This window comes from Marmota flaviventris, chromosome 17 (genome assembly GCF_047511675.1).
Source record: "Marmota flaviventris isolate mMarFla1 chromosome 17, mMarFla1.hap1, whole genome shotgun sequence".
Classification (NCBI taxonomy): domain Eukaryota; kingdom Metazoa; phylum Chordata; class Mammalia; order Rodentia; family Sciuridae; genus Marmota; species Marmota flaviventris.
Genome location: NC_092514.1, coordinates 32,201,840 through 32,455,147, shown reverse-complemented (window position 1 = coordinate 32,455,147; position 253,308 = coordinate 32,201,840). Strand labels below are relative to the sequence as shown.

General features: G+C 46.7%; 3 protein-coding genes across 4 annotated transcripts; 2 read left to right on the top strand and 1 right to left on the bottom strand.

Annotated features, from left to right (window-relative positions):
• The first annotated feature begins 11,429 nt into the window (after positions 1-11,429).
• Positions 11,430-129,412, top strand: Rph3al (rabphilin 3A like (without C2 domains)). The gene is given in 10 exon segments (XM_027924456.3): positions 11,430-11,501; positions 41,937-42,049; positions 44,191-44,334; positions 47,086-47,215; positions 75,706-75,792; positions 104,860-105,034; positions 124,898-125,011; positions 126,701-126,810; positions 126,812-126,847; positions 128,377-129,412. Coding segments are annotated over 9 exon segments (1,047 nt in total). The 5' UTR covers positions 11,430-11,501; positions 41,937-41,972; the 3' UTR covers positions 128,551-129,412.
• A 31,700-nt stretch (positions 129,413-161,112) lies between these two features.
• Doc2b (double C2 domain beta) lies at positions 161,113-187,035 on the top strand. 2 transcript variants are annotated; one of them, XM_027924455.2, is made up of 9 exons: positions 161,113-161,608; positions 171,102-171,181; positions 176,003-176,077; positions 177,714-177,823; positions 177,981-178,107; positions 180,440-180,597; positions 184,089-184,170; positions 185,028-185,124; positions 185,583-187,035. In XM_027924455.2, the coding sequence occupies exons 1-9, from the start codon at positions 161,236-161,238 to the stop codon at positions 185,717-185,719; spliced, it is 1,239 nt and encodes a 412-aa protein (XP_027780256.2). In that variant the 5' UTR covers positions 161,113-161,235; the 3' UTR covers positions 185,720-187,035. The 2 variants fall into 2 exon arrangements, with proteins under 2 accessions (XP_027780256.2, XP_071459301.1); XM_071603200.1 differs by lacking the exon at positions 185,028-185,124 and having other exon boundaries at positions 185,583-185,689.
• Positions 187,036-210,667: 23,632 nt separating this feature from the next.
• Ywhae (tyrosine 3-monooxygenase/tryptophan 5-monooxygenase activation protein epsilon) lies at positions 210,668-248,011 on the bottom strand. The gene is made up of 6 exons (XM_027924561.2): positions 247,829-248,011; positions 225,279-225,478; positions 222,116-222,222; positions 221,106-221,312; positions 216,798-216,934; positions 210,668-211,679 (listed from the first exon to the last, which is right to left on the bottom strand). Exons 1-6 carry the CDS (start codon positions 247,890-247,892, stop codon positions 211,627-211,629), a joined length of 768 nt encoding a protein of 255 aa, XP_027780362.1. The 5' UTR covers positions 247,893-248,011; the 3' UTR covers positions 210,668-211,626.
• Positions 248,012-253,308: the final 5,297 nt, after the last annotated feature.

Genomic DNA, 253,308 nt, shown 5'->3' with positions numbered 1-253,308 from the left:
TTGTAATGATCAGAAGAGAAAATCTATCAAGATAGCATAACCATTATAAACATACGCACCTAATAACAGGTTCTCAAAATACATTAAGCAAAACTAATACATGAAGGGAAAAATAGTTCAACAATAAAAGCCAGAGACTTCAAGGTCTCACTTTGAATAATAAATAGAACAAGGAGGAAGAGGATGAACAAGGAAATAAAAGATTTGAATAACACTATAAAGCAATCGGGCTTAACATCTGTAGACCACTCACTCTGCAATGCATTTAAAGCATCCTCCAGGAGAGACTGAAGTCCTCCAAAGTATGTTCTCTGATAAAGGGGAATGAAAATTAGAAATCAGAAACGAAAAGAAATTTGAGGAATTCACAAATGTGAATTTGCACTCCTAAATAATCAAGGAGTCAAAGAAGAAATTTCAAAAGAAATTAGAAAGTACTTTGAGATGAGTCAGGTATGATGGTGCACACCTATCATCCCAGCTACCAGGGAATTGCAGCAGGAAGATCAAAAGTTCGAGGCCAGCCTCTGCCACTTAGCGAGACCCTGTCTCAACATAAAAACTAAAAATGGGATGTAACTCAGTGGTAGAGCACCCCAGGTTCAATCCCCAGTACCATAAGAAAATTAAAAAATAAAATAAAAACCTTAAGATGAATGAAAATGAAAACATACCAAAACTTGCAAAATATATAACCATATACAGGCCTATATTAAGAAAGAAGAAAGACTCCACTTTAAGAAAATGAAAAAAGAACAGTAAGTTTAACCCAAAGCCAAGAGAAGGGATAAAAACAACAAAGATTAAAACAAGAAAAAAATGAAGTCGTGAATAAAAAAGGTCACATATCTTGTGATTCCATTTATAGTCAATGCCCAGAATATGCAAATCCATAAGACAGAAAGTAGATCGGTGGTTTCCAGGGGCCGTGCAGAAGGGAGGCATTGGAATGACTGCTAATGGTTTCTTTCTGGAGTGAGGAAAATGTTCTGGAATTTGATAGTGGTGGGATTGCACAACTCTGAATCGACTGAAACCCACCCAACTGCAAAATTCAAAAGTGCCAGTTTTATGGTTTGTGAATTATATCTCAATGATGGGACTAATAAAAAAAAAAAACTTTTTTTTTTTTTTTTTTTTAAAGATGGAGTTCATTAGGCAAAAGAGATTGTGGAGAGAGGGTTGGGGAAACACTTCCATGTAGCAGTATTGTAGTGCTTGCAGAAAGGAGCCTGGTGGTAAGGGGAATACAGAGGCCCCAGGTGGGTAAAGATTTTGGTTTTATTCTCAGCGGACTGGGGAGATTTTAAGTAGGGTAGTTCCATGACAGGGCTGGCATTTTGAAGAGCTCACTGTGACAACAGTGAGGGCAGATTGGAGAGGGCCAGGAGAGGATCTGGGATGTAGCTGCAGAGGCCAAGGTACAAGGAACTTGCATTTCAGGGAGGCTTGTTATTCCAGGTCGCCCTGCTAGAAGGAGATACATCCTGGAGCCTTTACCACTGAAATCTCTCTCTCCCTAGCCACTGATTTGAATTCCCCCAGGTTGGTTGGTTTTTGTGGTACTGTTGATAGAACTCATGGGTGTTCTAGCACTGAGCTACATCCCCAGTTCTTTTTATTTCCTCTGTAAACTGGCCAGTCTGGCCTCCAGCCTATGATCCTCCGGCCTTAGCCTCCTGAGTTAACTGGCATTACAGGCATGTGCCACCAGAACAAGATGAAAATGTTCTGGAATTTGACAGTGGCCTAGCTGCCCACAGGTATTTTCTCCCTTTCTCTCTCTCTCTCTCTCTCTCTCTCTCTCTCTCTCTTTAAATTTTATTGTGTTTTCAATGGAGAAATACATCATCTGTTTGCAAAATAGCTCTTGAAAAACACAAGGAGTGCAGATATTGTAAAACAAAGCAAACTCCAGTCACGAGTCACTACATACACCATGCAAAAGCAACAGTCTGATCTCCAGGTTGTGAAAACTAAAATGAAAAATCACTATACAGAGAAGGTCCAAGTTTCCAGGCTGGCAAAGTTTGGACGCAGTGACATGAAATGTTTAATAAACTGAATTTTTCCCCCCGACGTGTAAACACAATGACAAGACTAAATCTGTGCCTGTCGATATCAATCTAACTCCGAAGCTACACAAAAACACACAGACCCCTTGTGCACTTCACCTGTTAGTTGACTCTTTTTTTTCCTGAGGTGGTGGCAGGAAGGGCAAGGTGACTGGGCAGAGCAAAGATGTGGGCGGTGGAACTATTGTAAACCAGAAGTTATAAAGTCATGAAAATAAAGCCTCCATGGATGCATAGTGTAAGGGGCAAAGACCACACTCTAACTTTGGAAAATTAATTAGAAGGACGGGAAAAGCTTAAGTAATCGTGGTTTAGGCCCAGCGCAGTGGCCCACGCCCGTAATCCCACCAGGCTGAGGCAGGAGGATCTCGAGTTCAAAGCCAGCCTCAGCAAAAGTGAGGCACTAAGCAACTCCGTGAGACCCTGTCTCTACATAAAATATAAAAAAAAGGGGGGGGGGGGGATGTGGCTCAGTGGTTAAGGCCCTTGGATTCGAGCCCCACTACCACACACCCCCCAAAATAGTTTAACATGAAAAATGTACTTGTGATAGAATGGAGTAGGATGGAGGGTTCAGGAGACAGGCTCACCAGAAAAATCGAGGAAGACTGCTCCCACAGGTATTCCCAATCAGCTCAGAGAACGGCCGGAGAGGTAAGCAAGTAGGTGTCTGTCCTGTTGGTCAGACTATGAGAACAACGTGCTGACTAAGGCTGGTTTCAAACAGTAGAGATGGAGGAGAAAGGGAGTTCATTGCCAAGGACCAGAGTGCATCATAGAAGCAGAAGGGGAGCTGCACACCCAGAGCTCAGGAGGCTGGGTCAGTGCATGCACTGGGGGAAGTCCGGAGCCCCTTCTGCCTGTGTCTGCCCCAGTCTTTGTATTGGCCCCCCTTCTTTCTTGCACTGCAGTTAGCCTTTCTGTGTCTCTTTGTTGGTCATTTCATATGGGGAAAATGGCGCCTTCCGCAGTTAATAAGTTTGCATCCTGCTGTCTTAGAGAGCAGTGAGCTCAGTCCGGCAGCTCCTCCCACCCTGTAGCTCCTCCCACCCCGTAGCTCCTCCCACCCCGTAGCTCCTCCCACCCCCGTTTTCTTTCTTCTTCTTTTTGGTGGTGCTGGGGATGGAACCCAGGGCCTCACCTGCAGTCGGCAGGTGCTCTACTACTGAGTTACGGTACCAGCCTCCTTTCATTAAAAATAATAATAATAATAATAATAATAATAATAATAATAATAAATAAACAAATAAATTAAAAATATTTTTGAGACAGTGTCTCCCTAAGTTGTTAAGGCTGCCTCAAACTTCTAATTCTCCTGCCTGAGTCTCCCAAGTCATTTCCTAGATGTTTTTTCCTGGTACTGAGGACTGAACCCAGTGCCTTGTACAAGGGCTCTACCAGTGAGCTACACCCCCAAGTCATTTCCCAGATTCTTTTTTTTTTTTTTTTTTTGCCGGGGGTAGGGTATACCAAGGATTGAACTCAGGGGCACTCAACCACTGACCACATCCCCAGCCCTATTTTGTATTTTATTTAGAGACAGGGTCTCCCTGAGTTGCTTAGTGCTTCACTAAATTGCTGAGGCTGGCCTTGAACTCGAGATCCTCCTGCCTCAGCCTCCACAGCCGGTTGGGATTACAGGCGTGGCCCACCTTTCCTGGCTCATTTCCCAGATCCTTAAGGGATCGACTTCAACCAGCAGACTTGATCCAGGTGCACCCCTGGGACAGTCACTGGGCCAAAGGGGGATTTGTCAGTGTAAGCCTAGGGTTTCTGGAGCCACACTAGGTGGTGGCTGGGCAGCTACAGCAAGTCTGGGGAGCAGAATGCCTGGCTACCTTATTTCAAAAGTTGTCCCCATCCTCACTTTGGATAGCTTAGAACCCCATCAGTCGGCCCCTGGGGATGAACTACACAAGACTTTGTCACTTGAATTAGTTTGCATACAGCTGTCTGTCACCCCTCCCTTTTTGCCCTTCACTCAGCCTTTCCCTGGGCAGGGCACATTCCAAAGTTCAGAAACAGTCTAACTCTCTGTGTGAATTCCGTCAGTTCCCCCAGAAAAGAAATGCCTGACTGTTGCCCTCCTGAAAAACTTGTTGAAAAGGACCCCAGTTACTGTCATTGTCTCATTTTCACCTGCTGTTTGGCGCGCAGTGGTGCTGATTCAGGCGGCTGGAGCCCTGGTGACTGTGGAATAAATGGGCCTGTGATTGGGGACAGGAGGGGACGTGATGTGTCTGTGAAGTCCGGCGGGAGGCGAGTGCGAGGGTTCACCGCCCACACGACCCACCGTTGGCAGCTCGCCCTCTCATCCCTTTTCAACTGGCGCAGGTGACGTGCGTGGTGCCACCCTTTCTACGGGGACTCTGTGGTCAGGAGACTGAGGGGCCATGGGGACCAGGCTCCTGGCACTGGGGCAGCCGCCTCCAGTCTCGAGAAGCACGATTGATCTTGGCTGGGGCTTTCTCTCTTGCTGGGAGAAGCAAGGAGTCGAAGTCCTTCAGTCAGCCACTGCCCTCAGACATCAGAGGAGGGGACAAGGACACTCTGAATGCTGATGCAGCTTCTAACGGCTCCTTTCTCTTTGAATTCCTACCGCATTTGTAAGGAGGGCTTGCAGTTGGGTGCCTTATTATTTATGGCTGAATGCTGTTGCCTCAAATGTTGCTCCTAATACTAATTGCTGTGGTATGCATAGACCTGGCTGCATAGAGCAGCGCCAACCTCTGCAGTTCATTTGCTACCACCGGGTGAAGGAAGTAGGGCAGGTTGTGGGGTGGGCATTTAGTAGTTGATAAAAATCTTGGGTTGGAGGGTGGGGTGTGTGTGTGTGTGTGAGAGAGAGAGTTTGTGTATGAGTGTGCAGTTCTTTCCCTTCACAGTCACATAGATGATCAGAGCTGAAACTAAAAGCCTGGCTTCTGAAGTCTAATTCCCGTCTCTGACCATCACAGAGGGCAAGTGAATTCAGATTTTTTCAGGCAAAGACTCTGCCTTATTCTTTCATGTTTTCCCAATCTGTTATCTTTCCATCCATCCATTCCTTCCTCCATCATGTTCCATAAAGAAATTGAGGGTGGCGGTGGCACACGCCTATAATCCCAGCCGCTTGGGAGGCTGAGGCAGGAAGGTCACGAGTTCAAGGTCAGCCTCAGCATCTTAGTGAGGCCCTGAGCAACTGAGCAAGACCCTATCTCTAAATAAAACATAAAAGGCCCCAGAGATGTGGCTTAGTGGTTAAGCACCCCTGAGTTCAATACCCCGTGCCAAAAAAAAAAAAAAAAGAAAGAAAGAAAGAAAAGAAATTGAGGACGTACCAGGCACCTGTAATCCCAGCTACTCAGGAGGCTGAGGCAGGAGGATTGAAAGTTCAACACCAACCTCAGCAATGTACTGAGACCCTGTTTCAAAATTAAAAAGGGCTGGGGGTGTAACTCAGTGTTAGAGTGTCCTTGCGTTAAACCCCCAATACCAAAAAAAAAGAAAGAAAGAAAGAAATTGCCTACACAAGGATGCCTATGAGAATACATATTTGTCTGTTATGTATAAAGAAGATAGGGCTGAGAGGGTGCCTGGGTGGTAGAGGGCCTGCTTAGTGTGTGTGAGGCCAGAGATGTGATCCCCAGCACTAAAAACGGCAAGAAATATAAAAACATGTACTTATAACAAAAAGGTAAAAAAAAAAAAAGTAGGTGCTATATACCAGACCTTTGTGTAGATTGATACATGTATGTGTTTATATATATATATACTTTTTTTAATAGGCATATTTATACTGTATGCATGTATATAAGTATATGTAATTAAATAGAAACCCATAAAAATAAGATCAGGAAAAAATAAAGGTCATCTAGAAGGTCAAAACCAGGGGGAGAATTAGAATACATCTCAGGCCCCCGATGTATACACAGTGTACTATATTTGAACTAGACTTCTGAGCGGTGAGCAGTCAAGGCAGGAAAAAAATATGAGTGGTGTGGTTCCTGTCGTCCAAAGTGGGTACCAGAGGCCGAATGCTCTTCCAGGCCATTAGAGCTGAAGGAAATTTCTTGCCTGGATAGTCCTCTATGAGACCCCATGTGGCAAGGAAAATGTGTGGCCTGTGTGCCGTTGCTATTCCTGCTTCGTGGTAGACGTCACTAATCAATCATGGCACCTTCCCACTGGGACCAGGGATAGCCTTTCTGCCCTTTTAAGTGTTATGTTCCAGGCTGCCATGCTCAGTGCTTTGGAATCTGCACACAAGATGAAACCCATTTGTTCTTCTAGCACAAGGGGTGGTGGCACCATCCGTAGTGATGGGGGGATTCTGAGTGGAGACCTTAATATTGTGGCAAGTGCCTTTCAGAGTGATGTCTGCTGAAATGTGTTGGCTGTAAAACTCCCCTAGGTTTAGCGGGAGTGTGGCAAGACAGTAAGAGGTGGGGGAGGTGTCTGGAGCAACCCAGTACACACTCAGGATTTCTGCCGGGTTATTGCACAAGTCTTTAGCAAGCACCTATTATGTGCCTAGAAAGTGTACCCGACTCCCTCTGCTCACCTCTCTGGCCTCAGTTTAATGTCACTTCCTCTGTGGCACCTTTCTGACTCTTCCATCTGCATGGGCATTCATATTCATAGCCCCTGGCACCTTTGCGTCATAGCTGTGATCATGGCTTGTCCTGAAAGATTTATGTTTATCTGTTTAGTGATTTTTTGTTGTTGTTTTCCTCCTCTTCTAAGATGTGAGTCCCAGCCATGCTGAATACCCTCCTGCTGCCCTCACCCAGCCCTCCAGAGGGGCTTCTTGCAGCCTCTGTCTTGCTCATCATGTCTCCCCAGTCCTAGTACAAGATCTGGCATGTAGAAGGTGCTCAATTAATATATGTGGAATGAAAGAATAAAGGAGGTGCAAAGATGGTGCAGATACACACTTTGTCCAGGAGAAGCAGACATGAGTGCAGTAAGGTGGCATTTGTCCCGCGCTGGAGGAGAGGGACAGGTGAGCCGTTGAGGGAGCTTCAGGGAAGGGAGAGGCACTTTACAGAAGGAAGGGGCAGTCAAAGAAGGTTTCAAGGTGTGGTGCCAATGGCTGGCTCTTGAAGGATGAAGTTGAGGGGAGGGACATTTGGGGTCCTGGGGCAGCAAGAGCAAAGGCAGAGAGGTAGGACTGGAGGAGAGGTAGAACTGGTGGTCATAGGGAGTGGCCACTCTAGGAAGGGTGGATGTGAGCGAGATGGTGGAGACTTGCCACCAGACTTGACTGGGCAGGAGAGATTGAGCCCTGATGGGGTGGGAAGGCAGGGCCAGCGTGGCCAAGGCTGGGGAAAGCAAGTAGGACTGAGCTTGGCCTGGGCAGGTGGAGGCCATACCTGGGGAAATGCACAGCCTCCGTTCCTGGACTCCGTTTACATCCTGTCTCGCCCATGCCTGGGGGACCACCCTTCATCAGGCTCTGTCCCCAGGACCCGAGGCCAGTCCCAGCCATGCTGGCTGTCCTCCTGCTGGCCTGGTGCCGCTCTCCAGGGGACTCCATGCAGCTAGTTCACTGAATAACATCCTTGCCCACATGTTTCTAAAGTTTAAAATCTGTGTTTCCCATACCTACTGCATTTTATCTTGAGCAGGGTTTCCATTCATGCTTGTATTTTGCAGTGATAGCATTATTCTCATTTCCCTCCTCTTGAGTTTTGTGGAGTTTTGTTTGTTTGTTTATGGTACCAGGGATTGAACCTAAGGGTGCTCAACCACTGAGCCACATTCCCAGCCCCTTTATTTATTTATTTTGAGGCAGGGTCTTGCTGAGTTGCTTAGGGCCTCACTGAGTTGCTGAGGCTGACTTTGAATTCGAGATCCTCCTGCCTCAGCCTCCCAAACTGCTGGGATTATAGACACATGCCACTGTGTCTAACTCCTCTTGAGCTTTTTAAAGTGTCTCCGTCATTGAGCTAGGGACTTTTTATTTCCTACTTACATATATATATATATATTTTTTTTTAATTTAATTTTTTTTAGATGTAGTTGGTCAAAACCCCTTTATTTTTATGTGGTGCTGAGGATCGAACCCCACTCCTCACATGTGCAAGGCAAGCGCTCTACCAGTTAGCTACAGCTCCAGACCTCCTATTTATATTACTTTTCAATATACTAACTTACTGTATAATCAATTTCTGAGTCATTCAGTTTATCTGCTTCTGCCTCCTTCTTGCAAATCATACATGCGGGATTTATGAATCAATTTGGCATCTGCTGCCCTGTCCAGACCCACCCATTTCACCAGGGAGGAGAATTGCTTGCGCTTCCCGCATCACCATGCGATGCTGATTGACAGATGCTAACCGCTGTGGGCTTCCCACATGTGAGCGCGGAGAGTTCTCATGTCGGCATTCAAGGCTTCCTTTCGTCGTGAGTCTGGTTGCACTAGCCTGGAAGACCAGAGACGGCCAGAAGTGGATGACAGCGCCTCATCCTGGATCCTGGGAGACGGGCTAAGGTCTGGGATGACTAGGGACAGCTTCAGTCATCCTGGGGGCATGGACGAGTGGGTAAATGCTGGGTGAGCAGATCGAATGTGGTCACGGAAGAGACTGCTATATCAGCAGGTGGAAGTAGCTCAGAGGGAAGGGGCTCCCTTTGGACCATGAGCCTGCTGCAGAGGAGCCAAATTCTAGGAATGGACATTGGTGTTTAGGGGAAAGCAGCCTCTGCTCTGGCATCTCAGTTGCTGGCCTAGGCCTCCAAAGCACAGTTGGGAACAGGAACAGAAAGCTCACTTCCAGAGCTCATGTCGTATCCATAAGATATCTGGGTAACTTCCTCAGGGCTCTTGATTATAAATGACAAGAACTCAGCTCATAATAGCTTAAGCAAAAAGAGAAATCTGTGGCCCTGGCCACTTGGAAACCCAAACAGTGGTTCAGGCATGGCTGGATCCAGCCATGGATAATGCCATTGGGACTATTTACTTCTGTCTTACAGCCCCCCTGAGCTTCATTTGTGGACAGGCTGTATCTTGGCCATCCCAAGTCAATACTGTGTTCACAGTTGTCACAGACAAAGGGAAGACTTTGTATGTCTGGGTCTGGGTCACATCCCCAGCCCTGAGCCAATCACTGCCTGGGGAGTGGGGCTTTGCTCATGGGTCAGCTCCAGTCATATTCACCCCTGAGGAATTGGCAGAAGGACCAGGCATGATCACTCTGGCCTGGAGAAGGAATCTCCTCAAAGAAAAGAATGCTGGGCAGGCAAAATGTATGGGCATCGCACAGGCCGGCAGAGGCCCCTGGACTTTTCTCTGCTAAAGACAGAACTGACTCCCCAGCCCACTAGAGCACATCCACCTGGGGCCTAGAGGCACAGTGTCCAGCTGCCCCTGATGCTGCAGTTCTCAGGTGTGCAGAGTACAACAGCTCAGGTCCCTTCCCACGTTCCTGTCTGGTGGGTCCTGACCACGTGGAGCTGGCCTTTCCACGCGCAGGCACTCTGTGAGCAGGTCGTCCAAGACTGCCTCTGGTCACTGGCACCACTTGGCCTCTGGTCACTGGATCCAGGGACTTGGTTCTGATGTCTGCATCAGGCTTTCCTCCCTGCTGGGGTTTGAGTCACTTCCTAATGCTTGACTTGGCTCAAGGCTTGACTTGATTTTACTGTCACCTGCAGTTTCTGAACTGGTCCATCCAGCCTAGGGTCCTGCCAGGGGAAGGACAAAGTGGACAAGCTGGACCCTGACAAAAGAGGCCCCTCTCTTGCATTGCTTCTGAACTCAGAGCACCTGCAGCTCAAAAGTGGTTCCGAGCGCACCTGGTGGCTGCCTTTTGCAAACTCAGTGACAAGGTCATCACCTTCTCCCTTCCCTAGGATTGGCAGCGACTTTTTCTTTTCTTTTCTTTTTCCCCCAATGTGGTGTCGCAGATGGATCCTGGGCCTCCTATACAGTAGGCAGGCGACCTCCCATGGAGCCCCCTCCTCAACATTTGAAACTATATGCTGGGAGCCATTAGCCAAGTAGGTATGACAATTTCCTTGCCAGCGTACCCCATGTTGCTGACATGTTGCAGCGACATTGAATGTAGGTGACCTTGCTCAAGGACCAAGGCAGATTAGGGTGTTCCCGGTTTTAAGATAATCGTGTTTAGGGCGTTCCCAGTTTAGGTTCCAGGTTTAAGGTTTAAGATTATTCCACCTGGGAATAGGGCGTATCCTGCTGCCTGAGTTCCCCTTGCGTTCTCACGGGATTCAGACAGTATATTTTGGAGATAGAAGCCCAGTGGTGGTGGATTTGGGCAGAGAACGTGGATTTGGGCAGAGAACGTGGATTTCCCCAGAACGTGATTGTAGATGGCTGGTGTGAGTTCGGGAATAAAGAGTTGCTGTTTGAATCTACAAGCTGTGTGGTGGCTCCTGATTGTGTGCCCAGCCAGACTGCGGCATTTGTGCCCAGCCAGACTGCGGCAACTATAGAATCTTCAAATGAAGTCCTACTGGAAGCCTGATATATAAAGCAGACAGAAGCCACGTTGCCTGGGTTGGGTTGGAATCCCGCCCCTCCTTCTTCCCACCTCTGCCCCCATGAGGGACCTGACACTCCTGGGGCTCCTGGAAACCCAGTTTGAGAACCCCTGGGTGACTGCATCCATCAGTCTCTCTCAGGAACACCTGTTTTTATCCCCCTTAGGGACAAGGTTGCCAATGTTGTGTTTTTCTTATCACCAAAACATTTGCTTCCTTCGCTGGCTTGTTCCTACTATGAAAAGGTCAGTAGGGAGGTCCTTGTCACCTTCCTTCTCCCTGCAGGCAGATGTCAGGGGGTAGGCGCTCCTTCGCCATGCGAGCCCTCCTAGTTTCATTACCTCGGCGAGGTGTTCTGGGGAGGCTGTTCCATTCACAGTATGGGTCAAGTTATCTGTGCCTCAGTTTACCCTCTTCCTGAGGAGCCATACCAGACAGGTCCCTACCCCTGTCAATGGCGGCTTTAGGGAGTTTTGAAATGCTGACTTGCTGGGCAGAGCTACTGCCTATGATGAGTGTTTTAGAGAACTTCCTAGAAAATGTGCCCTTCCAAACCACCGCCCCCCCAAAAAAATCTTGAATTTCATAAAATCTTATTAGAGTGATAAAAGAAACGACCCCACACACCAAAAAGGATGTAAAGATTCCCCAAGAAGACCTTGGACATGTCCTGCATCTTTTGTTTTACAGACTGTGTGGTGGCAGGGAACGGCTCTGGGGTAACCTTGGCCAGGCTACCATCCACCAAGGAGAATCCAGGCCTTGGTTTGGCTCCAGCTGGGCCTTCCTGGTGGCCGCCACTTATTGACTTAAGTGTGAGTGATTCAGATCTGCATCTGGAGCACCTGGGTCACCCCTGACAACCGTGTGGGAGGGAGTGCGCCCTTGTCCTGTCTGGGGCTCAGCAGGGCCTTGCCCAGCGGCTGTGGCTTCCTGGTAGGTGTTTTTCTGGATCTCATGGCTCTGAGGACCCGGCAAGATGGCTTTGTGTTTTCCGGAGCCTGGGGCCTAGTTCCTGCAGAGGTTCTTCCAATACTTTCCTCCTCCCAAAGGGAGAGGGTGTGGGTTTGTGCTGAGGAGTGTCTGGTTAATTATTGACTAGAAACTTGCTTTTCTGGGTGCCCCAGGCCTTGCTGCACAGGAAGTAATCTCTACACTCTGCCCCATCCTTCAAATTACCCCAGGGGACGGGTAGATTTGGATTTGGGGTGCAGGTGAAGGGCTCCCATGTTTTGGTCAAAGGTTAGTAGCAGGTGGGTCTGGGCTCAGGCTGGAAATGGGAGCCTACAACTGAGCAAACGGAAATGTTCTATCTGACGATTACCTTGTTGCATGCCATGCCGGTTGTAGGGCTGTAATAGGGGCAGCAGGATGTGTGTGTCCCAGTACTTGAGATTGTGACAAATCCCCACGTAGCCATGAGACAAAGCCAAGCCCAAGGACCACAGAGGAGGCAAAAATAAACAGGCAAAAATAGCATTTCTTAGAATGTGTGAGGAATTGAAATGATACAGACAAGCGTTTAAAATATTTTTTTAAAATATATTTTTAGTTGTAGATGGACACAATACCTTTATTTTTTATTTGTTTATATTTATGTGGTGCTGGGGATTGAACCCAGGGCCTCACACCTGCTAGGCAAGCGCTCTGCCACTGAGCCACAACCCTAACCCCCAAGTTTAAAATATTTTAATGATTATTTTCATATGTATTAGAACATAACTTGTTTTTTAAATTTGCTTCTTATGGCAAATGACAGTTTTATGTTTATCATGCAGCTATAAGATTTCCTTTGAAAAGAACTTTAAGGAAAAGCTGAGTTGATGTAAAGGAAAATATTGAGTGAAGAATAGTACAGGAGCCATGTGATGGTGGCAGGTAGCATATAAATGCCTGAGATTTGGGAACGATATACTAGAAGATTCAGAGATGAGTAAAGCAAAGATCTCTTAGAAGGTCCACTGAGGTGGGGAGGAATAGGACCCACGAGGCTGAGAGAGGAGGGGAGTCCGAATGTCCAGGTCCGGAAATATGGGTGTGAGTTTTGGCGTGATCCACTATGGTTGTGACAGATAGTTCTATCAGGACAGCAGGGAGGGTTTGGACTAGAGTGTTGAGGACCATCCATCTCAGGATTGGGCTCTGAATTTATTCAGGAGGCAGCGAGAGCCAGGGCAGGTGTTTGAGGAGGCGAGTGTGTCTTGAGTGTCCCCAGGGAGGCTTGTTTATCTGCGATGGGTACCAATGTTACCAGCTCGGTGGATTCTTGTGCTCTCCATCAGGAGAATCAGATAAAGGCACAACTGTGACAGGAACAAAACCTTTTATTGGGACCTCTTGCTTGAGCAGAAGGGAGACACAGCATTGACTGAAAAGGTGTCAAACAGAGTGTCTGGACAAGGGACAGAGCTGGTTTTATTTATGCAAAAGGGCCACTTGCAGAGAGTTTGAGTATTTGAACTGGCTTTGGGGGCATTTTCTAAGGGTTTTCATTGTGAGTCCCGTGCAGGCGCCTCAGCTTTGAAAGAAGGGTGGTCAGTCCCAGATGTCACATCTGTCCCTGTGTGATCATCTTTGCCTTGGGATAGGGATGAATTGATGCAGCTTTAAGAGAACACACAGGTGGGGAGTGGAAGAAAACACAAATTGTGAGAGTAACAGGTTAAGGGTGCAGGGAATTTGCTGATTGTGTGCCTCCTGAATGGTTTTATCTTTTCTGTTGTTTATTCTTGGAGCATCATGACGGGGGCATCCTGGCTTTAGTGATGCTCCTGGTATTTGAGGCCACTAAAGCTGTTAGAGCATGCGTGAGCAAGAGGGTAGGAAAAGGCACATACCCTGCTCTTCATAGCTAACAAGCTGTGAGTGAAGGCCCCCCCGGGGGGGGGGGCACTTCCCCTTTTCAGAGGTGGCCTGACTGTCTCATTAGGACTGGAGGCCGGATGACCCATTGGGGACCCAAGTAAAAAAGGGTATTAAGAGGTCAGTCTAGGACCATGCCCACCTGGCCTGTCTCCTTCCTGCTGGCTCTGGCCTGCAGCCCAGACACATTGCAGAGAGACAGGTCTGAGGTAGATGAGCCAAGTCTTGGTCTGTCTGGGAGACAGTGGAAGCTGGGCAGGGCTGCAAGTCAGGGGTTGTGGATAGAGGCCTGGGACAGGGGGTTGGAAGGAGGCGGGAGGAGTGGCCCAGTGACCTGTTCCTGGTGCCTCCTGGCCTAGCACAGAATGTTCTGGAATGTTCTGGGGGAAGCGGGTGGAGTCAGCTAGAGGAAACTCCTCTCTGGGTCAGAATTCTTGTAGGATCAGGAAGTGTGCAGTTTCCTGCCTTGGCCTACAGCCCTGGGCCAGGTTTCATTCATCAGCAGGGCCTGGAGTCATCTGGGTCACTTTTTTTTTTTTTTTTTTACTCTCCCATTTCTCATAGAGCAGAGAATCCATCAGTCATTCAGACACAACTTGGCTTAAAATATAGGGGTTATTCATTTTTTCCCCTTTGAGAGCCTACTATGTGCTGGATATTGTGTTTGGAGCTTTCTTTCTTCTCCCCTTTCATCCTGGACAAACCTAGACAGGGTGGGGGACATTTCACTAGTCCTGGATGATACCGGTGAGTCGCAGCCTCTGACTCCAGACTCATCCCCGCCTGTTGTCTGTGGTAGCCAGACTGTGGACAGGATGTCTCCCTTGCACAAAATACATTACTGTTCATGCTTCCTCTGTGTGGGTAGGGGGCTGCCCTCCAAAACGGGGTGCTGGCAGCGCCCTTCAGCATTCTGGTGGGATGACCTGAGTCATGCTGTAAGTAAGGTTTAACTGCTGCTCCCAGAGTTACATAAGACCAGAGGCTTATATAAATCCGTTTTACCTGAAGACGCTTCTGGGAACATGTCGCTTAGGGCAGGAGAGAAGCATTCTTTGAATTTTAAAATAATAACTCTCATTGGGGTAGAATGTGAAAACTTGACCTTGGAGGCATTTCCTTTTTGGATTGGCTGTTTCTGGCCACACCCCTGGGCCTGGCTGTTGGGGGAGGTTGTGTGTAGTGGGCGAGGGGTGTTCCTGCTCACTTTCTCTCTCGTTGGTCTTACTTGGGGAAGATTTGAAAATCGGGGTGCAGAGTTCCCTGAGCATCTCAGCTCTGTCCAAAGTTGGTGCCAGGAGCTGTGACCTCCCTGCAGTGATTAACCTGCCCCAGGGCTTTCCCTTCCTGATTAGCTGAGTTCCTGGATCAGTTTTCCGTTCTAAAATTTGGAGAAGAGAAGGGGTCTGGTGGGGGGGGGGCCCTTCCTTTTGCACTTCCTTCTGGCATTCCTGTCCCTGGGACGCCTGACCTTTGCCTGCCAGGATCCTACCTCTCCTCTGAAGCCCCGGACACCAGACTCCTCCTCCTTGAAGCCCCTGTCCTTTGGCAGCTCCGGCTTTTATTAGCACGATTATCAGGTTCATTCGGGATTCATCCCCCCTGAAGCATGTACTGGGTGTTCAGAGCAAGCAAAATAGAGGTGACCCCTCTCCCCGGGAGTCTCAGGGATGAACAGATAAACAAAGAAATAAATGCACAGATTCAGATTATGATCTATGTCATGTAGAAGAAGAATTGGGAGTTTATGCTGGTGACCTTTCTATCTTCTGCATTAGGCTGTTTCTCCAGTGAGGGCCACATACTGGGATCAAGTGGATGTTAGAGAAATAAAGGCGCAAACAGCATGCACATGCTGCGGCTAGCCCCATGCGGTTGTGAATGGACACAGAGCCTTCTGGAAGAGTGACCCACTGCTCAGACGCTCAGGCGCGACGCTAGCCGCGAGGCGAGGACCTTTCCCACCCATGAAGGCTGTAGTGGGGTTTTTATTTTTCCGTGGAGAAGAACATTTAAAAATTAGGAACAAATTTCCACTGGGCCTGGTGGCGCACACCTGCAGCCCCAGTTACCTGGGAGACTGAGGCAGGAGGATCCCAAGTACAAGGCCAGCCGGGGCAAGTTAGCAAGACCCCGTCTCAAAATAAAATAAAATAAAGGGCTGGTTGGTGGCACAGGGGTGGAGCACCTGCCTGGCATGTACAGGGCCCTGGGGTTAATCCCCAGTACCACACACAAAAGTTCCATTGATGTACATTGGAGTACAGAGTTCCTCCTAAATACAGGCTAGTTCCCCCAATTACCCATTGTTAACATTTTACCTGGGTATGATACTTTTATTACAATTGATGGGTCAATATTGATACATTATTATTATTATTCAAATCCATAGTTTACCTTGGTTTTGCTCTTAGTGTTGTACATTCTGTGGGTTTCAGCAGGTGTGCAAGGATAGGTATCCACCATTGTGGTGTTACAGAGAGACATGGTTTCCCAGCCCTGAAGCCCTGGGATGGGAACCATGATTCCTTCCCTCTGTCTCCAGATCTCTGAATTTCTTAGTCTCCATAGTTTTGCCTTTTTCAGAATGCCACACAGTTGGGATCACATAGTATGAAGTTCTTTCAGATGCTTCTTTCACTTAACAGTATGTTTAAGAGGGTTTTTTTTGTTGTTGTTGTTGGGGGGGCGGGTGGCTTTGTTCCATTTAATTTTTACCTGGGTATGATACTTTTATTACAATTGATGAGTGAATATTGATACATTATTTTTGTTTCTTGACTTGTAACTTATATATCTATTATTTCACCAAAATTTCACAGGCAGGTATTACATATTGGTTCTGAGCTCCTAATTGCTGAAATTGTGAATTAAGGTTTAAGCATAATTGGGTCATTACTGTGGCACTGCCAAAACAGGTATATCCAGTGGAATTGCTAGGCTTGCTAGGCATGGTGCCACATGCCTGCAATCCCAACGACTTGGGAGGCTGAGACAGGAGGATTATAAGTTTGAGGCCAGTCGGGGCAACTTAGTGAGACCTGGTCTCAAAAAGAAAATAAAAGGAGTTGTACTGAAGATATAACTCAGTGTAGAGGTACCTGGGTTTAATCTGGGGTGGGGTATGGGAAACTGTGGAACCTGCTTTCATAATGTCACCTGTGGGATGAACTTCCTAGAAACGCTTTACTAAAGGAAGACTTAAACATACAATCTGATCCAATGACAAAGCCTTAGTCCTCACAGAGAAAATGAGTCCTCATATAAATTGGTACCTATGACTCGGAAATATTCCTAGTCTATCTCCATGAATAAAAGAGCCAATCCTGGAGAAAGGACCATAAATGAAATGAGGACAAGCCATTTCATTACTGCTCTCTAAGATGCTGGTAGGATGAAGGCTTATTTTGGTATTTCTCCAGCTAACGAATAAAAGTCTAAAAAAAAAAAAAGTCAGGAAAAAATATATTCCCTTTGGGCTTTAAAATTCTATTCATGAAACCAGGCGCAGTGGCACATACCTGTAATTTCAGCTACTCGGGAGGCTGAGGCAGGAGGATCACAAGTTCAAGGGCAGCCTTAGCAGTTCAATCTCAAAATAAAACAAAAGGGGGGCTGGAGGTCGTGGCTCAGTGGTAGAGATTGCTTAGCATGCACAAGACCCTGGGTTCAGTCCCCAGTACTGAAAAAAGAAAAGATTCTAGTTCCCTGCAGGTGGTATTCAGAATGATGAAGAGAATCAATGATTTAGCATGTGTAAGAGTTAAATACCAGGGAAGACAGGGACAGAGTGACGGTGGCAACAGGAGACTGGATCAGGTAGCTGGTGATCAGTGTTTGGGGGCTTATATGAAGCATACCCTGGGGATATCTGAAAATATTTGGAAGGGGATTTGAAATGACAAGAAGCCCATGTATCAAATGACTTCTGCTCTTAATAGATTGTGTTCCTTCAAGATGAGGGAAATAAAAACTGGCGCTACACACAGATGGAGAAACATAGGGTGATTGTATTTTGGGTTTTAAAAAATTGTTGTTGGTTGCTTTGTTCATTTATCTATTTGTTTTTATTGTTGATTTAAATTTTTGCAATGCTAAGGACCCAACCCAGGGCTTCACACATGTTATTTAAGTGTTTTGCCACTGAGCTACATTCCCAGCCCAGGAAGATTGTATTTTAAACAACAAAAAAAATTTTTTTGAAAACATCTTGTTCCTTATAATATAGCTGATCATATAGGCTTTTACATAAAAGAGCTAATTTGTTATTAAACATCTGCCTTGGTTTTTACCACTATGATTTCTCAAATGAGAGAAGGAAGCAGAGTTCTGTAATTCTCAAAAGACAACCGCACACCCGTAATCCCAGCAACTCCAGAGGCTGAGGCAGGAGGATCACACATTAGAGGTCAGCCTCCACAGCTTCGACCCTGTCCCTGTTTCAAAATGAAAAATAAAAAGGGCTGGAGTGTCGCATGGTGGTAGAACACCCCTAGGTTCAATCTTCCATGTGGAAAAAAAAAAAAAGCAAAAAACGCGGGGCACTGTCTGCTTCCACAGTAGGGTTTATTTGTTTTGCTATTCCTTTCATGCACAGTGTGTTAAACGTCAGTGACTTTGTTGTCAGTTCAATGAAATAAAGATGCAATCAGCAGCAGAGTCTAATGTTCTGAGTTGTCCCATGGCGCCTTCGCTTCAAAGTGGACTAATGGGATAAAATAGATTCCACTTTCTCTTTCTTGTTTAGCAAAGACGAATCACTTCCCAGCCGGAGCAGGGGAGATGAAACCAGTAACATGACCTCAGCCCGAACAACAGTGTCGCTAGCTCATTTTTATTGCTGATTATATTTCAGTGTAGAGGTACATTTTGTTTATTCACCGGTTGAAGGAGATCTCGGTAGCTTCCAAGTTTTCACAATTACAAATAAAGCCGCTACAGGCATCAGTGTGCTAGTTTTCCTATGGACATAACTTTCATTTCCATACCAAGAGGTACATTTATTGTGGATCATATTATAAGAATTCCTTCTTTATCCATGATTTTTCTTTTATATTTTCAGTTACTCGTGGTCAACCAAAAAGGTTACTGTAGTGCAATGAAGAATTAAGATATTTGGGCACGCCCAAATATGATATTGGTAGAGCACGCCTGTAATCCCAGCGATTTGGGAGGCTGAGGCAGGAGAATCATAAGTTCAAGGCCAGCCTCAGCAACTTAGACCTTAGAACCTGTCTCAAAATAAAAAATAAAAAGAGCCTGGAATGTAGCTCAGTGGTAGAGCACCCCTGAGTTTAAGCCCCTGTGCCAAAAGAAAAAAAAAAGATAGAAAGAAAAAAAGATATTTGAAAAGAGATACACCACACTCATAGTTTTTTTGCAGTATATTGTTAAAATTTGTTCTATTTTATTTAGTAATTATTGTCATTTATATCTTACTGTGTCTAATTTATAAATTAAACTTTATTAAAGGTTTATATATTTATAGAAAACATCATAGTATATGTAGGGTTTGATAGTAAATGTGGAGTTTCCAGGAATCCAAAGCAGGTTTTAGACTATATCTCCCACAGATAAGGGGGCCACTCTTATGTTTAATTTTGTAGGAAACTGTTTCCAAAGTGGCTGCAGCATTTTGCAGTGAACAAAGATTCCTATTGTTCCTCATCCTCACCGGCATTTGATGTCTTGTTTTAGATTTTGGTAATACTAATAGGTGGGTGGTACTATCTCATTTTTTGTTTCAATCAGTAATTCTCTAATAACTCATGATGTTGAGTTCTATGCTTGTTTGCCATTTATATGCCATCTTTGATGAGCTAGCTGTCTTTGGTGTTGGGAATTGAACTCAGAGCTATGTGCATGCTGAGCCAGAACTCTGCCACTGAGCTGCACCCCCAGCCCCTTTTCAAATCTTTTTTCCACTTTTAGCTAAGTGGTTTGTTTTCTTACTTTTGAAAAAATACGACTTCGCCATTTAGAATCCAATTTATTGTAATTGACTCATTTGACAGGACAGGGGGAAAAAAAAAAGATTGTCACATGTATGTGGGATAACTTTGATGGGAAAAAGTCTCCAAGTACACATATGGTTCTGTTTAGAAGAGAAGCGAAATGTTGAGAAGGTCAGGTGCCCCATGGTTAAGACCTTGAACTTGAAGTTCATATCCTGAGGCTTTGCCACTTACCCACTTAGCTATTCACCTCTCAGAGTCTCAGTCTGATGTCAAATAGAATTGTTAAAAAATATATCTCAAGCTGGGAGTGATGGCACACTCCTGTAATCCCAGCAGCTCGGGAGGCTGAGGCAGGAGGATCATGAGTTCAAAGCCAGCCTTCAAAATCAAGGCGCTAAGCAACTCCGTGAGACCCTGTCTCTAAATAAAATACAAAATAGGGCTGGGGATGCAGCTCAGTGGTTGAGTGCCTCCGAGTTAAAGCCCCAGTTACCCTTGCCCCCAAAATGTATCTCAGCCTGGCACAGTGGCACACCCCTTTAAGTCAAGCTCCTCCAGAGACTGAGGTAGGAGAATCACAAGTTCAAGACCAGACTGGGCAACTTAATGAGGCCCTTTCTCAAAAACTAGAAAGAGCTGGGAATATAGCTGAGTGGTAGGGTGCCTCTGGGTTCTATCCCTAGTACTGCTAAATAAATATATAAATAAATAAAATATATTTTAAAACAAAGCAAAAGGGATGAGGGGCGGTGGCGGGGGGGGGGGAACCCTCTCACGGGGTTGCTTTGGAAGATAAAAGGAGATGATTCTGTAAAGCATTTGGCACCAAGCTTTGTAGACGGTAAGTGCTCCTAAGTGATAGTGCTTCTAATTGATAATTAACAGGCACAACTTTCACTTCCCCCGGGATATTTTGTTTCTCCCTCATGGCCTACTCTTTGAGAGCCAGAGCCTACTGGAATCCCATCTATCCTTACCAGGCGGAGTTGGTGTGTGTGTTGGGGGGCAGGGTGTATCATGCTCCAAGAGGTGCCCCTTCTCAGTCTCGGGGACCCTGCTGCTGGCTGCCTGTCATTTCATAAGTGTTCATGTCGTCTCAAGCCCTGGACCCCTCCATTCATATCTCCTTGATCACTTCTCCCACCCACCATGTCTCCTGGGCTGCTGCTTCTGTCCCTCTCAGCCTGGCTACAAGTATGGATACCCCCATGGCAGCTTCTCTGAGGGTGAGCTCCAGGGAGGTTCGCTCTCCTGGTCAGAAGTCAGAGAGGCCAGAGAGTGATCAGGTGGACCGAGCTCTTCATGGTGGCTCTAGACACCTTGGGCTCCTGGCATCTTTGGAGATGTTTTTGGGGGTTGGACTTTGGTGTGACCCTGCCAGCAGACCTCCTGTCCCTCTCAGGAAGGCCACGGGGTCTTTCTCTAAACTGACTTCTCTTTCAGTGGATGCACTTTCTGTTCACCGACCCTTGGTACTGCCCAGAAAGGAGCCCCTCTGGTGGGCATTTCCCCAGTACAGTGGGGAAAATCAGGAAAAGTGCCCACATTAGAGGTTGGACACAGAATTGTGCGCCCCCACCCCCACCATTTTTTTTTTTTTTTTTGGTACTATGAATTGAACCCAGGGGCACTTAACCATTGAGTCACATCCCCAGCATTTTTTGTGGGAGTACCAGGGATTGAACTCAGGGACACTCAACCACTGAGCCACATCCCCAGCCCTATTTCATATTTTATTTAGAGACAGGGTCTCACTGAGTTGCTTAGTGCCTTGCTTTTGCTGAGGCTGGCTTTGGACTTGAGATCCTCCTGCCTCAGCCTCCTGAGTTGCCAGGATTATAGGCGTGTACCACCACAACCACTCCTCAGCCCTTTTTAAAAATTCTGTTTAGAGACAGAGTCTCGCTGAGTTGCTTAGGGCCTCCTTAAGTTGCTGAGGCTGGTTTTGGACTCACAATTCTCCATGTCAGCTGTCTAAGCCACTCAGATTACAGATGTGCACCACCACACCCAGCCAGAACTGTGCCTTCTTGTACAGTGGTCAGATCAGTGCCAGGGCTGGCCAGAAGCCAGGGGTAAATTCTGTGGAGCCACTGCTCCCTCCTGCCAGGGAAGCAGAAGTTCAGTGGTTAAGATCTTGGCAGGGAAGGGAGATACATTATTCTCTTTGAACTGACCTGCGAGGTTGTTGAGAGATTCAGATGAATTCATTCATGAGAAGCTCATAACTCAGACACTCAGCATTGAGGGAGGTTGCTGGCTGGTATCAGCATCATTGTCTTAGACCCTTCTCACAGGGTCCCAGGGTACTCCACTCCCTCCCCCACCTGCCTCCCACCTCCCACTGCTTTGGCTCCCTCAGAGGAGGTGAGGGGTTTAAATGTACATTTTGGAAGAGAGCAGGGTTTGGTTTTTCTTTGTTTGTTTTCTGTGGTGCTGGGGATTGAACCCAGGGCCTTGTGGATGCCAGGCAAGCACTCTACCAACTGAGCTATATCCCCAGCCTGAGAACAGTTAAAGAAATGACCTGATGATTCAGTCAGTGCAGCCACGTTAGTTTATACCTCCTACCTGTGCTTTCCTGAGTATCAGGAATTCCAAGGCCACCAGTGGTACTGACAGATGCTACTTACGATGATGGTGGTAATGGTGATAGTGATGACAACGACCATGACACCGATGGCCATCTGCCCTGAGAGTGCACACTAATACTGGTCCTGTATGGCTTGTGTCACCTGTACCACCTAGAGTTTCTCAACCTTAGTGCATTCACCTTTAGGTTGGGTGATTCTCTCTTACGGGACTGTTCTGTGCATTGTATGAGGAGTAGCCTCCCTGGCCCCTCCCCACTGGGTAGCAATCTGTGGCACCTCTCCCAATGTCTGTGGTCATTGCCAGATGTCTCTTTGGGGACAAAATCCCCCCCGATTCTGAACCCCTGATCTAATCCTTTCTTCCCAACCGTCCCAGCAGGCAGTTACCCATTGTACAGATGAGTCCAGATAAGGCTCAGAGACATGAAAGAAGCTGCCTAGGGTCACTCAGCAAATAATTCACAGAGTCAGAAGGTAAAACTCAGACTTGTAACCAGGACCCTGTATTTCCAGGGAATAGAAGACAATTCATCAGCCTCTTGGCAGAGCCACCTGGAGAATGTGCCCAGGCTGGAACCTGCTTGGTCAACCCAGGTATCCACTGTCAGAGTCCTTGGGAGCTCAGAAATACAGTGGCTGGTGCCTGTTTGCTGATTTGATTTGAACCTAAAGAGCTGAATATATTTCTGTGGAGACTCCACAGGCCCCAGATCTGGGCTGTGACAGAAGGTCCTCCACTTCTTCCTTTAGACATCCTGACATCTGTAGACACCTGGGGGGAGGAGGATCAAGCAGGGTATGTTTTTCTGAAAATGAGGCCTCTTCAGCTCACCGTCTGTTTTCTCCCACCAAAGTTGTATCTGAGATTATGGGTTGAATGTTCCAAATGCCCACCTATAATTTTACTTTTAAAATAATTTATTATGAAAAATCAAAAGCAGACACCAACGTTGAAAGCATTTTACTGCGAATACCTGCCTGCCCACTTAGATTCCGTCATGAATATTCTACTCGAGTTCCTTCGACACTCACAGTGTGTCCCTCTCCTGAATCCAGGTCAGCCTCTGCTCTGCCTTGTGGGTAGATGAGCACACCATAAATTCTCTAGGAGGAGAAATTGGTAATACAGAGTACAGCGTTACTCTGTATTGAGACAAAGATGATCCTCATTAACTGGGTTGATGGAAGAGATAAAAAAAAATCACGACTAGTTTAAAAGAGTTACTTTTAAAAGAGTAGAAACAGACTACTGAGTAGATTGAAAATAGTTTAAAATGTCACGCAGGACTGGGGGTGTAGCTCAGTGGTAGAACAGGTGCTTAGCATGTATGAGGGCCTGGGTTCAACCCACCACCCCCAACAAATGTCATCTAGGATTTAATTGATGCCATCTCGAAATACAGAAATAATATAAATGTATACTTTCAAACACTAAAAATACAAATTGCTTGACAAAATGAAGGCTGCATTTTGGCTATGAAATTCTAGATTACTGTCCTTGGTTTCCTGTTAGTGGAACCCCAACAGAAATAAGAAAAGACCTTGATAGGCCATTCCCACTCTTACCCCTTCCTCAGAGATTCCAGTTCCCTCCAGCCCAGATTCCATGGGTTAGGTAGGGGAGACCCACAGTCACATCTTGGCTTGCCCCCACCCCACTTTGCCCACCCTCCTTCTCAGGAGCTTCATGCAGGGAAGGGGGTTTCCCCTGCAGGTATCTTCCTAGGGGACAGATGACTTGGGCCTCTTGATATAGGCAATTCTGAACAACAGACACCTTTAATATAAAATTTTTTTTTAATCATGAGAATTTTTTAGGATTTTTAAAGCTTCTCATTTTGAAATAATTTCAGACTTGCAGAAAAATTTCAAAAACGCTACAGAGAATTCCTGTACACCCTCTACTCCGCTTCTCCTGTTATATTTAGTATCTTAACTCCTCATTTCTTTTCATGACCTTCACGGTTTTTTTTTTGCCAGGTGGGGGCATGTACTGGGGATTGAATCCAGAAGCATTTAACCACTGAGCCACCTCCCTGGCCCTATTTTGTACTTTATTTAGAGACAGGGTCTCACTGAGTTGCTTAGCACCTCGCTGTTGCTGAAGCTGGCTTTGAACTCGACATCCTCCTGCCTCAGCCTCCCGAGCTGCTGGGATTACAGGTGTGCAATACCATGCCCAGTTGACCTTCATATTTTTTAAGAGAACTGGTCAGTTATTTTGTAGAATGTCCCTTGATTTGAGTTTGTCTGATATTTTCTCACGACTCAGTTGAGGTTTGCATTTTGGAAGACTCCCTCAGAAGCGGTGCTGTGTCCTCAGCGGGTCAGATCAGAAGCCACGTGACATCCATGTGTTTTATCCCTGGGGGTCTCGGTCTCCATCACTTGGGTAAGGTGGTGACTGCCAGGTTCCTTCACTGGAAAGTTACTAGTCTTTTTCTTTGCAATTAATATATATCCTGGAGGAGATACCTTGAGACTCTGTGAATATCCTCCTTCTCCAACTTTGCCTATTAATTTCCACCTCCATCATTGAATAGAACCAGGGATTAAACCCAGGGGCGCTCAACCACGGAGCCACATCCCAGCTCTTCTTAGTTGTTATTTTTCGATAGGGTCTCTCTAAGTTGCTTAGCGCCTCTCTAAATTGCTGAGGCTGGCTTTGAACTCGCGATCCTCCAGCCTCAGCTTCCTGAGCCGCTGGGATTACAGGCCCTTCTACATTTACTAATTACAACTTTTCTCTAGGAGAGGACTGTCTCCTCGCCTCTATTTATTTATGTATCATAAAGACAAGATATTCGATCTTAGGGGTTATAATTCAATAGTATTATTATTTATTTTGTTCAGATTATTCAAGCCTTAGCCATGGCAGCTCATTATGCAATTTTTTTTTTTTTTTTTAATAAAAGCTTTCCACCATTATGGTACAAAGAACCCCTCGCCCTTCTCCTGGATTCTAGTGGTTCCTTGCACTTGACTGCAGTTGCTCTCTCTGCTCCTCCCTCCTCCCATCCCCTCCCCCTCCCTCCTCGGTCTCACGCAGTGTTTTCACAAATGCACCATCTGTTTGGTTTTTTGTTTGTTTGTTTTTTTATTTTTAAACAGGGTTAATTTGCAGTTAATCTGTGCCCAGACTATTGGGAGTCGACAGTAAAATGTCAGTGGCTAGCTCCTCCTGTCTCTGTTTAGGTCCCAGGTTTCTTCTTCATCTTGCCACAATTTTTTTTTTTTTTTTTTTAACAGCTTTAAGACACAGTTCACATGCTCTACACTTTACTCTTATTTAAAGTGGTCAATTTATTGTTTGTTTTTATTTTTGTTTTGGGGAGGTGGGTTCTTGCTGGGTTGCCCAGGCTGGCCTTGAACTCCCTCAGCCTCCCAAATAGCTGGGATTATAGGTGAGTACCACTAGGCCCAGCTCTCATTGTTTTGTGTGGTTTTTTTTTTTTTTTTGTTGTTGTTGTTGTTTTGTTTTGGGTACTGGGGATGGAACCCTAGGAGCACTGGAGCACTTAACCACAGAACCCCATCCCCAGCATTTTACATGTTATTTAGAGACAGGGTCTCGCCAAATTGCTTAGGGCCTCACTAAATTGCTGAGGCTGGCTTTGAACTCATGATCCCCCTGTCTCAGCCTCTGGAGCCGCTGGGATTACAGGTGTGTGCCACTGTGCCCGGATCTCATGGGTTTTTTATATATGTTCATAGATAGGTATCAGCATCACCAGTTTTAGAACATTTTCATTCCCACAAAAAGAACCCTATATTTTCAGCTGTCATTCTTCATTCACCCCAATAAACCTTGGGCAACCATTAGTCTACTTTCTGTCTATAAATTTGTCTATTCTGGTCATTTCATGTAAGTGGAATCATATAATATGGTCTTTCGTGACTGGTTTCTTTTATCATGCTCTTGAGGTGCATTGTGTTGTAGCATGAATGAATATTTCCTTTCATAGCCAAATAATATTCCTTGTGTGGTGACCCCACATTTTGTTAATCCCTTCACCTGTTGATGGATATTTGGATTATTTCCACCTTTTGGCTGAACGTTACGCTGCTGTAAACATTTGCACAGAAGTTTTTGTTCAAATACCTGTTTCCAAGAATTGTTTTTTGTTTTTTCCAGTTCTGGGGATTGAACCCAGGGGTGCTCTACCACGGAGCTACATCCCCAGTCTATTATTATTATTATTATTATTTTGAGACAAGGTCTCAGTGAGTTGCTGAGGCTGGCCTCAAACTTGCAATACTCCTGCCTCAGCCTCCCACGTTGCTGGGATTACAGGCGTGTACCACTGTGTTCGGTTCTGTTTTCAGTTCTTTGGGGTATATACCTAGGAGTAGAATTGTTGTGTCATAATTCTAAGTTTCACTTTTCGAGAAACTTCCAAGTCATTTCCCACAGTGGCGTCACCATTTTACATTCCCATCAACAATGCACAAAGGGTCCATTCCCTCCACCTCCTGGCTAACACGTTACCCTTCATTTCTTTGATTAAAGCCATCCTTGCAGATGTGAAATAGTGTCTCATTGTGGCTCTGATTCTATTTCCCTGACAGCTAACAATGTTGATTTGGGGTTTCTTATATCTATCTTCTGTTGAAATCCCTTGTCCAGTTTTTAATTGTCATGTTGTTGTGACATAGGAGTTATTTATATATTGCCAATTTGGCAAGGAAGGTGGAGCCTGGTGATGGTCAATAACTTCCAGGTGAGGACCATGGGCTTCATTTAAAATCTAAGCAGATTGGAGCCTTTGGAGGCGGAGTAGGCAGGATCTGAGCAGGGGAGGCTGAGGCAGAGGAACCCTTAGGATCACAGGGTGACTCAGCTCTGGTGAGTACCTGGCTCAGATGGTGGGAAGGGTGGGGAGCAGGGGCTGCCTTTTAAAAAGACCCCAGGCCTTCTCAGAGACCACTCCCTTTGTGCCACTCTGCATTGTGGGCCTGGGGTGGGGAGGGACACAGGGTCAGCAGCACTGGCTGCAGGCCTCCAATCCCAGCTGTGGCCTGCCCTGGGCAGCCACGTCAGCCCACCTTCTCTGTAACACCTTCCAGGTTTCTCTGAACCAGGTAACCCGGAGACTTCTCAGAACTCCTGCTTGGCCAGCTCCTGCCCATCTCAGTTTCTGGGAACTCCTGGCACCCTCCCTAGGGCTGGCTGCGTGGTAAATGCTGGAGAAGATCCCCTGGTTCATTACTTTTCTTAGGCAGTACTTGCTGCAGAAAGACTGGGGGCAGAAGAAGGTGAGAGAAAGCACCTCGTCTCAGACCAGCAAAGTGAAGTCAAAGGAGGCCCCAGGTGCCAGCCCTGTGGGTATTGAGCAAGTGCTTGTGCCTCTCAAGGATTGCTTTCTTCAATGACCATCATGTCACCCCCTTGGGCTTGTGATGGTTTGGCAGGAGGCCGCACCTGGTGCCTCCGGCTGCTTTCTTCCTAATTGGTTTGTCCAGGGCTGGCTGACTGTGTGCACATGTGCAGGGTGGTTTTAATGTGTCGGCTCCTCTTAAGCCTTGAAAGCTCCTGGCAAGTTGCCATGGGTTCTGTTTGGCCCTTCCCCTGCTCACCTGCTCTGTACCAAGCCCTGGTCTGGGGTGATCCCCTCTGACTCTCTGCTGGCCCCCACCATCACCTCGGCAGCGGTTGTTGGTGATGGCATCCCCACTTATTTGGGGTCTGAACCTCTGCCAGGGGCTCAGGGAGTGTGTAGCTAATAGACAGCTGGTTCCCAGGCAGTGCGGTGCTTGACCTTGGAGTTGGAACAGAGAACCGTCTGTTTGTGTTTCCATGAATGAGAGGGGACAGCTGGCCCGCAGACAGCAGGCTCAGTCAGTTGGGGGTTGCGTTGGCTGCTGACTTTAAGCAAACAGTGAGGGCCAGGGGCTTAGGCGGAAGGAGGATGGAAAAGAAGAAGCTGGCAGGGCCCCAGGAGAGCCACCTGAGAGCTGGTGCCTGGGCTGGGCTGGGCTGTGCAGAGGCCACTGGGGGAGGTGGCAGTGAGGAAAGCTGCTCCCCAGATCTAGAGTCTGCACTGTCAGCAAACCTGAGGATTGGGTCTACCTGGCAGGTAAGGAAGTGTGGGTCTGTTTTTTTTTTTTTTTTTCTAGAAGTCTCTGCTTCTTGGAGAGGTTTCTCTTGGGCTCCTTCAATAAGCAATACCCAGGTGTTAGCTAAAATCAGATTTCCTTTACAAAAATTTGGTTTGCCTGGGACTTTCCAGACCCACATAGAGCACACAAATGAAAGCAGGTTGTATTTTTTTGCATTAAGAGACAAACACAATTATCATGGCCCTCGCTGCCTGTCCCAAGCCAGGTGCTTACCAGCCCCTGGAAGGATTTGGGTATTTTCTGAGTGAAGACTTGCTTACCCAGATGACTTGATATTATTCCCATAACTGTATAGCTTAAGTTCTAATTCCATTTCCTGTTCTTTCTTTCTTTTTTTTTTCTTCTTTTGGTGCTATGGATCCTTCTTTAACATTCTGGTGAAATAGTGGCTTAAAATGCAAAATAAGATTCAGAGGAAACCAATTATATTGACTTTATTAGAATAGTTAAGAAAGCATGTGATATTATAATCCATGTGCTTCTTTGTTGATGTGTTAAACAAACAGCCTTGCAGTGGGTCTAACTCTTTTAATTTTTAATTCAGTGGTAAGTATAAATATTTTAAGGTATCTGCTACTCTTTAGTGTGATAGGAAAAAATCTGTGATGTTATTGATGACCAGGACACAGGGACTGACAATATTACTGCGATGTTTCCTACACTCGTAACTAAAGGAAATAGAAATTTTCAGTTGCAGGTTAATAAAAATCAAGATATATTTTTTCCCATCTAAGTTCATGGATCCCCTGTTAAAAACCCCCAAGACAAGCAATAACCAGAGGAGGTTGTTTTCCTGAATTTTCTCTTTGTATAAACCATGATATCTCTCTGTCCCAGAATTTAGACACCTCTCTGGATTTTCAGGGGGTGCATATTAGACTAATTTAATCATCTGTCTGTGGCACTTGGTATCCACCCACCCTCTAGATGGAGTTCTGGGTCCTGTTATCCCATGTTATGGGTTTAAATGTGTCCCCCAAGCTGGACATGATGGCTCATGCCTGTACCAGCTACTCTGGAGGCTGAGGTAAGAGGATCACAAGTTCAAGGCCAGCCTGGGTAACTTTGTGAGACTCTGTCTCAAAATAAAAAGGGCTGGGAATGTAGCTCAGGGGTTTAATCCCCAGTACCACCACCAAAAAAGAAAAGAAAAGAAAAGAAAAAAGTGTCTCTCCTGAAGAATATGTTGAAGTTCCAACTCCTAGTACCTTCAAAGAATATGTCCTTTGGAAATAGAATCACTGCAGGTGTAATCAGGTAAGACGAGATCATTCTGGAGTAGGATGGGCCCTTAATCCAATATGACAAATGTCCTTTAAAGAGGAGAGACAAAGGTGAGGCCACCTGAAGACAGACACAGGGACGCGAAGACCTTGGGAAGATGAAGACAGGCTTGTGGGGTGGGGGGACTCCAGCCACAGGCCACGCACAAAGTGCCAAGGTTTTGCCTTCAAACAACCGGCGCTGACAGACAGGCTCGGCACACATCCTTCCCCGATTCTTCAGACAGAGCTTGGCCCTGCGGATACCTTGATGAAGACTTCTAGGTTCCAAATCAGGCGCGGTGGCACACGCCTGTAATCCCAGCGACTCGGAAGCCTGAGGCAGGAGTCAGTCTCAGTGATTTAGTGAGACCCTGTCTCAAAATTAAATACATAAATAAATAAACGAAGGGGTAGGGATGTAGCTTATTGGTAATGTGCCCTTGGATTCAATCCCCAGTATTTATAATAATAATAATAATAATAATAATAATAATAATAATAAAAAGGCTTCTAGGTTCTAGAACTGCGTAAGCCACAAAGCACAGAGTACTGTAAGAGACAGCCCTAGGGGGGACACACCATGGGGAAGGGAGTGCCACTTTGGGGAGGAGCTGGGGCTTCCCTCCTCCCTGGGCCTGTGCAGGGTGATCGGCCACCAGAGTCTGGTTACTCTGGAGTCCCTGCCTTGACTGGGGAGTTGTACCTGCCCTGTGTCAGACCTTTCAGAAATGACAAATGCTAGCTGCGCCTCTGGGAGCGCGTGGGCAGAGCCTGCAGCTCGAGGGAGTGGGGAAGGAGGAGGATATTTTGCATCTCATTTCAGGTGGAGGTTTTGCATAGCATCAGCTTGGGAAGGAGAAAATGGTTTCTAGATAAAGAGACAGGAAGGAATTTGGGGCCTATTGGAATAGGCACCTTAGGCTATTAAAGGGTCCCAAAGATTTACTTTCCTGGTTAAAAACAAACAAACAAACAAAAAACTGCCCCACAGCGTTAAGTGAGATCTCCTGTGTGTGGACCATGGGAGTCTTGAGGGGGTACAAAGAAAAACAGTGTGTACTCTGCTCCCCAAGCGGTGAGACTGAGTGGCTGGGGCCAGGGGCCTGGTCTCAGCAGTGCCCAGTGAGTGATTGAATGTTGCAGTGAACCCAAAATTTGCTCTTTTTTTGCCCTGCTGAGGACAATAGGAGACTCTTAGATCTGTGACCGAGTCAGGATGAACCAGTGGCGTGGGTCATGGGGTGTCCAGGATGGACCATGGCCAAGAGGGGCAGCAGCAGTCTGAACTGTGGCTTGGGGGCTTCAAGGGCCCACCTAAGCGGAGGAATCTGAGCAGGAGCTATGAAGATAGGTAGGGCACCCTTGTTTGTTTAACTATTACTGAATCATCCTTTGAAGATGATTCAAGAAATAAATCCTTTCATAATCCCAACTCCTACTCTGCCCCGTGGACGCCGCCTTTTCTGTGGTTGGAATGTGGCCGTGATCTTGAGCCATCCCTGTGTCGACTGATTCCACTTCTTGCACCTGATCTTGCTGTGCACCCTCTCCCAGGTCATTTGTTGGTTTTGACATTGCCCGTGACATTGTGTCTGGATATACGCCATTGTTGGCCATTTCTCAAGACCTGGAGTCCCTTCTGGAGATCCCATGGTCTTAGTGGGTATAAACTGCCTTGCAGGGTGGGCCAGAGGCAGGGAGGCAGGACCCATTCAGAGGACGGGTCTGTGTGTGGCCGGGAGGAAGATGGAGATGGAGGTTGGACTTGAGATTCCAGGTGGAGGAGACTGGGCTTATTCCATGGGCCACAGTGGACTCTCGAGTGTTTATATCAGTTCCATGAAGATGTCCCAGATACTTGTCATGTTCTGGGCACCGTGCTAGCCTAGGGACATCTAGACACCTCCCCAGAACCATGGTCTTTATAGGGTTAGCAGAGGCAAAGACCCATAAAGATACAGGCAGAATGAGATGCTGAGGAGTCGGGAGTGGAGTCAATTCAAATGGGGCTCAAGTAAGGAGGAGCTAGAGAGTATTCAGAGCAGGTGGTGCTGGGCATCTGCCCAGAGACAGTAGGAAGAAAAGGAGTTCTACACAAGAGGACACAGGGACAGGGCTGAGCACCTGGGACATGTCCAGGTCGCAGTGGCTGGAGCCTGAGTTTTGTGCTGGGATGTGGTGGCAGGTGAGATTGGAAGGCTATTTGGGCCAAGTCATAGACAGACTCAAGTACAGCTTGGGTTTCTTCCCTAAGGTAGTGGGGAGCCATTGAAGGTTTTTGAGCAAAGGAATCACGCAGTCTAACCCAGGTAGTAAGGAGAATTTCTCTGGCTGCACAGGAAGTGGGAATAAGGGTAAGCCCTAAAGATCAATTAGGAAACTTTTCCCACATCTGGGGCAAGAGAAGAGCAGAACTGGAGAGGAGAGGAGGAGGAGGGGAGAGCCACCCCGAGGAGGCAGATCTGGCAGGATGTATAATGACAAGGCAGAGTTTTGGGACATTTGTCAGGCACTGGCTTCCCCGGGGCTCCTGTCTCATCTTCTGGATTTACTCGGGCCCTGCCTTATGCATAATGAGCCCAAGATGCTTCCAAGTGAGTGGTCCCTTCAGGTTTCAGGCAGGCCTCGGAGGCTTCCTATCTGAATCTTTCATCCTCCCAGCAGGGCTGACAGATGGGGGAAATGTGGACGTCTGGGCTCACCTTATCTCGCTGCTATCATCCTGTTTCCCCGTATCATAGTAACAGAGCAGATGTCAGGGCCTGTTGCTAAGGGTTCCCTGGAATATTAATACCTGGGTGTAGAACAGAGGGCTTTCACACGGGGCCTTTGAGGGCTTTGGAAGCACCAGCTTGGTGGCAAGTATTGGCTTTTCTTTCTTTCCTTCCTTCTTTCCCACCCTCCTCTTCTCCCCTGTCACCAGGGTCTGTGCACAGCGAGCTGTCTTGGGATGGCAGACTTGGCAGTAGCAAATATGCAGCCGCTCTCCCTCCCACACCAGGGCAGACGTGACTAATGGATCACAGCATCCTCTCCCGGGGAGGCTGAGATGCCTGTGCCATGCAGCTGTGTGTGTGTGGTGGGGGGGCGGGGGTTGCAGGGCAGATGAAGCCAGAGGCTACCTGCTCATGCCCCAGCCCCTTCCCTGTGCCCTCTTCTCCTCCCCTGGCACGTGGTGGGGTTGGAGTGGGTTTTGCGGTCCTCTCCTCTTTGCCCCGTAGCCAGGCTTCTGGTCTTTTCACTGCCAAGTAGAAAATTAACTCGGAATAGTTCCGGAAGGGCTTTTAGCTGGATATTGAAGCCAGAGTGGGGGTTTTATTTGCCAGATGTCATTTGTTGTATATTGCCATGATAATGCTGTGGTGGCCCTAAGTGCTTGCTCTCTCCCCGTGGCTGTTAGAAACCAGGGTTTCTGCACTTGCTGGTGGCCTGTGTTTGCCCTTACATGTCAGTGTCCCCTCATAGGCACACGGTTTCCTTCCAGCCGTCCCCTGCCTGCTTCTTTCTTGCTTTTCTCCCTGGGTCGTTTCTTACACAGAGATGGTCTGTCCTGGGAACCCACACCCTCTCACGCCTGGGCTCAGGGATGTGTTTCTCTGGGGGTCTTTCATGGAGTCACACATGTGACTTCATCAAGGCAGACTTTTGGCTAAGCAAATGCTCTGGTTCCAAGTGGTTGGGTCCACTGACCGCTGTCACTGCTGCTGGCACCCTACAGCTCCATGCAAGCTGGCTCATTTGGGCCACAACCTGGGGAGTCCCTGGGCTCAGTCATATCCACCAAAGCGCCCCTGAAATGAAATCAAGGAGGTGAGAACAGCAGGGTCAAAGGAGGGGAGATGGGAGTGGTAGGAGCTACCTTGTCCCTGGCCCATCCCCAGATGCAGGCAGAGGCTCCCCCAGCGTGCATCCTGCTTCTCTCGGGGCAGGTTGTTTTGCCCTCTGAGCGTCTGCTTCAAAGTCTGGTGTGTGCCAGAGGCAGCTGCAGATGGGTCATATTTTCATATTCTGTAATAGCTATTTCAAGTTGGGAAGGTTGGGGGCTGAACAGCAGTTTTCCCGGGGTAATGACTATTTGTGCTGCTCTGAGCGTCACAGAAATGTGCTCTCACAGTGTCCTCACCAGGACCCCATGGGGAGGTCTTCACCCCATTTTTTTTTCTTTTGGTGTTGGGGATTGAACTCAGGGACGCTCTACCACTGAACGACATCCCCAGCCCTTTTACTTTTTTACTTGGAGACGGGTTCTTGCCAAGTTGGCCAGGCTGGCCTTGAACTTGTGATCCTCCTGCCTCAGCCAGCCCCTGCTCCTGTGTAGTGGAGAATATTCTGCTGGCCAGCAGTTACCTGACCTGCCTAGACCACTTGGTCAGCACTCAGAGTGCTAAATCCAGTGCTGGCTTTCTCGACTGTGAGCCTGTGAACTCTGTTAGGGAGGTAGAGACCTTCTTTTAAGTGGATACGAATGTTTGCAAAGAAGAGGCTTTTTTTATTTTTATTTTTTTATTTTTTTGAGTAAGCGATTAGCGGACGGTACATGTTATTAAAACCAGCTAATAGGAGATCCACAGATAGCTTCTTCTATCTCTGAGTTCTGAGTTCAGAAATACAAAATCCACATTAGGCCAACAGGGCACAGCTGCCTCCAGCCGATTTTTCATGATGGCCAATTCTAGATGCACTTTGGAGAGAGCAGGCAGGAGGCCTGCCTGCAGCTGACAGCTTGGAGTGGCTCTGAACATTACTGTAGAAAAGCTGACTCAAAAGTACGTTTCCAAAAAATGCACATTTCCTTTCCCTTTTGGGAATGTATCCTAAGGAAGTCATCAGAGCTGGGCACTAGGATTTATCTCCCAGGATATCCATTTTAGTGTTGAATATATTGAGCAAAATTGGAAATCATTTCTGTGTCCCCAAACTGGCCTCTGTTTCCCTCTAAGCCAATTCCCTGTCCCCCTCCCTCCCTCTCTTTCTGCCCCCCTCCCCACTCTCCGCAATTGGGGGGTTCACTTTCCTGCTTTTCTAGCCACCTTCTGTAAGTCCCTGTTTTGTGGCCTCAGAAATTAATTTTTGTCCAGTTAATTATTGCCACGAATACAGTGCAGGTTTAATACATATAATATTGTTCTTTGGAAATTTGGAGGAAAATGGTAAAATATATCCAGAATACTAAAGTATAATTGCAAATCGTATTTTTGAAGAATTTTCATAATGTGGGAGAGTACCATGTAGTACAAAATAGTAAATAATGTAAGTGGTAAGGACCTGATTTTATTTAAAATCTGCACTTGGGGCTGGGGTTGTGGCTCAGTGGTAGGGCGCTCGCCTTGCACGTGCGAGACCCTGGGTTCGATCCTCAGCACCACATAAAAAAATAAATAAGTGAAATAAAGGTGTTGTGTCCAACTACAACTAAAAAATAAATATTTAAAAAATAAATCTGCACTTACATACCTAGGAAAAATTGGAAGGTGTACCCTTAAGATGTTAAAAGTCATCCTGGGGGGTAGTGATGAGTGAAGTTGGGGAGTTTTTCTTTATAATATCCTACAGTGCCCAGGCGACAGCCGAGTGAGGTTGCATAATGACAGCTGCTGAGTCGGGGTCAGTCCCTCTGATTGCAGCATCTGCCTATGGTGAACTAATACCCAGGGCCACAAGCTTTTGACTTGAGGGGCAGAAGTGAATCTCCCTTTAAGAATGTGTTCAGTTTTTACAAACCTGATTCCAAAAGTTGCCCCAAAACTTATGAACTTGTATCCCCTAAAAATTTTCTCAGGGAGTTGTCACAGACCACTCCTGTTCCCTATCCCCCATCCTGCAGCCCCCTCAGCCTCTGCATGGCAGACTGTCTGAGCATCTGTCTGTCTGGCAGCCTGGGCAGCTGGGTGCAGCTCTGCTCAGCTCGTCTCCCCCTCCCCCGCAGAGGTCAAGATGGCACCAGGACGCTGCAGCTTCCTGGTACAGGAAGGGTTGGTGGGCACAGCAGCCCCTGGCGGATAATCAGCTCAGCTGTCAGACAGACCGCCACCGCCCTGCGGCTGACTACCCCATAGGGAATCCCCAGGAACAAACTGCCTGAGTCAACAAGTCACAGAGCGTGCCAGAGTCCCTTCTGTTCTTTGCTTTGTCTCCTCTGTTTCCTGAATTCCTCCTTGTCTGGTAAGGGCCTGTGCCTGTGCTGGGCCCCGGGGATGCTGAGAGGGGGAGGATGCAGGGCTTCCAGGGAGTCCACAGCCTCATGGGGAGAGGAGATGGGGTCAGAAGCAGGACCTGGGGCTGGTTGTGACAGGAGTGCCCTGCCCAGAAACAGCCTTAACTCACGTTCCTCATCCAACACGTGCACACACCCCAGTCCTCTGGCCTCTTCCTGTTGCAGCTGGGAGAACCTCAGAGATCCTCGGTGCCATCTCTCTCTGGTTTACAGAGGAAGTGACCAGAGCTCCACTTGGCCAGTGTTGGTCCACCAGCCCTACCTCTCTTCCCCTCCAAGCCCGTTCCTTCCCTCTCTCTCCCTAATTGGTGGGTTCACCTTCTGGCTTTTTTTTTTTCTTTTCAGTTATACATGACATAGAATGTACTTTGACATACTCTGCATCCATGAAGTATAACTTCCCATTCTTGTGGTTGTACATGATATGGAGTTACAGTGGTCATATATGAACACAGGAAAGTTATGTCCGATTCATCCTACTGTCTTTTCCATTCCCCCATCCCTTCCCCCCTTCTTTCCTGTCCAATCTGGTGAACCACCCCCTATCTCCCCACCTATTGTGAATCAATATCTGCATATCAGAACATTCTGCCTTTGGTGTTTTGGGATTAGCTTATTTCACTTAGCATATTACCCTCCAGTTCCATCCATTTACTGGCAGATGCCCTAACTGCATTCTTCTTCGCGGCCGAAGAAGAATGGTATATATACACATTGGTATATATACCACATTTCTTTATCCATACTATCTGTTGAAGGCACCTAGGTTGGTTCCATAGCTTGGCTATTGTGAATTGCACCTCCCTGCTTTTTCAAAAATTTATATATGACAGTGGAATGTATTACAATTCTTATTACACATGTATAGCACAATTTTTCATATCTCTGGCTATATACATGGTATATTCACACCAATTTGTGTCTTCATACATGTACTTTGGATAGTAATGATCATCATATTCCACCATCATTAATAACCCCATGCCCCCTCCCTTCCCCTCCAACCCCTCTGCCCTGCCTATTCCTCTCATGCTCCCACTCCCTATCCCACTATGTATCAGCCTCCTTATATCAAAGAAAACATTCAGCATTTGGTTTTTTGGGATTGGCTAACTTCACTTAGCATTATCTTCTCTAACTCCATCCATTTACCTGCAAATGCCATGATTTTATTCTCTTTTATTGCTGAGTAATATTCCATTGTGTATATATGCCACATTTTTTTATTCATTCATCTATTGAAGGGCATCCAGGCTGGTTCCACAATTTAGCTATTGTGAATTGTGCTGCTATAAACATTGATGTGGCTGTGTCCCTATGGTATGATGTTCTTAAGTCCTTTGGGTTTAGACCAAGGAGTGGGATAGCTGGGTCAAATGGTGGTTCCATTCCCAGTTTTCCAAGGAATCTCCATACTGCTTTTCATATTGGCTGCACCAATTTGCAGTCCCACCAGCACCTCCCTGCTTTTTAAACCACCTTCTATAAGCCCCAGTTTGGTTCCCTCGTAAGTTAATGTTTGTCTAGTTAACTGCCATTATCACAAGGGTATGGTGCCTATTTATCGCATATAATATGGTTCTGTGGAACTCTGGAGGACCCAACTCTTAGGGTGTGGGTTGCCCCTCTTGTTCGAGACCACCCTTGAGGAGGCACAGAGCTCAGGAATGTGTGTGTGTGTGGCGGGGAGAAGGTGAGCACATCATTTGGCAGAGAAGCCCCTGGTGAAGAAGTCTGGGAGCCAGGGACAAGGGTCCATATGTGAGGTCCTCATCTGCTGCCAAGTCAGGGACCTGGCAACTCAGGCTGAAGAGGTTTGGAGAACCTACGCTGGTTGTTGGCAGATTCCAAAAATGTTCCTCTTGGAATTCTTCGTCCTCTCCCCGATCTGTCCTGAGGTTACTCTGTGCGGGTAAAGGACACTTGTGTCTTCCCAGATGCCAGCCAGTCTGGGGTGGACACTGTGGTCCCAGAGCTGGGACTTGAATGCTCCTATGTTCTCTTTTCTGACCTTTGCTCAGAGCCAACCCTGGGGACATGCTCAGCCACAGACTTGCATCTGAGATGAACCTTCCCAGCCAGCACCATGGAACTTAGCCCCAAAGGCGACATATTTCCACTTCCCTTGAATTCTCCATGGCATGTCACTCTGGACTTGTCTCTCCTGAAGCTCCACCAGTGACAGGTGTGGTGGGTGGGAGGAGCTTGTTGTTGTGTGGACCCTCCTGTCCCTGCCTCCTTGTGCAGCTCAGCAGGGTGGGGACCGGGTGCCGTGCCTTTTCAGCCTGTCCCCTCAGCTCCCTCGAGTACCACGGGGGAAACAGAGGCCCCAGGAAGGTAACTGACTTGTCCCTGGGCTTCTAGCAAGTTTGCACAAAAGCCAGACATGCACAGGTCTCTTTCCTGCCACCTCTCGCCCTGCCATGAAGCCCTCCCCACCCCTGGGTTTGCTGCAGAAGGTGACAACATGATGCAGAGAAAGTGGCTCTAGTCTGAGGGCCGTGGACCAGCATAGCTAGCTGCGCCTTTCCTCAGCCTCTCTACCTCTCTCTCTCTCTCTTCTCATCCGTCAAAGAATAATGATTAGATTTCGGAAGAACAGAGCAGAATGGCCTGTGACTGGCTGAAGATGGATGGATTGTTTTGGCTAAAGTTAATTTTTTTAAAGGGATACACCCCCAGTGGATCAAAGCACAGCTAAATGGCACCTTGAGGTGTCCCTTACCAGTGATCCCCAAACTCTGGCCCCAAAGTGACCCAAAGGGGACAAGAAGTTCATCCCCTAGAGATCTATGTAGGGGTGATTTTGGGGGGGCCGTGAAGAGCATCTACCACCCATATTGGGGGCCTCCATCTTCTGGGTGCTTTCATTCTTCATCAAGGTGATGAAGGTTTCGGCATCAGGACTTGGGGTTCTTTTGTCATCCCCCCTCCCTGCACTTCATGGTCTTTTAGTTCAGAAGGTTCTGCAAGATGGGATCTTCCTGTAGGGGAACCCTGAGGTTCCCTGGACTGTCACTGCCCTGTTACTCCCCAGTTTCTACAGGGTAGAGCAGAGAGTGGTCACCCCCACCCTTACTGTGCCCAACCCCAGGGGGAATGAGCTGGAAGGCTCAGGATTTGCTGTCCTGAGCGCAGTGGCCCGGGAGGTAGCGCCCCCTGCAGGTTGGACAGGAGCTGTACTGCTCCTTCCATTTCTTGAAACTCCCAGAATATTAAAAAAAGAAAAGAAAAGAAACAGGGGTATGGAGCTGTAGTACGTTTTAAATGTTTGCTTTGATTAGAGTAATGCATTTCACACCCACACAGCAGTGTGACTCTGCTATTCACGAGATAACAAATTAAAAACAAAAACAAAACCCCTTCTGAAATCCACAGTGCTTCAAAGGCTGAGGCTGGGGCACAGGTTGAAAGCTATTGGAGGAATGTTGTTTTTTGAGCCTGTGGTTTCCTGACTTGTATGTTACCATCTTTTGAGAGAAGGGCCGGGGTGATATCTGGGGAGGCTCTTGGTGTCTGGCCAGCCCCTGGGTCTGCCCCTGGAGACCTGCCTGTAGGGTCTCCACACGTGGCTCACAGTGTAATGTCAGGTCCAACCTGCAAAAGCAGGTGCCCAAATGTGCCTGTGGGACTGAGACCAGATTGGTAAGGTCCTGGGCTTGGCTCCTGCAGGGGCCAGTCAGCTGTGTTCCGCACACTGCCCCCTGCTGGTCGTCACAGAAATGGGGTGACATTGGTCTGGAAGCAGTTCTCTAAGCACAGTCCAGCAAGGGGTCCATGAAGTCAAAACTACTTTCCTTATCATCATAAGACTCTTGGTCATTTTCTTAAAAATGTACAGAAAATGAAAAGTTCGTACATGTGGTTTTAGATGCCACACTGGAGCTAATCTTTAAGAAAATTGATGTCTGTGGAGTGTTGGTGGCGTATCAGAGAAAAATATCCACAATTATCTGGAAAAGCTATTAAAATCCTCCTCCTTCTTCCACCTGTCTTGCACACCTGTGACACTCTGAATAGACTTTAACAAAACAGCATATCACCAAAGGTTGAATGAAAAAGCAGATAAGAACATCCACTTGTCCTTTGTTAAACTACAAATTATATAGATTTGTAAAAATACAAAACAATGCCATTCATCTCAATAATTGTTTGTTTTGAAAACAGTTATTTTTATAAACCATATAATAACCTAGTGGGTTTATTATTTTTAATGAATTAACAATAATTTTTAAATTTCTGTTTTAATTTTTATATTTCATACCAATAAATATAACCCTGATAGTTTGGAGTCCTCAAAAAATCTTGTAACATTTATCCGGGCATGGTGGCACACATCTGTAATCCCAGCTACTTGGGAGGGAAGGTTGCAAGGTCAAGGTCAGCCTGGGCGGCTTAGCAAGACCCTGTCTCAAAATAAAAAAAATTTTAAAAACAGGGTTGACAATATAGCTCAGTGGTAGAGTAAGGTCCTGAATTCAGTCACCATTGCCACAAACAACAACAAAAAAAAACATCAAATGGGTGGTGATTCATATCCCACAAAGTTCATGCTTTTTTTGGGGGGGAGGATGGGAACTACTCCTTCAGCTTGTGTCAGCCACTAATCTACTTTCAGTCTCCATAGATCAGCTTAATCTGGATATTTCCTATAAATGGGATCATATGATATGTGGTATTTTTACCCTTAGCATCATGTTTCCAAGGTTCAGGCATATAATAGCAGGTATCAGAACATCGTTCCTTTTTTATGGCCAAAGAATCTTTATCATATGCCTATAGCACATCTTATTTCTCCAACAATTGATGAGCATTTTAATTGTTTCTACTTTGGGGCTATTATGAATAATGTAGCTATGAACAGTCCTGTGCTGGTTTTTGTGTGAAAATAGGCTTTCGTGCTCTTGGGTATATACCTAGGAGTGGAGTTTCTTGATTATAAGTCTGTGTTTAACATTTTGAGGAAATAACAAACAAAGGTCCAATCTCAGTGGGTTTTTAAAAAAATATTTATTTAGGGCTGGGGATGTGGCTCAAGTGGTAACGCGCTCGCCTGGCATGTGCAGGGCGCTGGGTTCGATCCTCAGCACCACATAAAAAACAATAAAAATAAAGATGTTGTGTCCACTGAAAACTGAAAAATAAATATTAAAAATTCTCTCTCTCTCTTCTCTCTATCTTTAAAAAATTTTATTTATTTTTTAGTTATATTTGGACACAATATCTTTATTTTTACGTGGTGCTGAGGATCAAACTCAGGCCCCTTGCACATGCTAGGTGAGTGCTCTACCGCTGAGCCACAACTCCAGCCCCAACCTCAGTGTTTTTTGGGGACTGAGGATTGAATCGAGGGGCACTCTACCACTGAGCTACATTTCTGCATTTGTAGCCTTTCTTCTTTCTTTTTTTTTTATTTTGCTAAGTTGCTGGGGCCTTGCTGAGTTGCCCAGGCTAGCCTAGAACTTGCAGTCTTCCTGTCTCAGCCTCCCAAGTTGCTGGGATCATAGGTGTGCGCCACCACACCTGGCCCACCTCAGTATTTCTAAAAAGCTGAGTTTTGGAACCACTCACTGGCCTAGATTAAATCAGAACAGGGCGGTGAGGGTGACTCTCCTTGCTCGCTCTAGCCCAAGCTCATCTCTTTCTCTCTCCACACATACACACCTTTCCTTCAATATGCGCGAGCAGCATTCTCATAATAGATCCTTAAAGAGGTGGCCCCATCCTTGGTGGCCGAGCTAGACTGTGTTAAACCACCAGGTTTTGCCGGAGCAGGATTCTGGGCCAGTCCTGGTGGACAGTGCCTGGTGGAGGTCCTTGCTGCTGCTGTCCCCTCCCTGCCCTCTCCCCTGCTCTGGAGAATGCTGTGGTCTTCCGTGTGATCCCCTGGGGAACATGAGTCATGGATGCCCGGGGCTGCCATTCTGGATCCCCCAGGTTTGGGAACAGGGGAGAGTTTTCCCCAGCTATCTGGCCTCCTGGTTGGACCCTCTTGGAGGGGATGTACTCGGGCGGGGGGGGGGGGTGCTGGAAGGTCAAGGTTGGATTGCCCTCTGGATCTTGCCAACTGAGTTGAAAATTACCAAGGCTGCACCTCTTCTTTTTCTGAACTTCCCCTCTGATGTCCTGCGAGTCTTGTCTGCTCTGGTCACTTAGCCACATGATCCACCCAGTCACCCACCCAGGATTCTGGAGCTCTGAGGGAGCTGTGTTTTGCTGGAGGAATAAGAAGCCATCAGTGGGAACGGTATATGGGGACAGGCTGGAAGTGCCAAGTGTCCCGTGCTTGAGTGCAGAGGGGTTCTGTTGGCCATCCACATCCCAGCCACATCTCTTGTCTTCTCCTTTTTCTCATCTAGATGTGACTCCCCGTGCCTGTCCGGGTGCCCTGAGCCATGGCTGACACCATCTTCGGCAGTGGGAATGATCAGTGGGTTTGCCCTAACGATCGGCAGCTTGCCCTGCGAGCCAAGTGAGTACTTCCAAGGCCACACCAGGTTGTCCCTTCCCTCTCCCTCCCTGCTGCCTTCCTTCCTTTGGGAAGATTCCTTCCCAGGGAGTTGAAGCAAAGCCTGGAGGGAAGTGCCCGTCAAATGCACGCTGTCTGGCCCCTGGGCTGGGCGCTTCACTCATTTAGTCATTTACCCACCAGGTGGAATGTGTTCCCATTTCTCAGATGAGGAAAGTGATGCCCATGTGATTTAACATTAAGTTAACATTTAAGTTAATGAACATCAAGTTAATGAAGTTAACATTTAATGTTATCATTTAAGTTAATGAACATTTAGTTAATGAAGTTAACATTTAATGTTATCATTTAAGTTAACATTGGGTTAAATGCCCATGTCATTTAACATGTGCTTGGGCGGACTGGGACCCACATCTGGTCCAGCTGACTCTCATGCCTGTGTGTGATCACAACAGGCCACAGAGGACCCAACCACCTCATTTTTTTCCCTTTCTCCTGTCACTGAGGCTTGAGTCTGAAAGTCCCTTGAGGCAGAGCCTTGGTCTCTGGATGCCCACTTCAGAGTCCAGTGCCTGGCATGGTCACACCGTACAGGTCAAGGCCCTCTCCAGGAATGAAGAGCTGTCTCTCAGGCTGAGACCCAGTCGGGCTCTTTCTCAGGTCTCTCCCATGCTCTTAGCAGGGTTCTCTACCTCCTGGCTTTGGTCTGAGCCCTGGGGAATCGTGACTTTCCCTTTAACCCAGGTGTCCCCCCAGCTCTGGCTGGCCCCAGCTACTTCCATCCAATGTCCCTCTGGACTAGGGGGTGTGGCTCTCGGATGCATCTCCAGTCTTCCCATCCCTCTTTGCCCCTCTGAGGGGTGGGGGGTCCCTGGCGTCTGGTAAAGTTCTAGAGTGTCCTTGACTCCGTCAAACTCTGCCAATTATGGGAGCCAGTATTTCCCAAAAGGGACCAAGTTTGAGAAATTTGCAATTAGATGTTATGAGCCTTCGGGGGGGACAGAGCTGAAACTTCAAAGGGAAATAGGAAAATTAATCTGAAACGCCCAGGAAGAGTGGTGTCATGCATGATTTGCGGGAATTTTTGCCCCACAGTTAATTTGTCCGGTTCACTGGGATGGCTTGGCTCCCCTTAGCTGCCTCCGCCTCTCCCCTGCAGGGAGAATGACCAGGGACGCAGGGTGGACCCCTGTCCTTCAATGCCAGGCAGACGACAGGCCCTTCCTGGGAGGGCAAGGAGTCTGGAGAGAGCTCTGACAGAGCCAGATGTGCCCTGCTCACCCCTCCAGGGTCCCTGTCCTTCTCTCTGACTGCAGCTCTTGCTCAGTGGCAGAGAATCTTCCAGAAAAGCAAATGCTGTGTCTCTTCCCCAGGGTGTGCTTCCAGTAGGGCCTGGCAGTGTCCAGGAGAGTAGTGCAAATCAGGGATTTGCAGAGTGGGGAGCTGTGCCCCATGGGACCCTCCAAGCAAGCCCAAGGCCTCTGCAGTGCAGGCCTTCCTGCCGGTCCTCTGGCACTATCCACCACTGGTTGTATAGCAGTGAACAAGACCAACATGGTCCTTTGTCTTAAAGCAAAGACAGGGAGGTGAGCTTTGTGCAAACACTTACCCATGTGCTACAGCTGTTTTCACAGTGATCATTGGCAGTGGGGGCATGTGATAGGGATGCTAACATAGTCTGGGGGTCAGGAGAGACTTCCTTTGAGTGTGGTGCTTTTGTTGAGACTCAGAGGAGGAGTAAATGTTAGATGGAGATATAAGGGAAGCTTTAGGCAGAAGGAACAACATATGTAAAGGCCCTGAGGTGGAAAGAACATGGCATGTAAGTGTGCTGACAGGAGGCTGGTGTGGTTTGAATGTAGAGAGTAAAAAGGAGGATGGATGGGTGAGCCAGGACCAGATGGGGGCAGGGTCTGGCTTTCTACAAACTCCCATTCTGGAGGGGGAGACAGCAGGTGCCACGTTGCCTCATAATAGTACTGCAGCGATAGGCACATACCCATGCCTTATAGGAGCTCTCATGTGGCACCTCTAAACACGTGGCCCCTGGACTGTCCCCAGGTCATTCTGCAGCTCTGTGGATGTGGTAAGGGTGCTGGAGTTTGCACCAGGCCTCACGGTCGGTGCCCTTGTTCTCTCCCAAGGCTGCAGACGGGCTGGTCTGTGCACACCTACCAGACCGAGAAACAGAGGAGGAGCCAGAGCCTCAGCCCGGCAGAGGTGGAGGCCATCCTGCAGGTCATCCAGAGGGCCGAGCGGCTGGACGTCATGGAGCAGCAGAGAATCGGGTAAGGACTGGCGAGCCAGGCAGCAGTGAGCCTGGTGGGAGAAAGACAAGGCTGTTGGTGTGAGCCATGGGTGGGGAGGCTGGAAAGCTTGGTCCTGGTGTTCTGTGGCCCGACTGGGCATGGTCAGGAGGCCCCCCGCTCCTCTGCCAGACACCCCTGGAGTATAGGCAAGAACCTAGCTCCTCAAAGCCCCAGGATGCCTCTCTGTAAGCTGGGATGGCAACTGACATACAGGCCCAGGTCACAGCGCATGAATGAGCCTGGTGAGCCCTGTCAGGGGCTGGTGGGCTCCACACACCTTGCCCGTCAGCCACAGCTCAGCCGCGGGACAGATTCAAGCCCTGGCTGAACCTGAACAACTCCACCCAAGGCCTCCAGCTCGTTCTCAGCTGCTTTAATATCCAGAGCAGACCACAGTTCAGTTGTCCAATGTTTTTTGTGGTGTCTTTTTTATTTAATTATAAAAGCATTTTCTAAAAAATCTAAAAAAATACAGAAAAGTCTAAGCAGAAAACAAATGACACTGCATTGCATGAGGCAGGAATCCATTTCATTCTGGTCTCTTTTTTTCCCTGTGGTCATTCTTGGTTTTTTTGAAAAGGAGGATGGATGGGTGGATGGGTGAGCCAGGACCATGGCGGGGGGTGGTTACCAGGAATGGAACTCAGGGGCACTCAACCACTGAGCCACATCCCCAGCCCTTTTTTGTATTTTATTTAGAGACAGGGTCTCGCTGAGTTGCTTAGTGCCTTGCTAAGTTGCTGAGGCTGGCTTTGAACTCGCGATCCTCCTGCTCTTGAGCTGCTGGGATTACAGGTGTGACCTACTGAGGCCTGGAAAAATCAGACATTATAGAAATGTAGTTTGGGAGATAGAGGTACTATTGTAAAGATGACTGCTGTATGCAGTTTCTTGGATGTGCCTTAGAAAAAGGAACATACCCTTTTAATACAGAAAGAGCTTATATAAGACTGGTTGGATTTTGCTTTTTTTTTTTTTTTTTTCTTTTTTCATCTAACCTGGTAGGAACCCCAACCTCAAATGCTGGTGATTGATCTCCTGGGCTTCTGATTCCCCCCAGAAGCCTTCATGGTGGAAAAGAGCATTCATGGGGTCCCCTCAGCCATCGGGGTGCTTCTTTGCCTCTCTGAGCAGTTTTACGGAGTCCTTCCTGTTGTCTGGCTCCACGAGCGCTGGGTCGGCAGGGACATGGAATGACCCAGAAGGTCACAACACAGGTTCATGGTTCAGATAGAAGAGGTGCATCCTATGTGTTTAGGTGACAGAAACATGGGATGGAGTGACAGAGGGTCCCCAGGAACAAGTGGGTCATGCCAGGGCTGGAGCTCGGTTTGGCCCAGGCCCTGCGGGTCCCGGCATTAGGGACATGACCCCCGTGGAAGCCATCAGTGCTGGCTGGAGGGCAGGTGCAGAGGTGGCCTTGTGACCCAGCCTGCTATCTCTCGGCCCCAGTGGCAGCCGCTCACCATCTCAGGGGAAGGCGTGGGGCTCCGCCTCTTGGGAGCTTTGTGATTCTAGCCAGTAGCCTCCTATTTTGGAACCTTAGTCTTCTCATCTCTGAAATGGGAAATGCAACGTGCCTTTCACTGGGGCTGTAATGCCTGCGTATTGTCCTTTCCTTCGTTCAAGAATTTTTCCTGAGTGGCCCCTGGCTCCTGGCAGTACAGTGGCTGACAAGCCCAGTCAATTCCATGGGGCCTGTAGGTTTCACACAGGTTGTGGAGCAGCAGAGGCTGTGGTGTGACCAGGGGCCGCAGGAGAGGCACCTGCCCAGGCTTGGCAGGGTTCAGAGAAGTGCCCTGGACGCTCACCCTCTCAGCATTTCCAAGAAGAGCCCTTTTTTCTTTCCTGTGACAACCTCTCCTCTGCCCTGCTGCTCAGACCCAGAGCCACCCCGTCATCCTGGGTCTTTCTCCCCTCCCCCCACCAAGCCATGCAGGATGCTTCAGAAATACCCACCCAGTCTCTGTCCTCTCTCCTGGGGCCCCAGGCCCAGTTCCTCTTAGCATCCTCCCTTCGGCTCTCCCTGTTATCCCAGCTTTCCACAGAAGCCAGGGTGAGCTTTTTAAAATGTCACTTTAGATCCAATCACTCCTCTCTTTAAAACTCTTCAGTGGCTTTGGATTGAGCTTAGGAAAAAAAAAAAAAAAAAAAAACGGGCTCCAATTTGTGGCCTGAACCCCCGTGATCTGGCCCCTGCTCGCCCCTCCAGCCGCACTGGGTCACTGTCTGCTCACGAGGCAGTGGCCCTGATGACCTTCTTACCGGTGGCCATTTCTCTGCCTGAGCCTTAGCTCTGCTGTTCCCTCTGCCTTTCCTGCTGGGTCCTGGCCATCCTCCATCTCAGGTCCCATGTTTTCACAGCCTTTGCTGGCCACCAGCGCCTCTGGCCCCCTCGGTCGTCCTCCCCACACCCCCATTCTTTGCATTCCACAGTGCGTCTCTGTTTCCCGACCCAGTTTGCTTGTTTATGGATTTTTCTTATTGAGTGGAAGTTCCATGGAAGCTGGGGCCGGCCGTGTCTTTCTCTGGCTAGTTTGCTCCAATATCCCCAGTGCTTGGGGCATTGGAAGTGCTCAGTTGATAGTTGGTGAATAAAATGAATGATCCGTGAGAGAACAGTACCTGTGGCATGGTCCAGTGTTGGGGCCCTGTGGCAGCCATGCTCAGGCAGTGGTTGTGTCGGGGACAGGAAGCACATTCCTTCTGATTCCGTGTCCTGTGCTGCAGGCGCCTGGTGGAACGGCTGGAGACCATGAGGCGGAATGTGATGGGGAACGGCCTCTCCCAGTGTCTGCTCTGTGGGGAGGTGCTGGGCTTCCTGGGCAGCTCATCAGTATTCTGCAAAGACTGCAGGAAGGTAAGGCCCTGCTCTGACCCTTCTATTCTGACTCTCCCGCCTTGACCAGCTCTGCTGCTCTGTGGCTTTGCATCTTGGCTCCCAGGAGTGAGAGAGGGAGTGTGCATGTGTTCATGCCTGCGTTTATGCATGCATGTGGTGTTCTCTGCCTCTTGGCAAACAGGACCAGGGCCTGAAGATGAGAGGAGAGGACCTGGCTTCTAGGGATCGCTCCAAGAAGTGGACTTTGGGTCAGAGCTGGGGTGTGCATCTGGCTCTTACACTAGCCATATGACCTCAGAAAACTTGGCTACTATTTCATGCCTCAGTTTCCTCATCTGTAAAGTAGGGGTAATGATAACATATACCTCGGAGCTGTGAAGATCAAATATATTAAATTCGAGGCTCTTAAAATCTTGCCTGGCACAGAGACACACAATAAGTAAATACTGTTTTCCTCAGGGCCAAGTCATGTGCTAGGAGTGTACTTCCTATTCTATTGGTCTGCTTTCTTGGTCTCTGGTCACTCAATGAAAAATGATCTTTGCAGCAAGAGCAAATAGATTTTCTCCTTATTGTAAATTGTGTCACATGTTAAATTGTTTCATATTGAGTCCAGGACTATATATATACATAATGTGTGTGTGTGTGTGTGTAGAGAGAGAGTGTGTGTTTTTAGTTTTCCCTGGTGTTTCTAATTGCATTTCTTATTGCCCAAAGAAATATGTCCTTCTGATCTTCAAGATTATTCAGTATCTCGATTTTGCTCTCTGTCACACCGAACCTATTTCCTATTTTCTCCTAAAAGAACCCTTTCTAGATTTTTATGCCTGCTCTAGACTAGAATAGTTGTGACACAGCAATCATGGGACTGTCCTTTGCTGTCCTCCCAGGTGAGAGATAGTATTCCCAAGATACCATGTCTTCCTCTTTTTTTTTTTTTTAATCCTCATTTTGCTGGAACACATCCTCAAGTAACTTCCATGTGTCAGTCACTGTTTTAAAGCTGGAGTTGTTATAATGAACAAGACAGAAAAAAAGAACCCTATCTCTCGAGATGACATTGGGCCAGGAAACAAAAAACAAGTAACGATCAAATAAATCAGATGATTTTGGAAAGTAATAAATCTGGGAAGGAATAACAGGAAATATAAAACTGGGGTGGAGAGGGGTCAGGGGTGACAAGGGTTGAGAGAACTAAAACAGATGGAATAGTCGAGTAAATATGAACTTGGAACACTGAGGCCATTGGCCACCTTGACAAGGGCATTTTCAGTGTCATTGAAGCTGGATGAGAAAGAGGTTAATGTAACCAGTTACTAAACGGGAAGGTGAGAATTTGGGGGTATGGTCATTTTTTCCCCCTGACTTTGTCATATGTGGTGAATTGGACTGAGGAACGTGGATTTGTTGGCCCAAGTGTGGTGGAGGTGTGACAGGGCCCTAGTGTCATGGTGTCCCAGCTTCTCTCCAGCCCCTAGACTGGAGACCAATGGGGACTCGGGTTGCCTCACGCTCAGGGCTTGAGCAGGTGAAGTTGTTTGTGCTTCCTACCTGGGACAATAGGCCCCAGCAGCCTGTTTCCTCCTCCTGCCTCTCAACCCACAAGGCTCCAATTCCAGGTTTATGGCACCATGAACAAGGGCAGAACCCTCTCTCCTTCCCCTGAGAGACAGGCTACAGCCCCTGGCTGTGAAAAGTGAATGCCAGCTGCTCCTGGGAGAGCCATTTCCTAGGCAACGTGGGGTCCCAGGGGAGGACCTCAGCTGGATGTGGGCCTGAAGGGAAATTGTTCCTCCAATCTCTCTCCCCGCCCCCACTGCCTGGTACCCTGGAGCTCTGGGCTCCTCAGGAGGACTTTTCTATTTGAAGTGGTATTCTCTCTCTCTCTCTCTCTCTCTCTCTCTCTCTCTCTCCCCCTCTCTCTCTCTCTCCCTCTCCCCCTCTCTCCCCCTCTCTCCCCCTCTCTCCCTCTCTCCCTCTCTCCCTCCCTCTCCCCCTCTCTCTCCTTCTCCCACCACCACACCCACCTCTCTTCCTTTTCAGTACAGGAGTTGGAATCCAAGACCTTGCATGTGCTAGCTAGGTAAGCACTCTACCCTGAGCTACACCCTGCCCTGTTAATTTTATTGAGACAGGGTCTCTCTAAGTTGCCGAGGCTGGCCTGGAACTTCTGATCTCCTTCCTCAGCCTCCTGAAGAGCTGGGATGATGGGGACGTGCCACAGCACCCAGCCAAAGGGGTTCTTACTCTGCAGCAGGCTGAGGACTAGGTCCTGGCCTGGGCGGGAGGCAGAGGAGCCCTTTGAGCTTCAGAGGGGACTTGCACCCAAGCAAAGGTAGGAAGAGGGGCTACTGGATGAGCCCCTGCTGATGAGGGGCATTTGGCAGTTTTCTTCATCTGTCTTTAAGAAGATGGCATTGTCATTCATTCATAGGCACCCATTCTTTAAGTAGTAGAAGGCCCATTGTGTGCAGTACCCATTCTAGGTGCTGGCCGTACCTGGAATGAGTTAGACAAATCTTTGCTCTCCTGGAGTTTATTTTTCAGGGGTGGGAGAAGAGAAATAGATGAATATGGATAAACCTAAAACAATGTCAAGTTGACTGAAGGCTCCACATTGAATTCAAACAAAATGATGTAATAACCTACACCTGGGTGCTCTGGGAGGCTTCTCTGAGCTCAGACTCAAAGCAAGAGTCGGGCCTGGGAAGATCTGGGTGGGAACTATCCCAGGCAGAGGAAAGGGAAGCACAAAGGCCCTGAGGCAGAACTAGCTGGGTTTGTTCAAGGAACTAATGAAGGTATCTGGGACAGTAGGAACAAGGGGTTAGCATGGCCGATCCCAAACAGCTTTGTAATTTTAAGGTCAGGAGCTGGAATGTTATTGCAAGTTGGATGGGATATCAGTGGAGTGTTTGAGCAGGGCTGTGATGTGACCTGATTTGTCTCTGAAGGGTGGATCCTAGCTGCTGTGTGCTGAGTAGACTGCAGGGGACACAGGAAAAGCAGGAGACAGGTTTGGTGGTGATGGCTCTCATTAAGAGATGATGGGCTTGGGGACAAGGCATCATAGCGACAGAGGCCCTTTGCTAAGACAGAGTCAGTTTCTTTAGCATATTCAAAGCAGATGGGGAAGAATGGCCTTAGGCTGGAAAGAGAGTTGTAGGCTCCCCTGGACAGGACAAGGGGCCATTGGTCCACCCTGTGTCTCAGGATGCTGCAGGTCTCCCGAGACTTGCCAGTAACTGTTCCCACACAGGCTCTGCAGTGTGTGGGTCTCCCGGCTGTGTCCAAGGGGCTCATCCATATTTCTGGAGTGGCTTCATGTTCCTGCAAGGACCAGGGAGGGCCAACTTCCCTCTTCCGCAACAGCAGGATCATGAGGTGCTTGTGCCCAGAGCTATAGGTTCAGACAGACTTGGGCTGAGGTCCCAAGTCACTGATCCACTCTGGACCTCCACATCTGCATCAGTAAAATAGGGTCACACAGCTCCCACCAGCACCCGGTGGAGATGAAGAGTGGACGAGGTAGAACGTGGCTGCCCCTAGCCACACATGGTCCACTGCAAGCCTTGGTGAAGGGCCCTGGCTATTGTCATTCCTAGGCCACCCCAGGGTCCCACCTGCTCAGGCTAAGTGATCTCCTGTGGACCTCATGAGAGATTGAGTAACATTCCATGGACTGTTTGGCTCTTCCTGGCGTGACAAAACACCACAGACTGGGCGCCTTAAACAACAGACATTTACTTCCTCGTGGCTGGAGGCTGGGAGGTCTGGGCCAGTTCAGTGCCTGCTGAGGCCTCTCTTCCTGGCCTACAAATGCTCAGAGATCGGAGCCCTGGTCTCTCTTCCTCTTCATGTAAAGACACCAATCCTGTTGGATTAGGGTCCCACCCTTGGACTTCATGTAACATTAATGACTACCTAAGGATGCTCTCTTCAGATACGTCACCTTTGGGGGTGGTGACTTCAACATGTGAATTTTGAGGGGACATAATTCAGTCCATCGCAGCCCATGTGCTCTTTAATAGAATTTATGTTTTCTCGAACTTAAAATGGAAGCTTCCACAGTGAGTTCCCTATTTTCCAAAATTTACGGGGAAGCCTCTGGACACCGTTGTTGCTCTCCAGCATGGGATATCCCAAGCTGGCAGATATACCCCTCCGTTTCCTGCTGGTGGCTCATACACCCCTAGCACTCAATCACTCATTCAGCCTGAGACAGGACACACAGCTGAGGCGGGAGGGTTGAAATGAAAGGGACAACTGGATGACAGCAAGGACATGGATGTGGCAGGAGTGTTTGCCTTAGGAACGGGGTGGGGGGTGGGGCTTGGAGGAGGGATGGAGCATGCTCTCGTGACCTCCAGGGGTGAGATCCTGGGATCCTGGAGATGTGGGCAGAGCTGAGACCTTTGAGAAGCTAAGGCATTAGGGCATGGGGGGTGGGGGGACAAGCAGCATTTGAGCAGAGACAGGTCTGTGGGGCCCTGCAGTTTCCAGAAGATGGTCACAGAAGCACCGATACCCAGGCAGTGATCGTGTAGGATCTGAGCCCCCCGATAATTAGAGGAGCCAAGGCATAGCCCCTGCAAACTTTAGCCCACAGGGTCTCTGAAGGCTGGGAGGTCAGGGATGACGTAATCCACTCCCTCATCCAAAAGGTGCTTCTCATACGCCCACTGAGGATGTGGAGACCCGGATCCAGGGAAGAGAAGTTAATTGATTATGCATAATTAGTTACAGTTAGGGTTGGGGTGAAGGCGGCAGCCCTGGAGGAGCCGGCAGAGCTCTAACAGGGTGCTGGGCCTCATGGGGCCTCAGAAGCGACCTCTACTCTGGACTGGCTCCTGTCGGGGGAGACTCTCTGTTTATTTCCATCTCTGCTTCCTGGCTTCTCACCCTTGGGGTAGGCCACAGTCCTGGGACCTAAGTTATGGCCTTGGGCGGGCTGTAGAGAGGGACAGCTGGGGAGGTCCCTGACTTAGGGGTTGTCCAGAGCGAGGCCTGGTGGAGAAGGGTAGGCCCCCAGGTGCTGAGCAGGAGCCCTGGCAGCATCCAGCAGCCACAAGCTAATGAGCACGAATGGAGGCGATGCCGGTCCTCGGAGCTACGTCCCCCCCTGGTCTGCGCGGCCAGGCTGCCCGCCCTCATTATCTGAGGGCGTATTGGGAAGGGAGAGGGGCTGGCTGGTTAATTAGAGAGGCCTGGCGCTCTTAATTGCTTAGGATCTGAGTCACGCAGCCTTGGGTCTAATTGAGAGTCCAGCTCCGCCAGCCACGGGGAGGCCATGCAGAGCTGTGGAAGGACCCGCCTGAGCCCACGATGGCATTGTCACCATTCCAGGGAAACAGTTGCCTTTTTTTTTTTTTTTGGTCTCAATATAAGGGATCCCACTGTGTGAACCACAGGGGAGCCTGCCTGGGAAGTGATCTGTGGCCACGTGCACTTAGTCCTGGTGAAAGAGGCTCTGAGGTCAGTCTGTATTTTGCTTAGAGGCCTTAAGGGAAGTCCAGCTGCATGGGAGGGAATGTGGGCCCAGCCCCGGGAAGCACTGCAGGGAAGGGGCTGGGCTCGGCCCCTTTGCTCTGAGGAGGAGCTGTGTGCTGCTGAGGGTAAGCTGGCAGTAACCGGAGGCTGTGCTGATTTCCCCTGAAGTCTCCCTCTCTGTTCAGTGTTGGGGACAGTGGTTGCTGAGCCCAGGGAAGAACAAATGGAATTTCTTTGTCACCCTGCTGCCTGCTTACTGGACTGCAATCAAAGGAGGCCGAGCCCTCCCTCTCCATCACTTTTATTTCCAGGCACTCAGCCTTCCACTCAGAGATGGCAGTTTCTAAAGAGCCTGCTGACCCCTGAGAAGGATATTGCTTCTGGGCTGTGAAGCTTTGGGAGTCTCAGCCCCACCCGGTTTCCAGAGACCTCCTCCTGAAGGTGGAGGCCTTGGGGACAGTTGTAGAGAATCCAGGTGCTGATAGGGTCTTCACTGCTCAAAGTGTGGGCCGAGGGCCAGCAGTATGGACATCCCTTGTTGCTCATTGAAGATGCAGATTCTCAGGCCCCCTCAGCCCTTGTGAACTAAAATCTGCTTTTTAACTAGATCCCCTTAGCCTAATGTCCTCAATGTAGTATGTGTCTGAATTTCCTTCTTTTTAAAGGGTAAATAATATTCCATTGCGCATATATATATATATTATATATAACACAGCAGTGGAATTACTGGATCTTATGGTAATTCTGTGTAGTTTTGAGGAGTTACCGTACTAGTTCCCATACTGGCTGCACCATTTTACATCCCAACCAGCAGTGTATGAGGGTTAGGAGGTCAGTTTTATGCAGGGCCTCCCTCTCAACTAATTCCTTCCCCTCAACTGATCTTCAGCACCTGGGTCCCTCAGGTGGAGCCGCGGAAGCAGCAGCTTCCTTGAGCAATAGCCATTTCATCTGAGTTGCCTTCAAATTGGCCTCGCCATGTCCTTTCTCCTCCTCGACCTAATTCAATGCAGAAGACGTGTTGGTGCCTCCTAACAAAGATGGATTTTTTCATTCAGCTCCTGCTATTTCCTAAATTCCCGGAAAAAGTCACTTAATTCATCTGCCCTGAGGGGCCAATCTGGTGCTTGCACGTTTATTCGCCAAGGCTGTTTGGCAGGAATTGACTTGGCTCCTGTTCTCAGGGTCAGAGGACCAGATACCGCACAGCATCTTGGGACATCTGCCTTGCTAGGGGCCTGAGAGCAGAACGTCTCTGTTAGGTGTGCTTTTTTCTTGCTGTTTTGGTATCTACAGGTACCAAGAAGATGACTCTTCTTCCCCCAAAGAAAGAAAGAAAGAAAGAATGATTACTTGGTGCAGTTCAGAGTCTATTCTGTTCCCCCAGCATGTCACCAGCAGGCCATGGGCCTTCAGCTCGGGACAAAGGTGGGCTCAGGGGACACATCCCCCACCCCCACTGTTCTAGACTGAGACCTTCCTTCCTGCCCTGTGGGTTCGTTTTGCAACTCTCAGAAGACTGTGCCCACTTAGCCACGCACGTGAAGCATCTTGCCAGGCCCCCGGGGGAGGAGATGGAGATGCCAGCTCCTGCCCTTCGAGGATGGTGACAGATCTTGCAGCACAGTGTGAGAAGTGCTGTAGAATTTGAAGGCAGGGAGCAATTGGGAGCAGACCCTGGCGGGGCCCCATTGCAGAGTGGAGCTAGCCCCTGAGCTGGCCTGGGAGGGCAGGAGGAGGCCTAGCTCTGTGGAGGAGATGCAGAGGTCGGGGGCACATGGCTTAGCTGCTGCTTGGGGTATACCGGAGAGTGAGATGGGAGGGAAGAAGAGAAAGGCAGGCTGAGGAAGAGGAGGGAGGAAGGGAATTTGGGTTTTCTCCTATTGGCAGCAAAGCCCTCCAGGAGTGCTGAGCAGGGAGATGAGTTCCAGGGCTCTTTGGGGGAGGTTGAGTTCACACACAGATTTGAAAGGACAGTGTCATAGGTGCGAGTGAGCATGCTGACACTGAATTATCCAGTTCGAAGTGGCCAGGGATGTCCCGAGATGCTGTGCAGTATCTGGTCCTCTGACCCCGGCAACAGGAGCCAAGTCAATTCCTTCCAATTCCACCCAAACAACTGGGGTGGAGACCCAAAGATGGGTAAGAGTTAGAAATAGCAAGAGCTGCAATGATTGACAGCTCTCTCTAAGCCAGGGCCCTGCCCACTTCATCATCCAAGCCACTCTGGGAGGTCACCATCTGCTATCGGCTCTTTGCAGGTGAAGAAAGGCATGCTGAGTGGAAGTGACATCCCTTGCCAGGTCACCCGATGGGGTAGGTCTCATGACCTCACCCACCAGGTTGCTCACGTGCACAGGGTCTGCCATGGGGTGTGGGGAAGGGGCTCATGGCCTGTCTGGAGCTACTTCTGTGATCTCATATCCTGAGGTGTCTTGCTGTTGAAGTATCAGAGCCCCTCTGTATAATAAGTGAGCCAGGACCAGTCAGGGGACACCTGCTGTGTGGGGACCAGGTGTGTGGGGAGTCAAAATAGAGAAGGACCAACCTTGTAGCCCCATGAAGCCACCCAGAGGGGTCTAGAGGCAGATGAGGTGGGTGTGAGCTGGGCCACCAGGAAGGGGTTATTCTTCCCTCTGAGCCCCTCACCTGGGAGGCCACTCCAGTGAGGCCATCTGCAGCACAGCAGGGCACAGGCTGCCCCGAGTTCAGCCACGCAGAGACTAGAGCTTTCATGCTCTGTCTTGACCTTGCCCGACTCTGCCAGTGCTAGGAGGCTCTGATTCTGTGTTTCTAGAATGGACAGCTCTTGCCACCGCCCAGGCCATAGATCTGATAATATCTTGGAGCCCATTGCAGGCAGCCTACCATACCTTAGGGACTGAGAGCCGATGACAATAGATCAGGGATCTATTTTGTTTGTATGACCTATGGGATAGAATGATTTCTACATTTGAGGTTGAAAAAAGTTGAACTTGGTGGTGCACACCTGTCACCCCAGCTACCCAGGAGGCTGAGGCCGGAGGATTAGGAGTTTAAAGCCAGGTTCAGCCACTTAGCAAGATCCTCTCTCAAAATATGAAAAAGGGCTGGGGATGCAGCTCAGTGGTGGGTAGAGCCCTTGTCTAGCATGTGCAAGGCCCTGGCTTCAATTCCCAGCTTCTCAAAAAAATAAAAATAAAAATAAAAGTAAATGAAAAAGAAAATGATTGAAAACAAATGAAATGAGAATCATTTAATGTGTGAAATGATACTGAATTTCAAGTTCGGGGACCATAAAGATTTATTGGAACACAGTCATACACAGTTTGCTCATTGCCTTTAGCTGCTTTGGTACTACAGTAGCGGAATAGTTGTGACAGAGTTCCAAATGTTTGTTTGCCGCCCTTTGCCAAAAAGTGTACCTACCCCTGCCCTAGCCCATGGGCCCCACCCAGGGCACCGGGGCTGCTCAGAGGTGAGAAGGGGTTAGGGGATGTAGCTCAGTGATAGAGAGTTTGGCATGCCTTGGGTTCCATCCCCAGCCCTGGGGACAACCAAAACAAAGAAACCTTCTGTAAGGAGGGGTGTGACTTCCTTCCCCTCTGCATTATGTCACTGGAGACCAGGTGAGTGGTGTGAATGACAATAGGTTGTTTGGGCTCCACTGACTTAGTCTAATGAGTTGGCATCCCTCTGTCTTCCTGTAGAGCTTCTTTTCCTGATTTTTCTCCCCCTGTTGCTGGGGATTGAACCAGGGCTTCACACGTGCTAAGCACCCTGTCCACCAGGGAACCTCATCCCCAGCTCTTCTTTTCCTGGAACTTAAAAAAGTAATTGACACTATTAGCTAGAGGTTTAGAGCACTGGGTTTTCCTGGTGTGGGCTAGTTCCCTTCCTTCTCTCTGCCTGGGTTTCCTCACGTGGAAACTGGGGATAATCAAAGTACCTACCAGAGCTGGGCACGGTGGCACACACCTGTAATCCCAGTGGCTCAGGAGGCTGAGGCAGGAGGATCGTGAGTTCAAAGGCAGCCTCAGCAAAAACGAGGTGCTAAGCAACTCAGTGAGACCCTGATTCTAACTAAAATTCAAAATAGGGCTGGGAATGTTGCTCAGTGGTCGAGTGTCCCTGAGTTCAAGCCCTAGTACCAAAAAAAAAAAAAAAAAAGTACCGAGTGGTTGTGAGGACTGAGGAGTGAAGTGTATGTGAGCTCTTGGAGACAGTGTCTGGCATATAGTGACTATCAAAAGTCAAGTGACACAGATGTGTGTAGAATACTGACCCCCCCCCACCCTTGACCTTAGCAGTCTTTTCATACCTTTCTCTCTCTACACTCTTACAAATGTGTGCAGGTGTATATACTATGTGTTGTTTTTGCACTCTTGGCATTGAACTTGGGTGCTCTACCACTGAGCTATGTCCCCATCCCTTTTAATATTTTTTTTTAGTTGCAGATGGACACAATACCTTTATTTTATTTGTTTATTTTTTTATGTGGTGTCGGGGATCGAACCCAGTGCCTCACGGATGCTAGGCAAGCACTCTACCCCTGAGCCTCAACCCCGGCCCTCCCCAACCCTTTTTATATTTTTATTTTTATTTATTTTTACTGTTGGTTGTTCAAAACATTACATAGTTATTGGCATATCATATTTCACACATTTGATTCAAGTGGGTTATGAACTCCCATTTTTACCCCGTATACAGATTGCAGAATCACATCAGTTACACATCCATTGATTTACATATTGCCAAACTAGTGTCTGTTGTATTCTGCTGCCTTTCCTATCCTCTACTATCCCCCCTCCCCTCCCCTCCCCTCCCATCTTCTCCAACCCTTTTTTTAAATTTTATTTTGAGACAGGGTTTTGCTCATTTGCTGAAGCTGGCCTCCAACTTGCCATCCTCCTGGCTTTGCCTCCCAAGTGGCCAGGATTTTAGATATGCACCAGTGCACCTGGATATGCCATATTTTTAAACGCAATCATAATACTCCTTACTCCATAATTTCCTGTTTTCTTTTTTCTTCCCACTTGATAACACATCAAAGCCGACGTCCCTCACCCCCGGGGTCTATACATCTAAATCGAATTCCATTTTTAGGAACTAAGTAACAGAAGGGAGCGCTTCACACTTCCTGGTCACCACTTCTTCCCGAGGCTGCTCACACAGTCTGCTGGGGGCCAGACTAAGGTGGTGCAAGTAAAAACAGGGGGGTTGCCTGCACCCACCCTCAGATCGCTGAGTCTGAACCTCTGCCAGGGTGCACAGCCCTCTGCAGCTTGGTTTCTGCTGCCCTCCTCTGCTTACCGCTCCCAACACCACCCACAGGCAACCCACCCATCTGAAATCCAGCTCTCTCAAAAGCCTCTTGCAAATCAGAAGGCAGACAGCGGGTAGGGTGGGGTGGGACCAGGTGGCCTAAATTCACAGGTAACAATACAGCTGAGCGCCTGCCCTGCTACCCCCACGAAGGTAGGAGTCCAAACAGGCCTGGTTATGGCTCTGCTCTGACCTTTTCATGTGACCTTGGATAAAAATCACTTCCCCTCTCTGGACCTTCCTGTAAAAGGAAAGGGTTGGCCCAGAGTCTCTTGGGCCCTGAGCTCAGTCCAGCCCTTGCAATGTTACCATCTGCAGATCCGGGAGCCACAGCTGGGGACTGGAGTTCATTTCCCTCCCCTCTGCAGTTCCGCTTGCTTCCCAGCTCACTTGGGCTCAGCCTGGGATTGAGCCCATATCCTCTGAGCAAGAGGAAGCAGGGGGTGGGGTGTTGGCCTGTGCCTCTGATGCTGCTATGAAGTCCTGTGTCCTTCCTGCCCCCAGCCCCGTTCCTGAGGATACACAGGTGAAAGGCAGAGTTTGTACCCATTCTCCAGATGGAAAAACAGATTCAGGAAGAAGCCTGGGGAAGAAATGGTGACCAGGAAGTGTGAATCGCTCCCTTCTGTTACATAGTTCCTAAAACTGGAATTCGATTTAGATGTATAGACCCCAGGGGCGACGGCTTTGATGTGTTATCAAGTGGGAAGAAAAAAGAAAACAGGAAATTATGGAGTAAGGAGTATTATGATTGCGTTTAAAAATATGGCATATCCAGGTGCACTGGTGCATATCTAAAATCCTGGCCACTTTGGAGGCAAAGCCAGGAGGATGGCAAGTTGGAGGCCAGCCTCAGCAACTGAGCAAAACCCTGTCTCTTGGGGGTACAGCCAAGACCTCTAGTTCCTCCTACAGCTCAGTTCAGAACATTGCCTACATATTTTTTAGGATTCAAAAGAGCTGAAAATGTGCAGGAGATCCCCAAAGGAGGATCTGGTGCATTTTGTCAATGGGATGCTAAGGGTGATGTTTGTGTGCCCTGAATGCTGGGGAGGGACAGAGCCACTCAGACAGACTATATAGTAGGAAGTGGTGCCAGACTGGGCTCCCCAGGGCCTGAGACCTTGCCTGGGATACACATGGAGGTTTGCAGGGGGTTTTGGTTATCGCCTCGTGGACATGAGGTGGTCCCCTCATTGAATGGTAAAAACTGCTCTAACCTTCAGCTGGGGTGTCCGTGACACCGGCCAGGCTCTGAGGGCTCATGCAGTCTGTCCCACCATGACTTCTCCCTGGGGACACTTGCCTGGCCCCCCTGAGGCCCCTTGCCACGGCACTCAGTGGCAATTTTCCCCGGGTCTGGTCAGCGTAGCTGTGAGAGACCCTGGCAGCAGGAAGCGCTGTTGGCAAATCTGTTTGGCAGCTGATACCGGGGACGGTGATTTTGTGCAGCCTCTTGTCCTCTGTTGTGGTAAATAGCAGATAATGACATTTCCAGGCCGTGGCGTGGCTCGGCGCCACACACCTCACTGCTGCCTGCCAGCTGCCAGACTTCTGAGGCCTGGGATTCTTCACGGCTTTCAAATCGCCCCCTTTGTTTCCGGCTGCGATGTCTCCTTATAGCTGCTGGACGATCACCGGCTGCAGCTCGGGCTCCATTTAGCCTGTCCTTCTGTGCCCCACAGGAGGGCACCAGGGGCAGCATACCTGCTGACCAGGAGGCCAAAGGGAGAATGGGGAGTTGGTTCCTCTCCCCAAGGCTCCTGTTAGCTTCAAAACCAAGACTCAGGGCTGGGGATGTGGCTCAGTGGTACAGCACTCCCCTAGTTCGCATGAGGCTTGGGGATGCTTTAGCCTCTTTCCTCACCCTTATCATCCCACTTTCTGTGGGAGAGAGAATTCCTCCAGGGTTACTGATGTGGGAACTGAGATGGAGGGGGAGGATGATCTGCCAGCCCTTCTGGGGACCCTCATGCACAGAAACCACACCCGAGCGCAGACAGGACTGTACTTGAACCCTCCAGGGAGAGAGACCTGAGCGCCTGGGTTCCTAGCTCAGGGGAGGGGCTGCCGTGCCATCGCCATGTAGGGCCCCTTACCAGGCCTCTGACTGCCTCCCACTTTCCAGCTCATTCTCCGGTCCTCTGCTTATTCATCTTGCTCAAGTGCAGCTCTGATTATGTCACTCTGCTGCTCTCCCTGAAGTGTTCGGTGGCTCCCCAGAATGCCTGCAAAATAAAGTCTAAATGCTGCCACATGGTGCCCACGGCCCTCAGTCCTTTCCCCGCTGTGATCTGCTGACTTTAGTAGCATAAATGAAACTCGGGGCTGTAAGGGCTGGCCCTGCCAGGGCCTGGCCTGTCGGGCTTTCCTTGGAGCTCTGTCCTGCCCATGCCAGGGTCTCTAATTGATCATTAGAGCCGTTGCTCTTAGAATATAAAGAAGCACCAGGGTATTTATCTAGTCTGCTGTGTTTTTCAAATTAAAAACAAAGCAGATCCGTTCTAACAGGCTTTTGCTGGCTAGGAAGATATTTCCTGTGTCCCTAGTGCTGGAAAGAGACAGAGAAGAGAGTATTTTCCCATAGACCAGCCTTTTGAGGATTACAGGAATCCCAGAAAGGCAGACGGGCCAGTGCTCTATCCCTGGACAGGGGGAGCTTCTGAGGGGCACAAACGTCTCACACTGAGTTGGCAGGGGCAGAGGTCTCCTGACTGTGGCCAGGGACTCTGGGCCAACTTGGTTTCTGGACTGGCCATGTTTATCTGCCTTCAGTGCAGGCCTCCCAACTCTCTGTGGTCCAGCAATTCAAGTTAACCATGTGGCTGCCTGGTGGCCAGCTTCAAGTCGCAAGGCTGTGCTCTGGGTCCCTTCTGCCCCTCTTTCCTAGGACCTGGCCCCACTTGGCCCTACCTTTTCTTACATTTTCCATCCCGCCCAGCGCCAGCCTCAGATCCGTCCCTCCAGCCCGAGCTCTCTGCTTGCTCCCCCATGGGCCTTCAGGAGAGCAGGGCTGGGCTGTGTGGCCTCTGCCTCTCACCTCAACCCCATTTGTGCCTGGCTCCTTGCCCCCAATGGCTTTCCTACCACTCTGCCTATCCCCCAGCAAGGGTGCTGCTTCTCCAGGGTCTGCCTCTAGCCACTTCTTACTGCTTTCTTCCCCTCACTTAAATGTTTATGGAGCATCTAGAGTGTGCTGGGGAACAGTCCAGGCTCTGAAGCTACGTTGGAGACCCAGGCAGGCGAAACCTGGGCCTCTGGAAACCCCTGTTCAGAGGTGGTAAGATTGACAGCAGGGAGCACACACCAGTGTGAAATGGGAAATCCCCAAGGCCTCTCTGCTCCCCAAGTTCCAGAGCTTCAGCAACACTGTGTGCTGCTCCTGCCTCTCCTGTATCTGCCACTCTTACCTTTCTCCCAGCCCTGGTTCTGTGTGTCACCCGCTGCTCTACGGCTCTTCCAATGGAGTCCAGGGAAAAACGCCACAAACATCAGTGCCCCACCTTGTCTCCTTGCTTACACCACCCCCGCCCATCCTGATGGCCAGCCGGGTGGTCTCAGGACAACCCTGCAGTCCTTCCTTCCTTTCCCTCCCCTCCCATAGGGCTCTAGGAATTCCATTGGTATCTGGGAATGTTCCAGAAAAAGTGCCTCTGCAAATAATGTGGAGGACAGATCCACTGGGAGGAGGACTGGGCCCATATTCTTAGCAAATGCCCTCTCCCTGAAACTCAGGTCTGATCATGGCCCTCCACTACTTAAATGCCACCAGCGGTCCCATGTATCTAGGGAATCCCAACCCCTGCAGTGACTTGTTCGCATCCCTCAGCCCTGTCCTTCCTTCCCAACTGACAGCATCAGGTGTCTGCTGAACCCTGGGGATTAAATATGGACGCTGTTGAGGGCTGGGAATGTGGCTTAGTGGAAGAGCATTTCCCCAGAGCGTACAAAGGCCTGGGATCAGTCCCCAGCACTGGGTGGTGGGGGAGTCCTCTCTCTCTAAGGACTCACAGCCTTAGAGGGGCCCCATCACGGGGGAGAGAAGTCCTGTGTGATGCACTCAGTGGTGCTCTAGGAAAGGCAGCCCACTGTGGGGACACAGTGGGAAGAAACTAGTAGCAGGAACTTAAGAAGTGTTTGCTGATGCCCTTGACATCTCTGGCCCTGATCTCAGCTAACATTGCTGTCCAAATTCTAGGGATAGGGCCGTGGAGGGTTAACTCGAGGCTCCAGCCTCCCTGCCTTCCATCATGGAGATTTTAAATCTTCCAAAAGCAGGGCTGTGACTTCACATCTTTGGGGTCAGGCCCTAAATATATGGGGAAATGCCAATCCAAGGGCTTTTTTTTGTTTGTTTGTTTGTTTTTACACCATCACCCAATACAGCATACTTCTGTGACCCCTGGTCACCCGAAAGTGTGGGAATCTCTTCCTGCTGGCTACCAATCCATTAAGCTCTAGATTTTCCAGCTGAGTTCTCCAGTTCAACCCTGACACTTGCTACCTGGAGCGAGGGTCAGCCCACAGGTAAGACTGTACCCGACTTTAGATGCCAGTTGCAAGAATGCGGAGGACCAGCTGGCCATAAATGAGGGTTCCCAGAACCCATTCTTCGATTCAGTTAGTTTACAGCTCACAGACTCAGGGGAACACATTCCCTGGTTTATTGTAAAGGATATTATTATAAAGCGTACAGAGAGAGATGTGTGGGGCCAGGTGTGGGAGAGGGTGCAGAGCTTCCATGCCCTCTGCCCCATGCACCGCCCTCCAGCAACCTCCATGTGTTCTGCTGCCAGAAGCCCCCAGAGCCCCGACCTCTTGAGATTTTTACGGAGGTTTCGTTACACAGGCATGACTGATGACGTCCTGGGCCATTAGTGATCAGTTTCATCCTTTGTCCCCTTCCCTGAGGTTGGGGGTGGGGATGAAAGTCCCAAGCCTCTAATCATGCCTTGAAATTTCTGGTGTGCAACCCCTATCCTGAAGCTCTCTGGGGGGTCACCCGCCACTTCATTAGCATAAAAGTCACTGTTACCACTCTGGAGAGTCCCAGAGTTTTTTGAGCTATAGGTCAAGAAATAGGAATGAAGACCAAATACATATGTATACGTTGGGGGTTGCTTCTTTTGTTTGTTTATTTAGTGTGGCACTGGGGATTGAACCCCGGGGTGCTCTGCCACTGAGCTACGTCCCCAGCCCTTTTAAATTTTTATTTTGATTTAGGCTGGCCTCAAACTTGCCATCCTCCTGCCTCAGATCCCCAAGTCACTGGGTTTCCAGGCACATATCACCATGCCCAACTATACATATATTTCCCAGTATCACAGGCCCGCGGACTGCTCAGATGTTCTGGAACTATAGAACTTTGGAGCGAGGACTTTCTCTGCCTGCCCCCGCTCCTTGCATGGTCAAGACTGACCACGGGGAGTCCCCCATCCTAGGCGAGGCTTCACGGCAGCCCTCAGGAATATCAGGCTCACTTGAAGCCCTGGGCTCAGGCAGCCGAAGAGACGGGACATTTTCAGAATACAGAATGGAAAACAAAAGACCTGGCCTTGCTATCTGAGAACCAGACTCCCTTCACAGAGCCTGGGCTGATCCAGGGCGCAGGTGCTTCTGGTGAGACAGCGTGTGTGGGAGGCCCAGCCCAGGGCTGCTAGAAAGCAGAGGTTTGTTATGCAACCAGGGCTGGGCTGGGGGAGGCAGGGCCTGCTCTGGGGTTTTGTGCTGCTGGCATGGCCGGTGTCTGTCTGGAAAGCTTTCACCATTTGTCTCCAGGGGATAGCTCTCTCCACCTACTTTCTCCCTGGCTCCCTCAGAACCCATGAGGCCTATTAGCATCTCCTCAACAAGTGTGCAGGTCTGCAGCATAGGTGAGAGGCGAAATTGGGGGTGAATTCCAGCATAACCTGTGCAGCCCCTGACAGATGCCCTAAGCTGTCTCTGCTTCGTGTCCATTCTCGTCAAAAGCATGATCCCTGGAAAATGCTCACACTGAGTCTAACACAAAGCATCCCTTATATAAGCTCTTGCCTGTTTTATTTTTAACTTTTTTTTTTTTTTTTGCGGTGCTAGGGATTGAACCCAGGGCCTTGCACATGCCAAGCAGGCACTCTAGCACTGAGCTACCCACCCAGCCCGAACTCTTGCTTTTATTATTATGTTCCTGGACCTCCATCCTGGCTCTGCCACCTCCTCCTCACATGAACTTGGCTGAGCACCCCAGTCTCTCTGGGTCTTTGATTCCTCATCCGTGACATTCCGATCATCAAGCCTCCCCCCACCAGGGCCGTTGTGAAAGTCAACAAGATTAAATGTGGTAATGATAATGTGTGTTGAGCGCCAGGCATGGAATAAGTGCTTAATGAATGGTGGCTATTATCGTTCTTAGGAGTTATGAGTCTAAGTTACGTGGCAGGGAGCAAGACTGATGTGAAGCCAGTTTCCCCCGCCACCTGGGCCTTCCCCTGCCCTAACTGCTTCCCAGCCTTGAAGCAATTTGACTTGGAAAGGCGAAGGGAGACTTTGGTGGGAGAGCTGCCAACCACTGTGGGATGGTGGTGGTCCTGGGAGATGATGGACAGAGTTCAGTGTGAGTCCCCCAGTGGTCTGGGTGGAGACACACGGGCCCGCAGCCTGGAGGGCATGCTAGACCCAGCTCTGGCTTGGGCGTCATTTCCAGGAGGCCAGGCTCAGTGAAGAGGGTGCAGAAGCAAGGGACAACTTCTTTTAGGGCTAAAAGTAGCAAGGAGGGCCCCAGGACTGTAGCCCCCCCGAAGGATTTGTTGTAGGTTGCCTTAGTGACGGGGCAGGAGGGTTATGTTTGAGAACGCAGATGGAACTGACCTCAGCAGAGTGCTTAGTGTTTATGCACATTGATTTCCAGTCCTCTGTCACCCCTGGGGAGAATCAGTGTCATCACTTGTCCCCACACAGAGTCCCATAAGATCCTTTGATAGAGTTCTGGAGTCCACCCTGTGGTATCCTGACCAAGAATTGTTGGGGGTCTTTTAGTTCTTCTGCTGAGGGGACTTTACAGTTGCATTTACCTCTAAATTTTGAAAACCCAAGCAGGCACCCTTAGAGAGATACAAAGACTTTCCACCTTCTTTTTTAATGCAAACTGAAATTTCAAAATAATATTGTGTTTGAAAAAAGTGAACGTGATATTGACTCCGCTTTTCCAGCTGCCTGTGTCCCGTCCTCTGAACTCAGAGGATCTGGCAGCCCTGAGAGGAGAAGGAACCTGGTTGGAGTCACAGACTGGTGGCCACAGTGGGACCTCAGTGGAAATGAGCCTGTGACAGACTCATCAGCCTCTGGGGCCAACATCGGGCCCTTACCAGAGATGGCCAGCACAAGGAAGCTGTTGTGGGCTGTCTCCTCTGGCCCTCTAGGGACATCTCCCTTGTCCCTTCCATGTGCATGATTCTTTCTGTGCAAGTGTTGCTGTAATTGCCCCCTCCAGCCTTGGTCAGCCCCTCTGCTCTGTCCATTCAGACCAGCGTTTGTATGTCTTTCCTTCAGTGCTCAGTACTCCCATGGGTACTTCTTAACACCTCATGCTGGACACACATCTGGCATCCACTGTGTCCCCCACAAATGCCTGTTGAATGGATGAATTCCTTGGGACCATGTACCACATTTTGTGTGTCCCCCTTCAACTGTATGTTATTAGATTCACTATCGTCTTAAAACTCTCCTCTCAGCTTCTGATGGGACAGCCCCCTCCCCTTTGCCCAGGCTCTTGTTGAAACCATCGCTGCATCCGCTGTGGTTCACATTATCCATCCTGCACACCCCGTCAGCTGGATCCAGATGGCCCACCGGAAACAAAGCAGAAATCCCAAACATAGTCTCCCTGTCTGCCAGGGGATGTGGAGACGAGCCAGGATCAGGAAGGGTTAACAGAGGCAGCGTACTGGGCCACTGTCCTCCCTGCCCACCCTGCACCCCCCCCCCCCGCCCCGCCAGCCCTGTGGTTCATCTTGTCTCAGTCCCCTGATTTCCCTCTCAGACCCGCACACCATGAGACACAGTCACAGAAATGATCCAGAGACACATGGAGTCATGATATCTTATTATGTGCTCTGTGAATGTTAATCATCAAGAGCAGAGGCCGCTGACTTCTTTAACCCTCCCCCTCTACTCAGAGGTGGCGGTGACTGAGTGGCAGGGGAGGGAGGCATGTCTTGAAATCTGCAGAAAATGAAGGTGCTTTCGTTCAACTAGGGAGAGGTGGCCTGGGGCTGGCAGGCGGTGCCCGCATGTCAGCAGCTACTCTGACTGAGGGTGGTCAGTGGTAATGGCACAGCCCTCAGGAAGCCTGGCTGCGGAGGCCTGACCCTCCCTGGCTAATTTACCTGGCCACTAGCAGCAGGGGTGGAAAGGGCTGGAGGGTCCCTGGCAGGACACCCAGGTGAGAAGTATGGAGAGAGAATAACCTTCCTTCCAAAATCTCTCTCCAGTCACTTTCTGTTTCTATCTCAGACCAGACAGCAGGTGGCTGACATTCTTAAGGATGTGTCTCTCTGGGCCCTGTCTGTGACAGTATTTCTGGGTGGTCAGTTTCTGGGTGGACTCTGCATGCATTCAGCCCTGCTGGCTGCCTGGACGGTGTCCTAATGAATGGGAAGAGGGGCCAGGGCCAGGCTGTGCCTGCTCCCACCTGAGGTTCAATGTCACTTGTACTTCTGGAGGGAGGTGTGGTGACCAGGAGCCAGCCCTCAGCATGAGGAGGGTGAAATTGGGGCCAGGCTGCAGGGTGAGGGCTTGGAAAAGCATCCTGCCCAGGCAGCCAGACCTGGTTGGGGCAGTTGAAACCTACATCTGAGGCACAGAGGGAACAGCGTTCACATCCCAGCTCCCCACGGTCAAGTTATTTAACTTCAAGTCTCAGATCCCTTGTTTATAAAACAGACACTGTAATACCCACTTTATAAGGTTGTTGTGAAAATTAAATGAGATTCTATATAAAACAGCCAGCTTGGTGCCTGGCATAGCATAAGCACCTACTAAAGGGTATAAATGTTTATAAATTGTACATCAGTATCTGAACTGTATGTACTTAAAGTTGTTTGGCAGCGGGACCCAGGCCCCCCATACTGAGTCTATGGCAAAAAGGCTATTTCTAATCTGTCCACCAAGCAGGGCCAGCGTGTATCTGCAAGCCTGGCTGATCATGTTTCATGGCTTGAGCATAGCTGAACTTATGGGGGGATAAGTGACCCAGTGACACTGACTGGTAGGGTGGGTTGTGCATGAGGCTAACTGTCTTCCTTTGAGTCACAGTCAACAGCTGAGTCCTGTCTCCTACATATGCTGCATATGCTGCCAGCTTAAGTCTGTCCTGGCCTGCGAAAGTCCAGATCTGATCAATAAATGAAGTTGGGGGTGGGGAGTATGAGAACACCTGCCTAAGGTTTTTGAAGCTCTGGATTCAATCCCCAGCACTAGGGGGGAGGAAAAAGAAGGGAGGAGTAAGGAAGGATTGGGGCAAGTGATTTCTTTAAATAGGAATGCAGTATGTCTATTTAAAATAGATTCTGAGCTGGCCAGCATGCCTATAATCCCAGCCACTGGGGAGGCTGAGGCAGGAGGATCAAGAGTTCAAAGCCAGCCTCAGCAACTCAGTGAGACCCTGTCTCTAAATAAAATACAAAAAAAAGGGCTGGGGATGTGGCTCAGTGGTTAAGGACCCTGGGTTCAATCCCCAGTACAAAAAAAAAAAAAAAATGGAAAAAAATGGATTTTGACTTTGCACAATCTGATTCACATTTTGGCCAGTATCCTTCCAGGTAGTCGTCTGTGTACAGATAGACTTTTCAGTGACCAGGTATGTGCGTGTATTTCTACAGTGGAGCATCATACTATGCAGACTGTTTATAACAAGCTTTTTTTTTTTTAACTTGATTGCGCATATCACTCCATTTCATTATATACACAGCTTTGTCATTATTTTTGTCACTTTTCTGTTTACATCATCATCATTTTTATTGCTGGCATAGCTTTCCACAAAACACAAGAAGATTTTTCATTTTGCCGATTTGATTCTAGCATCAGGAACACAGCATGTGGTGCGGAACACAAACTGGAGCCTTGTTCCTCACGCTGCCTTCCTTGTGCGTGTGTAGAAGGCATTGGGTTGTACCCACTTTCTTCCGCTTTATTGGCGTGTGTGGACAGGTCCTCTGCCGTCATCATTTACAGCATAGTTCCTGATGAGAAACTCTCTAATCTACCAACTTCAATTCATTGTAACCCTTGGGAAAGTCTTTTATTTTATTATTATTATTATTTTTTAATTTGGTACCAGGGTTTGAGCCCAGGAGCATTTTACCATTGAACTACATCCCCAGCCCTTTGTTTTATTTTTATTTTGAGACAGGGTCTCACCAAGTAGCTCAGGCTGGCCTCAAACTTATGATCTTCCTGCCTCAGCCTCCCAAGTCACTGGGATTACAGGTGTGTGCCATCACAACCAGCCAGGAAAGTTATTTTCCAAATTTATGAACCCCTCTTTCTAATATGACACTCATTAAGGACAAAGGGTTGTACCTTGTTCATCCTCAACATTCCTAGAACAGTGCATTACATGCAGAATTGAATAAATGTTGAATTGAAGCACCCAATATTTTTTAATTAACCATCTTAGGCGGTGGCACTGCCTGTAGTCCCAGCTACTGGGGAGCCTGAGGCAAGACAATCACTTGAGACTAGGAGTTTGAGGCCATTCTGAGCAACCATAGCAAGACCCCGTAAAAATTAACTATCTATCTTCGATATTCATTTGTGCAGGGCAGTGTACATTTTCTAGGCCTCTTTGTATAGAATGTTTGAAGGCAGTTTCATCCTTTTTGATTGACAGCCTCATGAACGTCATTTTCTGTGTGGTAAGTGATAATATTGCGAAGCCCTCAGGGCCCATGAAGGTGTATATGGCCACTTGCCCAATTAATAAATGACCCCACATGGCTGTTCCACGAGATGGGGATGCCTGCTCTCAGGACAGTTTCCTTCCCTCCCCTCCATCGGTGCTAAGACCCTCTGTGTCCTTGGTGATGGCCACAATTTGGAAAGCTGTCCATGGAGCTTGGTGGGACCTGTGTGGAGTGGCCAGGGTGCCTGGGGAGGCCTTGCAAGCTGACCTTGATACAGAGTGTCTGGTGCTTTCTGACTGACTCTCAGCTATGGTCTGGGATGGGGACAGCATGTGATGGGGGTTCCAGGAGGACATTGAGGAGGGCACCAATCAGGTCTTGGAACAGGCCTGCACACATAGGCGGCCTATAGGATGCACCCCTGGAGTGATGGGGTAAACATCCCTGCTCCCCACCTTTAGCCAATGACCCTTAGTCATTTCCTCTGTGCTTGACCAGCTGGACTCACACTCTTGTCTCCTGAGAATGGGGCCCGTGAGGCCAGCAGGCCCACCTCCTCCAGACCACCATTGCTGGTCAGCCCCACTTGGTGTGGATATGAGTCACCCTGCCAGGGGATGCTGAAGGAGCATTTTGTGTTTCCAGGTGTCTTGTCTCCCCAGCAGATTGGCCTATTCCAGGAGGGACCACATCTCACCTTCTCAGTTGTAATCCTATAAGTAGTTCCGGCCTCTCTCTGCCTTTGTTCTGCAAATAGCCATGGTGCTAGGCATTAGGAACAGGACAGTGAAGAGAAATAGACACAGCCTGTGCTCCCGGGAAGCAGACAGGTGTAGAAGCCAGGTGTATGGTGGCACAGATCTATAATCCCAGCCGCTTGGGAAACTGAGGCAGAAGGACTGCAAGTTCTAAGTCAACCTCAGCAACTCAGTGAGATCCTGTCTCAAAATAAAAATACGTAAATAAAAAAGACTGGGGAGGTAGCTTAGGGGTAAAGTACCTGTATTAAAAAAAAAAAAAAATTGCTGGTGTTTCTGCTAAGTCTGAAGGATGCATAGGCTACTGAGGAGACAGTGTGGTCAGATGCATTCCAGACAGAGGTTGTGGCACATGTGAAGGTCCTGTGGCAGAGGTAGAGCAAGGACCAGGGACTAAAGGAAGGCCAACCTGTCAGGAGCACAGAGGCTAGAGAGTAGGGGTGGAGGAGGAGACAGGTATGAGTGGAGACTGGCAAGGTACAAGGGTCCAGCCAAACTGGCATCCGCACCGCGCAGAGGGGGGCGGTCTTCAACAGACACATCAGGAAGCCTCTGAAGGCTGCGGAGCTGGCAGGGATGGGAGAAATGACATGATTTGATTTGCATCTTGAAAAGATCAGTCAGGCTGTGTGTCAAGAGCCAGTTGGAAGCAGGCCAAGGTGAGGGTGGGGACGCCTGCCAAGGGGTTTGTGGCACAGGCCAGGCACAGGTGGTGGCAGTGTGGATTGGGGAGGGGTGCCGGTGGTTGGAGAGACACCTGGAGTTCTTGGAGATGGGCCCTTTGGTGGGGTGAAGGAGAGTGAGCACCGGGGACGGTGGCTGGGTTTGGGGCTATATTTATGTCCAATGGCTGCTGCGTCTGACACTGGAAGGGATGCCCTGGCAGAGCTCTGTGGGCCTTGCCTCCTCTGCATGACGCAGTGAGCTAAGCACATTCACCAACTGTCTCCCTGGCCCTCCTAGCTGGGGGCCTGCCTGTCACCACTGATTTACAGATGAGGAAATGAGGCCGAGGTAAGCGCCCAGGTCAGGATTGCCTCCAAAGTGCACCCCTGCTCTGTCCTGTTTCCCATGGGCTGAACCCCAAGGCACCCCCTTCCCCGTGTCCTCGGGGCTGGGACATACACAGGCAGAGGGGTGAATGGAAGGCTCGAGACAGGGTGACCAGAGAGGACGCACCGTCTGCAGGCCTTGGTTTTTGTCCTTCCTGGTTGGAGTCAGGCCCAGCAGCACAGTGTGGTTGTTCAATGCCCAGACGCAGGTCCAGGCTGCAGGATGCAGGAGGTGGCTGAGCCCCAGAAGCCAGTGCTTACGTGCCCAGGGGCAATGCCACTCCAGGGAAACGCATCCCAGGCAGGAGGCAGGTGGCTTTCCCTGGGACCTGAGGCTGTCCTTCACAGGGAGAGGCTGGCCTGCCCTCTCGTGCATACACTTTTTAAAATACCAGCTGCTTCTTTTTTGGTATTGGAACCTGGAAACAGAGCCCATTAGGGCGAAAGGCTCATTATCCTCTTATTGATCTGAGATTTAATAAAGCAGCAATTATGAGTGATTTGAACAGGAGCCTGTTATCTCTCTGTGGTCCAAGCCTCTCAGGAGCATCTTGTTCCTGTACCTGCCACAGACACTATAGGTGCTTGAAGATGACCAAGAGATGGCAGGAACTGGCTGTGGGGTCCCCCAGGGACGTCTGGTAGTTGGAACACAGGGCTGTGCACACACGGGGGTGGGTGTGCCTTGTCATGCCGCCTTACTCACCCCCCATGGGGCTCCCAAAAGCAAGGGATGGAAGGAACATTCTAGAAACCCTTCCCACCACCTTGCCTGCCAAAGGTGGAATTGGAGGGGCTTTCTTCCCACCTGAAAACCACAGTCCTTATTGGAACCTGGGGAGCAAGCAGCACTGCACCCATCCTCTGTTGGGAAAGTAGGGGTTCCCCCAACCAGCAGGGACAAGCCACTGTCCCCCTTCCCCATTTCCTACCCCAGACTGGAGCTGACTGACAGCCTTTGAGCCCTTCTCCTCTGGAGGGTGACTGGTGCATGCTGTCCCTGTCCCCAGGCTGGGTGTCTGTGTTCCTGGGTCTAGGGGGGAGGACAGGACAGTTTTCAGTCCCTCTTTCCTCGTCCTTCCCTGCCCCCAACAGCATAGCTATGTGATCAATCAGAGAGTATTTACCAAGATCATGTGCACCCTGATCCTTCAGAATCCTGCTTGCTCATCACACCCGTGATGCAGCCAAGCACCCTGTCAGCCTGGGCAGGGTGAATTCCAAGCCATTGTGCATAACTAGGGCCACAGTGAGGCCTGGCCCCGCCCTGTTCCTCAGTGTCCCTAACACAAGGCTGTGCTCCTCAGGGTGACCCACAGGTGATAGTCACATGGACTAAGGAATCGGCTTTCAGGGAAGAGGCAGATGGGTGGAATGGAACTGCTGCTTTGTGGAGTCCTGCATGCTAAGGCCGAGGGTCCTGCAGCCCTGCACCACCCAGCAGAACTTCCAGCCAGATATAAGTGTCCTATTTCTGTGCGGTCCTATATGTGGCCACCAGCTAGGTGTGGCAGTTGAGTACCTGAAAAGATCGTAGTGCCACTGAGGATCGTAGTGCCATTTTGTTTCGTTGAAGTGTATTTTTTTTTTTTTAATTCCAGAGTTCAATCCCAATGTCTCCCACAGGGTAGGCAAGTGTTCTACCACTCAGCTACACCCTCAGCCCCTAATTACACTTTAAACATCCACCTGTGGCTGGTGGCTACTGCAATAGATAGCAGAAGGCTAGAGGAGAATCATGCAAGGTTATAGAACAGGGTGTGATGGGGGGTGTCACTAATCACAACAGGGACTGATGTTTATTGCTGGTTGCTTTTCATGCGTGTCTAAGTGAATTCTCAAAGCAATCCTAGAGGATAAACATTATCCCACTTTACAGATCAGAACAACTGAGGCTTAGAGAGGTTTTCTTGAGTAGTTTACCCAGGCCTGCCCCTCCTAAAGCCTGTGTTACAGGCACCATGCTACACTGCCTCAGCTTGAGCTAACATGACATTGTTGACAGAGTTCACGGTATGGGGGTTAGAGCACCAAGGAGGACTGGGGACTCTTAATAACTCCAGGATTGAGAGATAATGCACCCAATTCTAGAGCTTCCAACATGCAAAAGCAGAAAGAAGGGCCCAGTGATGATGGGGGTGGGGGGCTGCTAGGGACTGCATGTTTGTGTCCCCTCAAACCCCTGTGTTGATGCCCTCTCCTCCTAGGGGATGATATTTGGAGGTGAGACCTTTGGGAGGTAATTAGGGTTAGATGAGGTCACAAGGATTCTACCTGAGCAGAGCCAACTCCCTGATTGCCCTGGTGCCTTTGTAAGAAGAGACCAGAGTCTCCTCTCCTCTCCTTCCACCACGTGAGGACACAGTAAAAAGACCACTGTCTATAAACCAAGAGGGGGGCCCTCTCCAGCACCCATCATGTGGACAGCCTGATCTGGGTGAGGAAGAAGTTTCTGTTGTCCCAGTCATCCCATCTAGGGCAGTTTTGTCAGAGCAGACTGCACTTAAGACAGGGCCAGGACTGCACGGTGCCCTCCCCTTGGCTGTATGGCTGGGGGAAGGAGGTGACCACGCTGTGAAGAAGCCCGAGGGATGTTGGTGGAGGAGCTTCTGGGCCTGGACTTCCTGTCTCCTAGAAACCTCTCTCTTCCTCCTGAGCGATAGTTAGCTCAGGAGAGAGCCAGCTCTTTGGCCTAGAACCAGCACTGGGGAGTGTATGAGCTTCTGCTGGCTGCGCCTACATGCCCAGTGAAGTCTTTGTCCCAGGGTCATTCTGTGTCCCTTCTCTGCCCGGTCATTTGAGAGCCATCAGCCACATCCTTAGGTACAAGCCTGAGCAGAACCCTGATTGCCGTGGGCACTGACTTCTGGGAGGGGAGAGCATGATGGTTCCCCTGAGCGCTGAGAAAATATCCTGCTTTGCCATTAACTAGCTGGGAACTGAAGCAGTTGGTGACATTGCTGGCCTCCATTTCTCCATCTGTACAATGGGAACTGTAACTCTCCCTTCATACGTCATGTCCAGGGTCCCCGCGCCTTTCACACACACATATTTGGCAGCCATCGGTGTCTTATTCTCACCTGATTCTCAAGGTCTCATTCGGCAGCCTTGGGAGGAGCCTCACAGAGTTTAGGGTGAGCCGTCAGCAAAACCCCTAAGAATGCAGCAGGAAAGTCTGGCCTCTCTGAGGGCCATTTTGCACACATGCCCTCTGTATAGGGGATCGTGGAAATTAGCAAGGAAAACAAAGCCACTAGGTTTCAGCCCCTGCGTCCCCTCTCCTAAGAGAGGTCCAGGTTGCAGCCTGAGGCCCACCTTGACTGATGGGGGACCCTGCCCTAGAGGCATCAGGATTGAGGATGAGAGGAGGAGGGGTAAAGAGAGGCAGCCCTCAAGGGAAGGTCGGGGATGGCAGCTGGGGGTCCAGGGAGACAGGCTGCTGGTCTGTGGAGAGACTCACCTCCAGCCTGGCAAAGATCCGACACTCAGGGCTGACAGAGGTGGCCATCCCCACCCCTTTCAAGAATCCTGATGGCTCAGAGGGCAAGAAAATAGCAGCAGACAGTGCCCAGGAGACCCTCCCAGATGTGCCGGACCACCACAGACCCTCAGCCTGGGACCTTCCTGAGAGCTGGGGAGGGGCCCTGTGATGACTGGGACCTGAGAAGGGCTTCTCTGCCTCTTCCCATCCCTTCTCTGAGAGGGATGGGCGCTTGGAGCCAATTCTGTTTTATTTGGAAAAAGAAAAGAAAAGAGAAGTGACGTATCTCACACCTGAGCTTGGGATGGTAGCCAGTCCATGCCCCCACCAGTGTGTCACAGCCTGTCTTCCGAGTGCAGACTCTCTCCTCTCCTCTCCTGCAGCGCCCAGGCTCAGCCACCCAATCAGGCTGGTGACACACGCTTTGGGAAGCCAAGTTGGTGACATTTCCCTCTCCGCGGAGAGGTGCACTCCTTGCTCAGTTGGCAGCCTGCAGCAAAGGCCAAGTAACAGATCCAGCCTTCCCTCGCCTGGTGCGGGGGGGGGGGGTGGGGGGGTGGGAGGGACTGGGGAAAGCCCCCTCCTCTGCAGGCACCGGAGGCCCCGAGTCCCCTGAGAAGGAGCCACCGTCACCATCACCATCGCTGAATCATGCCCGGGGTGGGCTGGGAACCAGTCTCAGCCCCAACAAATCCACCTCTGCCTCCCTGTGTGTTTATTCTGGCCTTCTCAGTATTGCTGGTTGCCGTGCCTCTAGGGGAAGCAAAATATGTATTTAGACGTTACGTGCTTAAACAACTCTGGAGAAGGAAAAAACACTGGGATCGGAGTTCTGGCTATTTCTGCATCCTGAGGAAATGATATCATGGCTCCAGAGTCAGTCCCCAACCCAGTCCCAATTCGCCGCAGGATGTTGGGCAAATTCTCAGATTCCTCCATAGCCCGGATGCCTCACCTGTAAAGTGGGCCTTGTGTGCTTGCACAGGGGGGTCTTGGGATCGTTTTGGGGAGAGGGCTTGGCATTAAGTACACGCTCAAGCTTCATTGGGGTCCTCTAACCTGACAGGCAGGTGTGTGAGCTTTTTGCATGGTTATGTACAAACAGGTATCTTCTGTGCTGGATGACATTCTTCCCGCCCACCTGTCCAGGTAGCCAGCAGCACATGCTGTGTGAAGGCCGCACCACATTCTGTTGTGTTTGCCTGGTTCTTCCCCTGGTACTGGGCGTTTGGGTTATTTCCAGTTCTTTGCCGCTGAAAATGATGTAGCTGTGAATATCAGCAGATTTATTTTTTTTAATGAGGTCCTAATAGAATATAATTATGGGGGTAGAATCAAGGCACGGACGGCATACCTCCACTGAGCCTCAGAGCCAAGCGAGGGTGTCCGTGCCTCTTGGATGATCTGTCCTTGTATCCCGAAGCAAAATCCATCATCCCTGGGAAGATGCCGAGGTGACTCTTGTTTCTGGTTGTCCCAGCCCCTCCTCACCCGAGGGGGAACACGCTGAAGTATTAACACCCCTGTGTCCTCTCTCTTGTAGAAAGTCTGCACCAAATGTGGGATCGAGACCTCCCCTGGCCAGAAGCGGCCCCTGTGGCTGTGTAAGATCTGCAGTGAGCAAAGAGAGGTAGGGCCCTTGGGGCAGCAGGGTCTGGGCACACTCACATGTTAGGCTACATGGTGGGTCGCCGGCAGGAGCCTCTCTGGAGGTCAAGGAGGGACCATCCAGGGGTGTCCAGAGGAGAAGGATGCAGAGGGACAACAAGCTTGGCCTACCACCTCCATACAGAGATGGCAGCGGGCCCCGGTTCTGCTCTTGTGGAGTCTACAGTTTCAGTGGCATGTGGCATTTGTGCGGGGGGCGGGGGGGGGGGGGGGGCTGTAATTGTAGTTATCCATGTTGCACATTTACTCAGTTCTTGGCCCTGTGCTAATAAGTTCCTTAGGTTTATTCATTCATTTCCTCCTTGTTCAACCCCATCAGTGGCCACTGTTCTTATCCTTTTTTCCTGGTGGAGAAATAGAGACACAAGTGGCTAAGTGACTTGTGGACACTGAATTGGGGGAGGAGCATGGAGTTGGGAACCAAGCGTAGCCAGGGCCTGCTGCAGTGTGCCACCCCTCCCCCCAAGTCCTTTCTGGGGCTAGGGTTGTGTCATTTCAGTTCTGACCCCATTTCAGGGGAGGAAATTGAGGATGCTGAGGCAGTATCTGGCAGGGAGGTAATGGGGGGGCCCTAGAACTGCATCTCCCAGCCCCAAGCCCAGGGGCTTTCCTCACTGCACCAAGATCAGGATGGAGTAGCAACAGCAGGACTACACAGGTGGCTTCTGGGGAAGGCCATGGGGAGGCAGAACGGGGATGGAAGGAGCCTGGCCAAGGGAGCATGTCCCTGGCTTTCCAGATATGGGTTTGTCTTCTTATTGATCTGACTTGGCACTTGGTATGTGCTTATCATCTGAGGATCCATAAAATATTCTCAGTTCTGGAAAATTCTCGTTCATAGCTTCTTTGACTATTGCTGCTCTGCCATTTCGTCTCTCTCCTGACGATCATATCTTTGGCAGCTTCTCATCATGGCCAGATCCCTCTGTTCTGCTGCCCACTGTGTATCTCCCTGACCCTCAGCCTCCTCTCCCAGGTGCAGAGCCTCCTCACCAGCCCCATTTTTAGTGACTTGGCCCTGGTCCCCCACCTCTCCTGGGACACGTTAGTCCCCATATCTTAGAAGAACCATCTCCCAGCGGCCTCCACCCGCTTCTGGGTCTGGCACTCTGCCAACTGAGCCTTGGCTTCACAAGGTGCATTGAGAGAGAGATCTTGGTGTTGAATGCATGTAATTTTCCTTTTTGTTGTTTTTAAAATATTTCCATCTGTCGTTGCTGCATGTTGGGAAGAGAGAAGGCGATGGGCAGAGCCTTGGGGAGTGAACTAGTACTTGGCCTTGCCTGGTGGTCCCTGTGCCTCATCCCCAGATGGTGATGATAATGCCCAGTTCACGGAGATGCTGCAAGAATTCAGCAAGATCTTTAAAGGGTGCAAAATGTCTGGCACTCCTTAAATATTAGAAACTTCTCTTCTGCCCCAGCCAGAAAGTCCCTGGGTCTCTGGGTCTCCAGTGGGCCCCTTTCAACTTTCTGATAGTCAGTATCCTCCAGGGAAGAAATTCCTTCACACAGGACCTTGAGGGGAGACACTTTTACAGGATGCAATGATGGTCTCAAATGAGCCATGGGAGGTCAGAGGTCAAGGAGTTGTCAAGGAAAAGAAAGTGGAGAAGGAAAGATGAATTTTGCAAACTTAATCAGCTAGCGGAGGCTGCTGCCCTGTCCGGCCACATCACGAGTTACCTCCATACTCCTTAATAGTCCTGACCTACCACATGCAGGGAGGGCCCAGCCCATCCTAATCTCCAGAGCGCTCCAGGGCCCAGAAAAGTCCAAAATAGCTTAGGATGAATTTTCTTATCTTTCCTAAGGCAAAGAATATGAGGTTATGCATTAGGCTATCAGTTTGTCCTTGAATTTTTAGAAGCCAAGAAAACTTCGCAAGATCAAGAATGTTCGCTGTCCTCAGCGTCACCCATTCTGTGGACACACAGTAGGTAGGAATGGGGCGGCGGACGTGCTGATGGTCTGTGTCCCATGGGGACCACATCCCGGTGCTGAGTTTCCTGTGTGCTTTTGGGGTGGGAAGAGGGGCAGGGTGAAAGGTTTCCTAATGCCTTTTCTTTTCCTTAGAAAAATATCTAATCATAACAAAGAGATAGCATCCTAGGGCATTTGAAAATGTCTGATCTGAAGCACCACATAGAGCTGGTTCTGAGACTCTGATAAGAATGTGGTATTCTGTCTCCTGGCGAAAGCCAAATCCTAATGGAAGAACTTGGGTTTTCTGATGGAAACTCTTGTTCCACTCTGCCCAGCACTCTAATCTGCCTTTCCTTTTGGTGCTTCACTTCCATCATCTCTTGCTATAATTGGAAGTAGTTTTTTTCTGGAGTGAGTCAAATGCAGGTCAAATGTTCCTGGGACTGTCGGGCTGGCGTTGCTGCCTGTTTTATGCACCCGAATGATGCAGCAATGTGAGCCTCAGTCCCTCTGCTCTTGAGGAGTTTATAATCCAATGTGTTTATTCGTTCAGGCAGTCAATATATATTTATTGAGCATCTTCTATGTGCCAGGCAAAGTAGCTCTTCTAATGGGAGAGGGAGAAAACATGCAGAGTCAAGTAAATGCTGTAACCTCACGGGGGACAATAAAGTGCTCAGGGGAAAGGGGGTGTTGAGAGCAGTAGTATGAGTGCTGTTTTACATGGGGGTCACAGAGGAGCTCACCGATAAAAGGACATTTGAGCAGAGATCTGAAACACATTCTGTGGATATGGGGAGAGGGAACATTGCAAGTAGAGGGTACAGCAAATGCAAAGGTTTGTGCTTAGTGGCTTTGAGCAGCAACAAGGAGTCCAGCATAACTGGAGTGACATCAAGGTTGGGAGAGGTTGGTCAGAGATGTGGGAGGAGATCAGATCAGAGTGGTCCTTGCAGACCATTGTAAGCACTTTGGCTTTTGTAGTCCGTGAGATGAGGAGCATTTGGAGAGTCTCAGGTAGAGGAGGGATGTGATCTCTCTCTCCACACTCTCTAAGAACACTCTTTCTGCTGTGTTGAGAATAAACTATAGGTTGTCATGTCAGAGCATAGCATCCTATTTTATTTTTCATATTAAATGTTGCTCGGGTATCTAAGATTTTTATCAGTTGCTACTCTTGTTGGAAGCTTTCATTTTACTAAAAGTATACATTTTAGTCTTTTCTGAAATTAATATGGATCACCAAGGAACATTTATAATGTATAGAAAAGCAAAATACACACTAAAAATATCTATCATCTTACTATCCAAAGAAACTGCTGTCAATGTTTTGGCATGTTTACCTTTTTTTCTGTGCTTTTCTTGTTTATATTGTTGAACCTGTGTTTTATTTTTTATTTTTTTTAATTATTATTATTATTTTTTAATATTTACTTTTTTTAGTTTTCAGCGGACACAACATCTTTGTTTGTATGTGGTGCTGAGAATCGAACCCGGGCCGCATGCATGCCAGGCAAGCGTGCTACCGCTTGAGCCACATCCCCAGCCCCTGAACCTGTGTTTTAAAATCCACATTGGATCTTAAGTATTTCCCAGTGTGATCAATAACTCCTGGTAAACATTCTCAATGACAGTCTGTCATATGACTCTTCTAATTTAGGGCATTTGTTTCCATTTCTTTCTCTTATTAGTATCTGTATGTATAACTTTTTGCATGCATTTTATTTAATTGAATTCCTTAATGTATTTATTGTGCAGTCTGGGGATGGCACCCAGGGCCTGGTGCATCTTAGGCAAGTATTCTACACTGAGCGACACCCCCAGCCCTTTGCCTACATTTTAGATTATAGCCTCTGGATGAATTCCTAGGGTTCACTTGCCCCCTTTTCTTATAGACCCTGGAGCTTTGTTATGGTTTTTATTGAACTCATAGGTAGCTGATGTGTAATTTGATGCAATTTTTAAAAATAAGGGCACATAGATGGTGTGTTTCCTGGGTCCTTTGCCGCCATGTGATCATTGTTGCCTTTCTACATAAAGGACAAGTTGATAGTACAATTGTTCAGAATCTTTCCCACTCAATCTCTGTACTTGGCCTACCAACCACGTGAAGAACCATCATCAGGAAGAGGTGGCAACTAGGGGAAGTGGTCTCCAGGGAAGGGGAGCAGGGAAACCTGTGAAGAGACTAGAGAGAAGGGTTTTTTAAATTAGTTAATTAACTAAAAAATATAAAAGAAGGAATAGAAACCTCACTGAACAAACAGAACCTTTGCAAAAAGTACAGGCAAATTTGAAAAAGAGCCAAAAGAGTCATTTTTCTTTTTAAAAATAAAAAATATTATTGGGCTGGGGTTGTAGCTCAGTGGTAGAGCACTTGCCTAGCATGTGCAGGGCACTGGGTTCGATTCTTAGCACCATATATAAATAAGTAAAGTAAAGGTCCATTGGCAATTAAAAAATATCTTTAAAATATTATTAATGAATTATGAAACTCACTTGAACTACATACTTCAATCATTTCTTAGATCATCAAACCTTGTCATTCTCATTACTGGCTACAGGCATTGCCTTATTATTTGCTGCTTCTTTTTTTTTAAAGATGGACACAATATCTTTATTTATTTTATTTATTTTTATGTGATGCTGAGGATCAAACCCAGTGCCTCACATGTGTAAGGCAAACTCTCTACCGCTGAGCTATAACCCCTGTACTCATTTGCTTCTCACCAATTTTTTTTTTTTTTTTTTTAATTCCTGTGTGGTGCTCCCAACTATCTTGCCCGTGATTTCCTTGATCCCAGCTGTCAAGAATACTACCCAGGGCTGGGGCTGGGGCTCAGTGGTGGAGCACTTGCCTAGCATGCACAAGGCCCTGGGTTCCATCCCCAGGTCTGCAAAACAAAAATCAAACAAAAGAGAACACAATGCATTTGTGACCCCACCAAACTCCATTTGCCTAATTAGCTGCTTGGCTTTTAAAAACTATCCATCTACACCCGCGTTCCGTTTCCCAGCTCTAGACATGTCCCTCTGTGCATATTCTCATTCTGGGAACTCTGTGGACTGGCACTCTCTTCAGTCACTTGCCCGATTTTCTTGCTGGCCAGTTCATAAACTCTGTCATGTGTTTAAGATCGAATGAAACAAGAAAGGGAACAAAGTGGCCCTCCAGTGGGCTAGTTAAATAGCACATCAGCCTCACCCGGGAAGGGCCCCGAAACCAGAAGGCAGTTCAAGGATGCAGCATAGAAGGACAAGGAGGGTACCAGGGGTTGAACCCAGGGCACTTAACCACTGAGCCACATCCCCAGTCCTTTATTTTTTATTTAGAAACAGAGTCTCACTGAGTTGCTTAGGGTCTCACTAAGTTGCTGAGGCTGGCTTTGAACTGGCGATTCTCCTGCCTGAACCCCCAGGCTGCTGGGATTCCAGGTACACGCCACCACACCCAACTGCAAAGTGGTTCTAAAGGTGACAATGGAGACAGGCACAGATTGAAGCCACACTTGTGTTTTCATTCCCCTTTAACAACCTGTTGTGTTTTTAAAATTTAATAATTAGAAGTTAAAAGTTTTGGTCTGATATGCCTAGGCCATTTTCATTGATTTTTTTTTTCTGAAACAAATAGACAATATTTGGATATCTGACCCAGGAAAGCTTTTTAATTACATTTTTGCTTATTTGTACTAACTATTCTGACTTCGAGAGCCCTTACTCATTTGAAGTTTGGGTTTCCATTTTCTGTCTTGCATAGTAGTCATTTTCTTAAAGTGGTTTTCTATTTTTTTCATTTTTCCCTCCATTCTGGAAAAATCTTAAAGCTTTTCTCCCATGTCACTTGGAGCATGTTTGTGTGTGTCAATAGCCTAAATGGGATTCTTCAAAACCATCTGTGTACGGTTTAAAGAATCATCATAAAACAGTTGTTCACTAACTACTGCCCCAACCAAGAAATTGATCTTTGCCATGCCTGTGTTTGACATAAATAAGATGGAACCATGTGCCTTGCTTTTCCTTTATCCAACATTATGATTTTTTTTTCTTATTTTACAGTACTGGGGGTTGAACCCAGGAGCACTCTACTACTGAGCCATATCCCCAGCCATATATATATATATATATATATTTTTTTTTTTTTTTTTTTTTTTTGGAGACAAGTTCTCACTAAGTTGCTTAGGGCCTGGCTAAGTGGCCCAGCCTGGCCTCCAACTTGCGATCCTTCCTTAGCTTCCCGAGCTGCTGGGATTACAGGTGCATGCCACCAGGCCTGGCCTCAGTATTGTGAATTTGAAGTGGATGTATTCCTTCCTCTTGTTGCTGTCTCTCTTCCCTGGGAATAAATACAGCCCCCGATGCTTTAGTCCTTCTGTTGATCTTGTCAGTGGCTCTCTATTCCTTTGCTGTTGGGGATAATTCTCCTGTCACCATCCACGTCTCCCAGAACACATGTGTGAGTGTTTCTCCAGCATTTACACCTGAGAGGGCTGCCCTTGGGCTGGGACATGTGCTCACATTCAACTTCATTAGCTAATTCCCAATCGCATTCCAAAGTAGCTGGACCGCTGGGTGCTCCCGCAAGCAGGTGACCAGAGTTCCCTCTCCAGCCACTTCCCTGTTCTCCCTGGTCATTTCTGCACTCTCCTGCCTCTGGCGTGGGTTTGGCTTCTGCTCTTACAGTCCTCCATCATTCCCCTCCTGTGGCCTGTTTTCCTCTCTTGGTGACTTCATAGCCAGTCTTCATCTTTTCAAGGCGCCAATCATCCACTTTTCTCTGAAACCTGGCGTGCACATTCACACGTACTCAATATTCTCAAGGTTTTTCTCTTTTTCTGAGTCTTCTGGTTGGCACCTGCCCTCCAGTTCTCCCTGGCCCCGATTTTCTCTCTGTTCACCCATCTTCAGGTGTGGTGAGCTTAGCCAACCAGGGTCGACCCAGAGGCCATGGGCAGATCTCTCCCAGCACTTCCCCTTTGTTTGGGAAATGATGCTCTGCTTTGTGGAGGATACACCTTTGACTCTCCTGTGGCTGGGCCCTCGAGGGCCTTTGGAACCAGGGAGGATGTAGGACTGTAGCCCCTGGTTTGCGTCTCCTCAGCTCTCCCTCTCTCTGCTCTCCCACACCGAGTCTGAAAAAATCCACCTTCCCAGATGCAGTGCACTGGCTGTGTCTGGGAGTCAAATCTCCTGGGGACAATGGCAGGAGGACAGCCCCTGTGTGGTTCCAGAAACCTGCAGCCCTGCTGGGTCAGGAAGGCTGCCCAGGCAGCTTCTGAGCCCTTCCCTGCCCGCTGGCAGGCAGGCAAGGCCTTGCTGTGCCTCTGCACACTTTTGCCATCCATCACCTGTGGTTGAGGGGCACCCTCTGTGACCTACTGTCACATCCCTCCTGCTCTGACAATTGTGATTTCTTTTTTTAATTTTTGAATTTGTTTTCATTAGTTATAACAGTAGAATGAATGCATTTATGCACTTTGACATAGCATACATAAAGGGGGTATAATTTCTCATTTGTGATTTCTTTTTTCACCTGTTTTCAGGGGTCTGTTAGTTGGGTTGGAAGGGACAGCAGAGGGGGACTTCTAAACACACAGTGTTGCAGACTGGAAATTCATTTAATTTATTGTCTAGCCTTTTGTCTCTATCCATTTTTGAAAAACCAGAGTGACTCAGTGAACATCGTAATGTAATCAGGGGAAAAACTAATTGGAATCTAGATTACCCCGGATTCTAGAAACCATTCCGTCAGCCTCTAACAGATACCTGTGGCGTAAGAAGGCTTCTGAAAACTCAGGTGTTGTCTGAGGTGGGGGATGAGCTAGGAAGGGGTAAAGACCAATTTGTAAGTAATTGAAAGCTGATTAATACAATTAGCGCGTTCTCCTGTGTTCGTCATCTGCTTTGTGTTCAGATTTCAAACACACCCTGATTATAACTCGGCAGAGGCCAGGCTGCAGCCAACACTTACTCGGCCTCCCACAGTGTTTTGCATATAAAGGTGCTCGGGAAATGTTTGTTGGTTGAAAGAGAAATTTGCAAAGAAATGTCCTTGCTCTGATCACTTTAGAACCTCTTCCCAGCGGGTTCTTTTGATTTCCCTGGAGTCTTATAGCAGGAAACCCTGGCTGGGGCCAAAGTGCCCATCAGACAGCGGCTGTGTGTTCCCTCTGCCTGCCCCTCCCTCCTGCTTGTTGATTGACAGGCAGAGGGGATTTATGAAAAAGGAAAGTGACTCCCCGGATAATATTGAAACCATCTCCAACTCACAGAGGGTCAGGAGAACCAGGGACTCTCCCCTCCCCAGCCAGTCCCTGATGGTAACTAGCTGTGCCAGCCGAGCCCAGCATCCTTGGCACCTGCCTGCCGGGAGGGTGGCCTGTGCTTGCTGAAAGCTGCCATCTGCTTCTCCACGCTGGTTCTCTCCTGGTCCCGCTGTTACTTGCAGTTTGGATTTTTGCTGCAAACAGCTTTGCCAGAGGGCCCCCTCCGCAGGCCCGTGAGTGCGCTTGGGAGTGGGTGGCTGGCGCTGGGGTGGGTGGCTGCCTGAGCACCCTGCCATCTGTGCCTGGCTCACTCTGGGCTGCTGTCGCGGCGTCCCCGGGGGACCCGGATGGTCACACTTCCTTAGTGTGTTGGTTGCCTCCCACGCCACTGTGGCTCTGCCAAGGAGACCCACTATCAGTGCTGCCTCCCAGCCTCCCACACAGGTACAGGTGACAGAAGGAGGAGGCTCCTGGCCCCCAGCACCCCCCAGAGCACTCTGCCTAGGGTGGACCCTCTGGCACACCCTCCCCACCCCCGAATACTGAACCACTTCCACCCCACTCCCCAACTTTGTTTGGGGTGCCTACTCAAGTGTCTGCACTGGAGAAACCTGACTCCATCAGCACGCTGCTCTAGCCTTCCGAGTTAATCGTCCATACCCAGGCATGCCAATGCAGCCCTATTATTGATAGCAGACATTAGCTGAGCACCAACTAGAACCCAGCAGCAAACACCTCTTATCCTCACAGGAGCCAGTGACAAGCATAAAAGGAGCTGTTGTTCCCTGTGACAGATGGAGAAACTGAGGCTTCGAGAAGGGAGGCTACTTGCCCAATGACATCAGAGAGTAATTGACGAAGCCACAAGTACCTTCATGCAAATGCTGGGCAATGACTTACTTTCTGTTCTTTCCTCATTCACCCAATATTTGTTGAGTATTTGCAACAGGCCAGGCCCTGTTTTAAGCCCTTGGAAAACAGCAATAAGCAAAACACCCCAATATTCTTGCCTAGAGCTTGTGTCCTGATCAGAGGCCAGAGATGGGGAGTTAAGAACCAGATGATTAAAGTAGGAGCAAACTCATAAGCTCATGGTACAGCCTGTTGGATACTGAATGGAAACAAGGAAAAGGAGCACAGGGGTCAGGGGTTTTGGGCACGGGAGGGAGATGGCCATGCTAAAGTCTACCGGCCACCTTGTCACACCCATCAGGATAGCTATTATAGAAAAGCAGAACATATCAAGTGTCAGGCTATGGGGAGATCAGAACCTGCACACTGCAGGTGAGGATGTGCTCACTCCATGTGAGCATGGAGGTGGTTCCTCAAAAAATTAGATAGAATTACCGTGTCTCCAGGATTTCTACCTCTGGGCATCTAGGCAAAGGAATTGAAAGCAGGGACTCCAACAGATATTGGTACACGCGTGTTCGTAGCAGCGTTATCCACAATAGCCCAAATGTGGAAGCAACCCAAGCGTCTATCATCAGATGAATGGATAAACAAAATGTGCTACACACATAATATTATTGATATTATTTGGCCTCAAAAAGAAATGATATTCGGACATATGCTGCCACCTGGATGAACCTCAAGGACATTGTGCTGGGATTGTGGCTCAGCAGTAGAGCACCCGCCTAGCATGGGTGAGGCCCTGGGTTCAATCCTCAGCAACACATAAAAATAAATAAATAAAATAAAGGCATTATGTCCAACTACAACTAAAAATAATAATAAATAATAAGCCAATCATAAAAGTACCAATTACCATAGGATGCCACTTAGGTGAGATACCTGGAGTAGTCATATTCATAGGGACAGAAAGTGGGACAGCAGGTTCCAGGGGGCTGGGGAGGTAGTATTTAGTGGCGCAGAGTCTCAGTCTGGGAAGATGAAGTTCAGGAGGTGGGTGGTGGTGATGTGCACAGGGTCACTCACTTAGGACTCCTGAAAAAATGGTTAGAATGGCAAATTCTATGTGCTATATATATTTTTTGTAGGGGAGCACAGGGGATTGAACTTGGGGCACTCATCCACTGAGTCACATCCCAGACTTATTTTGTATTTTATTTAGAGACAGAGTGCCACTGAGTTGCTTAGCTCCTCACTTTTGCTGAGGCTGGCTTTGAACTCTCGATCCTCCTGCCTCAGCCTCCTGAGCCGCTGGGATTCCAGGCATGCACCACCATGCCTGGCCTGTGCTGTACATTTCAACCATAGTTGAGAGAAAACAAATAGATTAGCCAGGATGGGCCTTTTTGAGAAGGTTCAGCAAAGACCTGAGGCAGGCTGGCCCAGGGGGACAGTTGGCACAGCGTATTCTAATTGCTCAGGGCTCCCCACCTTCTAGGTGCCAGGCCCTGGACTCCCCAGAGGTGAGTGCTGGGAGTGGTAGCAGAAGGCTCTTTGGGGTTGACATGGTCCTCCATGAAGTCCCTGGGCCCACAGGTCCTAGCGTTTGGCTGTGTCACTCGACTGGAATTACTCCGCCACAGTAGATTCGCTCAGAGGTTGGTGGTGTTGGGAACACTGTAGTCTGTGGGACCAATCTTGACCACAGCAAGCTGAAAGGTGCCTCTCTGTTTCCATGGAGCAGCTGATGTGATACTGACCTGCTGCAGCCACCCACCCGCCCCTCTGTGCCTGTGTGTCAGGCCTGATGTGTCTTGCTATGCTACCCTCCCATGCACGCCCCTGGGGAAGGGGTATAAAGCAAGGGGGAAAGCATCTGAATTTAGGCTTTTTCTTGCACTAATTTGAATAAAAATTTGATCCAACTTTCCTGCCCATTTTTTAGATGCCAAGTGACATTGGCTGGCACAGTTGTGCCCCTCCCCCTAGTCAGCTGTCTCACAGATGGAGACTGGGGAATTGAGGGTGGCTCCATCCTTCAGGAAGTATTTATTAAGCTCCTGGGTGGTGCCGGGCCCTGGAACCGCACACCCATCCCCTCTCCTATGCACATCCTATGAGCTGCCAGAAATTTCATCAGATGAGGAAGATAAACAGGAAGAACTGGCCTCTGCCGAGGTCCTTCTGCAGGGGTGGATGCGAGGCGCGGTGAGATGGGCATTGATGTCCTGTTTTTTTTGAGGCCAAATAATATTATGTGTGTAGCACATTTTGTTTATCCATTCATCTGATGATAGACGCTTGGGCAATGAAAGAATATGCTGTATATTCTCTGGAAGCTCTGGGACCTTCAATGACAAGTCTATGGTGGCACTGCCAGGACATGCAGAGCTGGTTCGTGAACCTGGGCTGTCTGACAGACTCTTTCCTCTAGATCCGCTTCCTCTTCCCTTCCACCAGGCCAGTGACCCCCGCCTTCAGCAATAAGCCCACAGACCTCCTGCTCCAGGGCCGGCCTGCAGGTTGAAGGAAGGACAGAGGAATAAGGTGGCCCTTCAGCTTCTTCTTTCCCCAATGGTTCCCATCTCTGGGGAATTCCAGGTCCCTGCCTCTTCTTGTCCTGACTTTACAAGTTGTGACTTTACAATACTTACTTAATTTCGAAATGCAAGTCACAACTAACACCCAGCCTGGCCCTGACCCTTATCTACTTAAATGCATCTCTGACTCTTGCTTTGGGTCTCAGGACCTGGTTATCCCTCTGACCCTTGAACTTTTGCCCGCACTCCTAACACTGCATCAACTTGAGGTCAGTTGTCATGGTCATGGGCTAGCTCCCAGTACTCCCTGTTTGCCAAAGAAAGCACAAAGCCTCTTCTGTAGGAATCTCGGCTGGTACCTCTTCATGTTGCAACTGGCACCTCATGAGATCCCTCTTAGCTTCATCTCCTGTGCATGAACCTTCAACCCAGCCAGTGGGGCACACTCCCTCTCCAGGAAACATGCCAAGAATACATATTGCAGCATTTCTTGGAATAGCAAAAAAAAATCTGGAAACAACTCGAATGTCCTTTTAAAGTAGAATGGATAGATCAGTTTGGGCAATGAAAGAATATGCTGTATATTCTGCAGAGAAGTCAGTTAAGCTTACCAAAGTTTGAATCAAAAAGATAATAAGCAAAAAATAGCAAGTTAACAAAGAAAGCACAATGACTCAAAAACATGACGTTCAAAAACAGGTAATGAAGAATACTTACTTAATTTAGAAATGCATTCCCTGGAGTGAGTTTGTTTTGCTTTGGTTTGGTTCGGTACTGGAGAGTGACCCCCAGGGGCACATTACCACGGAGCCACATCCCCAGTCCTTTTTATGTTTTTATTTTGAGACAGGGTTTCACTAAGTTGATTAGGGCCTTGCTAAGTTGCTGAAGCTGGCCTCAAACTTGCAATCCTCCTGCCTCAGCCTCCCAAGTGGCTAAGATTACAGGTCTGCACCACTGAGCCTGTCTGAAGTTTTTTGTTTTGTTTTGTTTAATAGGAAAAAAAAAAACAACAAGAGATTGCTTAACACAAAATTTCAGATCCTGCTTACCTTTGGAAGGGAGAGTGGGCTTGTGGGGTCTTCTCCGTCTTCTAATGTTTGGTTTCTTGATGAGTTTACAGGTGTAAACTTGAATATGATTCTTTGAAATGTGCTATGTATGAAACACACTTTCATATGTATGCTAGATTTCACAGGCATGCACCCCCAAAATACAGGAGATCCCTAAAATCAGACAGTAATAAGGTCGAATCAGTGATACGGAGGAAATCCCGTAAGGTCTTCCAGATTGTGGGGGGCTGGGTGGAGTCAAAGATCTGAACTAGATTCGGGAAGGCTGAACATGCAGAGCAGAGAAGGCCTCATGCAACCTCAGAATTAGAGGTTTTCCTGAAGAGGGAACAGGACTTGATTGAAAATGAAGCAATAATCAAATACATGAGTGAGGAAAGTGTCCTTGAGTGGAAGCCCCCCACGCACCCCTGCCCAGGAGGGGTCAGCTCAGAAATGGTTTCACTTTAGCTTTGGAACATATTTCTGAGACTGTGTTTAAACATAGACATATTTGTTGTTCTGGGAATTGAATCAAAATCATGAAGCTCCTCTGAAAAGACCTGGCTGGGTGTAATTGGCCGGTCCAATTTTCTGCTGCCAGCCTCTATTCATTTCCTGTGTGCAGCCCACTCCATCTGGGGACAGAACTTGGCTTCCCCGCCAAACGTCACCAACACAGCTTCTCTCAGACCTGCGTGGGAACAGGGAATCGAGTTAAATATTGGGATTTGAAAAAATTTCCTACTGCTTGAGAATTAAGAGTTAGGGGAAGCTTTTGCAAAACGGTGACGGTGCAAATAATTAAGAAGGACACCTCAGCCGGGCAAGGTGGCGCAGGCCTGGAATCCCAGCGGCTCCAGAGGCTGAGGCAGGAGGATCTCGAGTTCAAAGCCAGCCTCAGCAACAGTGAGGCTCTAAGCAACTCAGTGAGACCCTGTCTCTGAATAATATATAAAATAGGGCTCGGGATGCGGCTCAGTGGTTAAGTGCCCCCGAGTTCAAACCCCAGTACCTGCCCCTCACCACCCTCTGCAAAGAAAGGAACACCTTCTTGGATTTGCCAAACTTGCAAGACCATCAGGACAAAGGGAGGAGATGTCATTGGGGGCCAGAGGGAGAAGATAAGGGTCCCCATTTTTAGTGATTTATGGGAAACTTTCCACACCCCAGAGAACATGGGAGTTGCAAGGGCTGAGGGTTTACCCAACAGGACACAGCTCCTGAGGTTAAGCTACAAGGAGCGGGTGAGGCCAGGGTCAGAGTTTAGCAAGACTGCCCCAGGACCTCTCCCTAATGCAGGGGTGCCCAGGCATGTGGCTGTCTATGGGGAGCCAGCATCGGAGGCTCCCCCCACCCCCGTGATGCTTGCAAACACTCCTCACCAGTAATTGTGGTGATTGTGCAGAAACCTCACCCGAGCAGCCCCTCACCAGGGGTTAATGGAAGCCAAAGCATTTCCTCTGGTTCTGAAATGATCCAGCCAAGGTGTTTAAATTATCTGTCAAGAAAACAGATAGCACCCTCATAATATTTTCTCTCACTGCATTTTTTTTTTCCTTTCCGCTCCTTTCCACTGTGCTGGCGATTGCCTGGCTCCCAGACTGACCTGGTTGCTCAAAAACCTCACTTGAAGTGAAGAGGAAACTCACTGGGGCCTTGGGAAAACCTGCGCTCCACGGGGCTGAGCAGGGAGCTCTCCTGACCCACAAGGGCAGGAAGAAAGGGCAGTGGTGTGTGCGCTTTGCCTTTGTTGGGGCTGGATCTCCAGCCTGCCTTCTGTTCTGGGAGGTCTGGGGACTTGCACAATGTGTTTCAGAGCTCAGAGGGGAGCTAGCCAGTCACCAGCGAGACCCCAGAGCCAGGAGACTTTCCAGGCAAAATAAATTGTTCACTGCTGCAGATGGATGGGGTGGTGGTGGTGGTCCTAGCTCACCAACACACACATACATACATACCTGTGAGTTTGTTTTTATTTGGATATGGGGCATTAAACTCAGGGGTATTCTACCACTGAGCTACATCCCCATCCCTTTTTAGTTTTTATTTTGAGACAGGATCTCACTAAGTTGCTAAGACTGGCCTTGAACTTGCCATCCTCCTGCCTCAGCCTCCCCAGTTGCTAGGATTACAGGCCCAGCTATCCATGTAATTTTAAAGTGTTATCCTGGGACTTGGAGTATAGCTCAGTGGTATAACATGTTTGATTCCCAGTACTGTAATTTTTAAAAGAAGTGTTACTCTTTAAAATGCAGATATTGGGCTGGAGATGTGGCTTAAGCGGTAGCGCGCTCGCCTGGCATGCGTGCGGCCCAGGTTCGATCCTCAGCACCACATACAAACAAAGATGTTGTGTCTGCCGAGAACTAAAAAATAAATATTAAAAAAAAAAATTCTCTCTCTCTCTCTCTCTCTCTCTCTCTCTCTCTCTCTAAAAAAAATAAATAAATAAAATAAAATGCAGATATGCTAATGCTTATAGGAGGAGTCTCAGCCTCAGTTAGGAGTTAGCACTTTAAGCAAGATTAGAACAAGATTGTTGTCCGGGCCAGAAGAAACTAGGAGCAGATCCAGGTCTTGGACAGCTTTACCCACAAGTCTGACAATCCTCAAACCACCTCTTCTGAGGGCTTCCGATGGCTGGCTTTGCTGAACATGGCCAGCTGAATGTATTCAGTGACCCTCCCCAGGGCGGGGTGGATATGAGCTACACCATCCCAGACTACGACCATGCTCCCAGGCAGGAGAGGAAAACAGCCCTTTGTGGACTTAAGCCCTGGGCCACATGTGGTTTTAGTTTCCATAGCTCAATCTTAACACACAGGAGGAGCTCAATGGATGTGATTTGAATGAATTAATAAATATCCACAGACTCCCTCTTCAGAAGTTGTTTGTGAACATCATCTTCTAGGGAAGCCAACAGGAAAGATAATTACTCTAAACTTAATTCCTGCCAAAAGAAAAAAAAAGGTAACCACAAAGAAAAATTACAAAAAAAAAAATGGAAGGAAGGAAGGAAAATAGGGAGGGGGAAGGAAAAGAGGGAAAGCAAGAAAATTAAATATGTCCGATGATCTTTCTCCTGGTTTTCATTCTACTGGTTGTCTTAGATATGTATCTGCATGTATGTAACTTTATGAATAGTCAAAGCAAATAATTGTGTCTAATCTCTTCCATTACAATAGAAAAATATAGTAATTCCCTCACCATGAGGAATCCAGTGCTTTTATTTCCAACCAATATTTCTTTTATTTCAGAAATAATCTGAAATTCTGCATCAGATCATGGTTAACTTTAACCCCATCTTCTTAACATAATTGCACATTGTTATATTTTGTAGCTACATTTTCATTCGTTATTTGGACTGAATTCTGCCTTTGTTGTGAATTTTCTGCTACCATGCTGAGCTGTTTAGTTCTTCTGTTGGCCAACTGACCTATTATTATACCTTTGAGCAGTTTTTTAGGGAAAATGGTTGCCTCTCTGAATTGTCTTTTTTGCGAACAGAGTCACAGGACCCATTGGAGATCAGTCTCAGCCATTCTTGGGATGACAGAGGCAGGTGGAGCCACTACCCTAGGCTCTTGGAAGGGAAGATGCCAACCTCTTCCCTGTGCTGCTGTATTACAGGCCTATGACCTCTTTTGCACCCTTACACAGAAAAACTAAACAGGGCTCGGGTTGTGGTTCAGCGGTAGAGCACTCGCCTCGCATGGGCGGGACCCGGGTTCGATCCTCGGCACCACATAAAAACAAAAAAATAAAAATAAAGGCATTGTGTATAACTAAAAGAAATAAATATTAAAAAAAAAGAAAAGAAAAACTAAACACACACAAAATAACCACCCATCACATGATAGTCACACCCAGTATGAATTGAGTCTCCATCTAACTTGAATGGGTCTGGAGGCTTGTGGGCCAGCAGGTAGTCCAGCAGTTAGCCAGAACTTGGGGTAGGATGGTTCCAATCTGCTTTGAGTGACAGACAACATTTCTAGCAGAAAACAGTGCTAGAAACAAACATGTATATGTTGCATTAGTGCATCTCATCATGACCTGCCTCCTTCAGTATTTTCATGAGCCCAAGGCACTGGTAGAGTCCTGTGTTAGTCAGTTTTCTGTTACTCTAACAAACACCTTAGATAATCCATCTATGAAGAGAAAAGGTTTATTTTGGCTCACCGTTTTGGGTTCCAGTCCAGGATCAGGCAGACCTGTGGCTGTTTGGCTTCTGGCTGGGAAGTGGGTCAGCACATAGGACAGGAGTGTGTGACCAAGCAACCTGCTCATCTTGAGGCTGGGAAGTGAAAGAAGGGAAGAAAAAGGGGTTGGAGGTTCAACTGTCCCCCACCACCTCCCAGTAGCATCACAGGCGAAAGACCAAGCCCTTCAGCACGTGGGCCTCTGGGGACATGGGTTTCCAGATCCAAACTCCAGCAAGCCCAGCTTCTCGCCTTTGGGTATAATCACAGCCTCTCCTACTCAGCCTGTCACCGCAGAAACCTGGTCATAGGGTGTGCCCAGCAGGCTTGGAGAGCAAGACCGCCCTGACCAACTGCATGGTACCCCAGGCCCTTCCTGCTTTCTACCAGGTCCAGCTTTGCCCACCTTCATGCAGTAAAGGCTACTTCCTGCTGCCAAGATTCTGGCTCCTGGTGGGTAGGTGGGTATCCACCAGGGCACTTGGCTTTTTTCAGGGACAGAAATGTCAGTATGATGAACGCATGCTCATGTTTTCAAACTAACCGTAGCTTCACTAAGTCTTTTCCTATCTTGCTCCTCTTAGAAAAAAAAAGAAAAAAATATATATATATTTTTTTTTTTCTTTCCTTTCCTGAGCTACCAGTTTTTCTCCCTAAAGCCACATCCAGATTCAATATACCAGCCCTGTTCCAACTCCCCATGTGTCGACCTGCCATGTGGCCCGAGAATTGAATAACATCAACATTCAATTACCAATCTGTTATATTTTAATTTCAATCAAACTAATGCATGTGATTTAAAAAAAAAAAATCAAATTGTTCGGGAAAGCATCTGCTGGTGAAGGCAGCCGCCCGCCTGCTCCTCCCTGGCCGTCCATCACCATCAAACTGTGTGTTGGGTCCCTTGCTGGTTTCTGGTTCTTTCTCTTGATCCATCAGCTTGCGACACCCTCTGCCGACTGGCGCTCTGGAAGGTGAACAGCTGACTAGCTTGGACTACCCCGCTTCCTCTCTCCCTCCTAATTTTTGATGACTATATTATTCTTAGCACTTTGGTTAAATTTATCACTTCGTATAACATTTTCCTCTTTCTTCTTCCATAGGCTGTAGCATGCCTACCTCGGCTCCCTCTGGGTGACTTGTGCATACCAAGGTCCCTATTCTTCCCTCCCCCATACCCACCTCCTCCTCTGCTAGGTTATGTCTTTGCTAGTAGATTGTCAGAATTCCACATTTAGATTCTGATCGCTAGCAGTTAATTAATTCTTCCATGCTTGGTGCTTTGTGCCCAGGTCCTAATTTATAAGGGTGACTGAGTGGTGACACTGAAAGGCTAAGGCCATGGAAAGAAGGATTTATTTCCTACAGCTCCCAGGAGAAGAGGCTCAGCACACCATGCAGGGCCACCAGTGTCACTCAGGAGGCAAAAGGAGTCAGGGCGAGGCATGGGGCACAGCGTGATCAGGGTTTCTGCAGAAAAGGTTAGACAAGGGGCAGCCGAAGGCCAGCGAGTCTGGCAGCCTTTGGGCATAAAAGCTGTCCCTGCTTGTGTAGTACCTGGCCCTAGGTTGATTGAGGGCAGCGAAAATGTTTGCTTTATGTGAGAGTTAGATAAAGGAGATGGTTGGGGGTGTGGGCTCAGGAGGAGTTGGATAATCATATTTTTAGGTGCCTACAAAAGCCAGGTCCTTGGGGAGAGGTAAACAATCTTGACCATTAATATTTCTGCAGAATCTGAGAAAAACACAGAATATTTTGACTCTAGTTAGTCCTAAGAGTTAAAGATCAGGGGCTGGGGTTGTGGCTCAGTGGTAGAGCACTTGCCTAGCATGTGTGAGGCCCTGGGTTCGATTCTCAGCACTGCATATAAACAAATAAGTTAATAAAGGTCCATCAATAACTAATAAAAATTAAAAAAAAAAAAGATCAGTGAATAGTATTTAATAGAGTATGATTTTATAACTAGGTGAGGTAAGCAGGCTATAGCTGGATTGCCTGGGTTCTGACTTTTGTGCCATTTCTCCTGTTTGAGTTACTTATTGTTTCTGCCTGGTTTCATTGGCTGTAAAATAGGGATAATAATAATAATATCTACTACATAGGATTTCTGTGAGAGTTATATAAATTATGGATAAAATTCCTAGAATGGTACCTGGCACATACAGAGTACTCAATAATTATTCGGGAGTTAAATTTTTAAATTTGTTTATTTATTATTTATTTTTTGTGTACCAGGATTGAACTCAGGGGCACTCAACCACAGAGCCACATCCCCAGCCCTATTTTGTATTTTATTTAGAGACAGGTTCTCACTGAGTTGCTTAGCACCCTGCCGTTGCTGAGGCTGGCTTTGAATTTGCCATCCTCCTGCCTCAGCCTCCCAAGCCGCTGGGATTACAGGCCTGTACCACCACACCCAGCATCTAAATTAATTTTATTAAATTTAAATTAATTAAATATCTCAGGATCCAATGGTATGTAAGAATTTCATTTTGGTTAACTACCTTAACCCCTCTATCACCCAAAGGGAAACATTCCTACTATCATGATCAAATGGATTCCTTTTTAACTCTTTCTTAAAACTATGTCACATTTTGATTTACCTAATATTTGGAACATGGTATTCTTGAGTAACTTTTAGTTTTTCCTGGAGTTTTTAATTGACATTGTTGTTGACTAAAGAATATAATAATGAAACTTTGTATCTTTTGTCATTCTGCTTCTCAATTTTACTCTCTCTTGTGTGAAGCCTTCTCTGGAAGTTGGAGATACTGTTTTCAGGATCCTGTCTTCTTCCTCTTTATTGTTTTTCACCCGTGTTGTGCTGGAACCCATCCTGAAGTAACTTATTGAAAAGGATAAAGGGAAACTTGGCATTCTTGTGAGTTTTAAAATGTCTCCATTCTGCCCTTATATTGAATTGATAGTTTGGCAGATTCTAGATGCAGAACCTTTTAGCATGCAATGTTGACAGTTATTAAGTCTGAGGCCATTCTGAGTTTGGTTTCCTTCTTTGATCATGGCTCTGTGGTTTGAGCTGGGATTAGCAGGGTGGTTCTTTTGCTGACCTCTCCTGGAGTCCTTAGCAGCTGTAGCTCTCGGAGGGGGCTCACTCACTTGTCTGCAGCTACTGGTGGCTGGGGTGTCTTAGCTTACCTCCATGTGGCTTCTCATCCCTTTGTACACTGGACTAGGTACTGTCTCATAATGGTGGCAGTGTTCTAAGGGACTCTTGAGTATGTGTCAGAAGTCACATTTTACATCTGCCACATCCTATTGTCAAAGCCAATCATAAAACTAGACCAGATTAAAGAGGTGGGAAAATAGACTCCATCTCTTGAAGAGAGGAGAATAAAATAATTTGGGGCCATATTTTATCTACTATAACCACCCCCCGCACTTCCTCTGTATTAGTCAACTCAAGTTGCTACGACAAAATACCATAGACTGAGACAATAAGACTTAGACAATAAGAATTTCTTTTGTTGTTTTTTTTAGTTTGTTTTTGTGGTGTGGAGGTTTGAACACAGGGTCTCACTCATGCTAGGTAAGTGCTGTACCACTGAGCTACACCCCACAACCCATAAACTTCTTTCTCACAGTTGTGGAGACCAAGAAGTCCAAGCTCAAGGCTGAGTTAGTCCCACAATGAAGGCCTTCTTTCCGGCTTGCAGATGGCTGCCTTCTTGTTGTGTCCTCGCCTGGCAGAGAAAAAGAAAGAGGTAGCAAACTCTCCCCAGGTCTCTTCTTCTAAAGATACCACTCTCCTAGTGAAGGCCCCACCCTAATCACCTCATCTAAACCAAATAATCTCCCCAGGGCCCACCTCCACACAGCATCACCTTGGGGGCTAGGGCTTCAGCATACAGATTTGGGAGAGACACAGTATAGTCCCTAACACCCTCTAAGAGCCTGTGCTTCTCCTAAGGAACCTGAGTGATTTAAAGCATTGAAATGTGGACGTCACATTTCACAGTCATGAACTGCCGTATTTGTTGGGCACCTGCTATGTGCTGGCATGTGCTGGGTGCCCTGGGTGGCTCCTGCTGTTGCAGACCTTTTGATCTAGCAGGGACCAAACATGTAAATAGGCAATCTTAGCACAGGAAGGGTATGCGCCTTGCAGTGGGGGAAGTGCAAGGTTCTGCCTGTGGAAGCTTCTGGATAACAGTGGTTTCCCACTGGCAGAAGAGAAACTAATCTGGGGAAGGGGGGGGCGGAAGAGCATTTTAAAGTCCGGGAGGCAACAGAGAGCTTAGCATGGTCAAAGGAGTGAGAGCAGCTGTGTCCAGCTGGTGGGGAGGGGTGGGGACGAGGACTATGCTATGTATGGAGTGCAGCTTGCCTGGTAGGTCCCTGGGAGGCCAGCTCTGTGTGTGTGTGTGTGTTCAGGTGATGGGGGTTGGGGGGGGGGGGCAGGCACCACTCCTCCATCACCTTAGAGAGACCCTTAAAGTGACCACAGTGTGAAGGAGAGGACCACTCTCCATTTTCCCATGGCTTTTCAAGGTTGGGTCAGCCTGTGGCTTATAGACAGAACATAGTCTCCCTGAAGACATGGTCCCACCTTCCGTCCCCTGGAGACTGTTCCTTTGCTTGATCCTCCATCTGTTCATCTGGAGTGTCGACCATATTGCAGGTTCCTACTGGGTCCTGGGCATGCAGAGACGGCTCAGGCACACAACTGCCCTTGAAGAGCTTCCTAGTCAGGAAGATGGGCAAGTGTGCACTCCAGCCCAGGTGTGACATGCTGTCCCAGTGGTACTACGCGGCCTCTGGGAGCACCGCACAGGGATCCTGGTTCTGCGCTAGATGGCTCAGAAGCCTCCCCAGGGGAAGTGAAGCTGCCTGATGGAGCCCAGATAAAGGGTGTCACAGGTGATAGGAGCAACATGACAAAGACCATGAACTTCCCCTGTGACTATGGGGCAGAGACAGTAATCACCCATCCAAGCCAGTGAAGACACTTACCTGAGTCATGCCAGGTGTGTGGAAGACAGAGAGGGGGTCACACTTGGACGGGGCAGAGCAGTGGCCAGAGAGGTCGTCAGCCCCCTCCTCCCCTATCCTCTCCAATCTGTTAGGCCTCCGCTTCTTTCCAGCAGGTTCCTGGCAATTACCACCTTCTCCAGCCACAGCCATTTAGGAAATGCCAATGATTAGTGATTGTTATCGTGGTAATTAAAATTCCCTGGGAACAGCCTGGCTAATATCCATCAGTATCTGCAGTCAGGTTGGCCGTGAGCTGAAATCATAATGAAAACCTCGAAGCCGAGCACAAAGCAGTGTGGTACCAGGGAGCATTCAGTGCTGCCAGACACCCCCTGCGAGTGCCATGGTGGCTGTGTGGGTCTTTTCTCATTAAATGGCATTTTCAAGGCTGGCTGCTTTGCTGGCCTTATCACAGCAAACCACACGTGGGGAGCAGAGTAGGGTTTCGCCGAAGCGCTCGGCTCCTCCAGAAAAGGAATGAGTTCCAAGCTGCGGGGCTGGCCTGGGGTGCAGGGGGGGTGTATTCCCATGGAGGGGTCCTCCTACCCATGTTCTTGGGGAGGGGCAAGGTGTTGATGTCAGGCTGTGGGTGATGGAGCTGGATGCTCCAAGCAGGAGTCACATGATTGACAGCTGCTGGTGTGCGTTGTGCGGAATGGCAGAGGGCAGCGAGGCAGGAGAAGGTCGGGATGTGCATGGCTTGGCATGGAGAGGGCATTGCTCCTCCGAACTCAGCCCAGCTGGCCTGCTCAGTCGTCGCCTCGCCTCGCCAGGCCTGCTCACCCACGCGGAAGGCGTTTTCCAAATACTGACAGTGTTGTGTTACGCACATCTGCACAGGTGCGCCTCCTGTACTGGGTGATACACCTGTGTGCTCTGAGCCCTCTGGTGCAGGGACTCCAGAGCTGCCACTTCCCTCACTAGGCCAGAATCCCAGCCATTCCTGGCAGTTGGGGCCATCAGACTGTGTCCTTCTGGACTTCAGAGAAGAGTCAGCCCGGAGTCCCTACTACAGCACACTCATAGGAATGACTGATCCGTTGGCCAGCCACAGACCTGCCCACGGACCCCAGACAGACCTTCAGCCTGGATGGCCTGTGGGGACATTGCTCTGCTGAGCATAAATATTAAGTGAATGATGTCACATTATGACGTTTTCCTGGGTTTCCAGGGAATACCTGCCAAAGAGCTTGATGACCCATAGTTTCATGCAATTCATCCTGATAAATGTGGCTCCTGTGTTCTTTATCCTGTCTCCCAAAAGCACCTTACAGACCACTGTGTCTTTTTGGTGGAGGTGGACTGAAGATGGATTGTTATGGTAGAAAGTGAGGCTGAGGCTTGGGGCCTGGTGGCTGGTCTATGTCAGAGAAGACAGGAGCAGCTGCGGAGGACAGGCAGGAGGGGCTGGGTACACACAATTCAGGGAGGTACCCTGGGGCTTGCTCTCCACCAAGACACTCTGCTGGGCCCTTCCTCTGTATCCTGTCTTTCATCTGCAATAGTCCACTTGGCTAATTCCCAAGAACTCCCGTTAAACACCCAGGCTACTTCCCCAGGAAGCCAACAAGCTCTGCACATCTTCCAACAAACTACCCGTGATTGCCTGTCATTTAACCAGTGTGTGCTGAGCATGTGCTAGGAGTTTGAGGACAAAGCAGCCATGATCTTTCCTCCTGGATGGTAGAGTTCTGTAGGGAGACAATTAAAAATGGAAGCCCAGGGTGATGGAGCACACCTGTAATTTCAGCAACTCGGAGGCGGAGGTAGTAACATCACACGTTCAAGTGCTGCCAGACACCCCTTGCGAGTGCTTGGAGTTACTAAGCAAGACCCAGACTTAGAATAAAAAATGAAAAGGACTGGGGATGTAGCTAAACACCTCTAGGTTTAATCCCTAGTACAAAAAAAAAAAAAAAAAAAAAAAAAGAAAGGACCAGTCAAAAGGTGGAAGTAACCCAAGTGCCCATGGGTGGATGAGTGGATCAACAAGTCACTTATCCATCCATAAAATGCAATATTTTTCAGCCTCAAAAAATAAGTAAATCCTGACAGTGCTACAGTGTAGGTGAACCTTGAAGACATTGTGCTAAGTGAAATAAGCCAATCACAAAAGCATAGACCCTGTCTGATTCCACTTACATGAGGCAGCCAGAGCAGTGAAGTTCACAGAGGCAGACAGGAGAAGGACAGTTGCCAGGTACTGAGGGAGGAAATTGTTGTTTAATGGGACAGAGTTCTGTGTGCAAGAGGGAAAGAGTCAGAGATTGAATGTACCTGACACTACTAGATACTGAAAAATGGTTAAGGCGGTCAGTTTTGTGTTATGTATATTTTGGCATAATAAAAATTTTAATTTTTTTTCAAAAGGACCATACATATTTGTGAGCAGGACCATGGTCCTATGCTGCAGAGCACTGAAGGCTGTCCTCCAGGTCTTATTGGTCACAGATCATGTCCTTGTCCCTGTGCTCTCCCATTCCTGAAGAAATATCTTAGAAGTGGCAGGGGATTCCATTGTCCCTCCTGCCGCACTTACATCTGGGGACCTCAGGACTGGACAAATGCCCTAGCCCACCAACCCTGGGAAACTTCTCCCAAGCAGGATCCACAGACTTAGGTTCCACAGGGAACATAAGATAAGGTCCCCACCCTGAAGACACTTAAGTGTCACACTGGGATGTCACTTTTCTTCCTGGAGGCCAAGCTGCCAATATACACATCCTCATCTAGATGGACGTATTCACATCCCTTGACCTGCAATCCCACTTCTCAGGATGTTACCTAAGGCAGTAGCCCCCTACCGACCAATGCCACATGGACAAAGATGATGCTCTGAAGGGCGTAAAGTGGCACATGCCTGTAGTCCCAGTGGCTTGGGAAGCTGAGGCAGGAGGATTGTGAGTTCAAAGCCAGCCTCAACAACTTAGGCCCTAAGCAACTCAGTGAGACCCCCCATCTCAAAATACAATACAAAAGAGGGCTGGGCGGGGGCTGGAGTGGTGGCTCAGTGGTAGAGCCCTTGCCTAGCATGTGTGAGGCACTGGGTTTTCTTCTCAGCACCACATAAAAATAAAATAAATAAAATAAAGGTCCATCAAAAAACAATGACGGAGACCATGACTTATTAACACAGAACAATTCCATGATAGGAGAGGATGGGTCATATCTATACACTCTTATTTTTCAAATAAAACAAAAAAATTGCACATATGCCCTAAGTAAGAAATAGAAAAGAAACTCACACATTGGTGATAAGCAGGGCTCTCTGTGGTCAGGGTTATCGGCAACCTGTGGTTTTTGTTTTTTTTTTTTTTTTCATTTTACTTCATTGTTATTGTCTTGATTTTTCTGTACTCTGTATCTGTTTCTCAGAAAAGAAAAAAAGACAAAGCAATTTCTATGGACGGGGGAGGCAGTGTGGCACAGGTCCCAAGCCCACACTGACCCCTGCTCACAGATGGCTGTCCGTGCCCACTTCATTTGATGCCCTGAAGCCCAGCCCACGTTGGAGGACAGGAGCTGGCATGCCCAGGCTGGGGCAGGCAGGGGCTGCCACTATTCAGGCCTTGCTTAGCTGCAGGGAGGCTGAGAGAGCCCAATGCAGGCAACTCAGGACCCCAGCTGTGTAGCAGCTCTCCAGGGACAGAGTGGCCTTAGAGGCTCTGTTATCCCTCTCCCTCTGTGGCACATCCCTCCCCTCTGAGCATCCAGTCTGTAGGACACTTAGCTTTTGGTGGCCTCACCTGACCCACTGAGGACTTATTTACTTGCAACCACAATTCAGTGAGCATCAGCTCTGCATCCGTGGGGGTGAGACCCTGAACCCCCGGGGATAGGGTTAAGGCCCTTGGGCAAGTTGCTGAACTTGTTGGAGCCTCAGTGTTCCCCTTGGGAAAGTGGAGTAATAACATAAGCTTCCTCAGTGAACTCCTATCACCAGGCACCTCAGGGAAGGGGAGGAGACTTTGCCTTTGTGGATTTAGACTATGTGCATCCACAACTGCCTTAATCCATTTTATTTTGCAATAACAAATCACCTGAGGCTGAGTAGTTTATTTTAAAAAAATTATTTGGCTCATGGTTCTGGAGCCTGGGAAATCTAGGAGCACGGTGCCAGCATCTGGTGAGCACGTTGGTGTCTCACTGTGAGACAGAGCAAACGGACCAGCTCTTCCTCTTAGAAGATAGCTAATGCCATCACGGGGACCCCACCCTTATAAACTCATCCAGTGCCAGTTACCTCCTGAAGATCCCACGCCCGGATACCATTTACACGTGAATTTGAGCATTAAAGTTGAACCTAAGTTTTGGTGGGGACAAGCATCAATCCAGGGGTTTGGGATGCTTTCCAAAGGGGCTCCACAAAGCATGCATCCCACAAATCTGTGCTGTTCAAAAATTGCATAAACCCAGACCCTGCCATGCAGGGATGCTGGGAGGAGTCATGAGTGATTCGTGCCAGTCCTGTGCCTGGCACTCCAGAGCATCAAGAGGTGACCCCATCCACTTGGAGAAATAGATGCAGCTCACTCAGCAAGTTAGTGCTTGTTATGGTTTAGATGTGAGGTGTCTCCCAGAAGCTCCCAAGTGAGGCAATGCAAGGAGGTTCAGAGAAGTGATTGGGTTGTGAGAGTCTGAACCCAGTCAGTGGATTAGTCTCCTGATGGGATTAACTTGGTGGTAATTGAAGGGTGTGGCTGGAGGAGGTGGGAATTGGGGCAGGCTTTGGGTATATACGTTTGTATTTGGCAAGTGGACTCTCTCTCTCTGCTGGCTGATCACCGTGTAAGCCGCTTCCCTCTGCCACACTCTTCCGCCATATTGTTCCTGCCCCACCTGGCACCCTGAGGAATGGAGCCAGCTGCCTGTGGATTGATACCTCTGAAACGGTGAACTCTCAAATAAACTTTTCCTCCTCTACAGTTGTGCTGGTCGGGTCATTTAGTCATAGCAATGAAAAAGCTGACTATAACAGTGCTGTCCCCCAAAGTGCTGAGTGGATGGAGACAGAGTTTCTGCAGCAGGCATAGAAAGGCTCAGTGGGCAGCAGGGTGTGTTCTTTTGCCCTGACGGAAAACTCTGTACTTTAGCAGATCAGAGGCTCTGAGAAGTGGTGCAATACAGGGTCTGTGCAATACTCACTCATACTTCTCCTTCCTTCCTTCTTTGTGGCTTAGATCTTATTAACATCCCATAGCATCAGCGTGGAGCTGAGGGCCTTTGGAGAGTGGGAGACACTGTCTCAGAGAAAAGATTATATTTTAAATTCTTTCTTTCTAGTAGGGGATTGGGTCCACTGTCTGTGTTTGTCAGATGGGAGGAGGAAGATGGCATAATGATTCTGAGCTTCAGAGCTGTGGGGTGGCTTCCCTGCCCCATTCTCTTGGCCGCCCTGTGAGAAGAGCACTGTCCCATGTCCCACCTACTAATGAGGAAACCAAGGGTCAGGGAGGTGGATGTGTCCAAATCAAGCAGCTGCTGGGCATGTGACACACCTAGAATTCAAACTCTAGGGCTGTCTGCTTAGAACAGGCAAGGTCTGCCCTTCTCTGACAAGGTGACATGAGTCCTCCACACACTCCCAACCCTCCTTACTCAATGCCTTGAATGCATTTCCTCCATGGGGAAAGGGATTAGAGAGGACTTGGTGTTTTCTGAAGTAGGCATTAAGAGTTTAGGGACCTTATCTCAGTTGCTGCTCTGAATTCTAACCTGAGGCTCTGAGATTCGACTTCTTTCTGTGCCTGCTGCAGAAGCCCTCAGGAAGAGCTTTCAAATACTGTGATGTGGCCCAGCCTGGATTTTCTTTAAGCCTCTTGTCACTCTGTCCAGAGTTTCATGGGAAAGGGCTGGTTGGGAGGAAGGCAGGTGGCCCCTACTGAGCAACTTCCGGGTACTGGGCACCGGGCTGAGCATTCCCCAACTTTCTCAGAAGTCCTGTTGGACACGCTTCACCAATGAAGAAATTTAGGCTCAGAGAGGTTAAGTAATTCACCCAAAGCCACACACAGACAGTGTGTGTAGAAGCTGTTTTGATTCTACCTTGTTTCCAGGGGCAAGCAGGAGGGGAGCCTGAGTGACCTGCTGAGGGTGATAGGGGCACAGAGGGACTCCTCAGGACCTAAGAGGCTGCAGGTCCCTGATTTCAAATATCTCCTGCCCTGTCATTCTCATTCAGGATGCAGGTGAACATCCTCAGCTCCCTGGCTCTGCCTAGCCTCCGGAAGTCCCACTTCATGGTTTAGTGTGATCTCTTCTCACTGCCTCCCCAGCCCTAGATCTTTTCCAAGGGGAGGTGATGGAGCATGCTTTGCACATGCTTGGGACCTGTCAAGCATCGTCTGACCTCTGTGGTGGGCTCTGTGGGATGGAGAAGGGTTCCTGGGGCACCCAGAAGGAGGATGCACTGAGGAGGATGCATCAAGGCAAGGAAGAGGAGGGCGAAGCCAGTGGCTATGCCTTGGGGGTAGCCAACCAAGCCTGGAACTGTGTAGCCACTTCTGAGCCCCTCTCTGAGAGATAGTGACAAACATGAGACAGGAGTGGCTCAATGGGAGGGGGCACGAAATACCTGAGGGACCACCAAACGGATCCTCAAGAAGCTGGGGTTTGAGCAGGATGTGGAGGAGGCCACCCATGTCTGGCGGGCAGTGGGCGAGGTAGACACTTGCGGCTGAGTAGGTCGGCGCAGTATGGCCCCTGACATGGGGCCAGAGGGAGAAGGTGCGGGTGAGGCCAGCCAGCAGCGAGGGAGCCTGTTGTGGCAGATCTACTAGAAACTCCACAGAGCCCTGGAGGGGCCGGGGATGGGCCGGGGGTGGCTAGGTGTTTCCTGACTCTGGGAACCAGAAAGGACAAGATGGTAGCAGTGGACAGTTTCATAAGCATGTCCCAGTGCTTCAATGTGTCATCCCCTGAAATCACCACTTTAAAAAAGACAGAGAATGGTCCCTAAATTAGATGCAAAGATTCTGTGGAATTTATTCCCACTTGTCCTAGGTCCTTGAGGGGGAAGTGACCACCCTGGCCCACTGGCCAGGGAGGGCAGAGGCAGGAGTCCCTTCCCACTCTGATGGCTCTCTGCTCTCCCATCCCCCATCACTGAAAAGCATGGGACTGAAGCAAGAGGGCAGGCGGGCAGTGATTGCTCAGCACAGGGACTCTGCATCTTGTGCTCCAAGCTGATGTCTTCCCACACAGGTCTGGAAGAGGTCTGGGGCCTGGTTCTACAAAGGACTCCCCAAGTACATCCTGCCCCTGAAGACCCCTGGCCGGGCTGACGACCCCCACTTCCGACCTTTGCCTGTGGAGCCGGCAGAGCCAGAACCCAGGAGCACTGAGGCCAGCCGCGTCTACACATGGGCTCGAGGGAGAGGTAAGACCCTGTTGCCCTTTCTCCCAGGATCACCGCCGATGACCTGCAGGCCATCAGCCCGCCAGGCGTTGCGTGGGTGTGAGGCTGGGGCCACTACACTCTCCACATGGTCATGCTGTGCTTCGTTCCCTCCTGTGCCCTGGGCTCCCCACATACACCCAAGGGAGAGGGCAGCTCTGATCCCACAGTATTGCTCGCTCTGTGCAGGGATATGGTGGGAGGGTCTTCTGGGGGCAGTTTCCCAAACAAGTGCTAATTCGGGGGCAGGGATGCTGCCGGCGACATATAGATCTTTGCAGAAATAAAATGTCGAGTGAAGTTTTCTTGCAAGATGTAAAACGGTATCTTCCCCAGGCAGCCTGTGCCCCTCTCCCCCACACTCATCTTGTGTCTCAAGAAGGACTTCCTGGCCCTAATGAGCAAGGGACCTTTGGCCCAGTGCCCTTGGCATTTGTGATGGCTGCATTGCCATGGGTGTGTCCCCTTGGGACATCACCTGGTGCTGTAGAGCGCTCTCCACAGCTTTTATGATGGTTTTTTATTGTTGTTGTTGTTCCTAGGCTTGTTTTCAATAGTCAGTAAAGGTATTTAACAGCCCCATTTTACAAAGAAATAGCCTGTGGCCCAGAGACAGGGGCCTGGCTCAGCTAGTGCGTGGCAGAGCCAGGTTCTAAGGCAGGCCCTTACCCTCCTGCCCTGATGTGACCACATTTCAGCCCAGGACTTGGGGTCTAAGGGTCCTAAGTGAGACAGCAGCCAGAGGGGTAAGGGGCTCATCTTGAGAGAGGTAACCCCAAGATACTAGACTTGACAGCGTCTTCTAAGGAGCACCCCAAGGGGTCATCATTACCCTATCTGCTCCAGATCAGCACGCCCACACTCACAAGCACACACACAAGCTTACAGACACATACACACAATCATGTGTGCACGCACACACACACTCATGTGCACATACACACACTCATGTGCATACATAGGCGCTTGCAGACACACACATGCTCTGGGCAGGAGCAGCGCCCCCACCACCTCCCCAGCTGCACAAACACAGATGGCCTTTTTGTTATGTGGGCAAGGAGGCCGGTGGCCCCACACACTTGCAATCAGCGCTCTTTCTTACCAACCTTGCACCAAGGCCAGACCAGGCCACTTAGAGGCTCCCCCAAGGGAACGTGTTCTCCCTCTGAGGTACCAGATGGCAATACCCACCCACCACCAGGCTCCTCTGTGCCAGGCCTGTGCCAGGCACGTCAAACTCTTGACAAGTGTCACCCCACAGGCAGCCAGTCGGGAAGAGCTGGTGGCCTGTCTGGTTGTGGCTGCTCAGGGGGCCCCTGAATCCACACTGAGAGGGACCACACTGGGATACGGAGGTACAGTGGGGGAAAGAAGGACCAAATTTGGGTGAAGGCGGGGAGAAGAATTGGTGGCAGAGGCAGAGGAGACAGGATCCAGGAGACACAGGAAGCTCTCGGCCCCAAGGAAGCTGCTATGTTAGGTGGGCAAAGAGGGGCACTGGGGAACCACAGATGGCTGACTGTCCCTGAGCTGCTCCAAAGCCTGTTCCTGGGTGATTTCTGTGTCTCCTGTGGTTGTCTTGTGCAGAAGCTGGGGTCTGTGCTTTCTGATGGAGCTGTGTCCTCTGCTATCGCAGGTCTGGCCATGTACTCACAGGAGTCCCGGGGTGGCTCCTGGATGCTTGTGGGAGACCAGAAGGCCCTGGGGAGCCTTATAGCAGCAGTGCTGGGCTTGGGGCCAGGGAGGAGCCCTAGCCTTTTCCTGCGGCTTCTTAGTAGTTTGCATGGCTTCAAGATGAAGTCGTGGAAGCCTCTGGGAAAGTCTCCAAGCTGCCAGAAGCTACTGTCTCCGTCCATTCTGGCTGCCGTCCTAGCTTTGGGGCTCCAGGAAGCAGATAGCCAGCAGCCCTGGCCGGGACATCTCTGGGCCTATCTAGTCCCTTGCTAACTGGATGTCCTCTTGGTGATCCCCTGGCTCCCAGTGGCTTTACCTTCACCCCAGCCCCGGGACCATCCAGGACCTGGTGCCAGGAGGTCTGCTGGACTCTGGGACTTGGGGCTTCAGCTGTGGTGCCGGTCCAGACTGTCAGGCGGAAACAGGCAACAGCACTAAGGGTCAGCAAGGACCACGTCTGTCCTGACAGGTCAGTTCCTCGGCACATAGCAAAGGGCAGCCCAGGGTAGACACTTATTAGATAAGAGCGAGGATGGATGACCCAGCCACCACCTGCTCCAGACATGCACAAGGAGGGGAAGGCCCCGTGGAGGGGTTTTCATTAGGTCCAGCAGGCTCCTCTGGGCCCAGGGTCTCCTGAATGGCCCCAGGTAACACTGGGAGACTGTTAAAGCCATTCTCTCCCAAGGTGACCCTCTTTCGGCCTGAGGACCCCTTGACCAGCATCGTCCTCTCATGGGCACGGAGCTGATCCCAGCACCAGCTCGCTCACCCAGCCTCCCTCGGCCTCTCCCAGCCTCCCTCTGTCTCTGACCCTCTTCCCCACCCCCCTCCTCCATCTCCCCTCCTCTCCCTCTGTCTCTCAGCCCTCGGACTTCTGCACCTGCAGTCCCCCACTTCTCCCCACGTCCCAGCCCTCCCTGTTTTTTCTCATGTCCGGTTAGAAGAGGAGGGATAATCAATAGATACGAGCCATGAACTTTTCAATCCTCAGAGCAACTGGGTGAACGTATTGATGTTTCTGATATGTGCTCCTTTTCTTCCTCCTCTGAGTTTTCTTTGTTCATTTTTAATTACCTAAGAATACAAGTTAAATAATTCAACAGGATCTGAAAGACTAATCATCTCTTCTACTTGCTATTGTCCCCAACCCCTTTCTCACTGTACCTACAAACAGGCACAAATCTAGGCATGGAAATTTTTAGTTTTGCTTTTTTTTTTTAAAGCAACGAAAGTAAACAGGCTCTTACCCAGGACTTTGTTGCTTTTTTCTGTTGTTGTTTTTAAAAGACTACCATGGGCATCCCTCCAGACCACTAGGTATAGATTTTACTTCATTCATGCTAATAGATGAATAAATTCCAGAGTATAGTGCACCAGGGCTTCATTATTCACCCATCAACAGACATTCAGATGGTTTCTCCCTTTTCACCATTGCAAGCAGTACTGAAATGTATTTATGCATAAAATACCATGAACCAGAGCTTTTTTTTTTTTTTGTACCAGGGATTGAATCCAGGGGCACTTAGCCACTGAGCCACATCCCCAGCCCTTTTAATATTTTTATTTAGAGGCGCTAAGTTGCTTAGAGCCTCCCTAAGTTGCTGAAGCTGGTTTCAAACTTGCAATCCTCCTGCCTCAGTCTCCTGAGCCGCTGGGATTACAGGCATGCACCACTGTGCCCAGCTCGAACCCGAGCTTTTAAATCTGTGGAGTAGGTTTTCAAAAGTGGGGCCACACGTTTTAAATTGCGATGGACGTTGCCAACTATATATAAAGCTGTTCTCGTCATTTACACTCACCCCCATGAGACATTCACCTACTTGCACCTTTTCTGGCCGTGAATATTATTGAGGTTTATACTTGGGGCCAAGATGCAGGATGGGAGGGAAATTTGTTGTTTTTTAATGTGCACATTCAAATATCTCTTCCTTTGGTTGTTATTTATTGATTTTTCAGATTTCCACTTTTAAAAGCAGCCTGTTCACATCCATTGCTCATGTTCTGCTAAGTCATTTCCTTACTCTTGATTTGTCAAGAGCTCCTGACATGTTAGGGGTAGTACATGGTGCTAAATGGGCTGCAAATATTTTTCTCCTCTTTTGAACTTTCCATTTGATCTGGTTTGGGTTTTAACCTTTGTGATAGCATCTTTTGCCATGCAAAAGCAGTTGTGTGTGTGTGAAGTCAAGTGTGTCTTTTGCTTTGTGGTGTCTCTGTTTCCTGTCTTACTTTGAAATGCCTTCCTTGCCTGAACATTTCAGAAAAAAAAAAATGTGCTAAATAAAAAGTTTAAGTAATGTGAGAGTAAAAGGAAACTGTCTATGACAAAGTTAGCAAAAAAGGAAAAATATATAAAATCAGATATCATTAATTTATAAAACAGTCAAACCATATTCAATCAAAATTCAAGTCAAGAATATCCCATCATCACCAGACATGATAGCGTATTCGTGTAATCCCAGTAGTTTGGGAGGCTGAGGCAGGAGGATTGCAAGTTTGAGGCTAGCCTCAACAACTTAGAACCTATCTCAAAATAGAAAGAACTGGAGATGTCGCTCAGAGGTTGAGTGCCTCTGGGGTTCATTCCCCAGTACTGGGGGGAAAAATCATTCAACAGTATTTTCTAGTTTGTGGTTGTTTCCAGTGCTGGGTGTCAAACCCAGGGACCTCACACATAGCAGGCAAGCCCTCTACCACTGAGCTTCACACCCCATCCCATATGATTTTTAACTAATATAATAAAGCAAGAAAATAAAATTGCCTGTTCATATTGGAAGAGAAGAAAAGTGGTTCTCCGTTTGCAGATGATGTGATTATATCCCGGGAAAACGCAACGGTTTCCACTAAAACAACCCTCTAGAGTGAAGAAGAAAGATTGGAAATTGCCAGGGCCTGAGATAAATCTATAACAAAGTCAATAGCTTTAACCTATGCTGGTTAATTAAAATTGGAAGATGGAAACCCCATTTGTAATTGCAACAAAAATAATGAAATGCCCAGAAACAAAATTTTTTAAAGAAAATTATAAAGTATTATTATGTTAGTCTTCTTGGGCTGCTATAACAAAACACCAGACTAGGGGTGGCTTAAACAACAGCAATCTGTTTTCCTTTCAGTTCTGAAAGCTGGAGGGCCAAGATCAAGGTGGCAGCAGCGCTGTTACCTGGTGAGGGCTCACCCCTTGGGATGCAGTAGGCTGCTTTCTTGCTCAGTTCGTGAATACAAGGACAGAGAGAACGAGAACTCTCTAGTGTCTTTTCTTATGAGGACACTAATCCCCAGGCTTTGCCCTATGACCTCATTTAACCATAATTTCATCCTTTGAGTCCAAATGTAGCCACACCGAGATTTAGAGCTTTGAACTGAATTGGGGTGGGGTGGAGGAGGGGAAAGAAATGTTCAGTCTATAACACGTTATCAAAGGACAAAAAATTAGCTCTGAACAGAGAGGCAGATGAGAATCTCAGTCCTTCCCAATTTATAAGCGTAGTATAATTCCTGTCAGATTCCCAGTGGACTTATTAGGAAGGAATAAGTTGATTTGTTTAAAGTTCACAAAAAAACACAAATGTTCTTACAACACTATTCATAGTAGCCAAAAAGTAGAAACAACCTAGATGAGTCTCACCTGATGAAGGATAAGCACGATGTGTCATAATCAATCAATTGAATTATTCAGCTCTGAAAAGGGATGAGGTAGTGATAGGTGCTGTAACATGGATGAACCCTGAAAATATTCAGTGAAAGAAGCCAGAGTCCAAAGGCCATGTATTGCTGGGCAGAGTGGCACTCACCTGTAGTCCCCAAAACTCAGGAGGTTGAAGCAGGAGGATTGCAAATATGAGGCCTAGGTGATTTAGTAAGACCCTGTCTCAAAATAAAATTTAAAGACTAGGGATGCAGCTCAGTGGTACAGCATTTGCCTAGCATGTGTGAGGCCCTAATACTACACACAAACACCAAGAAGGGCCACGTATTGTATGCTTCCATTCATCCAAAATGTTCAGAATAGGCAAATCTGTAGAGACAGCAAATAGATTGGTGATTTCCAGGGGTTTGGAGAGTATGGAGGGATGTGGGGAATGATGACCTCATACGTACAGGATTTCTTCTAGAGATGCTAAAAATGTTCTAAAATTAAACAGCGGTGATGGTTATACAATTTTATGACTGTACTAAAACCCACTGCATTGTGTACTTTCAAAGGGTGAATTTTATGAGAGAAGAGTTTAAAAATTCATAAGGAAGTTAGAGAATAGCTTATTTATTATAGAATAAATAAATAGATAAGTAGACTATAATAGAGATAGAATAGACCTGAGAATGTATAGAAGCTGAATATAGGTAGCTTTTCACTTCAATGGGAAAATAACGATTTATTTAATGACTGGAGTTAGTGTCATTAGATTTCCGTCCCCTTTTATACGAATTCAGAAACACATTTAATATCAATGTAAAAAATAAAAGAAGGAAGGGCTGAGGACATAGTTTGATGACAGAGTGTTCACTTAGCATGCACAAGGCCTTGGGTTGAATCCCCAGTATTGCAAAAATATAATAATAACAATAATAATGATGATGATGATGAAAATAATGAGATGTTGCATGCCTGTAATACTAGCTCCTTGAAAGGCTGAGACAAGAGGGTCACAGGTTCAAAACCAGTCTGGGCAAGTTAGTAAGACCTTGTCTCAAAATAAACAAAAAGGGCTGGGGATGTAGCTCAGTGGTGGAGCACTTGCCCAGCATGTGCAAGGCCCTGGGTTCAATTCCAAGTACAGAAAAAAAAAAAAAAAAGAAAGAAAGAAAGAAATCTGGGTACAGTGACATGTACCCATAGTCCCAGCAGTCAGAAGGCTGAGAGAAGAAGATTCCTTGAGCCCAAGAGTCCAGGACTTTAAGGCTGCCACCTAAAAATAAATAAAACCGTGAAATTGTCAAGAAATGAGGAGACACGGCCCTTTCCTCTGTTACCTCGAGGACAGCTGGTGACTGCTGTGTGGCCCCACAGGACAGGGAGCTGACTCTCTGCATCTGCTAGTATCCCCTTTCTGGATTCTGCGTGTTGATTTGAGCCAAGAATTTGCCTGCAGACCCCTTGATGTTCCCCAGAAAGCCTGCCCGCAGCAGATACTCATTCTCACCACAGAAGGGGGCAGTGAACAGCCTGACCTGAGACCCCTCCTGGTAACTGACCCTCGAGTCTGACCTGGCCACCTCTGAGGACAGTTCTCCACCCTCCTGCCCAGTCGAGGTGGGTGGGGTGTGTCCCAGGCTGCTTTTGCCTGACAGATCCTTCCTGGCCCTGGGTTTATAGCAGCGATAAATAAAGTCAGCTGTCGGCTCCGCCTGGTCTGTTTCCCCGGGAGGCATGAGGTGTAAGAGGCAGAACCTGGACCCAGGGCTCACAGTCAGCTGGGCCCACCTCTTCTCCAGACCCTGAAAAGCTTTGCTCCCAGGGTATAGATACCCAATTCCTCCTCGCCTCGGCTCCTTCCAAGATAGTAGAGACACCAAAAAGACCCCGTTTTGAGCACAGGCTGCTTCAAATGCCTGGAGTTCCTGAAGCTATGAGACTGGGTCTGCCTGGGTCACAGTCTCTCCCCAGAACAGTCCCCGCCCCCTGCACAGGAGCCCCCCTATATACACCGTCCCCCACCCTCCCTCCTTCTCCTGGGCTGAACCCTGGCTTCCTGGACTGCTGGTTCCCTTCAAGGTCTGTTCTAGAAAAGTTCTTCGAGGGTTTGGATTTTTTCCATTTGGGTAACTTTAAGAAAAAAAAAATAGGAGTTTTGTTATCATTTCAGTGATTCACTAGAGTTTAAGTAAATGTTTTTAAAATCTTAACCTGTTCCTAGTTGCAGTGCAGTGAAAGCAAGCTTCAGGGTTCTGTTGGGGTTAAGCAATCTGGATCAGCTCAGGCCGCAGAGGTTTACCTGGGGCTGCCCTTGCTGAGTGACCCCCCCCAGCTAACCTGTCTACCCACCCGCCGAGTGTGCCCATGTCCCCATGCTCCTGGAGGAGCCGAGTCATTCAGCTTCGCGCTGGCCTCTGCCAGAGCCCTCTGTGACTCATGGTCATTATCTCATTTGATGCTCAGAACAGCCTATGGGGCAGCTACAGACAGTGAAATTGACTCTTCGTGATGGATGAGGGGGGGAAGTCTGCCCAAGGTCACGTAGGCGGCTGGGCTGCGGCCAGGAGGGCCAGGGACCCAGGCTTCTGAATCCCAGTCCCACACCCTTCCCTCGTGGTACAGAGTGAAGCTTCTGCCCACATCACCGCCATGATGGCTTTTCCTTTCTGACTGGGAACAGAGCCCCCCCCCCCAGCCCCAAAACTGGCTTGAGTAAGAGGGTGCAGCCAGGCTGCTGAAGAGAGGTCCCTGGAGAGGGAGGGGAGGCCACAGGTGCTTCTTCATCTCAGCCCTGTTCCCCTCCCTCTGCCTGACCAGCAGCTTACACTCAGCCCAAGTCCACATGCCCTTCAGTCTCTGCACCTGTCCCCACTCTCAGGACCCCAAAGCCATCCTCATGATGTGATTGGCTCCTCATTTCTGCTCAGAGCACCCCTTTTACATCCAGTCCACAGTGGGACATAACAAGGACACAGCTGGTGAGGACCACTTTCCCTCCGAGTAGAGATGGGGCAGGGCAGGGGAAGGTTCTAGTTCTGGATCTATAATCATCTAATCACAGAATTGACTGTTTTGCATCTTTCACGGTAGTGAGCTCCCTGTTATGGGGAGCTTTCCAACAGAGGCTGGGTATTATAGTGGGGATCCTATAGATCCAAAACAGGAAGAATCTCACTGTGGGCTATTATTGTATGTCCAGAGCTATGACCTCCTATTGACACCAGGTCTGGGGCAGAAGATATATTCTATGGTCCAAGACTGGGGAAGCCACGTGGCCCATGCAGGCTTTGAACCCGAGACCTCTGTCTTGTTAGCATGGAGCCACAGCCGACTGAGCTAATAAGCAGTTCCGTGGCAGCCGTTTTTCCATCAAATGCATATGCTGTTTCCTGACTTCTTAACGCAGCGTGCTATTTATACCAGTAGATCCATTCATTCTTAATGAGCCTCGGTTGTGGATTGTAAAATGTTTTATTTTCAGACAGGATTGCTCACTGCCCAGAGCCAGCTGTTGCTATGCTGCCTTCCTTCTTTCTCTGTTTCTGAGAAATTAGCATTTTGGAAGCTCCTCAGAGCATCCTGCCGACCTCTCCCCTCCCCAGTATTTCCCCAGTGGACTCTGAACTTGCCACTTTGGTCACATTAGCTGGCCGTGGTTCCTGAATTCCCAGAAGCCTTTGGAGCACAAAGTGTGCACCGTGTGCAGGAGGCCAGGCTGCCCAAGAGGTGGAAGGAGGCAGAGCTGAGCAGGATGTGTCCATGTCGGGAGGTGGGATGCCATCTGTCTGTGCAGGGTTAGACATTTTGCCTATGTTATAGGTCACAAACTGGTAGAGCAGTGACTCAATCTAGCTTAAAATTCATTGTCAACTTTTTTAAATGTGGAAAAATCTGACGTTTCTTCCTTTCTTTCTTTCTTCTAATGGAGTTCTGGCTTCTTTTTTGAAAATCAGAAGGTCTGCCCCCTCTCTGGAAAAATCAATCTGGCTTTGTAGCAGCTTCTGCCTTTACAAAGGGCTCATGTTCTCTGTTTTGCTGTGGTCTGGACCCCTCCCTATTGTCTCTGACATTCTTTTAACATCACCCTTGCAGGGTTATTAAGAAGAAAGGGTCCAGGCCTAATGGTGCACACCTGTAATCCCAGTGACCCACACAGGAGGTTGAGGCAAGAGGATCTCAAGTTTGAGGCCAGCCTCAGCAACTTAGTGAGGTCTAAGCAACTTAGCAAGACCCTGTCTCAAAAAAAAAAAAAGTAAAAAGGGCTGGAGATATAACTCAGCCATTAAGCACCTATGGGTTCAATGCCCAGTACCACAAAAGAAAAAGGGAAATTGTTCTTATTTCTATGGCCCTAGGAAAAGAGAGAGAATAGAAGATAGACTAACAAGGACTCTTGTTGCAAGAAAAATGGACAGGCTTCTCTGTGGAAGTGAAGGCTTCTCATATCTGACCCACTAACTTCACTCTCTGACCTTCTACCTGGACAGTTAGAAGCAGGAGCCTGACCATGTCACATGAGTCCCTACACCTAATCCTGACCCACGACCTCTGCCTATAGTGTCTCTGTGCCTATTGGGAGCATGGAGGTGACCACCACCATTACCTCCATTGCCAGTGGAGGTTTAAAGGGCCATGTTGCAGGGAAAGCCTTGGCTTGGGGTGACTTTTTTCCTCTCTGGGTGTTGGATTCCCCATGAGTGTGAAGGATGAAGAACTCGGGCAGGAGCCTGTTCTCTTCCAGTTTTCTAATGGTGCAAATCCAAGGGAATGAGCCTTTGGGGAGGAATTTCAGGCAGGTGGCAAAGAAGCATTCAGATCCCATGGGGAGGCAGCCTTGACTGCAAAGACCAGCCCTCCTTTCTGCATCGTGCCCTCCCCCCAAGCACACGTCTTCCAGGCCTGTGCTGCCCACCAAGTCCCATCCCACCCGCCCTGACTGTGCTCGTGAGAAGCTTTTGCTAAGTGCCTATGAACCACCTGTCAGGTCCCATCCCCAGGGTCACCACTTAGGCTTAATCACCACTTCCCCATCTCTCTCCATTTTTCTTCCTGCGTAGGCTCCATAGTCCTGGGGACTGGAAGTACCTGGGATTTTTTTTTTTTTTAATGTAAAGATAACAGAAGCCACCAGCCACACACACAGACACACGAGCCAGGAAGGACTGGACAGGAGGGCGGGCAAGTGTGTACCATCTGAAAGGGGTGTTTGGGTGCCACATGGTACACGCAAGGACCCGGGCCTTTAGAAGGACAACTGTTCGAGTCAAGAAAATAAGTAAGCAAATGGATGATGGTTATAGTCAGACCATCTTGTCTGTGGCTCCCGCCATCCGTCTGGGGACTTGAATGATACTGAGGAGAATGTACTGAGGAGCCCAAGCCCAGGGGCCCCACAAGAGAAGACACTGACCATTGGTCATCATTGGTCTCCTGTAGTCATGATAGCCAGGCCCACAGAGGGCTTGGGTGCTGTTTGCCGTCATTCTGCACAGGGAGGGGACATCTCTGGACAAATAAGAACAGCTCCAAGCTGGGTGCAGTGGCGCCCACCTATCATCCCTGCTGAGGCAGGAGGATCACAAGTTGGAGGCCAGCCTGGCCAACTTAGCAAGACACTATCTTGAAAAAAATAAAGAAACAAACAGAAGAAAAGAGCCCAATGGCAGCTGCTGTAGACTCCCGTGGTTGCTCATGAAAGGATCTCTGCATCCAGTATTTGGTATTTCTTGGGATTCCCCACAACCTGGGAAGGGACTCCACCATTGTCCACTTTATAGAAAGGGACACTAAAGCATGGACAGGTCAAACAACTTGCACTGTCATCTCAGTGTGAAAGAGAAGAAGAGAGACCAGTAGCTTTCAGGAAACTCTGCCCTTCCCTTAAATCTCAGAGAAACAGAGGCCGGGCCATCTCTTAATATGGCTGTTTTGGAAGGGAAGCCTGTACACCATGCATATGAATTTGTCTTGTCCTGGAGCCTTGTTTAAGCCAAAATTGCAGTGTCATTGAACAGAGGGGCCCTCCCCAGAACAGGAGTCCTGAGCTGGAGGGAGTGCCCCTGCCCCCGCGGCCACACCTGCCCCTCCCTAGCAGCCCTCCTGCCTGTCCTAGTGTCCTCAGTGGCTTTGGACATCAATTTCTCAAGAGCAGAAGGTCCTTATTAGCCATACCACAGAGGATAGGGGCATAGCTGTCACCTCTAATTGACCCAAACCTGATGACAGCCTCAGATGATTGGCAATTCCATTGCAAGGTGAGGTCTTGGGGTTCCTCACCCCCATCTGAATGGAAACAGGGAAGCCAGCCTCGGGCTCCAGGGCAGATGAAGGGGACAGAGCTGCGTCCAGGGCCAGGCCCATGCTGGGCTCCTCACACAGCACAGCCAGCCCTCGCCAGCTGCTCACCTGTCTTGCCCAGTGAACCTACAACTTAATTCCACCCACTCTAGATTTAGTGGCCTTGGGGGACCCAGGTGAAGTGGATGAATCTGGGCTTTGTCTGTCTCCAATAAAACCCTGGGCGATAACAATACCAGCTTTGCCGTGTTGATCTTGGCAGGTCCTTCTGGGGCCTCCTGCCCATCACAGGGGGAGGCCAGCCTTACAGATGGGGCTGAGCTGATTTCCCACGGCTGGTCCAGGAGCAGGCAACAGAGGCTGAGAGTCCACAGAGGAAGGGGAGAGGCTTCCTCTGCCTCGGCTACCCTTGGGTAACCATGGGATCCAGGAAAGGCAGGTGGCTCATCCCACACCGTGGCTCTGAGCACAGATTCCCTGGGACTATGGAGGGCTGAGGTTCTGGCCCAGGTGAGGGAAATAGGCCCAAGCCCCAGAGGCTACAAAAACCTGGCCTCAAGGGCAGAGAGACCTGGAGGGAGAGGAAGAAACAGAGACCCAGAGACAGAGACTGGAGACAGAAACTGAAAAAGAATGAAGAAACAGACCCAAGAAGACCCAGAACACATGGAGACCCAGAAGAGAGGGAAATAGAGATAAGAAATGCAAAGGCAGAGAGAGAATTCTGGAAACATCAGTGAGAGGTGCAAAGCGATTGAAGAACAGAAAGCACCTGCAACCAGGAACAACGGAAGGCACTGTTCATCCCACAAGGAGTGGGCAGGAGGCAGGCACCCGCTGTGTTTTATGTCTGCCAGAAGCCAGAAGCAAAATCTGTCCCCTACCAGTGCAGAGAACACCCAGCCCAGCCCAGCCCAGCTGAGCCTCCTGTTCCCCAAGTGCCCGAGCCAGGGAGCAGACAGGTCTGGCCTTGGCTTTTCCTGCTCTCCATCCGGGATGCCTGGCACACCCCCTCCCCCACTTTCATATCTGCCTAAATCATACCCATCCTTAAATTCTGCCTCTTCCAGGAAGTTCTCCGTGACTTTCCCTCTGCCTGAAGGCCACCAACTCACAATCTGTGTATCATGTTCTCTCTGGAAGGAGCAGTTCTTAGCTTCCATCTATCTACCTCTTGGTCTATCCAGAGCTCCTCGGGCAAGGGCAGGGACCACAGGACTTCCACGTTGGCAACCACATCTCTATCGATCTGAGGATTTATCTTCGTTTTCTGGTGCCTCCTACCTGTCTGGGAGCCTGAAAGCAGGAGTAAATTAAAATTGATGGGAGAGAATAAGCCCTCCACTCCCCATGTCTGACTCCCCAGCCCAGTCTGTGCTGCCCTCTGACCCTCCCCTGGGGCCATCCTCAGGTCTTCCGGTGGCAGCTGGAAAGGGCTCCCCGCCCCAAGGCCTCACCATCACAACACAGGTGCCACAGCCTCACCCAGGCCTCCCAAGTGGTCCTGTGACCATCCCTGAATTGCAGATGAGGTGATCTGGTTGGTGGCCATCTGAACGCTGGGAGCACACCAGACCTCCTGACTCCAGGGCCTGACAGAGAGGGACAGCCTGGTTCTGAGTATCTTCTGGCTGCCAGTAGGCCCATCCCTGGGAGGACAGACTCCCCGGGCCTTGGGGCCATTTTTCTCTCTGTTTGGGGCCTAGGAAATTTCCAAACCTAAAGAAGATCCATTTCTCCCTCCCCACCCCACCCTCAAGAGCAGTGCCCCCTCCCTCAGGGCCCACTCATTCAATGTCCATGGCAATCAGCCTCTGACGGTCCCCCCGCCACCGACCCCCAGCTCTGTCCCTGCTCAGTCTAAGGCTACCTGTGACCTGACTCGTCCCCCTTGAGTGTCCTTCAAGGGAGAAGCAGTGAGAGGTGCCTGTCCAGTGGAAAGCCCAGTCTTCTATGGGAACAGAGGTGGCACTTGGGGCCCTGAGGTCTCCTGGGCCTGCTTTGCCTAAGGCCCACTGTCAGACTCAAGGAGTCAGATGTGGGTTACTACGATGTGGCCTTGCCCTCAGTGCCTCCTGGCTTGGTTGGGAAGTCAAGGCAGGCTTTGAGAGGAAAAGAAATTCAGTGGCACAAGGTGCTGAATGGGAGAGGGTAGGTCATCTTTCATATTTACTTTCTGCGGGCAGAGGAGGCTGTAGAACCACAGTTTGGGCTTCTGGGGATGAATTAGATGCCATCTTTTAAAAATATTTCAAGATGGGGCTGGGGTTGTGGCTCAGTGGCAGAGCGCTTACCTAGCATGTGTGGGGCACGGGGTTCAATTCTCAGCACCGCATATAAACAAGTAAAATAAAGGTCCATTGACAGCTAAAATATATTTTAAAAAAATATTTGAAGACTTGTGTAGCTAACTAGCTATTTATGTTAGTATGTGTGTATGTGCGTTTGTACGTAGTGCTAGGGATCCACCCCAGGGCCCTTGCACCAACTAGGCAAGCACTTCACCACTGAGCTACGTCCCCAGCCCTTGTACAGCTTTTTGTCTTGCTTAACCTTATTTTATCCGTAGTTCTTTTGTCTCCATTTTATAGATGAAAAGACTGAGGTTCAGAAATTTGAGGTATTTGTCCAGGTACTTCCGAAGCAGAGCCCAAGTTCAACCCTAGGTGCTTGAGAATGAACTAGAAGTCTCCCTCCCACACTACACACAGCCTCTGACTGACAGAGAAAGGCCCAGAGAAGACACAGAGAGGAATACTGGGGATAGAGAGACAAATGGCTGCCTGGGAGGATTTCTTTCTTTCTTTCTTCTTTTTTTTTTTTTTTTTTTTTTTTTCTTTTTTGGTACCAGGATTTAACCCAGAGATGCTTAACCACATCCCCAGCTCTTTTTATTTTTTGAGACAAGTTCTCACTAAGTTGCTCAAGGGCTCACTAAGTTGCTGAGGCTGATTTTGAACTCACAATCCTCCTGCCTCAGCCTCCGGAGTCGCTGGGATTATAGGCATGCACTACCATGCCCAGCAAGAGGAGGATTTCTAGGGACATTAGGGTGAGATTGTGGGTACCCTGTGTGCTGGGTGAGATGGGGGGCCATGGTCCTGGCAATGGGTAGCCCTGGTTCACAACCCAGTTCAGACTGAACAGTTTCTGGAAGCATCTGTGATCTTAACATCCATCCTACAAAGCAGAGCTTGGGGACCTACACTCCTGGCACTAAACATGGTGAACCCCAAGATCAGCCCTGCACCAAGACATATGGGCCTATGAGTTCAAGATACTACACACACACACCAAAAAAAAAAAAAAAATAGCTCCCATCTATGAAGCACCTGCCATGTGCCAGACACAGCCAGTGTTACCTCTTAATGTTCAGACATCCAGGGAGGGAGTCCTCACCCCCCATTTCATTGTTGAGCCCACTAAGCACACAGAGAGGTAAAGAAACTGGCCCAACATCACACAGCTGGGAAATGGCAGAGATAGGACACAGACCCAAGTGTCTGACTCCAAGTCAGTACCTCTTCACCACCCCACAGCCCCATCCTGCTGCCACCAAAACAGAGCCCTGGATATGGGAGGCATCTCGGTGAAATTTCAGGCCACAGACCCAGCCCTGTGTACAAGGGAGGCAGCTGTCCTCTGTCCCAGCAGGGACAAGCTCGACATCTGCAGCCGCGCCAGCCTGGTGGGCTCAGGAGAATGGCTTGGAAATGTCTCTGCGCTCCCCAGGGCCTTATCATCGTTCCTTTACATTTAAAATTTTTTTTTCCTTGTGTTTTTAGTATGCAAAATTTTCCACCATCTGCTTTGCCTTGGCAGAATGTTTGCTGAAAATATCTCCCTTCCTCTCTAATTCCCATAATTTCTGGGGGCTTTGGGAGCCTCCAAGCAGAGCAGCCATGGCTCACAAGTGCTTCCCGGGCTCACAGGCTGCCTGCTGTCCTTGTGCCAGGCAGACGGATGTTGGGTGGCACAGAAGGGCATTCCCTGCCTCTCAGCCAGGGTGGGGGCATCAGGGGTCTCTCCACTGCTAGACTGACCCCAAACTGAGTCCCAGGATTCAGACTCCTAGTGGCTCTTGGTTTGGGCCATGAAACCTAGAGAGATGTCTGGGGTCACGGAGAGAATAATGGCCAAGCAGAGCCTGGAGGAAGGCCCCCAAGGTCCCAATGCAATAATGTGAGGCCACATAGCCCCATCCACCTGTCTTCTGGCCTATCCCAGACAAGGTATCTCCACAGGACAGCAGCTGCCGCATGTATCCTTTGAGGTTGTCAAGAGAGACTTTCCAAAAAAGAAGAGTCTTCCCCCCACTTCATGTACCAAAACTCTGAGTTTCCATGGTGATAGACAAATTGCAAATCCATCCAAGAATGAGCTGGGGGTGGGGGGATGCTGGCCCATCCCTAAAGACGTGGACACAGCTGGCGCTGGGCTGTCTGTCCGCTGCTGAGGCTGAGCAGGGCCACCCTCCTGGGCGTGATGGGGGAAATTCGGGGATGCCAGGTTCCATGGCAAGTGATGAAGGAGCTCAGGACCCTGTGGAGGAGGACACAGGAGAGTCCTCCCCGCTCCCTGCCTCCTTGCCTCTCCCTGGATCCACGCGATGCCCCTTGTCCTCCCTAAGGCGACCAGCCCACCTTCTCCCGTGGGCTTTCCCATCCTCGATCTGAAAAATCAGGCGTGGGCAGAATCCCAGCTCTCATCCCTGAGCCATCCTGGACACAGCCTTTGGAGAATTAAAAGAAAGAAGAAAACTCAGCCCTCAGACCCTTGGAGTGTGTCGTGGAGGATGGAAGAGCAAGGGCCAAAAGATTTATGAGCCTAAAAGCTTTGTTAATAGACCTGGAAGATTTACGATCGCAGCTGCTGTGCAGGAGGAGAGGTAGCAGTGGCGATCGAATGGCAAATTAGCCAAGGTTTGGGGCATCTTGGGGACAGGAAAAGAAAGGACAGCTTCCTTGGCTGCTGAAGGAAGTGGGGGCTATTTGGGTAAAGGGCTTGTGGGACCAGATCCCCTCAGCAGCACCTTCCCTTTCCCCAGTGACAGTAAGTGCGCCAGCTGACGCTTCAGGTTTGTTTCTTTCTAGTGGGGTTTATGAGAGTGGATTAGAGATGGGATTTAGGTCTGAACATAAAGACCTCTAAGCTGAGACCTGGCCCCCGCTTGAAATCCCACATACAATGAGCAAAGCTGCCTGAGCCAAGAGATGGTGCATCAGAAAGAAATGAGTCTGCTGTGTGACACCATGGTGAGCTCAGTTGGCCTCTGACGTCGTTCCCCACCTTCCCATGGCTAGGGACCTCTGGGAGTTCAAGAATAAGCCAACTGACAATAACTTGGGGAATTTGTTTTTTTAACCCTTGTGCAGCACAGGTACCCCAAGGGGACATGGCAATGTGGCCCCTTCATCCCACCTCCAGGGGTGCCTTTTTGGACAAGACATACAGCTCACAATAAATGCTGTTCTCCCAATGTGGCATGGAACAGTTTGAGCCTGTGACCACATACAACAGATGACAGAATGAGCCAGGGGCATGGTGGCAAGGAATGAATGAGCGTGCCCACCACAACTTGAGCCCTGGGATATCCCATCCCATCATCTCCCGCTGAGCCCTTTGGCACCAAAGGATCAGGCATTATTGACACCAGAGAGCCCCAAGCCCACTCTGACACCTAAGTGCAGAGATGATCTGCAGATCAGCCATGGGGAAGACAGAACATTCCAAGTCAGGAAGCACAAATGGATCGCATTTAAGAGTCTCTGCCAGAGAGGGGGGAAACCAGCGCAGAAGTTGGTCACCTGGTCTCTGCAGGGACTGTCCCACCACGGAGCTCCACAGTGACCTGGCTGCTCCATCTCCCCTGCTCTTGGCATTTCTGCCTCCTGCCCACCTCCTCCCACCTGCTTTGTCCAGGGACCCACAGGACTGGCGTTTAGTCAGGAGATGAGTCAAAACTACGCAAATGCTTCTGACGCCCAGGAGGTCCAGTCTCGGCGGATTCATGCTCAAGGCTGCTCAATCCAGGACCAGAAAAGCAACCGAGTTCTGTCAGGTTGCTCAGGTACTAGGAAGGGGCGGGTGGACCCTCTTGGTTCTAAATCACAAAAGACTTAAAAAACCAAAGAAGTCTCCCTGGCAGGCAGGGGTGGGGGGAAAACCAGAGAAGAAAAGGGCAGGATCCTTGAGCCGACAGAAGAAGGAAAAATTGGGAACAGTCTCATGGTCCTGGCTCACCCTACTCCACGGGCCAGCCACAGAAAGGAGATCCATGTGGCCTCATTGGTGGACAGGAGCTTGGCCTTTAAAGAGGGGGAAGCTGGCATGTCCCCAGTGCAGAGGGAGATCTGCTGGGACCTTGTCACTGGTGTCCCAGCTGGAGGAGCTAAGACCTTGATGGTAAGGAGGCAACTGATCCAAGATCCATTTTCATGGTGCAATTGGCAGGACATGAGGATGACAGACGCAAGCACCACCTTGTCATACTCCCTCCATGAAGCACCTACTGTATGCCGGCCACTCTGGTTTGGAAGACCAGGACTTAGAATCTCTTACAGCCAAAATGGTCAGCCCAGCCCTGACCTTCTGGCTGCTTGCATCTGTGACCTGTGACTCCCTTAGCTGAAAGATGACAGAGGCTAAAGTCACGCAGACTTTCCAGAAGGCTCTAGATCCACGTGGAAGCTGCCATCTCCCCCTCCTGTACTCGCAGCCGATTTCCCTAAATGACCAGGCGCTTTCTCCTGCTGAACTCTAATGCAGTCTCAGAATTCTCCACAGGCTGCTCCAGACAGGGCTCAGCAGATCAAACTATTAGCTTCCGTTGGTACAGATCAATTCTGTTTCTAATCTTATCTCCTACCAGTGTGTACCTACAGCTCAGGGCTGGGAGAAGACTGCGTAACATCTGCCTGCTAAGCCCCTAGCCCAGTGCCTCTCCTCCTATCCTCCCTCTGTGACCAGCACTTTGCATTTCAAAGTAAATCAGACAGACACACACCTTGGAAATCCCACCCCATCCGCTGAGTCCTGTCACCTGGGAGAGCTGGTTTCTGTCATTTGTACTTATTATCCTTATATCACTTAATTAAACGTTATGTAAATTGATGAAAAGAGATCAGAGCTGTTTCATTAAAACCAAGATCTTGTAAAGTCTTGAAGAAAGCAACTTGCTTTGGGAAAAAAAGAAAAAATATCTATTGAATTAGGTGTGGGCAGACAACTGTGAGAAACAAGAGGAAGAAAGGGGAAAATAGAGAAGACTCTGCAGTCAGATTGCTTTCCCAGTCGGTGTCTTTGAGTTCTTGCTCTGCTTTTAAGAAACCGAAGCTGGAGACTTACACAAGGCCGCACGGATGTGGTTTGTACAGGGAAGGGCCGTGTGGGCCCAGCCTCAGAGAAGCGCCAAGGCCTGCCGCCAAAGATTGGCAAATGGATGTACATTTCTATGTTTAAAATTAAAATAGAGTGTTTAAAGGATGAATATATTCTGTATTATGACGCCCACTGTTGATGAACCAGCCAAATATGGTCTCACGGAGTGCAGAAGAGACTGTTCACCGGGAGCGCTCCCTCCCTCGCCCTCCTGGGACTCCACCCCCACCCAGCGGCTCCTTCTGCATGCACAAGGCCCACTGGGAGCTGGACGGGGAGAGACTGCAATGAGAAGCCGGGCCCTCTGGCTCCTGATTTTGCTCTTCCAGTGGAACCAGAGTGGTCACGGCACAGGCCTGGAGCCGGCCTGCCCAGGCTAGGATCCCAGCTCCTCCACTTACTACCTGGGGCACATGCCTCGGTTTCCTCATCTGTAAGATGGGACGATGAGATCTCCTATCTCATAGGGTTGTTTTGAAGCTGCCATGAATTCATGTGCAAAGTCCTGGGAAGCTGTGTGAAGGTCAGCTGCGACCTGATTCTCATCCCTGCAGAGTGTCACCTCTTGCCTTTAGATCTTTGCACCAAAGGGGATAATCAGCTTCTACCAGGCAGGCGGGTTCCAGTTCTGTCACATGTGGAGATAGTTGGGCAACAGACGAGCCCTCCTTGCTGGTTCTGGATGAGTTTGGTCCACATCCCAGCTCCTCACACCAGGTCTTACCTCCTTAGCAGGAAGGAGTAACCCAGGTTCTACACCGCACTGTCATGGCAGGAGGGAACCTTTCTGGTCCCCTCTATCCAAGCAGTGGCCCACAGGGTTGACCCCCTCTGCCCATGTCTGTCTTTTCCAGTGGTTTCCAGCGACAGTGACAGTGACTCCGATCTCAGCTCTTCCAGCCTGGAAGACAGACTCCCACCCACTGGGGTCAGGAACACCAAAGGTGACAAGCTCGTGGGGGAATCAGGTAAGTGTGGGTTATAACACTGTTTCCAAAGCCCCAGGTGCCGAGTGGCTTTGTCACTTCCTTAGATGGCAGCTTCGAGGCTGGCATCTGGTTGTTCTAGATGGGGGTGGAGGAGGACCTGGGGCTGGGCCCACTAGAAGCTAAATCTCAGCAGCACTGAAGAGCAGGGCATGGAGCCAGGCTCATCTGTATTTGCTGGGGCTTGGGACAAGAGGCAGGGCCAGCCAGGCCACGCCCTCCACCTTGACCCTGGGATTCCTCCCATGCTCACAGTGGGGTTCCCAATAAATGCCACTGCCTCAAGGTGACACTTCCTTCTCTTTAGCACAAGGGAGACAGAGAAGGTGGTTTCCAAAGCTTCCTCTGATTTTGACATGGCTGAGTTCACCTCTGTGACTCTGTCATGTAACAGAGGGTTAACTCCAGCAGAGCATGCCCTAGAAAGGTAAGGAAAGGCCTCCCCCTTCCCTTGAAACAGGACCTTCCTGAAAAAGGAGACACTCCATTCAGACATATTCCCAGGTGAGAAGTAGGATCTGGTTTTTTGGTTTTTTTTTGTTTTGTTTTGTTTTGTTTTGTTTCAGTTGTAGATTGATACAATATTTTTTATTTATTTATTTTTACATGGTGCTGAGGATCAAACCCAGTGCCTCACACATGCAAGGCAAACACCCAACCACTGAGCCACAACCCCAGCCTGAGAAGTAGGATATTTGAAAGAAGGAAGGCTGAGTTTAATATACAATTTAAGAGAGAGAGAGAAAGTGCATGTGCTAGCTGTATAGTAACTGCCCCAAATTGGAATGAAATGCCTTGGGGTGCCGTCCTGAAGCTAAGACTAGAAGATCTGTCCTCTATGCAAGTTTTGGCTAGATCAGAGATGGCAAATGCCTGGTACTCTTTTGACCACTCTCAGTCCTGTGTCCATGGCACAGTACTCATTGATCATGATTCTCTGAGCCCGGCTAGGGACTTAGAGTGCTCAGTACAGTTTTCCAAGTGGTCAGTATCAATTGGCAGAGATGATTGCAAAAGATTAAAAACTGCCCCTAGATTCAGCCCCTTTGGCCCCAAAATTCTTTATTAGAAAAATTGTAAAGGAGTCAGGCACTGTGGTGCTCACTTGTCATCCCAGTGGCTTGGGAGGCTGAGCAGGAGGATCGTGAGTTCAAAGCCAGCCTCAGCAACTTAGCATGGCCCTAAATGACTTGGGTGAGAATCTGTCTCTAAATTTAAAAAAAAAAAAAAAAAGACAAAAGGGACTGGGGATGTGGCTCAGTGGTTAAGCACCCTGGGTTCAATCCCCAGGACAAAAAAAAAAAAAAAAAGTGTAAAGGAAATACCTGTGCCACCTTGGTTTCCACACTCCTCCTTCCTCCTACCGTGAGGACTCTCATCCTCTCCCTTCACACCCACTCCCAGCTAGGACTAGGAGACAGGAAAGGATTGGGTGAAATGTTACAGGCTCCATTTCTGCTCTCAGCTGGGCAAGAACTAACAACCATATTGGAGGATTCTTTGGTGACTAAAGACAGCAGACTCCCTCTCCCTCTCCCTCCTGGGTTAGCCAAAATACACACCCTTCTCCCCACCACACACCCTCATCCTAGGAAGGCGGGAAAAACTAATAATTGTGAACTTTCCTGTCAGTGGCTTGTTGCTGTGAGAAACAGCTTGTGGTCCTTGCAGGTGGCAGCATGGAATCCCCTAGGATGGGGCTGACCCACCCGCCCAGCCTCCTCTCAGGAAGTCAGAGCAGCCTGACCAGTGAGACTGGGGAGGGCTCTGCAGACCCACAGGGGGGGGCCCCGCCCTGGCCTGAGCCCAAGGGCCCCGGTGAGTACCCGCTGCACCTTCCCACTTAACCACCACCTTCCCCCTCTTCTGTCCCCTCTTCATTCCCTCCTCCAAAACTGCAGAGGGACAGTTTTTTAGTTCTTGATGTTTACCAAGCGCAGTACCAGGCACTGGGGCAAAAAGCCAGATCCCCCCCTCCACTCCCCTGACCAGAGAGAGGAACCCAAAATAATAGCAACCACCCCGTCAATAAATTTAGCAATGCTTGTTACCAACCTCTACTTCACAAAATGCATAATCTGTCCAAGCCTTTCCCTATCTCTGGACATGAATAGGAACCCCACCTTGTGCCTACTCTGTGCCAGGCATCCAGTTCTCACCAAGCCCCCGTCATGTGCCAGCCTGGCCTGGGACTGGGGGCTCTGGTCAGTCCTTGCTCTCCAGAAACCTGTCCCATGAGGGAGGAAGCTGAATCGGCCTCCCAGGCTAGCCAGAGCTGCCCAGATCCTAGGACCGAGATCCTGGGGTGCTGGAGCCAGGGACCCAGAGCCCAGCCTGCCCTAGCTCCTCCAAGGTCAACTTCCATTCTGTTGACAGAGTAGTTGGGAGCCCTACTGTCCCCATTTGATAGGAGTGGAAACAGGGCACGGGGGTAAAGGCAATTATCCAAGGAGCCCAACCCCCTGGCCCTGGCCTTACCCAGAATCCTCATGTAGTCAGGGGGGTTCTCATGAGAAACTGCACCTGCAGGTGGCCCAGCTCCCTTAAGAAGAAGCCCTAACTGAACTGGGCACCTCCCTGGTCAGAGACCCACAGGCACATGTGCCCAGGGCAGCAGCTGATCTCCTGCCAGCAGGGCAGGGGTCTCCTTCCAGAAGCCTGAGTGCACCCCAGCAGCCACCCACCAGGACCCTCCCTTTGTCCCTCCCTCCTCCCTCTTCTGAAGCCTTCCCAGGGCATTTGGGAGGGGGGCAGTGGTGAGCAGCTCTCCAGGCAATGGAGGCATCTATATTCCTGGAATGGACCCTGTCCCCTCCCTCTAGCCTCCTGAAGTCCCCCACAGAGGTCAGTTTGGAATGAAGCAGGCCCAAGCTCTAGGCCCAACCCACCACCCATGACCATGTGAATTTGGGCAAACCATCAGGTTGAACCATATGAAACTGTGGTTTTGTAGGTCAAAAACAGTCAGTCACCAGCAGACTCTCTCCACAATCCCGTTATCACTGAAGTATCCCTCATGGGGTTGTGGGGAAGGTGAGATCCAGGGTCCCTGGGGACTGCCGGCCCTGAGTAGGTCCTCAGGAAATGTCCAGACATAGCCAGGGCATGGAGAGGGTTCAGGGCTTCAGAACAATGTGGAAAGCACTGGCTTAGAAGAGAATTTCTATTCCCATGTCCGTGGCTCCTTCTGACATCCTGAGGTCACTGGGCAGCAGCCTCAGGGGCAGGGACAGTTCCAGTAAGGAGGCTGCCTTCACCTCTATTTCGTTCCCAGAGGTCGAGCTGTCCCTGAGGAGGGAATCCATGTCTGCTCACTATGCACTGGTCTTTTTCTCTTTCCTCCAAAGGCAAAAGACACCCCCGGGCGAGTCCCCGCTGCTGATGTGGCTTCTGGGACTCGGATGCATGGAGCAGACTTTCCAGTGGAAGATCTTGAGAGAGAGGAAGGAAGCAGGAGCCAGGCCTCCCCAGCTCCTTCCTGGCCAGTCCCTGAGCTCTCACCAGCCACCCCAGTGCCATGACCTCTGACTCAACTAACCAGTGTTTGGGGGCCGAGTCTGCTTACCCCCACCCAGTGCCTTTCTGCACCCCTCCACTGCCAAGGCGCCCTCCTCCTCTACCACTCCCCTCCCACCAGCCTGCTCCGTCACTGACTTTTATTTATTGTCCCCCTACCTCTGTCCCCACCCCCTGTCTGACCCATCTTTAAGTCTGCTTGGGTCTTGGGTTGGGCTGGAAGGGCCTTCAGAGCCTCCTTGAGGGGCCTTCCCGTATGCACTGAAGTTTCAGCAGGAAGCTACATGGGCCTTTCTCCATATTTATATTTATAGCAAGAAGAAATACAACCCTGAGCGTTCCCCCTCAAACTGAGTTTGGCCCCTCAAGGTGCAAAGACCCAAGCCCAGAGCAGGTGGGATGAGAGATCTGTCTACCCCTTCCCCCAGCTTCGGCTCCCAGGGAGGCAAAAACAGTGTCCTGTCTTTCCCTGGGGCTGGCCCAAGAGCTGGCTTGAAATCTGGCTCCTTGTTAGGTTTCTCTGAACCCCCCATTGACCTTCCCAGGTTGCTCTCAGCCCGGGCAGGAGACTCCCCGAAGACACAATTCACTTCTCTTCAGTAGGTTTGGTTTGGCATGAAAAATACACAAAATGCAGGCAAATGCTTTTTGAAAACCCTGTGTGTTTGTGTGCGTGAGTGTCCACACCCTGCCCTCCTTCCCCGGACACCGGGTTCTCCAGGGGCCTCCTTGTCTGCGGGCCAAGAACCCTTATGCCCCCTGCCTATTAGCTCTTTGCCCTTGCTGCTGGCAGACGGTAAAACTCATGTTCCCCTGTGACCTGTTACGCTTCAGAATTAAAACAATAAAGATTAGAATTTGCATTAAGCCAGTGTTGATCCAGAGACCACAAGGTTTGTGCTTCTAAGATGCATTAGAAGAGAAATGGATGGGGGGTGGGGGGTGTGGTAACATTGATTTAAAAGAAATGAGCCAGATCGAGGTGTGGAACAAGAGTTCACGAAGCTAATAATGTTGAATGGGGAGGAAAAAAGTCATCTATGTAAAAAAAAAAAAAGTTATACAGATTTATATCAGATTTATATGTTCATCTGTAATAAAATTTTTTTAAGTGGACAAAAACTTCTGTCCTCCAGAAGCCCACTGAAATGACATCAAGCAATGAAAATGGCACAAACCACAGAAAAGCACAGGAGACAGGAGGGCAGGGGGTGCTGGAGACCTCTGGGCAACAGGACAGCATGATGTCTCGTGTCAGCTCTCCTGCTCCAAAACACCTAAGGGAGGAAGCCCTAAGGAACAAGCCCTCTTGCTCTGCAGAATCCCCCAGATGCTCAGAACTTGGAGGGACTGGGTGTCCCTAGGGTGGATGATCGGGATGGGTGTGAAAATGGTATCGGTAGAAGGAAGCAGTTAAACGGGCGGGGGGTGCCCGTGGGAGGCCCTGGGTTCCATCCCCAGCAGCGCCAAAAAATTAATTAATTAATTAAAGTGGCCCACCTGCCTAGTGACCACTCTTCCCTAACCCTGGCAGAGGACAAGTTTACTGATGGCTGAAGTTGAACTAGAAAGATTCTGGATTAAGGAGCCCAGGCCAGCCAAAGGCTGCAGGGAGGTGCTGTCCTGGGATGGCGAATGGTCAATGGGAAACAAACCTTCACTCTCAAAACCTAGTCCCCCCGCCCCACCTACCCCCAAGGGGCAGTGCATACTGAATTTCTCTCTGGGAAACTGATCAAAGAGGACACAGGGACAGATTTGACACTGGCGGGGGGGGGGGGGGTCCCTCCAGTCTAACAATGGGTCTCTACCCAGTCACCACTGGGAGGCTCCTTGTTCACATACCCTGCCCATGTGGACAGATACGGGGGCGGGGGGCTGTCATGTTTCACTCACAGTGTGAGCAGCCAAGGGCACCCAGGAGTCGACTGAGTCCTATAACTGAAAGCAGAGCTTCCAATCCACAGGAGATGGGAGTCCGGAGAGTCCTCTGAAGCTATTGCACCTGTGAAACAAAAAGATTTTTTTTTTTAAAGGAAGTGTTAGTGCTTTTGAAAATTAAAAGTAAAATCGCATTTTGGAGGATGGATACTGTGGACTGAACCCAGGGGGTGCTATACCATGGAGCTACTTCCCCAAACTTTTTATTTCGTTTTGAAACAGGTTCTCACTAAGTTGCTGAGGCTGGCCTCAAATTTGCACTCCTGAGTGTCTGGGATTAAAGGCGTGCACCAGTACACCCAGCTGAGACCAACAATTTGCAATCCTCCTGCCTCAGCAAATTATAAAATATCTTGGCATTGAGAAAAAAAAAGTCAAGAAATGTACAACCGAAAAGAATGATCAACACAGAAGTTTCCACTTCCAACTAATAGGAACTTCAAAGTGAGAAAATTATTGAATGTTTTCTAGATGGGTAGTAACTTACAGTTAGGAGCAAGAAGTTCTGGAGTTCTATTGCCCAGTAGGGTGACTATAGGTAACCATAACATGCTATGGATTCTTAAAAAGTAGAAGAAGCCAGGCATGGTGGCACACGCCTGTCATCTCAGCAACTTGGAAGACTGAGGCAGAAGGATCGAAAGTTCAAGGCCAGCCTCAGCAACTTAGAAAGACCCTGTCTCAGTATGAAAAATAAAAGCTGGGGTGCAGCTCAGTGGTACAGGGCTCCTGAGTTGAATCCCTAGTACCACAAAACTGGGGAGGCGGGAACTAGAAAAAAAGGTTTTGAATATTTTCATCATAAAGAAATGATAAATATTTGAGGAGATATACTCACCCTGATTCAAACATTACACAGTGTATATGCAAATCAAAATATTACATGGTACCTCATAAATATGCATAATTTTATGTTATGCATCAGTTTTAAAAATTAAATAAGAAGCTGTGCATGTAGCTCAGTGGTAGAGAACTTGCCTAGCATGCAAGAGGCCCTGGGTTCCATCCCCCACACCACAGAAAGGGAAAATAGGGGCTGGGGCTGGGGCTCAATGGTAGCGCATTTGCCTGGCATGTGTGAGGCGCTGGGTTCGGGTCTATGCATGGCATATAAATAAATAAAATAAAGGTCTATCAACAACTAAAAAACATTTTTTTAAAGGAAAATAGGTCAGAAAATTTAAAAAGATATTTCCTAGAACTAAAGCAAGCACAGAGACATGGCACCTCCCTGCCACTGTGACCCGTGCAGCCTTGGTGAATTTGATTGACAACACCTACTAACAGGTGAGCATGCGCTGTAACACCACACCCAGATTCCCCTCACTGGCTGGAGCAGCTGAGAGTGCACCTTAACACTCTTCCAGGGGATGCACAGGGTGGGAGGCCATGCCTTGAGTCGCCCTGGTCTCCAGTGGTGGTTGTCACCTTTGGCTGCTCATTGGAATCACCTGGGAAGGTTTAAATGCATTCCTGCCAGATCCACTTTAAAAAATTCTGGTTTAATTTTGGAAGCAGTCTTAACATGAGGAATTTTAAAGTTCACCAGATAACAGCAAGGTTCCGGGAGAGCTGAGGGCCATTTCTCTGCTCTTCTACATAGGCTCCAGGAAACATGAATAGAATGTTTAGCTGAAAACTGGGAACAGTCTACCACTGACAGAAGAATAGATGCAGAAATACATGTAAAGAGTGGAATATTATGCACTGGTGAAAATAAGTCCATACTTAAGATAGATGAATCTCACAAACATGGTGAGCAAAGAAACAGATGGCTAGAAAATAAATTCGTTACGATGTAGAGACTTTAAAACATGCAAAAGTTTTATATATTAGCCAGGTGGGTGGTGCCACCTGTAATCCCAGCGACTCAGGAGGCTGAGGCAGGAGGATTGCAAGTTTGGCACCAGCCTGGGTAACTTAGCCAGACCCTGTCTCAAAAAATAAAAAGGGCTGGGGATGGAGTTCAGTGGTTGAGCATCCCTGAGTTCAATCCCTGGTACCAAAAAAAAAAATTGTATTGAAATACTTTTTATACAGTGAAAGAATAAAGAAAGACAGTGGAATGATAAACAGCAGATTGAGGACACAACCTGGGAAGAAAAGGGATGCAATTAAAGTTTTTCACCTACATGGCAGGGCATAATTATAATCCCAGCAATGAGGGAGGCTAAGACAAGAGGATCACAAATTTGAGGCCAGCCTCTGCAACTTAGTGAGTTGTGAAATAAGTAAAATAAAAATAAAAAAGGGCTGGGACTGTAGCTCAGTGGTGGTGCACCCCTGGGATCAATCCCTAGTACCAATAAAAAAAAAAGGTTGTAATATATTTTATATTGTATTATATTTTATATAAGTGAATACATTACATATCCCATATTACATTTAAAATATTTTTCTCTGTCAGATATTTTAAAGTAAAAAATTTAAGGAACTGTATCAAGTCTTTTTTATCATTGTAACAAACCTTTCATTACATGATGTGACATTGTTAACTACAGGCACAATGTGGTAGAACAGATCTCTAGACACTATTCATCTTGCATAACCGAAACTTTCTACGCATTTGACAGCAAATTCCCATTGCCTCTCCCCACCCCCAGACCCTGGAAGCCACCATTCTGCTTTTTGTTTTTATGAGTTAAATCATTTTAAATACCTCACACAGGTGGAATCATGTAGTATTTGTCCTTCTCCACTTAGCACAATGTCCTCGAGTTTCATTCATGTTGTTACAAATGGCAGGATCTCTCCTTTTTTAAGGCTGAATCATATTCCAATATGTGGATATAGCACATTTGTTGTATCCATTTATCTGTCAGTAGACATTTAGATTGTTTCTGTACATTGGGTACTGAGTAATGGCTTGAACAATATATATTGGTTTAAATAATGGCAAAGCTCATTTTTACCACTTCTATTCTACCTTTTGTTGATGTCTCTAGTCAGTGACATATGATAAAAAAATAATAATAAAAAGCCTGCATGCTTGAAAGTAACCAAATATTGACTCTATCCTGCAACTTTATTGAAATTGACTTTCAGGTCTCTGTAGGAGTCTGCCCTCTCCATCAGTTCTGTGTAAGTTGTTCTCTAGTGACATGTGCATGATGACTTTATTCCTCTCCTCTTCCCTTTGGGTCCAAGGTTGAATCATAAAGACCCAAGCCTTTTTATGAAATTTCAGGATATCAGGATAAATAGGAAAAATCCTAAAATCTTCCAAAGAGAAAAAGAAATAGATCCCATACATACAAAAGATCAGGAATTAGAATGTCCTTAGACATTCTAATTTACTTTCTCAAAGTAGAATTTGAAGCCAGAACACAGCAAAGAAATATCCTTTCGAATTCAGCAGGGAGGGGCTGGTGATGTAGCTCAGTTGGTTGAGTGCTTTCCTCGTATGCACAAGGCCTTGGGTTCAATCCCCAGCAACACACACACACACACACACACACACACACACACACAAAATGAATTCAGAGGGGAAATTATTCCTAATCTAGACTTTTACACTCAGCCAAACATTCGTGAAGTGTGAAGGGAAAATGAAAATATTTTCAGATACATGAATTCTTGAAAATTTTCACCTCTCAGGCAGCTACTGCAGGATATGCTCCAACCAGACAAAGCAGAAAACCATAAAAGGGGATAAAGAGGCCACAGGAGAGAGGCAGAGAATATCCAGGGGGATGGTAAAGATGTGTGACTTGGCCAGACTGGAGCTCAGACAGGGGAAATAGATGAGGATATACAAGAAACATGTGTATTTGGGTAGATTGCACCTAAGAGCTGAATCCTATCCTATTTTATAATCATATAAAATTTTAAAAATCAAGAATTAGAATAAGCTGAGATTTAGGTACAAAGGAGCTAGAACAATTCTTGGGGTTGCCTAGAGAGGGACTCCAAGTGGCAGGGGATTGCTACTCGATGTTGTAAGTGTGGTGTGACAGTTGCCCTTTGTAGACTACATACTACATTTAAAACAATAAAAATAAATTAATGGAAAAATACATACCAAACTCCTGATGAACCCACAGGGCAGCGGATGGAGGCAGTGAGAGCCCTGAAGCCGTAAGGAGTGAGTGAGGCAGGGAGACTGTGAGTTCTAGCCAGGCAGAGAAAGTACAGACTTGGGCTGGACTTAGGATGGTTCAACTTTGGCGGGATGGGGGGTGGGGGTTGGGGGGAGTGTACAGGGAATTAAACTCAGGGGCGTTCGACCACTAAGCCACATCCCCAGTCCTATTTTGTATTTTATTTAGAGACAGAGTCTCACTGAGTTGCTTAGTGCCTCGCCTTTGCTGAGGCTGGCTTTGAATTCGAGATCCTCCTGCCTCAGCCTCCTGAGCCACTGGGGTGTCAGGTGTGTCCAGCTCAACCTGCAACTTTTTGACAAGGATGCAAAAGCAATCCACATTCAGTGGAAACTGGACTTCAATTTTTTAATTTTGATCTTTTCCTGGCTATCTGTATGTGGCTGGTCCTCTCCCACCAGGTTGGGCGGCAGCAGTGAGCTCCCGGCAGACCCACAGTCAGGAGGGGCAACAACCCACTCCACAGAGTGTGGTGTTGCTAATCTATGACGTTTGGAGTGTTAGGTGTATTCAATGCATTTTAACCTTAGGAGATTTTTTCAAATTAGCAGGGTTTATAGGAATGTAAACCCCATCCAAAGTCCAGGGACTCCTGTATCCACAACTCCACCTGGGAAACATCTAGCCTGCGAGTGGCTGTTGCTTCCATTTCTAAGCTACAGGTGCTCTACCTGTGTCTCTTCAAGGGACCAATCCCTCTCCGACTAGCAGCAGCATGAACCCCACAATCAGCCCCCCACAGAACCCCAGGTCTCAGCCAGACCTAGCCCAGAACAGGGACCCACTCCTGGCAGCCCAAGGATGAATTCCAAATTCATTTCCTAGAAACAGGTTTATCATAAATCAATCCTGGGAGTCTCAGGTTTAGGGTGAAGATGGGATCCAGACCCTCCCGAGGGGTCTTAGGAGCAACTTCCAGAGTCAAGGGTTCTCTGTGGGTTGCTCCGAGAACCAAGAAATTCTTTCTTAACAAAAAACACTTGAGGGGCTGGGATTGTGGCTCAGTGGTAGAGCCCCTAGCATGTGTGAGGCACTGGGTTTGATTCTCAGCATCATATAAATAAATGAATAAAATAAAGGCCCATGAACATTTAAAAAAAAAATTTAAAAGGCTGGGGCTGTAGCTCAGTGGTAGGGCACCCCTGGGTTCGACACCCAGTACTGGGAAAAAAAAAACAAAAACATGAAAACCAACGCAGAGTCCTGCCACTGTGATCAGCACATCAATAGCAGCTGTCATTTCTCCTATAGGACCCATATGTAGCACCTATCTTAGGCATTATTTTATTATTTTTTTTTTCAGGCATTGCTCTTAGGAGAGCTTAAAGAGAAGTTCAGCGGCCACCTAGTGCCAGCCGGCTGGGGCTTGGGAACAATGATGCTGGTCTCACTCATTTGTACATCTCAACCATGCCCTGCTGAGGGCCAGGGCAGGGTTCTAATGGTGCACAAAACAGAGATGGCCCCTGTCTTCCTATTGCCTCTGAATCACCCAATGGACTTTTAAAACAGATCACTGGTCCCCCTCTCCAGAGTCAGGGTCTAGATGGCTGGGCTGAGAGGTGCATTTTTAAGTTTCTAGGTGACACTGAGGTTCCCCTTTGGGGGACCTCACTTTGAGGGGCACTGATGCAGTAGATCCCACTAGGGTTACCTGCATTTTCTCCGGCCGGCATTCCTAAAGCCACACCAACTGGGGGATGTGACATAGACCTTGACAGGGGAGGCAAAGGAGGGGAGACCAGGATGGCAAGCTGAAGGGTGAACCCCTGTCTCCAGTTGACTCCTTGAACGAGATCTGCTGCTGTGTGCCTTCCTCCAGAAAGATGTGCTGCCCTGAGCCTGTGCAGCCCCGGAACAAAGAGCATCCACGGGCGGATTCACCTCCCACGGGCTCAGCAAATTAGAGCCATTTCCACCCCCAAAAGTGAGGGCTGGTGTCTCTCCCTAATGGGAACGCGGCCGTTGTCTGATGCTGCCTCTCCAGGATGCCAGAAGCCTGCATGATCTGTTTCTTCCTCTCCTGTGAATTGTCACCGCTACGTTCTGTCTGGGCGCAGGGCGCAGCGGGCTGCGGAGAGGGAGGTGGCCTGGCTGGGGAGGGAGCCCCACCGAGGGCTCCAGGCTGGGGCTCCTTCGCCGCCTCAGCCGCCCCCACCCCCGCCCCTCGCCTGCTGGGCTTTGTTTGCTGACAACAAACAAGAGCCCTCAATTCCACTGAGCCAAGGCCAGGGAGAGATGAAGCATTTTGCTGTGAAGGGAAGATAATAACCATCGTAGCCACCATTTGTGGAGTCAGGCACCTGTGGAGAAAGTAGGGAAACCTCACCAACCCGGGAGTCCTAGGCTACATTTACTAGTCCCATTTCACAGAGGGAAAAACTGAGGCCCAGAGAGATCGAGAGCCTGCAGGGCTGGGACTGTAGCGCAGTGGTAGAGTATTTGCCTAGCAAGTGTGAGGCGCTGGGTTCAATCCTCAGCACCACATAAATACATAAAATAAAGGTGTTGTGTCCATCTACAACTAAAAATATTAAGAGAGAGAGAGAGAGAGAGAGAGAGACACCCCATTTGCATCTGGGGTCATCAGATGCCAAAGACTGTGCCCTTGAAGCTGCACTACGGGGTTGGGATTTGCATGTGAGAACAAATCAGGACTCTTTGGGCAGGATTCCTGAGTTGTATCAGCAGCACAGATGGAAACTTCTGGATGGGAAGGGGGGCAATCAGCCCCTTGTCCCACTGGCACATTTCCCACTGCTGATGTGACAAGTGAGAATAAAGCCCGGTCCTTACACAGAGATTTTGCCACCCTGGAAATTGTCTCAACCCAAAGTAGCTGAGAACCCCAGGTACTGACGCCCAGGGGGTGGGTTCAGGAAGCTGCTGTCTTTTCCAGCCATGTATGGGGGGGGGGTGGATTTGGCATAGAGGGTTTCTAGGAGCTTCTAATAACCAAGTACCCTGTGGGAGCTTTCGGAGCCCAGGACCTATCTTTCAACAGACCTGCAACTCCACAAGGGCTATGGGAGCTGGGACACAGAGGTGTCACCTGAGCTCCAAGAGGGAGCCCTCTAATGTGACAGGCCCCTAGCTCATCTCAGGAGTGACCACAGCCATCTCATCATCCCGTGGGCACCTGCCTATTTTAATTGGTGGTGAAACTGCATATAATTTACCATTCTAACCATTTATAAGTACATGGTTCAGTGGCGTTAAGTACATGCACAACATCACGTAACCATTACCCCCATTCATTTCCAGAAATTTCCATCATCCCAAACTGGACCTCTGTACCCATTAAATAATGACTCCCCATTCCTTCTCCCAGCCCCGCAACCATCAGTCCACCTCTTTTTTCTGACTACTCTAAGTAGCTCACATCACATTCATCCATTTGTATCTGGCTTATTTCACTTGGAATACTGTTTTCAAGGTCCATCCATGTTGGACCGTGTCAAAATCGCTGAATTCCATCGTATGGCTGAGTGTCGTACCATTGGACTGACATGGATTTTGCATATGTGATGGATTTTGTTTATCCAGTCATCTCAATATGGATATTTGATTTGTTTCCACCTTTTGGCTGCGTGAATAATACTGCTATGAATTTGAGTATATAAATATCTGTTCAAGTCCCTGCTTCCAATTCTTTAAGTATAAACCCAGAAGTGGAAAAACTAGATCATGTGATATCAAGGCCTGATTGGGTGAGTCCTCAAATTCTCTACTGAGGGACAAGAGCCTCTGACTGTGTCTGGGGACCAGCGCCCTCACCTGGACCTGTTGTGAGCCCTGTGTGTTTGTTACCTCCCATCTGTAAAGGACAGTAGAATTAAATGGTTTTCTAATTGTGTTCCCCAGAGTTTCTGGAGCAGGAACAGATGATGGGAAGATCCAGAGGGAGGCTTAGAACCTGTCCCACTCTCTACTGCCAACATAGGGGCTCCCCTTTGACATCCTTGCTAGGGTTCCATGGTGGAGTTCAGGGCCTGCTACCCTGGCACCTTGGAATAGTGAGAATTTAAAGCTGAAGGAGTCTGAGGAACTGTAGGTGAGGAAGCTCTTTTTGATCTTCCCTTGAAGCAGGCCACAAAACCTAGGAAGGGTTTTCTGGTCTTCCCTTGAAACAGGTCAAAAGACCTGGAGTAAGGGTCTGTGGCTCAGCAGTAGAGCGCTTGACTAGCACATGTAAGGTGCTGGGTTCGATCCTCAGCACCACATAAAAATAAATAAATAAAATAAAGGTATTGTGTCCAATTACAACTGTGTCACATAAAATTTATATTAAATAAATGTGCATGCTTTCAATATGGCTGTTGTTTCAGGGGCCCCAGCCAATGAGCCTGAGATGGGTAAAAGAAAGATAAGTTTCTTCCTCAACAATTGGATCCCACAACAGGATGGACACGGAGACTGGGCTGGGGAGTCCACCTGTCTAGGTCCCCAACCCCGGGCTGCACCTGCCCTGCCCTCTCTTACTGCAGCAGGAGAAGCCACCAGCATGAGGTGACCAGGCAGAGGGCCCAGCTGCTGGAGAGGGGTCCAGGTACCAGCCAAAAATGCAATGGGAAGGACCCTTGCCAAAGGAGATGGTGCGTGCGCGCGCAAACACACACACACACACACACACACACAGTACTTACAGACACAGAGATTCAATGGCTTATAAACTAGCACAGCCAGTTGATCATACTGCTCATCTGAGAACTAGCTGTGGCCCTTCTGCACAGGTCAGGGATGAGACCAAATGGAAACTAGGCCTTGCCCACACCAGGAGGGTAGAAACACCCTGCCAGACCCTGTAGACAGAACGTTGGCAGAGGCCCCACCAAGGCTAGATCCTGGTGCCCCACCCCCACCCCCAGGAAAAGGGCCTCCCTGAGCTCCTTCCCTCCCCACTTCCCTAGGGCTCTCCAGGCCGTGAAAAACCAACCAGGCCTCCCCTGCCTGCTGCACCAGCCCCACCCCCCCAGGCTGTCTGGTGCCAAAAGGAAAGGAGAGCATCGTCCCCCCCACCCCACCCCTAAGTTGCACCACAGAGCAGGGAGAGGAGAGCAGGCAGGAGGAGGGGAGAGGTGGGAGGGCTCTCCAAGAGCCCGAGGAGCCCCTACAAACTCCCCTCATCTTCATGAAGACAGGCCGAAGCTCTGAGCCCTTTGATGCAGACCCCAGGATGTCTGCAGCTTCTTCAGTGCCAATTACTAGAGAAATAACTCAGTGTGCTCACCCCCTGCATCTCAGCAGACACTCTTTGGGGACATTTTAAGTCTGACTGTACCTGCTGAGCAGCTGACAAGTGAAGCCTCTCATCTCTCCCTCCCTCCCTCCTTCCTCCCTCCTATCTCCTCCCTCTCTCCCAGGCTCCTTCAGGGGAAAAGGGGACCCAAAGCTGGGTGGTATGAATCCTGTCCCCAAGGCAGGGCCTACACAGATCAGCACCCTATACCACCAGCCTGGGCCTTGCTTCTAGATGTGGTGGGGCGAGGCCATGTTCCCTACGGGCCCCTGTCTTACACTAGCCCCTCAAACATAGAAACCATGTCTTATTCATATTTGAGTTGCTGCTTAGCATCTAGAAATATTGCTGGATGGATGGATGGGAAGGTAGATGAGCAGGTGAGTTGATAGACAGGGAATGGATTGGTGGGGCACTGGGCAGATGGATGGAAAGATTGGTGGATGGCTATTCTCGGTGGATCAGTGTACCAAAGGACAGGAAGACGGATGCTGTCCCATTGGGAAGATGGATGTGCGCGTGCGTGCATGGACGGAGGAGCATGGAGGGATGAAAACACTCCCAGGCCCCTGGCCAACCTGCTCTCCATCCCTAGGTAAAAGATATCAGCTCACAAACCCAAACCTACACTTCCCACAAGTTGTGGATTCCTGACCTGGGATTTATTCAGTTCAAAGTGACCAAAAGTCTCCCAGAAAGAGCGGATTTTGAAACATGCCCTACAGGCCATCGAGGACCCAGTTTTGGGGGCCTTAATTATGACATGGCGTGGAGACCAGGCCAGGTCTCTAAAGCAGCCACTATCTGGGGAAAGAGTGGCAGATCTGGCCTGCATGCACTTTAGCTACCCACCCACTACCCAGCCAGAGCCCACCCACACTGGTTCACCAGGAGCTGAGGGGCAGATGGGGAGGGACTGTGTTGGGATCCTGGCTCCATAGGCCTGTACCCAGCCCACCTTAGCTACCCGCCTCCAGAGTTTGCATAATCCCTCCTGGCCCCCTACTTTAAACCCCACAAATTCTATCCACCAAAACCACTCCTGCATTCCTTATGTCAATCAGCAACCCCTAAGAGGTTGTGCAGCTGAGGATTAACTGGGATTAACTTCACATGTTCATTAGTCAACCCTAAACGTGTATGCAGATCTCTACAGAAACTCACACACAAGTATTTTAAAATAAATCATTCAAATATGCTCTGGTGCTGCTCTCCTGGCTTGGATACCTCCAGAGCCTGGGAGTATGGACAGGTGGCCTTGCCGGGGTGGGCCTCAGCTTAGGGTGAGCCGCATGCGCTCCAGGGTCTGCTGGCCCTAAAGGTCTGTGACTTGGTACTATCTCACCCCTGGCAACGGGGTAAGAGCAGACCTAGTTCCCAGGCCCCTCAATGGCAGGAGCTGGGGACAAGATCATCACCCAAGCCCAGAGAAATCAGCTAGACTACTGGGCTCAGGGCCATCTACCTCCAAACAAGCCTGAAATAGACCACGAAAGTAGCCTTTCCCAACTCTTAGGGCCTTTCAAGTCCCAGCAGATAATTCAGCACAATTTCATGTGGAACATGCTTAGATTATCTGAAGAGGTGGCCCCATGTTTCCTCTCAAGGAGGAAACTCTGTTTAGGAAAATGCTTTCGTTTTTATTATTATTTTCTTAAGAGAAATGGTCTCACTATGTTGCCCGAGGCCATCACCCATCGCCTGGGCTCAAGAAATCCTCCTGCCTCGGCCTCCCAAGTAGCTGGGACTACACGCATGCGCTTCCACACCCAGCTCCAGGAGAATACTTTATTTATTATTATTTTTTTTTTTTTTAAAGAGAGAGGGGCTGGGGAATGTGGCTCAAGCGGTAGCACGCTTGCCTGGCATGCGATCCTCAGCACCACATACAAACAAAGATGTTGTGTCCGCCGAAAACTAAAAAATAAATATTAAAATTCTCTAGTACTGGGGGTTGAAACTGGAGGGGATCTACCACTGAGTTACCTCCCCAGCACCCCCAGTTAGCCCTTTTTATTTTTTATTTTGAGACAGGGTCTCACTGGGTTGCCTAGGTTGGTCCTGAACTTGAGATCCTCCTGCCTCAGTCTCCCCAGGCACTGGGATCCCAAGCATGTGTCACCGCACCCTGCACCATCCCAGTTTCCCAGAACTCAGGATTTTGGGGGGATGCTGTATTTTCAGGGGTAAAACCAGGAAAGTTCTCAGGCAAACTGGGGAGAAGTAAGCATCTTGAACAACTAGCACTGGTGCTCACACACTCCTGGTGGAGCCCAGACCCAGCCTCAGGTACCTCACCTTAGGCGATAATCCCCATAACACCCCAATCCATACTCTCCCCCACTTCACAGCCCAGGAAGTTGAGACGGGGCGAGGTGAAGCAGCTCACATAAGACAACCCAGCCATCGAGTGGCAGAACAAAGATTCAAGCTGAACTGCAGGCTTGTGTCAGTCAGCTTTCTGTCACTGTGACAAACTACCTGTGATAAACTACTTAAAAGGAGAAAGATGTGTTTCTGTTTACTATTTTAGAAGTTTCAGTCCCTTGTCACTTGGCCCCATCACTTTGGGACTGTGGAGAGGCTGAACATCACCGTGGGGAGCACTTGGAGCAAAGCTGTCCCCTGACTGCAGCAGGAAGCAGAAAAAGGGAGAAGGGGTGGGGACCCCAACACTTGGGTGACTCAACTTCTTCCTTCCTTCAAGAGGCCCACCTCTTGCAGGTTCTACCAGCCCCCAAAAGCACCAGCCACTGGGACCAAGCCTTGGGGGACACTTAAGATCCAAAATATAAAGCCACACATAGGTGCACATGCCTGTAATCCCAGCTACTTAGGAGCTGATGCAGGAGGACCGCTTGAGCCCACAGCCTAGGCAACAGTGAGACCTTGTCTCAAAAAAAGGGGGGGCAGGCTGGGGCTGTAGCTCAGTGGTAAAGTGATTGCCTGGCATGTGTGAGGCCCTGGGTTCGATTCTCAGCACTGCATAAAAATAAACCAATAAAATAAAGGCATTCTGTCCATCTACAACTAAAAAAATTAATAAATAAGTATTTTTAAAAAGAAGAAGAAAGAGAAAAGAAAGAAAAAGAAAAAGAAATTTCCTAACCTGGGTAAAGGGCCCTGATATGGCCCTGAGTGGTGGCTCATACCTACAATCCCAGCAACTTGAGAGGCTGAGGCAGAAGGATCACAAGTTCAAGGGCAAGTTGGGCAACTTAGCAAGAATCTGTCTCAAAATAAAATAAGAAGGACTGGGTAAGGAGCTTACTGGTAGAGCACTTGCCTCGCATGCACAGGGTTCTGGGTTTGATCCCCGGTACCAAAAAAAGAAAGAAAAAAAAAATCTAAAACATAATACTTGTCTACTCAGTCTCCTGAAGATGCTCAACTGGTAGGAAATTGAAATCAGTATCCTCAGCATTACTCTGTGCCTGATCCAGGGCCTGATCAAGAAGGGCCTGAGTTTTCTGAGCCCCCTCCCCATTCCTGCCAAAGCGCCACTGCCCTACTGTCACACCAGCACCGCCCCCCCCCCCTCACCCCAGCTGTAGTTCCCAGCTGGCCCTGGTCCCTCCCACTCCCCGCAGCCCCGAAGAGCCCCGTGGACCTCCGCAGCTCACCCGCCGCGGGATTTAGCAGAATTGAAAATGCCCCCCCCCCCCCATTTCTGTCCTTAGTCCCCTCCCCACTGTATTCCAGGCCCCGCCCCCCTCACCCCACCCCCACATCTGCAGGCAGAACCTCCCACATCCCCTGGAAGGCGGAAGCAGCCTTTTCCCGCCCAGCCTAAGGGATTTCCAAGCTGGGAATTTCAAACAGCTCAGCACGGAATAGGCTCCAACAGGGTCAGCTAATGGAAATAACAAGATGATAAATTATTCCAGGAAAAGAGCGATTTTCCTTATACCCTGCTTGACTCAGAAACGCAGTGATTGTGGTGGAAATTGGAGGTGTCAGAGCTGGTATCTGGAGAAAAAGAAATGAAAGCTTACTGCCTGCGGCTCTTAGTGCACCCCCCCCCAGGTGTGAAAAATGAGTGTGAGGTCAATCCCAGGCCGGCCCCAAGCAGGCCTGTCCTCCTTAGTGACCCCAAGCCGCAGGACTTGCCACCCCCTGGTTGAAGAGGCCAGAGAGTCAAGGACAGAAAGCTGCAAGGTCAGACAAACTGTGTTCAGACAAACTGTGTTCTGCTCCCAACTCTGACTCTAAGCTGTGTGAATTTAGGTAAGTAACTTTACCTCTCCGAGGCTTGGTATCCTGGAAATGACAACAGTGAGGGTTACATGAAATAATGTAAGATATGTTCTCAGAATGGTGCAGCAGTAAATGGCAGCTGTTAGCTGCCCTGTCTCACCCACCCTGCCCCATCCCACTCCCCATAATCAGTGGGGCACAAAATAGCTGCCAGGTTCTGGGTGTGAATGCAGCAAGAAATGATAAAAGCTGCAGTTGGATGCAGGAACCTGGAACTATTGAGGACATCACACCCGCTCAGAGGAACAGTTCCCAGAGGTGAGCTCCTGCCCTGCATGACTCTGCTGATTCTGGGGTCCTGGTCTGACCCCCCCCCACCTCCCACCCAGCCAGACACCCACCCTGGGGTGCACTCCACTCTCTAGAGAACTGAACTTTATTCTTTATCCTTTCCTTTGCCTGCTTGAATTTTATCTGGCTTTATGGTTGCTTTTTAGCCAGTTTTGTGGAAATCAGTTTTTCCTCCTGGTACCAGGAATTGAACCCAAGGCCATGCACATACCAAGCAGAGTTGAACCCCAGCCCCTATGGAAATCTTTCCAAGATAGATTAGTAGCACCACTTTTTCCCAGATCAACATACAAATGTCTTGTAAAACTTGGATTTTTCACAGTGGTTTGGGAGGCTGAGGCAGGAGGATCCTGCAAGTTCAAAGCCAGCCTCAGCAAAAAGTGAGGCGCTAAGCAACTCAGTGAGATCTTGTTTCTAAATAAAATACAAAATAGGGCTGGGGATGTAGCTCAGTGGTCGAGTGCCCCTGAGTTCAATCCCTGGTACCCCCCCACCAAAAAAAACACTGTGATTTCTCAGGGTGCTTTGGAAAAAAGGGGGACCTGTGCCCTCATGCTAAATGGCCCCAGGGACTTAAGCTACAGTCATCTTCTAAATAAATACATGAAGATTTCAGCTCCAGACACCCTCCTTTGGACTCTGCTGCCCATGCCCCTGGGGAGACCAAGCCTCCACTGGTGGACAGAGATAAACAACCTCCACCAAATTGTTGCTCTGCGTTTGCAGGGAGACCGGAGGGACTGAGCTCTGTTCTAAAGAGTTTTCACTGTCTAGAGGCCTTTGATCCCGCCACTTCCCGGGGACTGGCTGAGTTCCCAGGGCTGAAGTTGCCTTGAAGTTTAAATGCTGGATAAGAAAAAGAGTTTTTCTCTATTTGTTGTTGACTCAATCCAGAGTCAGATTGTCTGAATCTCAGGCAAGATTTCCTCAACTAGGTTGTGTGGACAGATACAAGCACGGAACTGGAGGGGGGGATGCAAAACACAGAGGGCACCTGATTCCAGGCACAGTGGACTGAAGGGGTCTGTAGGTTGGAAAAATCTTCCCCATATTTGGGGCCTGGCATGTTCACATTTTTCTTTTGTTTATTTATTTATTTTTGGTTCCAGGATGCTTAAACATGGAGCCACATTCCCATCCCCCTCCTTTTTTTTTTTTTAACTTTTTTATTTTGAGACAGGACCTTGCTAAGTTGCTGAGGCTGGCCTTGAACTTGCAATCCTCTTACCTCAGTCTCCCGAGCCACTGAGGTTATAGGGCTCACATTTTTATCTTCCCAAGTAAGAATACAAAACCATAGCCATTGTATAAGATCATCCTGTTTTGGAAAAGAAATGGGGAAAAGTTAAAATAAAAGCCTATTTTTTAAATTAGGAGAATTTGACTTTGTGAAAAGCCTCCCCGTTGTCCTCTGCTTTTCCCGCCTTGTCACAGAGCCAGGAAGGTCTCCCCATGAACCCTTCAGCTTATCAGCTTTTGCAAACCACTGGGGCAGGACCAAGACATGGAGACAGGCTACTCCTGATCTCTAGGTCTGGGGTGGCCTCTGTTGCTGCTCCAGCTGGGTTGGGGGTCCTCGGTGCCCGCTGTGCCCCATCCAAGGAGTACAGACACACAGCCTGGGTTTGAACCTGGAGCCTTGGTCTTTGGTCCTCCCCACCCCCCGCTGGACTTGAATGAGGCCGTGCGTGGGCACCAGGAGTGGGCTCAGTCCTCGTGTGCCGCTGCTTTTGAGTTGGGGCTCCTACAGCCCCTGCAGCCCTGTGGAGGTTCACATGAGTCTGGGGACAGGAATGATCTTCAGGTGTAGAAGCATCCAGGCCAGTGAGAAAAGGTGGTGGATGTCACTCCTGGCAACATAGGCCCCAGGGATCACACCCAGTGCCATTTCCCAGGTGCCGAAACACTATTTTTGGAAGGCTCCCAGCAGATACCTGAGCGGAAGAGGGGTGTGGGGCCCAGAGACCCAGCCTCCACAGCTGGAAGGTACCGTTCAAGGCAGGACCCTGACAGAGGGGCCATAGGGGGACTCCAAAAAGCTGAGCTCCCATCCCCTACCACACATACACCTCAACACCAACACACATACTCTCTCTCTCTCTCTCTCTCTCTCTCTCTCTCTCTCTCTCTCTCTCTCTCTCTTTAACCTAAGCAACAAAGGGCCTCTGAACACCTACTCTGATTAGTTGAATGTTTGTTCAGCTAAATGTGTACATGGGCGCATGTATGTACATGCCTGTGTGGGGTAGGTCTGTATAGATGCGTATGCACCTACATGCACATGCATACACAAGGCCACGTGCATGCACATGTACACACACATCTGTACACACCATCGTGGGTGCACACCCAATATAGGCACATGTGCCCAAAAAGCTCTAGGTCCACACAGGCCCTCACCTGAGTGTCCTCTGTAAGTGTATTCGTGAATGTGTGATGAACATAAAAGAATCCAAACATCTGTCCTGATGTCCACCTCTCTATCTATCTGCCTCCTTTGTCTCCCTGTTTCCTTCTGTGTTGTGAAGAAAGAAAGATAGCAAAGGAGATTAGTCAGGGATCCATTGAGTTTGGGAGTCACAAGACCTGCTCCAAATCCAGCTCTGCCACTTCCCATCCCAGTGGTACTGGGCAGGTCACTTGATCTCCAGAGCCTCAGTTTCTCATCCATATGTGGGATCACAGCCTCTGCCCAACATACCCTACAGCAGAACAGTGCACAGGTTCAGAGTGACCATGTCTTGGGACCAAATGGCTGCCCCACCTGGGGCTGAGCTGCAGGGCTCACAGTCTGTTCTGTCAGTTTCTGGCAGGGTGACCTTGGGCCGCTCTTTGCCCTCTCTGCACCTCCCTGTCATTGTCCCTAGGACTATGTACCTTTCTGAGTTGCCATGAGGTGACATAATCAACATCCTCAGAGCAGTGATCCACACCTACAAGGTGCTTTCTAAGGGGTAATTTTTAAGATGTGTATCAAAAGCATCTGGGTGTGGCACACACCTGTAATGCCAGCACTCGGGAGGCTGAGGCAGGAGGATCCCATGTTCAAAGCCAGCCTCAGCAATTTAGCAAGGCCCTAAGCAACTTAGCAAGACCCTGTCTCCAAATAAAGTATAAAAAGGGCTGGAGGTGAGACTCAGTGGGTAAGCGCCCCTGGGTTCAATCCCCGGTACCAAAAATGAAAAGCATCTAGAGCCAGAGAGAAAACAAAAAGCATTTAGACTTTTTAAGAGAGATGGAAATGTTCTAAAGCGGATTGTGCTGATGGTTGTACAGCTCTGTGAATTTACTAAAAATCATTAAATTGTACATTTGGAATGGTTGAATTTTATGGCATATAAATTATACTTCAATAAAGCTGTTTTTAAAAAAGCATTTAGAGCTGAATGGAAAAACAACTTGCAGAATAATATATACAGCATTGCTGCCTTTTATGCAAAGTTTTAAGCTATATAAAATAAATACTTCTCTAATACAAATACACTAGTAAAAAATATCACAGGCCATGTAGAATGATACAGGTAAGTGTCATAACTGGGATTGCCCCAGGGGCAGGATACAAAAAGGGAATTTTTTTTTAATCTGTAAAGTATTTTTTATATATTTGAAAGATCCAGGAAACTAGGACGTGGTATCATAAACATCTGAATATAATAGGGGGCTGGGTGCAGTGGTGCATGCCCATAATTCCAGCAGCTCAGGAGGCTGAGGTGGGAGGATCACAAGTTCAAAGCCAGCCTCAGCAATTTAGTGAGGCCCTAAGCAACTCAGTGAGACCCTGTCTCTAAATAAAAAATTAAAAAGGGATGGGGATGTGGCTCAGTAGCTAAGTGCCCCTGAATTCAATCCTTGGTACCAAAAAATATATATATATATTGGGGCTACGGATATAGCTCAGTTGTAGAGCACCTGCCCAGTAATGCACGAAGCCTTGGATTCAATCTCTAATACTAGCTAACAAGAAAAATTTTAAATTCTATAAATATTACAAATAAAGTAGGGGCAGGGGAGGCATGTGAATGAGAGAAGCGAGTGGGTGGAGTGGAGGGGAATGGCAATTTTCTTTTTTATCACTTGGGGGTGTGATTATGCTGCTGTGTGCTATATAACTAGTCATTCATTACACCATACGTTGGCAATTTTTTTTTTTTTTTTTTTTTTTTGGTCCTGGGGATTGAACCCAGGGGGGCTTAACCACTGAGCTACATCCCCAGCCTTTTTTTTAGCTTTTGAGACAGGATCTTGCTAAATTGCTGTAGCTAGCCTCAAACTTGCAATCCTCCTGCCTCAGCCTCCCAAATCACTGGGATTACAGGTGTGCACCCCGGTGCCTGGTGTGCATCTGCATTTTATGCAATTTTATATGCTATAGTCATACTTTGGGTGGGGGGGCCTAGGGACAGAACCTGGGCTTTATGCATGCTAAGTGTGAGCTCTACCACTGAACTACATCCCCCATAATTTTTAAGTTAAAAAAACTTTCTGAAAAAAAGATGAAAATATTCATTTGGTGATCACATTTTGGGGCTTATTATGTTATTCTCCAATCTCTTATTACAATTCAAAATAATTCAAACAAAATAATGGCCTGCCTTGCGGGATCGGCTGAAGGCTACATGGAGAACCAGCTACTTTTACGGGGACACATTGAAGTGCCTAGAGAGGGGCCAGGAGGTGGGGGGGGCATGGAGCACCTGCTAGCCCCCCTCCTCAATCAGGTGGCCCTGGGGCTGCCTCTGCTATCCCCAGCCCCCCATGGGAGCAACCTGCCCATCAGGCTCCCAGACGAACTGAAGCGCCAGTCAGACACTCCGCAAAGGGGCCTCAGACAGCCTCCCTGATTTCCCAGGCTCTCCACGTCCTCTGGCTGATGGATGGCCCTCCACTCTCCCTCCCTCCTCTCTCTAAATGCTGCTGTCTCCAAGGCCACCCGCTGGAGTGGGAGCTCAGGCAGGGAGGAGCCAGGTTGGATGGGGCTTGTGGGCCTCTGCTGGGTCCCCTCCTCCCTCCTCCAAGTGGCCCTGCCTGCAACCCTGTGGTCTCCCCACAGCTGCCTCTGCGCTCAGAGGCCTCCCTCCAGCAGCCATGGGCCAGGCCAGTGCTAAGTCCCTGTCCCCAAGAAGCTTGCCAACAATAAACAAACAGGACACAACACAGCTGCCCTTAATGGGTTCCTCGTGCCCCTCTAGGAGTCTAGTCTTGAGCTGAGACCTGAAAGGTAAGAACGAACCACCTCAAGGTGATATGGTACAAGGATATTCCAGAAGGAGGCAGTCACTAGTGCAAAGGCCCTGAGGTAGGCCCAGGCTTTAGTCTGTGAGCCTGGGCAGGATGAGAGAAGGGAGAATTGACATGAAATAAATGACACAGGTTATTCCCAGGCACTAGTGTCCTCTGCCAAGGCCTAATGAAAGGGAGCTGAGATAACATCACCACCCAGGCTAATGGAACCCAGAAGGAGCCAAGGAAACAGTCCCTAAAACAACTTCCTGTCAGCCCCACTTAGGATGGACTTCAAGTTCTGAGCCAGAGGCTGTGGGCAGAGAATCTCAAGTGGAAGGGGAGGGCAGGATCATTCTCAAAGTTACTCAAAGTGCCTCAAAGTTACTGTGGGAGCCAGGGCAGGTCAGGAACCCTCTCTGGGGCTCAGGCTCCATGTTAATAGAGGTGTGCTCTTCTGTGGAAACCCTGCTTGATCTCCAGCCTCAGAAGGGTGGTTGATTCCAGGCCTCATTTTTACCTTGCCAAGGGGTACTAAGGCAATTAGGTTAGACTCCATAGCCCGGAGCCCACAAAGATGGACATGTCACCTTCAGGAGATCCTCAAGAAATTAGGCACTTTTGGGAAGACAGACACTGGAATGATAATCACGGAAAGCAGACAAACTACACCAGAGGGCTATTGTGGAAAGTTCACCTGCCTGGGCTTTGAAAGGAAGCTGTGCACCTGAGCAGAACATGGAGGGCAGCCTAGGGGTGGGCCAGTGGCCAGGGTAGTGAAGGCCCCCCAGCAGGCAGGTGTGGTCTGAGCCCTGGGCAGTGCATCTGGAGCTGTAGGGACCCTGTGCCCTGAATCTCTAATTGCAGGACCAATACACAGCCCACAGACCCAGGAGGCAGGAGAGCCACATCATTACCAGTGCCAAGCCCCCAAACCACTGGGCCTCCACTCTCTGCCCTGAGCTCCAGCCAGAACCAGCCACAAGCTCCTGCAGGGCCCCCGTGTGGCCCTTCCTTCTGCCTAGACCCCCCTTTTTTCTCCCTCTACCTCCTTTGTTGAGGTTTTTCTCAGCATTCATTGTTCATGTCCAAGGTCATGCCTCCTGAGCTGGCCAGGAAGACCTCAGGGCAGAAGAGGGGTCAGGGCCCCATCAGGCGGGGCAGAGGGGCACAGACTGCCATGCTCCTCACCTATGTGGACCTGGGCTCACCAGGGAAGGCTGGAAGGGAGCTGTGAGGCCCAGCCCTGCAAGGAGAGCAGGGCCCAGGTCACTGTCCCTGGGAGCGAGGGAGGAGAGGGTTGGCCCAGCTCTTGTAGGGGCAGTTGAGGATGTTAAGCAAACCTCAGCTAAGTGCCACCCTCCCTAACACACCTATAAGGAGGTAGGCTCTGCCACCTTTGGTCTAAATGTGTTTGACAAACAGCTTGCCACAGGGGCCAGGGAACAGAGAACTGTCACAGCTGAGGTTGGCAGGACAAAACACCCCAAGGATGATGGTGATCAAGGGGTAGATTCTGGAGCTGGATTGCCTAGCCTCAAATGTTGGTTCTGTCTCTTTCTAGTAATGAAAGCTTGGGAGATTTACTTAATCTCATTCACTTAATGCAACATATTTTGTTGTAAGAATTCTATGTTTATTTCAAAGTTCTACTAAAGGACTATCCTATTGTTAGGATAAAGCTCTAACCTGGGTACTTTTGCCTTTTTATTTTTATTTATTTATTTATTTTTTTTTTTTTTTGCAGGACTGGGCATGGAACCCAGGATCTCCTGCATGCTAAGCAGGAAGGCTACCACTGAGCTACATTCCCTGCCCCCCACCCCCATGCATTTTTTAAGTTAGTCAATTTAAAGAAACAAGAAAAGTAAATAACAGCGCAGGTCCAAGTGAGACCGTGGTTCAGCAGCAAGAGAACTGAGCAAATGCCCTCTAGGGGGTCTCCCCTGTTGGCTGTGCTTTGGGTTTTCAGCTGTTCCTCAGACCCTGGGACACCCAGAGGGCCTGGGGCGGGAGCAGGTGTGCCTAGTAGCAGGATGGAGAGGGGTTGGGGCTAGACTTCTGGAAGGTCAACAGCTAGGGAAGCACCATAAGGCACAGCAGGGTGCCACAGGAGCCGGGGGCTGGAACAAAGTCATTGCTGAGGTCGCTGTAGGGACCCTGTGCCTCTGAGACTCTAACTCTAATTGTAGGACTGAGGCCTCCAACCTGGCTGGCAAAGGCATGGGGTGGTGTATGGAGGCTGTGGGGGTGTCCATGGGGGGCGTAGCGCAGTGTCATGGGTGGAGCTTCAAAGAAAAAAATGGGAGAACTGCACAACTGATGGACATCACGGGACCTGGCTGACGCCAAATGGTGGCGAGGCCCAGGTCATCTGAGGTGGTCTCAGGGAGGCTCTGAGGTGCAGGGCCAGGGCGGAGAGTAGTGGAAGGAAGTGTGGGGGCTGAGGAAGCACAGTCCTGCAGGGTACAGCCAGGCCACCAGATCTGTGAGGACAAGAGCTAAGCAGTGTTCAGGCAGCAAAAGACCATTGGAGCTGGCACATCCACCCTTAGGGAGATCCCTGGGAATCCCAGCTCCCCTGCCGTGGAGGGTCCTGCCTGGCCCCCCAGTGTCCCCATCCCCCACTCCCACAATCCCTGCTGTCGGGATTAAGACTTGACTCAAGAGCTGGAGATTCAGAGAGTGACAACCTGTTCAATAATTATTACTTTCCAAATGGGGCGATTCAATTTTTTTTTCATTGTGGGCTTCATTTTTTTTCCTACTATTTTTAAATCTTTTTTTTTTTTTTTGTAGTTGTAGATGAACAGAATGCCTCTATTTTATTTGTTTCACTTATATGTGGTGCTAAGGATCAAACCTAGTGCCTCACACATGCTAGGCAAGCACTCTGCTGCTAATCTACAACCTTTTTAATTGTAGTTGGACACAATACCTTTATTTTATTTATTTATTTTTATGTGGTGCTGAGGATCAAACCCAGTGCATTGCACGTGCTAGGTGAGCGCTCTACCACTGAGCCACAACCCCAGCCCCCTCCTGTATTTTTGATTGTGCAAAATAGACATAACAAAAAATTATCACTGCAGCTGCATTGCATTAAGTCTGTCCACGGTGTTGCGCAGTTGTCACCACTGTCCTTTTCCGGAACCCTTGCTGGAACTCCACACTTGTTAAACAATCATCCTGTCTCCCCGCTCCCAGTCGTTGGGAACCTCTAGTCTACTTTCTGTCTACGGACCTGCCTATTCCAGGCCTTATTTTTGTTGCTGATAATTCATGCATTCAGTGAAGATGTGCTGCAGAACAACTTCCCTGTGCCCAGTTCCCTTCTCAGATAAGCTGATGTTGTCAGTTTCCTATTTCAGAGGTTTTTCTATGAATATATTAAAAAGCATATACATGTGTCCTTTTATTTATAGACAAAGGGAACACACTGTTTTATGCCTCTTGCTTTTTATTTAATAATAAATTTGAGAGACAAAAAGACCGCTAGTACATCCGAATATCAATATATCTTTTCTATCAGTCTGCAACGAGCTGCTTCATTCTTTTTAATGGCTGTGTGATGTTCCATCATCCAGGTAGATGATGCTGTCATTAACCAGTCTCTTATTGATAGAAATTCTTCCGTTTTTCATTTTGTTACATTTATCTCTTGACTGCACATGCCCACCTTTAGCAGCAGAAATGAACTAGCACCTAGTTAGAAGGAGAACAAATGAAATACAAGAAGATGCTCTTTTCCCAGCGGCTTAGGAAGCTGAGGCAGGAGGATCACAAGTTCAAAGCCAGCCTTATCAGGGCCCTAAGCAACTTAATGAGACCCTGTCCCAAAATTTAAAAAATAAAGAAATAAAAAAGGCTGGGGATATGGCTCAGTGATTAAGTGCTCCTGGGTTCAATCCCTGTTACCAAAAAGAGAAAAATAATCTCTTACATTTCTCATATTAGCAAAAATTCAAGTCTGACAACGCCCAGTGTTGGTGAGGATGTAGAGGAACTGAAATGAAAGAGATGACTGCGAGGGCGGAAATGGTTGTCATTCATTTGGGGAGCAATTTGGCACTATCTGGTCAAGCTAAAGATACACAGTCCTTTAGCTCAGCAATCCCCTGTCAGGAAATGCTAAAGAAATGCTCCTACCTGTGGGCCAAGGCACGGCACTGGGGATGTAACTCAGTGGTAGACCATGCAAAGGCCCTGAGATCAATCTCCAGCCTCACCCCCCACAAGAAAAGGAGGGAGGGAGAGGCCAGGAGGGGAGGGGAGAAGAATAACCACCCCAGCATGTGGAGGGGGGCTTTATCACGGAGACACATCCCCAGCCCTTTTCTTTTATTATTTTGAGTCAAGATTTCAACTTGCAACCCTCCTGCCCCTGTCTCCCAAGTAGCTGAGATAATAAAAGGTTTGGGGGTTTTATTTGTTTTTGCATCTTAATCCTTTTTAAGTATACAATTCAGTAGCATTGATCACATCATAATATGGTACAACTCTCACCACTGTCTAGTTCTGGAAGTTTGTTCTTCATTACCCCAAACAGAAACTCCCTCCCCAGTACCTACTTACCCTTTTCCTATTCAGGCTCAGGGATTTCTTGATCTATTTTTCATCTCTATAAATCAACCTACTCTAGATATTTCATGTAAGTGGCATGACAATATTTGTGCTTTTATGTCTTATTTCATTTAATATGTTTTCAAGGTTCATCCATATTGTAACATATATCAGAACTTCATTTCTTTTTTATAGTTAGATAATAGTCCATTGTTTAATTATTATCATACTTTGTTTATTCCTTCATTCGTTGAGGGGCACTTGGGTTGTGTTCACTTTTTGGCAATTGTGAACAATGCTGCTTTGAACATTAGTACACCCTTTTTGAGTCCCTCCTTTCAATTCTAGGTATAAATCTGGGCTTTTATTTATTTATTTATTTATTTGTTTGTTTGTTTATTTATTTATTTTTGGTACCGGGGATTGAACTCAGGAACATTTAACCACTGAGCCACACCCCCAGCCCTTTTTTGTATTTTATTTAGAGACAGGGTCTCACTGAGTTGCTTAGCACCTCGCCATCGCTGAGGATGGCTTTGAACTCAGGATCCTCCTGTCTCAGCCTCTTGAGCCACCTGAGCCACCACGTCCAGCTGGGCTTTATTTTATTTTTTTTTCATACTTTTTCTTTTTCTTTTCTTTTTTTTTTGTTTTTTGTTTTTTGTTTTTTTGGTACTGAGGACTGAACACGGGGGCTTAACCACTGAGCCACATCCCCAGCCTGAGTCAGGGTCTCACTAAATTGCTTGAGGACTTGCCAAGTTGCTGAGGCTGGCTTTGAACTTGCAATCCTCCTTATAATCAGCACTGAGATTATAGGCAATCGACACTGCACCCAGTTTTGTTTTTGTTTTTGAGACAGGATCTTGCTTCATGATCCTGGATCAAACCGGGGATCCTCCTGCCTCAGTCTCCCAAATTGCTGGGATAGAAGTGTGTCATTGCGCCCAACTATGCTCAGCTTTTTTTTTTTTTTTTGTAGTTTTAGGTGGACACAATATCTTTATTTTATTTTTTATGTGGTGCTGAGGATCAAACCCAGTGACTCACGCATGCCAGGTGAGCGCACTACCACTTGAGCCACATCCCGAGCCCTCTGCTCAGCTTTTTGAAAAACCTGGAATTATTTCTTTTTAGAAATAACATTTCTAATGGGTTACCAATGGGCACAGACTTTCTTTATATTATACCCCAAGCCTTTTTTGTATGACTGAAACATTTTATAAATTTAAGAAGTGGAACGAGTTATAATTGGAAGCTACCACTTGCATTGTTAATACTTTTGAATTGCATCATTAATTCAAAGCCATTTGCCTTGGGTTTCAATTTTTTTATTTTTCAGTGCTGGGGACCAAACCCAAGGCCTTGTACATGCTATACATGCACTCCATCTCAGAGCTACACCCTAGCCCCCAATGCCTGCCATTCTAATCCATTTATAATGCTGAGATGTTCACCCCAGTCCTGAAAACCACACCCTGGGCTCCAGTGGCCCCCAAGCCTGTGAGGGGGGGATGGTGGTTCATTCAGGCTGTCCCTTGAGCCTCAAGCTAGGCTCCTCTTCTTCCCAGAGATCATTTCCAGAGAACCCAGCATTTTCCTTGTTGTATGTGATCTGCCAAAGGCAGCTGACCCCAGGCTAAGTTCCTCCTGGCAGGTGAACCTCTCATCTGGGCCTCCTCCCAGCCTGGAAGGCCAGATCCTGGCCGTGCAGAGAGAGAGAGAGAGAGCCTAGTACCTCTACCCAAGAGGTGTGTGGCCCAGGCATCTAGAGACCTGGCTGCGAGTCCTCTTTCTCTCTAGGCCTCAGGTTTCTCATCTGAAAAACTACAGCAAATGAGGCCAGGGGCTCCCAGACCTGTGGTCAGCAGGTGCCTCAGGAGGGAAAGAAGATGAAGCCCTTCCTTGGGCCATTGAACCCATCACTGCGGCTCCCAAGCGTTTGACATCTGCAAAACACCATTAGGTAAGTGTTAACTTGTCCCCACTGCCAGGCCTAGTGCTTGTAAATGTACTGTGACGAGTGTAATGTGTTTATGAGAATGTGCATAATAAATTATCAGAAATAGCTGCACTTTTAATATCACTTAATATATCAAGTTTGCCTCGCAGCAGCTACAGCTATATTGCAAACACGTAAGTGGACTCATTTGCGTTGATGCTCTTCGATGCTCCCCATGCTGAGGCCCCAGTGTGCAAAGGAGGTGGGGGCCCCAGAATAGATGACTCCGACATCCCATCCTGACTTACCCTCCATCATCCAGAATCGAAAGAAAACTGGGGCTTCTCATCACCAGGGCCCCCTGCAGCGTGCAGCAGGGGCCTGTTGCAGAGGAGGCACTCAGTAAACATTTGTTGAAATGTGGATTCATGAATAAATGAATGGACAAGGACCCCTGGAAGGCTCCTCTCTGCCAACCAGCAACAGTGTTTGGAATTCTTCCATTGCCTCTCCTTTGGGTTGAAATTTTCTATTAATATCAATACAAAGAAGTTTCTACTAGCACAGCTTGCCAGAGCGCCTCCAGTAATCAATGATGGGTAACATGCTAGGTCAGGGCCAGGTCCATGGACACCATCCAGAGGTGCCAACCAAGGACATCCAGCCAAGAGCTACATAGAGATCCTTCCCTCAAAAATGCATGGCACCTACTGGAAGGAAAGGCATTAAGTGATGTGGAACAAGAAAGAGTTCATGATATCCACAGACTCCCCAGTGTGGCTTTGCCAAACCCCTTCAGAAATTCCAACACCCATCAGATGCTCACCTCCCTAGACAGGAATTGCTAAGTATGGAGAGATGCTGTGGATGGGTGCAGCCAAACAGGTTGAGAATCACTGTGTCAAACCATTAGCACCTTCTAACCCAGCAATTCTCAGCCTTGGTTGTGCATTAACAAACAAACAAACAAAAATCCAGCAGGTGCTTGTTAAGACACATCTGGAGTCTGCATGCACACACTCTGGATCTGTGGGTATAGGGTGGGAACCGGGAATCTGTACTATTGCGGTTGGGTATTAGGGATTGAACTCAGGGACACTCAACCACTGAGCCACATACCCAGCCCTATTTTGTATTTTATTTAGAGGCAGGGTCTCACTGAGTTGCTTAGCACCTTGCTGTTGCTGAGACTGGCTTTGAACTTATCGTCCTGCCTCAGCCTCCCGAGCCGCTGGGATTACAAGTGAACACCACCACACCCAGCTTGGAATCTGCATTATGAACAGACATCCCAGTGGTATAAATGCCCAGAGCATCCTTTGAGGAGTCTGCTTCTACCCCACTGGACAGGAGCCTTTGACAGGCTCTGTAGGGAGTGGGAATTGAGGGAGCGCTAAGAAGCCTGTTTAAAGAAGCAGGTGAGGGGGGGCCTGGGGATGTGGCTCAAGCGGTAATGCACTTGCCTGGCATACTCGGGGCCCTCGGTTCGATCCTCAGCACCACATAAAATAAAGATGTTGTGTCCACCGAAAAACTGAAAAAAAAAAGAAGCAGGTGGGGGACAAAAAGGGATGTGGGGCTCCCAACAGCTATAAAGAAGAGCAGATGCTACTCACTTAACTTTACTAAAATCTGGTCCAGCTGCAGAGCTGCCCACCCCTGCAACATGATTGATGAGTCTTGGACATGTTCAGCTGCCTAAAGATCCCCACACAGGCCAGCCAGAACCCCGCCATGGCAAATACGTTCACTTCTGAACCTGCTTCCTCTTGACATACCCATCTGGTCCTGGTAACAGGCAAGGAGAGCAGGCAAATGTATTTCACCAGTAGAAAAACTGAGGCAAGCACAGGGCCTATGATGAGGGTGGCACCAGGAAGGTGGGACGAGAGCTCCAGCCCCTGAGCACCTGTAGCTGCCAGGCAGCCTGCCAGCCATTTCGTACTCCTCCTCACCTCTAATGCTCCCATGATTTGTAAATTTCCCATCTCATAGATGAGACTAGGGGCCTCAGGGAAGCCATTTGCACAAAATCAGACACAATTTGGAGGAGGCCGACACTGGCTTTGGAATCCAAGCCTGTCTCCCTCCCTGATTCTAGAAACTGGATATATCTCCAGATAATACCACTTTTCCCCCCACCCATCATGGGGTGGTGCCCTAGCACACCTGCGTGTGTCCCGTGAGAGTGAGTGGTGCCCAGCTTTTGTGCTGGTGCCCGTGGGAATGTGTGAGCATGCATCCTGCAGGTCCCTGCTCAGCTGGTTCACCTCTTGTCCTGCGAGTATGCAAAAGTGAAAAGGGTCCCACCCACCTGGCTACATGTGTGTGCATGTGTGGGGTCCCAGGCCAGCATGCCGGCTGGTGTCAGTGTGAGTGAGGATGCTGCCCTTCACGCTACTTCTTCCAGATCCTCCCCAAGAGCCTGCTCCTGCAGAGCCAAGAGCTGTGAACTGATCCTCCAAAAAGCAAGACCAACAAAAGGTGAAGAGGCCAGGAGGAAGAGGTCAGATACCTTTCTCCATTCCCCCATCCCCCTCCCTAACCCCACTCCACAGAACACAGAAGCTAAACTTTGCCATTAAAAGGGCACAGGGTCAGGGGTCGGTATATCTAGGCTCTTGCTAGTCACCTGACCATCTGAAGTCTCGGTTTACCCATCTGCAAAATAATGACCACATCCTCCTTGTGAAATGATGGTTCAGTGTTGGTATTTTAATACCCATATCATTACATAGTCATTTTATGATGCAGCCACCTCTGGCACAGAAAAAGTCACTGTGTGCCTGTGTAAGAATTATCCCCCTTTAATTAATCAGAATGAGAACCTCACAGATTCCAGGCTCTCCTGTCCTTCCCTCGGCCTTTGACTCTTGGAAGACTGAAATGTGCTCCACCAGGATCCCAGATCATCCTAGGAGTTCCTAGGCCAGATTGTTCCATGGTGATCCCTGGAGAGGAGAGCCAAGTTCGGGTCCCTCTTCCTTCTCCCCCTTCTCCTCCTCCTATGGGCTGTCCTTGTTCAAGAAGCCTCAGGAGGACTTGGAGGAACAAGGTTTTAACCTGTGTACCCAGCTCTGTCTGAATCCCCCTCTAGGGGGAGTGGTAGAAGGGAGCATGGGAACAAAGCCATTGAAGACAGTTGAATTCTAATCCCAGCTCCGCCACCAGCCAATAGTCATCCCAGTCAAGTCCCTGTGCCTGAATCCCATCCCACCCTTTTTTTTCCATTTTACTTACTTATTTATATTTTTAGTGCTGGGCATTGATCCCAGGAGCATTCTGCTACAGAGCTGCACACCCCCAGCCCTTTATTTTTCTATTCTGAGACAGGTCTTCCTAAATCGCCCAGGTTGGTCTCAAATTTGTGATCCTGTGGGCTCCACCTCCTGGATAACTGGGATTACAGGTGCACCACTGCACCTTGTGAGCCTTAATTGCCTTAACAGCACACTCTGCCTACAGAATGAGGTCATAAAAGGGATCAATAACATGACAGCCCCGGACATTCTTGGCACAGTATGACACGATTTTCAAAGGTGGGTAGCGACCACCACCATCTAACTCAGAGTAACTCTTACCTGATATGTTCAGTGCTACATGAGGGCTCATCCCAATTCTGTGAGGATAGAATTGGTCCCACTTCAAAGATGAGGAAATTGAGATTCAGAGGGCTCGAACAACCTGCCTTAATGGTGTAGCTGGAGGCAACAAGGGGAAAGGTCTCTCCTTTCTCTTCTCTGTTCCCCATCCTCCTCAGGGTCTGTGATGGGGAATGACACAGGCTTGGGGCCCCTCATTCAGATTCAAGGGAGAGACCCAGCCAAGAAGATAAGGCTTCTCTTGACACGTCAATGGAAACCAGAGAGTAAACAGGATTCCATCCATGCCAGGGCTTTCTGGGGACACACCTGTATCAGCAGCAGCCTGTTCCCAAGAGAGCTTTGTTTTCAGAAAGCTAGGCAGCAGCAGGACTTGGGCTGTCAGGGATTTATTTAGTTATCTGACCCTGTGGGTGGCCTGAGTGGGTGGGCAGGTAACACCCTGCCTTTCTACCTCTGCTTCATTGGTCATGTTCTGGGAGGGCATCCTCTGCCAGACCCTGCCTGTCCTCACCCTCTCATTGACCAAGCCTGTCCTCCTGGGTCCTTCAAACTACTCACTGACCAAAAGAGATCTGACTTGAGGTTACAGAGTGTGCATGTTTGTGACCTGAAGGAAGTGTGCCTAGATTGTGCCAGAAGTGCTCTGGACAACTGAGAGTGTACATGTCCAGTTAGTGTATACACAGCCTGTCCCTTCACTCCTAGAAGTGTGGCTGTGTGTCCTGCTAAATGAGGTACAGATTTTAGGACGCCAGGCTCCTGTCCTCTGATGACTTCTATGGGTGTGTGTATGTGTCCTGCCTGTTAGGTAGCTTGGAAAACTGGACCCTGGATATCAGCACTGTGTGTGTTCTCTTGGAGTTTGGGGGGTTGCTGGGGAGTAGTACTGTGCCCCAGCAACCTCCCCGACTCTGTATATGTGCATGTTTAGTGTGTCTGCAGCCGTGAGTGGGTGGAAACTTCCACTAAGTACCTCTGTATACGTTTGTGTGTGCTTGAAGTGCCCCTGCACACCTGCGTGTGTCCTGTGAGAGTGAATGGTACCCAGCATGTGCTAGTATACGCGGGAATGTGTGAGTGTGCATCCTGCAGGTCCATGCTCCGCTGTCTCTCCGCTTTGTCCTGCAAGTGTGAGTGAGTGGAAAACGCGCGCGTGTGTGTGTGTATGTGTGTGTGTGCGCGCGCGCGGGGTCCCGGGCCAGCGTGCGCGCCAATGTGAGTGCGAGTGAGTGTGGTGGCGCTCGACTTGCTCCGCTCGCTCCTCGCTCGGCGCCCGCCCGCCCGCGCAGCCCGCACACTCACACTGCTTGGTTGCTACCGGGTGACGCGGGCTGGGCCCGCCCCCTGCCTGCCGGCCCCTGGCACTCACTCGCGCCGGCCGCCTCGGAGCAGGCAGCAGCCGTGTCAAGGCCGTCCGGGGGCACCCCGGCGATGCCCGCAGCCCCCGCCGCGTCCCGCCGGGCCTGCTGAGCCGCCCCCGGGCCGGGGTAGCGCCGGGCCGGGCCGCGCCCGGGCGGGGCGGCGCTGCCTGTATGACCCTCCGGCGGCGCGGGGAGAAGGCGACCATCAGCATCCAGGAGCATATGGCCATCGACGTGTGTCCCGGCCCTATCCGACCCATCAAGCAGATTTCCGACTACTTCCCCCGCTTCCCGCGGGGCCTGCCCCCGGCCACCGGGCCCCGCGCGGAGGCGCCCCCGGACGCCCCCGCACGTCCGGCCGCGGCTAGCGCGGGCCGCCACAGCCCCTCCGACGGCGCCCGCGACGACGACGAGGATGTGGACCAGCTCTTCGGAGCCTATGGCGCTAGCCCCGGCCCCAGCCCCGGTCCCAGTCCTGCGCGGCCGCCGGCCAAGCCGCCCGAGGATGAGCTGGACGCCGACGGCTACGAGTCGGACGACTGCAGTAAGTTTCCAACTCTCCGACTTCTCGCCCTCTCCCCTCTCCATAGCTGGCGTGACCCCCGCGGGTCTAGCGCGTGTCCTTGGTCCCCTTCTCGTCGCTCTCCCTCTGCCTCCGCGTACATCCTCCGCCCGGCTGGCCACGGCCCCGTTGCCTGCTCGGTGCGCTCTCCGCGCGCCCTGCAGACCCGCTCCCGCACCTCCCCCGACCTGGACGCAAGAGGTGGGAAGTTTGGGGGCGCCCTGCGGGGGTGTGCCATTTATGGGCCCCAGCTCCCGAGAGCCAGCGCCGCGCCCCCTCTCGGCCCTCCCGCCTGGAGACCCGGTGCGGGAGGCGGCTTTTGTTCCCGGGAAGGGCGGAGCTGCGCCCCGGGGAGACACCAGTTGCTGCTGGCCGCGCGGTCGCTCCCTGCCCGCGAGCTAGCTGCCGGCAGCCTGGCAGCCGAGGGTCGAGCTGGAGCAGGTTGGGGAGGAAGCTCGAGGCTGGGGCCGGCCAGACTTCCCCGGTGGGCCCGGCGGCCCGCACAGCGCAGCGGCTTTGCTGATGCGCGCGCCGAGGACCAGGAGGACCGCGGGGCCGCTTGTCCTTTGGAAAAACCTTGGCGGTTCTCCTCCTGCGTTCATGGTCCCCGCCGCCGCTCTCGCCTGGCCTGCGGACCTTTGCCCACCTGTTACACCTGCTTCCCCCCAGGCAGGAAGGACCCCCAGCCCGCGCCCGCTCCTCTCGGGACTGAACCCCAAGGAGCAAGCAAGCGCCAGGGTCCCCGGAGCCGAGGCCCGGCCGGCGGGCGCTCCTGGCGCCTTGTGCTCTCCCTGAGTGTGCCTGCCCGGAGGGATCTTGTACTGTTGGGGAAACCGAGGCGGGAAGATACCGAGATCCCATGCCCAATAGGTTTGCGCGGGGGTGGGGGTGGGGTAGGAACGCAGCGTGAAAGGCCCCCAACCCAGCTGTGGCCCCAGCCAAGTCCCTCAGACCCGGAAAATCGGTTTCAAAACCTCGCCCTTCCGCGGATATGAACCTTGCAGGGCTGGGGGCCCACAAGGGCTTCCCCAGGGCCTGTAGCCCCTCCCCCGCGCAGCAGTGGTAGAATAGGGCTCACACGGGCCTCTGGACTGGGGCCTGGAGATTCTCTGAGCTTAACATGTGCCTCTGGAAGCTGAAGGTGGGGGTTAAGAGTGCCACCGGTATGCAGAGCCCATATCCCCGAACCTGGGGAGGGCCTATCAGCAACATTGGGTCCAAGCCCGACTCTGTAGAGAAACCACCTTGGGTGCACTTTATGGAAGCCATGACCACCTCCCTCTGGGCCTCCAGCATGTTAAGGCCCTGCCCCCAAGAGTGGGACTGGGGAGCAGTCCTCTGCCTCCACTTGCCTGCTGGCTTGGGAAAATTGGGTCGGGAGAGTTTATTGCCTGCAGGGCTGTGCCCTGGATCTGCCCAACCGCAGCCCTGGAACCCTGTGCAAACTCACCTCCTCACTCACTGGCCTCTGCAGAGGCCTGAACCAGGACCCAAGTCAGTTCTTTGCCTGCCCTGGAGCTAAAGCCTAGGAAAATTGTTCCTATTTCCAGTATCTTGGGTGCTGTGCCAAGGGAGTGAGCCAGGTGGGCGGGGCTTCTGCTTGAGCTTCAGGCCACCCTCCTGCTGCCACAGAGGGCCCTCTGGATGACATATAGCCAAGAGTGGAGAAATTTGGTCATTTCTTTAGGCTGTCCCTGAACCCACAGGTGACAAAGGAGCCAGAAAGTAAGTAGCCCAGGCCAGCAGCCGGGTCTCAGTCTATCAACTCAGCACTGGTCTAGCCAGAGGTAGTACAGCAAAGGAGAGGAGGACTGGGTCCCCAGGCCAGAGCACACAGGTGTCCTAGCTAGGGACAGACTCACATGGTTGGGCAGTACAAACAGTCCTGGACACAATTTAGCCAGCTTGAACTGGGAGTTGACCACACCCATATCACCAGAGCTCAAAAGAAGTCTGAGAGAGAGCAGAGCTAAGGAGAAGGGTGTGTGGCTGATCCAGGGTGGCTGGGCTTAGCCTCACCCCCTTTAAGAGCAGCCCAACCTTGGCTTAATTCCCATCAGTGGCTGGGAGCACAGAAATCTTGGCTGCTGTCCTTGGGGAAAAACGTTAGGGAGGCATGACCACCCTCTACCCAGTGCCCCCCGGCAGTGCCCCCTTTGAGCTCTGACAACCAGATCCCTAGAATAAGCCTAAATGATTCAAGCCAGATGGTTCATTACGGCTTTAGCCAGGGTTATGCTATTTGCTGCCCTAATTATTGGATTATCTCTGTTCTGACAAAAAGAAATGAGGGCGGTTGCTGTGTTGTCCAAACTGAGAGAGAAGTGTTGTTTATTGGCTTGGCCTTTGTCCCCCTCTGTAAGCCCATCCTTCCTTAGTCACCTCAAAGAACACACACACAACCCACATGCTCCCAGCAGACCTCATTGAGAAAAGGCAGAGCGCTGGAATGAGAAGCTCCACCCCCTGGCTTCCCTCCCAGGTGTCCTAAGCTGATTACCGGTGTGCTCCCTCCAGATGGGCTGCCTGCCCTCCCATGGCTGCACAGGCTGCCCCTGCCTGAGATGCTGTCCCATCCCATCTCCACCGGCAGAACCCTATTCCGTTATTCAAAGCTGTGGCGACTTAAGTTAGTTGCTTTGGGTTGCAAATCATGGAAAACCAACTCAAAGTGGCTTAAACAAGGAGAACAGCAGAGTCTTGTGGCACCTGGGTGCACTGCTGTAGTGGCTCCTCCACACCATCAGGAGCAACAATACTGTTTTTCCACTTGGCCAGCTCTTTTCCTCTTGGGCTGAAAATCAGGACAGATTTCTATTCCCAAGGATACATGGGTGAGGTTCTAATGATGCAGTCGGTCTCCCATCAGATGAGCAGGATGGCTGCTGTGGGTCCAGGCATCACATACAACAACAAGGTCCTAGATTTGATAAGGATCAGTTTCCTCCCCACATCTGTTAGTTTAAGACTGAGGAAACTTCTCCCAAAAGTTCCTGGAGTGTGAGGGGGAAGTATCAGTATAGCACTTGCCTCCCATGCACGAAGCCCTGGGTTTATCCCCCGAACCACAAAAACAGAAGTTCCCAGGAGACCTGTCCTTTCGTCTCGTTGGCTAAAATTACATCATATGCCCTTGTTTAAACCTGCCTCTATATGATTCACCCTGGGGCTGGCTCAGGTCTGATGCCCCTAGAGGCCTGGAGGAGGGGTGAAGTTGGAAGAGTCAGCCCCAAAGGCTCTCTGTGGCTGGGGGCAGATCCCACTTCCCACTGGATGTGGTTCCCCATCCTTTGAGCCATCCGGGGACCTCTTTTGGCCTCAGCCACATTCTGCCCAGACCTCTTCATATTTAGGCACTATGCTAAGTCATGCCTGTGACATGACCTCTGACCTCAAGGTATTCACGGAAACCAAGACAAATGAGCGGCCCAGCAGCTAGGGACAGGAAGGCAGGAGCCCAAGTAAGAAGCTTTGACTTGCTCAGAGGGCACCCACAGAGAGGGCTCTGCTCTGAGGCTGAGAGGAAGGAGGAAGCAGGCTGGCAGAGTGGAAGAAAGAAAAAGAACAGCTGTGTGCACAGGTGCCGAAGTTTTGGAAGCAAGCCCAGCGGAGGTGCAACAAGAGAGCCAAGTGGCTGGGGCAGAGGGAGAAGACATGATGAGATCAAAGTGGTCATATCACAAAGGGTCTTGAATGCCTCGCCAAGGAAGCTGAACTGAGTTTGGGAGGTGACAGAGAATCTTTGAAGAATTTAAAGCAAAGGAATAAAAAGATTTATAGAAGTCCTAAACTTTTGCTTCTAAGAACCTGGGATTCAGGAATGTTTAACTCATTCCTCTCCCCCTTCCCGCCCCCCCGCATGTGGTGCCTGGCTCAGTGTCTCAGTTTCCCCAAATGGGAAAGCTTTTGACTTAGCCTTAATAATTTTTCTTTTTTTTTAACAGTACTAGGGAATTGGAACCAGGTTCACTTTACAATTGAGCTACATCCCCAGCCATTTTTTTTTTTTTTTTTTTTTTGGAAACAGGGTCTCATTAAGTTACCTAGGCTGACCGGACCTTGCAAACCTCCTGCTTCAGCCTCCCAAGTAGCTGCAGTCACACGCATTCACCACTGCACCTTAATTTTCTATGGTTTTTGACAGTTTTTTTTTTCCATGATTATTTTAGAGGCTAACATTTTTCTTAAAAAAAAAAAAAAAAAAAAGACAGATTTCCTATTCCCAAGGGTGTATGGGTCAGGCAAGTTCAGGTGCAAACCAAGGTCCTAATGAGGCTGTCAGTCTTCACCGAGAAGCCGGGTAATGTTTAGTTTTAGAGGAACCAACCGGGGCTTGAGCTTGATTTTCTCTGAATTAGCCCCATTAAAGCTCTATAATTATCGACAAGCGGGTGACAAATCTCAAAGGCCCATTAGTGACCAACCCTCATTATTTTTCCAGAGATATAAACTTTTGTCGGGGCATGTGATTTGAGTGGCCCCAAGGGCAGGACACAGCAGGATCCTGTGGCTCGCAGAGAAGCACCTTCTCCTGCCCCCAGGACCCTCCTCACCCCTGCCACCACCCAGGGTGTTTGCATCTCAAGCCCTTCACAGGCAGCTGGGAGTCCCCCAGCCCAACAGCAGCCCTGCTTCCTCTTCCTAAGATGTTGGCTAAACAAAGTGGCAAACAAAAATTTTCCAGAAGCTACTAGACTTTAAGATAGAAATTATGGGGGCTGGGGTGGTGGCTCAGTGGTGGAATGCTTTCCTGGCATGTATGAGGCACTGGGTTTGATTCTCAGCATCACATATGAATAAATTAAATAAAGGTCTGTCAACAACTAAAAAAAGAGAGAGAGAAATTATGCAGCCCTGCTGGGCAATACTGGCCAAGCCATTTCCCCTCTCTGAGCCTTAGATCTTCAAATGAAAAAGAAACAGTTTGGACCATATGCCCCCTAAGAGAGCTCTCCCCACTCCAGAATTGTGACTGAGCTTCTACTTATAAACTAGAATTTCTTACAGAACTTTGAGTAGAGTCTGGCAGGGTGGTGCATACTGTAATCCCAGTAACTTGAGAGGCTGAGGCAGGAGGATCGCACATTTAAGGTCAGCCTCTACAACTTACAAGATCCTGTCTCAAAAAAAATGAAAAGGGCTGGGAATGTAGTGGTAGAGGCCCCCTGGGTTCAATCCCTAGTACTAGTACCCAGTTCTGCAAAAAACACCTTTTAGTGGAGTTCAAAGAAGCTCAGCAGCCCACCCTGCCTCCCAGGGATGCATTAGGCATATGGTTCTTTCCCAGGAAGTGGTCATAGGTGTCCAGTTTGGGCAGGACAGCATCTTTAGACAGAGCCGTGGAAGGGGCTCCTTCCTTCCCCTGGAGCTGTGTTCCCAATGGGGAGCAGGCCACCCCTCTCCTTCATCCCTCTCTGGGGTCAGGAAGCAGGTAGCCGTCATGGACTGTGTGTCTATATGTGACACCACACCCAGCCCCACTTCAGTGCCCCCCAGGAGAGCAAGTTGGTGTGAACTGACCTGCGGTGTGGATTGAGCACCTGCTTCTGACCAGTCTTACAGATGTGGCCAAGGCAGGGTCCCTGTCCTGGGGACACTCATGTCTTAAAGAAACAGGTGGACCCAAGCTGAATGGCAGATTGGCTATGGTGCCCCATCAACAGGTCAGAGAACATTACTATAGAAGCACCACGGGCTGGGTGAGTCCTGGGCCTGAAGCTAGTGTTAGTGGTTCCAGGGATGGTGAGTCCACCTCACCCACAGGTGAGAGCCAGGCTACAGGCAGCAGAAGGCCAGATCCAGTTATCACTAAAGCACATTTTCTTTTTTTGGAAAAGGGGACAGGTTATGACAGATTGAACCCAGAGGCACTTAACCACTGAGCCACATCCTCAGCCCATTTTAATTTTTTTTATTTAGAGACAGGATCTCACCCAAGTTGCTTAGGGCCTTGCTAAGTTACTGAGGCTGGCTTTGAATTTGCAATCCTCCTGCCTCAGCCTCCAAGCCGCTGGGATTACAGGCAAGTGCCACTGTGCCTGGCAGCACATTCTTTATGTTAGGCTCTTGGTCTGGACACTGTTCTAACAAGTATTATCAGCTGGTTTCATGGAGGGAACTATTGACAAAGAGAGAGAGCTGTTTGTGTTACAAGAGGCAAGTGCTCTAATAGGGTTTCAGGTTGATACAAAAGGAGGAAGCAGAAAAGTGAAGGATAACCTCACAAAGGACCAAGCTTGGGACCACCAGGTAGAGGGATCGCCTCACATGGCCCCCCCATGTCTGGGCGGTGACAATGACCCACAGACGAATAAGCATCATCATAGCAGTGACTTGGGTTATTTAGAAAAGCTTAAATGACCATTCATATATCCTGTCCCCAAAGGCGGGGTGCCGGGGGACTCGGTGATCCAATTTAGAACGGGTTCCTTCCAGAACGGGTCTCAGAGGGGCAAGCACAGTTATCTAGAAGTCACCTAAATGAATCTGCTCCTGCAGTAATTATCTGCTGAGCACTCGCTGTACCCCAGACGCTGTGTGCCAGGGTTGCTGTCTCCCATCTGTAGATGAGGAAACCGAGGCAGGAAGAGGTCACACAGTAAGGAAGTGCCCCGGCAGGATTTGAACCTGTGGAGTCTGACATCAGAGGTGGCACTCCACACTGCTGCAGGCAAGGACAGAGGCGTGAGCCGTGTGCCTCTCGTGGCTGGGGCCTGGTTAACAAGGCAAATCCAGCTCGTGTCCTGCTCAGAGGAGAAAGGGCAGCTCCACCCATGTGGCCCTTCATTTTCCTGCAGATTCAACAAACCTCTTCCCTGGGCCCCTGCAAGGGCCTAGAAGTCCTCAGACTTCATCTGCAAGGGCCCAGATTGGAAGCATGCTCAGGTTGGAACCGTGTTCCCTTTGCAGGCCATGGTTTGGGGCAGTCTATACAGACAGGTGTGGTCGGCATTGGCCATTGGCCGCAGCTCATCCAGACCAGAGCTGAGAGTCTAGGGAAGCCCCAGCCTGAAGACACGTGGAGCATCACTGCAGCCACTAAGCCCCTACTGGCCAGGTGGCCTGTGTTTGGAGTATCCCCTCCCCCAGCCCCTCTGTGCCACTCCTCAACTCCCACGATCCTTCCTGGCTCAGATGAAGCATCACCTCTTCCAGGAAGCCTTCCCTGATGGCCCCACTTTGCCATGAGGCCCTGTGACCCTCCTCTTGGCTCCTTCCTATGTTCTGACAAGTTCTTTCCACCTGTGCTTTCCTTGGGGGCAGGGACCTGCCTTATAGCTCTCTTGATCCCTAGAGTCTAGCTTATTATAAACACTGGGTTAATAAAGAATGAATGAATAAGACACCAGTTGAGGGGCAGGGGATATAGCTCAGTTGGTAGAGTGCCTGCCTTGCATGCACAGGCCCTGGGTTCAATCCCCGACACTACACACACACACACACACACACACACACACACACAAGCAACATTTGATCAGCCCAGCAGCTTGGGAGCAGGATCAGGGCGTGTGAATGTACATCTTGCTGTCTGGGACCTGCCCCCAAGGTCTGCTGGCCTTCCCGCTGAGAACCTCTTGGGCCTGGAAAGCTACCACTGCTCTGAGTGACTGCTCCAAGGGTGGCAGCTGCACCCAGTTACAGTTGCACCTCTGCCTGGCCCTGGGGAACTGACTTGGGAGCAGCCGCCTAAGGACCAAGGTGGCCCTTTGCAGCCCACCCAGGGTCTCAAAGGGGCCAGAGAGACTGAGCTCCACAGTCCCACTAGTTGCAGTGAGAGGATCAGCTGTCAGCCCAGGGCCTGTAGCTCTCAAAGCCCCATCACCTCTGCCTTGTCACACAATCCTTATGACACTTCACAAGTGAGGGAAACTGAGGCCCCGAGCCCAGGACAGCAGTTGCGCATGGCAGACAGGCTGCTTAGCACAGGTGGGCACCACACTGGGCCAGGGCCAGGCAGCCCAGTGCGGCACAGGCCGGCCCTAGAGAGAGGCAGGCTGTAGGCTGACCCCGCCCTGGGTGTGATTCAGGGTACCATCTAGGGGCAGGGGATGAACCTGGCCTCTCTGAGCCTCAGCTCCTTATCTGAAAAGTGGGAAGAATATTGCCACTTCCCAGGGTTCAGTGGGATGGGAGGATGAAGAAGCATATAATTGGTGATCAGTCGGTGTCTGTGGTCCTTGGGACTGGACTCCTCCATTCCTGGCTATTTGGGGAGGGGGGAATTAGTGGTATGCCTTTTCACTTTTTTAAAATATTTTTTAGTTGTCAATGGGCCTTTATTTTTTTTATTTTTATGTGGTGCCAAGGATCGAACCCAGGGCCTCACACATGCTAGGGGAGCGCTCTACCTCTGAGCCCCAGCCCCAGCCCCGCCTCTCCACTTTTACCTGTTAGCTGGAAGCAGTAGTTTTATTGCTAATGTAGTCTTTCCATTTTCTTTTTGTAAAACTCGAGGGTTATTTTTTCCCAGTGCTTAGGGATGGGACCCAGGGCCTCTTGTATGGTAGGCACTGAGCCCCAGCTCTGTGTATCTGTCTTTATTCAGAAGCATTGTAGACTGGAATGGCGACGCTCATCGCTGTGATTGTGAACATGTGTCTGTGCCCTTAAGGAACCAGCAGCGTGCGCTGCAAATACGCGTAGTTCCTTAATCTCAATACCGAAGCCATTTGGGTAATTTAAAAATGTTATTAATGGTATCCTCGTATCGTTTTACTAAGCTTTGCTATAAAAGTAATACTTTGGTTGCTTTAACTAATTCCAGCCATTTAAAAATGAAAATGAAACAGGGCACAGTGGCACATGCCTGTGATTTCAGTGACTCAGGAAGCAGGGGCAGAAGGATCGCAAGTTCAAGGCCAGCTTGGGCAACTTAACAAGGCCCTGTCTCAAAATTAAAAAGCAAAAAGGACTAGGGATATAGCTCAGTGGCAGAGTGTCCCTGAGTTCAGTCCCCAGTGCAGGGGAGAGCTGTGGGAACAAAAATGATTTTGCTTTTCGGTTTGTACAGCAGCCCTGAAGACAGCGTCGGTGCAGCAAGGATCTGTAAGGGGTAGATAGAGCAGTGCTTGTGCGGGAGGGGTATGGGGGTTTAATTTGTGTAAACCACTGGTGTTCTGTGAAATTGGAGTTGATGGCCACATTCTGTATACCTCCTGAATATTCAGATATCCTCAGAAGGAGCATGAGGAGAGCTCGGTGCAGTGGTGCACACCTATAATCCCAGCAGCTCAGGAGGCTGAGGCAGGAGGATTGCCTCCAGTTCAAAGCCAGCCTCAGCAAATTAGTGATGCCCTAAGCAACTCGGTGGGATCCTGTCTCTAAATAAAATATGAAAAGGGCTGGGGATGTGGCTCAGTGGTTAAGCACCTCGAGGTTCAATAGTGGGTACAAAAAAAAAAAGTGGCTCATTGCGTACAGGAGAGGGCGTCACTTCTCTGAGATGCCAGTGTGTGACCTGTCTCTCTGTTTGCAGCCGTGCTGGGCACGCTGGACTTCAGCCTGCTCTATGACCAGGAGAACAATGCCCTCCACTGCACCATCAGCAAGGCCAAGGTAGGCTCCGGTACCCCAGTGTCCCTGCTCCTGCTGCGGCTTCTGGAGAATGGGCCGAGGCTGGGGAGGCCAGCCCTGCCCCCGTCCTTACTGTCCAGGCTTCACGGTGTCTGTGGGAGCAAATTCTTACTTAACGCATCTCAGCTCCCACTTCCCCCCAAAAAACTCTGCACCATGGGGCATTTGAGGGAAGAAGCAGGAGAAAGGGAGGAGAACGGATATATGGAGGCCCTGGTGGGGCTTTCAGGGGACATGCAGACTGGGAGGACTGTCCAGGAAGGGAGTCAGTAGGGAAGACCTGTCCTGCAGCAAAGGAGGGCGCGAGGGTTGGATCTGATACCACTGGGTCTCCTGGACCCCATGTTCCCGGCTCTGGGGCTTCCTGGGCGGACTCCACTGTCCTGTTCTGAATGCTGCGGGTGCCACCGAAGCAGGCTGACACTCCAGGTAGGGGTTAACCTTTGGCCCTGAACCCAAAAGGTACCCTGGGGCCCAGAGGTCCCCCAGCCAGGCCCTCCAGTGCTCCCTGTGGCTCTGCCCTGGAGCCAGTGTGTGCCACTCTGGGTTCTCAACCATGCTGTTCCCTTCATCCCCCCACATGGCTCCTTTTTGGGAGGAAGGTACCAAAGTTGATGTTCTCTCGCAAGGTAAGGGCCTACGTGGCCGGCAGAGCCCCCCTAACAGGGCTGCCGAGGGGCCTGGGCCGGCCCAGCTCAGAGGGAGGGGCTTCCTGCAGAGCAGCCTGGGCCCAGAGCCCACACCCTGCAGCCCCAACCTGCAGGGGCTCTCTGCCCCTCCCCTCCACCTGCTGACTGACCTTGGCTGCCTGCAGCCTCCCTAGGCTATACCCCAGCCCAGCCTGGGCCACCACCCTTGATCTGCCATGGGCGAACATGAGTATGTCCACATGGAGACCAGGGGCCTGGCCACCTGGGGGCCACCGCTCCATCCCTCACTCTGCCCTCTTGTGGCAACTCCCCAGGCTGCGGCTCAGGGCATGCCCAGACCTACCCTGTAGGAGGAGAGCTGAGCATCTGGTGGCCCTCCAGCCTCGCCAAGGTGGAGGCCAGGCTGCAGGGCCACACAAACCCCTTCTCCTCTCCTTCCCCGCCAGCTTCGTAGAGATGGTCCAGGCTTGGGGACTAGCTGTCAGGCCACTCTTGCCAGAGCCCACTCCTTTTCTTTCCCATCCGTCACTAGAGCTCTTCCCTGCCTCCTCTGCCCAGCTCCAGTGTGTTTTGTGTGTTTTGTGAGTGTGTGCTCGTGTCTGTGTGTGTCTGTTGTGGGTGCACAGATCTAGTTGGAAACTGATGTGTACGCATATAGGTGTCCACGGGGGGCACATTCCTGAAGGCATCAGAGGCTGGGGACAGAAACCCCCAAGCCATGGTAGCCCCCATTCTCCAGTTCTTTCTGTGAGTAAATCCAGCTCTATAGGAAAGGGGTTCAGGCATGGGTAGAGCTGGGGTTCTGGGGTGGAGAGTGGGAGTTCCCCAAATGGGAGCCTCTCAGGGTCTCTGGGGAAGCTGCACCCACTTGACCACACCCACCCTGAGTGAAGGTGAGTCTCTATTCATCTGCAAGGTAGGGCCCCTTCTGCCCCCTGAATGGCTAACGCAGCCCCCAGTGCTCATGTGTGCTCAGGGCCTAACGCTTTCCTGGAGGCTGCACCCACCTGCACACTCACAGGCACACCCAAGCACACGTGGACACAAGGGCACTTGTCCCAGGAGGAGCTGGGGAAACCCCAACAGAACCACAGTCTCGGGAGACTCTGTTCTTTTCTTTCTCCTATTTTTTTGGGGGGTACCCAGGATTGAACCCAGAGATGCTTAACCACTGAACCACATCCCCAGCCCTGTTTTATATTTTATTTAGAGACAGGGTTTTTGCTAAGTTGCTTAAGGCCTCACTAAATTGCTGAGGCTGTCCTTGAACTTACAATCCTCCTGCCTCAGCCTCCGAGTCACTGGGATTACGGGTGTGTGCGCCAGCAGTTGCTGTTTTCTGACTGTGGTAAAATATACAAGTATGAAATTTTCCATCATAACCATTTTTGATGTGTACAGGTCAGGGGTGCTAAGTGATTCATATTGTGGAGCTACATCGACAACATCCATTTCCAGAACGTTTTCATCTTGCAGTACTAAAAGTCTACCCATTCAACAGCTCCCTGGTCCCTCTCCCTGCCACCACCACCAGACTCTTTGTGCCCAGGAGTTTGACTCAGGAGACCTCGTGGGAGTGGACTCCTGCAGGGTTTGTCCTTTTGAGGTGGCTGTTTCACTCTGCCTGATGTCCCTTGGCCCATCATGCATGTTGGAGTCCCTTCCTTCTTAGGGCTGAGGAATACTTGAGCCTTTGCAAGTCCTGAAAGCTCTTCTCCTTGAACACTGGCCGGCAGCCTCTGAGAGGCCCAGGGCCTGGGTTTGGGGGGAAACCCTCTTCTCCAAGCAAGACTCTCCGTGCCAAGAGCCACCGGGGCCTCCCCTCAGCCCCTCACCTGCCTGCCCCTCCCTTAGACTGTGGGGTCAGCTTTTTGTCTTTCGTAGGTAAGCTGGTAGGAGGCCTACCTAAGAGGCCACCCTCTTGCTCCCTGACCTGAAAACCCTTCCTGGACAGGGGTCAGGCTCCGTGGAGAGCAAGATGCACAGAGGGCTAATGAAAGCCCTGCTCCTGCCCAGGTGACTGCAGGAGAAAATTTGAGAAATTTGACCCGATGGAGACATTTTAAGCTACAACAAACAAATGTGTAAGAATTGTAGAAATGTATAGGGACGGAGGAGGTGGCACGTGCCTGTCATTCCAGTGGCTCAGGAGGCTGAGGCAAAAAGATCGAAAGTTCCAGGCCAGCCTCAGCAACTTAGTGAGGCCCTATGCAACTTAGCAAGACCCTGTCTCAAAAATAAAAACTAGAAAGGGCTGGAGAGCCAGGAGCGGTGGCGCACACCTATAATCCCAGCAGCTGGGGAGGCTGAGACAGGAGGATCGCAAGTTCAAAGCCAGCCTCAGTGATGGCAAGGAGCTAAGCAACTCAGGGGGACCCTGTCTCTAAATAAAACACAAAATAAGGCTGGGGATGTGGTCAGTGGTCGAGTGCCCCTGAATTCACTTCCTGGTACCAAAATAAATAAATAAAAATAAGGGCTGAGATGTGGCTCAGTGGTTAAGTACGTCCGGGTTCGATCCCTGGTACCAAAACAAAAGAATTGTAGAAATGTGACAGAAGCCTTCAGCCATGCCCTGGTTGCAGCAGCCCTGCTCAGGCTGGACCACCAGACTCCCCAGAAGAACGCCACACTTGGCTTTGGGCACTCTGTGGGAAAGTGAAAGAGGCCAGGAGTGGGTCTTGAGGGAGCCTGGTGGCTATGGGCACCCACAGAGCCTCCAAGCAAAGCCCCATCCCAGAGTTGGGGCAGTGCAGGGCAGACCTGTGACCCTAGCAACTCTGGGTGCAGCTCAGAGACCCCCATTCCAGCCTTCAGCGGCTTCTCTGGCATCTTCCCAGGGCCTAGCATGTTAGAGAACAGGCAGGCACCAGAGCAGGCCTGCTTCTGTATTGCTCTGACTCAAGGAAGTTGGTTTTTTTTTGTTTTTTTTTTTTTTTTTTTTGGTGGTACTGGGAATTGAACCCAGGGGCGCTTACCCACTGAGCCACACCCCCAGCCCTCTTTATTTTTTATTTTGAGACAGGATCTTGCCACATTACTTAGGGCCTCCTAAGTTGCGGAGGCTGGCTTTGAACTTGCAGTTCTGCCTCAGCCTTCCGTATCTCTTGAATGACAGACCCACGGCACCCAGCTGGAAATCAGAATAATGAAGCCCTTTTACAGACCCTAAAGCAGAGGACACAAAGGAATTCGTCCATTTACCCAACTAATAAGTTGCAAAGGCCAAGATCTGAACTCAGGCCTGTGCGACTCCCAACCTGTGCCCTTTCCCAGTAGCTGACAAACAGTGTGTGGAGCCCCCACTTGGGCCCCGCTCCAAACCAAGTGGTCTGGGCCCGGGAGAGGAGCTTGGGGCTGCCCATGGCCATGGGCCTGACCATGAGCAGTGAGCTGCCTCTCCCCCACCCAGCGGCTTGGCTGCTTCTCTACGTCCCCACGTGACACCCCAGAAGGGGGAAAGATGCAGTTTCCAGAAACAAGCCCCTGCAAGAGGTCAGCTAAGTCCCCATCTGTGGTTCCCTTGGTCGCAGGCTGTGCAAAAGGAACTTAGTTTGCAAAAGGAACTGAAAGCAAAGTTAGTGAGGGGTGCCATCTTGTGGAGGGACCCTCGATGCCTGGGCAGCCTGGGACCTCTGTGGACACCAACTGGCTGTCCCTGCGATAAATCCAGAAAGAAGCTAAGTCTGGTCTCACCAGTCTCCCAGGCCCTGGAGCACTCTCCCACACCCACCGAGGGAGGCGTAAACGGGTAGACAGGGCCATGTGGGTTCAGGGTCAGGGAGGGCAGTCTGTATCGGGGAGCTGTGTTTGAAAAGTGGGGAAAGGAACGTCCAAAAGAGGGAGGGGCCGGATCAAAGTGGGAAGATGAGGCTTGACCAGGGCGAGAGGAGTCACCTGGCCTCCATGAGAGGGAGGATGGAAAGAGAAAGAGGCCCGAGACAGCCGTCCCAGGTCAGGGTGGGGAGGTTGCACTGATGGGCCCTGAGTCAGCCTCCTGCACCCCGTCTCGGGGTGTGGGGTCAGAGGGCTTCTGGGAAGAGGACCAGCAGACCAGGGGACAGGCGATTTCTGCTGGAGGCCCTGGCTGGTCTGTGTCCTCAATGGCCAAGTCATACCCTCTGCTGCTCCCTCTGCTGCTCCCTCTGCTCAGGGCCTGAAACCCATGGACCACAATGGTCTGGCGGACCCCTACGTCAAGCTCCACCTGCTGCCAGGAGCCAGTAAGGTAAGGGGGTTCCTCCCCAGGCCTGCATGCTCTGGCTGGGACACCCAGGGGATCTCAGCCTTGACCTTCACTCAGCACCAGTCAGCCCCACACCCTCCAGCCTCTCCAGGGACTTCAAGAGTCAGCATTACATATTTGGTCGGTGGGGAAAGCACCCCCCACCAGAGAATTTCTGGGACAGTGTTTTCTAAGAAGCCTCAGCTGGAGATGAATATCAAATGCCAAGAGCCCGGAGCAGTGGCGCACGCCTGTAATCCTAGCGCTGGGGGGGGCTGAGGCAGGAGGATCAAGAGTTCAAAGCCAGCCTCAGCAATTTAGTGAGGCCCTGAGCAACTCGGTGAGACCCTGTCTCTAAAATACAAAAAGGGCTGGGGATGTGGCTCAGTGATCGAGTGCCCCCGAGTTCAATTCCAAGTACTATTAAAAAAAAAAAAAATTGTATGCCAAGAAAAGACTCCTTGGCCAATAACATGGTGAAACATTTTCCAACAGGTTTCTTGACTGTAGGACTTGTCAGAGCCTTTAGTACATTAATGGGCTGCTCTGCAGTTCTCCATAAAGGGTACTCAATGGCAGCACCTACCCAATTTATTTGACCCCTGAACTCCTGTTCCCATACTGGATGCCACAGCAGGCAGATGGAAGCACAGAGGGCGTGGGGGCACTATTGCAGAGTGGCCAGGCCACCCCCGGGGAGAGGATGGGTTCTAGACAGAAAGAAAGCCCGAGCAAAGGCACGGAGGAGGGGGCTTCAGGGATGCGCCAGAAGGAGCCGATCCAGCTCCGCGGCCAGGTTCCTTCCCGCAGGACCAGTCCCTACCAGGGGACTGAAGGTGGAGTCCCCCTCACCTGAGCCTCCTGTCCCTGCTACAGAAGATTGCCACAAACTTAGGGGCTCAAAGCAACACACATCTGTTATGTCACCACTCTGTGGCTGGACACCTGGCAGGGGTCTCAATGGGCTAAAAGTCAAGGCATCAGAGAGCCGCATTCCTTTTGGAGCCCTAGAGAAAAGTCTGCTTCCCAGCCCTTTCCAGCTACCAGAAGCCACCCACACCCACGTTCCTTGGCTCTTGAGTCCATTCTCAGTCACCTCTCCTTCGGAGGCTCTGTCTTGGCCCCTCTTCTGAATTTTTTTTTTTTTTTTTTTTTGGTGATACTGGGAATTGAACCCACAGAGCTACATCTCATATCCCATCCCTTTTAGTTTCATTTTTCAGACAGGATCTCCCTAAATTGCTAAGACTGGCCTCCAGCTTGTAATCCTCCTGCCTCAGCCTCCCAGGTTGTTGCTGGGATTTTAGGCATGTGCCACACACCAGCCTCTTTCTGCTTTTAAGGACCTCCTCCCATCACAAGGGACCACCCAGATAACCTAGGATAATCTCCCTGGTTGGGTCTTTTTTTCGCATATGCTAAGCAAGCGTCCTACCACCGAACCACCCTCAGACAGCCCTATTTTGAAGTCCACTAATTAACAGTCTCAGTTCTGTCAGCCACCTCTGTTCACCTTTTGTGTGTCAGACAGCATGTCCACAGGGTCCCTTGGGATTAGGCCAGGGCCATCTTTGGGGCCATTATTCTGCCTCTGGCACTCCTTCAGTGCTAATAAGATCATTTTTTCCCCTTTCTCCAGGCAAATAAGCTCAGAACCAAAACTCTGCGCAACACTTTGAACCCCACGTGGAACGAGACCCTCACTTACTACGGGATCACAGACGAGGACATGATCCGCAAGACCCTGCGGTGGGTGAGGGCCTGGGGTGCCTGCTCCCCGATGCCCCATCCCCGGGGACCGCCTTGCCCATGCACAGCCCCACCCTTGACAAATCCCCATTGACCCCGGAAGCAGACTGGGGGTGCACAGTGCGTCTGAGGTGCTGGCTGTGCCCATTGCCTCCAGGATCTCTGTGTGTGACGAGGACAAATTCCGCCACAACGAGTTCATCGGGGAGACTCGAGTGCCCTTGAAGAAGCTGAAAGCCAACCACACCAAGACGTTCAGCATCTGCCTAGAGAAGCAGCTGCCGGTGAGTGGGCCTCGGGCGCCCCCCAGCTACCACGCTCTGCCCACCCATCCAGCGCCCTCTGTGCTGGAGCTCGGGGCCAGGAGGATTTACTAAGCACCTACTATGCACCCCACATGGTTGTAGGTGCCTGGGAGATGGGCATTACGTCCTGTCTGTTGTAGGCACCGGGCGAGGCTAATGAGTAGAGCAGAGAGAGCAAGGGAAGTGGGCAGTCCCAGGAGCTGAGATGGCAGGGGAGCTGGGAAGGACGTGGGCACACAGGAGGATGTGAAGCACAGGCCTTGCGTCTGGTGACATATTATCAGGCTCACTGCCTCCTGGGCTCAAAATGGCAGGAAGAATTGGGAGGAGACAGTGAGAGCCAGAGACCCATGAGATGAGCAGGCCCAGGGCGGGGTGGGCTGAGAGGCTTGCTTCCAGACTGGCACCAGCAGCCGGGCCCTCGGGCAGGCGAGGACAGGGGCAGTGCTGGTGTTCTGGGCTTGAGCAACTGGACAGATGAGGTGGCTGTTAACTAGGAGCAGCTGGGGCGATGTGGGCTCAGGCGCTCAATTGGACCGTGTTAGTCTTGAAGTGTCTGTGAGATCCCCAGAGGAGACAGCAGATAATTTTTTCCTAGAAATTGCAATTGTTTGCAAACAGTGTCAGAACAGATTTTGCCCTTCGGCCGCCTCCGGCAGCTGAGCCCTGCAAGTGTCTTGGTCTCTGTCTCTCTGCGCGCTCCCCCGCCCCCAGCCTCCTCTGCACCCCAGTCAGAGGGCTGGAGGGGTCGGCAGGAGTCCCCAGTGTCCTAGGGCCAAGAGAAACACTGGGTCCTCTGCGGCCCAGTGTTCAGGACACCAGAGAGTGGCTCAGCGTCCCCCCAGAGCCCCTGTGCTAGAGGAAAGGGAGGGAGGATGTGGATTCCCAGCGAGCTCAGCCCAAGCCAAGCCCCGGGAACCAGTCAACTGCAGCCCGAGCTCCCGCTGAAGCCCGTCCCATCTTTTTGCATAACCTGATCAAGTTTTATTCCCTTGTCACCTTCTCTCCCACTCACAGACGTTCGTGTGATGGATCTGACCTTTTCTATTTTATTATTAGTCACTAACCACAGGTAACCCAGTTTTTCCAGATGATCTGCATCATTGAGTGGGGCTCTGTGGTCTCCCGCAGCAGCTGTGCACCCTCCCGAGTTCTGATCATTCGCATCAGCGACTGTGTGGGCGTGGACGTGTGTGCACGTGTGAATTGTGTGTAACCGTGTGTCTGTGTGGATGTTCGTAAGTGCCTGTGTGTGTGCACATAGATGCACAAGCACGTGTGTGTGTGTGTGTGTGTGTGTGTGCGCGCGCGCGCGCGCCCCAGGCTTGGTCCAGGCCTTGCTGAGTCTTGCTTGAATTTTCTAGAAGCTTTTTTGATCAGTTTGGGGTCACACAGTGGCCACCACTCGGCAGTTGGGATAACCTTTGTCTAAGTAAAGACGCACGTTGGTGGTGCATTTTAGATTTTACCATCTGTATACATTCTTTGTTCTAAGTAAATACGGAATCAGATCCAGTCTATTGGTCTTCATATGAAACAACCCAAATATAATATCCTGTGCCTGAAAAAAAATAGCAGAAAATGTCTGTTCATAGGTACCAATTCATTTTCACATGTCACACCAATGCCCTCCGTCCCTGTGACAGTTAAATCTCCCTCAGTCTGAGCCATTGGTACCGATGGCCTGAGCGCTGGGTTGAGAAGTTTCAGTTCTGGGAAGGTTTGGCCATGGACCCGTGGGAACTGCTGCATCTGTCTACAGAGCACAGTTCTGAGCACAGGCCAGGCCTGCAGGATAGGAGCCGGGCAGAGTCCTGAGAAAGGCCTCTGGGGCATGTAGGGCTCAGCTGGTGGGCAGAGGGCAGAGGGCAGAAGAGAGGCGGTTCCTGGTGAGCAGCAGAGGGGAAAAAATGCACAGTCTTGTCTCGGGGATAAGAAATGGAGAAGCCGGTGGGGGTGGGCAGATGAGATGGAGAGTCAGGAAGGTTGGGTCTGACCCCAGAGACAGGCACGGGCACTGCTGAGGTCCCCCAGCATCCTGAGAGGCTGCAGGAAGCAGCCCAGGTCTTCTAAGGTCAGGGGACCCCTTGTTTTCTAGCCAGCTTCCTGTGGCCTGGACAGACCCTTTGGCTTTTCTCTAAGACCCTTCGGGAGGGGAGAGATGAGCAGAAAGGCCAGAGAGGACATGGCTGTGACCACTGGGCAGCACCCCTGCAGGTGGACAGACAGAGGAAGTGAGGGGCCCCGGATGGCCTCAGTGGCAGGAGGTGGGAGCTGGCAAGGACAGCCCAGTGACTTCCCTGCCCAACAGGTGGACAAGACGGAGGACAAGTCCCTGGAGGAGCGAGGCCGCATCCTCATCTCCCTTAAGTACAGCTCACAGAAGCAGGGCCTGCTGGTGGGCATCGTGCGCTGCGCACACCTGGCTGCCATGGACGCCAACGGCTACTCAGACCCCTATGTGAAAACGTGAGTGTGCGGCATTGGCCTCCTTCCCCTCCTCGCCCCAGGGATGGGAAGCCCGCGTGGCCAGATGTGGCCCAGCATGCGGCACCTGGGGAGCCTGGAAGGACAGTGGGCATTGCTGCATGTGTCTACAGGGCCGGGTCGTCCTGTGTGCTCCTTTGGCAACTTGGGAGGTGAGTGTGGCCAGCCCGTTTCACAGGTGGAGAAACTGAGACCCAGAAAAGCTGGAGTGGCTTCCCAGGATCACACTGAGAATAGTTATCTCCTAATGCCATAGTCAGGCCTCTCTTGTGACTCTGGGGCCCAGAGTCATGAGCAGGTTGGCGACCACCTTCGCTGCTTGGGGCTCTTCACAAACAGAGACTGTAGTCTGAGTTCTTAGGCAGACTGTCCTGAAAGGAGGTGAGGGTGCCCAGGGGGCAAAGAGGGGACACTGAGGAGGCCCAGGAACTGAGGCTATGGGCACAGCTTGGCCCCACAGGGAGATCAGCGCTTCTCTTGGCACAGCCCTGGGACACCATGCCCATTGGCCACTGTCAGATTTCTGTCAGTTTTTAAATCATGTCAAAAATCATGCAGCCTTTTTAGAGAGCAGCTGGAAGTTCCTCAAAAGTTAAGCCCAGAGCTGCCACATGACCCAGAAGTTTCCCTTCTAGGTTTACACCAGAGAGCACGGAAAACACGCCACACAGAACCGTGTCTATGAATATTCATAATGGCATTATTCATAATAGCTAAAAGTAGAAGTACCCCAAATGTCCCCATCTACTGATGAACAGATAAATAAAATGTGGTTTTAGCCATACAATGGAATACTACTCCACACTGAAAGTAATAAAGTACAAGTTGAACATCCCTAATCCAAAAATCAGAAATCTAAAATCTGCCAGATGTGGTGACACACATCTGTAATCCCAGAAACTGGGGAGGCTGAGGCAGGAGGATGGCAAGTTCGAGGCCAGGCTCAGCAACTTAGTGAGGCCCTTAGCAATTTAGTGAAACCCTGTCTCAAAATAAAAAAGAAGGGCTGGGATTGTGGCTCAGCGGTAGAGCGCTCGCCTCGCACGGGCGGGACCCAGTTTCGATCCTCAGCACCACATTAAAAATAAATAAATATAGGCATTGTGTTGTGTCCATCTACACCTAAAAAATAAATATTAAAAAAAGAAAAAGGGGGGCTGGGGATGTGGCTCAAGCGGTAGCGCGTTCGCCTGGCATGCATGCGGCCCGGGTTTGATCCTTAGCACCACATACAAACAAAGATGTTGTGTCCGCCGAAAACTAAAAAATAAATATTAAAATTCTCTCTCTAAAAAAAAATTAAATTAAAAAAGGAAAAATGTTTGAGGATACAACTCAGTGGTTAAGCATACCCAGATTCAATCCCCAGTAACCTCCATCCAAAAAAAAGTGCCAAAATCTGAAATTTTTATTAATTAAGTATTAATATGGCACTACAAGTAGCCCACATGATGTGGATTACAGTCAAATACAGTCAGATATTGTATAAAATTACCTTCAGGCTACATATATAATAAGGAATCTATGAAATATAAATAAATTTTGTGTTTAAACTTGGATCCCATCCTCAAGATATCTCATTATGTATATACAGATATTTCAAAGTCCAATCAAAATACAAAACACCCTGTTCCAAGCATTCTGAATAATAGTCAACCTGTGCTGTTCAGTCCTTCAATGTGGACAGGACTTGACGACACTGTGCTAAATAGAAGAAGGCAGACAGAAAAGGTGACAAACTGCATAATTCCACTTACCTGGAAGTCCAGAATAGACAAATACGAACAAGCAGAAAGCAGGTGAGCAACCTGGGCACACCTGTAACCCCAGCCAGCAACTCAGGGGGCTGAGGAAGGAGGATTGTAAGTTCAAGGCCAGCCTCGGCAACTTAGTGAAACTCTGTCTCAAAATAAAAAGGACTGGGGATGTGGCTCAGTGGTAAAATGTCCCTGGGTTCAATTCCCAGTACCAACAAAGAAACAAAGAAGAGCAGAGGCCCAGGGCCGTGGGCAGGGAAGTCAGGATAAAATGAGGAGCAACTGCAGAAGACACTGGGCTTCTCTTAGGGGTGATGCAAATGTTCAACAAGTGCTTGTGATGGTTGTGCATTTCTTGAATATACTAAGAACCATTGGTTGTAGACTTTTAAAGGGTGCATTCTTCAGTATGTGAATTATATTTCAATAAAGCATTGACTGGGATTAAGCAACTGGATCACCCACAGCTCTAGGAGCAGAGCTCATACATAGAAGGGGACAGCTACATTGTTGAAAAAGCTCAGGCTCCCAGAAAATGGTACTGAGCACTACCACTTGAAAACCAGCAAATTGGGCCCTGGCCTCAAAAAAAAAATAGCAGAACAATGTATTCAGGTGGATTAGAGACCTCAGTGTGAGAGGAAACTGCAATTGTTAGAAGACCACCAGAAGACTTTCTTGGTATCAAAAATGGAACCCAGGGGGGCTAACCACTGAGCCACATCCCAGCTCTTTTTATATTTTATTTAAAGACAGGGTCTCGCTAAATTGCTTAGGGCTTCGCTAAATTGCCAAGGCTGGCTTTGAACTCTCCATCCTCCTGCCTCAGCCTCCTGAGCTGCTAAGAGCATGCGCCACCCGGCCCAGCCCAGCAGGCTGTCTTTATGACATTGGAGAGAAAGCTGGCAATGTCCAAGACAATTGGAAAATGTGTGTTCCTGTTGGCCACCTTATCTTCCTTCCAGATTTCTGTCCTGGACATCCACGTGCAGGTAGAAAGCTGTTTGTGGCAGAGTCATTTGCAATAGCTATAAACTAGAAATAGCCAAACCTTTGTCAGCAGAATAGATTAATAGAATGTTCCCGGTGAGCAAAACGAAGTGCCGTGCTGTTGAAATGAACAGATCGGCGCTAGATGAATCAACACGGTCAGCTGCCCAAAACGTGCTGAGCCAAAAGCCAACCACACGACTGTGCATGCGACGCGGCACTGTTTATGTAGTTGGCTCTCCATATCCGTGGGTTCCGCATCCGTGGATCGAAAATGCTATTTGAAGGAAAAACTGCAACCCCCTGGGCTTCTTTACCTGGCACTTTCCCTTAAGCAATAGGGTGTAGCAATTTTTTTTTTTCTTGTGGGGTTAGGGATCGAACCCAGACCCTTGTGCACGCAAGGCAAGCACTCTACCAACTGAGCTCTATCCCCAGCCCAGTGTGCAACACCTCTTTACACGGCACTAGGTATTGTAAGGAATCAATAGTGACAGAGTAAAGAGAGGGTGTGCATGGCTGGTGTGCAAATACTAGGTTTTTTTAATCTATCTACCTACCTACCTATCTATCTATTTATGAGTGTTTGGAATTGAACCCGGGTGCTCTACCAAGGGGTCCAGTGATCCCTCCCCAGGGACAAAAAGCTCTGCCAAACCCTGCTGGCTTGATCTGCATCCCACGGCCCCTCCCCATCTCCTATCCTTCCCTTGGATATAATTCCAGATACCTGAAGCCAGATGTGGACAAGAAGTCCAAACATAAGACAGCCGTGAAGAAGAAGACCCTGAACCCAGAGTTCAATGAGGTATGAGGGCCTGCTGGAGCCTCAGGAAGGGCACCCCTCCCCTGGAGTGGGTGGGTCTGAGGGGGCTGGGTTCTTAAAGAGCCATGGCAGGAGCCGGAGAGTAGCGGGAGAAGGAGGGTGGGAGCCCCGGCTGTGGGAGGGGGGTTGAAGCGCCCGCTGGCCGGGCTGTACCCGGACGCAGTGACACAGATGGGGAATTGCTGGAAACCTCTTCAGAGGATTCAACTGATGGAACTGCAGCCATGTTGGATGTAGGGGTGGAAAGAGGGAAGCTTTGAGGGGACTCCTGGGTTCCTAGCTAGGAGACAGGTGCAGGGAGAGGGATATGAAGATGATCGGGAGAAGCTTTGGGTGGGGCATGAGGATTCAAGATGCCCTATGACCTTGGTTGGGGCGGGGATACCAGGTGGATAACTAGGTCCTCAGCACAGGGGGTGGGTACAGCTGGTGACAAATCTAAGGGGGTCCCCCACCAGTGAGAGGCATCATAGAGGCCCTCAGGCAGAGCCTGAGCCATACCGGGGATTCAGGGCAGGCAGAAGAGGCTGAGGAGCTGCTTCCAGAGAGGAGGGGATACCAGATTTGGAAGGTCCCAAAAGCTAGCAGCAGAGAATGTTCCTCAAAGGCAGGCCTTGTCAGCAAGGCCAGCCTGGGTAAAGACAAAGATGACAAGGGCTCCTTCTGTGCACTGAGGTGGGGTCAGGGGGCCTGCAGGCATCTGGAGAGAATAGCTTCAGAACCGAAGGGCAGGTGGGGGCACACCCAACCCTCCTGCTCCCTCCTCCATGCCCTTACCCCATCCCAAACCCTTCCTGGCCATGTGGCCTTGGCCCTGATACTCCCCTTCTGGCCAGCAGGAGTTCTGTTATGAGATTAAGCATGGGGACCTGGCCAAAAAGACTCTGGAGGTCACCGTTTGGGATTATGACATTGGAAAATCCAACGATTTCATTGGTAAGAAGAGGGTGCGATGGGAATGTTGTTGAGTCAATTGCTCATCCTGGGTTTGGACAATGGCAGTGGCTCTGAATCAGGCAACAGCCCCTCCTCACTGGCCTCTGGATAAAGCTGGGGCTGTGGACCACTTGTCCCCAATGTATGGAGCCTCAGATATTATTCAGCCTGTCCCCAGAGAACAGGCAACGGGCCCAGAGAGGGAAAGAGCCCTGGGAGGGCCACAGAGCAGTCTTTGAGGGAGCTGGGACAATGCTGGTCAGCAGCTGAGGGTGGACTGTGAGTCCACTTGGCCCCTGGCTCCTGGTGGCTATGACAACTGTGCACAGTGCCATTCTCTCCCTTTTCTGGTTCCCATTCCTTGCCCCTCCGAGCACAGAATCTGGAAGGGAACCCAAGGGCCCCCAGGGAGTCAGGTGATCACCGAGTCCCTGGCCGCCCCTCTGACCCCCCTGCAGGTGGTGTGGTTCTAGGCATCAATGCCAAAGGCGAGCGCCTGAAGCACTGGTTTGACTGCCTGAAGAACAAGGACAAGCGGATCGAGCGCTGGCACACGCTCACCAACGAACTCCCGGGGGCAGTGCTCAGCGACTGACTGCCCCTCCTGCTGCCATCTGCCCCTGCCACCTGGGCCCCACACACAGGCCTGGCCCTGGGCTTCCTCACATGCCACCAAGGGCTGTGGCTCCCACACTGGGCAAGATCCAGGATGCCTGCTTGGACACACGGCCACTACAGCCCCGACTTGGAGGACACAGAGGGAGCACCTCGCCACTCCAAGGGGCAGGGAGGATGGACCCTGGAAACCAGGGAGGACTGGGCCTGCTTTCAGCCCCCTGGGGCCCTGGAGGGCTGGCGGTGGGAGAAGGCCTGGGCCTCAGCACCTGCTAGGGTAAGGGGACAGGGCCACCCAGGGGCGAGGGTCCTTCAGAGGTCAACAGTAAGGCACAGGCTGAGAGTTCAGAGGTGAGGGACGCTCTAAGCAGAGCCAAAGAGAGCAGAGGAGGGAGATTGCCACCACATGCGTTCCTCTCCAGCATCAAGGGGCAGGTGGAGATAGTCCGTGAGCAGAGTCCCAGAGACTCCGAGAATGAACAGGGGCACATTGGCAGGTGCTTCACCCACTGGTCTGTAAGGTACTGGGGGTGAGACGTGAGGCCTGTCTTCCAGGAGCTCCCCCGTCTAGTCAGGGAGCTGGACACAAACCATTACAACAGAGGGTTAAGGAATGCCAAGACCGGCCCAGCCTGTGCACAAGTGCGGGGAGGGCAGGGTGGGCTTCCTGGAGGAGGCAGTGCCTCAGCAAAGCCTTTAAGGGTGAGTGGGCCTTTTGAGGCAGAAATTAAGGGCCGTCCAGGCAGGGAGAGTGATTTGCAAAGGCTGGGAGAGGAGTAGAAGGTGATGGGACCAGGCAGCCATGTGGACCCTGGAGTTTGGTAGGTTGGACAGGAGCTGGGCTTATGGCAGGTGGTGGGAAGTGGCGGAAGCACCATGGCTTTGGCTCAGAGTGGTGTCCAGTCCTCAGACCCAGCTCTCCCACCCTGACCTCTTCTCCTGAGGGACCTCAAAGATGGACCATGCCCCTGGTTCTTTCCACCATGGGTCCAGTTAGCCACAGAGGAGAAGAAGGTCCCTCACACATAAAAAGAAGCAACATTCCTCCTGTCCTCTTCCCTCTCCCCTCCCCGCTGGGTTCAAGCTGGGTATTGGGGCTCCTCATGGTTGCTCATGATATCCCGGTCCTACCATAGCAATGATGTCCCTTTCAAGGGTACTCTGTGTAGGCCTATGGGACTGGCTGTGTCCTCCAGGAGCTGAGAGACTGTGCCAGTCTTACTCTCCAAGAAGGGGTTTAAGAGCATCTCAATCCTGGGGCCTTCAGGAATGCTGGATAAACAAATGCAAAGCCAAGGAGTCGCAAAGCCCACTGTGTTCAACCCATCAGTGCATGACGGGTCACGAAGGCCCAGAGAGGGAAGGTAACCTGCCCAAGGACTTGCAGCCCTAGCATATCTGGAACCAGGACTTGTGGCCCTCATCCCACTCCAACCCAGAACTCTGAACACCACATTTCAGGGAAAGTAGGGAGCAAAATACACGTGGTAGGGGCCGCCAGCTGCCATCGCAGGGCTTGCCCCTGTCTGCTGCTCATCCACACAGCTGCCAGGGCTCCCAGGAAGGAGGGCTGGACCTTGTGCTGCAGACACAAAGCACATCACCCATCCAAGGTTCAGAGGGATGATTCAAGTCCAAGTGCCCCTCAGTCCTTTCCCAGTCACCAGGGAAGACAGAACTCCAGCCTCCCTCTCCCCACAGTATCTGACCACCCTTGTTGCTCAAGGAGACTTGGTTTCCCCATCTCAGGGGTCAGCAAACATTGTCCTAATGAAATTTCCCAACCCTATAAGATGGGTGGAGTGGTCACCACCATTTTATAGATAAAATAGGTGCAGAGAAGTTGAGTAGTTTGCCAAGGCCACATAGCTGGGAGGAGGTACACTAGGAGGCAAACACAGACTCTTTGATGGATTGGGGGGTCAGGACTCCCCAGAGGTCCTTCTCTCCTGGGATGTTGGGGATTCAGTAAAATCTGGTGCCACCTCACCCTCTAATTGGCTTTGAAACCATCTGTGCCACTTAGGGCTCTATCTACCAAAGCCCACACCCCTGCCCTGGAATTCACCTGCCCCCTTGGCCTCTGAGTCTGATCAAGGGGAAAAGGGCAAGGAAGGAGACTCTGTGGGGCCTAAGGTGAGAAATGGCCTACTTTTAAGGGACCTTTGTCTAGTTGAGCTGAGTATCTTCTCAGCTTAGAGCCTCAGCAACTTGAGAAGAGGTGGAAGAGCTAGAAGGGGCTTTGAGTCCCACCTGGTATGACTTCCTCATTGGACACATGGGAACTGAGGCCAGCAAGGGGAAGGAAATCAGCTGAAACAAACCAGGATTCCTGGCACCCAAGCCAGGGCCCACCACTGCCACAGGCTATGCAAAAGTGGGCCTGCTCCTGAAAGATAGTTGTTGATCACAGGAACAGTCAGGCTAGGAGGCAGGACTTCTGGCCAGCTGGCTCAGGTGCAAGCTGGGGCGCAGGTAGGAGGGCTCTAGGAAGTGACAGAACCTTGTTCAGGATCCTGGCGCTGTTCTAAACCCAGGCACAAGAAAAAGCACTTTGAGAAGCTGCAGAATTGGCTCTGCCTTTGACCCCGAACGGGCGTCTTTTCCCTAATTCATCAACCCTACAAAGATAAGAAATCTAATGCCCCCCCCCCAAAAAAAAATCATCCCTAAGTCAGGTGTCACTCACCAGGGGGTCTCCCGAAGCGCTGCGTCCACCTCGCGCCCTGGTCTCCGCCCCGCCCACCACCACCACTAGCCAATCCCCGACGGGCCCGTCTTCCAACCGTGAGGCGGTAACCTTCTGACCTCTAGTGGCGAGAGCGAGGAACTGCACCTCCCCGGCCCGCCCGCCCGCCGAGCCCGGGCCGTGCATGTCCTGCCCTTTGTTCATTTTCAAACCGAATGAACCTCCCAATGCATGGACTCTGGCTGTCGTCGACGCAGACTGTCGTGCACTGCTTCACACCGTTTTGCTACCACGTGTCGGCTGCAGAAACTGTCCTCAAACTGCAGCCCACAATTTTTGTACTTTCGTCTGACCTACCCAAAGGTGTCCTTTTTAAGTCTTATTTGTTAATATTTATAATGACATATAATCCAAAGTAAATGGAACGTTGTATTGCGATCATATTGACTTAGGAGATTCTCATTTTAACAGATTTGGCGGAATGAGGGGGGAAAGTAACGAACTTAGCATTCTGTCTCTTTTACTCTTCACCAATAATCCATTTGAGGCGGTGGCCCAAGTTCCTGATGGGGAAACTGAGGCTCAGAGTGCTTAAAATATGTGTGCAAATCACATAGCTGGTCAATGACAAAACCAGGATTCCAGGACCACAGTATGTGACGTTTCTATCCACTCATTCATTGAGATAATCCATAAGCGGCAAAAGAATAATGATATATGAGAAAGCAAAAAGAAAAAAAAAAGATGAGTATAAAGGAATCAGGTTGGGAGGGGAGATTGTGCTGAAGTAGGGAGGTCAGGTGGGCCTCCAGAGACTTATGAGCTGAGACTTGGAAGAGGAGAAAGAGCTGTGGGAATACCTGGAGAAGTGTGTTCCAGGTGGAGAGAATTCCCAGGACCTCTGGAGGCAAGAGGAGGGCTTGGCCAGTGTGACCAGAGCAGGACAGGACAAGGGAAGATAACAGATGAGAGCAGAAGGGACAGGGACAGGGGGGAATGGGGTGGGGTCTCATAGGATATTAAAAAGACTGGTTTTCACTCTGAGATGAGGACTGTCATCATTTCTAACTGACTACCTTGTAGAGATCGAAAGACTGCCTAGTAGAAATTAAACCTGTAATCTGGGGCAGATAATCAGGCCCAGTGTCCAGAGCAGTGGTGGCTGGGTTCTAACCAGGCGCTGCTACCAGTGACTTTAATGGAGGTTCTGGCTGCCAGCCTCCCTTAGCAACCACCTGTGGGCTCGCTTGATTTTCCAGGCCTCTAGCCCATTCTCTGAACTACCTGATACCCTTCCAGTGCAATTTCTTTTCTACCTGTGTTAACCAGAATGGGATCTTGTTCTTTGTAACAATGGACCCTGCCTGGTGCTCTGATGTAATCTGGACATTTAGGTCTTAACTCTCATACCATCGCTTCATGAGGCCTGCCCTCAACAAACCTAGTCATGTTCTCCCTGTCTCCCTGCTTTCTTTTCGTCATGGTCTTTATCATCAAATTCATATCCTCACTCACCTTGATTTTATTGTGAGACAGGGTCTCACCAAATTGCTGAGTCTGGCCTCAATTTTGATCCTTCTGCCTACAGCCTCCAGAGTTGCTGGGATTTATAGACATTTGCCACTGTGCCAGGCATGTACTCTTTTTAAAAATAGCTTTATTGGGCTGGGGATGTGGCTCAAGCGGTATCGTGCTCGCCTGTCATGCGTGCGGCCCGGGTTCGATCCTCAGCACCACATACAAAGATGTTGTGTCCGCCGAAAACTAAAAAATAAATATTAACATTCTCTCTCTCTCTCTTTAAAAAAAATAGCTTTATTGCCATATACTTGATATATAAAGAATTGTACATAATTAATATGCACAATATGATGACTTTGGACATAGGCAAACCAGGCATGATAATGTTACCCCAATCACAGCAATGGATGTATCCAACCTATCCCAAAGTTTCCTTGTATCCCTTTGGATTGTGATTATGGACATAACATGCGACGTATTCTTTTAACCAATTTTGAAACACACAATACAGTATTGGTAATTACAGGCGCTGTGTCACACGACAGACCTCTAGAATTCATCTGCCCAGCAAAACTGAAATTTTTACCTGTTGAACCATTCCCCATTTTCTCCACCTCCAGCCTCTGACAACCACTGTTGTATTCTTTACATCTATAAATTTGGCTCCTCTCACACGCAGCCCCCCACCAGTACTGGGGATTAAACATATGGGCAAACTACCACTGAGCTACATCTCTAGTATTTTTTATTTTGAGATAGGGTCTTGCTAAGTTGCCTAAACTAGCCTCAAGCTTGTAATCCTCCTGCCTCAGTCCCTCCACCCCCACCCAAGTAGCTGGGATTGCAGGCAGAAGCTCTCATCTGCCTCACTTTGACTATTTTTGATACTTCATATAAATGGAACCATGTAGTATTGGTCCTGTGACTGATTTCTTTCATGAAGCATAATATCCTCCAGTCCATCCATATTGTTGCAAATGGCAAGATTTCCTTCTTTTTTAAAGACCGAATGACATTTCATTTTGTGTGTCTAGCACATTGCCTTATCCACTGACCGACTGTCCATGGATACTCGGGTTGCTACAGCATACTCACTTCCTCAGCTGATTCATCAGCATGGAAATGATCCAAAATGGTGGCCTCAGACCCACGTTTGAGTGGACATTCAATTATTTGGCTCTCCACAGCTACCTACTAACACTGTGTTTCTTAGTTTATATTCTCAGGACAGAAATGACTCAGTCCAAGTTATGACTCACTTCCTTGGGTCAAAGGGCAAGGGTTGACCTTACATCGTCAAACCATGGCTACAGGCAGGATGCACAAGGTCTTTCACAGGAAGTCCCTGAGTCACTAAGAGGAATGAGAAGGGCTAGCCAAAGGAAAGAAGGGACAGAAGTCAACAGTCACTGCCACAGTACAGAGACCATTCTAAAGACAATGAATAGAAAACAGTCAAACAAAACAGGAGTAAGGGCGCATACCTGTAGGTTCAGTGACTCAGGAGGCTGAGAGAGGCAGGATAATTCCAAGTTCAAGGCCAGCCTGGGTAACTTAGTGAGACCCTCTCTCAAAATAAAAAATAAAAAGGATGGAGGATGTAGCTCAGTAGTTACAGCACAGCTGGGTCCAATCCCAAGTACCACAAAAAAATAAACATTGAGGCTGGGCATGGTGGCGCACGTCTGTAATCCCAGCAGCTGGGGAGGCTGAGGCAGGAGGATTGTGAGTTCAAAGCCAGCCTCAGCAATAGCGAGGCACTAAGCAACTCAGTGAGACCCTGTCTCTAAATAAAATACAAAATCAGGCTGGGGATGTGGCTCAGTGGTTGAGCGCCCCTGAATTCAATGCCCAGTACCAAAACCAAAAAATAAACATTGAAAATAAACAGGGAAATTACCTCAATAATTCACAGAATGAATAAATTCCCTATGGTCCATCTAAAGGCTAGAAACTTATGCAGCAATCATCATTTTTAATGATGAATAATGGCTGGTTATCTGGGAAAAGTGTGATGATGTGAAGGGAACAAAGGATTAAATTTGAGTGTAGGGTGCAATCTTTTTACTTTTTCAATGTATGTTATTGTAAAATATACATTAAATTTACCATTTTAATCTCCCCACTACCCTTACTGGGGATGGGTCCCGGGGGGGCACTTTACCACTGACCTACATCTCCTGGCAATTCTCCCAAATTTTTATTAAAGCAGGATCTCCCTGAAGCTGGCCTTGAACTTGGGTTCAAGTTTGCTAAGTAACTGGGATTACAGAGAACCACTATACCTGACTCCTGTTGTTTTTATGCTAAAATGTTCTTAATTTTGATGAAGACAAATGTTAGGTATCTATTTTTTTTATTGCCTGTGCTTTGGATATCATATCCAAGAAGCCACTGTCAAATAAAATGTCATAAAGGTCTTCCCATTTTCTTCTCAGAGGTTTGAGGGTTTTAGCACTTATGTTTTTTGATTCATTTTGAGTTCAATTTTCTATATGGTATATGGTGAGGATCCAACTTCTTTCTTTACCAGGGGATATCCAGTTTTCCCAGTATTATTTGTTGAAAGATTTTCTTCCCCAATATTTGATGTTGGCACACTTTTCAAAAATCAATTGACCATAGATGTAAGGATTTATTTCTGGGCTTTCTATTCTAGCCCAGTGGTCTATATGATAGTCCTTATATCAGTATGTGCTGTTTTGATTACTGCAGATTGATTTCATTTTTCTTTTTTTTTGTACCAAGGAGTGAACCCAGAAGTGCTTAACAGCTGAGCCATGCTCCAGCCCTCCTTATTTTTTGAGAGAGGGTCTCACTAAGTTGTTTAGGGCCTAACTTAAGTTGCTGAGGCTGGCTTTCAACTCTCAATCCTCCTGCCTCAGCCTCCCAAACAGGCATGCAACACTGAGCCTAGCTATTACAACTCTTTAGTAAGTTTCAAAGACACTTGAAAATTAGTTCTCAATTATTTTCTTCTTTTTCAGAATTGTTTGGATTATTTGAATTACCTTAAAATTCCCTATGAATTTTAGGATTGACTTTGCTATTTCTGGGGGGGGGAAGAAACACCCTTGGGGGGCTGGGGATGTGGCTCAAGTGGTAGCACGCTCGCCTGGCATGCGTGAGGCCCTGGGTTTGATTCTCAGCACCACATAAAAATAATAAAGATATTGTGTCCACCTAAAACTAAAAAATAAAAATATTAAAAAAAACACCCTTGGAATATTTAGATATTACACTGAATCTGTAGATCACTTTGGGTGACAATATTATCTTCCAATCCATAAAAACAACTTCCATTTATGTTTTTGTCAACTTCTTTCAGCAAGTCTTTCAGTGTGCAAGTCTTTCACTTCCTTGGTTAAATGTATTCCTAAGGATTTTATTCTTTTTGAGCTATTATAAAGATAATTTTTTGTAATGTTTGTTGCTAGAGTATAGAAACGCAACTGACTTGTGCTGACTTTGTGTATTGCTGAACTGGTAACTCTTAAGGGTTTTCTACATAAACATGTCACCTGTCAACAAAGATAATTTTACTTCTTGCTTTATAATTTGGACGCCTCTTCTTTTTTCTTGAATCATTGCTCTGGGTAGATTTTTTAGTTTTATGTTGCATAGAAGTGATAAAAGGCATCTTTGTCTTGTTTCTGATATCAGAGAAATATTTTCAGTCTTTCACCATTGAATAATGCTTTTGATATATGTGTGTTTGGAAGGTATACACACACAGAGAGAGATATCCGTTAGTATCTTTTATTATATGTCTTTTATTATTAGGTAGTTCCTTTCTATTCCTAGTTTATTGAATGTTTTTATAATTACAGGGTATTGAATTTTTTTCAACTATTTTGTCTGCACCAACTGAAGTGATCACGTGGTTTCCCCTTCATTCTATTAATAAGGTGTATGTGGCATTAATCTTCATCTGGTCAACCATCCTTGCATTACAGGAATAAATCCCACTTGATTGTGATATATAATCTTGGGTGTGTGTGTGTGTGTGTGTGTGTGTGTGTGTGTGTGGTGCTGGGGATTGAACCCTGGGCCTTGTGCATGTGAGGCAAGCATTCTACCAACTGAGCTATATCCCCAGACCTATATAATCCTTTTTCTAAAATATTTTTTTCTATTTTTAGTTGTAGATGAATGAACACAGTACCATTATTTTATTTTTATGTGGTGCTGAGGATCAAATTCAGTGTCTCACATATGCCAGGCAAGCACTCTACCACTGAGCCACAACCCCAGCCCCTATAATCCTTTTAACATGCTTTTGAGTTGGGCTTTTTAGTATTTGATATTCATAAGGCATACTGGTTTGTAGTTTCCTTGTAGCATCTTAGGATTTTTGCTTTTTGTTTTTGTAGCAGTGGGATCAAATCCAGGGCAAGCGCCCTACCACTGAGCTACACCCCCAGCCCTCCATAGTATCTTTGGCATCAGGGAAATGTTGGTGCAATAGATTGAATTAGGAAGTATTGTCTCTTTTTTTAAATTTTTTTTAGTTATAGATGGACACAATACCTTTATTTTTATGCAGTGCTGAGGATCGAACCCAGTGCTTCATGTGTCAGGCAAGTGCTCTGCACTGAGCCCCAGCCCCAGCCAAAGTATTATCTCTTCTTCAATTTTCTGGAACAGGTCTGAGAAAAACTAGTGCCAATTCATGTCAATTCTTCTTGACAGTTTTGAGAGAAGTCAGACACAGTGGCCTTCAATCTGATGTATTCAGAAGGCTGAGACAAGAGGATGGCTAATTTGAGGCCAGCCTGGGCAATTTAGCAAGACCATATGTCAAAATAATAAGGGCTGGGTTTGTAGCTCAGTTAGCACATGTGAGGCACTGGGTTTGATCCTCAGCACCACATAAAAATAAAATAAAGGTGTTTGTGTCCATCCACTATAAAAAATATTTTTAAAAAATAAATAAATAAAATAAAACAGAAAAAAGAAAAAGGATTAGGGATGTGGTTCAATAATAGAGTATCCCTGTACTAATCCCCAGTACTAAAAAACAAACAAACAAAAAAACCTTCCCCATCAAATCTATATCAAACTATTAGAATTAATAAATAATTTTAACAAGGTCACAGAATATATAAATAATCAATATTCCTAGAAGTAGCAGCATTTTGAAAATTGAAACTGTTTAAGAGAAATGAAAAGAATCAAATACTTAAAAATGAAATCCAGGGCCCATGCCACCACGGCCTGGCATTCTGGAGGCAAAGCCACCCCACGCCCACGCTGAGAGCTACCCTGTGCCGGGCACCAAAGCGTGGCTCCACAGCCCAACACCAGGAAACATACAGGCTTGAGGCTGCCACTGCCACGAAACTGGGATATCGCCGCTTCTATCAAAGGACAACAATAAGGACGTGGTAAGACCTCATCCAAGGTCCCTGTGGGCCTGGCTGCACCAGCGGTTTCTCTAATAGGGATGCTAACAGGTAGCCTGTTGCTGAGGGAACAGGGAGTCTTACATGGGGTTGCCTATCTCTTGTTTCTTCTACTAATAGCCAACATCTCACTTGTCATATAATCTAAAACCTCTATATTCTCACAACCTACCTCAATCCCCCCCTTCCACCATCAGAAACTGTAAACTATTATGCAACCCATAAGGTAGAAGATAACGGAACTCATCATTTCTGTTTATAGTGACAAAACTGTAAATGTAAAAATAGAAGCTAACTGATCTATGGCTGCACATGAGGTACACTGAGTGCTGTAATGCTGATCTCTCTCTTAAAAGTGAGATATTGGTAACCTATAGGGACACTATAAGACAATAGGGCAGAAGCTTTAATACCTCGAATCTACATGCAAGAGAGGAAGACTCATAGACATCATGAGAAAACAAGGGAGGAAAGTGCCCCCAGACAAACCAAGACACTACAACAATAGAATCCATAGATAGTGAAGTAGGTGAAATGTCAGAGAAGGAGTTCAGAATATACATAACTAAAATGATTTGAGAATTAAAGAACGACCTAAGTGAGCAGATACAGGCAAAAACAGATCACTCCAACAAAGAGATAAGAGAGCAAATTCAGGATGTAAGAGATTACTTCAAGAAAGAGATAGAGGTACTGAAAAAGAACAATACACAAATCCTTGAAATGAAAGAAACAATAAGCCAATTAAAAAATTCAATAGATAGCATCACCAACAGACTAGACCACTTGGAAGACAGAATCTCAGACAATGAAAACAAAATATACAATCCTGAATATACAATCTTGACCTCACAATGAAGATGATAAGAAACCACAAACGGAACATCCAAGAATTATGGGATACCATCAAAAGACCAAATTTAAGATTTATTGGGATAGAGGATGGTTCAGAGATTCAAACCAAAAGAATGCACAATCTCTTGAATGAAATAATATCAGAAAATTTCCCAAGCATGAAGAATGAATTGGAAAAATCAAATACAAGAGGCATATAAGACCCCAAATGTATAAAATTACGACAGATCTTCACCAAGACACATTATAATGAAAATGTCTATTATACAGAATAAGGATAGAATTTTAAAGGCTGCAAGAGAGAAAAATCAGATTACCTAAAAGGGAAGACCAATTCGGATCTCACCAGATTTTTGAACCCAGACTCTCAAAGCTAGGAGATCCTGGAAAAACAAATACCAAACTCTAAGAGATAATGGATGTCAACCAAGAATCTTATATCCAGAAAAATGAAGCTTCAAATTTGATGATGTAATAAAAACCTTCCATGATAAACAAAAACTAAAATTTACAGCAAGAAAGCCTGCACTACAGAACATTCGTGGCAAAATATTCCACGAGGGGGAAAAATAAAAAACAACAATGAAAATCTGCAAAGGGAAGAATTGCAATAAAAGAAAAGCCAACCAAAGGAGAAACCAAGTAAAGCTAAATACCAAAAATAAACAAAACTGACCGGTAATACAAATCATATCTCAATAATAACCCTAAATGTTAATGGCTTAAACTCACCAATCAAAAGACATAGGCTCGTAGATTGTATTAAAAAAAGACCCAACTATATGCTGCCTTCAAGAGACTCAGGAAAAAGACACCCACAGACTTAAGGTGAAAGGTTGGGATAAAATATAACATTCACGTGGCCTATGTGAACAAGCAGGGGTTTCCATCCTCATATCAAATAAAGTAAAGTTCCAGCCAAAGTCAATCAAAAGGGATAAAGATGGACATTTCACACTGCTTAATGGAATCATATATTAACAAGACATAACAGTTATAGATATATATGCCCCAAACAAGGGAGCATCTACATTCATCAATCAAAGTTTTCTCAAGTTCAAGAGTCAAACAGATCAAAACACAATAATTTTTTTTTAAGGAGAGAGAGAGGGAGGGAGGGAGGGAGGGAGGGAGGGAGAGAGAGAGAGAGAATTTTTTAAATATTTATTTTTTAGTTTTTGGCAGACACAGCATCTTTGTTTGTATGAGGTGCTGAGGAGTGAACCCGGGCAGCATGCATGCCAGGCGAGCACGCTACCACTTGAGCCACATCCCCAGCCCTCAACACAATAATTTTGGGTGACTTTAACACACCTTTTCATCAATAGATAGATCTACCAAATAAAAACTAAATAAAGAAACTGTAGAACTCAATAATACAATCAATAATTAGACTTAACTGACATATATAGAGTATATTATCCATCAATGAGCAAATACACTTTCTTCTCAGCAGCACATGAATCCTTCTCTAAAGCAGACCATATGTTATGCCACAAAGCACCTCTTAGTAAATACAGAAAAGTAGAGATACTACCCTGCTTTCTATCAGACCACAATGGAATGAAATTAGAAATCAGTGATAAAATAAAAAATAAAAGCTATTCCAATAAAAATCAATATCACCCTGATTCCAAAACCAGACAAAGACACACCTGACACTAAATAATACGTTATTGAATGAACAATGGGTTGCAAAAGATATTGAAGAGGAGATTAAAAAATTCTTAGAAGTAAACAAGAACACCAATACAACATATCAAAATCTCTGGGACATTATGAAGGCAGTGCTAAGAAGAAAAAAGTTCATTACGTGGAGTTCATTCCTTCAAAGAAGAAAAAGTCAACAAATAAATGACCTAACATTACATCTCAAAGCTCTAGAAAGAGAAGAACTAATCAAACCCAAAAGCAGTAGGAGACAGGAAATAATTGAAATTAGAGCTGAAATCAATAAAATTGAAACAAAAGAAACAAATTGAAAAAATTGACAAAACAAAAAGTTGGATCTTTCAAAAAAATAAATAATATTAATAAACCATTAGCCATGCTAACAAAGGAGAGAGAAAACTCAAATTACTAACATCTGTGATGAAAAAGGAAATATGACAGACACTATAGAAATACAGAAGATAATTAGAAATTATTTTGAAACTTTGTACTCCAATAAAATAGAAAATATCAAAGACATCGACAAATTTCTAGAGGCATATGATATGCCTAAACTAAATTAGGATGATATACACAATTTAAACAGATCAATTTCAAGCAAGGAAATAGAGGATGCCATTAGAAGTCCACCAACCAAGAAAAGCCCAGGACTCGATGGACACACAACTGAGTTCTACAAGATCTTTAAAGAAGAACTAACACCAACACTTCTCAAACTATTTCATGGAATAAAAAAAGAGGGGGGCTGGGGCTGTAGCTCAGTGGTAGAGCACTTGCCTTGCATGTATGAGGCACTGGGTTCAATTCTCAGCACCACACAAAAATAAATAAAGATATTGTGTCCATCTACAACTAAAATTTTTTTTAAAAAATTCTAAAAAAAAAGAAGAAATAGAAAAAGAGGGAACATTTCAAAGCACATTCTATGAGGCCAATATCACCCTGATTCCAAAACCGGACAAAGACACATCAAAGAAAAAAAAAACTTCAGACCAATATCTCTAATGAATATAGATGCAAAAATTCTCAATAAAATTCTGGCAAATTGAATACAAAAACATATCAAAAAGATAGTGCATCACAATCAAGTAGGATTCATCTCAGGAATGCAAGGTTGGTTCAACATCCAGAAATCAATAAATGTAATACATCATATCAATAGACTCAAAGATAAAAATCATATGATCATCTCAATAGATGCTAAGAAAGCATCTGATAAAATACAGCATCCCTTCATGTTCAAAACACTTAAAAAACTAGGGATAACAGGAACATATCTCAACATTGTAAAGGCTATCTATGCTAAGCCTAAGGCCAACAACATTCTAAATGGAGAAAAATTGAAAGCATTCCCTCTAAAAACTGGAACAAGTCAGGGATGCCCTCTGTTACCACATCTATTTAACATAGTTCTTGAAACTCTAGACAGAGCAATCAGACAGAAGAAAGAAATTAAAGGGATACAGATAGGAAAAGAAGAACTCAAATTATCACTATTTGCAGATGATATGATTCTATACCTAGAAGACCCAAAAAATTCCACAAGAAATCTCCTAGAATAAATAAATTCAGCAAAGTAGCTGGATATAATAACAATACCCATAAATCAAAGGCATTTGTGTTGAGAGCCACAGCCGAAGGGGCCCCAGCAAACTTCCAGCTGCCAGCAAACTTCCAGCTGCCAGCTGATGATTGGCTCACAGCCGCCCCAGCAAACTTCTAGATGCCAACTGATTGGCTCCTCTGCAGTGATGCTCATTGGGTTGTTTCCCCGCCCTTTCAGACCACGGAGCTGCTCATTGGGGGACTTTTTTTGGCTCCGCCCACGTGACCCAGCCAATCGGCCTCAAGAGCAGGAGGAGTGGGGGAGGTTGAGAGGCTTGTGGGAAGCCAGTGGTGGCAGTTGGGCTCTGAAGGTTTTCCTGAAGAGCTGTGTGGTTTGGCCTGTGTGTTCTAAAAATAAAGTTCGTTTCTTTTGACAAGTGGCTCCTGAATTGTGCCCAGCCAGACTGAGGCACATTTGTATACATCAGTGACAAATGCACTGAAAGTAAAAACTAGGAAAACCAACCCATTTACAATAGCCTCAAAAAAATAAATAAATAAAATAGTTGGAAATAAATTTAATGAAAGAGGTGAAAGATCTCTACAATAAAACTACAACATGTTAAAGAAAGAAATTAAAGAAGACCTAAGAATATGGAAAGATTCAATGCAATATATACAGATTCAATGCAATCCCAATCAAAATTCCAATGGCATTTCTCATAGAAATAGAAAAAGCAATCATGAAATTCATCTGGAAAAATAAGAGAAGCAGAATAGCCAAAGCAATCCTTAGCAAGAAGAATGAAGCTGGTAGCATTACTAGTCCAGACCTAAAACTATTCTACAGAGCAATAGTAACTAAAACAGCATGGTATTGGCAACAAAATAGACCTGTAGACCAATGGTACAGAATAGAGGACACAGAGTCTAACCCACATAACTTCAGTTATCATATATTAGATATAGGTGCCAAAAACATACATTGGAGAAAAGGTAGCCTCTTCAACAAATGGTGCTGAGAAAACTGAAATCCACATGTAACAAAATGAGATTAAACCTCTATCTCTCACCATGCACAAAAACTCAACTCAAAGTGGATCAAGGACCTAGGAATTAAACCAGAGACCTTGCACCTAGTGGAAGAAAAAGTAGGCCCCAATCTCCATCATGTCCAATTAGGCCCCAACTTTCTTAATAAAACTCTTGTAGCCCAAGAATTAAAACCAAGAATCAATAAATGGGATGGATTCAAACTAAAAAGCTTCTTCTCAGCAAAAGAAAAAATCAGTGAGGTGAATAGAGAGCCTACAGAATGGGAGCAAATCTTCATCACAAGCACATCAGATAGAGCATTAACCTCTAGGATATATAAAGCACTCAAAAACCTTAACACCAAAAAAACAACCTAATCAATAAACAACCTAATCAATAAATAACCTAATCAATAAATGGGACAAGGAACTGAACAGACACTTCTTGGAAAAGGATATACAATCAATCAACAAATATATGAAAAAAATGTTCAACACCTCTAGCAATTAGAGAATTGTAAATCAAAACTAGTCCTAAGATTTCATCTCACTCCAGTCAGAATGGCAGCTATCAAGAACACAAACAATAAGTGTTGGCGAGGATGTGGGGAAAAGGCACACACACTCATACACTGCTGGTGGGACTGCAAATTGATTCAGCCAAATTGGAAAACTTGGAGTGGAACCACCATTTGACTCAGCTATCCCATGCCTGGGCTTATTCTCAAAGGGCTTAAAAACAGCATACTACAGGGGCTGGGGATTTGGCTCAAGTGGTAGCGCGCTCGCCTTGCATACGTGAGGCACTGGATTCGATCCTCAGCACCACATTAAAAAGTAATAAGTGAAATAAAGGCATGCTATCTATCTACAACTAAAAAATAAATATTAAAAAAAACCCAGCATACTACAGGGACACAGCCATATCGATGTTTGTAGCAGCACAATTCACAATAGCTAAATTATGAAACCAACCTAGATGCCCTTCAGTAGATGAATGGATAGGGAAACCTTTTGATATACATACACAATGGAACATTACTCAGCATTAAAAGAGAATAAAATCATGGCATTTACAGATAAATGGATGAAATTGGAGAATATAATGCTAAGTGAAGCAAGCCAATCCCCCAAAACCAAAGGCTGAATGTTTTCTTTGATACGAGGATGCAACAGTCGGGGAGCATGGGAGGAATGGAGGAACTTTAGATAGGGCAAAGGAGATGGAGGGAAAGGAGGGGGTAAGGGGGTAGGAATGATGGTGGAATGAGTGAGACATCATTACCCTAAGTACATGTATAAAGACATGAATGGTGTGAAAATACTTTGTGTCCAACCAGGGTCTTGAAAAATTGTGCTCTATATGTATAATCTGAAATGAATTGCATCCTGCCATCATGTATAACAAATCAGAATAAATAAAAGTAATGAAATCCAATAAGAGATACCAGATTTATATATAACAAATTACAAAACAGTCCCTTCTCCCCTCTGATATGACTCCCCCCACCCCCCGAGAGTGTCTCCTTTTTCCTTTTACTTATCCATTCTAATACATTCATGTTTGCTTAAAACAAAACAAACAAACAAAAAACCCATCTACAAAACACATGTCCGGCATGGTGACACACACCTGTAATCCCAGTGATGCAGGAGTCTGAGGTAGAAGGATCTCAAATTCAAGACTAATCTCAGTATGTGGTTTAGAAGTCTAGTGCCCCTGAGTTAAATCCCTGGTACCAAAAAAAAAAAGACTAACCTCAGTAACTTAGCAAGACCCTCAGCAACTTGGTGAGACCCTGTCTCAAAATAAAAAATAAAAAGGACTGGAAATGTAGTGGTAAAGACCCAGTTATCCCCAGGACCTCCCCCCCGCCCCGAAAAAAAAAAAAAAAAAAGAAAGAAAGAAAAGAAACCAAAACCAAGCTGGGCATGGTGTACACCTATAATCCCAGCCACTCAGGAGGCTGAGGCAGGAGGATCACAAGTACAAGCCCGGCCTCAGCAATTTAGCAAGATGCTGTCTTAAAGGTTAAAGGCTGGGCACAGTGGCACACACCTGTAATAGCATCGGCTAGGGAGGTTGTGATAGGAGGATCAAAGGTTTAAAGGTGCCCTCAGCAATGGTGGGGCGCTGTTTTTAAATAAAATACAAAATAGGGCTGGGATGAGGCTCAGTGGCTGAGTTCAATCCCCAGTACCCCCCAGCCCCCGCCAAAATTAAAAGTTAGAAAGGGCTGGAGATGTAGCTTAGTGATTAAGCACCCCTGGGGTTCAATCCTTGGCACACACACACACACACACACACACAAAAAAAAATCTGAAAAATAGTAAAGATCTAAATAAATGGAGGAAATATTACATTCATGTCCAAAGATTAGAGGACATAATTGCATCAACATGTTAATTTTCCCCAAATTTATTTACAGAATCAAGAAAATTCTAACCAAAATTCCAGGTTTTCATTGTTGGTGGTGTAATACTGAAAATAACAAACTGATTCTTAATATATATGGAAACACAAAGAGTCATGAATAACCAATACAATCTCAAAGAACAAGTCTAGAAGATACATCAAAAATATACTGCATTTTTAAAAAAGAATTTCCTTCCTTTTTTATCTTATTTTTTATGTGATGCTGAGGATCGAACCCCATGCCTCATGCACGTGAGGCAAGTGCTCAACCACTGAGCCACAGCCCCCCCCTCCAATACTTCATTCTTTTAAATCTACACTGTAGCATTGGCTCTATGATGAATAGATTCATTGTACAATAAGTGGCGCAAGGTCATTTGATATTCTGTTTCTGTTTTTCCTTTTGGTGCTAGGGGTCAAACCCAGGGCTTACACATGCTAGGCAAGTTTCTATAACTGAGCTGTATCCCACTCCAAAAAGTTGGTTGTAACATCTCCCTCATGTTGTGCACAATAGATTCTCCATGTTTCTAGATCTAGATATGATAGGTAAAACAACTTCTAGAAAATAATGTAAAAGATTTGTTATCTTGGAGAAGACAAATCTTGTAAATAGTATATGTAAAAGTATCTTAAAGGAAAATGCAGATAAGCTAAACTATATTAAAATGAAGAACTTTATCAAAAGACATCATTGGGGCTGGAGTTTATACCTCAGTGTTAGGGAGCTTACTTATCTGGCATGCACAAAGCCCTGGATTCAATCCCAAGATAACACACACACACACACACACACACACACACACACACACACACACTTCAAAAACCTAACACATGAAAAAGCAGGGCACAGAATATGAAAAGATAGCAATAACAGACCAAAAACATACTCTATTCCTAAAACACTGACTACAAGTAAATAAGAAAATGGTTGAGCAACTAATAAAAATAAAAATTAAAAAAAAAAGAAAATGGTAATCCAACAGAAAAAAAGAGGCAAAATTGGGCATTGAACAAATGTTCACTATATAAAAAGTGCTCAACTTCACTAGTTATCAGGGAAATAACAAACTAAATCCTGAATTCACTTACATACCTACCAACGTGACTCTAACTAAAAAGTGACCACAGTGAATGCTAGTGAGGATATGGAACTAATTCTTGAACTGTATGATAGTTTAACCACTCTGGAAAAATGTTTTGTAATCACCTACTGAAGTTGAATCTGAGTCTTCAGTGACCTAGTAATTCTACTCATAGATATGTATACAACATAAATGTATGCATGTATCTACGAAAAGAATGTTCACATTAGGAGCTGGGGTTGTGGCTCAAGTGGTAGAGTGCTCGTTTAGCACCTGTGAGATACTGGGTTCGATCCTCAGCACCACATAAAAATAAAATATATTGTATCCTCCTAAAACTAAAAAATAAATATTAAAAAAAACAATGTTCACATTATGTGTTACTTAAAACTTGAAAACAGGGACAGGGATGTAGCTCACTGGTAGAATATTTGCCGAGCATGCATGAGGTTCTGGGTTGAATCACCAGTACCACCAAAAAGTTAAAAACCCACAAATCCCAAAAAACTTGAAAATAATCCAATGTCCATCTACAGAATAATGGAACACTAATGCAGTAGAATATCACATAGCTATGAAAGCATACTATTGATATAGACAATAGCATGGATTAATCACACAAACATGTTGAGAAAGATAAAAAGCTGGGCTGTATGTAGCTTAGTAGCAGAGCACTTGCCCAGTATTCAAGGGCATTCTTGATCCCAAAAAGGGATCCACTGGAAAGGAAATGAAAGCAGTCCAAGAAAACTCTGATTACAAAGTTCAGAAACAGGGAAAACTAATTAGTGCTGATAAAATACCGGTTACCATTTCTGGATGAAAAATTAAAGTGTTTTCAAGAATGCAGGTCCTGGGGCTATTCTATCTTTTAATGTGTTTGAGTGGTGGCTAAATATTGTGTTCCCTTTCAGAAAACTCATTGCTATATTATTTGTATTTTTTCTATATGTTAGCACTTGAATCAAAGTTAAAATACCAACAGTAAACCAGGCGCATGCCTGTAATCCCAAAGACTCAGGGAGTTGAGGTAGGAAGATTGAGAGTTCAAAGCCAGGCTCAGCAATTAGCAAGGCCTTTTATATATATATATATATATATATATATATATATATATATATATATATATATATATATATATATATATATATATATAAAAGGGGTGGGAATGTGGCTCAATCCCTGGTACCAAAAACAAAACAGAAACAAACAGTATACACATAAAAAGTTTTCCCTGAGTGCAGTGGCTCATGCCTGTAATCCCAGTGGATCTGGAGGAGGCTGAGGCAGGCGGACTCCAAGTTCAAACCCAGCGTCAGCAATGGCGAGGCACTAAACAACTCAGTGAGACTCTGTCTCTAAATAAAATAGAAAAAAGGCATGGGGATATGGCTCTGTGGTTGAGTGACCCTGAGTACCCCCCCCAAAAAAAAGTTCCTCTAAATCCTCACATCAGGATAAAATTTTCTCTCTGTTTTGGCTTACAGTTCCTTAATGGTAGCCTGATATTTAATAATTTGTTTGGCTCCTTAAATAATCTCAAAATTATGGGGCTGGGGTTGTGGCTCAGTGGTAGAGTGCTCGCCTTGCACATGCAGGGCCCTGGGTTCAATCCTCAGCACTACATATAAATAAATAAAGTAAAGGTATTGTGTCCAACTACAACTATAAAAATAAATTTAAAAAAATAATAATAATCTCAAAATTAAATTCTAAGGGACTATGGTATTTATTGTAACCTGTGATCATGGCTACAGATGTGCCAATAATGGGAAAGATAATTTAGTCACAAAACCAGACTTATCCCAAACTTAATAGCGTCCAAATTTTTTGAACTGGGGGATTGAACCCAGGGGTACTTAACCACTAAACTATATTCCCAGTGCCCCCCCACACTTTTATATATATATATATATATATAAAGATCAGAAACAAGTAATATGGGACAGAAGCATGAGTGCCAAGGGAGTGCCACAAACTATAGCACAACTGGAAAATTGTAAATGACAGCTTTGGACAGGGGAAGAAAATTGCTGGACATGATTCATATTGCCTTGTTGTAAAATGACACACTCCTAACTTCAGTTGTGAGAAATGTCCAAAAGCAAGGAATTTTTAGCTGGGCTCTGTCTCTAAATAAAATACTAAATGGGCTAGGGGTGTGGATCAGTGGTTTAGTGCCACTGGGTTCAATCCCTGGTACACACACACACACACATGCCCCCCCCCAAAAAAAACCACAAAAAATAAAAAACATACACAAAAATAAACAAGGAATCTTTATAAAGAAAAATTTGCTCCTTTTTACATATAGCAGGCCTATACCTGCACCTAGCAATGAGCTCATTCATGTGCCAACCTAGGAACACTTTAGTAAAATGTATTACATTTTAGTCACCAAAAACGACTCCAAGAGTTTGACCTTGAAGACACTGTAAGAAAACTGACACAGCACTGAGATTACTTGACAACCTGTCATCACTAGTTATTTCTATGGACTGTGGTTCTATTGGGTCAAACTAAATTATTTGAAATTGGAAGAACTGCTCCATGTGCTATTAAAAAATTTTTAAAACACCACCAAAATCATGCGTTTAAAAATTTCCAAGTTAATGCAGGCATGGTGGCATGTGCGTTTTGGTAAGGCTGAGGCAGGAGGATCCCAAGTTTGATGTCAGCCTCAGCAAAAAGCGAGGTCCTGGGCTGGGGTTGTGGCTCAGTGGTAGAGCACTTGCCTAGTATGTGTGAGGCACTGGGTTCGATTCTCAGCACCACATATAAATAAGTAAATGAAATAAAGGTCCATCAACAACTAATAAAAATATATATTTTTTAAAAAGCGAGGTGCTAAGCAACTCAGCAAGACCCTATCTCTAAAAGGGCTGGGGATGTGGCTCAATGGTTAAGTGCCCTGGGTTCAATTCCTGGTACCAATAAATATAAATTTTAAAAATAAATAAAAACAGCTAAGAATGTAGCACAGTAGAAACATGCCCCAGGGTTCAACTTCTAGTATCAGAACAAAAAAAAATTTCCCACAATAAGCTAGACTAAAAATTGGCTAAAAACAATCTTAAATTAATAAAAAATTTTCCTTTTTTTTTTTTTTAGGAGCCACCTTAAGTCCTAAATAGGGCTGGGGTTGTAGCTCGCTGGTACAGCGCTTCCCTAGCATGTGTGAAGCAGTGAGTTCGATCCTCAGCACCACATAAAAATAAAGGTATTGTGTCCATTTGCAACTTAAAAATATTTTTTTAAAGAGTCCTAAATAAATTTGTTTTATTTCCCCAATTCTGATGTATAGGCCACTTAATATACACATTACAATGTTTCAGAAATGTTAAAATATTTTAATGATCACTCTAGATTTAAATGTTTCAACAAAACACTGAGTTTTGATAAAAGACTAGACTAAAATGTTTCAACAAAACAGAATTTTGATAAAGAAAAGCTCAGGAGAGGTATGGTGGTAGGCTGAGGCAGGAGGATCACAAGTTCAAAGCCAGCCTCAGCAACTTAGCAAGGAACCGAGACGCTGTATCTAAATAACCAAATGGCTCAATGGTTGAACACAGGCTCTTTAGTCATTAGTCATACAAAAACTGAATCGTTATCTCCATTGCTTTGGGCAAGTTTTTTTCTCCTATTCAGCTTTCCTATCTGCAAACCAGAGGCAACATCTTTTTTTTTTTTTTTTTTGGGGGGGGGTTGCAGATGGTCACAATACCTTTATTTTTATGTGGTGCTGAGGACTGAACCCAGTGCCTCACACATGCTAGGTAAGCACTCTACCATTTAGCCACAACTGCAGCCCCTCATCTGATTATTTCTGTGCTATGTGCTAGATTCCTACCTGGTACACAGCTGACATTCAATGTCAAAGTATTAGTTGTATCAATTACGAGCCTAGTAAAACTCAATGAAATTTTAGAAAAGATCGGATTTGATTTCCTGATTCAGGTTAGAACTGGGGATCACTTTTCTAAAGGTGCTTGTATAGGATCCCTTTAACAACCTAACAGTTATTAGTTTTCAAAACAAAAGGGGTCTTCTTCATCCCAAATCTTCAGTATGCTTGTCTACTATCCTAGAATCAGAACAGCTAACTTAAGAACTTATAACTCTAAGGATCTTATAACAAGGTTGGCATGTCTGTGGAAATCAAGTTAAATTGTTGACTTATTCCACAAATTTCCCCATTCAACTCAGCAGTTGCCTATAATCCCAGCAGTTTGGGAGGCTGAGCCAGGAGGATCCCAAGTTCAAGGTGAGCCTCAGCAATTTAGGGAGGCCCTAAGCAACTGAGACCCCTGTCTCAAACAAGAGAGGAGGGCTGGGCCTGTAAGTCAGTGGTAGAGCACTTGCCTACCACATATGTGGCACTTGGGTTAATCTTCAGCCACACACACACACACACACACACACACAATAAAGAAAGAAAGAAAGGCTGAATTCTTGGGGGGAAAAAAGATACAAACAATCCCAGAGGCTCAGGAGGATAAGGTAGGAGGATCTCCAGTTCAAAGCCAACCTAGGCAACTTAGCAAGGCACTATGCAACTCAGTGAAACTGTCTCTAATAAAACATAAAAAGCAGTTAGGGATGTGGCTCAGTGGTTCAGCACCCCTGGGTTCAATCACAGTACCAAAAAACAAACAAAACCCCTCAAAGTTCTTTCTCATCTTCCTATAAGCAACAAAATATAACACTAGAAATCTGCTTTCCAAGCCACACATTTCACAACACAAGCAAGGGTATCACTCATTTATTAGTACACCTACTATTTTAGAAAATTTCGGGGTTAAAACTTCATTTTAAGACAAAATACCACAGGACCTGTAATTAACACAAATTAGTTGCATTCAAGTTATGACGGTAAAGTTTTTACTTAAATGATCCTGAAAGATGACTAAATCAAGCACTGAAACTTCAAGGGGAAACTCCCAAACTTTCCGGCCCACAATTCTAGGTCATGGAAGGGACTAGGCACTTTCTGCAGTCTTCCCTGGTTGCCTACCTTACAATTTTGATAGGGATCTAAACACCTGCTGGGTATGGTAGATCACACCTGTGGTCCCAGCTACTCAAAAGGCTTACTTGAGTTTTGAGTTCTAAACCACCCTGGATAACACAGTGAGACCCTACACAAAAATAAATAAAACAAACAAACAAAAAAAAAAACCCTGTATCTACCTCCTCTTCCATGCATTATTACCTTTATTGATTTCTTTCTCCTTAACTAAAATTGCCACCTCTTAAAAATGCTAGAGGATTCCTCAGTTTGCTGACTACATAAAGGCTACACAGCCAACTAAATTAATCCTTTCACAAAGCAAACTCACTTGACAGGCCAACCCGACATATGAGTACATAAGAGACTCTTCTGTTAAAAACAAAAATTAAAATCACTAATTCTGTTTACTTGGTCCCTTTATGTCCATGAATCAGGCATTAGTTTCAGTGTGGAGACAGTCTACAAAACCTGCATGCTATGGATGGTTTTAAGAACTTGCAACAGAATTTTATGAATTCCTATTTTGGCCTTCAATGCAACGGTATCTGGCCATCTTGTGTTGGTAACAGAACAAATCAAACTGAAAACCTCCCAGGCTGCTCTAAATGGGTAGTAGAGAATGATTTGTATACCATTTGATGAGAAAAGCAATTCATAAAATGATATTTTCTAACTGCTGGCAGATGATTAAGATAAAAACTACTAGAATGTTACCCATCTTTTTACTATCCTAAATCCTTGCTACTAAGAATTGAGGCCTGGAGTATACTTATGTCAACGTGTCATTTTAGGAAAAAAAGTCAAATGTGGTTAAGAAAACATGTACCAAATAAAAAATGTTTTCTAGGACACAGGAAAGCTAGAAATGCATCTTACAGATGCAAATACTCAAGCAGAAACTATTCCAAGGGTATTTACTGCAGTACCTTTCATAATAGCAAAGTTAGAAATAACTTGTCCAAAAGTAAACTTTAAAAATACAGTTCAGTGGGCTGGGGATGTGGCTCAAGCGGTAGCGTGCTCGCCTGGCATGCGTGCGGCCCGGGTTCGATCCTCAGCACCACATACAAAGATGTTGTGTCTGCCGAAAATAAATATTAAAAAATTAAAAAAAAAATACAGTTCAGGTGTACATCAATGTTAAAATGAAGAGATCTAACTGCTCAATGTAAAATGATCGATACAATGTAAACACCGATGCATAAACTACCTCTGTAAGAAACTACTTACAAGTCTTTCTGGTAAGGGATAACAGAAAATGAATTTTTTTCTTCACCTGCCACTGACTTTTTCAGGGAGGAGTATACAGTATATGTCAGCCCAATGAGAATTATTTTGACACATTCAACCTTGTTTGGTTGTACACAACCCAACCTTCCATCATAGAAAATGACCGATAGTTACACCTTGTGTTAAATATTCATGTTGCACTTTAATGATCAACATACTGGGTTGCTAACTGGTTTGGAAGACAGGACATGTAATCAATTGACTTAAAAGATTATTTAGTGTTCTTCACAACCAGATTACAGGCAGTATTTCTTTTTCCAAAATATACATCTTTGGGTGACAGATAAATAATTTATGGAAGAAAAAAGGAGAAATCTTTTCACATTCAGGCAAATGTAATACTGTCAATGTGTTTGAACTACAGATTTTATTTTAGAAGTATAAAGGATGGAGGCGCAGTATATTTGGCATTTTTAATTTAGGTTTGTTTTATTTAAGTTTAATGTTAATTCCATGCTGTGTTTCAGTAAGAACAATACAGATTCTGTATCTGTGGCTCCAGTCAGATATCCAGTAGTACAAATTAGCTTCAAGTTACACATACTGAACAAAAGAGGTTGAGCGAGCGAAGGAGGGTAGGGGAGGCAGGGGAAAAGGGAAGGAGAAGAAACAAAGAATTGAACACGCATGCAGGCTTCTCCATACCACCTTCAATGCTAACCTGCTTCAGAGGGAGAGTAAAAAGTAGGCAAGAATGAGCAGCCACGGATTGTTGAACTGTTACCAGCACCACGCTTTTCAGCAACATTTCAGCACAATTTGAAACACTTTTTACAGCAAAACCATAACAACAAACCTCCCCCAAAACAACCTTTTAACCACCTCAAGCTAACACCCAATTAAGTTTAAACATTGGTATAAAATTCAAACAATTAGAAAAAGGAAAAAAAAATGATACCACATATGCCTCTAAAGTGTGATCAATCTCTCTCTCAGATGCATCACCTAGAAGTCTAATGGCTTTCAAATATAATTTCCATTTCTAATGGTGATCTTGCCACTTCTGGCATGGAGACAATACAGTAATGCTGAAAAAGCCTCTATGCAGTCCTGTTAGTGTCTTAAAGAACCTAAAAGCTGGAACCAGTAAATCCACAGAAATTCACTCTTGCCTTTAAGAACTTTTGGAAACGGTTTAAAAAAAAGGGGGAAAAAAAAAAAAAACAACCAAAAGAAAAAAAAATCAAAACAAAACAAAAAATACGGAGGGGGAAAAAAAAAAAACAGGGCAGGAACCTAAATTCTGAGACCAAATGTAAAAGTCAGATTTGGTGGTTCTCAGTGACAATGGGGAACTTCCAAGGGGTGGGACAGGGAGGAGTGGGGTGGTCAGAGATGGTTTCTCTTGTTGGCTTTTATGTCTCACTGATTTTCATCTTCCACATCCTGCAGCGCTTCTTTATTCTGCTCTTCACCTGTAAAGAAAGACAATATTTCATGAAGCTATAATATTCATAAAGTTGTTGTTCCAAGTCAAAAGACACATATTTGATACCATAGGTATTGAACACAGACAGGCAAAGGACTTCTATCATCCTTGATACCTGAGTGATGTCTAAATTAAGAAGGGCTGCTAATCACGGTCCTGAAATAGTCAATAGTCATAAAAAAGAAATTGATGCACAAATCAATGATTTTATGTTTAAAAGAAGCTCTTAAAAGTACACAGCCAAAGTAACCATAGTCTTAAAATAATTTTCAAGCTTTTATGTATATCTTGGGTCAAAATACTCTTTCTCAATAACCTCACCCCTTTTAAACCAAGAGTATTTTGCTTTTTTTTTTTTTTTTTTTGGTGCAAAATCTAATTTACCCAGAAACTCAATTATCAGAAATGTCTCAAAAACTGAACTGAGTAATAAAATGCTCCAAAGGAGTTCTATGGTGTTTGGCGGGGGATATTCTGTTGTTGTAAATGAACACTTAACAATTTTTCTCTTGGCCAGATACATCAATCTATCATCAGATTCCTCACATCAGAGTGAAACAGCATGCTCAAAGTAAACCAGACCATTGAGGTTATTAAAGAAGGGCATTTGGACCAGTTTTCTCATGCTATTCTCTTCTTTTTGAACATGACAATTAGCCTGAGGAGTTCAACTGCACCATGACATGCAACACAAAGCCAGTCTTATTCACTAGAGGAACATCTTCCTATTAATAAGCATTAAACAAATCAAGCATAATAAAGAAACATGCAGAGGCTTTTGCTTAATAATACAAGGAACAAACAGGTAAAATTACATTCTTTTGTACTTTAAACAAATCACTTATAACTTCTACAGTTACTAGTTTCAAACTAAATTTTCAAAAAAATCAATTAACCAGAGGTCAGGAGGCAGAGCTCAGAGGCAGAACATGTGCTTTTAACACATGCAAGGCTGAGTTTGAACCCCAGTATCACATAAAAATAAATTTAAACACACACACACACACACACACACACACACACACAATCTAAACACCTGAGGGTGGGGTCATGTTGGGAGTAGTTAGGATTGAACCCAGGACCCTGCACAAGCTAGGCAAGTATTTTATTAAATTACATCCTTTAGTCCTTTTGATTTTATTTATTTTGGGACAGGATGTCACTAAATCGCCCCAGCTGGCTTTGAACTTTGTGATCCATACCTCAGCTTCCCAAGTAGCTGGGATGTGTGCCACCACACAGAGTTAATATTTTTTAAATCAATCAAATGTTCAGATCACAACCTACTCATTCATAATGCTCGTTATTTAATTAGAATGGACAAATTAATACTGGATGTCTATAAATATGAAGTATTTATACTGAAAACATCTCAATCTTTTTAAAGACCTCTGTGATAAACAATAAGTGCTATTATAGTATTATGAGTTAAGTAACGGTAGTTTTCAAATCTCCTGTGATAAAAACATCTGGCTTGATAATGTGGCTCTCAAGTTACCTCAAGAACATCAAAACTTTTTGACTTGTAATACAGAAAAAAATATGCAAAGAAAAAAAAAAAAGAACTCAAAAGACACCCAGCTGTTCCCCCAAAGATTCATTCTACAAATTGTTCCTGTGTTCAAAATTCAGGAAACATCATGGGAGCATTCACATTTATTCTCATTTCTACAGAAATATATTGCCAATATAAGTTAACCCTAGGACACACTCTAATTACTCATAAGCAATCATTAGATTTGTCAAAAGTTCCAAATAACTTTGGCATATAAGTCCTACACATATATAAATCACATCATCGTGTAAGTCACACCCAACCAGACATAGGCAGGGGTAGCAGGCCGATGACGTCTTAGAAAGTTTAGCGCCTTGAAATATAGAACAGGCAGTTTGTAAGCAACAAGATGATAAATATGCAGGCATGATTAGTGAAGAACCCAAACTGAAAGCAAAATTCACTGTGCCATGATAATGACTTACAAAGTAGAGTTTTTAGGAAAGGAAGAGTTGGATTTTCCTTTAGGAATCTATATTGCAAGGAGAGAGGGAGGGAGACAATCATATGAAAGCAACATTACAAGAAAAATAAACCAAGAGAGCAGGACAAAGGAAAACATCAATGATACAAGGGGAGTCAGATTTTGATCTTTCACTTTGTATATACTGCCCTCTAAGAAATAATCTGTCCAATCCTTCCTTTTACTTCTAAGAAAATAATTTTCTTTTATAAAGTACACAGAAAAGTGACAGGTATTTCTGTGCCTATTCCTTCTAGATTTTGGAGGAACAGATAGCACACACATATTCTTTTGTATGAAACAGTCCTCTTAGAGAAAAGGACTGAAATCACCCCAAGGGTAGTGATCCCTTTAAAGAACTATGTTCCAAAACACTGGGACAGACATTAACATACACTGTAGTAACAAGACATAAAAGCATGTAAGTAAACTGCATACATTTCTTCCTTTAGAAACACTCAATTCAAATCCTTCATGACACTACTTTGTACAGCTAGAAATAAAGGAGAAAACCACCTAAATAATACTTATAAACTAAATGCAAGTAACATTCTGGAAAATCACGAATTTCATGATAATAATTCTATATTTAGTATGGAATCTATTACAAGTCACCTAAGAGAACATACAGTACTATACTTATTTTTTTAAGCAAAAGTGGTAAAAAAAAATTTCCTAATGCCCTTAATAATTTAAGCTTACTACAATATTAACAATCTTTTTTTATTGTTAATACTATCATGCTCCTTAACTATAAGCATTTTTAAAGAAAAAATTTAATAACTAATACTGTTTTTACTAAATTTGATCAACTGTTCAAATTATAGACTGAATAAGGAACTGAAACAACTAAATTTCTCCAGATTAAAAATAACTTTCACTCTCTGATTTCTGATCATCATATGAGCTCCTTCCCCTCTGCCATACTCTTCTGCCATGATGTTCAGCCTCACCTTGAGCCCAGTCTGCTTTCTATGGATTGAGACGTCTGAAACCATAAGCCCCCAAATAAAACTCTCCCTCCTCTATAGTTGTTCTGGTTTCATCTCAGAGGAAAAAAAGCTAACTAAAACAGAAGTTGGTACCAGCAGTGGGGATTATTGTTGACAAACCTGACCATGTGGGTTCACAACTTCTGGAACTTTTTGGAATTGGTTGGAGAAATTTTGAAATGTGTAGCAGTGCAAGTTGGCTATTCCAGTGGGAGCTCAGTAAGACCAGAATGCCAACAGGACCATGGACAGTGAAAACAGGGCTCAAGGGGGTTTAGAGGAAGGGGAGAACACTAAAACTAACTTTCAGATTAAAGAAAAACCTATGCTAAAATATCACAAGAAATCTTTGTACAAAAATCTTTCCTATCATGAAAACAGTATAAAGAAGATATTCCAATTTTAAGATGGTCCACTTCAAAAAACCATACTCAATAACCCTACCCTAACAATTTAAGTTCTGTATAAAAATGGAATGATGACATATAGTCTACTTTGACTAATCAACTCTTAATTATCTGTGAGAATGAGCTATAGGTGTATTAGAGAATATAAATTTAATTTATATTTAATTGGAAAATCTAGCAACTTAGATACTGTAAGGTCTGGCATCAAGTGTCTTTAAAAAGGCATTTCAACACAGGTCACCTCTGTTACTTTCAGCCTTAAAAACATGTCCCGAGGTTGGAGGAGTAGAGTTTACTTAAAGGAAAGCAGCAATTGTTCCTGCTTACCAAACTCTCCACATGCTTTCCTTTTCATTTTGCTTTCCCTTTTATTCCCTCAAAGAGGCACCGAAATACTAATTCACCGAGCTGCGGGCGACTGGCCATTCTTTCTAACAGTTATTGTCAAAAAACCATAGAATTTTAAAGCTAGAAGAAACCTGAAGTCATTGTAGTTTAGATATGGGAAACTAGTTTTGTGTTCCAAATAATAGTGGTTTTCTGAAGTTTTGTTTGGAAAAGCACCCTTGGCTTCCTCTGAATTTGTTCTAGTCAGTTACATTTCAAATCTTATTAATTCAGACCTAGTCAAACACATGAATACTTCATAAACACATGAGCTTTAGAATTTAGAAGCTAAACCACCTCATTCTCATGTTAGTACCATAACCTAAGTCAGAAATTTAATTCAATCTTTGCAGAGTAAACAAACTGACAACATATATATATATACCCCAATACATAAGTATATTTCAGACATCACAGCATGTGGGTTTAGCCAACAGAGGATATAGCCATCCTCAAGCAACATAACATATACTTCAATTTGGATACTTTAGAAACTGCAGCTAAAACTGTCAACACACTTTCTGTTCTAATCCTTTACCACCATCACCAGCAACCCATACAACTATCTCATAATGGTCATATCACACTGTCCTCTCTCCACCCACCTTCAATAGGGGGATAGGGTTGTAACACAGTGGTAGAGCATGAGTTTAATTGCCATCAAAATAAACATTACAAATTTGGATCTCCACATTTAAAGTAAAGATTTGTACACATTCCCTCAATCGCAATTAAATTTTATAAAACACTCTTAGTAACTGTGTGGAACTGAAAACCTTTCCAAGTATAACTCCATCAGACCCCTTAAATAAATACCCAAGGACAAAACATTTCATTTCTCTACAGACTTCAGGAGGAAAATTAGTCCCTTTTTAGATGAAAGATTTCCAAACAAAGGTACATCAACAATAGCTACCAATATCATCAAGTTTGAAATACAATTAACTTCTACCTCCCCAAACTGAATCTGAGAAGATGAAATTGTTTGCTCTCCCATCCCTCTTTTCCTCAGCCTTCAAAGAACTGTGAAAGAGGTAAACTAAGTTTAACAAAACATTTTTAATTAGAGGCAAAACTCTAAAATCTTTAAATATTAACATAAGATCCCCCTATTCTAAATATGTCTTTTATCTCTATGCTTTTCTTTGGTACCATTTCCTATGAAGGCAGTAATTGATATTTGGTAGCAGACAGGCTCTGAATTTATGTTGTATTTTAATGTTAAAAAAACAAGAAATTTTAAAAATGAGTAAAATGATCCAGCAACTCAGATACAATTAACTACAGAAAGTTTACTTACCATCACCCTGCATGTCTGAAGTCCATAGTGTCAGGTTATCACGTAACAACTGCATGATAAGTGTAGAGTCCTTATAGCTTTCTTCACTCAGTGTATCCAGTTCTGCAATTGCATCATCAAAAGCTGCTTTTGCCAACCTAAAATTAAATAAATGTATTACAAAAATTAACAGTGCAAAAATAATGAGATATCAATCTTACCCTTCCAGTTGAATAATGGTAACAATGATTTTTTTAAAAAGAATTATTTGGGGAGCTAGGGTTGTGGCCCAACAGTAGAGCTCTCGCCTAGCATGCTCGAGGTGATGGGTTTGATCCTCAGCACCACCTAAATGAAGAGGTGGAGTTCTGATACATACTATAACATGAATGGATGTTGAAAACATTATTTTAAAAAAGAAGAATTAATTTGGAATAAATATATTTTGAGCACTACTTTTTACTATGCTTTCTGCAAGCATCTTACCACTGGCTACAATATACAGACCTAATTCTATATAGGCTAACAACATGTACAAATTCCAAGGGAAACCACCATCAAAATATATGCAAAATAATAAAAGCATTTTTGCAAGTTCTAGTTAATGGTTCAATTACTTAAGTTTTACAGCAAAAGAAAGTCTCAAGACAATACCCAGGAACTTGGTAGTAAAGCTGTACACTAGCATAAAAGGAACTTTAGGCTTAATGTTTTCCTAGTAAAACACACACACACACACACACACACACACACACATACACAAATCACTTCTAAAAGTTAAATTTAATTGCTCTCTCCATTCCTTATTCTTTAAATCACTTCCATTGAAAAGAGGGGGAAAAAAGGATTTTTACTGCTATAATATTATGAAAACTTTTATAAGACAAAACTTTTATAAAATAAATAAATAGGAAGCTGAGGGTGGAAGCGTATGCCTGTGATTCTACTAACTCCAGAGGGTGACGCAGCAGATCACAAAGTTCAAGGCCAGCCTCAGCAACTTAGGGGAACTGTTCTCAAAAAATAAAAAGGACTGAAGAGTGTAGCTCAGTGGTAGAGTACCACTGGATTCAATCACCAATATCACACAAAAAAGTGAGGAAGCCAGGCAGGATGACACATGCCTATAATTCCAGTGACTGGAGAAACTGGGGCAGTAAGATCACAAGTTTTAGACCAGCCTCAGTAATTTATTGAGGCCTTAAACAATTTAATGAGACTCTGTCTCATTAGGACTGAGTCCTTAAGAATGAGGACTAAGATCAGTGGTACAATGCCCCTGGGTTCAAGAACAAAAAAGTGGGAGAGGCTATGGTAGAATAACTACCATATATGAGGTTGTGTGTGTTCTCCAGCACCACCACCAATAATAAAATTTCCTATGACACATAATCAAAAAGACTTTACAATTTGTAATATAACAAAACTATTCTTGGGCTGGGAATGTGGCTCAAGTGGTAGCGCGCTTGTCTGGCATGCGTGCAGCCCGGATTCGATCCTCAGCACCACATACAAATAAAGATGTGTCCGCCGAAAACTAAAAAAATAAATATTAAAAAAATTCTCTCAAAAAATAAATAAATAAAACCTTTTAAAAAAAAACTATTCTTAAAATGCATGCAAAGAGGCTAACAAAAATAAGCTATAAACAACAGAAGTGAGCCCAGGAGAAAACTGTCATATACATAACTGTCAGTTAACTTCATAAATTAGGGTGCCAAAATATTTCAACAACAAAAAGCAACTTCAACAAAACGTTATTAAGAAAACTAGATATTCACATGCATGACAATGAACTCTTGCATCATTACAAAAATTTTTAAATTAACTAAACAAACAAACAAAAGGATCAAAGGGCTGGGGATTAACAAGAATACTTGCCTGGCACACATTAAGGCCCTGAGTTGGACCACCAGCAGTAGCACAAGTATGTATACACACACACACACACACACACACACGACCTAGAAACTTACAATCGTAAAACTATGAAATGCTGGAAGAGAAAAAACCAAAACAGGATAAAAACATTCATGGCACTGGATCTGAACATGGCTTTTTTTTGGTGGGCAAGAGTGCGGAGAGTACTGGGAATTAAACACCAGGGCACTTAACCACTGAACCACAGCCCCAGAACTTTTCATTTTGAGAAAGGGTCTTGCTAAGGTACTGAGGATTGGCTTAGAACTTTGCATTCCTCCTGGCTCAGCCTCAATAGTCACTGGGATTACAGACATGCGCCACCATACTTGGTGGATTTTTTTTTTTTTTTTTTTTTTTTAGTGCTGGGGATTGAACCCAGGGCCTTGTGCATGCAAGGCAAGCACTTTACCAACTGAGCTGTATCACCAGCCCTGGATTTTATTTTCTTACATGACAAAGCATGGGAAATTTTTCAAAAATTGATAAATTTGATTTCATCAGATTAAAAACATTTACACATCAAAAAGTAGTATCAAGCTGAGCACAATGGTACAAAAGTATAATTCTACCTACATAATAAACTAAAGCAGAGAGATTCTTTTTTTTTTTTTTTTTTAGTTGTAGATGGACACAATATCTTTATTTATTTTTATGTGGTGCTTAGGATCAAACCCAGTGCCTCACATATGCAAGGCAAGTGTTCTACCACTCAACTACAACCCCAGCCCAAAGCAGAGGGATTCTTAAGTTGAAGCCAGCATGGACACCTTAGGGAGACCCTGTCGCAACAAATAAAAAAATTTTAAAAAGCCAGGGTATAGTTCAACGTTAGATAGAGCACTTTAAGTCCAAAATTCATAGTACCAAGACAATAAAAGTAAAATAAAAAAACAGCAGGTGTTAGTAAAAACATGGAAAAAATAGAACTCTCAAATTTTGCTGATGTGAACGTAAAATGATTCACTTTCTGTAGAAGAGGTCGGACTCCTCAAAAAGTTGAAGCAAAATTACCATGCCCATCAATTCTACTTCTAGGGAGGATTAAAAACAGGGATTCAAACAGATACTTGGTATGCTGATGATGATAGCATTATTTAAAAAGACAAAAACCAAAAAACAAAACACAACTAGTCATCAAAAGATAAACTAAATGTGTTATAAATGGAACATTCAGCCACAAAAAGGACTTCAGGGGTACCCTTCAAACCCTTGAAGTCCTTTGTAGCTCAGTGGTAAAGCACCTGCCCAGCATGCCCAAAGCCCTGGCTTCAAAGAAAACAGAGGACTTTAGTAGAGATACATGCTATAATGTGAATAAATCTTGAAAATATGCTTATAAAATAAGCCATACAGAAAAGAACAAATATTATGATTCCATGTATAGGAGGTACCTAGAACAGGCAAATTCAGAAGCAGAAAATAAAACAGATAGGTGTGTAGTATACACCTATAATCCCTGCTACTCAGGAGGCTGAAACAGGAGGATAACCAAGTTCAAGGCAAGCCTGGAACTGGGTTAGAGGAAAAACTGGAGCAGAGTGCTGATGAAAAGTCTTGAAACAGAAAGTCAGTTACACAACACTGTGGCTATACTTAATGTCACTGAATCCTACACTTAAAAATGGTTATAAATTATAAAAACTCATGTGATGTGTACTTAACCACAATTTTTTGAAATCTATCTATATTAATCAAAAACACTAAAATTTGTATCTACAATATCAAAAACTAGAAAAAACAAGAGAATAGCTTACATTAATGACACTAAAAATTGTTTTTATTAAGACAAAAAATAGGGGCTGGGGATGTGGCTCAAGCGGTAGCGCGCTTGCCTGGCATGCATGAGGCCCGGGTTCTATCCTCAGCACCACATACAGACAAAGATGTTGTGTCCTCCAAATACTAAAAAATAAATATTAAAATCCTCTCTCGCTCCCTCTCTTAAAAAAAAAAAAAAAAGACAAAAAATACTAGTAATATATTCACTAAGAGAATAATAATTCCTTCCCAGAGGTGCTGGGAATCAAACTCCAGGCCTTATGTCTGCTAGACAAGTGCCCTACACCCCCAATCCCAGAAAATAACTAATTAAAAGCATGCCCATAAAGACTAAAAGGTGACATACAAAAATTAATTTTATTATGGTAATTCCTCATTCCTTTCCCACATACATTATGTTAAAATCTTTTGAATCTAAAATTCAGATCTACAGAACTGAAACAATCAACACAATGATTATTAACTGCTATGTGTCTGTCTGTTACCCCAACAGTTTCAGCAAGAACCAAAAGAATTCATGTGACTGAGACTACAAAGATGGTTCCAATGAACAAAACAAGTAACTATCTCTTCCTCCAGAACCTTTTCACTTCACATTGAGAGCTTCTGTTCTCCTCCATGACTTACCTGCAGGCACGGTCAGGGGAATTAAGAATTTCATAGTAGAATACGGAAAAATTGAGAGCAAGACCTAAACGAATGGGGTGCGTTGGTGGAAGTTCTGTCATTGCAATATCACTAGCAGCTTTATAAGCCACTAGGCTGTTCTCTGCAGCCTCCTTCCTGTCATTTCCTGTGGCAAACTCAGCCAGATACCTGTGGTAGTCCCCTTTCCTACAACAAAACAAAACCAAAATTAGGAATGCATTTGAAATAGAAAAACTTTAAAATTTTTATAATATATAAAATAAAATATATAGCAAAAAAAAAAAAAAAAAAAAAAGGATTTAAAAACCCAGGAATGAGGAACTAGAGATTTGTCTCCTTGATCATGAAATAAATGCTTCTTTTTCCCCCAATGTGGTTCTGGGTTTGCACTAAGACCTTGAGCATGTGTTCTACTATTGACATCCCCAGCCCTCAAAAAAATGTTTCTATATAATGGTTAAAACTGCACCGTGGGCTGGGCGTGGTGGACCCTACATATAATCCCAGCTACTCAGGAGGCTGAAGCAGAAGGACAGCAGGTTTGGAGCCAGTCTAAGCAATTTAGTAAGACTCCGTCTTAAAATAAAGGGCTGGGGATACAGCTCAGTGCTACAGCACTTGACTTGCATGTGAGACACCCCCCCACACACATTTGATTCCAGTACTACAGGGGTGTGTGGGGATGGATGGTTAGATAGTGAAGTGTAAGCTGTAGATGGGAGAAGAAACCCAAAGCAAAAGAAGGTAAATAAAGCAAAAGCCAATATATTTTTTATAATAGACTGATCATCTTAAAATCAATTCTCTAATAGCAGTGAAATCTGCAAATGAATATCAAGCTATTTAAGTTTTAAGAATCACTCCTCCCATATAACCTTCTAACATTAAATAACTCATTAAAATAAAAGCTGAAAACCTATGTAGAAAAAATGTCATGATTCTAAGGCCAACTTTTAATCTTACATTTTCCCTTCTAGTATGGAACCTACATTTTATAATAGAAAACCTTGGACTCGCCAGTGTTAGCTGCTGGAATGAGGTGTTTGTCCAGTACATCCAGAATGTCACAACAGATTAACTTTAGCTCAGTCTCAACCTGTAAGGGTGGGGGGAAAAAAATCAGATTAAGTCTAGAAATTCTATAAAGTATTACACATTTGACCACCTACCTCTGGCTTTAAGAAAGGAAAATCTAGGGCTGGGGATGTGGCTCAAGCGGTAGCGCGCTCGCCTGGCATGCGTGCGGCCCGGGTTCAATCCTCAGCACCACGTACAAACAAAGATGATGTGTCCGCCGATAATTAAAACATAAATATTAAAATTCTCTCTCTCTCTCTTTAAAAAAAAAAGAAAGGAAAATCTAGGCCGGGCATGGTGGCATATGCCTGTAATCCCGGCGCCTCAGGAGACTGAGGCAGGAGGATCACAAGTTCAAAGCCAGCCTCAGCAAAAGCAAGATGCTAAGTAACTCAGTTGAGACCCTGTCTCTACATAAAATACAAAAAAATAGGGCTGGGGATGTGGCTCAGTGGTTGAGTGTCCCTGAGTTCAATCCCCAGTACCAAAAAAAAAAAAAAAAAGGAAAGTCTAGTATAAAATAGAACACACACCCCTCTCTTAAACCTCCTCCTTTCTTGACCCAAAATTACAGAAAGACTGTCTCCAGATTATTAACTGTAACTTTTCCCCTCTGAATGCTATTCCTTAAGGGTGTACTTACACACACCACACCTCTCAGTTCAGCAACAGAATTGCCAGTAATAATGTAACACCCCTTGCTTTTAAATGCTGGGCATTTATGTGAACTATCAACTATTACCTCCATTTACAGAGGAAAAAGAGAAGATTCCTTACTTATCCTAAAGTCCAACAACAAAAACTCAAGTGGGCTGCAATTTGCCTCGTCCATCAAAACCTGGATTTAATTCCCCTAATATATGAACCCAGACAGGGTACAAAGAAAAAAAAAATCAACAGTTAGTTAGTTTATCTTCAATACTCACATTCCTAACTATATTCCAAGAACCAATCACTTTAGTGGAAGTGATTCACAAACAGTTATGGCACCAAAAATCTGCAGGCCAAAGTAAATACTGCCACTCATTTCTTATCAATTTATAATGCCAAAAATACACAGCACCCCCCAAATATACATGATCATCTTGTCATCAATTTCCTATTAATTCTCAGTAATACTGTTAAACCTTTCTAGTTTGATCTCCTTTGCATTAATAAAGAATTCTCCCTCTTTCTCTTCTCCTAGTCTTGTCCTTAACCTAAGTAAAACTAGCTGTCTTCTGAATAAAGTACCTGCCTGATAATTTTCAAGTAGAGAATGCCCTAGGAATATGAAGATTTCTAAGTTCTCTTAAATCCTCGCCTATTGGATATGACTGCTTTTATTACTCCAAAGCAAATCTCCAGGCCCTTTCCCACATTCATGAAATATATATAGCCTACTTCTCCAATAACTGATACTGCACCAAGGTATTATCTTCCATGTTCCATTCAGCACAGCCTTTTTTTTTTTTCCTGCTTGTGGTAATGTGGATTGAATCCAGGGATGCTCTACCACTGAGCTACAGCCTCAGCCCTTTTTGAGATACTATCTAAGTGACTGAGGTTGGCCTAGAACTTGCATTCCTCTTACTTCAACCTCTAGGAATAACTGGAATTAAAGGCATGCACCACCAAGCCCAGCATAAACAATTCATTGATCTCTATGACCTTAACCTCAACTGTGTTGCTGTATCCTAAATTCTAATATTCCAACTCTTAGCCTACAACTTCTTCTTTTGCTTTTTAAACTCATTATTCCTATTTAGAGAGTGGGCAAACCTCCATTCTATTGATTTCATATTCTCCCAAGTTATCAGTTATTGTGCTCAATTCATACTTCCCTTCACTCATTAGACAAAATCCCACAACTAGCTCATAGCATTTTTCTTCATCATCTTTTCTCATTTCCTCAGCCCTCTGGTTCAAACTTGTCTACTGCCAACCCATATTATTTGTTTCACCATATTTGAGGGTGGGGGTAATGCCAATCCTAACTCACTACATTCTATGTTACCTCAGTATGTTATTTAACACTTAGAACCTGTTTTTGCCATCTATACATTGGGATAATATCTACCTTTTCAGGGTTATTTATTTATTTTGGTGACACTGAACCTAGGAACCTAGAGCGTACTAGGCAAATTTTTACCACCGATACATCCCAAGCCCCACCTTTATATGCATGTATAAACGAACATGATCTAAAATAACCTCATGAAACAATTCTTAATCCAAAACCCTCTGATAATTTCTACTGTTTAAAAAACAATAACTAGGGGCTGGGGTTGTGGCTCAGTGGTAGAGCACTTGCCTAGCAGGCGCTAGGTCCTGGGTTCAATTCTCAGCACCTTATAAAAATAAATAAATAAAAACAAAGGTATTGTGTCCAATTACCACTAAAAAGTAAATATTTTTTAAAAATGACTAGAATAAGACTCCATATGGAGAGTGACAGTATGTTTCAAATTGTGTGGCACACAAGAGCCATACAAAATTGCCCCTAAATGTTGTCAATGATGTTTTAATACTTATTATAATAAAAGCAACAATTAAATTTGTTTTCTAGTTGTGCTCTGATCAAAACTATACACAGCCAGACACAGGGCACATGCTTGTAGTCCTGAAATACTCTGTAGCTGTAATTTCTAATTCAGGTGAATAAAAAGATGAATATTCAATGTGTGCTATAGGATGACCTAAAATATTAAATGTCTAAGGCCAAATAACTTACAGCCATAAGCCTGAGACTTAAGTCACTTAAAAAAAAAAAAAAAAAAAAACAAGCCTCCTTTCTCTTGGAGAATTTTTTTAAACTATAAACACAAAAGGCAAAGGTCAGGACACATTTAATCCCACACACTTACCAGAGGGCATGGGTCCTCCTGATCATGGACTGGAACCTCTAAAACTATGAGCCAAAATAACCTTTATATAATTTAATTACCTAAAATATTTTGTTACAGTAAAAGCAGCTGACTAATTCAAGTAAGACTCTCAATAGAAGAACGTACAAAATTCTACAAATTAACCCAATGTCAACTTCTACATGTAAGAAATAACAATCATTTTCCTTGAAAAATGCAACCATCTCACCATTTGCCGATATTCCCGAATCATTTTTAGTTTGTCTTCTCCTCCCTTGTTTTCTTCTTTCTGTTCAATGCTGCTGATTATTCTCCAAGAAGCTCTTCTAGCTCCAATCACATTTTTATATGCAACAGATAGGAGGTTTCTTTCTTCAACTGTCAGCTCCACATCCATCCCTGCTACTTTCTTCATTGATTCCACCATTTCTAAATGGGAGAAACAAAATCAGTCCATACAAACTTAAAAATCTTTGTTAATATCCCTTTCACAGTGCCCACTCCCTTCCCAAGTTAACAGAAAGCAAGAGCTAAAATATTTAACAAAAATAGGGGCTATGTGTATAGATCAACAGAAGAGCACATGGACCCTGGTTGATTGATCCCAGGATCAATCAACAGCACCTCCTTGATGTTAACAAAAAAGAAATTTTAACAAAAATAACCTCATAATCATAAAAACTAATGGGACAGAAGGACCAGGAAAAAGCTACCTATAATCTTATCTACTGAGACTGACTGAAGTCAATCTCAGTAAAGCTCAAAGTAAGCCTTGGCAACCTAGCAAGATCCTGTCTCCATAAATAATAATGATGATGATGATGATGATAAAATAATAATATACTGGGGATGCAGCTTAGTGGCAGAGCACACCTGGGTTCAATTCCTAGTGCTGTGGAAATAATAAAAAATTAGAAGAGGGCTGGGGATGTGGCTCAAGCGGTAGCGCGCTCGCCTGGCATGCGTGGGGCACTGGGTTTGATCCTCAGCACCACATAAAAATAAAGATGTTGGGTCCACCAAAAACTAAAAAATAAATAATATTAAAAAATTCTCTCTCTCTCTCAAAAAAAAAAAAATTAGAAGAGCCAACAAGAGAATATAGAGCATAACTTATATGGAATCAGGAAAACTTCATGCAATGTCTAGTATGATTTATATTATGATTTGGAGGCATCTCAGATTAAATAAGAATATACACCTATCCATTCTCCAGTCAAAGTAATCAGGCTGGCAGTTTGAGAAAAGGATTAAAAATTTACAGGCTCTAGCCAAGCACAGTAGCACACATCTGAAATCCCAACAACTGAAGGATGAAGCAGAAGGATCACCAAAGTTCGAGGTCCCAAGCAAATTAGCAAGACTCTGTCTCAAAAATAAACGGCGTAGGGTTGTGGCTCAGAGGTAGAACAGTTGCCTAGCATGCGTGAGGCACTGGGTTTGATCCTCAGCACCATATAAATATAAAGGTATTGTGTCCACCTTTAAATAAAAAAATATATAAAATAAATAAAGAGATCCGGGGATGTAGCTTGTAGGTAAAGTGCCTCTGAGCTCAATTCCCAGTACCCCATTAAAAAAAAAAAAAGTTTACATGTTCTAAAACATGTTGCCTTACAAGTAACTACAAATTGAACTGTATTTCAAAAAAACCTACCAAAATCTCAAGAGGAAGGGGGGATTCATTCAAACAACAAAAGTATACTGAGCACATGAGTCACAAGTACAAACCTGTGATTGGGGTGGGGGTAGGGGATTTGAGTCAGGAGTACTTTACCACTGAACTATAATCCAATTCTTTTTTTCTTCCTTTTCTTTTAAGACAGGGTCTCACTAAGTCACTTAGAGCCTCACTAAATTGCTGAGGCTGGCCTCAAATTTGCAATCCTCCTTCCTCAGCCTCCTGAGTCACTGGGATTACAGTCATGTGTCATGGTACCCTGGCAAACTTTTGATGTTTCTAACCCTCCTTTTAGAAAAGCATAATCTACCTAAGAATTCATTCACTGGTAAATCGCTAATGGTTACTATCTGTTACCACTAGGTGGCAAGCAAAGAAAAGGGCCCAAATAATCTTTGGAATATCCCAATACTTAAAAAATACTACGAGAAAACAAAGAACCCAAAACAGCTCAATAATACAAAACAAATGTATTAACAACAAAAATGATGCTTTTAGAAAAGACTTAATGCCATCACTATCAAGTGGCTCTCCATGTTTACAGATTCAGAATTTTTGGTGATGAGACATAAAAATCTGTTTTTTTAACAAGCATATATTAATTCCTTAAGCATAAGGATACCTTAACAAATAGGTAAAATGACAGCACCTTCACTGTTTAACAGTATGGTAAAAATAAGGAAGTCTTCCAAATGTGCAACCCCAGGAAAATGCCTCAAAAACCATCCCTTCAGCCGGGCACAGTGGTGTATAAATTGTACTCCCAGTTGCTGGGGAGACTGAGACAGGAGGATTTTTTAGTTCAAAGCAGACTTTGAAACTTAGCAACTCAGTGAGATGTCTCTAATAAAATTTAAAAAGGGCTGGGGATGTGGCTCAGTAGTTAAGTGATCCTGGTTGAATCCCTGGTCCCCCCCCCCCAAAAAAAATCATCCCTTCAGAATACCAGAAAATAGAAGTATTAAGATGCAATAAAGCTCTTTAGAATACAGTTTAGCAGTTTGGCTTTTTTTTTTTTTTTTTTTTTTAATAACCATTATGTGACCAAGCAATCACAGTTCTAGGTATTATCCACAAGAAATGAAAACATTATCTTCATAAAGACTTTTGCATTATGTCAATAGCAATCTGATTCTCCTAACAGCAAAAATGTGAAAATAACTCAATGTGCATCAAGAAGTGAAATGAATAAACTGTGGTACACACCTATATTACAGATTAATTAAAACTGAAAGATAATTAAGGTAAATATCAAAAACACTTTTAAGAGAAAAAAGACATTGCATGATTCCATTTGAATCAAATTACTTAGTTAATTTATATTTGGTACTGGTAATTCAATCCAGGAGTGCTTCACCACCGAGCTACAACCCCAGCCCTTTTAATTTTTTGAGACAGGGCCTCACTAAGCTGCTGAAGTTAGAACTTGCAATCCTGCCTCAGCCACCCAAATTGTTGGGATTACAGGTGTGTGCCCAGCACGAAGACTAAGTTTGGAGGCAATGGAGTTCAGTTCAGTTCCATTCCGGCTTATTTTCAAAAAACAACAAATTAAACATACCTGAGAAAACCAGTAATTCAATTTTCCAAATTGGTACAAAGTATTAATAAAATAAAGTAACCCAGATATACCAGAAAGTATCATTATTTATTTTTTTATTGCAAGATTATGCATTATGTATGAAAAAAACTAAACACAACTATCTAATGATATAAAGTTTTACCAGTGATTTCTGGATACTATTCCAAATGATTAATCTAAATCTATTTTTCATTTTGCTGTGCATTACAAAATTTCAACATTTTTTGAGGGGGTGGTGTTAAGGACAGAACTCAGGGCCTTGTACAAACTGAGCAAGCCATAAAGCACTAAGCTACAGCCCTATCTATACCCAACAATAAACATTTAGTATTTTATAATACAAGGGAAAATGTATTTAAAACAGTGATAAATCTACTATTCTACATTCAACTATATAATTACCTTCATTAGTGACAAAACAATGCAAAGAGTACTATGTGGTAAAACTATAGAAACAGTAATTATCCCTTCATTAACTAACAGCTTTACTGAGATAAAACTTACATACTATAACCATTTACACATTTAGAGCACACAATTCAATGGTTTTTAGTATATTCATGTAATTCTACAACCATTACCTCACTTCTAAAAGAAAAACCCCAGAACAATTAGAAGTCATCATTTACCCCCAAATCCAACTACTGGGGGTGAGGAGAAAAATCAATCTATTTGGTTTCTATAAATCTGTATAACCTAGAACTGTGCATGTGGTACTTGGTGACTGGATTCTCTCACACTGCATATTTTCAAGGTTCATCCACACTGTATTAATACTTTACTTACCTATGTAAATATACCACATTTTATTTATCCATTCACCAGATAATAATATTTCCACTTTGCTATTATGGATAATGCTACAATAAACACTCATGTAAAACTTTTTGTGTGGATATATGACTTCAGTTGTCTAGATACATAACTAAGAGTATAATTAACTCTTTGTGGAAGAATACACCAAATTGTTTTCTACAGGGGCTGTGCAATGTAGGAGGATTCTAAACTCCACATCCTCATCTACACTTGCACCCCACTCCCTTTTTAAAGTGATCATATTGTGTTTGAAATGGTATCTCACTGGTGTTTTGGGGGGGAGGGGATTTGAACCAGGGCCTCAACCATGCTAGGTTAAGACCTCTACTACTGAGCTGCACCCCAATTGTTGTTCTGATTTGCCCTTCCTTGATGGCAATAATGTGTTAAGCATTTTCATGTGCTTATTAGCCATTTGTGAACCTTCTTTTGGACAATGATAATTTAGACATTTTGCCTATTAGTTAATCTGTGTTACAGTTGCAGTGGCACACACCTATAACCCCAGTGAGAAGCTGAGGCAGCCTCAGCAAATTTATTCATTTGTTTTTTCGTTTTGGTACTGGAGACTAAGAGGAGCACTTTACCACTTAGTTACATCCCCAACCCTTGTTTTATTTTTTTATAAACAGTCTCAATAAATCGCCAAAACTTCACCTTGAACTTGGCATTCTCCCGCCTCAGCCTCTTGAGGCGGGATCACAGGCAAGTGTTTAGATCCTAACAAACTTTTCTTAGCCCTCCCACGTTTGGGAATTTAACCATTACTTTAGGTAGTGTATTAACAGCATTAGCATGAATAAGCAGCTTCTTAATACCCCCTAAATTCCTACAACCAGTACTGGGGCACTCTCAAGATTAGAGTGTCATTCTTATCCTTTTAACACCAGCAAAAGAAATAATATGAACCACAATATACCCCAAAATCTTATAGGAAAGCTCTGATTTATCCCAAACTCTAGAACCATGTCATTAAAACCTGCATTAGAGCAGGGCAGAGTGACTAAGGAGGCTGAGGCAGAAGGATCACAAGTTTGAGGACAGCATCAGCAACTTTTAGCAACTTGTGAGAGACCTCAGTGGTAAAGCTGACATAGGGTGAATAAGAGAGAGAGAAAGAAAGAAAACCTGAGTTAGAGTCAGGCAGTAGCACACACCTGTAATCTCAGTTGTGAGGGAGGCTAAGGTAGAGAATCACAAACTGGAGGCCAGCCTCAGCAACTTATTATTATTATTATTTTATAAAAAAGGGCTGAAGATGTAGCTCAGAGGTAAAACATCCCTGGGTTCAATCCATAAGACAAACAACAAAAAAACCTTCATTAGTACAAAATTAACACCACCTATTATATTCATATAAAATTATTCAGCACAACCAGCACATCATGAAATCTTTGCTGCAAATATTTTGTCAATGTGACAAACATTTCTGGTGTCGAGGAAAACTGTTTTAAGTATCTGCAGCAGGTTTGATCATAACTTGTAGACCAGAGGACTCCCAACTCAAGCAAGTTTGGTGTATGAAGTCTGGGAACAATGAAAATACCTGCTGTATAAATTCTGAATCATCTCAAGTTAAAGAGCATATTAAATCAAACACAATAAGTCTGTTTTTTCATGGCTAACTTTCCTTCCTCCCTCTGTGACAATAATTTAGTTAGATATCTACAACATGGAGCCAGTTTATGTTACTGACAGAAGAGTCAAATGTTTCTTCACCTTGACCTTCATTAACTTTGATCCTTGATTTTGCACATTCATTCAATAACTCATTCACAAATAAAACACACCATGCTTCCTAGGTATTGCACCAAATGCTCTGATTGTATTAATGCATCCAACAGACTTTTGGAACAAGTAACAGTACTCTCTCCCCTTTTGTATGAGGAAACTAAAAAATATGGTTTTTAAACTTGTTCAAGATCACATCAGTGGAATAAAACTAGACAATCTAACCCAACTAGTGTCTTCATTTAATCACATTTGGATTTGAATTCATGTGTATGGGTATTCCATTATTTGTTCCAATAAGAACAGATGTGAGTGGCTAGAAGTAAAGCTCAGTGGCAAAATATGTGTTTAGCATGCATAGGACCCTGAGTTCAATTCCCAGTACCAAAAATAAGAAAAATGAAACATTGACTAACTGGTTTTTATATCTACCAGAGGCACAAACATTTAATATAGTAAAATGTATTTTGGGGACTGAGAATGTAGCTAAGTGGTAAAGCAGTTGCCTAGAACATGCAAGACACTGGGATCAATTCCCAGTACAGCGAAAAAAAAAAAAAGTTTATTCCTGTTTATAACACATTTTTTTCTACCTAGAAATTAACCCTCTAGACCCTTATCTCCAAAAAGCTTACTCTCATGCCACTAATTTATTACTCTACATCAACATCCCAATAAAACATGACTTTCCCAGATTGTCCCTGCCAGCTAGTAAAAGTAAAAGAAAGTCTCTGGTGAGTTTTTAATTACTTAAAGTTAAAAAAAAAAAAAAAACTAAAAACAGTAGCACACGCCTATAATGCCAGCTACTTGAGAAGCTGAGGAAGGAGGATCACAATTCTCCACAACAACCTGGGCAACTTAGCAAGACTCAAAACTTAAGGGCTTGGAGTGTAGCTCAGTAGCAGAGCACTTACCTATCATGGAGGAGGCCCTGGGTTCAATTCCCAGTATCACAAAAACAAAAAAATAAAAAATGGGGCATCAAACTGACAAGTTATCAAAAAACTCAATTCTACAGTTTCTAATGAGATTTAGGTCAGGATGGAAGCAAACAGTTCAGAATCAGTGATGGGAAAAAACAGCACCCTTTGTACTGGTTTACAGAATTAATTACCTCATACCAAAGCCTACAGGGTCATAACCCATCTTCTCCCAATGTGGGAAAAAAAAGTGTCCAGTATTAGAACTACAAATCCTAATTTTAAATAAAGAAAACTGAAGCGAAGGGTAATCTGCTTTAAGTCACAAAACAGCAAAACAAAAATCCAAACCTAGACAATGTAACTTAAGCACCTGGAACCTAATCACCACTTAGACTTTCTGAACCAAGTATTTGTTATGGTTTGAATGAGAGAGGTTTCCCAACACCTGTAATCCCGGAGGCGTAGGTAGCTGAGACAGGAGGATCCTGAGATCAAAGCCAGCCTCAGCAATGGTGATATACTAATAAGCAACTCAGTGAGGCCCTATCTCTAAATAAAATACAAAATAGGGCTGGAAATGTGGCTCACTGGCCAAGTGTCCCTGAGTTCAATCCCAAGTACAAAAAAAAAAAAGAAAGAAAGTAAATTTGTCACTCAAGGTTCTAAAGAGCTGTTTGGTTTTTAAGTTAACTGGCCAATGACCCCTTGCAGAGGAAACTACTCATCCCAGCCCTCTGGATCAAATTTAATTACTATGTGAAGCCTTCTTGCACTCTCTCATCTAGGTTCACACTTCAGTATTGAGGATTATTACTATTTGTCTTCTGATCAAATATTACCTTTCTACAAAGGCATGAACTATATCTTCATCCCTACATTCCCAGAAGAACATAATATCTAATTACAGAAAAGGCACACAAGGGTTGGGGTTGTGGCTCAGAGGCAGAGCACTTGCCTTCCTTGTGTGAGGCACTGGGTTCGATCCTCAGCACCACATAAAAAAATAAAGATATTATGTCCACCTATAACAAAAAAATAAACATTAAAAAAAGACACAAATATTTGATGAAAGAATTAAGAGGCTAGATGAATGTGTTAGAAATGGAATATATTTTAAGCCAGATGCAGAGATGAACACCTGTTATTTGGGAAACTGAGGCAGGAGGATTGCAAATTCAAGGCCAGCCCGGCAACTTAATGAAAACCTGTCTCAAAAAAAAAAAAAAAAAGCTGGGACACAACACAGCTTACTGGCAAAACACCCATGTATTCAATCCCCAGTGCCCCCCACACACACAAAAATTAAAACACATGCACATTTATTTATTAAACTGACCTATATGTCCTAAAGTAAAACCTCTGTAAGGATCTCTCTACACAAAAACAGAATTCTGATACTTTCTGGGCAATTTCAACAGACCCTACTTCTACAGTCCATTATTATTTTATGGGAAATTTAGTTGTATCTGTCCCTAAAATCTCTAAGACCCTAAAACTCATTTGGAGGGTTGAGGTCTATTCATCAACTATGTGTTACAGTAAAATTTAATATATGTGTCCTATGTTACCAGTTTAGCAAAAGTGCCTAGAGTCATAATATTTCCAATTAACATGGGGTTATCACATCTACAAAGACATTATACAAAACATCTACTATTACATAAATCTTAAATCCTATACATGGAGTAACTAAAAGAAAACCAAGATTTCCCAGAAGAAGAAATTAAGGCATTCTGAGATATTCTGAGACCTAATAAGTATATATCTAGAAACTTGCTGATTTTTCTAATATCGTATAAAAAAAAATAAGACTGTGTAGGGTTACAACTTGTCTTCACACAGAAGAGTGGCTACAGTAAAAAGGGAGAGAGAGACACGAATAAGCCCATCAACAATATCGAAAAGAGACAAAATGAGCTGGGCATGCTAGTGCAGCAATTGGGGAGGCTGATTTCAAGTTTGAGGTCATCCTTAGCAACTTAGCGAGGCTGTGCCTCAAAATAAAAAAGAAGAAGGGCTACAGATGTGACTCATTGGGTAAGTATTCCTGGGTTCAATCCCCAGTACCCCAAAATAAAAGAGTTTCCTTAACTATTATGTCAAATGGAAAGAACTCAAAATTACTTTAGGGATGGTGCATTAACTCTGGGGGCCAGAGATATAGCTCATTTGGTAGAGCGCTTGCCTCCCATGCATAAGGCCCTGGGTTCAATACCCAGCACGGCCCCCACCCCACCCCGCAAAAAAAAAAAAAAAAAAAGGATGGTACACAACTATCATGGGAAGAGCCAGGGAAAATAGCAGAATACCACTGGGCATAGTGAGGCACTCCTGTAATCCCAGCAATTAGGAAGGCTGAGGGAGGAAAATTACCAAGTTAGAGGTCAGTTCAAAGCTTTTAGCAATTTAACAAGACCCTGTCTCAAAAAATCAAAAGGACTGGGGATATAGCTCAGTGATAAAGGGTCCCTGGGTTAAATCTCCAGTACCAAATTAAAAAAAAAAAAAAAAAAATTAAATCTCTGTAAATTGTAAAACTGTAAAATTCACCACTTCACAAAAATCACCTCAGAGCCACCTATAAACCCAGCAGTTTGGGAAATGAAAGCAGGAGATCACAAGTTCAAGGTCAGCCTCAGTAACTTAGCAAGGTACTAGGCAATTTTTTTTAATATTTAATTTTTTAATTATAGTTGGACACAATACATTCTATTTTGTTTATTTATTTTTATGTGGTTCTGAGGATCAAACCCAGGACCCCGCACTAGCACTCTACCGCTGAGCCATAACCCCAGCGCCAGTCCTAAGCAATTTAACAGGACCCTTCCTCTAAATAAAATATAAAAAAGGGCCGGTGATGTTGCTCAGTGGCTATGAGTCCCTGGATTCAATCCAGGTACAAAAAAAATAAATAAAAACCATCTGGGTAAAAACCCAACCACATCAGTTTACGGCTATCTGAAATTGTAACTTTTAAAATCTAGCCTGGGGTTGTGGCTCAGTGGTAGTAGAGCACTCGCCTGGCACATGTGAGGCACTGGATTCAATCCTCAGCACCACATAAAAATAAAGATATTGTGTCCATATACAACCTAAAAAAAAAACCCTACTATTTTACATGCACATGATAACGGAAGGAGTGTATCCCAAAGAAAAAAATAATTTAAAAGTAACTCAATGAAACAGAAGCTCTACAAAGAGTTAAGTAAATCCATTGTTGAAATAGAAATGTCAGCATTAAGACCTTCACTTTTAATGTCATGTATAATTAGAAGAAATTAAAGTCATTGTCATTCCCTCACAGTTTCCTTTATATCATGATGGTTACTACTTTTTAGATGCTTCACAAAATAAGCCTCAAAATATTATAAACATACATGAATGAACTGCACGTGGTGTGACTGTACACAGTGTATAACCAGAGAAATGAAAAGTTGTGTTTCATTTGTGTACAACTAATCAAAATGCATTCTATCAGATATAACTAATTAGACCCCCAAAACTTGTATATATAAACAGAAAAAAATTCCACAAGAGAAAGCTATTCTTCAAGTAGAAAAGAACAAGAGGAAGGAGATAAAATAAAAGCATTTTTCAAGTTGCTGCATAATGAAGAAAAAAGGATTTGGTCCTTTGATGGAAATGAGAGATAAAGTGGGAGTAGAAGGAATATCAGTAGTCTACATTTTAGGAATACTTCAGGTTTAAGCTTATCAGAGAAAACCTGTTAACATGGAGAGCTTAAGATCACTGGATGAAGAGGAAACACTTTTTACACCGTAGAAAAAATGTTTCCGAGAAAAAAGGTACAACAGATAAGGAAATATGATCTATCATGGGGACAGGGGAGATCCCAAATGACATAAAAACCAAATCGGTGCTAAAAACAACATTGGGAGGAATGCCTATATTGAAGACCAAGGGAATATTAAAACACCAAAGATGAAAGAGCTCAGATGGACAGAGAACTCCATGAACCAATACCTTCCTTAAAGTCACAAGTTTCAAAGTAAGTGGTTTAGAAAGGGATACAAAGGATCTCCACCAGAGAACTAGGCTGCACCAGGGGAGTTTATGATTCACTCAGAAGCCATGAAATACAAACGTCCTTTATATAGCATGCACATATTTAACGTACCAGCCAAAGAATTGTATTCATTCTTAAGAGAAACTGGCACATAATTTTGGAACAGCTTTGCCTCCCCTAAGATTCTATAAGGCAAAGAAGCCTGGATGTATTATACTTGGAATCTCAAAACTGAGAGCATAAGAGACAGTAAACATGTTTTTTAACATTTCTAAACTGATAATTCAGGTTGGGGATATGTCCCATTGGTAAAGCATTTGCTCAGCCTCACATGTCTAAAGTGCTCTACCACTTTTTATGTGTAAGACCCTAGGTTCAATTCCTACAGGGGTGGGGGGTGCGGGTGGGGGTGGACTCAAAGTTCTGATTTGCAAATAAGAATTCTATATTTCCCCCAATAGAGGAAGTGAATTTCAGACCACTGAATTCTGAACACAACTAAGGCTTATTTCTTCCTCAACATGTCTGAGGGTCCACCATTTTGTAGCTATAGTTGTACCACCTGCTACTTGAAGACACCCTGGTCAAAAAACCAAAAGAACACAGAATAACCAGGAGACTTTCAACCACTTTTGCATACACTTCCTGCTCATATTTTACTAGCCAAACACTCACATGCTCCTGTCAATTAAGTAAAAGAGGCTGGGAATTGGGGACACTACAGTGTTGCCATGTGCCCCCTCAAAAGCCAATTAAACCATACTTTAAAAGTTTGTGAGTTGGACATGGTGGTAGGTGTTTGCAATCCCAGCTACTCAGGAGGCTGAGGCACGCAAATCTCAAATTGTAGGACAGTCTGAGCAATTTATGAGACCCTGTTTCAAAAAAACAAAATAAAAAGAGGGCTTGGGCACATATCCAGACTTGATACAAGGACCTCTAAAATAGCTGCCAATCAAATAGTCTCCTATCTCTTTATAAGTCATACAAAAGTAAAACATCTCAACAGTACTACTAATGCACCAAAATTCTTTCAGCTCTTAAAACAGTGGAAAGAAAATTGGGAAACACTGTGTAGTTGTAACAAGAAAGGATAACAGGTAAAAGGATCAAAGAGAAATGTTGGCACCATTAAAAAAATGAAAGATCAAGGCCACAAGAGCAAACAGAGGGGCATACCCCAAGGTGACATTTTCCAGCTCACGACCTAATCCCCCAATAAAACAAATTATCTCTCACATACATACACACGTGTAAGCAAGCAGCAGTATGATGATAAAGGTGACCAGTTATTAGTCTAGGTAAGAAAGACAGTAAACCAGGTAAGGTAGTGCATATCCTAATCCCTACAACCCTGGAAGCTGAGCAAACATTGCAAGATCAGCCTCAGCAACTTAGTGAGGATGTAAGCAATTTAGAGAAGCTGTTTCAAAATAAAAAATAAAAAGGACTGGGGATATAGCTCAATGGCAAAGCTACCCTGCGTTCAACCCCTAGAGAGAGGAGAGAGGAGAGAGGAGAGAGGAGAGGAGAGGGGAGGGGAGGGGAGGGGAGGGGAGGGGGAGGGGGAGGGGGAGAGAGGGAGGGGAGGGGAGGGGAGGGGGAGAGAGGGAGGGGAGGGGAGGGGAGGAGAGAGAAGAGGGAGGAGAGAGAGGGAGAGGAGGGAGAGAGGGAGGAGGGAGAGAGGGAGGAGGGGAGAGGGGAGAAAACAATATTAACTATTTTAGAGGAAAGCCCTGTGCTCATTCCCCCACATCCCTGAAAATTATTTATAAAATAGAGGGTCAGGGTTGGGGCTGTAGTTCAGTGACAAAGCACTTGCCTTTAATTTTTTGGGTCATTTATTTTCTTAGTCTCTACTTTTTATCTCTAACTTCTGTTGGAGCCTCAACTTTTTGGTTCTACTGCGGCCAACTAGCTTCCTTGCAGGCAGTATTCCTGCATGTGTAAGGCACTGGGTTAGATTCTCAGCACTGTAAATAAATAAATAAAGGATCATGCTGCTGCACTGCTAAGTTCCAAATCTTTTTTTTTTTTTTTGGTTGTAGATGGACACAATACCTTTATTTATTTTTTATGTGGGGCTGAGGATCCAACACAATGCCTCACATGTGCTAGGCAAGCCCTCTACCACTGAGCTACACCCCCAGTCCATAAGTTCCAAATCTTATCCAGTCTTTTATAAAACTTTAATCCTGTATATTTCAGAGTTAACAGTGATATTTTCTTTAGCTCATCAATTTTCTATTTTCTATTTTTTTGCGCTCCTAGGTGATTTGACCTTGAACTCCTGGATTCAAGTGATCCTCCCACCTCAGTCTCCCAAACAGCTGGGATTACAGGTTTGCACCATCAGCTCAAATGCTAAAACTTTCAAAACACAATAGTCTACTAGCCAGGGATGGTGGCACATGCCTGTAACCTCAACAACTGGGGAGAATGAGGCAAGAGGATCCCAAGTTCAAAGTCAGCCTCAGCAATTTAGAAAGCAATTTATCGAGATCCTGCCTCAAAAAATAAAATAGCTCAGTGGTTGAGAGCCCCTGGGTTGAATCCCCAGTACAAAGAAAAGGAAGGGGGGAAAATATCCTACAATATTTTTCTTTATTGCAAAGTCTGGTGCTGGGTTTTTTTTTTTTTTTTTTTTAAGAGAGAGAGAGAGAGAATTTTTTAATATTTATTTATTTTTTAGTTTTTGGCGGACACAATATCTTTGTTTGTATGTGGTGCTGAGGATCGAACCCGGGCCGCACGCATGCCAGGCGAGTGCGCTACCGCTTGAGCCACATCCCCAGCCCCTGGTGCTGGGTATTGAATCACACTAGCTAGGAAAGCACTACTACCAATGAGCTACCCCCAGACAGCCCAACATGGATTTCTGTTTTTGTACTGTGTATTTAACCCAGGAGTGCTCAGCCACAAATTTAATTTTTTTTTTAAAAATTTTGAGACAGAGTCTCACTAATTTGTTTAAGGCCTTGCTAAGTAACTAAGGCTGCTCTTGAATTTGCAACCCTCCTGCCTCAGCCTCCCTAGTGGCTAGGATTACAGGCATGCACCACCACCATACCCAGCTCTGCTGCTGCCACCTCCACCCACCCACACCATTTTTTAGGAGAGGGTCCCAATAAATTGCCTAAACTGGCCTGGAACTTGGAATCTTCCTGCCCAGTCTCCTTAGTAGCTGGAAATACAATTGTGCACCACCATGCCCAGTACAGCTCAATAATCTTAATACCAATAATACATTCCCTAAAAAGAGGACAATGTAAATTGTTTAGCCTTAAAAAGACCTTCCTTCCCTGACCGTCCACAATCTCCTACCAAGATTCTACAATTTGGGGTGGGGGTAGGGGAATCCCTCTTACTCCACTGAAACAGATATATCCTCTCAGAATTTAAGGGAATACTGCCTGCAAGGAAGCTAGTTGGCCGCAGTAGAACCAAAAAGTTGAGGCTCCAACAAGAGATAAAAAGTAAAGACTAAGAAAATAAATGACCCAAAAAATTAAAGTATGGAGAAGAGGAGGAGAGCAAAGTCAACTTTTTTTTCATCATTTTTATTGAATTACATCATCAAAAGGTAGGTTATCAGAGTTGGGCATGGTGGCACAATCCCAGCAATTTGGGAGGCAGAAGCAGAAGATCTCAAGCATAAGGTCAGCCTCAGCAACTTAAGAACCTATCTTGAAATTTTTTTAAGGGGAAGGGGATCTGGGGATGTAGTTCAGTGGTAAAGCACCCCTGGGTTCATTCCCCAGTACCACCTCTGCCTCAAAAAAGAGAAAAAAAAGGTTATCTTCTAATATGATCCTAGTAGTTCAGTACCAAAATCAATTATTTGACTTTTCACAATGGATAAAAATGTTTCATAAGGGGTTGTAGCTCAGTGGTGGAGAGTTTGTCTCGCTTGAGTGTAGCACTGGGTTCGATCCTCAGCACCACATAAAAATAATACAACTAAAGATATACATATATTAAAAAAATACAAGTATTATGTTTTGCAATTTCAGTATTTTCTAACAACCCTGTTAATAGACAATGCAGACATTAATCTCCATTCTACAGATGAGGAACCTAATAATTCCAATATTTTTGCATTTTACCATATCTGCCAAAATATGAAAGGCATAACTCCTTATTCAAATATAATGTCTCCTCCAAATACTGTATGCAAACGAAGAATTAAACATACTTCATATTGCTTTATATAAAATCCTGACTTAATTATAAATCAAGACTTTCTATGACAGATTTGCAGTTTCTTTCTATTTAAATATTTTTGTAGTTGTAGATGGACACAACATCTTTATTTTATTTATTTTTATGTGGGCTGAGGATCAACCCCAGCGCCTTACACTTGCTAGGCAAGCATACTACCCACTGAGCCAAAATCCCAGCCAGATTTGCTGTTTCTGAAGATCACTTGAAAATGCTGTTGAAGATCACTTGAAAAGCAATAAATTCAAGATTAAATTTCAAAAACCATAAACCAGGGGCTGGGAAATAAAGCCTGGTGGTAGAGTGCTTGCTTAGGATGTGGAGAGAGGCCTTGGATTCAAACCCCAGCACTGCAAAAAAGGAAAAAGATAAACCAGGTACGTTTTCTGAACTGTTCTGTATAGGATTCACTGTTCTAGACAGAACAGTCTCAAAATAAAAAGGGCTGGGAATGTGATTAGTGGTTATGCGACCCTAGGTTCAATTCCCAGTACCCAAAAATAAAAACAAGGGGCTGGGGATATAGCTCAGTTGGTAGAGTGCTTGCCTTGCATACTAGGTTCAATCCCCAGCACCACAAGGAAAAAAAAAAAATGTGGAGAAAAAGTTCTGATCTTAGCATGTTTGCTAACATCTGGATCTATTACATTCTAAACACAAAACTAGTAGTTATAAAGAAACCACCAATTTGACTTTGACACCATCAGACTGACTGGTTGTATGCCAGCCAGTAATTTCTATTTTCAGCCACCACCATATCTTTTGACTTTTTCCATTCCCCTTCTGATGGGTAAAGAGACAAAGGAAATCTTCTACTTTTCCTTTATCTTGTGTTATGCTAAATGCTAATCTTATTTGAAAAAGAAAAAAAAAAAACTTCTGGGGATGAAGAGCTAATATGTTAAAGAGATGAACAAAGTTTAGGAAATCTGTCTGATTATAAGAAAACTAGCGTAAGAAAACAAATGGCAATAAGTAGGATGACTTAGGGCAAGTTTGTGGCCCAGGATGATCCCAGTTTTTATGCCAGCTTTTCCAGAACAATTATGAATTAGTATCCCCTCTTTTCAAAGTGTTCTGATTTGGAAGGTAAATTAATTAATTGTGCATTATTAGTTGGTACTATTTAGTATATTTAGATGAGCTTCTGAAACTGTTCCTAGGGGTGTGATTAAACACGCACATTTGGTTAATGAGGTCAAACCACAATATTATATTGACAAGTATTTAATTGTATCCAAGTGCTAAATGCTCATTTCAAAAACATTAATAATTTTTTGGGGGTTAGGGGCAGTTTACTGGAGATTTAACACAGGGGTGTTTTTTAGGGCTGGGATTATGGCTCAGTGGTAGAGCGCTTGCCTAGCATGTATGTTGTGAGGCACTGGGTTGTATTCTCAGCACCACATACCAATAAATTTTTTTTTTTAAATTCATCAACGAATAAAAATGTTAAAAAAAAGAATAATGATTTTAAACAGGCACACACCAGACTTGACTTGGTAGGCTGAAGCAGGACAACCTCAAGTTTGAGGTCAACCTAAGCAACTCAGTAAGACCCTGTCTTAAAAATGTTAAAAAAAAAAAAAAAAAAAAAAAATGCAAAGAACTGAAGACAGAGCTTAGTTGTACAAGAGTTCATTTCCTACTAACCCCTTCCACCAAAACACCATTTGTTGCTATTCCTCACTGTTCCTTAATGGACTGTTTTACAGAGCTACACAACTTGCAACAACATTTATGAATCATACATATGCCTATGGTATCCCATCCTCAAAGTTCCGGCATCTTTTAAAAGTATTTGCTAATATAAAACAAAAACTCGGGCTGGGGCTGTAGTTCAGAGGCAAAGTGCTCACCTAGCATGTGTTCAATCCTCAGCACCACATAAAAATAAATAAATAAGTAAAGATATTGGGTACAACTACAACTAAAAAATAAATTAAAATAAATAAATAAATAAAACGAAAAACTCATGCCATCAGCCATATTCTAATATAAACACCACGATAAACTATGGTTTTTAAGAAAGGTAGGGGTTATGACCTGCATGTGAACACACACATTCTCTTCGGAATAGATTTTTTTTTCTTTTTTCTTTTTTTTTGGGGGGGGGGGGGTGCTGGGGACTGAACCCAGGGCTATGTGCACATGAGGAAAGCACTCTACCAACTGAGCTATATCCCCAGCCCCTCTGGGATAGAATTTTAAGTTCTCAAAGACAGCACACTTTCTTTAGAAAAGTGTGACAATATTTTATCTATAATTACAGTGGATACTAGACAAGTCATAAACATAAAGACGCTACTTGAGGTAATCACTAAATGAACATAACCCATTTTGCTCCCAAAAGGCTTACTTGGTTACTAACAGAACTTTTATCAGTGGGTAAAGAGAAAGAGTGCTGGTCTGAAGGTCAGCAGACAAATTCTGACTTTACCATTTAATAGTTGCCAACAGAAAAATCTTTGATATGGTTTCAAATTCAATTTCCTGAACCATAAAAGGAAAGTAACAACTCTACCTTAGTTCAATATTGTTACATGAATTAAGTAAAAACTTTCTGAAAATGGTCTGTGAGTTATGATGCTCTATATAAATGTGATATTTATGCAGGCACAGTGGTACATGTCAGTAATCTGAGTGACTCAGGAAGATCTCAAGTTTGAGGACAGCCTCACCAACATGGCAAGACCCAGTCTCAAAAAATAAATAAAGGAGGCTGGGGTTGTGGCTCAGTGGTAGAGAGCTTGCCTTGCATGCATAAAGCACTGGGTTCAATTCTCAAAACCACATAGATAAATGAATAAAATAAAGGTCTATCAACAACTAAAAAAAAAAAATTTAAAAAGAAATAAAGGCGGGATGTGACTCAGTGGTAGAGTGTCTGCTACCACGTGCAAGACACTGGATTCCATTTTCAGCACTGCATAAAATAAGCTAAAAAATATTAATAATTTTTTTTTTGGTACTGAGGATTGAACTCAACAACTGAGCCATAACCCCAGTCCATTTTTGTATTTTATTTAGAGACGGGGTCTCACTGAGTTGCTTACCACCTCACCATTGCTGTGGCTGGCTTTGAACATTTGCTCCTCCCAAGCCGCTGGGATTACAGGCATGCGCCACTGTGCCTAGCTAATAAATAAAAAATTTATAAGGGCTGGGGATATGATTCAGTGGTAAAGCATACCTGGGTTAAACCCCTAGTACAAAAATAAAATAGTATTTAATAAATACAACATAAAAGTTTTAAAATTTAGCCATTATCTTATGCCTGTCAGTTTGTGTATACACATGTACTTCATTTTCTTCCCTGCAAAGTTAGTATTTTAGTCTTTTCCAAATTCATACTTCAGATCACCTTCTGAAAGTATTAAAGCAAATTTATAAAATTAGATACATTAATTTACTGGGCTGAAATTTCACTTACCAGAATCAGTTTAAAGACAAGAAACTTTAAAATTATTTCGTAGGGCTGGGGATGGATGTAGCTCAATGGCAGAGTGCTTGCCTGAAGTGTGCAAGGCCCTGGGTTCAATCCCTACAACTGCTTAAATAAATAGTAATGCTATTCCTTTGACCAAGTTATAAAACAATTATGAAAAGTCCATTTATATGGATTTTCAATGTTTGCTTGCACTTAACTGATTCCAAAATTTGCTCAGCTTAAATACTTGTCATAAATGTTCTTCCTGTACCAGGGTTCAAATTCAGACCATTTTATAGGAAGATTAAGAGTAATTACAGTATTTAAAATGTACTCATCCACCTTGAATTGCAATGTTTAATGATTTCATTATAATTCAAAATTGTGTAAACCAGAATAAAAATGAAGTATGCATGATGCTGTATAAAGATCTAAAGTACAGGGGCTGGGGTTGTGGCTCAGTTGTAGAGTGCTCACCTCAGCATGCCTAAGGCACTAGGTTCAATCCTCAGCACCATATAAAAATTAAAAAAATAAAGGCATTCTGTCCATCTACAACTACAAAAAAAAAAAATCTAAAGTACACAGAAGAGCAACCCTTCTACATAGTCTAAAAACACCTATAGAAGGGATTCTTAAAATTGTGTTATCAATTATTATGCAGTTAGGCAGGAGGAAAAATAAAATTTATTCAATATAGCTCATTAACTGAAATAGCAATAAAAAATTATTACTGGCCTATATTCAAAGAATTGGTAGTCCAAATGGTTTTTAAACACTATTTTTTCCCTAACAAGACATTTATTAAGGAGTTCATTCAAAACGTGCCCCCCATTTTGCACCCACCAGCAGAATAAGCTGTTAAGGCTTTGGGGTTCTCACTTTCTTTTTTTTAGTTGTAGGTGGACACAATACCTTCATTTTATTTTATTTGTATGTGATGCTGAGGATCAAAACCAGGGCCTCACATATGCTTAGGCAAACGCTCTACTGCTGAGCCACAACCCTACAACCCAATCCCTGAGGCTTTGAGCCACAACCCCACAACCCAAGCCCTGAGGCTTTAGGGTTCTTACAACTCAAAAGTTTCTCAGAACAGACTCATTCTGGTGTTGATATATTCAGTGAGCCAAAAATGACTATCAAAACCTCCACCAAGCTGTGCGCACTAGCATACAACTGAAATCCCTGCAGGTCAGGAGGCTGAGGCAGGAGGAGCTGGAGTTCAAAGCTAGCCTCAGCAAAAGTGAGGCGCTAAGCAACTCAGTAAGACCCTGTCTCTAAATAAAATACCAAATAGGGATGGGGATGTGGTTCAGTGGCCAAGTGCCCCCGAAGTTCAATCCTAGTACCCCTGTTTCAAAAAAACCCCACCACCCATAGAGCCAATCTTGACAAGTGAAGATAGGTGAGGAACGGACAAGAACAGCAACTGCCATACAAGCCCAAAAATAGTGTATGTGAATATCTTTACTCCCTTTTCCCCTGCCAAAAATGAAGGAAGTATTCATTTTCCCCCTCTATTGTCCTTACTTTCTTATAATAGTATGTTTCATATATAGGAAGGCAAGGCAAGACTGGTTTCTGGAGATAAGAGACTTGCTTAACGTGGCTACAAATGATTCAAAAAACTATTTCTTAAGGACTACTGACTTATAAGGGAGGGGATGTTAGATTTAATCAAAGCCCTAGCCCCAAACTTCAATATCATTTATATGCAATCCTAAAATCATTTCATTCCTGAATACAGCTTAGCTTTTTCTGGAGTACCATTAGTTAATCTATTAATTTCAATTCTCCAGGTTAGAATTAAATGAGAATGAAGTTTAAGCACTAGGTTCTACACGATGCAAAATAATAAAAGATAAGCCTAGGGCAGTAACAAAGGGAAGGGGCTAATGGAGAACCAACATTTATAACCAAGTACCCAAAATCTAAATTATTACAATGCACTCTCACTCCCCACACCTGATAAGTTCTGTAGTAGCTAGTTATTAGTACCCCTTCAAACAAAATAAATTATTGCAGTCAATCAAGTAGTGGACAGGGGCAGATTTCCAGTGACTGTCTTCCTCTACTACTTTTCCACTGAATCCCTTCCTTACGCCCTAAGTCACAGGAGTACCTTGTAAACCCTATATATCCTATTTTCTCTTCCCTGTTTAAACCCTGATAGGAACAAAACAAATATTTGGCTTTATCTTAAGAGTAGAATCCTATGAAGAGCTTTGGTCAAAAATACTCAGCACTCAAATCACAAAAATGATGATCATTAAATCTGTCATTTATTTAGAAGCTACTATTATCATGGGCTTCCAAATCAGTTTTTTAAAGGAGTTAAAAAAAATAAATAGTGGAGGGGAAAAAAAGAAACTTCTCCTACCTGCTTTTCGGTTACTATATCAAGTTTATTCAGAGCCTAAATCCCCCAAAATCAGAAATCGTGCAAATATAACTTCAAGTTTCCTCCCAAGGGCAGGAGATTACCAAGGGAACCTATGTGCAGCATGGGAGGGGGGGGCGCAGTGGGACTTCCATACAAGCACACCTACACTTGTTTCATTTTTAAACACTTTGAAATAAAGACAAAGCTGACCTTGAGCTGTACTTCCCCATCTTATTCCCCTCCTCCTGCCAACAGGGACTTGTTCAATATAAACAGCAATTTAAAAATCCACAACACAAAATTTCAATCAGCTCACTTTCCTAAATTTGAGTTTTGGACCTTTTCTCCTTTTCAAATTCCAGAACGCTAATTTCTGATGATATACACCTGGACTGACCCTAAAGTTATTCACATGACCAAATTGGCATTCAAAGGGGAGGCACTACATAATATTTTGAAAAGTGTAAAGTGGCTTAAATATTAAGAAAACCCTAAGAATAAACGGTTCATCCCACCTCTCCTCACAAAAGCATTAAAACCCGTAGCCACATTTTTTTTTTTTTTTTTACCTTTTTAGTGCTAGTTTAACAGAGGTGGGGATAACTCAAGTATCTAGATCCCAAACGTAGTGGACCATTGGGAGGTGGGATTAAAAAATAAAACTGCTATAACTGAGTAGACAGACACAATAAAGTTCTAAAACAGGACGGAAAAAAAAAAATCAAATGAATAGGGGGGTGGGGGTGTTAGCTCAGTGGTAGAGAATGCTGGATTTGATTCCCAGCACCAACCCTCTCAAAACCAAATGAACAAAGAAATTTGTGGGTAAAATCATGTACTTAAAATGAAAACAAGAAAATAGTAGGATCTCCTACATTCATAATCCCAAACCCCAAACCTCAGCTGACTGCCTGGAATACGTTGAGATCCCAACACGAAGTAGGAACACGCATTCCAAGCCTGGGGAGTCAACCAAAATCCAATTACCGAACATTATTTGAAATAACGTTATTTCTCCACAGGTCTTTCCATGTGTCATAATGGTGCGTACAGTTAAGTCAACATTTTTACAAATGGGTAGACGGAGGCACGGGCGTTACAAAGACTAGAACTAAGAAGTCATGGTCCCCTTGTCTCCTGTTCTATCCATCAGAACCTAGTGCTCATCAAGCCTGAAAAATACTACAGAAACTTCGGCCTCTGCCATTTAGTCCGAGGGAAGGGTGCACGAGTGAGGTTTTTCAGGACATCTCCCAAAAGCCGAGGCTGAAAAGCCCAAAACCCCACACTGCAAGGTGTGCCGGCCTAAGGCAAGAAATCGGATTGCACCATCTCGGTTGCCTCCACCCAAGGATGATCTGCTGTGATTCCCACTCTCCCACAAGACTACCCACCACAGTAAGCCTAAAGAAGCCCTCCGCTCGGAAGGATTCTCCTTTGTGAGACTCCACAGCCGCCGCCCCACACTGGGCCTCCGGGGAAAAGCCACCGCCCCCACCCGCCATATTTCCCTGAAAGGCGCCCGCGCTACAGCTCCCAGTCTCCGCTCTCTCCCCCATGTGGCGGGTGTTTCTTCCCCCTTCATCCCACCCAATTGCTCATCATATCTCAAGGCTGTCCCAGAAGCTCCCTTGGGGATTGCTCGCCCGGAGACAGCACCCGCCATCTCCTCCCCCTCCCCCGCCCGGGGACTCGCCCTCCCCCCCCCCCAGCCGCCATTTTACAACCAACACCTCCACCCTATCACCTCGGCCTCCCGCCTCAAGAGTGTCTACAGCTGAGGACACAGACGGGGTCAAGTCCCTGGGCCTGGGGCCTCCCATAGCTCCAGGAGCGCACAGGCCATTTCCTACTTCCCGAATCCACGTCCCCAGGCCAAGCTCGGAGACGATGCCGCCATTTTGTCTCCTGCTCCCGGCCTCTGTGGGCGGCGGCAGAGGGTCCGAGAATTCCAGTTCCCCGTTGCCCCCCCAACTCACCGTCGTATCGCTCAGCCTGCTCGGCCAGCTTCGCCTGATACACCAGATCCTCCCGATCATCCATAGCGGCAGCGGCTCCGGAAGGGTCTGCGCGACGGATGGAAGCGGATAGCGTCTCCGACTCTCTCTGCCTCTCGCTCCGCGTCCGGGCAGCAAAAAATGGCGGCGCCTCAATCCGGGACTTCCGCCTGCGCACGCGGACAACTGCTCAGCTCTATGGCAACCGCTCCCTGGCAACTGGCGCGGGGGGCGGGTCCTGGAGCTCCGCGCCAGAAGAGGCTGGAACCAGTGAAAAGTTCCTCCTCCGTGAGCTCAGCGGGCTTTCCAGCACCAAGGCGGGAACTGCAACTTCGGTAAGGGAGAACCCTCCCGAGGGAGCGAGGGAGGTTGGAGACAAGGTTGGCCTAGGCTGCGCCTGAAGAGAAGGAGCGAAAGAGCCTTGACCACGATAGAGGGCCGAGTCCTGGCCTGCGGGAAGAGAAAGCGAGAGGCTATAATGATTTTTGGTAAAGGCAGGCCTTTCTCACTGAAATCAACTTACTCTGCTCTATCTTGCCCCTTTCTCAGGCAAGCCTAATTCCTGGGACATTTTGAACCTATTTAAACCTGGGGTAAAAAAAAAAAATGGGCCTCTGGATGAGGATATAGCTAAGTGATAGAGCACTTGCCCAGTAGGCATGAGGCGCTAAGTTGGATGCCCAGCACTTTAGGAATCGCCATGGATAGTAGCAGGTAATTTCTTAGAAAGTGCCTGGTCTAGGATAAACGGAGCAAAAGAGTTGGACCAAGATCAAGTTCAAATTCGGGAAGCAGGAACAACTCTGAAAAGGAATTGCTTCACAGGTTAATGACCTTGTCTGTTTTGTTTCCCAATGGATTCCTAGCACCTTGTACTGTTGCCAAACTTGGGGGTGGGGATGACGGCGGCAGGTACAGATGTGAAATTAAAAATTGGAAGCAAATTATGAAAAACATTGTATGGCCAGGAGTGGAGTACACTTATCTAATCTTAGTGAATAGGGAGGCTGAGGCAGAAGGATTACAAATTCAAGGCCAACCTGGACAATTTAGCGAGAAATTGTTTCAAATTTTAAAAAATATAAGGTAGGGAGGAGAAGGCTTTGGATGACAAGATAAAGGTTTGCCTTGTATTGTGTGAGCACATGGTAGTTATTTTGTTTTGGTGCTAGGGACTGAACCCAAGTCATGGACCAAGCTTGCTTTGCCAGTGAGCTACACCCCCAGTCTAGGGAGCTATTTATTCTGATGATGTTGCATGAAGGATGACATTATCATGGTTGTACTTTAGAAAGACTAATAAGTGCCAAGCTTGCTGGTGCTCACCTGTAATCCCAGTGACTCAGGAGGCAGAGGCAAGAGGTTCCAAAGTTCAAGGCCAGCCTCAGCAATTTAGCAGGACCCTGTCTCAAAAAGTGTTTGGGATGTGGCTCCATAGTTTAGTAGTTAAGTGTCCCTTGGTTTAATCCCAGGTACCAAAAAAAAAAAACTAAGGGTCTGGGGATATAGCTCATTTGGTAGAGTGCTTGCCTTGCATGCACAAGGCCCTAATTCAATCCCCAACACTGCCAATAAATAAATAAATAACGAATAAGTATTGTATTGTCTAGCAATGATTAAAGAGGAGGGTAAATTATGGTAGCAGAGTGAATAGAAAGAAAAGGACAAATAGAAATGGCACTACATAGAAAAGTCACAAACATTTGTTTGCAGCTCAACAGATTTGGAGCTCTTTTTTTTAAAAAAAAAAATATTTATTTCTTAGTTTTCGGCAGATACAACATCTTTGTTTGTATGTGGTGCTGAGGATCGAACCCGGGCCGCACGCATGCCAGGCGAGCCCGCTACTGCTTGAGCCACATCCCCAGCCCAGATTTGGAGCTCTTTGGGGGAGAATTAAAAAAGAAGAAATGATTTCCTCTCTTCCCCCTCTAAGTCATTAACAGAATAATAGGAATGCTTGAAAGAGTTGCTGATATAATGCAAAGACATGAGTCTCATTTAGCACATGTCAGTTTTGAGGTCCCCAAGGATCACCTAGGTAGAAATAACTAGCATGTAATTGGAAAGAGAAACTAGCATTCAAACAAGGGAGACTAGCCTGATGCAATGAGGCGCACTTGGTGTCCCAATTGCTTGGGAGGCTTAAGTAGAATTTCTTGAGCCCAGGAATTCCAGCCTAGTCTGGGCAACATAATGATACCTTGTCATTACATCTTTATAAAAAGAGGCTGCCATGGAAGTGGCTAGAAAGTATGTGGAGATTTAAAAAAAAAAAAAAGACCAATGAGCCCAGCATGCATTGGCGCACTCCTGTAATCCCAGTGTTTCTGGCAGCTGAGGCAGGAGGATTGCAAGTTCAAAGGCAGCCTCAGCAGTGTATTGAGGCTCTAAGCAACTTGACAAAACTCTCTCTCTACATATAAAATGGTCTAGGGATGTGGCTCAGGGGTAAAGTGCCCCTGGGTTCAATCCTCAGTACCAAAAAAAAAAAAAAAAAAAGCAAAACATCAGAATATATCTATTTTTTTTTTAAGAGAGAATTTTTTAATATTTATTTTTTAGTTTTCGGCAGACACAACATCTTTGTTTGTATGTGGTGCTGAGGATCCAACCCGGGCCGCACGCATGCCAGGCGAGCGCGCTACCGCTTGAGCCACATCCCCAGCCCAGAATATACCTATTTTAAGAGACAGGTAAATGCTCTTAAAATCTAGCAGTTGAAGTCTTGATGTTTATTCCAAAGAACAAGAAAGTTGAAAACACAAGTTTCTACTCAGAGATGTGTTAGAACAGATTGATTTCATGGATTGAGTTTGACATGACTGAAGCCATCATGAGCTGTAACTGCCATGATCTCCCTTGTGAGACCCTGGTCAGTTTTCCAGCAACCATAAATAAAGCATTAGAGTGATAGGTGGAGCTTTATTACTGGACCTTGGTAACAGGTATGTTCCTGACAATAATATTAAGATAAATTTGGGGCTGGAGTTGTGGCTCAGTGGTAGAGCACTTGCCTGGCATGTGTGAGGCACTGGGTTCAATTCTCAGCACCAAATATAAATAAATAAATAAAATAAAGGTCCATTGACAACTAAAATATATATATACATATAATTTTTTTTAAAGAGAGAGAGAGGAGAGAAAGAGAATTTTAATATTTATTTTTTAGTTTTTGGCGGACACAACATCTTTGTTTGTATGTGATGCTGAGGATCGAACCCAGGCCGCACGCATGCCAGGCGAGCGCGCTAGCACTTGAGCCACATCCCCAGCCCTATACATATAAAATCTTTTAAAAAAAGATAAATTGGGTACATTTCAGCATAGATGAAATAACTTTCCTCCTGCCTAATATACCCTGTGGAAAGCAGTGATTTGAATCATGGTCTTTCTGGCTCCCTTGTGACTGCATTTGCACTGGGAACTTCCTATGGGAAGGTGTAGGTCAAGATGGCTCAGTTGCTATGGGGATGCCAGCCAGAAGAAACTCTCTGTAAAGGCGCAATTATTTCAGTCGGGACCTTGAGCTCAAGTACCAACTCCCAGGGATAGAGAATTCTGAGCATAACAAGATAACTCTAATGTCTTACTAGTCCTGCATCCTTCAGATTGCCTGTTTTGCTAAAACTTTCCCACAAATAACCTTTTGATGAACCTCTATAATAAATATGCTGAGCTTTAAAAAAATGAATAAATAAATTAAAAAGAGGAAGGTAAAAACAGAAAAGCCAGACAAGAAGATTGACTGGCTCCCTATTCCATTCTTACCATAATTTATCAAATTTCAGTGGTAAAAGACTAAGAGTCAAGGAGGCACACTGGCACATGCCTATAATTCCAGCTACTTGGGAGGCTGAAGCAGGAGGATCTCAAATTTGAGGTCATCCTCTGCAATTTAGCAAGACCCTATCTCAAAAAATTTTTTGGTAGAGGATTAAACCCAGGGGTACTCAACCACTGAGCCACATGTGCCCCAGCCCTTTTTTGTATATTTTATTTACAGACAGGGTCTTGCTGAGTTGCTAAGTGCCTCGATAAATTGCTGAGGCTGGCTTTGAACTCAAAATCCTCCTACCTCAGCCTCCCTAGCCACTGGAATTACAGGTGTACGCCACTGCACCTGGCCCTATATCAAAAATTTTTAAAAATGAAAAAAAATTTTTAAAAATCTTGAGATGTAGCCCAGTGGCAGAGCACTCCTGACTACTCTACAAAATAAAATTTAAAAATCCTCAGTACAAAAAAAGAAACCATGAGTAAAAAGACTTGGGCACACACACACATATTTATTCTCTCTCGCTCTCTCTTTGTGTGTGTGTGTATGTAGTGCTAGGGATTGAACCCAAGGCCTTGTGCATGCTCTACAGAACTAATAGATATATATGCGTGCGCACACACACACACACACATATATATAAATGTTTTATATATATATATATATATATAGAGAGAGAGAGAGAGAGAGAGAATTGTGGAAATTGGCTCAAGCAATTGTGGAGGATGAAAAATCCTGTGATACACATCTGCAAAGTGGAAACACAGGAAATTTAATAATATAACCTGAGGAATCTGAATGCCTCAGAACCAGAAGTTCTCATGTCCAAGGGCAGAACATGGACATCCCAGCTCAAATGAAATTTACCCTTCCTCTACTTTTTATTTCATCTGGCCCTTCAACAAATTGGATGATTACCACCTATATTGTTGAAAGTAGATCTTTACTCAGTCTACTGATTCAAATTCTCATCCCTTCCAGAAACACCCTTACAGACACACCAGAAATAGTATTTTATCAGCTATCTGGGCATCCCAACATCTAGTCAAGTTGATGGGCATAATTAACCATCACAGGGCTGGGGGTATACTTAGTGGTCGAGCACTTGCCTAGCATGAGCAAGGCCCTAGGTTTTATTACCAAATCAACACAAATAATATGCCAACAAATTTCATAGCAAATGAAATGAATAAATTCCTAAAAACAAACCATCGAAATTGACTTAAACAAGTAGAGGGCTAGGGTTGTGGCTCAGTGGTAGAGCGCTTGCCTAGCATGTGTGAGATACTGGGTTCGATTCTCAGCACCATATATCAATAAATAAAATAAAGTTCCATTGACAACTAAAAAATATATATTTTTTAAAAAATAGAAGAAACAAATAGAGGGGGGATTGTGGCTCAGTGGCAGAGGCACTGGGTTCGATCCTTAGCATCAAATGAAAATAAATAAATAATTTGCATGAAGGTGTTGTGTCCATCTACAATTAAAAAAAAAAAGAAGAAACAAATAGAAAGTCTGAATAGACATAGCAAGAAGGTTGAATTAGTAATCAAAAACCTCCCAATATGTTCAATGTCATTGACTGTACTCTTAAAAATAGGTAAATGGTAAATTTTTTTGTTATATGTATCTTACTATGGGGGGATAAAAAAAGCAGGGGACACCTTCCATTTGGCACATA

Bases quoted from the DNA above. Each gene is read 5' to 3' on its own strand.
- Doc2b (XM_027924455.2), top strand. From the start codon at position 161,236: ATGACCCTCCGGCGGCGCGGGGAGAAGGCGACCATCAGCATCCAGGAG. The intron at 178,108-180,439 runs GTGAGTGGGCCT...CCTGCCCAACAG, and splicing joins GCCTAGAGAAGCAGCTGCCG to GTGGACAAGACGGAGGACAA. The intron at 185,125-185,582 runs GTAAGAAGAGGG...ACCCCCCTGCAG, and splicing joins AAAATCCAACGATTTCATTG to GTGGTGTGGTTCTAGGCATC.
- Ywhae (XM_027924561.2), bottom strand. From the start codon at position 247,892: ATGGATGATCGGGAGGATCTGGTGTATCAGGCGAAGCTGGCCGAGCAG. The intron at 225,479-247,828 runs GTGAGTTGGGGG...TCTCCCATTTAG, and splicing joins GCAGGCTGAGCGATACGACG to AAATGGTGGAATCAATGAAG. The intron at 221,313-222,115 runs GTAGGTTCCATA...GTTTTGTTGTAG, and splicing joins AAGGTTTTCTATTATAAAAT to GAAAGGGGACTACCACAGGT.